At 36.8% G+C, this 288,358-nt stretch overlaps 1 protein-coding gene across 2 annotated transcripts; it reads left to right on the forward strand.

Moving 5' to 3' along the window:
* Nucleotides 1–106,049: 106,049 nt before the first annotated feature.
* Nucleotides 106,050–220,557, forward strand: MDFIC2 (MyoD family inhibitor domain containing 2; the record flags this gene model as incomplete). 2 transcript variants are annotated; one of them, XM_081071964.1, is made up of 4 exons in its annotated part: nt 106,050–106,156; nt 183,876–183,904; nt 211,685–211,906; nt 220,298–220,557. In XM_081071964.1, 4 exons carry the CDS (start codon nt 106,050–106,052, stop codon nt 220,555–220,557), a joined length of 618 nt encoding a protein of 205 aa, XP_080928090.1. The 2 variants fall into 2 exon arrangements, with proteins under 2 accessions (XP_080928090.1, XP_080928091.1); XM_081071965.1 differs by lacking the exon at nt 183,876–183,904 and having other exon boundaries at nt 106,050–106,137.
* Nucleotides 220,558–288,358: the final 67,801 nt, after the last annotated feature.

Here is a 288,358-nt window from a genome sequence, read left to right on the forward strand (position 1 = left end):
ATATATGGGCATACATTTTTCCTTTGGCTCCAATATATCTTGGCAAGACACTGCAAATGGAAGTTTCAGGCTACAACCTGCTTTTCTTTGCATCCATCACTTCGAGGCACTTAGAGTATTCTGGACAATACCACAAAAATGCCAGAATTTATCCAAATAAAGTAACCAAACAACACCTAATTGTCACACATGCAAATTGACCCTACATACTTTAAATTTGACATTTATCTGAAATGATAATACACAGCCGTCTCTTCTATAGGTAGCCAAACCTATGATCAAAAATGAGTCTTGTGCTTACTAACTCAGCAGCTGCTACTCCTTCACACTCACACACACAGTCCATGCAGGAGTCCTGTGGGTTCCATTTCCAAAGATGCTCAAAGCTTTCTGTCCAGCAGCACCACTACTGCTTGAACTCAGGCTGTCACTACCTTTTATCTGCACTGACTTGCAAATGCCTCCTGTCTGAGCATTTGTGAACACAACTTCCTCTACTCCATTCTCCACATAGGTATGAAAGCATCTTTAAATAATAGTAGACTGTGCCACTTACCAGCTTAAAACGCATAAGTGATTATTCTACATATATAGAAAAAACTCAATTCCTTGGCAAACTTTGTATTTCCTGGCCCCAGCCCACTTCTCTGAGCTCAGCCTATATCTCTGTCTGATGTTTTTGCTTTGCTCAGAGGAAGAGCAGCGAAGCTCGTGCCTACCTCCAGACCTCCACACTCGCTGTTTCCCTTGCTCTTTGCCTGGCTCACTCCTTCCCATCCTTCAGAATTCAGCCTGAATCTCATCTCTTCAGAGAAGGGCACCAAATAATTCTTTTATGGGTTTGTTTTTTTTTAGAAGCTCTTGTCACAAGCTTTATGCAATTATATTATTCTGTTTATTGGCTTAATAATTTATTTGCCTCTACCTCTAGAAAGCATGTGCTCCTATTTCAGGGACCACTCTCTCCTCAACCTTTCACAGTGCTTATGGTCTGCAGAAGATACTCAAACAACTTCTTGAATGAAAGAATAAACAAGTGATAAAGATTTTATGGAAAATAGTAAAACAGCTTCCATTTGTTGCAATCAACTGAGTGCTAAGCATTACACAAAGAACTTTCCATATACTATTTCACATTAATGTCTCAATTTAACGTGAGAAAACTGTGGCTCATAGGATTTTAAGGACTTGCCCAAAGTCAAAAACATTACAAGTTGAGCTTTGTGATGGGAATTAAAAACAGTTTTTGAGAACCCAGAAAACGGGTTGATATACAGTTACATAAAAATTTACCACAAATATTAATAGTACATGACATAAAATGGCATACTACAGAAAAATCTATCAAAATAATATTCAGACATTCAAGCTTTTTGTCAAAAACATTCCAATCTGTCCCTATTCTATTTCTGCTTAAATCACATTCTTTTGGAAAGAGATAGGAATTACCTTTTTAAGCAAAATCTTCAGTAGATATCCCAAAATATGCAAAATTAGCTTTGTGATGTGAATTAAAATCTGCATGGTTCCAAACCCTATGTAGGCATACTTTATTTTATTGCACTTCACACATATTGCATTTCTTACAAATTGAAGGCAAGACCCTTCAGCAAAAAAGATTATGACTTGAGTCCAGTCAAGATGGCAGAGTAGGTAACTGCTGTGCTCATCTCCTCTCAGGACCACATTAGTTACAACTAAACTATAGAACAACCATCATTGAGAATAGCCTGAAGTCTAGCTGAACTGAAGCCCTACAACTAAGGACATACAGAGGAAGCCACCTCGAGACAGGTAGGAGGGGCAGAGACATGGAACAGGCTCGTCCAACACCCATGAATGACCATTAAAAATCGGGAGGAATATCTTGGCTGTGAAGGTCCCCCTGCAGGAACAAGAGGTCCCAGCCCCACACCAGGTTCCCCAGCCCGGGGCTCCAGTGCTTAGGAGAGAAGTCCCCATAACTTCTGGCTGTGAAACTCAGTGGAGATTGTGGCTGAGTGAGACAGAAGGTGGCTGGAGTACGAGGCGCTCCTCTTAAAGGGATTGCACATGGATGTACTCGCTGACAGACTCACCTGCTCTAAGCTCCAGGGCTGGGGAAGTGACTTGACAGGTGCCAGAGACATAAGGGGAGGAACTGAATCATCTGACTTCAGGCAGCTTTCTCCCAGATGGAGGAACTTGTGGAAACCATTATTACTTTGCTGAACCCCTCCCCATCCCTGCGTGCAGACTCAGGCGAACATCATATCTGAATCTGCATCACACTGGCTATCAACTTTCATCTGCTCTGCCCTAGTGACTCCTGGAGACTCCACCTCACCCAACTTTCTGGCATACTCAAGCTGCTTCCAGAGACTTTTGTGTACAAACAAGCTCTCTTAGCTCAAGCTGCAGACTTTCATAAAATATCTCAAAGGTTCACAAAACCCAAATACACAGCATCTGGCTTCACCATGTCCTATACCTCTGGCTGAGCAGCCTTAAGCCTGGTGACAGCCAGCCTCAATTCACAGATTGGCCTCTTGAGACACTGCTAAGCCTAGTGCAGATGGTGGCCATCTGCAGATTGCTTTGTGTCTTATACCAGGTGGCTCCAGGAAGAGCACAGGCTGTGGCTACACTTGGCCTGCAATGGGTTCCCTCTCAGGAGGCCCCAGGTCTGGCACAACTGGTGGTCAGCTTTGGACCAAGCTGGAGCAGCATCTGGCTGCCTCCAAGGACAATACATCCAGAGGGCAGAGTAGGAAGGCACAAGAGTTCCACTAGAGTGAACTTTGCCCTAGAGGGTCAACCCATGCACCACAGCTCCTCCACTGTAATCAGCCCGAGGGTCAATCCCTCCCACTGACATGCAAACAGCAGCCAATGCTCAACTACAACAGGAGGGCACCTATCTGGAGCACCCAGATCTGGTAACCAGGGAGACTGCACGACTGGGGCCCAGAGGACACCTACTACATAAGGCCCCTCCACTAAGACTGGGAGACATAGTAGCCGTACCTAATACATAGAAACAAACACAGGGAAGCAGCCAAAATAGGAAGAAAAAGAAACATGTCCTAACTAAAACAATAAATAAAGCTCCAAAAAAAGAACTAAACAAAATGGAGACAACAATCTACCAGATACAAAGTTCCAAACACTGATCATTAGGATGCTCAATGATCTCAGGGAGAATGTCAGCAAAGAGATAGGAAACATGAAAATGGAGACAGAAACCTTAAAAAGAACCAGGCAGAAATACAGACTATAATAACTGAAATGAAGAATACATTAGAAGGATCAATAGTAGATTAGATGAAGCACAAGATGTAAATCAGAGATTTAGAAGAAAAGGTAGGAGAAAATACCCAATTAGAACAGTGAAAAGTTAAAATGAGGAGAGTTTAAGGGGCCTCTCAGATAGCATCAAGCATAGCAACATTTGCATTATAGGGGTACCAGAAAGAGAAAACAGAGAGCAAGGAATTAAAAACCATTAGAAGATATGACAGAAAACTTCCCTAATGTGGTGAAGGAAATATGCAAGTCCAGGAAGCACAGAGAGTCCCAAACAAGATGAACCCAAACAGGCCCCCACCAAAACACATCATCATTAAAATGCCAAAGGTTAAAGATAAAGAGAAAATCTTAAAAGCAGCAAGAAAAAAGCGGTTAGTTACCTACAAGGGAGCCCCCATTAGACTGTGAGCTGATTTTTCAACAGAAACTCTGCAGGCCAGAGAGATTGGTATAAAATATTTAAAGTGATGAAAAGTAAGGATCTACAACCATGGTTACTCTACCCAGCAAAGTTATCACTTAGAATCAAAGGACAGATAAAGAGCTTCCCAGACAAGAAAAACCTAAAGGAGTTCATCATGACTAAATCAGTATTACAAGGAATCTTAGAGGAACTTCTTTAAGAAGCAAAGGAAAAGAAAGGTAAAAAGTATGAATAAAGTAGCACTAACTACATATCTATCATAATTACTATAAGTGTAAATGGATGAAAAGCTTCAATCAAAAGATAGGTTTGCTCAATGGATAAGAAAACAAGACCTTTACATATGCTGCCTACAAGAGACTCACTTCAAATTGAAAGACACACACACACACACACACACACACACACACACACAGATGAAGAATAAAGGGATAGAAAAAGATATTTCATGAATATAGAAACAACAGAAAAAGCTGAAGTAGCCATACTTATACCAGAGAAAAAAGACTTTAAAACAAAGTCTATAACAAGACATAAAGAAGGACCCGGTAATCCCACTTCTGGGTATTTATCTGAAGAAACCCAAAACGTTACTTCGAGGGGACATGCACATCCATATATTCATTGCAGCATTGTTTACAATGGCCAAGATGTGGAGGAAGCCTGGGTGTGTATTGATGGAAGAATGGATACCAATGTACAACGGAATATTGCTCGGCTATGAAGGGAGTGGGTTCTTACCATCTACAGTGGCATTTGGAGGGTATTGTGCTGAGTGGAGTATATCAGACAGCGAAAGACAGATGCAATGTGATTTCACTTATATGTGGAATCTAAGAATAAAATAAAATAAACAAAAAAAATAGAACATTTTGATGGTTGCCAGATGGGAAGTCATTTAGGGGTGAGTGAGAAAAGGGGAATGGATTAAGAAGTATAAATTTATTGTTACAAAGTAGTCATGGCAATGCAGGGTATAGCATAAGGAATATAGTCAGTAATACTGTAATAACTATGTCTGGTGTCAGATGGGTACTAGATTTATCAGGGTGATAGATGGGAGGGGGTTGGGGGGCAGGGTAAGAAAGGTGAAGGCATTAAGAAGTACAAATTGGCAGTTACAAAATAGTTATGGGGAGATAAAGTAAAGCCTAGAGAATATGGTCAATAATATGGTAATAGCTATGTACAGTGCCAGGTGGGTACTAGACTAGTCAGAGGCAATCACTTCTTAAATTATTGAAATGTCTAACCACTATGCTGTATACCTGAAACTAATATAAAATAATATTGAATGTCAAAATAAATAAAGAGTAAAAACACACAAATGAACAAAGAGATTATGACTTGCTTTATTACAGTACTGTTTTATTGCAGTGCTCTGGAATCAGACCTGCAATATCTCTGGGGTATGCCTTTGGTTTTCCACCATCCTAGACTTGCTGTGGCTTCTGTTATTTGGATCCTCAATTTTTAAAATATTATATGTACCTGGTATAGCCATATCATCACCTGGTCTGAGTCCAAATTATCACAGGTTTGATTTCATTTCATCCCTCAACGCCTCTATGAGGTAAAGGTTGTCATTTTTCCCACTCTACAGACAGAGTGATGGGAATGAAGTCTTTCAATCAGGGTCGTGAAGCTGGTGGTAGAATTCAAACACAGGAGTGACTGACTGAGCCTCACTTTGAGCTCTTTGGCCTGTCTTCAAATATCCTTCAGAGTGGTTCTGTGGAATTGCTGTGGGGGCAGAACCATGTATTCTAAAGCATGCACAGCCTGGGGTGAGTCCCATAAGGCTGCAAGTCCCCTATGTCTGTGCCATTAGTGAACCTTTCCTTGAGGTAGGCCATGTGCACACTGTTTATTTGCAGGGGCTTTCAAGTCAAGTAAACCTAGGCTTGTGTCTTCTGCAACTTCCTATCTTTGTGACCCTGGCTAAGTTACATAACCTCTCTTAGCTTCAAATTCATAGAGACAAAACAGTACCACCCCACTAGGACATAATAAGACTGAATAACATAAAGGATGGAAAACTTTGTATGGTGTTTGTCACAGGATAAGTGTTCAAAATCAGAGCCACCATTATGATTAAGATTGTCAACATTTTTTAGTCCTCTATATAAATTTTCAGGGAGAAGAAAGAAGGTTTTATCAACTTCCAAATAGCCTACGTAGTATGCACCCACTTCTTTCTATTGCTAGACAGAGGAATCTTGGCCTTTGTGAATAGATGTGCTTGTCTCTCATCTATTACTCTCATCTGGGTAATTAATAGAGTTCTCCTGATGCAATAGGAGAATAGTTGGCATGTAATAAAAACTAACCAATAAATATTTTGAATATCGTTTCATAAGTCTATTCAAAACTGCAAAGACATCATTATTTCTACAAAATTTATCAAATTCTTGACATAGATATTTCCCATGATGGGTAAGTTTACCTTTGTGTAACAAAAATAAAGAGCAATTTTAATTGATATAATTAAAAGTCCCATTTTTTTTAATGTGATACATTTTAACTTAACACCTGAAAATTGAAACAACTGAGGAAAATAAAACATGAAACTCTGTTCCAAACTCCCTTTATTAGAAGAAAATGTAATTAATTATTAAAATAAAAAGGGATCAAAACATACCACTCAATACTGCTGACAATCAAACTTTAGCTATAGTGAACGCAGACAATTATGCACATATCATTGGACTCCAGAGAACTTCTGCCTTGTAATGACAAGAAGATTTTTCCTACAAATACCACGAAAGACACCATCTAAAAGCATTACTGGCACAAGCCTAAAACACATGTTGTGCCATTGAGAACCCAGAAAAACCGGTGCCAACATGAAATGAACCTGAAATTCTATGTGAAATATTATAAAATATTATGCCAAAAGGGCATAATTCTAAAACGTGCATCAAAATGATTATAAATATTTATTTAGTAAATTTGAATCTTTTAAATCCAAAATATTCTACTCATTTATCCATTCGTGTTTTAGTTACATTTTTGTCAAAAAAGTAATGGGTGTTTCCTTTTTAAACTACTGTTTTCAGAGGTGATCTCAAACCAAATAGAAACAGCATACATACATGTAATTCCCAGGATAAGGGGTAAGGGGATTCTTCTTTTGCAATCATTCTTAGCCTTTCTAGTCTAAATTACCAACAGTCACTCTACCTAAGATATGGCCTAACCATGATAAAATATTCCAACATATGTTTTTCTAAGAATTGTAATGACACAAGAGAGTCAACTTAATACAAATTTATTAACAGAGTATCTTGCTGGAATGTAATAAGCAGTAAATACTTTTATAATTTTGTTGATGTATTTTCATACCCCACATACATGACTCTAATTTTTTAACATGTTTCTCCAAAATTTTGGGAAATCACAAGAATAAAGAATTTTTTTATTTGGTACCTTATTCTGTTCTATGGAGAAAAGAAATCTTATCTTTTAAATTAATATTTCTTAACATAAATTTCCATATTTTTTACCAAGTTCAAATAGAACAGTCTGGAACAATAACTATCAAACTTAAAACCACAAATAGAGAAATTTTATTGGTCAATTACTCTACCAAATGATCACTTTTATTCATCTTACAAATGAAAAAATTAAAATGCAAGGAAAATAATTTGCCAAGGTACTATGTGCCAAGCATTAACCTTGCTTTTAGGAATCCTGTTTTTTACAATGAGACCATACTGTCTTTAAATAGCAGGTAAACTCTAAGAATTGTATTTAGGATTTAGATAAGTTGACACTCTTTGTGCTACCTAAAAAAATTGCTCTTGTGTGCTGGGAAGAGTTGCCACCACAACATCTGGTTGTGAATAAGTAGTGGAGATTCTGACCATCTAGGTGGGATGGAAGGCAGTGGGAAACTCATGTGTCCTCTTAAAAAGCCCACCACACAGACTCTCTCACTCCGAGGCACTCATCTTGGGCACCAGCAGGAGGACAGTGACTCAGCATATAGGGAGCCGACTTAGGTGTGTGGCTGTGGAACGAGGGCTAGAAGACAGTTGGCATTTCCCCTGTGAGGGGTTCTTCTCCCATGCAGCCTGAAGGTTGGCACCATCTTTTCCGTGTTGAGCCCACTCTCTAGGCTTACAGCCAAATCTGATTCTGATTGGTCTGGCGAGCTCCTAAGTTCCACCCTGCTGACTCAGCTAGAACCCCATCCCATCCAAGGCCAGAGACACTTTCTCCAAGGGGAGCCAGCACATCCACTCACATTGCACTCTTTCTTGGAAACCTATCAGAGTCCAACAGACACCAGATATGTAGTGACTGACCTCAGTGTGCTTTAAGACTTGTGCTGAGTAGCTTCAGGCTCAGCATTGGCACCAAAACAGAATTTACATTAACCTGGTAACCACAATTCTTCCCACACTAGTGACAACCTGAGACTCTGCCTCATCCAACTTGCATACCATATGAGGCTCTATCAGTGGCTGAAACTTAAGGGAGCCGGCAGATGGCAGCAAGCCTCAAGGTGTCCTGACATTTTGCAGAGCTACCCCAGACCTGGGTACTGGTGGCAGAAGTCCTCAGTTCACAGTATGCTCTCTCCCACATGCCTTCAGCATTAGCACAGGCGGCAAACAACCATGGATCACTCTGTAGCTCTTACCAGCTAGTCCCCGACTAGTGATAGGCAGTGGGTGACCTGAGTCTGTACTGGAGTCCCTTGCAAGAGGCCCCAGAACCAACATACTTGAAGGTTGGCTTCAGACAACAGTAGAGCACTGTCCAATTAACTCCACAAGTGGCACACTAAAAGGGCAGTCACAACAGGCACCAGACCATGCTAGAGAAAATCCTGTTCTCTGTGGTATGTCCACAGCACAGCAGGCCATAAGCTGGATGTGGCCAAACCCCACAGCCAATGAGCTTGAGGGGCAAACCCACCTACTTATGTGCCAGTAGCAACCAAGGTTCACCTGTATCAGGAGGGCACACACAACCCACACAAGAGACAATGCTGGAGCACCTGGTGCAGGTGACCGGGGTGACTGTGGCACTGGGCCTCACAGGACACCTACTACACAAGGCCACCCAGCCAAGACTGGGGGATGTAACAGATCCACCTAATACATAGAAACAAACACAGAGAGGCAATCAAAATGAGAAAACAAAGAAATACATCCCAAATGAGAGAACAGGATGAAATTCCAGAAATAGAACTAAACAAAATCAAGGTAAGCAACCTACCAGAGACAGAGTTTAAAACAATGGTTATAAGCATGCTCAAGGAACTTAGTGAGAACTTCAACAAAGAGATAGCAAGTGTAAAGGACATAGAAACCATAAAAAGAACCAGTCAGAAGTGAAGAATACAATAATGGAAATGAAGAATACACTAGAAGGAATCACCAGCAGACCAGATGAAACAGAGGATTGAATCAATGATTTGGAAGATGAGGTAGCAGAAAATACCTAATCAGAACAGCAAAAAGAAAAAGAATCCAAAAAGATAAATATAGTTTAAGGGGCCTCCGGGGCAGCATCAAGCATGACAACATTCATGTTACAGAGGTACCAGAAGGAGAAGAGAAAAATCAAGGGACTGAGAAGTTATTTGAAGAACTAATGACTGAAAACTTTCTGAATCTGGTGAAGGAAATAGACATACAAGCCCAGGAAGTGCAGAGATCCCAAATAAGATGAACCCAAACAGTCCCACAACCAAGACACATTATAATTAAAATGGCAAAGTTTAAACACAAAGAGAGAATCTTAAGCAGCAAAAGAAGGGCAGCCAGTTATAAAGGAGCTCCCTAAAGATTGTCAGCTGATTTCTCAACAGAAACTCTGCAGGCCAGAGGGTTTGGTACAAAATATTTAATGTGGTAAAAAAGCAAGGACCCACAAGCAAGATTATTCTTCCAGCAAAGCTATCATTTAGAATCAAAGAACAGATAAAGAGCTTCTCAGACAAGAAAAAGCTAAAGGAGTTTATTGCCACCAAACCAGTACTATAAGAAATGTTAGAGGAACTCCTTTAAGATAAAAAAAGAGATTAAAATTATGAATAATAAAATGGCAATAGCTACATATCATTCAACAATTACTTTCAGTGTAAGTGGATTAAATACTCTACTCAAAAGACAACACGGGAGGGCTGAATGGATAGGAAAACAAAACCATTACATATGCTGCCTAGAAGAGACTCACTTCAGATTGAAAAACAAACATAGACAGAAAGTAAAGGGATGGAAAAAGGTATTTCATGAAAATGGAAATGAAAACAAAACAAAACAAATCTGGGGTAGCAACATTTATACCAGACAAATAAACTTTAAAACGAAGGCTATAGCAAGAGACGAAGAAGGACTCAGTCATCCCACTTCTGGGTATTTATCTGAAGAAACCCAAAGTGCTACACCAAGGGCACCTGTCCATCCATATTGTTTACAATGGCCAAGGTGTGGAGGCAGCCTGGGTGTCCATTGACAGATGAATGGATAAAGAAGGGGTGGTACATTTATACAATAGAATATTGCTTGGTCAGGGAAGGGCATGGGTTCTTGCCACCTGTGGTGGTATGGATGGACCTGAAGGTACAGTGCTGAGTGCAGTATATCAGACAGAGAAAGACAGATGCAATGAAATTTTGCTTATATGTGGAATCTAAAGAACAAAACAAACAAAACAGAAACAAACTCACAGATACAGAGGACATTTTGATGGTTGCCAGATAGGAGAATGTTAGGGATGAGTAATAAAGGGGAAGAGATTAAAAAGTACAAATTGGTTATTACAAAGTAATCATGGGGATGTAGGGTACAGCATAAGAAATACAGTCAATAATATTGTAATAACTGTGTATGGTGTCATATTGGTACTAGATTTGTTGGGATGATAGGTGGGAGGGAGTTGGAGAACAGGGTGAAGAAAGGTGACGGGATAAAGTACAAATTGGTTGTTACACAGTGATCATGGGGATGTAAAGAAAGTATAGGGAATATAGCCAATAATATGTTAATAACTATGCATAGTGCCAGGTGAGTACTAGACTAGTCAGGGGGATCATTTCTTAAATTATACAAATGTCTAACCGCTATGCTGTACACCTGAAATTAATATATCATAATATTGAATGTCAGTTGTAATTGAAAAATTAAATGGGGGGGAGGGGAAGGGGAATAAGAGGTCCAAATTTCCAGATAAAGAACAAATAAGTCATGGGAATGTAATGTACAGCATAGGGAATATAGTCAATCATATTGTGATAGTGTGGTATGGTGTCAGATGTTTGCTGGACATATCGTGGTGATCATTTCTTTAGGTACATAAATATTGAATAACTATGGTGTACACATGAAACTAATATAATATTGTGTTAGCTATATTTTAATACAAATCTTTTAAAAAATTGCTCTTGCCATGTATCATCACCTCTCCTTTAGTTGGTCTTAAGTTTTCAGGAAGCGATGAAAGAGATACTTTTACTCATTTGTACTCATTCTTTCTTCCCTTTTTTCTTGAACACACTTGAAAGAGGACTTTGCTCCAAACACCCCACAGCAATAACTATGATCCAGGTCATGAATGATATCTACTTTACTATGTCCAAAGATTATTTCCTGTCCAAATATCACTTCCTAGTTTAACGATCAGCAGCATTTGACAGAGCTGATTACTTCTTCCTCTTTGAATCACTGTATTCTCTTGGCTTCCAGAAAAATTTGCCAGTCCTCTTAAGAACTGGACCTTAGAGGTCACTTCTGCTGCCTTTACTTGATCAAAGCAAGTCACAAAGGGCAATCTAGATCAAGGGGAGGAAACATAGACTCCACTTTTTGAGTGCACAGGAAGGGAAGGAATTGTTGGGAGCCATCTTTGGAGACTAGCATAGACTGCAAAAATAAATAGGAGTTAAACAGGTGGATGAAGGAAAAGGGGCTAGGAGGAGAAAAAGAAACTATGTCCATTTAGTGAGAATAGTCATAAGTTAGTATAGTATGTTTGTGATCCAGGCCACCTATTTTTATTTTAGTTTGAATATGTGGCAACTCTCCCTCCTCATTTTCTTTCCTGCCGCTCTCCTTTTACCACCAAATTGAGATTTATAAGATTTCAATTTACTATTATTATTACATAGGCTTATTTATGATTATGATTAACAAAAATCAAAGATATCAGGACCGGTACTTTTGCTATTTCCTTGGGCTTTCCCACATGGATCAACATCACTTCCCCAACTCAAGGTTTCAGTTTATATACAAAGCAAGAAATTGAGCATAGGCTGGTGGTTATTTCTCAGGATTCCACAACCACCTTTAATTCATATATCGAGGACTAGAACTGAGTCATATGGCTGCATTTAACTATAACGGAAATTGGAAAGGATGTGGGTTCTCCCAGATTATATTTTAGAGATAACAGTAGAGAAGAAGGTGGGACTAGCTTTTGTATTCATGAATCTATAGTGATTACTACACTTGAAAGAAAAAAAACCCAAAACAAAATAAAAAGAAACAAACAAAAAACTATCTTTTACAGTACGAGTTGGGAAACTTCTTTTGTGAAGGATCACATGTATAGTAAATATTTTAGGCTTTAAAGATCACATATCTCTGTTCAAATTATTCAACTCTGCCATTGTAGTGCTAAAGCAGGCATAGACAACACGTAAATTAATAGGCCTGATTATGCTCCAATAACACTTTATTTACAAAAATGAGTGGTGGACCAGATTTGCCCTTGGGTCACAGTTTTCTTACCCTTGCTTTAGAAAGATAAATTGAACAAACATGTTATGAACCCCATGTATCCTAAGAGTTCTACACTTCTTCTCAAATGGTTTGCACAGTCAATACTTGTGACCACTGAGCTAAAAAAGCATTTATCACTTCATTGCTTTTGGGGATAAGAAACTAATAAGCAAAAACAAAACAAATAAACAGAAATAGGCTCAAATGTAGCAAATGTTAAGTTGGGATTTCATTATAGAAATAAAATATATTTTGTAATGTATTGCAGTCATGTTCTACAATAAAATTTCATGTTGGTACTTCCAGTAACTCTTCTGTCTTGATGATGGTAAGGCATCCGAGAGGTAGACAGACCCCTGTAGAATTGTTATGATGGGGCTTATACAAAAATAGCCATAACACAAGAAGGAGCATATATGTAAGAATTCTGTACTTAAAAACTTTATCCTTGAGAAAACAATTTCAACTGCTATTTTGAAGTTCTTCATGTGACCTGATTGTTACATTTAGCCCTTAGGTATTCAGAATCTCTTAACTGAAACTCAACAGCATTTCCCCAAATATGGTATCATCATAACAGCTGAAAATGAAAACGATTCCAAAAATAACTTCAAGTTAATTGTGCAGGTGAGAAAATATATCCACCCACAGATCAACCAGTGCCAAATTGTCTGAGTGAAAAAATAAAGATCTGGAAAGAGAGCAAATGAGCTCAAATTAAAAAATATGCCACAATGTATTTAGAGCACTATTTACTATTACAAACACCATCACTTCAAGTATTCTACAGGACAGAGTCTCCTTTACAAAAATTATATAAGAAAAGTTCTTTTATTTTAAATATGCAAAGAACAAAATGATTTGTGCCCTCTCCTCTATCCAGTAGATTATTTCCAGGGATTTCCATATAAAGCATGAGGCATTCATGATTCTACTTTGTCTTATACCAACCTTGTACACTCTGACAATAACTGCTTACATTTTTTTTTAAAGAGTTTAATTCTCATGCTAAAAAGAGCTCTTTTGGTAATCTCATGAGACCAACTTCTGGCCTAGAGTTTGATACAATCTCTAGTATGTCGTCTCCTTGCCATGTCTCCCTGCTTGTTTCCAGAAAATCTATAATATGTAATTATTTAGAATTAATACCCCAATTCCCTAGATCTTTTAATGAATTCACTTACACTTGGGGATCTGACCAAGGCATCTGTTCATGAATAGTGGAATGATTACCAGGTCCTGATGAGGAAGGCACGATGCCATATTTTCCTGAAATGCATTCCAGCTGAGAAATCAACGGCCTCACGCCTGGATTTTGTTGTGTGTCAATTTTTTTTCATTAACTATAAAACTCTTTGGACGTTTTCTTCCAAGCTACCTCCCTTTACCCTGCTATATCTGTTAAGAGGTAGAGGAAAGGATCCAGTAGGTGGAACTTTCCTCATGCATCTCTATATAGGAGGCCTTTACAGGAGAATCTGGCATCTGAGTAGCCTTGGCTACTTCAAATTTAAGAAATCATTTTTTAATTACATTGGGCTTAACTGACACCTTCAAATCTTCCATCTGCCAAAAACATAACATGAGATGAATCAGAGTCTAATTCCTGCAGTACCTCTAGTTAAAGTACTTGATAGTGGAGGGCAATATACGTTCTCCATTTCATTGGATTGTTCTTCGCTTATCAAATATTCTGTGCATTAAAGTTCAAGTGGATTTAATGTTTTCATTTTAGATATTTAAAAACTAAGTTAAATCCTTTCACGAGTGGGATATAATCTTGATAGCACGTTTGCTGTCTCCAATTGCCTCCGCTAAACCACCTGGGGAGGAGCAGCGGCGCTAACCTGATTCTCCTCCTGAAATCGGAGAGCCAGGCAGAGCTGTTGACTTTGAGATGGGAGACGAGGACATGCCAGGGACCTTGACAGTCAGTGGAGCATCTGTCATTGTATGTCTGGCTTGAATTTAAATTGTTGATCTGATAACATAAGGCTGAGGTTTTCCCTCGCTTTTTCCAGGCTGCAGCAGCACTGCCCTGCCAATGGAATCGTGCAGTCGTGCTCCCTGAGCACGGAGCAAGCAGCCAGCGTGATTTCCCACAGGGAATAACTTTCCTAACTCTCCCAGATTTATGACCCTGAATTTGGATGTTTGTTCAAAAGCTTACCTCATTTGTCCTGAGCATTATACTGCTGGTTCAAAACTCATGATGGAAAAACACTGCTGAAAAGAGACTATTAATAGTGTTCTTCAAGCATTGTTTGACACTTGTTAATCTTTACCATCATCCAAGGAATTTTTTGAAAAACAGAATGTGAACTCTGCCACGATGTAAATCAAGTTAAGACAATATACCTGTCCTTTAGGAGCTTAAAATCAATAATGGACAAGACTGAAATAAAAAGAGATATATTGAGTGACTGCCACTAATCGGGTAGCTCTGTTTTTGACATCCACTGCCGTGTAGGTCATACCATTAGTCAAAATTGTCACTCTTGTCAAACCAGTGCTGCCATCTCCCACTCAGTAATCACAGATTGTCCTGATTGACATACCCTAAGGACTGAGGGGCTGGTAGCACCTCTTTCCCACAGTACACGGCAGAGTGCTGGGCGTCGCGGGGCGCTGAAACATCCAATGAGTGAATGGAGTACATCTCACCTCTGCATGAGTTTAACATTTTGTCTGGTTTCCCAGGAATCCACCCAAACCTACCACAATTAAATGCCCTTTGGCTAATGGCTGGGCCCAGTTTAGGCCTTGGTCTTCAAACATCAACATATTTGTAATGATTATGAGGAAGTAGTAACATTTGATGAACACCTCTTACAGGGCAGGCCTTTTGCTTGTCGTCGTTAGAATATTTTTTGCTGTGAATCTTCACAACAAATTAACAAAGTAAGTATTACTACTCTAATTTTGCCTTAAAGACAAACCTGTCGAAAGGGCAGAATGCCAGGACTGGACCCCCGAGGCTCAGACTCCATCACACTGCTTTTGCTTCCGCAGCATCTGGCTTCCAAGGGCATGGCCCAGCCTTCTTTTAGAAAGGGAGGGTGCATTCTGCAGCTTGGGCTAACTCATTTCCCCGATGTCTAGATTGGGTTACCTCATAAGGAGACCACTAGCCATAGGTGGCTATTAAATTACCTGAAATTCCGTAAAATTAATTTCTGAAGTGCTCACTAGCCCCCGGTGGCTAGTGGCCCCCTGACTGGACAGCACAGACCTAGAACACTCTCAGGATCACAGGAAGATATGTCAGATAATGCTTGCTTAGAAGACAGAATTCCTTACTTTCTATGACTCTAATTAGAAAATCTGAATTCCACCACCTTGAGAAGAGAGAGGAAAGGTAACTCAGAAGCCTGTTCTTTATTCTGACAGGGAATGGGATGCTTCCCATTTGACACATTGATAAAAATATTGTCTTTTGTTTGTAAGTGTTGCTGGCTCCCTGCTAGTCGGAAGTACAAGTGCTTGTCCCAGCCAGTGACAGTGGAATGGGATTTAGGGAAATTGTGCCCAAGCCCTTTACTTTGCTCCTTACTTCCAATCTGAGAGTGAGCTGACTGGTTTTGTGTTCAGAGGAGAACAAAACCATTTGATGGTCTCGGAGATCAAAATGTTAGCTAAAGGGCGAGCCTCTGGTCACCAGACAGACCCACGTTTAGCTCTATGATTCCAAGGGGGAAGCACCAAAAGTTGCTATATTATAATAAATATAGAACTGCAAACAGGCTTTGATGCTTTTATGGTTTTCTTTTTTCAGGAGGTTTTTAAAGGTGTGCTGGATGGCTTGAGATCATTTCATTTCCCATTAAGTAAAAAATCCCAATGTGTTTCATTAAAATTTTTCATCATGCATATTACACTCCGATTTCTATTTTTTAACTGAAAAAGATTGATTAAATCAGCAGGTAGCAACTGAATCATGTTTAAGACTCAGTGTGACTGGAGCAGCTTATTTTTTCCTAATTTTTTTAAAAAAAATTCCTTGGTAATGCTTACTTTCTGCTCCTTTCTTTAGCGGTACTCAAATGGTGTAGCTTTAACCACGGGTTTTGTTGGTCATTTCACTCCCCACCAAGGACATCTAGGGTAAAAAAAAATTCAACATGCCTCAAATTACTTGGCTTAATACAAATTGACAGGTAGTGTTGGTGCAGGAGAAACACCTTGTTGGAGGGAGAGAAGTGAATGCACAGGGCGTGTCTCCCTGCAGTATCATTGGGCAGATTTTACAGGCTCCTGAGCCCTGCAGCAAAGTGAAACAGTAATGCTATAGTAGGAATCGTACTTACACACCTAGAGTGCTTTTCATCTACGGTTAGCCTCAGGCGTCTCTATATAGATACTGCTTTAACCTCCACTGAAATCCAGCTACCTTTGGGGTGGGACCAAACATCCTTTCTCTGCCAGCAACATTACACAACAGATTTCAGGAGGGAAAATGAAGACTAATTTCTCCTTTGGAACTCCAGGAGGCATTCCTGAGTGGGAAGAATGCAATTTCTAAGTTATAATTGGCACTGACCCTAGGATTTAACACCCTAATTCATAAGGAAAGTGGGTGTGGAAACTTCAAAGAACATGTGGGGTCACCACCATAGTTTTATTCCTCAAATGATGAATTATAGCATTTATGAAAATGAAAGTTATTTCCCAAAACGACTTCTTGCTTTTACCTATTAGGCTTAAGAGGACCATAAGGGCTTTTTGTTTTTGTTGTTATTGTTTGCTTTTTAAGGGAAATCAATTATAAAAATACCCCTATGCTTTTAACCATGCAGAATGGTCAACAAATGTAAGAAATGTATATTAGGTCCTGCTAGCACTGGGAGAGATGTATTTTTTTAATGTATAATTAATTATTTTGTAAATTTATGATTTTTCAGAGGAGTACAAAAACTAAATGTAGAAAATGCAAATAAAAACTTAAAAAAAACAGCAGAGACAAATGCTTTGGGATTCCTCAAGTCTAATCTCCTGTAGAAAAATTTATCAAGGGAAGTTGCCTCTTAGAGAATAAGCATTGAAAACAGGGCAAGGGTTCAATTGAATATGAAAAGGCAGGAAAGAAAAATTTTCATCTTTCTCAGAAGTGAAAAACAAACAACAAAAACAACCCTCATCTTCTAAACTAGAGAATGACTGGAATACTCTTTTCTCTCAAATTAATTTTCTCCCAAATTAATTCTTTTCAAGGCTTGCAAAGGAAAGAACTCCAAAATCTATATAATTTAATGAAGAACTGTGTATTTGAACTGTACTTGAATACCTATTAACCAATCGCTAAAAGAAAACTTACCTGAAATTTCACCTTAATACAGATATTTCTTCTCTATTTCCTTTTACTTTGGTATATTATCTATTTTTTTAAATTTATTGAGGTGACAGTTGTTAGTGATATTACATAGATTTAGGTGTAAAATTCTGTATTACATCATTTATAAATCCCACTGTGTGTTCACCACCCAGAGTCAGTTCTCCTTCCATCACCATATATTTGATCCCCTTTACCCTCATCTCCCACCCCCCACCCCCGTTACCCTCTGGTAACCACTAAACTATTATCAGTGTCTATGAGTTTTTGTTTCTCATTTGTTTGTCTTGTTCTTTTGTTGTTTTTGGTTTATATACCACAGATCAGTGAAATCATAGGGTTCTCTGCTTTTTCTGTCTGACTTATTTCGCTTAGCATTATACTCTCAAGATCCATCCATGTTGTCACGAATGTTCCTATATCATCTTTCCTTAATGCCGAATAGTATTCCCTTGTGTATATATACCACAACTTCTTTATCCATTCATCTATCGAAGGACATTTTGGTTGTTTCCATGTCTTGGTCACCTTAAACAAAGCTGCAATGAACATTCGAGCACACGTGTCTTTATGGATAAATGATTTCAAATTCTTTGGGTAGATACCCAGGAAATGGATTGCTGGGTCATGTGGTAATTCTATTTGTAATTATTGAGGAACCTCCACACTGCCTTCCAAATGGCTGCACCAGTCTGCATTCCCACCAACAGTGTATGAGAGTTCCTTTTTCTCCACAGCCTCTCCAACACTTGTTGCTATTTGTCTTGTTGATGATAGCCATTCTGACTGGGGTGAGGTGATATCTCATTGTGGTATTCATTAGCATTTCTCTGATGATTAGTGATGTTGAGCATTTTTTCATATGTCTATTTGCCATTTGTATGTCCTCTTTGGAGAAATGTCTCTTCAGGACCTCTGCCCATTTTTCAATTGCGTTGTTTGTTTTTTTGTTGTTGAGCTTCATGAGTTCCTTCTATGTTCTGGATATTAGCCCCTTACCGGTGGCACTGTTTGCAAAAATCTTCTCCCATTCACTTGGTTGCCTCTTTATTTTGTCGATGGTTTCTTTTGCTGTGCAGAAGCTTTTAAGTTTGACATAGTCCCATTATTTTATTTTAGCTTTTACTTCTCTTGCCTTTGGAGTCAAATTCATAAAATGCTCTTTGAAGCCAAGGTCCGTAAGTTTAGTACCTATGTTTTCTTCTATACAGTTTATTGTGTCAGGTCTTATGCTTAAGTCTTTGATCCATTTTGAATTAATTTTGGTACATGGTGACATATAGCAGTCCAGTTTCATTCTTTTGCACTTGGCTATCCAATTCTCCCAGCACCATTTGTTGAAGAGGCTGCCTTTCCTCTATTATATGTTTTTAGCTTCTTTGTCAAAAATTATCTGTCCATATTTATGTGGTTTTATTTCTGGGTTCTCAATTCTATTCCATTGGTCTATGGGTCTGTTATTCTACCAATACCATGCTGTTTGATTATTGTTGCCCTGTAGTACAAGCTAAAGTCAGGGAGAGCGATACCTCCAGTGTTGTTCATTTTTTTTAATATTGCTTTGGCTATTCGGGATCTTTTGTGGTTCCAAACAAATCTGATGACTTTTTGTTCTATTTCTTTAAAAAATGCCATTGGGATTTTGATGGGGATTGCATTAAATCTGTATATTGCTTTGAGTAATATGGCCATTTTAACTATGTTGATTCTTCCAAGCCATGAGCACGGAATGTCTTTCCATTTCTTTGTATCTTCTTCAATTTCTTTTAAAAATGTCTTACAGTTTTCAGTATATAGGTCCTTCACATCCTTGGTTAAGTTTATTCCTAGGTATTTTATTCTTTTTGCTGCAATTGCAAAGGGAATTGTTTTTGTATTTATTTTTCTGAGATTTCATTGTTAGTATATAGGAATGCAATGGACGTTTGTACGTTGATTTTGTAGCTAGCAACTTTACTGTATTCATTGATTGTTTCTAATAGCTTTTTGGTGGAGTCTTCAGGGTTTTCTATATACAGCATCATGTCATTTGCAAAGAATGACAATTTAACTTCTTCTTTCCCAATTTGGATACCTTTGATTTCTTTCTCTTGCCTGATTGCTCTGGCAAGGACTTCCAACACTATGTTAAAAAGCAGAGGTGATGGGGACAGCCCTGTCATGTTCCTGAATGTAGAGCAAAGGACTTCAATTTTTCACCATTAATTATGAGATTAGCTGTTGGCCTCTCATATATGGCCTTTATTATGTTAAGATATTTTCCTTCTATACCTATTTTATTAAGTGTTTTAATCATAAATGGATGTTGTATCTCGTCAAATGCTTTTTCTGCATCAATTGATATAATCATATGATTTTTGTCTTTTATTTTGTTTATTTAATGTATCACATTGATGGATTTGCTGATGTTGAACTATCCTTGTGCCCCTAAGATGAACCTTACTTGGTCATGATGAATAATCTTTTTAATGCATTGTTGTATTCGATTTGCTAGAATTTTGTTTAGGATATTTGCATCTGTATTCATCAGAGATATTGGTCTGTAGTTTTCTTTTTTTGTGTTGTCCTTACCAGGTTTTGGTATCAGGGTAATGTTGGTCTCATGAAATGAGTTAGGGAGTACTGTCTCTTCTTCAATTTTTTTGAAGAGTTTGAGCAAGATTGGCATTAGATCCTCCTTGAAGATTTGGTAGAATTCACTAGTGAAGCCATCTGGTCCAGGACTTTTGCTTTTGGGAAGGTTTTGGATGACTGATTCAATTTTGTTACTGGTGATCAGTTAGTTTAGATTTTCCAGTTCTTGATGGTTCAGCCTTGGAAGGCTAATGTTTCTAAGAACTTGTCCATTTCTTCTAAGTTATTGAATTTGGAGGCATGTAGTTCTTCATAGTATTCTTGCATGATCCTTTGTATTTCTTGGTGTCCGTGATAACTTCCCCTGTTTCATTTCTGATTTTGTTAATTAGTGTCTTGTCTCTTTTTATCTTAGTGAGTCTAGCCAAGGATTTGTCGATTTTGTTAATCTTTTCAAAGAACCAGCAATTTGTCACATTAATTTTTTCTATTGTCTTTTTGTTCTGTATTTCATTTAGTTCTGCTCTGATTTTTGTTATTTCCTTTCTTCTGCTGACCTTGGGTTTCACTTGTTCTTCTTTTCTAGTTCTTTAGGTTGTAACTTGAGGTTATTTATTTGGGATTTTTCTTGTTTCTTGAGATAGGACTGTAATGATATAAATTTCCTTCTTAAACTGCTTTCGCTGCATCCCCAAAATTTTGGTAGGATGTATTTTCATTCTCATTTGTTTCTATGCATCTTTTGATCTCTCCTCTAATTTCTTCTTTGACCCAGTCGTTCTTTAAAAGTATGTTGTTTAATCTCCATGTATTTGTGTTTTTCCCTGCTTTCTTTTCACAGTTGATATCCAATTTCAAAGCCTTGTGATCAGAGAATATGCTTGGTATGATTTCAATCTTCTTAAATTTGCTGAGGCCGATTTTATGTCCCAATATATGGTCTATACTTGAGAATGTTCCATGTACACTCGAAAATAATGTATAGTCTGATATTTTGGGATGAAGTGCTCTATATATGTCAAGTATGTCCATTTCATCTAAACTGTCATTTAGGGCTGCTATTTCGTTATTTATTTTCTGTTTAGATGATCTATCCATAGCTGTCAATGATGTATTTAAGTCCCCTAGTATTATTGTGTTTTGGTCAATTTCTCCCTTTAGTTCTGTTAGTAGTTGCTTGGTATATTTTGGTGCTTCCTGATTGGGGGCATAAATATTGATGACTGTTATGTCTTCTTGTTGTATAGTCCCCTTTACCATTATGAAATGTCCATCTTTGTCTCTTGTTACCTTTTTCACCATGAAGTCTGTTTCACGTGATATCATTATGGCTACACCTGATTTTCTCTGGGTACCCTTTGCTTGGAGTGTCAATTTCCACCCTTTCATTTTGAGTCTATGCTTGTCCTTGTAGCTGAGATGTGTCTCTTGGAGACAGCATATGGTTGGGTTTAGTTTTTTGATCCAATCTGCTACTCTGTGTCTCTTTATTCGTGAGTTCAGTCCATTTACATTTAGGGTGATTATTGATACGTGAGGATTTCCTGTCATTCTATCTTTAGTTTTCTGGTAAGGCTGTGTCTCCATTGTCTCTTTGCCTTTTTGTTTTCTATTATTTCTGTGTGGTGGTATTCTATGATGTTTCCCTCTGTTTCTTCTTTTATTACAGTATGTATTTCAGTTCTGGATTTTTTTTTGAGTGGTTACTCTTAAGTTTATGTAAAAGAAAGTTTGATATTTAGAGTATTCCATTTTCTTCATCACACTTACTTTCTCCATTCCCATATTCTGGTTCAGGACGTTACTCTCCCCCTTTTTATGTTTTGGTTGCCACAAATTGTCCCTGTTGATGGTGGTCGAATAGCCTCCTTTAGTATTTCTTGTAGTGCGGGTCGTGTATTAGAAAATTCCCTCAGCTTCTGTATGTCTGCAAAGGTCTTTATTCCTCCTTCATATCTAAAGGATATCTTTGCTGGGTATATTATTCTTGGCTCTTAATTTCTCTCTTTCAATAGTTTCAATATTTGGTTCCACTCCCTCCTGTCTTGTAGAGTTTCTCCTGTGAAATCTGATGATAATCTAATGGGCTTTCCTTTGTAAGTTACCGTCTTCTTTTCCCTGGCTGCCTTGAGGATTCTTTCTTTGTCATTGATTTTAGACAGCTTCAATACAATGTGCCTTGGTGAAGGCCTGTTGGGATTGAGGTAATTAGGTGTTCTATTTGCTTCTTGGATTCGAGGATCCAGTTCTTTCCACAAGTTTGGTAAGTTCTCATCGACGATTTCTTTGAATATATTCTCTGTTCCCTTCCCTCTTTCTTCTCTGGGTATGCCCATTATTCTTATATTGCTCTTTCTGATGGAGTCAGAAAGTTCTTGTAGAGTTCTTTCATTTCTTTTAAGTCTCAAGCCTTTTTCTTCTTCCATCTGTGTAATTTCCAGGTTTCTATCTTCAATGTCACCGATTCTTTCCTCCATCTGGTCAACTCTACTACCTAAGCTGGTTATTTCATTCTTCATTTCTTCTATTGAGTTCTTAATCTGCAGAAATTCCATTTGGTTCTTTTTTAAAATTTCAATCTCTTTCATAAAATGCTCATGTTGTTCTTTCATTGCGTTTCTGAGTTCATTAAATTGCCTTTCTGTGTTTTCTTGCATCTTGTTGAGTTTTTTCAGAACTGCAATCTTGAATTTTCTGTCATTTAAGTCACATATTTCCATATCTTGAAGTCCTTTTCTGAAAACTTTTCACTTCCTTTCTGAGCTGTCTTGTTGCCTTGGTTATTCATGGCAATTACTGATTTATTATATCTCTTTCTAGACATCTACAGTTGTGGTTTCTGCAACAGGTTGATAGGAAGAGGTCTTTCTTTTGTTTTCCAATACTTGTTGGTAGAATGTTTTATTTTCTCTCAGACTGCAGCCTTTTTTTTTCCTCTCACACAGTAGTGCTATGTTTTCTCTGCACTATTCTAGCCTCTCACACAATGGGGGGATTCCCTGAGAAACGGGCTTCTCCTCTGTTAATAGTTGCCTGGGTCATAGGGCTCCATGTCCCTGTGGGGATGCGGAAAGCTTTTGAAGTTCCAATGCTCTTCCTGCACCAGATTCAGAGCTCCTGTGTTTCAGGAGGTCTGTTTACTCGTGCAGGGATCTGCCCAGATAGTTGGCGCCAAGGGCGGGGTGAGTTGTAGAGGTGGCCCAGAGCAATGGCGGCGACCACCACCACAGCCGGTCCCGCTTCCACAGCTCCCTCCTCTTTGCCAGAACCAGTTGGGCTGCGAATCTGTGTCTGTGGTCCTCAGTTCTCAGAACAGCAAGTATTCTGTTCTTTTGATCTGACACTAATACTGTTCCGCTTCTAGCACCGGGCCAGTGGGGATGGGGCGAGCTCTGGGAGGGTAATGAGGGAGCGGCTAGTCTCAGTGCCTAAGGCTTCCATTCTCTGCTTGGCAGTGAGGGCTTAAACCACCATTTTCAGCCTTCTTCCCTCAGTCTTTTCTCCGAGATCTCTGCTGTGAGTGCTGGGCCCAGTCGTATTATATGCTGCCCCGTCAGCCCTGTGGGCCGTAAGCGGAGCCCTAGCAGTCCGAGTCCTTCCCTCTCCCGCAGCTGCAGTAGTTCTGGGATGCAACGAGCTTAGAGCACTGAGCTAGGTCTGCGTCTTGCGCCTGCATGGCTTCGTCTCTGCGCTTCTCCCCTCCCGCCTCCCCTGCTTGCGCGATTCTCCCACCTTTAGGTGAATTCAGTAGTGGGCCTCTTCGTCTTGCCTGTCTGCTGTGCAGGGAGTACTTTGTGGAGTTATTGTTGTTCGATTAGTTGTAAATTCTAGGGGAGCTTTACAGAGGCTCACCTCACGCCGCCATTTTGATGACGTCGATATATTGTCTTTTAATTGTTAGTTTTCTCACTTGCAATACGCTTTTGTAATTCCAATCAAACATATATCTTCTTCCAAACTCAAAGAAATTGATCTCTTAAACATTCTTCGTTTATATCGGTGGTTCTCAATTTGGACCATTTTTGCCTCTCAGGGGACGTATGGCAATATCTGGAGATAGTTTTAGTTGTCACAACTGGCGAGTGCGGTTGGCTCAAGTACAAATTAAGAATAAAAATTAAATAAAACTTTAAAGCTAAAAATCCCAGCATTTCAATTTTGACCTGTGTTATATTCTTTACAGCACAAAACCCTCACACTCTTAAACTCTCATTTTAAGATAAATTTCTGTACAAATATCCATGTACTAACACACAAACTTGCCACCTTGAAAAAAACATTCTGATGAAATTTTGTAGTCATCAAATAATAGCCACGGTCTATTAAAAATTTCCAGGTTCACTGTACTAGATTATTCTGGCTTTCATTTATTCAGCAATTTTAATTAATTCAATAAATACTCACTAAATGCCAATAGCACCCTCCAGTTGTGACAACCACAACTCTCTCCAGATATTGCCAAATGTGCCCTGAGAAGCAAACATGGTCCCAGTTAAGAACCACTGATATAAACCAAGAATGTTCAAGAGAGCAATTTCTTTGAGTTAGGAAGAAGATATATGTTTGACTAGAATTATAAAAGAGCATCACAAGCAAAAAAAGTAACAATTAAGAGATAACATACCAAAGTAAAAGGAAAGAGAGAAGAAATATCTGTAGTGAAATAAAATTTCAGTTTTCTTTTTTTATATGTTATTATTTAAGTTCTCAGACACATACAAAAATTGAGAAAATAAGAAAATGAACCTTTATATACCCATCATTGAAATTGACAATTATTTACATCTTCTATGTTTCATCCATCACTTAACAAAATCAAAAAACAAATTCTAAGCATCATGATATTTTATATTATATATATTCATTGTATATATTCAATATATACATATTCATATATATATATATATATATATATATATATACATATATATATATATATTCATTGTATACATTCACAGTGTAAGTATGTGTCCTGCAATATTTGGGATATACTTATCCTAAAGAATATAACATTCACTTAACAAGATAGTCTACGAATTACTCTGTATTTGTATATATACTCTTCATTTTATTTTTACTGCTTACTATGAGAATCTACTGGTTATTTGGGTAATTTGAAATTTTTGCCATTACATACAATGTCACAATGAATAACTATATGCATGTATAATTTCATAATTGTACCAATGCATTTTGGGGCACATTCTTAGAAATGGGATTGCCTTTAAAAAAAAAAAAAATGGGATTGCCAGATTAAAAGTAAATGCACATGTAATTTTGTTAGATATTGCCAATTCCCCTTGATAAGGATTGTACCAGCATGGTATGATGGGAAACATACAAACCAAAATGTTAGTAATGCTTTTCTGGAAAGAAAGTTATTGATTAGTCTTACTATAGCTTGTCTTGTTTTAATTTTTTCAATGTATTACATATTTAAAATTACTACAGTTGTTTTTAAGTGTGTATGCACTATAGTTTGGATTTTAAAAGTGAGAAACTTTCCAAAATTAATAAATAAATAAAAGAAATAGCATGATCAAGTCAGAAACTAATAGAGTAGAAGCAGACAAAAGTTGGAAGTATTATTCTCTTAAAACCTGAATAGTATGGCAGGAATAATTTCTAAAAGCATTTGGCAACAGATATTAGGAACTTTCAAAATATTTGTATATTTTTATCTTATACTTTTGAAAACTTTTCTAAGAAAATATTCTGAAATGTGGATGATGTATATACAAAGTTGTTCAGAGCCCAAATTTTGGGCACTTGAGCAAAATACTGTGTGGTTTTAAGAATGAATGTTGTTTTAAAATAATTTAACTCAAGCCTGCTATCAAAGTAACAATGACAACTCAAAAGAAAATGTCTCAAAGGAATTTCATCACCAATTCATACTCAGAACTCTTCAGTCCTTCTGCATGTATATGCAAGTTGTGCAAAGATATAATAAAATAGAACTTGATAGTTTACATTTTATAGAACATACCATCAATATGTTTCCATTTTACTACTGCCTTGGTATTTCTTATCTCATTATCACCCCACTAAGATTAGCCTATTTACAGGTGCTTTGTGTCCTTCTTCACCTTTCTCCATGCCCATATAAGTTATGTGCATATAAATTTGAGGACATTGTGGTCATTGCTTATTTTTATATAAATATGATCATTCTATAGATATTTCACAATTAACTAACTTTTCTCACTCACAGTAGTATCTCACTGTTACAACACGCACATCACTGTGGGTCACCAGATATAGTTCTAAACTATTCTTTTTTATTAACTTAATGATATCTCCTAATATGGGTAAAATATACTCTATTTTAACTGTTCTATTTATTGGCATTCAGGATAGTCACAGTTTGGGGGGGGGTTGTTTTGCCACTCTATGCTAAATCATCCTTGTACATCTTACTACATATGAGTGCTTTTATTTTGATAGGAAAGATTCCCAGTAGTGGAGTTGCTAGGTCAAAGGGGATGTACTTTTTAATTTGAAATGCATATTTCCATGTTACTTTGTTAAAGTCAATTCCAATAAACATTCCCACCAGCAATGTATGAGAGTGCCCTCCCAACATGTGCTCACAGCACTTTATTAATTTGTCCATCTCATGGGTGAAAAGTAGTATCTCACTGTTACTAATGAAATAAAGTATGTGTATTAGCCTTTGAATTTTCTCTTCTGTCAATTGCTATTCATATTCTATACACATTTTTCTGTTGGGCACTTGCCTTTTGCTCATGTTAATTTAGGTATTTTATAATATTATGGCTAATATTCTTTTTCTGTATGTAGTGCAACATTTTCTCCACCTTACCATTTATCTTTGGTTTTTGGTATACTTTAACATATAAAACTATCTTCATGGATTTAAATGCCTCTTTTCTTTTATGGCTCTAAGATTTCTCTTACTTAAATTGCTTTTATTCACCCTAAAGTTATAAAAATATTCTTCTAAATTTTCGTATCAGGTTTTTTATAAGAAAAGCATTTAACCTTTTTATCCTTCTGGAATTTATTTTATCATGTGATATAGGAGTTCAGGATTGCTGCTTATTCACATGGATAGTCAGCTGTGAAAACGCATTTATTAATAGTAAACTAACCGTTTTTCTCTGCTGAATCAAAGTACCATCTTCATTATATTTTAATTTGCTAAGTATATACAGATAAATTTCTTGCACAGATATATTTGTCTGATCCTATGTTCATACCTTAATATTTTGATTATCAAATTATCTACTATTAAATTATAGCAGATTTTTAATTTCTAGAAATTAATTACCTCATTCAATTTTTAAAATATAATTTGTAGATATTTTGAACATTTATTCTTCTGCATGGATACTCAGATCATTTCACTTTTTTCCTTCTACTCTTTGCAAAACTAGTTGAAAATAACTTTTGGACTTCTAATCAAGAGTGTGTTTTACTTATACATTAATATATTATTTTTGGATGATTGACATTTTTATGATACGTCTTGGTATCCAAGAATGGTATGCCTGTGCTTCCTTATGGTTTACTTTGATGTACTTTAACAAGATTGAATAAGGATATTCAATGATGAGAATGATATTTGTGAAGATTTTTAATGACATTGAATAACATTTAATATTAAACCAAATAAGAGCAAATAAATAAAATTAGGCAGCATAATGCCAATTAAGTTAAAATGTACAGCATGATGCCAATTAAGTTAAAATGTACAGAAAAAGACGGACAGGAAATATTTCAAAACGTTGATAATGTGACATGTCTGAGTGGAAAATTTGTACATGATCTGTGCCATGTATATTTTTTCTATAATTTTCCAATTTTTAATAGTGGGCTGGACCCAGAGCATGGCTGAGGATGAGGAAAGTATATAAACTCTCCTATTTTGCCTACTGGAAGAGGTAGTGAAGTTGGAATCCTAGAATCGATATTGAAAAACAAGTGGCACCTATTGCTATGTGCCAAAGTCCCATTTTGTTACAGAAAGACCTATAAAAAACCTCCTATGACAAGTTACCTGATGGATTCAGTCAAATTACATAGCACCACTATATGTGTGGAACGTTTCTTTCCTTACAAAACAGAACCTCTAAAATAAGCTACAAGTTCAGTCTTCCAACATAGGCATTACGTTGTATTTCATGGGAAGTAATAGTAATTAGTCTATAGGGCATTTATTACTTCATTCTAACATATAATAAATGCTTCACACAGAAATTTTGAAAGCACTTTACCTGAAATCACCAACTAGTCAAAGAATGAACTGGAGACAACGCTTAGTTAACTCAAAGAAAATTTCTGTGACTTCTCTAGAAAGTATTTGAATGAAGGCTAAATTGCCAATTGAAAATTGCTACCCCTGAACAAAACCCTATAAACATGTCCTTTGTTGTCTCATCTTCCAATATATGTTTTCTTTTGATTCTTTTGAAATATGAAAATAAAAGATTGAAACATTAGGCACTCAATAAATGCAGGTTAAAAATATCCACTATAAAAATGTCTTCCTACGTCAGCATGTTTTCACCTTTTCCTCTTTGAAATCATACAACAGCAACAAGAAGATAGGGGGGAAAAGTCTGCAAACTCCATTTACAATGAATATAAGGTATAGCTATAACCCAGGGGAATGTATATGATCTGCCAAAAACAGCTTAGATTGGGAAAAAGGGAGGTTGGCTTCAGAACACAGCAGAGCATCACCCAACTAGACCCAAAGTGGCACACACAAAGGGCAGTCTCAACAGACACCAGAGCCCAGTGGAGCAAATCCCACTCAGTGAGGTAAGCGTCCCACACAACAGCCTATAAATTGTGGATGTGGCCAAACCCCACAGCCAATAAGCATGAGTGTTAATCCCACCCACTGATGTGATAATATCAACCAAGGCTCAACTATAATAAAGGGTACACACAACACGAATAAAGGACTCTCCTGGAGCATCCAGTGTAGGTGACCAGGGAGACTGTGCTACGGCCTCACAGGGCACCTACTACATAAGGCCATGTGACAAAGATTGGAGGGCATAACGACCTACCTAATACATAGCAGAGAGAGAGAGAGAGAGAGAGAGAGACAGCCAAAATGAGAAAACAAAGACATATATCCCAAATGAAAAAAAAAAAAAAAAAGGAGAAAACTCCAGAAAAAGAACTAAACAAAATGGAGGCAAGCAACCTACCAGATATAGTGTTCAAAAGAATGGTTATAAGGATGCTCATAGAACGCAGTGAGAATTTCAACAGAGAGATAGCAAGCATAAAAAAGGACATAGAAACCATAAAAAGAACCAGTCAGAAGTGAAGAACACAGTAACTGAAATGAAGAAGACACTAGAAGGAATCACCAGCAGACTAGATGAAGCAGAGGATCAAATCAATGATTTGGAGGAAAAGATAGCAGAAACACCCAATTGGAACAGCAAAAAGAAAAAAGAATCCAAAGAATGAGGATAGTTTAACAGACCTCTGAGACAACATCAAGTGTACCAGCATTCACATCATAAGGGTACCAAAAGGAGAAGAGAGAAACCAAGGGATTGAGAACCTATTTGAAGAAATAATGACTGAAAACTTTTTTAATCTGGTGAAGGAAACAGACATACAAGTCCAGGAAGCACCGAGAGTCCCAAACAAGATGAACCCAAACAGGCCCACACCAAGACACATTATAATTAGAATGGCAAAGTTAAAACACAGAGAATCTTAAAAGCAGCAAGAGAAAGGCAACTAGTTACTTATAAGGGAACTCCCATAAGGTTGTCAGCTGATTTCTCAACAGAAACTTTACAGGCCAGAGGATTAGCACAAAATATTCAATGTGATAAAAAACAAGGATCTATAACCAAGATTACTCTACCCAGCAAGGCTATCATTTAGAATCATCAAAAAACAGATAAAGAGCTTCCCAGACAAGAAAAAGCTAAAAGAGTTCATCACCACCAAACCAGTTTTACAAGGAAGGTTAGAGGGACATCTTTAAGATGGGGGGAAAAAAGCTAGATCAAAATTATGAATAATTAAAGGACAATACCTACATATCTATCAACAATTACTTTCAATGTAATGGATAAGAAAGCAACACTCTTACATATTCTGCCACAGAGACAGAAAGTAAAGGGATGGAAAAAGATATGAATGTGGACATAAGAAAATAAAAAAGCTGGAGTAGCAGCTTATACCAGACAAACAGACTTTAAAACAAAGACTATAAAAAAATACAAAGAAAAATACTCAGTAAGCCCATGTCAGGGTATTTATCAGAAGAAACCCAAACGCTACGTGGAGGATATGTGTGCATCCATATGTTCATTGCAGCAGTGTTTTTTTCTATAATGGCCAAGTTGTGGAGGCAGCCTGGGTGTCCATCGATGGATGAATGGATAAAGAGGAGGTGGTACATGTGTACAATGGAATATTGCTCAGCAATGGAAGGGAATGGGTTCTTGCCCTCTGTGGCAGCATGGATGAACCTGGAGGGTACTGTGTTGAGTGGAGCATGTCAGACAGAGAAAGACAGATCAATGTGATTTTGCTTATATGTGGAATCTAAAGAACAAAGAAAGCAAAACAGAAACTCATAGGAACAGAAATCATTTTGATGGTTGCCAGATGGGATGGGTGTTGGGGATGAGTGATAAAGGGGAAGAGATTAAGAAGTACAAATTTGTTGTTACACAGTAATCATGTAGATGTAGGATGTAGCATAAAGAATATAGTCAATAATATTGAAATAACTATGTATGGTGTAGTATTGGTACTAGATTTGTTGGGGTGATAGATGGGACGGGGTTGGGTGCAGGGTGTAAAAAGTGAAGGGAATAAGAAGTACAAACTGTTACAAAATAGTAATGAGGATGTAAAGTAAACAAAGGGAATATAGTTAATAATATGGTAATAACTATGTGTAGTGTCAGGTGATTACTAGACTCATCAAAGGGGAATCATTTCTTAAATTATACAAATGTCTAACCACTATGCTGTACACTTGAAATTAATATAACATTTTATTGAATGTCAACTGTAATTGAAAAATTTAAAAGTGGGGGAGAAGGTGGAGGGGAATAAGAGGTTCAAATTACCAGGTATAAAACAAATAAGTCATGGGGACATAATGTATAGCATAGGGGACTATAGTCAATAATATTGTGATAGCATCGTCTGGTGTGAAATGGTTGCTGGACTTATTATGGTGATCACTTCTTTAGGTATATAAATTTTTAATAACTGTGGTGTATACCTGAAACTAATATAATCTTGCATGTTAGCTGTTTTAATAAAAATCCTTAAAAATAGAAATAAATAATAGATAACAGGAAAATCTCAAAACACTTTGAAATTAAAAACACACCCATTGACAAAATCCAACACCAATGCATGACAAAAACTCTCAGCAAACTAGAAATAAGGGTAAATTTCCTGAACTTAATAAAGAACATCTACAAAAACCCTACAGCTAATCTAATACTTAATGATGAGAGCCTGGACTCTTTCTCTTTAAATAGAGAAATGGGCAAAAATAACTTCTCTCCACACTTCTACTCAACATTATTTTGTAAGTCCCAGATAGTGTAATATGACAAGAAAAAGAAATATAGGGTATACAGATTGGGGAGGAAGAAATAAAAATGTTTGCTGGCAGGTGACATGATTATCTATAAAATCCCAATGAATCATCACCATCAATAAAAATACCCTCTTGGAACTAATAACCATGAATAGCAAGTTTGAGGATACAAATTGAACATGCAAAAGACAATGGTTTTTCTATACACTAGAAATGAATAACTGGAATGCATATTTTACAAAACACAATGGCACAAAAAATTAAAAGGCTTAGGTATAAATCAAACAAAACTCATACAAGATCTTAATGTGGAAAATCACAAAGCTATGATGAAAGAAATCCAAGAAGTTAAATAAAAGTAGAGACATTTTGTGTTCATGGATTGTAAGACTCAAAATTGTTAAGATGTCATTCTTTCCAAATTGATTTACAGATTCAACACAACTACAGTCAAAATTCCAGTAATACATTTTGTAGATATTGACAAACTGATTCTAAAATTTATATGAAAAGACAAAACAACAACAACAAAAAACAACCCTAAAATCTGGTCATCAAAATGGCGGCGTGAGGTGAGCCTCTGGAAATCTCCCTGGGAATTTACAACAATTAAAGAGCTGTCACTTCACAAAGGACTCCCTGCACAGCAGACAGGCAAGACGAAGAGGCTCACTACTGAATTCTCCTAAAGGTGGGAAAATTGCGCGAGCAAGGGAGGAGGGAAAGGACATGTGTGGAGACGGCACAGCGGGGACGCAGGATGCAGACCTAGCTCAGTGCTCCGAGCTCCCTGAAATCCGGAACTACCACAGCTGCGGGAGAGGGAAAAACTTGGACTGCTAGGGCTTTGCTTATGGCCCACAGAGCCGAGAGAACACCATATAACATGGCAGAACCCAATGCTCATGGCAGAGACCTCAGAACAAAGACTGAGAGAAGAAGGCTGAAAACGGAGGTTTATGTCCTCACTGCCACAGAGAATGGATGCCTTAGGCACTGAGACTAGCCGACCCTCCCTACCCTCCCAGAGCTCACACCGCCGCCACCTGCCCAGTGCAAGAAGAGGAACAGTATCAGTGTCAGATCAAAAGAACAGAACATTTGCAGTTCTGAGAACTGTGGTCCAGATGCACAGATTCACATCACAACTGGTTCCGGCAAAGGGGAAGGAGCCGTGGAAGTAGGACTGGCTGCAGTGATGGTCGCTGCCATTGCTCTGGGCCACCTCTCACAACTCACCGTGCCCTTGTCCCCACCTATCTGGGTGGATCCCTGCAGGAGTAAACTGAACTGCTGAAACACATGGGCTCTGAATCTGGTGCTGGAAGACCTTTGGAACTTCAAAAGCTCTCCGCATCCCCATAGGGATGCAGCACCCTATAACTCAGGCGAACTGTTAACATAGGAGAATCGCGCTTTCCAGGGAATCCCCCCATTGTGTGAGAATCTGGAATAGTGCAGAAAAAACATAACACTACAGTATGAGAGAGAAAAAAGGGCTGCAGTCAGAAAGAAACTAAAAATACTACCAACATGTACTAAAAAACAAGAGAAAGACGTATTCCGATCAACCTATTGCAGAACCCACTCCTGTAGATTTCTAGGAAGAGAAATAAAAAAATCATTAATTACCATGAATAACCAAGGCAACAAGATAGGTCACAAAGAAAGTGAAAAGTCTCCAGAAAATGAACTTAAAGATATGGAAATATGTGACTCAAATGACAGAGAATTCAAGATTTCAGTTCTAAAAAAACTCAACAAGATGCAAGAAAATACAGAAAGGCAGTTTAGTGAACTCAGAAACACAATGAAAAAACAACATGAGCATTTTATGAAAGAGATTGACATTTTAAAAAAGAACAAAATAGAATTTCTGGAGTTAAGAACTCAATAGAAGAAATTAAGAATGAAATAGCCAGCTTAGGCTATTTCATCTGGTAGAGTTGACCAAATGGAGGAAAGAATCAGTGACGTCGAAGACAGAAACCTGGAAATGACACGGATGGAAGAAGAGAGACTTGACTTTAAAAGAAATGAAAGAACTCTACAAGAACTTTCTGACTCCATCAGAAAGAGCAATATAAGAATAATGGGCATACCAGAAGGAAAAGAAAGAGAGAAGGGAACAGAGAGTATATTCAATTAAAAAAATCGATGAGAACTTTCCAAACCTGTGGAAAGAACTGGATCCTTGATCCAAGAAGCAAATAGAACACCTAATTACCTCAACCCCAACAGGCCTTCTCCAAGGCACATTGTTTTGCAGCTGTCAAAAATCAATGACAAAGGAAGAATCCTCAAGGCAGCCAGGGAAAAGAAGACGGTAACCTACAAAGGAAAGCCCATTAGATTATCATCAGATTTCCCAGCAGAAACTCTAGAAGCCAGGAAGGAGTAGAACGAAATATTCAAACTATTGAAAGAGAGAAATTATGAGGCAAGAATAATATACCCAGCAAAGATATCCTTTAGATATGAAGGAGGAATAAAGACCTTTCCAGACATACAGAAGCTGAGGGAATTTTCCAATACATGACCTGCACTACAAGAAATACTAAAGGAGGCTACTCGACCACCATCAACAAGGATAATTTGTGGCAACCAAAACATAAAAAGAGGAGAGTAAAAGCGTGAATCAGAATATGGGATTGGAGAAAGTAAACATGCTGAAGAAAATGGAATACTCTAAATAACAAACTTTCTTTTACATAAACTTAATGGTAAACACTCAAGAAAAATCCAGAACTGAAATATATACTGTAATAAAAGAAGAAACACAGGGGAAAATCATAGAACACCAATGCACAGAAGTAATAGACAACAACAAAAAGGCAAACATATAATGGAGACACAATCTTACCAGAAAACTAAAGATAGAATGATAGGAATTCCTCACGTATCAATAATCACCTTAAATGTAAAAGGACTGAATTCACCAAGAAAAAGCCACAGAGTAGCAGATTGGATCAAAAAATAAACCCAACAATATGCTGAATCCAAAAGACACATCTCAGCTACAAGGACAAGCATAGACTCAAAGTGAAAGGGTGGAAATTGACACTCCAAGTAAACGGTATCCAGAAAAAAGCAGGTGTAGCCATAGTGATATCAGATGAAAGAGACTTCAGGATGAAAAAGTTAACAAGAGACAAAGATGGACATTTCATAATGGTAAAGCAGACTATACAACAAGAAGACATAACAATCATCAATATTTATGCCCCAATCAGTAAGCACTGAAATATACCAAGCAACTACTAACAGAACTAAAGGGAAATTGACCAAAACACAATTATACTAGGGGACCAAAATACATCATTGACAGCTATTGATAGATCATTCAGACAGAAAATAAATAACAAAATAGCAGCCTTAAATGACCCATTAGATGAAATGGACATAATTGACATTTATAGAGCACTTCATCCTAGAATATCAGACTATACATTTTTTTCTAGTGTACATGGAACATTCTCAAGAATAGACCATATATTGGGACATAAAACTAACCTCAGCACATTTAAGAAAATTGAAATCATACCAAGCATATTATCACAAAGCTTTGACATTGGATATCAACTGCAAAAAGAAAGCAAGAAAAACACAAATACATAGAGATTAAACAACATGCTTTTAAAGAACGACCAGGTCAAAGAAGAAATTAGAGGAGAGATCAAAAGATGCATAGAAACAAATGAGAATGAAAATACATCCTACCAAAATTTTGGGGATGCAGCGAAAGCAGTTTTAAGAGGGAAATTTATATCATTACAGTCCTATCTCAAGAAACAAGAAAAATCCCAAATAAATAACCTCATGTTACAACTTAAAGAACTAGAAAAAGAAGAACAAATGAAACTTAAGGTCAGCAGAAGAAAGGAAATACTAAAAATCAGAGCAGAACTAAATGAAATACAGAACAAAAAGACAATAGAAAAAATTAATGTGACAAAAAGCTGGTTCTTTGAAAAGATTAACAAAATTGACAAACCCTTGGCTAGACTCACTAAGATTAAAAAGAGAGAGGACACTAATAAACAAAATCAGAAATGAAAAAGGGAAAGTTATCACAGATGCCACAGAAATACAAAGGATCATCCAAGAATATTATGAAGGACATTAGGCCACCAAATTCAATAACCTAGAAGAAATGGACAAGTTCTTAGAAACATATAACCTTCCAAGGCTGAACCATGAAGAACTGGAAAATCTAAACAGACCTATCACCACTAACGAAATTGAATCAGTCATCCAAATCCTTCCCAAAAGCAAAAGTCCACGATCAGATGGCTTCACTAGTGAATTCTACCAAACCTTCAAGGAGTATCTAATACCAATCCTGCTCAAACTCTTCCAAAAAATTGAAGAAGAGACAGTACTCCCTAACTCATTTCATGAGGCCAACATTACCCTGATACCAAAACCTGGTAAGGACAACACAAAAAAAGAAAACTACAGACCAATATCTCTGATGAATACTGATGTAAAAATCCTAAACAAAATTCTAGCAAATCGAATACAACAATGCATTAAAAAGATTATTCATCACGACCAAGTGGGGTTCATCTCAGGGGCACAAGGATGGTTCAACATCCACAAATCCATCAATGTGATACATCACGTAAACAAAATAAAGGACAAAAATCATATGATTCTATCAATTGATGCAGAAAAAGCATTTGATAAGATACAACATCCATTTATGATTAAAACACTTAATAAAATAGGTATAGAAGGAAAATACCTTAACATAATAAAGGCCATATATGACAAACCCTCAGCTAATCTCATACTTAACAGTGAAAAACTTAAGCCCTTTGTTCTACGTTCAGGAACACAACAGGGCTCTCCCCTATCACGTCTGCTTTTCAACATAGTGTTGGAAGTCCTCGCCAGAGCAATCAAGCAAGAGAAAGAAATAAAAGGCATCCAAATTGGGAAAGAAGAAGTTAAATTGTCATTCTTTGCAAATGACATGATGCTGTATATAGAAAACCCTGAAGACTCCACCAAAAAGCTATTAGAAACAATCAATGAATACAGTAATGCGGCCAGCCACAAAATCAACGTACAAAAGTCCATTGCATACCTATATACTAACAATGAATCTCAGAAAAAGAAATAAAATAAAAACAATTCCTTTTGCAATTGCAGCAAAAAGAATAAAATACTTAGGAATAAACTTAACCAAGGATGTGAAAGGCCTATATGCTAAAAACTACAAGATATTTTTAAAAGAAATTGAAGAAGACACAAAGAAATGGAAAGACATTCCGTGCTCATGGATTGGAAGAATCAACATAGTTAAAATGGCCATATTACCCAAAGCAATATACAGATTTAATGCAATCCCCATCAAAATCCCAATGGCATTTTTTAAAGAAATAGAACAAAAAATCATCAGATTTGTTTGGAACCACAAATGACTTCGAATAGCCAAAGCAATCTTAAGAAAATAACAATGCTAGAGGTATCGCTCTCCCTGAGTTTAGCTTGTACTACAAGGCAACAATAATCAAAACAGCATGGTATTGGTAGAAAAACAGACACATAGACCAATGGAATAGAATTGAGAACACAGACATAAACCTCCATAAATATGGACAGACAATTTTTGACAAAGAAGCAAAAAACATAGAATGGAGAAAAGGCAGCCTCTTCAATAAATGGTGCTGGGAGAATTGGAAAGCCACGTGCAAAAAATGAAACTGGAGTGCTATTTGTTACCATGTACAAAAATTAATTCAAAATGGATCAAAGACCTAAGCATTAAGACCTGACACAATAAACTGCATAGAACAAAACATAGGTACTAAACTTATGGACCTTGGGTTCAAAGAACATTTTATGAATTTGACTCCAAAGGCAAGAGAAGTAAAAGCTAAAATAAAATAATGGGACTATGTCAAACTTAAAAGCTTCTGCACAGCAAAAGAAACCATCGACAAAATAAAGAGGCAACCAAGTGAATGGGAGAAGATTTTTGCAAACAGTGCCTCCGGTAAGGGGCTGATATCCAAAATATACAAGGAACTCATGAAACTCAACAACAGGAAAATAAACAACCCAATTGAAAAATGGGCAGAGTTCTCCAAAGAGGACATACAAATGGCAAATAGACATATGAAAAAATGCTCAACATCACTAATCATCAGAGAATTGCTAATAAAACCCCAGTGAGATATCACCTCACCCCAGTCAGAATGGCTATCATCAACAAAACAAATAGTAACAAGTGTTGGAGGCTGTGTAGAAAAAGGAACCCTCATACACTGTTGGTGGGAATGCAGACTGGTTCATCCGCTATGGAAGGCAGTGTGGAGGTTCCTCAAAAAATTACGAATAGAATTACCTTATGACCCAGCAATCCCTCTCCTAGGAATCTACCCAAAATATCTGAAAACATTTATCCATAAAGACACGTGTGCTCCAATGTTCATTGCAGCTTTGTTTACGGTGGCCAAGAAATGGAAACAACCAAAATGTCCTTCGATAGATGAATGGATAAAGAAGTTGTGGTATATATACACAATAAAATACTATTTGTGGTAGGAAAAGATGAAATAGGACCATTTGTGACAACATGGATGGATCTTGAGAATATAATGCTAAGTGAAATAAATCAGACAGAAAAAGCAGAGAACCATATGATTTCACTTATATGCAGTATATAAACCAAAAATAGCAAAAGAACAAGACAAACAAATGAGAAACAAAAACTCATAGACACAGAAAATATTTTAGTGGTTACCAGAGGGTAAGGGGGGGAGTGGAGTGGTAGGTGAGGGTAAAGGGGATCAAATATATGGTGATGGAAGGAGAACTGACTCTGGGTGGTGAACACACAATGGGATTTATAGATGATGTAATACAGAATTGTACACCTGAAATCTATGTAATTTCATTAACAATTGTCACCCCAATAAACGTTAATTAAGAAAAAAACCTAGAAAATCCAATAAAATATTGAAAATCAACAAAGACAGCAGACTCACACAATCTGATTTTAAACTTCGTTTAAATTTACTATGATTGAGACACTGAAAGAACAATGAAACAGAACAGAAAGTAGAGAAATAGACCCACAGAAATACAGTCAATTGATATTTGACAAAAGCGTAATGTAGGCAATTCAATTCAGAAAAAAATGTTTTCAACAAATGATATTAGAAAAATGGAGGTCCATTGGAAATACTGCTACTACTAATAATGATAATGAAGCTAGATACAGAACTTTACACAAAAATGAACTCAGAATGGATCATATACCTAAATGTAAAATGCAAAACTATAAAAATTCTAGAGGAAATCACTGGAGAAAATGTTTGACCTTGGGTTTGGTGATAAGGTTTTAAGATACAACACTAAAAGCACAATTTATAAAGAATGAATTTGATAAGATAGAACTTATTACTATTAAAATTAAAAACTTCTTTTTGGAAAAAGATACCATTAAGAAAATTAAAAGAGAAGTTAAGACTGGAAAAAATATTTGCAGAAAATATATCTGATTAAAAAGCTGTATCCAAAATTTACAAAGAACTTTTAAATGTCAACAATAAGAAACCTAATTTGAAAATGGGCAAAATAGCTGAATAGATACCTCACTAAAACAGATGTTCAGATAGCCAATAAGAAAATAAAAAGATGCTCTGCGTCATTTGTCCTTAGGTAAATGCAAATTAAAACAACAACAAGAAACACATATATTAGAATATTGTTTTGTTACAATATTCTAAAATCTGAAAAATTGACAATACCAATTTCTGGTGAGGATGTGGAGTAACAGAAACTATGTCATTACTGGTGGAAATGCAAAATGGTAGTCACTTTGAAGGACAGTTTGGCAGTTTCTTGCAAACTAAAAACAGTCTGACCATATGATCCAGCAAAGGTGCTCCTACATATTTACCCAACTGATTTGAGAAGTTATGTCCACACAAAAGCTTGCACATGAATATTTATGGTAGATTTATTTAAAATTGCCAAATAATGGAAGCAGCCAAGATGTCTACCAGTAGGTGAGTGAATAAACAAACTGTGGTACATCCATACCACAATATTCTATAGAATATTATTCAGTGATGAAAAGAAATGAGCTGCCAGACACCCCCCCACACACACACCACATGGAATAAACCTGAGTATATGATGTTAAATGAACAAAGTCAATGTGAAAATGCTATATGTGTCATGATTCCTATTATAAGACACTTTGGAAAAAGGCAAAAAGATTAAAAAGGTCAGAGCTTGCCAGGTATTCAGGAGTAGGCAGAGAGGGTTACAAAAGAACAGAGGATTTTCAAGATGGAACTGTTCTGTACGATACTGTAATGGTGGATATATAACGCACTATATTTTTCAAAACACATAGAATGTTACAGCATGAAGAATGAACCTTGATATATGCAAAGTAAAAAAAAAACATTTAGAAGGTCAGGAGATCACAGAATAGAACGAAGAATGTAACAAAACAATCTGGATGCACTGCAAATGTTTAAAAAAACAGGAGATTGGAGGAAGGTATTGATCTAGGTAACAGGAAACGAGTGAACTCTTTAATATGTAAGACAAGGGAAATTATATATAAGCACTATAATCTAGTTGAAAAAGTTATTTCTTACAGGGGTGTGGTTAACAATTCTGATATGTTATAAATGTTTGTCAGAATTAACAATAAAGTAAATAGATGGTAAATGGTAGGTGTCTGGTTTCTCTATTGAAAGGGGATTTTAGAGATACAGAAGAGGGAGGCTCTAATGATATATGTGGTAATGAATTAGAATCGTACACATTAGTATGAATTCATGTTTAGTCTAATATAGATACAGATAGTTTAATATAGAAATACTTTTAGATATGTATACAAACAGGTGTTAGTGTACACACATATATTTCCTTGGTCAGTCAGCTGAAAGGACCTAGTAGTAATGAGCACACCTAGCACCCAGTCTTGGTTTTTAATATTCTCCAATAAAAGGAACCAGAGATCCTTGGATAAATGGCTGATTCTAAAACTCGGGTGGTAAATATACACTGAACCTGGCGCATCTTGTAATGTTAGGAAGTAGAGAAGTGCTAAGAAGCAAAATAAAACAAAACAAAAAACCCACAATGATGGAGGTATATCAAAGGGATATAGGAGCTAACTGAAAGCACTCCCAATGGCCAAAGCAACAAAATAAGTAAAGCCATACTGGACTGTAGCCCCAAAATATAAAAGAAATATTCTTGAGTCCATACTGTTATAAATAAATCATTCATTAGTAAATAAATGTATAAATAAAGGAGAAGAGCTAAGAGTACAGTATAAAATGAGAGCAAAGAGGAGTAACTCTATAGTGGAGAAACCTAACAGTCACTACCTCAGCCAGGTCATCAAGGTCAACATCAATTGGTTCACCATATGTAGCCTTGACATGATGTGGTAAACATGTTACTTTATCTATAGAATTTCCTCCCCAAACTCACAACCCTAGCGAATCATGAGAAAATTATGGTACAAATCCCAACTGTGGGACATTCTATAACATACTTGATCAGTACTCATTAAAACTAACAAAGTCATCAAAAATGAGAAAAGTCTGAGAAATTGTCACACTCAAGAGACATCTATGGAGATAGAGAACTAAATGTGTTATCCTGGATCAGATCCTGGGACAAAAAAGGACATTAGGTATAAGCTGAATAAATTTTTTAAAATATATTTTTTATGTTTCAATTACAGTTCACATACAATATTATATAAGTTTCAGGTGTACAACACAGTGATTAGACATTTATATAACTTATGAAGTGATTACCCTGATAAGTCTAGTACCCATCTGACACCATACAGTTTACTATTGACTGACTATATTCTCCATGCTGTAGACTACATCCCCATGACTATTTTATAACTACCAATTTGTACCTATTCACCCCGTCCCCTTTCACCCATCCCCCCAACACCCCTCCATTCTGGCAACCTTCAAAATGTTCTCTGTATCTATTAGCTTGTTTCTGTTTTGTTTGCTTGTTTATCCTGTTCTCTAGATTTTACATATAAGTAAAATCATTTGACATTTGTTTTCCTCTAACTTAATCCACTCAGCCCAACACTCCCTATGTCCATCCATATTGTTGCAGATGGCAAGATTCCTTTTTATGGTTGATTACATTCCATTGTATATGTGTACCACCTCTTCATTATTTATTCTTCCATTGATAGATACACAAGCTGCCTCCACATCTTGGCCATGGTAAACAGTGCTGCAATGAACACATGGAGGCACAGGTCCCTTCAAAACTGTTTTGGGATTCTTCAGAAGTAGAATTACTGGGTCCTTCTTTGTCTCTTGTTATATAGCCTTTGTTTTAAAGTCTATTTTGTCTGGTTTAAGTGTTGCTACCCCAGATTTTTTCCTGATCTTTTCATTTCCATGCAATACGTTTTTCCATCCCTTTACTTTCCATTTGTGTGCATCTGTCAATCTGAAGTGAGTCTCTTATAGGGAGCATATTTGTGACGGTCTTGTTTTCTTATCCATTCAGTCCTCCTATGTCTTTTGAGTGGAGCATTTAATTCATTTACATTTAAAGTAATTGTTGATAGATATGTAGCTATCAATATTTTTTTTAAAAAATATTAAAATATAGCTAACATATAACATATTAGTTTCAGGGCTACACAATAGTTATTCAACATTTGTATTTCTAAAGATGTGATCACCATGATAAGTCCAGCAACCTTTTGACACCATACCATGCTATCACAATATTATTGACTATATTCCCTAAGCTGTACATTACATCCCCATGACTTATTTGTTTTATATATAGAAATTTGAACATCTTGTTCCATTTCACCTTTCCCCCCCTTTTTAAAATTGTTCAATTACTGTTGACATTCAATATTATTTTATACTAGTTTCAGGTATACAGGATAATGGTTAGAAATTTTTATACTTTATGAAGCGACTAGTTTAGTACCCACCTAGAACTATAGTTTTATATATATATATACATATATATATATGTATATATATATATATGTATATATATATAACTAAAATATATATGTATATATATACATACATATATATAACTATAACATAGTTATTACATGTTATTGACTACATTTCCTATGCTTTACTGAACATCCCCATGACTATTTAGTTATTGTTATTTTGTTATTTGAATTTTTTATCTTTTTTTCTTCTTCTTAAAGAAGTCCCTTCAACATTTTTTGTAATACTGGTTTGTTGGTGATGAACTTATTTAGCTTTTTCTTGTCTGGGAAGTTCTTTATCTGTTCTCTGATTCTAAATGATAGCTTTTCCGGGTAGAGTAATCTTGGTTGTAGGTCTTTGCTTTTCATCACTTTGAATACTTTGTGCCTATCCCTGCTGGCCTGCAAAGTTTCTGTTAAGAAACCAGCTGAGTTTTATGGGAGCTCCCTTGTAGGTAACTAACTGCTTTTCTCTTACTGCTTTTAAGATTCTCTCTTTGTCTTTAACTTTTGGCATTTTAATTATGATGTGTTTTGGTGTGGGCCTGTTTGGTTTCATCTTGTTTGGGGCTCTCTGTTCTTGTATTTCTGTTTCCTTTACCAGATTAAGGAAGTTTTCCATCATTATTTCTTCAAATAGTTTTTCAATTCCTTGCTGTCTCTCTGTTCCTTCTGTTTATTCTGTGATGTGAATATTGGTTACAATGATGTTGTCCCAGAAACCCCTTAAACTATCCTCATTGATATTTTTTTATCCATTTTGCTGTTCTGATTGGGTGTTTTCTGCTATTGTGTTTCCCCGAAAATAAGACCTAGCTGGACCATCAGCTTTAATGCGTCTTTTGGAGCAAAAATTAATATAAGACCAGATCTTATTTTAATATAAGACCGGGTCTTACATAATATAATATAATACAATACAATACAATACAATACAATACAATATAATATAATATAATATAATATAAAAGACTGGGTATAATATAATATACTATAATACCCGGTATAATATAATATAATATAACATAACATAATATAACATAACATAACATAACATAACATAACATAACATAACATAACATAACATAACATAACATAACATAATATAATATAATATATAATACCAGGTCTTATACTAATTTTTGCTCCAAAAGACGCATTAGAGCTGATGGCCTTGCTAGGTCTTATTTTCAGGGAAACACGGTATCTTATCTTCCAAATCACTGATTTGATCCTCTGCTTCATCTAATCTACTCTTGATTCCCTCTAAGGAAGACTTTATTTCAGTTACTACATTCAATTCTGACTCATTAATTTTTATGTTTTCTCTCTCCATTTTTGTTTCATCTCTTTTTGTTGAAGTTCTTCCTGAGATCATTGTTCATCCTTATAACCAGTGTTTTGAACTCTGCATCTGGTAAATTGCTTGTCTCCATTTTGTTTAGTTCTTTTTCTGGAGCTTTTTTTCTGTTCTTTTATTTGGGACATGTTTCTTTGTGTCCCCATTTTGGCTGCCTCCCTGTGTTTATTTCTATGTATTAGGTAGAGTTGCTATGTCTCCCAGTCTTAGTAAGTGACCTTAGTAGGTGTCCTGTGAGGCCTAGTGGCACCATCTCCCTGGTAACCTGAGCCGTGTGCTCCAGGTGTGTCCTTTGTAGGGATTGTGTGTGCTGTCCTATTATAGTTGTCTTGGTTGCTGTTTGCATGTCATTGGCAGGGATTGACCCTCAGGCTGATTGGTTGTGAGGACTGACTCTGACTATAGTGGAGGAGCTGTTGTGCAGTGGATGACTCTACAGAGCAGGATTCACTTTAGTAGGGTTCTGGTGCCTGCCCAGTGTGCCTTTTGGGTGTGTCATCCTTGCAGGTGGCCCCATGATGCTCTGTCTCAATCTGAAACTGGCCACCAAGTGTGCCAGTCCTGGGGTCTCCTGTGAGAACACCCCACTGCAGGTCAATTTCAGCTGCTGTTTATGCCTTGCCCTGGACCACCTGGCATGAACCTCAATTCATTGAGCAGATGGCTGACACCCATGCTGGGTTTAGAGGTGCCCAGGAAAGGCTAAGCTCTGAACCAAGGCTGGCTGCTGCTAGTGCCAGGCTTGGGGCTGCTTAGCAAAAAGTATGGGGATTGCCAAGGCCAGATGTTGCTTTTTGGGGGTTTGTGAACCTGTGAGAGGTTTTAGAAAATTTTACGCTTGAACAAAGACAAGCTGTTTGTATGAAAAAGCCATTGAAAGCTGCTTGGATGGACCTGCAATTTGGGTGGGGTGGAGACTCATGAAATCTCCAGGGCAGGGGGAATGGTGTTAGCCAGGTTGATGGAGACTCAGATATGGCAGCCACCTGTACGTTTACACTGGGAAGGATGTGGACCCAACAAATGAACAATGACTCTGCCAACACTCTGTCTGGGAGAAAGCTGCCCCTTCATACTTTGCCTTAAAACCAGACAATTCAGTTCTTTCTCATCTGCCCCGGTGCCTTTCTAGCTGCTGCCCCCGTGCTAGGAGTTGGAGCCAGTGAGTCTGTCAGTGAGAAAGTCCACGTGTGCACCCTTTAAGATTAAGGCCCGGGACTCCCGCAGCCCGCTGCCTCCCGCAGCCACAATCTCTGCTGGTTTTCACAGCCAGAAGTTGTGGGCATTTCACTTTCTACAAGTAGAACCCTGGCCTGGGGTGCCTGGTATGGGGCTGAGACCCCTTGCTCCTCAGAATTGACCTCTGCCGCTGAGATATCTCTCCCAATTTTTAACCACAACATATGGATTTGAGGACAAGCCCATTCAGCATTTCTGTCCCTTTTATCAGTTTCAAGATGTCTTCTCCTGTATGTCCTAAGTTATAGGACTTCTTTTCAGCTAGTGTTCAGGCAATTTTCAATGATGGTTGTTCTGCAGTTTAGTTGAAATTTTGATGTGGTCATTAGAGGAGGCAAGCACAACATTTACCTACTCTGCCATCTTGATCGGAATGGCTGCTGTAAAGAAATCTTAATAAAGTGTGGACTTGAATTAATAATAATATATAAAATTTGTTCATTAATTGTGAAGATGTATTATACTAATGAATGATACTAATAATGGGAAAACTGGATGTGGGGTATCTGAAAACTCTTCGTAATATCTTTACAATTTTTTTTTATAAATATACAACTGTTCTAAAATAAAAAGTTTATCTACAAATTATTATAAGGGGAAAATAAACAGAAAATGCAATTTTTAAAATGGGCAAAACAATTTTACAGGCTTTACACTGAAGAAGATATGCAAATGGCAAATGAGAACATGAAAAGATGTGTAATATCATCTATTAGGGAAATGCAAAATAAACCCACAATGAGATATATTCACACACCTATCAGAATGGTTAAGATAAAAAATATTGACAACACTCAATGCTATTGAGGATACAGAGAAACTGGGTCACTCATACATTGCTAGTGGAAATGTAAAATTGTACAGCCAGTCTAGCAACACAGTTTGGCAGCTTCTGAAAAAAACTAAACATGCACTTACCATATCAGGCAATTGCACTCCTGGGCATTTATTTATCTGGACAAATGAAATTTTATATTCACACATAAACTGTGCATGAATGTCTTTAGCAGTTTTATTTGTGACAACTGAAAACTGGGAACAACATAGAAGTCCTTTAATGCAAATGGTTAAGTAAGCTGTGGTATATTTGTATCACTGAATACTACTCAGCAACAAAAAGAAACAAATTATTGATACATGCAACCACTTGGATGCCTTTCCAGAAACTAATGCTGAGTCAAAAAGGCAATTTTAATAGGTTATATACTGTATGATTTCATTTACACAACATTCTAGTAATGGCAAAATTATAGAGAACAATTACAGGGTAGTGGTGCTATGGCTAAAGCCAGTAGGCAAGATATAGGTCAAGAATGAAGGGGGTGTGGCTAGCAAAGGGCACCATGAAGAAACTTTGTGTTAAAGGAAGCTTTCTGCATCTTAACTATATCAATGTCAGTATCCTGGTTGTGGTATTGTATTCAAGTTTTGCAAAGTGTCATCATAGGGGGAATCTGAGTGAACATTACATGGGCTCCTTCTGTATTATTTCTTACATGTGCATGTTAATCAACAATTATCTCAAAATGAAAATTTAGTTTAATACCAAAAACAAGACCTCCCACAAAATTACAAGAGAAATGAATATAAGGTTAGAAGGAATACAAGGGAGACACACCACTGCAGTAAACATGGTAAGAGATATGGAGGAGAGAGACAGAAAACAAACAAAACTAAGGAAAAACGAAGCTTGGGTTTAAAAATAATAGCTATAAACCTACTAAATGTAGGAAAAGGAGATGCAACATAGGTATTATTAGAGTCCCCCAAATAAGGTCAGAACAATGGTAAATAAACATATTTAAAGATCTGATGTTAAAAAAAATGTCCTGGGTAGTATAAGACTTGAATCTCCTTAAAGAAAGGACATGCGATGGGCCATAGAAAACTGGCTAGAAACAGTTGACACCAAGACATATCTTGATAAATGTTTTGAATTTTAAAGACATAATTTTTAAAAAGGAATCTTTGGGGCAGCAAGATGAAAATGTCAAGCCATTTGGGAAAGGGGGAAGAAATAAAGTTTGCCTCAGATTTCTTCACATTGACATTTTTAATATTAGAAATTGGTCGAGTAACATCTACAAAATACTCAAGAAAGTAAAGGGTGATTTTATACCCTGCCAAGCTGTCCTTTAAGAATAAGTCTTTTAAACACACACACACACACACACACACACACACACACACACAGAGTTTTTAATATTCAGGAATTCAGAGATAATTTTTCCCCTGAGCCCTTATTGATGAAACCAGAGGACAAACTTCCTCTAACAAAGAGATAATTGGGGAAACTGTGGCAGAAACACAGTCATGGTTTAAGTGCATAAATAAAGTGGAGATGAATGCAAGAACTAAACATAAAAGTTGTATGTTCTGCAATGTAAGGATGATAGAAATAACAAATATAAGAAGGAAAGAGGGGAAGACTGAGAATATCAACAGATAATACCTCTAGAAAATTTAAAACATTTATACATTTTAAAAAATCTCATAGCCAAACCAAACAGGAAAAAAGCTAGAAATTTATTTGTAGCTTGCATATATTAAATGACCCATATTAAACAATAAGAAAATATTAAAATTTGAACAATTATGTGGGAATAGATCACAAACAGATACCCCCCCCAGCACACACACACCTACAAGCCTACTATACAATAATGAAATTAAAAAATACCAGCTTTTTAAAAAAAATTATAAATTATCCATGCTACTCAGGGTCCATGAAATGGACACTCTCAAACTGTGCTAGTAATATTACAAATTAAAATGACTCTGAAGAGCAATGTATCAAATATTAAAAACACCCACAAAACTTGTACTACGATCTTCAAATGTTCAAAAAAACAAACAAAACACATGTTCATACATCTAGATCCAGTAACTCTTCCTCTGGGCATCTATAAAAAGATAATTCTCACCTTGGAAAAGAGCATTTAAGAATGCTATAAATTTTTTTTCTATTTAACAATGATGTCATGAAAATGGCAGCGTGAGGTGAGCCTCTTGAAATCTCCCTTGGAATTTACAACAAATTGAACAACTATCACTCCACAAAGCAGACAAGATGAAGAGACTCACTACTGAATTCACCTAAAGGAGGGCGACTCGAGGGAGCAGAAGAGGAGGGAAGGGAAAAGTGCGGAGACCGAGCCTCAAGGGCGCAGGACGCAGACCTAGCTCAGTGCTCCGCACTTGCTGCATCCTGGAACTACCACAGCTGCGGGAGAGGGAAGAACTTGGACTGCCAGGGCTCTGCTTATGGCCCATAGGGCTGAGGGGGCAGCATATAACACGGCTAAACCCAACGCTCACAGCAGAGACCTCGGAGAAAAGACTGAGGGAAGAAGACTAAAAATGGTGGTTTGAGCCATCACTGCAGAAACGGAAGCAGAAAACGGAAGCCTTAGGCACTGAGACTAGCCGCCCCTTCCTTACCCCCCCCAGAACTCGCCCTACCCCAACCTGCCCAGTGCAAGAAGCAGAACAGTAGCAGTGTCAGATCAAAAGAACAGAATATTTGTAGTTCTGAGAACTGTGGTCTGCAAATGCAGATTCACATCCCAACTAGTTCCAACAAAGGGGAGGGAACTGTGGAAGCAGGACTGGCTGCAGTGGTGGTCGCCACCATTGCTCTGGGCCACCTCTCACAACTCACCCTGCCCCTGTCCCCATCTATCTGGACAGATCCCTGCAGGAGTAAACAAAGCTGCTGAAACACACGGGCTCTGAAACTGGTGCAAGAAGACCTTTGGAACTTCAGAAGCTCTCCACATGCCCCCACGGAGGCGGCACCTGATGACCCAGGTGAACTGTTCACAGAGGAGAAGTCTGGCCTTCCAGGGAATCCCTCCATTGTGTGAGAAGTCAGAATAGTGTAGAGAAACCATAATACTTCAGTGAGAGAGAGAATAAAAGGCTGCAATCAGAGAGAAAATAAAATATTCTACCAACACCTACTGGAAAATAAAAGAAAGAACCCACTCCTGTAGATGTCTAGGAAGAGAAATAATAAATCATCAATTGCCATGAATAACCAAGGTAACAAGATAGCTCAGAAAGAAAACGAAAACTCTCCAGAAATGAGCTTAAAGATATGGAAATATGTCACTTAAATGACAGAGAACTCAAGATTGCAGTTCTTAAAAAACAACAAGATGAAAGAAAACACAGACAGGCAGTTTAATGAACTCAGAAACACAATCAAAGGACAAAATGAACATTTTACCAAAGAGTTTGAAATTTCAAAAAGGAAACAAATAGAATTTCTGGAGATTAAGAACTCAATAAAAGACATGAAGACTAAAATAGGCAGTTTAGGTAGTAGAGTTGACCAGATGGAGGAAAGAATCAGTGACATCGAAGACAGAAATCTAGAAATGACATAGATGGAAGAAGAGAGAGACTTGAGACTTAAAAGAAATGAAAGAACTCTATAAGAACTTTCTGACTCCAAAAGAGCTATGTAAGAATAACAGGCATACCAGAAGGAGAAGGAGAGAAGAGAACACCGAGTATATTCAAACAAATAGTCGACAAGAACTTCCCAAACTTCCAGAAAGTACTGAATTCTCGAATACAAGAAGCAAATAGAACACCTAATTACCTCAACCCCAACAGGCCTTCTCCAACGCACATTGTATTGAAGCTGTCAAAAATTAATGACAAAGAAAGAATCCTCAAAGCAGTCAGGGAAAAGAAGATGGTAACCTACAAAGAAAAGCCCATTAGATTATCATCAGGTTTTTCAGCAGAAACTCTACAGCCAGGAGGGAGTAGAATCAAATATTCAAAATACAGAATGAGAGAAATTATGAGCCAAGAATAATATGTCCAGCAAAGATATCCTTTAGATATGAAGAAGGAATAAAGACCTTTCCAGACATACAGAAGCTGAGAGAATCTTCTAACACACGATCTGCACTACGAGAAATACTGAAGGAAGCTATTCGACCAGTATAAGTAGGGATAATTTGTGACAACCAAAACATAATAGAGGGGAGAGTAATGGCCTGAAATGGAATATGGGAATGGAGAAATTAAGCATGCTGAAGAAAATGGAATACTCTAAATATCAAACATTCTTTTACATAAACTTAATGGTAACTGATCAAAAAAAAATCCAGAACTGAAATATATACTGTAATAAAAGAAGAAACAGAGGGAAACATCATAGAATACCACCACACAGAAATAATAGACAACAACAAAAAGGCAAAGAAACAATGGAGACACAGCCTTACCAGAAAACTAAAGATAGAATGATAGGAAATCCTCACGTATCAATAATCACCTTAAATGTAAAAGGACTGAACTCATCAAGAAAAAGCCACAGAGTAGCAGACTGGATCAAAAAAGTAAACCCAACCATGTGCTGTATCCAAGAGACACATCTCAGCTACAAGGACAAACATAGACTCAAAGTGAAAGGGTGGAAATTGACACTCCAAGCAAATGGTATGCAGAGAAAATCAGGTGTAGCCATCTTGATATCAGATGAAACAGACTTCAGGGTGAAAAAGATAACAAGAGACAAAGATGGACATTTCATAATGGTAAATGGGATTATACAACAAGAAGACATAACAGTCATCAATATTTATGCCCCCAATCAGGGAGCACCGAAATATACCAATCAACTACTAACAGAAATAAAGGGAGAAATTGACCAAAACACAATTATACTAGGGGACCTAAATACATCATTGACAGCTATGGATAGATCATCCAAACAGAAAATAAATCATGAAATAGCAGCCCTAAATGACACATTAGATGAAATGGACATAATTGACATTTATAGAGCACTTCATCCTAGAACATCAGAATATACATTTTTTTCTAGTGTACATGGAACACTCTCAAGGATAGACCATATATTGGAACATAATAGTCTCAGAAAATTTAAGAAGATTGAAATCATACCAAGCATATTCTCTGATCACAAGGCTTTGAAATTGGATACCAACTCCAAAAAAAAAAAAAAAAGCAGGAAAAAACACAAATACATAAAGATTAAAAAACGTACTTTTAAAGAACGACCAGGTCAAAGAAGAAATTAGAGGAGAGATCAAAAGATACATAGAAACAAATGAGAATGAAAATACATCCTACCAAAATTTTGGGGATGCAGCGAAAGCAGTTTTAAAAGGAAATTTATATCATTACAGGCCTATCTCAAGAAACAAGAAAAATCTTAAATAAATAACCTCACGTTACACCTTAAAGAACTAGAAAAAGAAGACAAGTGAAATCCAAGGTCAGCAGCAGTAAGGAAATAATAAAAATTAGAGCAGAATAACTGAAATAGAGAACATAGCCTGTTCAATAAATGGTGCTGGGAGAATTGGAGAGCCACGTGCAAAGGAATGAAACTGGATTGCTATCTGTCACCATGTATCAAAATTAATTCAAAATGGATCAAAGACCTAAGCATAAGACCTGAAACAATAAATTGCCTAGAAGAAAACAGGTACTAAACTTATGGACCTTGGGTTCAAAGAACATTTTATGAATTTGACTCCAAAGGCAAGGGAAGTAAAAGCTAAAATAAATGAATGGGACTATATCAAATTTAAAAGCTTCTGCACAGTAAAAAAAACCATCAACAAAATAAAGAGGCAACCAACTGAATGGGTGAAGAATTTTGCAAAGAGCACCCCCTATAAGGGGCTAATATCCAAAATATTCAAGGAACTCCTACAGCTCAACAACAAAAAAACAAACAACCCAATTGAAAAATGGGCAGAGGACCTGAAGAGACATTTCTCCAAAGAGGACATACAAATGACAAATCGATATATGAAAAAATGCTCAACATCACTAATCATCAGAGAATTGCTAATAAAAACCACAATGAGATATCATCTCACCCCAGTCAGAATGGCTTTCATCAACAAGACAAATAGTAACAAGTGTTGGAGAGGCTGTGGAGAAAAAGGAACACTTATACACTGTTGGTGGGAATGCAAATTGGTGCAGCTGCTATGGAAGGCAGTGTGGAGGTTTCCCCCAAAATTACAAATAGAATTACCATATGACCCAGCTATCCCTCTCCTGGGTATGTACCAAAAAAATCTGAAAACTTTTATACATATAGACACGTGTGCTCCAATGTTCATTGCAGCTTTGTTTACGGTGGCCAAGACATAGAAACAACTAAAATGTCCTTCAATAGGTGAATGAATAAAGAAGTTGTGGTATATATACACAATGAAATACTATTTGGGGGTAAGAAAACATGAAATAGTATAATTCGTGACAACACGGCTGGATCTTGAGATTATAATGCTAAGCGAAATAAGTCAGACAGAAAAAGTAGAGAGCTGTATGATTTCACTGATATGTGATATATAAAACTGAAAACAACAAATGAACAAGACAAACATATGAGAAACAAAAACTCATAGACATAGACAATAGTTTAGTGGTTATGAGGGTAAAGGGGGAGTGGGGCTCAAGAAGAGGGTAAACGGGGTATAATATATATGGCGATGGGAAGAGAACTGACTCTGGGTGGTGAACACACAATGTGAGACATAGATAATGTATTACAGAATTGTACAACTGAAATCTATGTAATTTTACTAATTGTCACCCCAATAAACTTTAATTTTAAAAAATGCTATGATTTATTGAATACTAGCTGAGTGCCATTCCTTTCACCAAGTTTATTAAATGTTTTAATCCTCATGCCTCTATGGTACTATTGGAAATAGTATAAAAAAAGGTACATAATATAGAAATGCTTATGAAATAATGTAAGAGACAAAGCAGGAATATATCAAACATATACAGATATATCTCTGATTGTTAGTTGAAAACATCTAACAAAGGACCATGTAGTAATAAAACTCTGGAATATTTACCAAAAACTTTGCAGTTTTGTTTATAAAACTTCAGTAATGTTGTTTAAAGATAGGGAAGTAAGAACAGGATGGGGGGAGGGAAAAGAGAGAGAAAGAGAGAAAGAGAGAGAGAGAGAGAGAGAGAGAGAGAGAGAGAGAGAGGAATACAGCTTGACTAAATTCTTGTAATTTGGATAAACATACCTAAGGACCTTTATAGGTTTCTTCTAAGTATTGTTCTACATTTCACTACGTGGCATTCTTTTGTTGGTTCTGCAGATAACATGTGCTCTCCTTTTCTCTTTTTTTCAACTCTTTTTTTCCTTTTAATTTATTACCTTATTCTTTCAATTCCCTTTGTGTCCATGTGGCCTACCCTTTAGTCCGTATATCTGGTAGGCCACTTCATGAGAATTTCCTGGAGTGTGGTGGCGTCCACAGAGACACCTGGGCTCTACCCCAGACCGATTGGCATTAATATCCTTGGAGATGGTCCAGGAATCACATCTATGTATTTCCTAGACGATTATTGGTTACATTATACTTTGAGAACTACTACTGAAACCAAACCATGACACTTGTTACTGAAGGAGTCACTAGAAGAAAGAGATTAAGGACAGAAAAAAACAGATCTTTCCTGAGTCTCCAAATTTCTTCCACAGGACAAGGTAAGCATATTGGGTTAGAGTTAGAGTCCTTTAGATACCATGGGTGAGTGAAAAGTAATTAAAGCAATTTAGGGACTCAGAGAAATCACACACACACACACACACACACACACACACACACACACACACTTTACCAAGCCTAGGGATTTTCCAAACAGTACCAAGTAAGTGATCTTCTTTCCTCATCCCTCACTGCAGCCAGACTAGCTTCTGCCTTTTTCTGTTTCACACTTAGTATTCCCTGAAATATTTCATTTAATAAAATGTTACACGTATCAAGGAAAAGGTTTGCAAATTTTTGGTACATTTCTACCATGAACCTCCTAAACTGATTTGCCATATCCACAGTACACAGAAATGTGAAGTCAAAGAAAGACGTGTTAAGGGCTCTGAAGGCAGAGCATGTGTCTACTTTCAGTTTTTTGAAATTTAAGATTGATCCTTGCTGAGAAATCCAAAATCTTGGACTTTATGTGTTAGATTAATTAATTTCTTATATCTGATCTTGGACTTGATCTGTTAGGTGAACTGATTTCTACCTTTCTAATGTTTGATATAAAAGAATATCCAAACTTCTACTTTTCCTCCAAGAGTCAATCCATATATTATATCCCCAAGTGAAGATCCTCTGATTTCTTTAAAGAAACTTTCCCTTTCTGTTACCGTACATAACAGGCATTTAACACAGAATCAAAAATGATGGTTTACATATCTTCATCTAGGCAACCGCGAAGGTATAAACATTCATCTCAGGAAATCCTGGCATAACAGGGACATTAAAATGATTGCATGAATCTAATTATAGAGCGAAATATTCACTCCTCAGCTTTAGACAATTGTATAGTATCCTCAGAACATATTAGGAAAGTGTTACCCATTCTAAATTTGTCTTCTATTTTTGGACTTTTTTTCTTGCTTTGATCTTCATTTGTGGTGAAAATGTTAGAAGAATGATATTGCCTGCTGTCGAGTTCATGGTGAAAAAGATGCTACATTGAGGTGCGGTTTGAAACGTCACCGCATAGGCAAATACATTGGTGATGCTAAAAATACATGGATAAATGCTGCATGACATCCACAGAGTATGCACAACTTTGTATTTATGTAGTACCTACATGCAGACATTAGGATTCTATTTACGCATTTGCCAAAAAAGGGAAAAGTGTCTATATGTGTCCGGTAAATAGGGATCTGGGCTCATACCCAGTGCAGATGCTGCAGAGCGATGGGGGGACGATGGGGTGCACTGCCCTGGGAGCCGGGTGTCTGTCAGGTCATCTCCCAGAACAGGTTTTCCGAAACATGAACAAAGATAATGGCCGGTCGACAACTGAAACTTATCCAAAGGGAATGGAAATTCTTTTCCATAGTGTTTCAGTCTGATGTATTATTTCTTATGATTCTTTGAAAATTGGTAATCTAGAAATGTCATAAATAGTTGCTTTGAGTTAAAAGAACCCAAGCGCACTCATTTCCCAAGTATGTGAAGACCTGGGAATTCTGCTTCTTCCTTGTCTGTAATCAGTATAGTGACTCTTGAGGTAATTGGCAAAAGCTGCTGCAAATTAGGGCTGTTGAGCCACCAGGGTTTTCATAGAAGAACGATGATATTGCTGATGTGTTTAAGCGCTTTGTCCTTAAAGTCAGAAAAACCAAAATTAGAGCCTGATTTCTGCACTTAGCATCTGCGACCTTGGGCCTGTGAGCCCGAGTTTTCTTATCTGTAATATGGGAGTGATTAAATACTCCCCTCAGTGGAGGTTCATATCATTGTAAACTAAATGATATGATGCTGGTAAAATGTTCAGCACAGCAACAGAACATTTTACAATGCAATGCATTGTATCCAGTCATTATGTTCATACTCTACTAATATTTCTCATTCGAATAAAATAGGGTTTACTTCTTCATTTAGAGTAAAATTAGACTAAATAATATTTTCCTACTCACTCTGAAATATGAATGTATAATTCCAAAAAGCTTAGCACATACAAACTTTCCCCCAAACCTGGATTTCCCCCCCGTTTATATTATGAAGTTTTATCATATCTTGTTCTGAGAAGTCTCAGATTGTTTTAGCCCATTCAAAACTTCAATGATTCAGAGTTCATCTGATGACACTCGAAAGCTAAATTCCATGGCTGCCATCCTACTCTGCCTTCAGATTTTCCTTTGAAATTAGTATCGGAAATGTGCTAGATGTGTGATTGCTGGGGTGGGGCGCTGGAATAGACTGCATACAGTCTGGTGAAATAAAGCAGTTTCTACAATCTCCTTACTTCCCTCTGCTACCTCAGTTTAAAGCACATAACTGTCATTTTCTTACAATAGGAAAAAGGACTCACTTGTATAGTCATCAGCTTTTACTACAAAAGAGTTCGCCTCCATAGCCACCTGATTAGCATTGTTTCCAAGAAAGGTCCTGTCCTTATGATATATCTAAGTCGTAACGGTCAATGATGCAGATTCCATCTGTTGAATTTGAAAAATTTGGCTTTTTACAAGCTTAACTTTACAGAATCTAATCCAGATGAGGGACAAGAATGACACAAACATAGTCTGGGGAGACAAAAGATATTTTGCTCTTCTCCTTTCTATTAATCCTTTGACTTTTCATCATCCTCTGTTCTCTCTCCCTTTGTCTACAGTCTCCTTGTTCATTTCCTATATTGATGATAAAAAAAGGGATATGATGAAGGAAATAAAGGCTGAGACTGACCAGCAAATGCACCGATAGACGTCTATTTTGTTTACTAGCTCACATGAAGGATATGATCTTTACAGTAACAATATTCCATAGTAATACTCTCCAAATGTGAGTTCCACAGTGGCAATTCACCACCAACTCATTTGACAGTTGGTCTCTATTCTTCTAGCCCTGGAGAGCCTTACAATATAGAGATAAGTGTATGCTAAACTAGTACATTATAAAGTCTGATATGCCACAATCATTATTTTCTCTAAATATCCTAAGAAATATATTCTTATTAACTACACAAAAGCAATATATTTGTATCCAAATTAATAATAAATGAGAAACCTAAATATTTTAAATAAATAAATGAATATTCTTAAATGTGGTGATTTCGTTTAAAGAACAGAAAAAAGGCTCACTATAGTTTTAAATAATAGCAATGTAATTTTAATAAGGTTGCATTTTTTTATTAGGTACATTTAAACACTCCTGGTCGCTCATATCATACTCAGCAGTTAAGCAGCTTTATTTGTGGAGCTTTTGTAACCACCTCATTTAACATTAGGTATATCTTTTAGTTTAATTAAAGCCTTCCTCTCTTTCAGTAATAGTCAATTGTTTTCAGTACACCCATTATGTATAATTGTTTTCTTTGATCCATTCAAAACTTGGCTATTTTTCATGGCTAATTAAATCAACAATTGACCACTGAATGTAATGCTTAACTCAGTTTTATTTCTAATCTTGCATACCTGGGCTTCAGCACAAAATATGCCTTGAAAAGATTGCACACATTATTAAGTTACATACCGCCTACAACTTGTAGTAGAGGAAAGTGTATATTTTAGGAATTCCAGCAGAGGGCAGTCAAGCAAGAATAATCACTTCGGCAGGAGGAGAAATTGATGATGATGTTTCCTGATATTTTTTCAAATCAAATTAACATCAGAGTATGTGTGTGTGAGTGTATATGTGTGTTGGGGGCTGAGGGTGGGTGGAACAAATGCATCCTTGGCGAGCCAGCTCATTTCTCACTTAACCTCTTTCTCAGCTGAATAAGAGCCACTATGTGCACAAGATAAGAGACAAGATATTTTCAAAACATTCCTAGTATTAAAACCAAAGCCATAAATTCTGTTACGACAACTGACATTTTTATCACTCTACTTTGGCTTCTTTTACATTTTATGGATTTTAAGAATAAGTTCACATCATTGAAAAAAACTAATCAGACTTTTGAAGAATACTATTCCTTCCCAAGAAATTGTTGAAACAAACACATTTCAATTAAAAAATGATAGAGAGAAAAGTAAGTTGGCTTCAGTTTTAACAAGAAAAAAAATTAGAAGATGTGTTCTCTATTCCTTTTTAGAAGACAGGAGATGGAATTTCTCATCCCCAAAATGCTCAGTTATAACATGATTAACAAACAACTCTTTCCTGTCATCCTGGCCAATGCTATCTCAGTCACTTCCGGTCTATACTGTTTCAAGGAGGCCTTCCACTGCCAACTACGAGCGTTACCCAGGAATCAGTTGGCCAGACATATGGAAGTTCAGTTGCTTTTACTCTTATACCCAGTGGTGTGCTGGTAAATGTTTAACAGCCACTTCTCCACGAGGAAAAAGTCCTAATTTGCAACAGCTTTTGCCAATTTCCATGGTGTAAATATTCCCACCTCGTTGATTTTGAACTACCAACATGGAGTCGTCATTGGATGTGGGGCTGGGATGAGATCCATAGTAGCACACAATTAGATCATATTTCCAAACCAGAGTAACAGTAGATGTAAATAACCTCAAGAGCAAAGAAAATAGTAAAATGTAGTGAAATAATTGAGAAGTAATGAGTTTTGTATGTATGTATTACCTTTGTTTTTAATGTGATTTATTTAATTGTAAGTTTGTATAATGTAATTTTTACTTATGGGTATGTTTAACAACTAGCTCAAAAAATTACTGAAAATGTAACAACCAGCTCTTGGGAGATGGTATGAACTGACTCCAGCACACCATAAATACCCCAGACTTTCTGGTTCTTAAAGAAGAATGACAAGGAATCAAGAGTGAAAATCAGTGTCCTTTCCATTTAGATTATTTCATCAATCTTACACATCCATTCTCTAGGCATGGAAAATCCTATCCCCTTGTGGCTTATACCCTAATTTTAAAAATTAGTTTTTTTCATACTAGACACATATTTTCATATTTAATAATTTATATACCATCTCCAGGTTTTTTTTCTACCATATCTGTGAACATCAGCTATTATTTAACTCTCAAATAATCAACTCCACTTTTAAAATTTAAATAATTTTATTTAAAAAAAACCCACATCACATCCATAAAGGGATAGTTATGATCATTTTTATAAATAAACATTAACCCTACAAATAAAGGGTGAAAGCAAATTGTTAGTAAAGTCTAGCTAGACACTACTACTTACTGAAAGCTTTATACCTGATGCTTGCTCTTTTTTTTGTCAAAAAGATACTCTAGCAAGTTTTAATAAGGTGTTAAAATCATATTAGAAATCATTGAGACTTTCTCCTTGACATAATCAAAAACATTAAAGCTGAATTAAGCTCACTATGTAATTCAATGTTGTTTATTTTCATGTTCATGTCCTTGTACATAATATCCTTTAGAGTGTACCCTGAAATCACCTTGCCTTCCACTAGGGGTGCATAGTCCTAGTTTTTAACAGCACAATCATTCTACCAGTCGTACAGGCTCAAAACCCCCAGAATAGAATTTTCCTTCTCTATCAATTATGCTTTGAATGTCTTTGTGTGAATGTGGGAAAAGAATCTGTGCTAATCCTGAGTTTCCCATTCAGTTATTATAAAGATTAAAAGCACTTGTCACAGTAATTGCCTAGGATGAAGTTAAGTGCTCAAAAAATGGTAGCTATACTTACTACTCTGGGTGGAGTTGTGATTATTAATAAGCTTAGCTTATTAATTAATGTGGTTTCCCAGGCCACAGCAAATTAGATGCATTAAATTAAAAACAGACACACACTACCCAGTATGAACTTTTATCGAAAAAATAAATATCAGTTAATTGGTGGTTGTTCATAAAGAAACAACCCATAAAAAACAAAATCATGAACAGGTGTTTTAAAAGTAAGCGTAGTGAGGAATTATGGAGTGCGAGAGCAAGGAGCTGCCATCTCTCAATAGATCTTGAGAATGTCATTAAACAACAATCAGGATTCGGAGTTACTAAGGAAAGTTTACAATATGTTCAATTATTTGTTTATTTATTTATAATAAATTTTTATTGACATGTAGCAAAAATGCCGAAAAGTACACAGATCACAAGTATTCAACTCAATGTGTTATCAAAAGATAAACGCCCCCTGTTACGAACACTCATGGCAAGAAACGGAATCTAATCATCGCTCCAGGGACCACGTTTCTCATTTTATTTGCTATTTTTTCCCTTCGACCCAAAGGTTACTACTACTCTGACACCATAGAATACTTTAGCTTGTTTATAAGCTGCGTATGAATGGAATAATACAATAACTGTTTTGGCTTCTTCCATCCAAATTTTAAATTGTGTGAAGCAACAGTTTGGTCTTTTTCATATCTGTATAATGACAGATTACATATGACAGCATAATTAAGTATTCAACTGTAAAAGGACTAGTGTGTTGTGTCTAATTCTTGACTATCACAAGTAATACGTACTATCACGAATATTCTCGAATGCGTTTTGCATCTCAAAAGCAGGTATCTGAATTTCTGATAGAGGTTTTCTGGGTCAAGAGGATTCCTGTGTTGAAATTTAGTAGATAAATAGTTCGTATTTTAATACAAATTTGCGTTAATTACAGCAATGTTGATAGTTTCCTTTGCTCAATATCCTTTTTTATACTTGATACGGTCACATTTCATACTTTTATCCATTCTTTTAAGTACATAGTAATAACTAAATGTGAAAATAATTTAGAAATCCTAGATTACTGAATGAAGTTGCAAACTTTTCCATATTTCATGAACGATGTTGGTGTTCTCTTTTGTAAAGTTTTTTAACTGAAATATTTGTCTTTTATTTCTTGATTTGTAGGAATCTATGTCTGTCACCTAATAAAGGTAAACCTTTTCTCAGTTTAATTACCTGTTTATTTAGCAGGTTAGCATGTAGCATATTTTGGAAATCTTAGTAACATGTTTAAATTTCTTAAAGTTCATATATATAAAATTTGATGATTTTGTTTTGTACGCGCAGAAAAAAGATTGGAAAAATATATACAAAAATTTTAATATTTGTTATTTCTGGATTTGGGATTACAGGTGCTATTTATGTTGTTTTGTGTGATAATTTCTAAATTTTCTAAAAAGAACATGTGGTATTTTGTGTTCCATAAAAAATGTGTATTGTAAAAAGATGTTTTTAAAGAAAACAACTTCACTTCAGAAACTTTTGTTTGAATTATATATGCTTCCATTAATGTTACTGATAGAGTTGTCATTGTTATATCTTTAATCAAGAGTTAGTAATTCATATAATTTTATATATATAATGTGATGGTTCAGTGTGAGGTCGGAGGGATAGTGGATGGGGGGAGGGGGGTTCACAGTGTGAGGGATATAAATGATGAACGTCTAAGTATTACCTTGTTTTGTACACCTGAAACTAATAAATAAATAAATTAATTAAAAAATAAAAAATAAAAAATAATAAAAAAAAATAAAAAAAAGAGTTAGTAATTCAGATTCATATCAAAATAAAGAACACATCATTTCAGAACGATTCCCATCAATGAATATTGAATTAAACTTTTTTTTAATGATCATGACATATTTCTACCTTTTTTTGGTCATTCTTGGTTTGCTGAATACTTTTCTGTTGGTTTTCTTAGAACATGTGAAGAACTGTAAATCAAATGTAATAAGAAAAACTGGATTATATAACTCAAAAGATTGTTGAATAATTAGATGAAATCATGGCTGTGGACTAAGAAATACCAGTTAGTATTAGTATTATCATATATTTGGCTTAGTTCCTAAAATCTCCAGTTTTAATTTTTGGATTTTTGTGTTCTGAATAGAAGATATTGTCAGATAAATCTCCTTAAATAAGTGAAGTCTTAATAATATTTTCTAAAGCTTTTGTAATGTCCCAAAAAACCCAAATTATATAATTGAACTAAAAAGTAAAAGTAAATACCGTGTTTCCCCGAAAATAAAACCTAGCTGGACAATGAGCTCTAATACGTTTTTTTTGAGCAAAAATTAATATAAGACCTGGTATTATATTATATTATATAAATTATATTAATTATATTACATTATATTGTGATTAGATTAGATCTGGTCTTATAATAAAATAAGACCAGGTCATATTAATTTTTGCTCCAAAAGATGCATTAGAGCTGATTGTCCAGCTAGGTCTTATTTTGAAGAAACATGGTGATGTAAACCTTAGCTGTATATAATTTGAGGAGTATTTAAGTTTCATCTCTGTGGTTCTTCACTTTATCTATTTGTCTATGTTTATCTGTCTATCTATCTATCATCTATCTATCTATCTATCTATCTACCTATCTATCTATCATCTATCAATCAATCATCTGTCTGCTTATCTATTATCTATTCATCCATGCATCTATCCATGAATCCATTCATCCTTCTATCTATTTCTTTATATCATGGACCCATCAGGGAAGCTTACGAGACTTCTGATTCTCACTAATACAAGGCACATTTAAACAAAACCTCATGAAACATATCAAATGGTTCACAATCTATGCATCCAAAGAATTGCTGTTCTACGTCCCTATAGTTTTCCATTTTTATCATTATCTCCTGCTGAGATATTTTAAGCATTAATAAAATGATATTGATTCTACTATTTCACATGAAAGATTTTAAGATAGTCTGTTACTGGTTTACTGGAATTTCACAACAAAATGGGTGATGATTATCCCTCCTTTCCCCCACTTTTCCATGTGCTGAGCACTCAGTGGACAATTTTAATTTCTAGAGTGTCTACGAGTTCTGGAAAATTATGTTGTATTATTTATTTAATCATCTCTCATTCTCTTTTTTTCTCTCTTCTCTCTTTTAAAGATAGTTTTAGATCAAGCCTAAAAATTTTTTCTCTCATTTTTCCATTTCCTTCCTTCTTTTGTTCTACTTTTTGGAAAATATCCCTGACTTCATCTTCCAATTTTAAAATTGATTTCTTTGCAATAACATTTCTTTTATTTCCCAAGAGCTCTCTTTTAGTCTCTGGTTTTTATTTTTAAAAAATAGCATCCTGTTTTATGGAAGTAATGTCGTGTACGTCTTTGATGATTCTAATTTTCTTCTTTATTTTTTTCTCCTGTTCCTATTTTATTCATATGCGCTCCAGTTGGATCTTTTCATTTATTCATTTCAACGTCTTTCTTCCTTGTTGGAGGTTTTCCCCAACAGCTGGTGATCCTTGGCCCATTTCTATGTAAGAATGAGATATGAGAAAACGTAGCAGGGCTTGTTGACAGATTGGCATGGAATTCCACATTCCCAAGCAGGCCTCCAACGTCAGTATGCAGAGATCTTTTCTTCACAGATGTTCAGATGATCAAGAAAATAACCTAAAGTCTTCTGCCTAAGGGATTATCATCTGGTTCCTGGCCTTCCTTCCTTCCTTCCTCTCTCTTTCTCTCTCTCTCTCTCTCTCTCTCTCTCTCTCTCTCTCTCTCTCGCTCTCTCTCTCTCTCTCTCTCTCTCAGTTTCAGGTGTACAAAACAACATGGTGATTAGACATTTACACACATCACAAAGTGATAACCCCAACAAGTCTACTACCCCATCACAGTGTACACAGCTATTACACTACCATTGATTATCTTCCTTATGCTGTACTTTACATCCCATGACTATATATTTTAAAAATTATAGTTAACATTCAACATTACTGTATGTTAGTTTCAAGTGTACAGCATAGTGTTTAGGCATTTATATAACTTTTGAAGTGATCCCCCTCACTAGTACCCATCTGAGACTAAACATCGTTTTTACATTATTGATTATATTCCCCATACTGTATTTCACATCCGTGACTATTTTTAACTACCAATTTGTACTTTCTAATCCCTTTACCTTTCAGACCAAACCCCCAACACCCCTCTGTTCTTGGTTGCTGGCACCATTTACATTAGCCAGGGGTGGGTGACTGATTTCTAACTATAAAAATTTAATTTATCTATTGATTTTAGTCTCTGTCTTTAATGTACCTTAACTGAGTTTTTTACTGTGCCTCAGCCCTTTACCATCTATGCCCTCAAATCTTGGTAGATCTTTGTGTTAGCTCAGGTCCTCCAAGTAGAAGCCAAGATGTGGTTAAAAGTCCAAGGATTTTATTAAGGAAAACACCCATGTGAGAGAAAATGGAGAGGGAACCAGAGCACAAGGCAAGGCTGACCCCCAGTGAAGGGGAAGGACAAGAAGTTGGTGGTTCACTCAGCAGCTGAGGCTCTTGGCCAGTTATGCTTCCTGCAGCTTGAGGTCTGACAGGTGCATTTCCATGGCCACCAGAGTTTTTATCATGATTCTCCACATTCCTGGTCACTTAACGAAGTGGTGTTTCTGTTAATAATTTTAGTAATCCTATGAGTACATTTCATTGTCTTTAAATTAATTCCAATCTTTCTGACATTCTTCACACGGTTTCCAATTTTATCTTCATTTGATCTCATCTTTAATCATTTTTCCCCCCAAAAGGTCTGTTCCTTCCCCCTCAATTTTTAGTATAAAGCCAATACTCTAAATTTTCCTTCTGTGAATTTTTAAATCAAACTTTTTCTTTCGACATAATTGCAGAGTAACTTACGGTTGTAAAATGTAATACAGAAAGGTGCTCCCTTGACTCTGGTCCCTCTAGTGTTAGCATCTTGCAAAACTATAGTATAATATCTCAGTCAAGAAAGTGTATTCATACAGTCCAGATACAGAATGTTTCCATCACCATGAGGGCCCTTCATCTTGCTCGTTTATGGCCACATTTACCTATTTCCTACTCCCACTCTCTCCCTAAACCCTGACAACTACTAGTCTGTCCTTAATTTCTCCAATTTTGTCTTTTGCAGAATGTCATGTAAATGGAGTCATATAGTACATAACCTTTGTATATTGGCTTTATGTTTTTGATAATATCTCTGAAGTTTCGTTCAGATTATTCCTTTAAGTTTATTCCATGGTATAGATGTACCATAGTTTGTTTAACCATTCATCCATTGAAGGACCTGTGGGTTGCATTCATTTTTTGATTATAATGAATAAAGCTGCTATAAATATTCATGTACAGGTATTTGTGTGAACGTGTTTCATTTCTCTTTGATAAATGCCCAAGAACGTAATTCCTGGGACATACTGCCATCGCATATTTAGGTTTTTAAGAAACAAACTGTTAAGAAACAAACTGTTTCTTCCATCAAACTGTTATTCCATCAGCAAACTGTTATTCCATCAGCAATGTGTGGCTGATCCAGTTTTCTAGATATTCTACAACAATTAGTGTTGTCACTACTCTTTATTTTAATCATTCTGACAGATATGTAGTATAGACTGGTCTTATTGTGGACTGGTATTTTCATAATGACTTATGGACACTTTTATGTGTGATTATTTGCCACTTGTATATCCTCTGCAGTGAAATGTCTGTTCATATCTTTTGCATGTTTTCAACTGGATTGTTTATTTAATGCTGAATTTTGTGAGATTTTTATATATTCCAGATGTTAGTGCTTTGTCAGACATGTGATTTGCAAATATTTTCTCCCTGTATCTAGCTTGATGTTTCTCTTTTTTTTCAGTGCCTTTCACAGAGAAAAGTTTTCTGTTTTGATGAAGTCCAATGTATCAATTTTTGCTTTTATGGATCATATTTTTTTTGTTATCTAAGAACTCTTTGTCTAGTCTTAAATGTATGTCATACACTTAAGTTCATGATCCATTTTTAGATACTTTTAGCGTAATGTGTGAAACTTAAGTAGTGGTTCTCTTTATTTTTTTTTTAGCCTATGGACATTTAATTGCTCTAGTACCATTTGTTGAAAAGACTATCTTTCCTCCATTGAATTGCTTTTGAATCTTTGTCAAAAATCAGTTGAGTATTTTTGTGGGGGTCTATTTCTATGTTGTCTATTCTGTTTCATTGATCTGTGTATCTATTCCTCCACAAATATCACACAGTTTTTATGTCTATTCCTATTAAATAGGTCTTAAAGTGAGGTAGAGTCATTCTTTTTCAAAATTGTTTTAGCTCTATTCCTTTTTTAAATTTTGAAAAGAATTTAAAAATACTCTTTTCTATATCTACAAAATAGTGTTTATAATTTTTATAATTTAATATAATAAATATTTCTTTCACATACATTTATAATCATGCCAGCTAGTTAGATTTTTGCTCAATTGTCAGGCATACTTTTAAAAACTTAAGAGGCAATTTTTACCCATCCTTTTGTTTGCTGTGTTCTTCCTTCTTGTGTTCCAAGGTTGCTTTGTTCATTGGTTAGAGACTGCTCCCCACCCTTAGTCATTTTATAGTTAGTCTGCTTGGGACAAAATCTTTTAGTTTTCCTTTATCTTAGGATGCCTTGATTTCTCATTCATTCTTGTAGGATATTTTTGCTGGATATAGAATTCTAGGTTGACAGGTCTTTTCTTTCAGCTATTCCTTTTCTTTGCCATGGTTTCTCCAGAGAAATGTACAGTCATTTGATTTATATCACCCAGTAGGTAAAGTATCATTTCTCTCAATGCTTTCAGAATTGTTTTCTTTAGTCTTCAAAAGTTTGGCTATGATGGTTTTTGGCCTGCATTTATTTTGGTTTCTTGTTTGAGATTTCTCAGTTTCTTGAATCTGTAGGTTCTTGAATCTGTAGGTTCATGTCTTTGCAAATTGGGAAGCTGGGTCATTACTTCTTTGATTACTATTTCATCTCCACCATCTTTCTCCTCTCCTTCCAGGACTTCAAAGACATGAATATTAGACCTTTTGTCATAGTCACAAGGGTACTTGAGACTGTTAAATTTGTTTAGTCTATTTTCTGTCTGTTGTTCAGGTGAGATAATCTCTGTTGTTCTATAATCCAGCTAGGGTGTCTTGCTACAGCTTGGTGAGTGAGGAAGTCTAGACTCCTTACTGAGCCTTTGTTGGCATGTTGGGGAGATGGAGTCACAGTGTACCTGTGGTGTTCGTCTGGAGTAGAGTGGCTATTATCTAAATTTTTGTCTCTTCCTATGATTCCCCTTTCCTGGTCATTTGGTTAGAGAAAGGAGGCTTTAGTTGGGGTATGTGTGTGTCTGTGTGTATGTGTCTATTAGCATTTCTCAGTGGCCAACTTCTTCAACTTCAAGTCTATGTTATATAAGGTAGAAAGAAAACCCTGAAACTCAGCAACATGTTGTTCCTCAGCTCCCAGGATCTCTAGCTAATCTTCCTGCTTTCCCTTCACTTTTCTTCTTAAGATTTTGAAAATATGTAATATCCAGGGGTGTTAGTTGCACTTAGTAGAAAAAATAGAGAAAAGTACACCTACTCTATTTTCCTGGAAATAGAAGAAGTATTTTTGTTAATTTTAAAACTTTTTTGAAACATATTTTCATTTTCTGCCTAACACCACATTCTGCATCTTGTCTGCTACATAACCTTGTAAAAAATCCATATATTATTTTTCCTGATTATTTATCATTAAAGAAGGCAAGCTCTATCCAGGTATTTTTTCATAAAAGTTTTGGTGGTTTCTTTTTCACTCTCTCAGTGTGAACTTACTTTTTCTTAGAAGCCTACTCTTTGTTTTTGAATTAAGAAATGGTTGATATAAACTATACCTACCAATTTTTCCATGTTTTCCAGTTTTATGTAGGGAATATTTATTTATCTATGAAATTCAAAGCTGTCCCCAGGGTATGACTTTATAATCACAAATTATTTACAATACCTGAAATAGGATATATTTTAGATATACATTATTAGTACATTGACATTGTTACTCAAGTCTTCTTTCTGACCCTTCAGCACACCAAACTCTTTCCAACTTTAGGGGCTGTCTTGACTGTTCCCTTTTTCTGAAGTGCTCTTTACCTACATTTTTGCAAGACTGTCTCTTTCTCATCATTTAGGTTTCAAATCAATGTCACCTTGGAAACACTATTCCTGACCACTCAGCCTGAATTAAATCATTCGTGGCATAGTATTCTTGATTTTATTATCCTACATTATCTTCTTCATAGCATGTCTCAATATTTGAAATTATCTTCTTAATTTATTTACATATTTTACATTTATTTTCTATCTTGTCTCCCTGAAACATAAGTTTCATGAAAAAGGAACTTTTAATTTGAATGAATGAATGAATAACTAGCATGAGATATATTACAAGACAGTTTTATATTTATAATTACTTTTGAAATTTTGAATTCAGATGAGAAAATAATATATATGGGACTGTCTTTCATAAATAGTTCTTAGCTCACTGCATCATAGTGAGTTCATGATATTTCCTATATGATAATCTAGTTAAACACACATTAAGAAAAAATTAAATCCTAGAGACCAATATAATTCTTTTTTTTTTTAATTTATTTATTGGGGTGACAATTGTTAATGAAATTACATAATTTCAGGTGTACAATTCTGTATTACATCATCTATAAATACCATTGTGTGTTCACCACCCAGAGTCAGTTCTCCTTCCATCACCATATATTTGATCCCCCTTACCCTCATCTCCCTCCCCCCACCCCTCTTACCCTCTGGTAACCACTAAACTATTGTCTGTGTCTATGAGTTTTTGTTTCTCATAATAATTCTTTAAAAAAGGAGAAAAAGAGGGAAATCCTTGTATAATTTTGGCAAAAAATCCTGAGATAGAAACTTTTGTTCAAAATAGAAGGGCCAAAAAAGATAATTGTTGTTTAGAATTTCAATGTACCTACATGGAAGATTTGTTTTTTGGTTTTTGTTTTTAAAAAAAGAAAGAAAAGAAGGAAGAAAGAGCAAAAAGAAGCATTTGTACAGAATCTTTGGGAGGTCAAAAAAAGTTAGAACAAGTAAACAGAACTATATTTTGCAATAATAACTTTGGGAACAAATTTTAACATTCTGGAAATTTTAATTACCCAGAGGATTCCCCTTTGTCTTAAAATAGGTAATTTTGTTTTAATTGCCTCTGGTGTTTTTGTTTGTTTGTTTGTCTGTTTTGGAATTTGGACCATAGTGCATTACCAGTACTGGTGCTCAAGTTTAAATATCCAACGGGAAGAAGTTTAAGTGGAAATTTTTCTATTTCTTTAATCAATGAGTCTCTAGACTTTCTAATAGAAGAGTGCTGTGTAACAGCTCAATGTAACAATTATGTTCATGAAAATTATGTGTTTCACATTGACTTTTGTTCTTAATACCATTTCCTTTTAGTGTTTCTTGGCGTACGTAAGTGAAAGGAGGATCCGTTTGCTAAGGCAATTACCCATTATTATTGAGTAGCTTAGCAGTCTCCTGAGTAAATGCACGCATAATTTGTTTGTGCATAATACACTGTCTACTGTACTTTACCTATCTCTGTTTGGGGAAGAAAACATTTGGGGCGTCTTGCTTATATTCTTTCTTTTGTTTTAAATGACCTCTTATCTCACCCCTACCTCTACCCCCTTCTCTATATGGCCAAATCTAAGTTGTCTTTCAAGCTCAAGTGACTTAATGACCCAACATGCCCTCAGACGTTACCAATACCCTTCCTATTACGGTTAGCTATAACATGGGAGAGAAAATATTTATGAACACATTATATTCTGTTAGATTGTAACTGTCAGGAGGTGAACAATTAATGGGCTTCCAGTCTCCTTATACTCTTTCCTCCAGCTGCACCCTACTTTCTGAAAACTGCTCTCCCATTGCACTCCCCCATCTCTCAGGCACACGATTCCTGAGGGAACAAATATGCTCCAGCCATTAGACACACCTATGAAACACAGCTCCTGGGGAAGGGGTGACAGGCGTGGAGTGGGCATGGGACCGCTTCCCTCCATAACACGGACTCACAAAACGGAGTGTGTGTGTGTGTGGGGGGGGAGCAGGGTGGGAGAGATTGCGTCACTAATCTGCCTCCACATAGCTCAGACAGTAAGACCTAACCTTAAAAGTGGATCATATTATTTATCTCCGCCAAACCTTCTGACTCCCATTTTCTACAGGGATGGGGAACAGTCTTTATAAACAGCCTGTAAAGTTCTATGTGATCTGGCCCTGGTACCTCTCTGCTTTCATCTCTTCATCCTCGTGTTCTCCCTGGCACACTGGCTTCCACGCTGGACCATGACACCCTTGGCATGCTCTATCTTAGGACATTTGCCCAATCATTCCCTCTGCCCATGACTCTTCCCCCAGACACTTGCACTGTCCAATCTCATACTTCTTCCAGCCATTCCACAAATGCCCCCCCCCCATCAATAAGGCTTTTTGTGACATTCTGTCTAAAACTGCAACCTCCTTCCTCTATTCCCAGGACACTCAGTCCCCCTTTGTCTGTTCTAATTAGTTTTGTCTTTAGCTCTTCCACTTTCTAACATTTCCATTTTATTTCATTTTTGATATTTGTTGTTTGCTGTCTGTCTGGTGTATACTTGGGTATGAGCTGGATGGGGCAGGTGTTTCTGTGACTTCTCATTGCTGTCTGTGTTCTAGAACAATGCTAGGAATTACAAGCACTCAATATGTATTTGTTGGATGCGTAAATGGGCAACTAGTTGCTAGTAATGGGCAGGGGAACAGAAAAGGCAGGTCCGAAGCTAAAGAGAAGTATAAAATACACATACAAGAGGAGAGTCGTTGATAATCAGCAAAGGAAGGAAACGTGCAGTGTCCTTAGTGCCTAGTTCATGACTCCACAGTCTTTCTGAGGCTCTTCTCCATATTGTATAAGAACTCCCGTAAAATAAACTTCTTTCTCTATTTATGTCAGTTCCAAAAACATCACTATGGCCTGACCTAAGAGTCTAATTAATATATTTAAGAAGGCAAAAGCCTAGTGCATTTATTTCTATCTTTTAACCACTCTCCCTTGTTTTGTCACAATGCCTTGCATATAATGCACTTGTTTATGTTAAATGAATAAAGGCAATTTTGCTTAAATGAAATCTAACTTGCTCAGCTATTTGCTCCACAGTAAGAAATTCTTGTATTGCCATGGCTTACAGTCAGAAGTTCAGACTGATGATGCATTGACTTGCCTGTGTTATCTTATTCTGGTTTACTACCAAATTAATTTCCGTACATTGCAGATCATTGTTTGTGGATCGTATTTTAGCATGCTGCAAACCACATAGGAGCCCAATTCATGTTTTAGGTGGTGATCTCCATTTCTTTTCTGCTTAGATCTATAATCAATATATCATCAGTGTGTAATCAGCACATGTTTTTGTGTAATGGTTATGAATCAATTTCATTGCAAGATCTACTTGTACATTCCTGAAAGAAGTCGGCAACTCAATGCTAAAGCATGACATATCAGAGGTTATAACTTCGCTCTTGAAAAAGGGATGTTATACAAAATACTAGCAGTACATTTATAAAGTCCAATTTGTTGGAAACAAAGACTATAGTACATATTTTGTAAGAATTTTAGAATCAAAAATTCTATCATAAAAAGATAGTTGTTACTTAGTCTATCAAAGAAAGGAACTTGAAATATTGAACTAACTCTGGGAGAGTTATGATATCTCCCCTAAACTTTCATTTTCTCCCTAGAAATTCCTGCTTGAGAAATTTTCCTCCTTAAATAAATATATAAGGCAATCTTTACTCTTCTTGCAGTGTACCTAGTGCAGAGGAAAACTTGAATGTAGTTCTGCTGATGCTTTTTGAACAAATAATCCAGAGGAAACATAAGAGAGAATTTATAAAAGATCTATTGTGTTTTTCAGTTATATTCCAGGACTTCTTGATTTTTCTGATATTAAAAAAGTCATAATGGAAGGAAATAAAACCCTTTATTCATACATGACATGATTGTCTATCTAGAATATCCCAAAGATGCTACCAAAACTTCTGGAATGAGTGAGTATAGCAAGGTCGTAGGATATATGATTAATATACAAAAATCAATTGCCTTCTTAGATAAAAGCAATGGCTTTCAAAAATAGGAATTAGAAATTATTAAAACAATATAATTTATATTTATATTAGCATCAAAAATTAAAATACTGATGTACAAATGAAACAATATGTACAAGGCTTCTATATGTGGAAAATTACAATGAAATAAATCAAAGAGCTAAATAAATTAAAATACTGAGGTTCCGTGTATTCCATGTCATTGATTAGAAGACGCAATGTCAATTCTTCACAACTTGATGTGCAGATTCAACATAATACCAATAAAAATAACAGCAAGATATTTTGTAGTTATTGACCCTAATTCTCAATTTTATATGGAAAGGAGAAAGAGCTAAAAGAGCCAATACAATATTGAAGAAAAAGAACAAAATTAGACGACTTATATTCTACAATTTCAGGATTTAGTATAAAACTGCAATAATCAAGACATGGTTGTGTTGGTGAGAGAACAGACACATAGACCAATGGGCAGAATAGAGAACCCAGAAATAGACTCACACAATTATAGTCAATTGACACTGACAAAGGAGCAAAGGCAATTCAATGGAGAAAGAGTAGTCTTCTCAGCAAATGGTGTTGGAACAACTGGACATCCATATGCAATAAATAAATCTAGACACAGACCTTAATCATAATTAGCTCAAAATGTATCAGGCACATTAATGTAAAATGCAAAACTATAAAACTTCCAGAAAAAACCATTAGAGAAAATCTATGTGACCCTGGGTTTGATGTTGAGTTTTTAAATATAAAACCAAAAGAAAAAAAAAACCCTATTTAAAAAATGGACAAATGATTTAAACAGATACCTTACAACAGAAGATATACACATGGAAAATCAGTACATGAAAATATGCACATCATTTTTATTATGGGTATACAAATCAAAACAACAGTAAGAAACCTCACACCTATTAGAATGGTAAAATCTAAAAAACTAACAATCTCAATGGGTGAGGATGCAGAGCAACAGGAATTCACTTCATTACTGGGAGGAATGCAAAAATGATACAACCACTCTGTCTCCATGACAGTTAGGCAGTTTATTAAAAAGCTCAACAAAATTTTATCACATGAACCAGTAATTGTGCTCCTTGGTGTTTATCTGATTTGAAACTTATGTCCACATAAACTTTCAAAACAAAACATGAAATATTTATGGCAGCTTTCTTCATAATCACCAAAACCAAGATGCCCCTCAATTGGTGAATGGATAATCAAACTGAGGTCCATCCAAATAACAGAACACCAGTTGTTATGAAAAGCAATGAGCTCTCAAGCCATGCAAAGATGTGGTTCAACAGTAAACGCTGTTGCTAAGTGAAAGAAGCCAGTCTGGAAAGGCTACATCCTGCATGGTTCCAACTACAGAACATTGTGAAATAACGAAAACAATTGAAATGGTGAACTGACCAGTGGTTGCTAGGGGTTCTGAAAGGATGGGAGGGAGGTTTAAATAGGTAAAGCACAGGAGATTTTTAAAGCAGTGAAACTATTCTGTATGATACTCTAATGGTGGATACATGACACAAAGCATTTGTCAAAAATCCATAGAAATTTATAGTACAAAGAGTAAACTTGAAGGTATGCAATTTAAAAAATAATTTAGGAGGCTGAGGAATCAAAGGGTGAAATGCAAAATGTGACAAAACTATCTGACTGCACTACAGATGTATGAGACAACTTCACTGACAGGGGACAACGAGAAAGTTAGCGACCTAAGTAACAGCAGAAATAACTGGAGTCAGTAAGACTGCACGCAATAATAAGTGTACAAAAACACTAAGCGACACTTGCTAAAGTTTGTTTCCTTTGGGAATATGTATTATCACTTCTGAAACTACTATACATGTACACTTCTCTGCAAATAAACAACTAAGTAAAAATGCTGGGAGCCACATTCCTCATACTTGGAATGGAAGTTTACAGATACGTAAGAGGGAAGTTAATATAACCCATGTGATAATGGATTAGAGTTGGAGACAACAGTAGGAACTCAAGTTTAATTTAATAGAGATATAGCTGGTTACATGTAGAAATATTTATAGGTATATGTAGATACAAGAGTTAGTGTACACACATATATTTGCTTGCTCTGTCAGCAGAGAAGGCCTAGAAGCAAAGACACCACAGTAACAAGCATACCTAGCCCCCAGATCTTGGTTTCTAATATAATTCTCTAATAAAAGGAACCAGAGATCCTTGAAAAAATGGCTCATTCTAGGACTTGGGCAGCAAAATTTATAGAAGAGTCAGGAGAACCTTGTGCCAGAAAGTAAGGAAGTGCTCAAAACACCCACAGCCATGGAGATCTGTCCAGGGAACAAAGGAGCCAGCTGAAAGTGCTTCTCATGGTCACCGATTTGAGCAACAAAATAAATAAAGTAGTACTGGTTTATAATTATAGAAGGAAGGAAGGAAGGAAGGAAGAAAGAGGGAGACAGACAAATTACATGTGAAGAAGTATTTCGAATAATTTATGTAGATGCTCCACTCTCCTGGAGGTGGAGTATAACTCTGCACTCTTTACATGTGCAGTACAGTAAGTACAATAAGAAAAGGGAGAGGAAAAGAGTAATTTTATAGTGGAAACTTGACAAACTTTACTTCATTCAGGTATTCAAGGTTAACAAACAGTGATAAGCCTATTGGGGAGTGTATACCCTTGATGTGATGTGATGAGAATCATACTGTACCTTTGTGGTCTTCTTCCCCCAAACCTATAACCTCAGTATACTCATGAGAAAATCCACCTGAGAGAAATCCCCACTGAGGGACATTCCACAGTATACCTCACCAGTGCTCCTTAAACTTCCCACGGTCATCAAAACCAAAGAAAGTGAGAGATAGTCCCAGCCAAGAGGAGCCTAAGAAGACATGACTACTAAATGGAATGTGGTGTTCTGGATGGGATTCTAGGACATAAAAATGATAAAAACTAAAAAATCTGAATAATGTAGGAACTTTAGTTAATAATAAATAATGTACCAATATTGGTCCATTAATTGTGACAATAATGAATGCCACCAATACAAGATGGTATGAGTAGAGGAAACTAGTGTGGGATATTTGGGAACTCTGTGCTGTCTTCCCCCCCCCTTTTTTTTTTGGTAAACCTAACACTATTCTAAAATAAAAAAATAAAAAAAGCTTATTTTTTTAAATGAAAGTTTATTGGGGTGACAACTACTAGTAAATATACATAGATTTCAGGTGTACAATTCTGTAATACATCATCTATATATCACATTGTGTGTTCACCACCCAGAGTCAGTTCTCCTTCCATCACCACATATTTGATCCATTTTACCCTCTACCACCCCCCTTCCCCTTCCCCTCTGGTAACCACTAAACTGTTATCTGTGTCTATGAGTTTTTGTTTCTTTGTTTGTCTTGTTCCTTTGTTTTTCTTCAGTTTTATATCCCACATATCAGTGAAATCATATGGTTCTTGATTTTTTTCTGACTTATTTTGCTTAGCATAATAATCCATGTTGTCACAAAAAGCTTACTTTTAAAAAAAGTAATGAGGAATTGGCTTAAAGTACAAAATTGTTTTCTTTAAAACAATATCATCTCTGTTTGACCAATGCACTGTATACCTGAAGTTGAAGCTGAATAATAATGAATGTCAACTATAATTATATATGTGTGTGTGTGTGTGTGTGTATAGTCACAGGATATGGAGTACAGCATAGGGAATAAAATCAATGGAATTGTAATAGATATATATGATGTCAGTGGGGAAATAGATTGGGTAGATTGGGGGAAGGGGTTATCACTTTGTGAGGGGTGAAATGTGTAATTATTACATTGTTTTGTACACCTGAAGCTAATACCTAATAATAATAATAATAAAAGAATATCATCTCCAGTTCTGTCTTGCTTGGTACTTGTAGCTTTTCATTTTATACCCACTGCTAACTTTCAGTATCTACTACTCATGTTTGCCAAACGTGGCATAGCTTGAACTACAATTAACAGGAATTAGCCACCTCTTTACTCCAAACTGCCATGATACACAAACATTGGCCAAAGAAAAAGGGAAAGAGAGAAGAATTTGAAGAGGAAAGAGACATAGAGAAATAGAAACCCAAGCACATTTATGTTGGAAGTGCAAGAGTCACCATTAGTGACCTCGTGTAATGCTACCTGGCCCTCAGCCATTGGTCATATACCTCTGCCTAAAGATGACGTTTCTGGAAAGGATGTACCTTTCTTAAACTCCCTGTTATATTCTTCATCAGAGTTCATAAAAGACCAGAGGACACTTGGGATTCCTGTGGAAAATATAGCTTGCACATATCCATTAATCAATCAGCTTAGTGAAAGTCAAGTAGCATCTGGTTCTTTTGAGGTTAACCAGACACAAGATGAATACTCTGCAAAGAGGATAGAACAAAGCCCACTATGCCTAGTGTGTACCACAGATACATCTCAACTCAAAATTGTCATCAATTATTCACGATCTAAGCTAGCTAAGCAGTTAGGCTAAGATATAGATATTTAAATTTTTTCCACTTATTAATAAGCAATGCGTTAATATGACAGCAAGTGTTTACTGAAGATGTGAGATTGAAGTGAGGCACCTAAAGTTTTTATTATAGACCCAAAGTGATATTCTCCCCAGTTTTTGTAAAGAAAAAAAGTACTTTCTGTCATATCTATTTCTGCTTCAAACAAACTGAACTGACCCCAAACACCCAATGGTAATAGTATTTTATAAACGGGAATGGTATAAACAGAAGCATTTCTGTTAAAGCATTTCTATTAAAGGCTGTATTTCAGAATATATGTTGTTACCTTTGTTACTATTGCTCTAAAAGTGTTTGTTTTCATTATAGTAATCCAATAAGACATCTGTTTTGGGATTTAGAACAAGGTCAGTTTCACAGTAAGGTTCCAATCACCATATATGCAAATGTTTGCTTTAGATTTGACACTTGTATTGATTCATAGAGATATCTACTATTAACAGGCTTTATACATTATGGATACAAATATTGTATGTATCCTGTATCAGTCAAGCTATATTTAAAAAGTTTCTGTTGTTGGAGTGCCTGTCACATGTTGGGCATGGTGTCTCAGTAAGGAGCCATTCTGATGCTAAAAGCAGAGGACTTCTATATGGACATCCTTGCTTTGTTGGCTTACGTCCTCATGGACACAAAATGGCCACTGTGCCGCCAGTTGTCACATTCATGCTCTTGGCAGGAAAGAGTCAAGTAAGAAAAGGCTTTTGTCTCGTGAGGCTTTCTGTTCTTCTGTAGACAGGGAAATACCTCCTAGCAGTCTTACTCTTCCATCTCATCTATAAAAACATAGTCACCTGCTTATTCTAAGACCAATCAGTGGTCAGGGGGAATGAGATTATTTCATCATGATCTGTTTTGACTAACCAGGATTCATCTTCTGGGCTGGGATAGGAACCTACCTTCACTGAGACTAAACAGTCTTTCTCTCCCCATTAAAAAAAAAAAAAATCAGGGTTCTGGTAAGTGGAAATGAGGATGGTGTTGGCTGCCTGTTAAGCAGGCAAAAAGCCAGTTCTACCACACTGTTCTAGATGCTTCTGAAAGAGAGCCGGTCACAGTATGTGGAAACTCTTTACCTCTATGTGATCTCTTATGGGTTCATTATAGAACCATAGCAGAGCCAAGCTGAGAAAGGGGAGGGACTTGGATGCCTCTCCTGTCCTCTCATACAGCATCAAGAAAGTGTATACCAAAGCATCAGGAAGAGATCTAACATAAAGGGCATGACGACGACGACAGGAATGGCAACAACTCACATACGTATGACACTTTGCAGAAATATGCAATCATATTCTAACTTCACAGCCATCCCGAAAGTGAGATATCAGCATTATATACATTTGACAAAAGACAGAATAGACTCAGAGAACTTTGTTAGCTTGTTCAAGATCACTGTCAGGGTCCCCAAGTAACCATAGGTTCAACGCTTTGGTAGGAGGACTCAAAGGACTCCGCATATAGTCATACCCCCAGCTATGACTTGCAGAGAAGGGGTACAAGGCAAAATCAGCAAAGGAAAATGCACATAAGTGAGATATGGAGGAAACCAGGTGCAAGCTTCTCAGAGTCATCTCCCAGTGAAATAGCACAGTATGTGTTTAATGCCTCCAACTAGTTATAACAACACATATGAGCTGTTTTCTTCGGGGAAGTTCATTAGAGACAATGCCCAGGATTTTTGCTGGGGCCTGGGTACACAGGCACCGTCTGCCTAGCACACACCAAAAACTCCAGATTCCCTGAAGGAAGGCAGGTGTTCCACATAAGTGACACTGTTTATGCAAACAATCTAGGCACAGCCAGACATTCTTACCAGTAAGGGTGGTGAGAAGTCTCACAAAATCCAAGTTGCTATACATCAGTCAGAGGCCAACATTTCAGGCAGAACTTTCTAGGGGCCGCAACCTCAGGCTAGCAGTGAGCCCTTTTCTGCACAATCACACAGCTGAAATGATTGGACTCAAACTTAGACTCAAACCTGAGTCCATGTCTTCTGATTCCATGTCCTATCACCCTACCTTTTGCTTTTTGAATATAATGAAGGGAATTCATAACATTAAAAAGAAAAGGAGTAGATTTGGGATTCCTGTATCTAATTACGACTATGAGAAAGTAGGGGACAAGAGACTTCATATATCTTGCCCAAGAACTAAAGCAGCCTTTGGAGGGAGCTACAGACCTGGGACTCTAACACAGGCTGGTCCAAATACTAAAGTCGGATTTTCCCCCATTAAAACACACCGCTTTATAAAATTGATCATATGATAAATATATTTGAAATATATTATAAATTTTGGTCAGTAAGTAATAAAAATACATGACTATAGTCTTTGCATATTGGGAAGAATACAATCAAAAGAGTTTCATATTTGTAATTTTTGGTATCTACAAATTAATGCATTTTAAAGGACCTAGAGAAATAAGATGAAATTAAATTTTAAATAAAAACAAGGCAAAAAGATTCATTTAAAGCTATAGTACGCAATGTGATTTATGGAGAAAAAACACAAACACAAAAGTGATCACTAAATAAAAAATAATGTGGTAAATGTTACTGTTTTGAATTTTTTAATGTAAATTTACATTGAGTATATGACCAGTGGAATTCCATTTAGAGAATCATATTTTTAAGATCAGTTTATGAACTGCACAATCATTATTTAAGTTAGCATGCAAATCCATATCTTAGCAGGGATAGAGGTACCTTCCATATCAGTTACAGCTTATGATGATGCCAAGTCTCCCTAAATAAAGCTTGCAAAATGTCCATCATCATTGCAAGAAATTACAATAAACTTTGGACATGCGAGATGTTGAGCACTTATTTATTCATATTCTTTGCTTGCTGCTTTTTCCTTGGGGAGAACTAACAGCTGAGATGTGGCCAGAGTGCAGAATATACAACAGGGAAAACAAGCACTTTGCAGGGTAGCTGCCTTCCAACTCTGCGGGCCACGCTTAGAGCAGGAAGCTGACTCAAAGAGGAGGCAGTGCTCTCTATGGAGCTAAAGCCTGGAACACCAGTGCAATTATTTTTAAATTAAATACCTGAGAGCATGAGACATAAAACTCCCTATTAAGTTTAGATATTATTATTAAGTCATTCTAATTTTCTGTAACATGAGGAAGAATATCACCGGTGGATGAACTATTATCTCTTGGTAAGGACTTTATTCTTCAGTGAACTCTGTCTCTCTCTTTCTCTCTCTCTCTCTCTCTCTCTCTCTCTCTCTCTCTCTCTCTCTCTCTCTCTCTCTCTCTCTCTCTCTCTCTCTCTCCACACAATAACAACACCATCATGTTTAACTCCTGCAAGGAAACATTCCAAAGGAGACACGATGATTCTCTCGTAAGAAAGGATTTGTTAGGTATAGACATTGAAGAAAATGAAACGTTGCTAGTAAACTCAGCTCCTGCATTCATCTACCAAGTCCCATATCAAGCTGTGGTTTATGTTTTACCATACTAATGAAGAGCAAAAGCTGTTCATACGTAAGAGATGCCTATACCAGTCAAAAGAATCTGAAAATGTTAGTTTTCTGAAGCTTAACTTTTCCTGACTCCCACAAGTTTCTCCCACAGACATGTCTTTGAATGAGAAAGCTCTGTACAACATGGAAAACTCCAAAAAGGAAGTAAATTCTTGCTTAACTTTAGACATACCCACCACTACCCTGATTACTTCTGTCTTACAATTGCCGGGACAAAAAGAGTACTTGTGAAGCACCCAGGTTCCAAAGAAACTATAATAAAACTGTAGAAAGTCATCAAATTGGTCTTTGCTTTCAAAAACTCAGGCTCTACTTACTTTTTTCTTTCATATAACTTACCATGCATTTCTTAAATATTCAAAGTTGATCACGATTTTCAAGTTAAAGGCACAGTATACATCTATATATATTGCTAAATCAAATTGCAAAATTGGAAGATGTCCAACCTCCCAGGTTTTTGGGTGCTATTTTGTACAGTGATTCTTTTATATATAAAAGAAGTTGATTGGGGTTCTATTATTTTCAAATCTGTGATTCCCTTCTGAGGACGAGTTTTCTCTCTTACTGGTGATGTCAGTTCCTAACTTCAGCCTGAATCTGCTAGTATTCTAGAAAATGCCTAGACTGCAATACCCTCCAGCCATTGAATACTCTTTTGTTTTCCAAGAAGAAGTTCCCTGTTTTGATACAACTAAAATAACGTAGCAGGAAAGATCAATTTGAGACATACCGCATTTTTGAAATCTATTATTTGAGGAGTTTGAAGACTGAGAGCCCTATTTTTAAGAAATCAGAATAAGCCCCTTTACTCTTTGTTGATGCTATAATAAAACTGTTTTTTTTGTTGGCAAAGTTAACTTAACCTCTGTATTTCACAAGTATGGCAGAAGTGTAGCTTATTGACTAAAAGTTAGCCAGATGAGAGTGGGCACAAGCTCAAGATACCTACAGTAGGTGAAAGTTACTCCCTGTTATAGCCCAGGACAGTCCCACAAGGCTAAGTAAATAGGCTGTCCTTATGTCAAAGCAGCTACTTCAGTTACTCAACCTCAAAACAGTCCATTCTAATTGAGCTCTGTCTCTCAGAAGTGCTGTGTGGCATCAAGAAAAAAATACTTCGATAAAAGTTTGATGAAAACCTTAACAAATATAGTCATCGGCTGGTCAAAGGGACAAAAGCTGAGTGTACATATTTTGTTCTGTTTCACAACCAACTCCAAATAAAACAAAACAATGTTTGGAGACGTGAGGAATCCAAGAGCCAGTAACAGTCTTTCACCAACATGTACATAGTATATGCTTAGTTTTTTTAGTTAGTTGTGTTGGTTTATTTGTTGCCACTCTCAGGGGGACATAGGAGTTGAGATAAGATAAAGAGATGGGTTAAAGTATTAGACAGTTTAAAGGAAGTATTTTGGACTTACATGAAACCTAGATCCCAGTTCTTTAACTTATTAGCAGGGTAGCTCTGCAAATGGTTTTCAAATCTCAGTTTCTTCATCTGTAAAAATGAGAGAACAGTATTTAGTTTACAAGGTTGTTTATAAGGATTATGAAATAAAATAAATGCTATCATGCATAGGGCTTAGCACAGTGCTAGGCATACAATTAAGCATTTAATAAATGGGAGAACTTATTTATAATGATTTTGTAATATTGAAGAAGGAAGCAAGATTTAACTAAGTAGCAAAAGGAAAACACTGTCCTGGAGGTTACAGGTGTCCAATTTATTTTGATAGAAATCTGTACTATTAAAACACAATCTTGACCTTCTATTCCCAATGTACTTATTTTTATGTATTGTATCCATATACTTCTCTCATGGGCTAAGATCTCAAGGCATCATTTCGAAAAGGTAGTGCCATCATTAATAATAGTGAACATTAATCCATATTTTCAATTGTATTCTTGATAATTCTCAATTTGTTGGGCTGACTCACATTGAATATAATTGCTAGATGACTGGTGTGTGCGTCCAGTGAAGCTGACAGTGCTTATGTCCTGAATAGCTGAAGAATGCTGGCATAACTAGACTATCTTCAAGTACTGTGGCTTAACGGAAATCCCTTTAAGCCAACTTTTAGAGTTAGTTTTAAAAAAAATAATTCTTATAATCTGTAAGTCCACTTAACCAAACTTGGGTAACCTTCAATATCTCCAAATATTCTGAAAGCAATTGAATCACTGAGGGTGCCTTGCCATAGGTCCCCAGTATAGAATTGCCACATGTGTGATATGTGACCATCTGATAAATGAGCCAGTGAGAAAGTCCTTGTCAACGAACATAGGAAATCCCAGAGAAGTTTAATTTCTCTCATTTATATGTAATTTCTAACAGGTTCTTCATGTGCTACCCTGGATTATCCTGCCAACCCCACACCATTTGGAGATGATTACTATGGAAACCAAAAGCTATTAAAGGTATTTAATCAGAACTGAGACATAATAAAAAGGGGGTCTGAAGAGTACTTCTTAGCAGCAATGTGTAGGGTAGTTTGGAGAAATGGAAGAATAAACAAGCAAACCAGTTAGAAGACCAACTTAGGCTCTAGGTTCTACATAAGTTTGAAAGGAATAAAACAAAATCAAGACCCAGGTGGCTTCCCTTTATGTCCTCCAGTCATTCTATATAAAGGTGATGTCTCCTTGCATATTAACAGCATGACTGTAGCGGTTTCAGGGTGACATGGGATGCTGATGTGAAAACTTCCAGTGAAGAAAACAATGGATATTTCCATGCATGGCTTTTGAAGATAAGTTTCTACCCATGTCTTGTTTATATAGTTTTTCATTAGATAAGTATTTTATATTGTTTTATTATTATTTGTTTTTACATTTATTTTTGAAAGAAAACAATAGCTTTCCTAGAAGTCTCCCTCACGTCTGATTGGCAGGATTGGGTCACATGACTCTGTTAGGTGCAACGAAGGCTAGGAATATGAATATATGGCATTTCAGTCTCCAAAGCGGGAAACAGACTCTATTAACAAGGAAGAGGGAATGGAGACTGGCTATTGGTTAGGCAGAATTTGAACAAGAGGTAATAGTGTGATAGTCACAGTGACATGAGAAAAAAAAAATCCCCAAAAGATAAAACATAGAGGAATTTGTAACCAGGTAGGACAGCCTGAGTGAGGATGACAAAGGAATGACAAGGACTTTGTTTTTCATGCTGAGTGGTCAAGGAAAGATAATCACATGGGTACAGCAGAGAATGCAGGAGGACCACTAGATCTAAGAATATCATTACTCATAATGGCATCACTAACAGATATTAAGAAATTTTCAGTGCCAGTCACTGTGCTAAGTCCCTCATTCTCGCTCTAATCCTTTTGACAATATATTTTAAGTAACTTCTTTCCAGAGAAGGTAATGAGCCCATGTTGGGGGACATGAGGTCTTAGATGACACCTGGACATCCATGAGGATAGAGAAGCAGGAACAGTGGCTGTAGCCAGGGCGAGGACGAGAGGGAGGAGCCTAGAGGTCGTTCAGAAGGGCTGTGACCCAGTTATTGCCTAGTAGCCTGAGGGCCAAGGAGGGAAACAGTCGTTTCAACATAATGAATAAATTCTACAAGAGTCAGCCTGTTTATGGGAAGCTTTCAGTGAAGAGAAAACAACACATGAATCTGAAAGGAGCTTCTTGGTGATAGTACTTGTATCCCCAAACACCTCTTTTTTCCTTTGGACTCTGCATTTTGAGTTACAGAAAGCCACTCAAGATGTCTGCTTGGTTGACTTACATTGCCATTGCTGTGCCCTTCCCTGAGGATTGTGCAGTGGAAGAGAAAGCAACACTCGGAAAAGATTCACATTTATCTAAACAATGTAGTTTCATTTCTAGATCATTCATAAGATCTATCAGTACTGAATTCAACACACTTGCCTTTGTCTGCACATACAGTAGTGACATAGTAATTTAATTGTGAAGTTACTGTACCAAATCTCACGAGACTTTCCCCAAATCTTATACTAATACCATTTTGTTCCATTAACTTTTATAATCTCCTGGCACTTGATAATTCTGAATTGTGCCATTATCTGAATATGACAGTCTTCAGTGAATAGAAGCAAATGGAACTTTATTCCTCTAATACTTCAATAATAGTATAGATAAAGGGCAGGGATGCAAATTACCTGACAATTTTTAGAAATAAAAACAACTATGCTTTATTCTATTATTTATATAAACAAGATGCTTAGAAAAGTTTACTAAGTGAATTCTCTATTTTAAAATGATTAAATGTACTTCTCTGGCAGAATTTGTGTGTGCAGACTTTGTTGTTTTATTTTCACCAACAGTGCCTTGAATTTTCCACCTTATCTATCATAAAGTACAGTGAGGTGTGGAGGGCTTTATGGGATGCTTAAGTCTAAAATAGATTGGATAAATTGGATTTTGGGGAGGTAACATCTAGGGTCTGATATCAGGTGGCTCCAAGTCTTATTCTGATAAGAAAATAGAAAACACACATTTCTCGCCCTGGAGTCCCACAATGTGATAAGCTGCACATAAGCTTTAGTCATCTACAATATTAGATCATCCAACAATGCCAATACTTCATGGGACGAAGTTTTGATTGGGCCCAAGTAGAAGGGTTGACAGTAGCTGGAAATCATGCATTGGAGAAAAAAAAAAATTCTCAAGAGCAACAGAAATAAACATAATGCTATAGAAGTTATTCCTGACAAGTAGGATGAGGTTCGCTGGGCACATTTAAACAATCTTAAGAGCTCGTGCTTTGAAGTATCTGTGCTTTGTTTAAGAGGAGAAACTTCAGTTTCTGAATCTTAATTTTCCCAAGTTTCGTATCACCATACGAGAGTTATACATATTTTTATCAACAGAAATAAAGATATAAATTAAGATACATAAAATTGTAACTCATCCTAACTTAAAACTAATTATGCTTTGTTTTTACTCATAAATGTATAAGTCATATATAATGAATTGCCTGTAATTCATTTTCAATCACTCCAATAATGCAAATTCTGTACAAGTGTATTTGTATAGTATTTTCTATACAAATTTAAACACTTTGTTTTGATTCTATTTAGAATGGTTTATTGAGATGTAAGGAAGTTACAGGATTAAATAACTACTCACTATAACTTACTATTATTTCTATGTTTAATTAAAAATCCAAAACATTTTCCTCCTCACAATTGATCTATTTAAAACAAGCATCATTGATTCAAATAGCATAATGTTATAGGACATAATTACCAGATACAGCACATAAACAGCTGTTGTTGTTTTTTAAATTTGTTTATTAGGGTGACAATTGTTAATGAAATTACATAATTTCAGGTGTACAATTCTGTATTACATCATCTATAAATCCCATTGTGTGTTCACCACCCAGAGTCAGTTCTCCTTCCATCACCATATATTTGATCCCCCTTACCCTCATCTCCCATCCCCCCACCCCCTTTACCCTCTGGTAACCACTAAACTATTGTCTGTGTCTGAGTTTTTGTTTCTCATTTGTTTGTCTTGTTTTTGGTTTATATACCACATATCAGTGAAGTCATAGGGTTCTCTGCTTTTTCTGTCTGACTTATTTCACTTAGCATTATACTCTCAAGATCCATCCATGTTGTCACAAATGCTCCTATATCATCTTTCCTTAACGCCGAATAGTATTCCATTGTGTATATATACCACAACTTCTTTATCCATTCATCTATCGAAGGACATTTTGGTTGTTTGCATGTCTTGGCCATTCTGACTGGGGTAAGGTGATATCTCATTGTGGTTTTTATTTGCATTTCTCTGATGATTAGTGATGTTGAGCATTTTTTCATATGTCTATTTGCCATTTGTAAGTCCTCTTTGGAGAAATGTCTCTTCAGGTCCTCTGCCCATTTTTTAATTGGGTTGTTTGTTTTTTTGTTATTGAGTTTCATGAGTTCCTTGTATATTTTGGATATTAGACCCTTATCGGAGGAACTGTTTGCAAAAAACTTCTCCCATTCAGTCGGTTGCCTCTTTATTTTGTCGATGGTTTCTTTTGCTGTGCAGAAGCTTTTCAGTTTCATATAGTCCCATTTGTTTATTTTAGCTTTTACTTCCATTGCCTTTGGAGTCAAATTCATAAAATGCTCTTTGAACCCAACGTCCATAAGTTTAGTACCTATGTTTTCTTCTATGTAGATAAACAGCTATTTTAACTGGTATGAAAACATATATAAATGAAAGAATAATTGATCGGATAAATAAGCAAATGTTGTAATACAGAAAAACAATGGATATTGGTTTTTTTCCTTCCTTTGATTATTTTCAGGTACTCTTTCTTACCTACAGAAGGCCTCAGGAAACCTAAATGCTGTATTTAATGGTATCACATAAAGACATACAGATATATCTCAAAGATAGAGATAGCTTGTCTGAATACATCATTTAATGTTAATTGTTCTTTGCTCTTTTCATTTATATCAGATTACTAATATGTTCTCAGAGTTCAATAACTAATTACAGAGAAAAGTATGTCAGTTTTGAATGATTTAGAAGAACTGTCAGTTCATCATTGACATTTTAAAATGATCTGATTTTTTTAAATGTAAAAACACATTTATACATATTAAAATTATTATTCCTTTTATCAATTTGAAGTTTCTCTTAAAGTTTTTATATTCGTTCTCAATTATGATCAGTTAATATTGATGAGGGGATTTATATACTTATTTATAGAATATTCATTCTCTTTTTCAAAGCAGAGTTAGTAGTACTTTTTCCCATTGGAATCAAGTGTTACAGCTGTCTTTTTATGTAGACTTAGATTATGTTCCTTCTTGAATTTTAAAAATGTAAATATCTAGTTACTTTTTATTGTATATAAAATTATTTCAGGTTCAACGAATACTTGATTGGTCTATGGAATTATATAGGTGTTGTTGATAATCTGCAAAATATAAAGACGAAAGTCTATACTCAAAACATTTGTTATTATTCAATTAAATCTTTTATTTGAATGAAGTTTTGAGAAACTTTAAGTAAGTAAACCATGAGACAAAATGGGCTTATTTGTTCTTTCAAAATTCCAAATAGAGTAAAAATCTTTAAAATCCTTTAATCATATGATTTGCTTTTAATCCCAGATGATGTGTCTACAAATGAGTTTTATAAGACATTCTAAATTTCCTATCATCATTTTCCTTTCATAGGCAATGTCTTATAGTTCCTCTAGAATATCAGAATCACTTAAATGTTTTTTATTAAAACAAAAAACGTTTTGTGTGGAAGTTACAATTTCAATGATATAAGCCTATGGATTTTTCTCTATGATGCAATATTTTAACAATAATTTTGTACAAATTTTTACTGAAGTTCAGTATGTAGGATCAAATGACTACTAATTGATTAATGCAACTGGACATAAATTGACTTACAAACTTCTCTTACAGTACTCCCAATTCAATAGTGTTTAGAAAAATTGAGTAAAATAACAAACAGCTTAACCATAACTTGTTAATGGATAGCATTTTTAGAGATTTTTTAAATGAAAAAATAAAGGCAAATGTTAATAGGGCTTTTAAAATCTAATAATTTATCTAAGATATAAGTTTAATCCTTTACTTTCATTCAGTTTCTAGATTCAATTAAGGAGTTTTATGAGTTTTTTTCTTTAATTCTAAATGCTTCAGAAATTTTACTTCTGTTATTATTTTAATAAGATGAATGACCATGAATAACTACATGAAGTAAGTGATTGTCTAAAATTTTGTAGTGTATTACCTAAAATTTTCTCTGTATTTTTACTATCTAAAATACAACTAAGAAAGTAATTAAATATGATTTTGTAACAAAGGTCATTAGTAAATACAATCACTCTTTAAAATAATGATAACATTAATATATTAATATATTAATTAATATATTAATATATTAGTTAATATTAATAGCTTAATTGTCAAAACGTTTGTTGAACACTTGATTTCAATTGTCATGGCCCACCGTGCCAAATGCCAAAACACTATTCCTTGCTTATAAGTTAGTTTTAGACTAGTGAAACAAATATAAAGATACTAGGCTTTAAAAAGAAATGTAAGATAATTTTTTAGACCAGTTTTAGGTTCACAGCAAAACCGAGGAGAAGGTATCCCATGTACCCCCGACCCCACACATGCACAGACTCCATTGCCAACATCCCAACATCAGCCCGGTACTTTTGTTACAACTGATGAACCTGTATCAACACATCATCATCATCCAAAGTCCAGAATGAGCTTAGGGTTCCCTCTTGGTGCTGTATATCCGTGGGCAAATGTCTAAAAGCACATATCTATCATTATGGTATCATGCAAAGCATTTTCACTGCCCTGAAAATTCTCGATTCTTTTCTCACTTATGGATCTTCCCACCATACCGGTTGGTAATCACGGATCTTTCTACTGTCTCTATAGTTTTTCCTTTTCCAGAATGTTACGTAATTGGAATCATAGAGTATGCCGCCTTTCAAATTGGCTTGATATCTACAAGTGCAAGCTCTGTAGTCTGGCTGCACCATGCTGTGTTTCTTTGCGGTCTCACAACCTTAATTCCCTACTCCATAAAGTAAGGATGACAACAGAATGTACCTATAAGGTTTGGGAAAGAATTTGATGAAGAAAAGCACATAAAATGCTTAGCATGCTGCTGTATTGATATTTGTAATATTGGTCTGCTGGAGATAAATTTTCTTAGCTTTTGTATGTCTGAAAAAGTCTTTATTTCACCTTCATTTTTGAAAAAAAGTTTTGCTGGGTATAGAATTTGAAGTTGATTTCCCCCCCTCAATATTTAAAATAGTTGCACCACTGTCTTTGAGCTTCCATTATTTCTGAGGGAATGTCTGCTGCGTTCTGTCATTTATCTATTTTACTCTGTTTGTAATGTGTCCTTTTCTCCTAGATACAGTTAAGTTTGTGTCATAACAACAGTTTTAAGTAATTTGATTAGCTTTGGTGCAATTTTCTGTTTCTGTGCTTGAGATTCATTGAGCTTCTTCAACCTGGGTTTGTAATTTTCATCAAATTTGGAAATTTGATTTCCAAAAGTTGGATTTCTAACCATGTTTCTTTGAAATACATTTTTTAAAATAATTCTTTTCTTTTCTTTTTTTTTTTAAATTTTATTGGAGAATATTGGGGGACAGTGTGTTTCTCCAGGGCCCATCAACTCCAAGTTGTTGTCCTTCAATCTAGTTGTGGAGGGCACAGCTCAGCGCCAAATCTAGTGCTGTTTTCAAAACAGGGGGCACAGTCCACCATCCCATGTGGGAATTAAACCAGCAACCTTGTTAAGAGCTCACGCTCTAACCAATGGAGCCATCCAGCAGCCCCTCTGGAAGCTCAGTGGCACCTAGTTGTCTTCAGTATAGTGGAGAATGCAGTTCACTGGCCCATATGGGAATCGAACCAGCAGCCCTGCTGTTCAGAGCTTGCGCTCCAATCACCTGAGCCATCTCACTTCTCCATCCTTTTTTGAGACTCAATTATGTATATATTATGCTAATTAAGTTTTTCAAGGGCTCATTGATGCCATGTTCTTTTTTTCCTAGTCAATTTTTTCTTTGTGTTTTATTTTGGATAATTTCCATTGCTATGTTTTCAGGGTCACTAATCTTTACTTTTTTCAATTTTAATGTGTTTTTAATCCCATTCAGTGTAATTTTTCTCATCTCTAGAAGTTCAAATCGTTTTTTTTTCAGGTCTTCCATGTCTCTCTTCAAGCATATGCTTTCTTCTATTTTTTGGAACACATGAAGTATAGTTCTAATACCTGTGTTGGAGTTATTGTCTACTAATTCTATTATCTGTGGCATTTCTGGGTCTATTTTAAATAATTGATTTTTTTTCTATTTATTAAAAATTGTGTTTTCTTGCTTCTTTGTGTGCCCATTAACTTTTAATTAGATCCCAGACATTGTCTTTTACATTGTTGAGAGCTGGAGAATTCTTTATTCCTTTAAATATTTTTCATCTTTGTTCCGGAACATAATTAATTTATTTGGAAATGATTTGAGTCTTTTGTGGCTTGCTTCTATACTTGGTTAGGCTGAAGACATGACTTATGTGGTGACCAGTGTGTTAAGTCTTTTCACACTGGCTGGTAGGAACATAAACTCTTCCTGTCCCTGTGTGAGCTCCAGGTATTGATTGTTCTACTTGTTCCTTTTTTATAGTCTTTCCTAAACTCTGGTAGTTTTCTCACACGTAGACACTGAGGCATATTTAACTGAAGACTTGAGATAAATCATTTTTCTGTGTGTAGCTCTCTCCTACCCAGTACTCTGCCATGTGAGTTCTATCTGTTTTGGCTTCCCTGATACTTAAACTTTTTCTCCTCAACTCTAGAAGACCCACAAGATCTGTATAGGTTTCTCCACCCTGCACCAACCCTGTAAAATTCTTCTAGGAAGCAAGTGGGGGCAACCATAGCAATTATCTTGTTTGTTATTTCATCTCTCAAGGATCACTGTCCTATACTGCCCACAGTTGAGTGTCTGATTACTGGTGTTTATGTTAGTCTAGAGTTGCTTTTTTTTTTCCAGTTGTTTAAGGTGGAAGGATGAATATGTTTTTTCTTATTCCATTATGTCTGGCAGCAGAATTTCTTTATAATATTCTTGATAGATGTTAATACTAGTAGTAGTTTTAATTATCATCAAAAATGTACGATGCCTAAAAATAATAGACAACTTTCATCCATGACTGTCCTGTCATCATTACATAAATTATTTGTCCACAAAATATACATTTATGAGGTAATTGAATAATGAGAATAAAGAAAAGCCATTATTATGAGACAAGGGGAAAATGTCCAGAATTTGATAAGATGGAAAGAAAAAAAGCATGAAAGGATAAAAATCTCTAGTATAACTCTTTAGCTCTCCTAAGTGTCTCCTCAGAACATGAGAGAACCAGTGCCCTCCACTTCACATCTAACCACCATGAATTTCTGTACTGTCAAGTCAAAAGGAAAGTTTGTTGTCCCAAAGAGAGGAAGAAAAGATTGCATAACAACAATAATCACTATGTTCTAGTGATTGTGGTATGCCCTTAACATTTAGTAATTGTTTAATCCTACAATAACACTCTGAGATGAGTACTACTATTAATCTCCATTTGATATATGAGGAAAGTGCAGCACAGAGTGGCTGAAAAGTTGCCTAAAGTCAGATAACTAATAAGTGGCATCACTGGGATAACAAACTCATTCATTTGGGTGCTATATTAAGAACCTCCACTAATTTGAAAATGTTTCACTCTGAGGGTAAACAAGAAAAACAAAAATGACAGGAAGAACAACAAAAAAGAACAGAAGGAAAGAAGGACAGAACCAAGACTGAAAAAGAAGATGGAAAAGAAGGTAGAAGGGAGGTAGAGAGGAAAAAAGGAGAGATTAATAATGAGATTAGAAATTCATAGAATTCAGAAATGTTCTGCAATTGTGCTGATTGCAAGGAGATCAGGGTGTGGCTGAAATCAACTCAATTTTGTAGAATTTGGAGAATGGTACTAGGAAAGCAAGAATGAAAAGGTGATATACAAAAAATAAAAATAAAAAGTTGTACCAATCAACTGGAATGTAAATATGTGAGAGAAAACAGTTCTATGAAAGGAAAGATGGCTATTTAGGTCTAGAAGAAAGTAAATCAAAGTGATTTATCCAATATTTTAGGTCTATCCAGGCCATGCAATGTGGCAATAGTAGCCTGGTCTGTTTCTGGATACAGGAGCTTAAGGCTAGCATAGATGGCTATATGCCCTTAATGGACCTTCCATTATTTTTGCTAATGTTATGTGCCCACCATTCATCTCTTTATTCACCCTCTCCTCTCCACCCTCTCCTCTAGAGTCTTGTTACTTAAAGTATTAGCTGTGGAGCAGGAGCACGGCCATTACCTGGGAGCGTGTTAGAAGTTCAGAGTATTAGGCCCTATCCCAGAACTCCCGAATCAGATATTGCATTTTAACAAGATGATTGAGTAGGCATATAAATGTTAGGGCCTAGGGAGGAAGGGGTCACAAGACAGATAAGGTCCTTTTCCTCTTTGCTATTGTATTCTCAGGGCCCAGTCCAGATCTACACATAATCACTGCTCATCACACTTTTTTTTTTAATGAATAAATTGTGGCTATTATTAGTCAAATCTGAAAAGCAGCCTTGGTTTCTTTCTTGACTACCTCAACTCACAGTTCTTCCCTGCTAGAATTCCATATTTCATTGTCTCTCTTCCATGTGCATGTGCCATTGTATATATGACATCTCTCCAACTAGAGCAAAACACCCCTGATGGTGGGATTATTTATACTACCCTTAAAGTAGCCCATGAAATAGCTGGTTGTATTCACAGCGATCTAGAACATGCACACTCCTTCCAAACAGCCTATAACCTAAAAAGACTGCAGGATATAGTGATAAAGTATGAGTTTAGAAGCTAAGTCGGCCTGGGGTCAATTCTGACTTCCACTATTTTTTAGTAAATGCATTAGATATTTAAGCCTTCTGAGCCTCAGTTTCTATCTTTAGGATGAAGATAATAATACATTTTAGAGTGTATATCTTCCATATATACATACTTAAAGCAGCTAGCGTTATAACTCAGCAACAACTCCTATTATTCAACCTTTGGAGCTTTTAGTCCAAGATATGAAATAATAATGCAGAAGGGGATTATTATACCATAAACCAGAAAAAAACATTAAACAGTTTTGTTTTGGTCATATGGAGACAAGAAAGAAAGACAGGAAGCTGCCATTTTGTCTGATCACCTATTTTTCATAGAGTTTAAGTTTAAGGTCAGACAATTAAGTTCGTGAACTTTCCACTGCATAAGTGTACAGTGGAAAGTTCGCAAACTTAATTATCTGACTAGTATTTCAGACAAGACTACTTTAACAGAGACATGATTTACAATTCGATGTACCTACGGGTTCTGTTCAAGTGCTGACCCTTTGTTTTTATAAACATGTATTTACAAAGGTTAAACGTTGATTGTTGTACAGATACACATATTTGATTCCTTGGAAAGGTGTTATTGTGAGTAGAGGGGTAGAGAAGGAGATAGAATTTGAAATAAGCAAATTGCATAGGAAGGACATGTCTCAAAATTTCTCTCCAAATAAGAGGACTACATTACTATTCTAATAAAATATTTTAATATATTTTTCCCTCTCAGAGCATCAATTAGTTAGAGACTCTTTGGAGTTGATTATTTCCTCTTTTGAAATGTAAATGAACACTTGAAAGTTGAGCCTATTCAATCTTTCTGCAATAACTTTTATAAGCTAATCAGATCCACACTTAGTTGAGATACACACAGCCCACATTGTGAGATGATAGGAATTGAAAAGGAAATATGTGGAACCAGATGAAGTACTTTCAGTGTCTCCCAGCAGCAAGGCAACTCATTTTGGGCAGGTCATTGCTTTATTGTTCAGGATGGTCCTTGCATAACAGGATGTTTAGTTCCTAGGCTCCTGTCCTCCATATGCCACTGATGTTTCCTGGTCATTATGGCCACCCAAAGGCCTCCTTTGGAGAACCACTGCTTGCTTCACCAAGAAAAAACTAGTGCATCAAAAATTAACCTTGTTTATTATTATTATTACAATTTTGTCTGGTCAGTCCTGCAGCAACTAGTGTGCCTCTGAAATATCTCATTTACATGTGAACACCTGAGTTAAGATACAGATGAAGTGTGTGGACTGCTCTGAGCCTGATTTCTTCCATTTCACTCAAGGCTGACCTGCTTCCAGCCTTCCAACATCCAATGCTTTTTCTTCCTAATTGCATTCCCTTTTTTTGCTACTCACATGTTCACCTTCTAACTTCTAACTAAGAGGAAAAAAGAATAGGAGACAGGAACAGAACATTTCCTCTCCCACCTCTTGTATCGTCATGCTGCTGTACACTGTGCTTTCCTATGCCATGATGCATTTTCTGCCACCAGCCTTTCTCTTGCAGTTCAAGATCTTCTGAAAAATGCTGGAAGGATTTACTCTGCATGTCAGCAAGCATTTTTCTTCTTTATAATCTTATTATGACACCCCTGGTTGCATTTAACTTAGAGTGCCTAAATGGGTTTTTAAGTTACATTAACTTTGGACTTAGATAGCACTTAGAGATGATGAGTCAAATATTAAATGACGAGTTTATCAGAATATATTCCAGTGTTTTCCAAGTGTGTTTTGTAAACCACTAGTTCCAGGGCTATGTTAACAGGCACTATCTAGAAAATGATTCCACAGTCAAACAAGTTTGGAGATGGCTGGACGGAACAAATTATTATTTTTCAGTGCACAGCTTTATAGCGCCTTTACTGTATGAGTGCGGTAGGCTCTCAATGGAGGGATAAGGAATGAATTCAGCATTTCCTAAATGTATTTGACCATGGAGTCATTGTTCCCACCAATTACTGCAATAATCAAGAAACAAATGATTCTAGTCTTCATGCCATTTATGGGTTATGAGCCATCGAGTTGGCTCCTACTCCTGGTGACCCTATGAATGAGTGGTGCCCACCGTGTCCCGTCCTCAACAGCCCTGCTCAGCTCCTGGAGACTCAGCCTATGGCTTCTTGCGCGGAATTCGTTTGTCTCACATTTGGTCTTCCTCTTTTCCTGCTGCCTTCTATTCCCCAGCATTATTATCTTCTCCAAAGAACCCTCTCTTTCTCGTGATGTGCCCAAAGTAGGACAGCTGCAGTTTTGCCATTTTTCCCTCCTGTGATGCTTCAGGTTTAATTTGCTCTAGGACCCATCTGTTCATCTTCCTCATGGTCCAGCGTCTCCGTTGAGCTCTCGTCCAACACCATATTTCAAACAAACCAATTTTTGTTCCTGTCAGCCTTCCTCACTGTCCAACTTTCACTTCCATCCAGAGTAACTGGGAATACGAGGGTGTGGGTGAATTTAGTCTTGGTCTCAAATGACATATTTTTGCCCTTGGTGATCTTTTGTAATTCTTCCATTGCCTCCCTTCAGAGTGTCAGCCTTCTCTTGATTTCTTGATCTTATAGCACTAAAGCTCTGAGAATATAGCCTTTCAGGTCTGCTATTTGGCCACCAGGCACTGCACTGTACGATTATAGAGGGTGGTATCATTTATGTGGTACTATATGAATGGTGCACTTTGTGAATCGAAATTCAGTCAGAGAAACAGAACCACTAGGAGGTTTAAATATTAAGGGATGTGTTAAAGGGATTTAACCTCACCCAATTGTGGTAGATGGTTAGTATCTGTAAAGCTGTTGTTTTTGCTTCTCATACTGGAGTTACAAGTTGGCAGAGCAGGTCGTCAGGAAGGTAAGATGCATATAAGCTGGAGGATGACAAGGATAAGCTGAAATCCACAAGCTTGATCTGGAACTCATGAGTTTGGATTGGAGCCTGCGGTTCTCACTATTGCCAACCCTGATACAGTGGGTGCCCTGTAGGAGAAGCTGGCGCCATTCATCATGGAATTAAACCCAAAACCAGACCAGGAGATAGAGAAGCTGAAGGAGGTGGCAGGAGAAGATGGAAAGTTGTGGCCTGGCTTCTGCCCACACCAAGAAAGTAAGCCAGCTGAGAAAGAACAATGTGCAGGCACTATGTAAGTGGCCCCCCCAAAATGCCTAGTGCAGAAAACAAGAGAGCTGCTGCTATCCTTACATCTGTCAAGTCTCCCACAAAAATATTTTGTGTGGCCTGCCCTAACTGGAAATATACAAGACAAGGAATTCTGGAGAATGTAGTTTATGAGCCACCTCATGACCCCTGGATCTCTGCGGCATCAAGCTTCAACAGCCACCTGTGCCAGCTGAGCACAGGAACCAAGCAACCATGGTGACATTTTACTGTGATGAGAGCTGTGAAGAGGAAGACATAGTGACGTCAGAGACTGTTACAGTGACAGCTTGCGTGGAAATTCCAATCCTGCCACATATTAGTATGAAACACACATTCATAATAATTTTGCTTCTTTCCAGCATTCTCGATAACAGTCTTGGGGTAATCTTACTTTTTTCTTAACTTCAAACAAGATTTACGAGAGAAAGGAGAGCTTTTCTTTTCCTTCTTTTCATTTCTTGTGCATCTTAGAGGAGATTTACAATTCAAGAAAAGGAATCTGGTACTTATAATTTATCAAAACGACAAAGAAAATGATATTTTTCAGTCTTAATTTGTGGAAGGGGAATTTCACATTTTATCACCTTTCTCGTATCCCTTTTCAAGAATTATTTTTTAATCTCTGTCCACTAGAATATTCTCATCTCTTTCCCCAGAAACCCCATTTTCCCCTTAGAATTTGTACAACATTAACAATTCTGTGCTCTTATATCACTGTGGTATTACCTGTGTGGATATTGTTTGATTTTAACTTTATTAATTTCATAATTTAGGGATATACTGATATTCTTTTCCAATTAGTCTCTATGGCTATTCAAAGAATAATTTTTCTCAGATGACATCAAATAAAACAGCTTACAATTTTTTATTTGCTTTACAGTTCTTTAAAGAATACAAAGACATCATTTGTGCATAGCTGATCAAATGTTAGAATTTCTCTTTGTATCTAAAACTCCTGTTGAACTGAAATTGTATTTGAAGTTCAATCTATTTAAATGTTCTGCTTTAGACTGACCTATGAGAGATGGTCTAGAGAAAAAACTGATCAAGGAAGATAAAGGTGTTTTTTTTGTTTTGTTTCTCTCCTGGTTAAAAAAAAAAACGCACTATTCTTCATTGATGTCGGTGGAAGACCAAGTACTGTATGAAAGAAATTAAGATCATCTGTCCTACATGGCAGAAGAGATCTTGGACCTAAAAAAGGAAAGGCCCAGCCAAAAAGATGACAAAGAACTTGACAATTAAGAGACAAAAACAGGAGAAAAATAACTATGTATAGTCAAGAAATGCCTCCCCCACAGAAAGAGGGACATTTCCAGATGTTAATATTTAGGGTAAATTTTACTGACATATTGTATTGATTAAAGAGGACTTTGCTTTAAGCATGATGATATCTCCATCAATAATGTCTATTAGTTTACATGAGTATTTTAAATAATGATTAAGAATTTAGAAAAAGGTAGTACGCTGTAAGAATTCAATAAATCAATACCTTCTTCTTAATAAATAATTTAAAGTAATTTCTAATACAAACTCAGTCAACAACATTCTATATTGCTGTAGTCAATATCATCCAAATACTTCACAATATCTAGGCTTCGAGTGAGAAAGCAAGGCTACTATTTCTGTAATTTATTTTTGAAATAAAATAAAAGGTACTTGCAAATGCACTAAACGTTTAATATCTTTTTAAAAAATAGTCCAGATTTACAGGGAATAGTATACCTCTTCATCTTTATAATCCAGTTTTGAGACGTTAAGGGGTAGTGTTTAGTCCTATTGTTTTCAATTTTATCAGCCATCTTTTTCCTCTTTGTGAGGCTTTCCAGCAGGTTTTAGTTAAGCAAAGTATAGTAGTCAAATATAAAAATGAAGCTATTGTAAACTCTCCCTGGATGTCAACTAGTCCTTTAAAGGTAAAGTTGTAAATTCTAGGGTAAAATGAACTTTGAAAGCAAATGGACACTATTTTTAAAACTGTATTTCCTAATCACAGTTTTGTTTATTTTAAGATGTTGCTCATTTTTCCCTTAATTTTTAAAAATTTGATAAATATTGAAACCACAAAAAAGTAAAACCGCAGACTTTGTACACAAGTGTTCATAACAGCTTTATTTGTGATAGCCATAATGGGAAACTGTTCAAATATCTATCAACAGGTGAATGGATAAACAAATTGTGGTATTGTTAACCTAAAAATAAATGCCTTTTAAAGTGAGAGGTAACGGGCCTTGGTTTTAGATCAAAGAATAGCTATTGCGGAAAGTGATCCTTGAAGAAATACAAATAATGTTCTGATTGGGAGACAAAGGCAAGGGGTGCTTATGAGAAGGAAAGGGGAACAATTGCATCAGTAGAAGGAAGGGATTTCTGTTGGTGCCGATAACATAACATAGTGACAATAATTGTAAATAATGTTTTTAATTTTCAGTCCAGTCCAATAGTCATAATATCTGTTTTGTTGTTATCTTTGCAAACAGTTTTTAGGAACACAGTGTTGCTTTAGGCCCAGTCCAAAGGTTATTTTGCCCTGTTTTAATATTCCAAAGGTTTGAGCCTAAGACATGCAAGGCAGTTCCTCTGGGATGGCAGCTCTGGCTCCATTTTAAAATGACTCAGTTTATATATTGTTTTATAGTATGCACATACAGTGGCATGCAAAAACATATCTATGTGAACTATTGACACAACACTTATGGATGAATCTCAACATCATTGTGCTAAATACAAGAATCTGGCAAAAAGAATACATACCGTATGATTCCATTAGTTTCCAGAAAATGCATACTAATCTATAGGGAAAGACAGAAAGAAGATCAGTGTTTGTCTGAGAATGTGGTGGAGGGAGGGTTGGATTACGAAGGGATGAGGAATCTTTTGGGGTAATGGAGGTGTTTGTTATCTTGATTACAGTGTTAGTTTTATGGAGGTATACATGCGGCAAACTGACCAAATCTCATGCTTTAAATATGTGTCGTTTGTTGTACTTCAGCTCTACCTCAATGAAGTTGAAGATAAATCATTCATGAAAAAGCATAATTGCTAAGTCTTTACTGAGTATTTACTATATCCTCAGGCGCTTTACAATAATTAACGTTTAACACCCCCCCCACCCCTACTCCAAAGTGAATACTATTACTATTATCTTTACTTTGCAGATGTAGAAACTAGAACAAGTAAGTTGCCCACTTTGCTCTCCTCTATCTTCCCCAGTTCTCTACTTTCCCACAACCCAAACAGGCCACCCTCGTTGACTTAGACAGCCCTAGCTGACTTAAGCTGTTAAATCCTAATGGTTGGATCCCAATTCAAAAGTTTTGGAGAGAGGGCATTGAATTGACCATCTTAAATAATCTATTTTTGATACAATCTGTATGGCCAAGGAACAGGGTCACCTGGTGGTGCTGGACCCATCCCTGTGAGTTATGACAGTCGTTATCTAAGAAATAAGCAATTCTAGATAGAACTCCTGAAGGCTTGACTACATTGTGAATTCATTTTATAGGCCCCAGGAGAGGAGAGGAAATGGAAGTATAGAGCAAGGCCACGTGTTCAGATCAACAGAATATATAATTTTCATAACTGATATTAACTTAGTTTTTGAGCCCACCCATCTGTTATGATGGAAAACAAATTTACGAATTCAAGTTAACTTAATCTCTTCTAGTTTAATCTCTTCACCTTGCCTTCCCCTGGGTAGAAAACCTAGTACAGGATAATCTGTTAATGCTGGTCTTCAGTTAGGGAGAACACTTCCTGCTATCCTTTGAGGATCGTCTCTCTTCCCACTGTTTCTTCTCCCAAAGTCAATAACCCCTCCATGCGTCTAGTTTGTATTGTTTATGCAGCTTCCACTAACGACAACTCTTTTTGTGACCAAGAATGTCGTTCTTGTTTGCTGGCCCTCAGTACTTCTCTCAAACTTAAAGAAAGTTTGTGATTCTCCCCAGGTATCCTCCTAATACGTTGTATTATGGAAATACTCAAGTCTTTCCACTTAGTCTTTCCATTTGTTATTGATACTTAGATGTCATGTTGCATGCAGAGATTATCTCTAAGTCTTGAAAAACCAGTAATGTACTTATAGGAAACTGGGCAAAAGTCTGTTTTTCTCCAATATTCCCCAGATTATCTGGGCATACTATTCTCCCAATCTTTCTATATTATAAAACAATAATGCACCAAGTTTTTTTTAATGAACATCCAGCATCTAAAACATTGTCAAACATCCCCTTCAAATTCCCTTCTTACTCACTTGTCGAAATTTAATTTGGTTGGGTAATTAGTTCAAATACGACTTTCAAACAATTTTGTATTCTTAACTAATATAAGATTTATGGTTTAAATGTGATCTCAATTCTTTGCTACTTATTAAAAAGTACCGAAACTAGTGATTCTTCTGTGAACTTAAAGCGAAATTTGAATCTCAGTGATGAGCCACCCATAGTTCTAGGCTCATTTGCCTTGCTATCTCTGATGGAAGGATGGGGGCAAAGGAGTTTTTTAAATTCTTTCTGCTTTTGGTCACAATGGAATAAGTACTACTGGACTTGTATCTCTTTATACATAGTTATAAAATCAGGCAAAACAAATTAAAAAACTATTTTCAAGCATTGCACAGCAGGCAGAACAGTACTGTAATTCTTGAGAGTAGGGAAACACAAAAGATGAGCTACACATTCGCTCTAGCTCTTTCCCTACCAAATGATAAGCAGTTGGAGTCCAAGTAGAGTAGCAAACTGTTGAGTGGAAGAGGCAGAGATGAGTTTGGGTTGTTAGAGTGGCTAGAATTTTCAGTGGAGGATTCTGGAAAAGAGGGAGCTGCACAAAGTAGGGAAGGGCAGCATCCACCCCAAGTATTCTGTGCATGCATAGGATGAGACTTGAAAGACCTTGCAAAAATGTAGTTTCTGTGGGCCTGGGCACTGAATGCAGGTACCCCAGTTAACATAGCTCTAGAAGACACTCTGGTCTAACCACAGTGGAGATATCTCACTGAGCACCTTGGGCATGTTGTTGAGACGTAAGAAAGGATATATGCCTTGGCCATAATAACCAGATCCTTTAGCACAAGGTACATTGAAAGACTAAGAGGAAAAACTAAAATTGACCCACCCCAACAAAACATAAACCAAGAATGACAGGATCCAAAAGATGTACCAATAATTAAACTGTTTGCTAGAAAGAAGAAAAAAAAAAACCCTTTAAAAGAATACAGCATAATTCAGATTCTCTACAATGTATCACCCAAAATGTCCAATAGACAATGAAAATTATTAAATATTTGAAGAACAAAGAAAATGTAACCCAACCAAGAAAGCAAGCAGTCAATAGAAGATCCAGATGTTGGATAATGACTTTAAATTAGTTATAATAAATATGATCAAGAAATGAAAGCAAAAGATGGTGATGTTAAATGAGAGATGGGTATTACCGTGTTTCCCTGAAAATAAGACCTAGCCAGACAATCAGCTCTACTGCGTCTTTTGGAGAAAAAATTAATATAAGACCTGGTATTATATGATATGATATGATATGATATGATATGATATGATATGATATGATATTATACCTGGTCTTATAGTAAAATAAGACCGGGTCTTATATTGATTTTTGCTCCAAAAGATGCATTGGAGCTGATTGTCTGGCTAGGTCTTATTTTCAGGGAAACACAGTATAAGCAAAGAAGTATGAAGTATTAGGAAGAACCAAATGTAATGTAAAACCTGGAGCTGTAACGTAAATAAAAAATACACAAAATTGCCTTAATAATGTATTGGAGATTATAGAAGAAAGAGTTGGTGACCTTGAAAGCAAATCTACAGAAATTATTCAATCTGAAGAATAGAAAGAAGAGGCTGGGAAAAAATAGGCAGAGCCTCTGTGACCTATGCGATAATATTAAGTGGTCTCACATATGTGTAATTGGAATGTTAAAGTGAGAGAAGAGAGAAAAAGGAGCAGAACAAATATTTGAAGAATTAATGACCCCAAATGTCTTGAATTTGGTGAAAAACTTCAACTTGCAGAGCCTATAATCTCATCAAAACCAAAGCAGAAAAAAGTACAAAGAAAACTACACCTAAACACAATATAGTTAAGCTGCTGAAAACAGAAAGGGGAAAAAAATTAAAGTGAATGGAGAGGGGAAAAAATCATGTTAGATATAGTGGGAAAATTACAGGAATTTAGTCAAAATAAAAAGGAAGGAAGGAAGGAAGGAAGGAAGGAAGGAAGGAAGGAAGGAAGGAAGGAAGGAAGGAAGGAAGGAAAGAAGGAAAGAAGGAAGGAAGGAAACTGGCAATCAATAATTCTATATACAGCATAAATATCCTTTACAAATGAGTGCGAAGTAAAGACATTTTCAGATAAACAAAAGATGAAAGAGTTTGTAACCAGCAGAAATTAACTTCAAGAAATGGTAAAGAAAGGAAATGGCAACTATGGGAATAAACATTTTAAAAATATAGGTTTTTTTTATTCTCCTAAACACACACACACACACAGCCTGTCAGATTATAACATTTGTATGTGTACAATACATGAAAATAATAGTACAAAGGAGAGAGCATAGAAACAGAATTATACAGTTATAAAGTATTTACATTTTGCATGAAGTGTAGCAATATTTACACTAAGTAGACTTAATTTAAGGATGTATACTGTAATCCTGAGGAATCAAAAATCTTCATAACAAACTTATCAGCAAGTGTCATTTACATATTTATTCTTACATATTTTTTAAATGCCAGCCAAGGTCTAAGTCAGTAAAAGCAGCTTTATAGGGTGTGAAAATAATTTGGTCAAAGTACACAGCTTTTTTTAATGATCTGGCATGAAACAATGATAAAAACTTAATGCATTTTATATCTCTGAGTGTTATTTCTAAAAACTAAACTTCTGATGAGATCTAGTAAATCCTCTAATTGGTATGGCTTGTGGGGTTAGCTGTAATCTTCTTCTGGGAAAGTCTGTGTTGGAAATATGAAAATTTCTTCACGCTTTGTTTATGTTTGCCTTTGATATTTTGGGCCAATGTTTATTTACTCCATGTATATTTTTATATTAAGACCACAAAATTACCAAAATAATTATTTAAATGTAAAATATTTAAATGTAAAATATATTAGTCATTAGAATAATCAATTAGAATAATTAACTATATTAAATAACATAGAGATTCGGTCCTGTAGCAAAAAACATATTTTCAGAGGAGTAGTACACCTTTCTATACCATTTCCATTTAGATTCAATCCACTAGTCCTTCAGAAAGCTCTACAGTCTATAGTCCTCAAGCCCAGTAATCTGATTGGTGACTTCTCTACATATTGACTGATCATATTGTTACATTATACATGTAATTTTAGTGTTTTATAAACAATGGCAAGTGACAATGTGATGATTTTGAAGATAATCAAAAGACTAATGTGATAGTACATGATTATTTGTTTCTTAAAGAAGTCTCTAACTTCACGCATTCAATTTTATTTCAACAGAAATGAGAACATGAAACTTATGATGATCGTGCAGGTTTTCTCTTGGCAAAGATTGCCTTCTGCTGAATAGTTCAACCTTAAAGATTCTGTCTCTGGATCAGATTTTGACTAGGAACTAGAAATATTGATGCATGAGTCAAAATAAAAGGGATAGGGTTATAAAATAAGAGTACATTCAAACTCTCCATTTAGAAAAGGAGATAGAAACATAATTTATAAAGAAAACTTGAGCCCTAAAACCACATCCCAGGGTCGGAATTGTTTAGCTCATTTTAAATGGATACAATGGGTACAAAAAAGTGAGTACCAGAGAGGGGATTCTTTTAAAAATGTTTTTATTCTCCTTGGTTTCTAATCAGACCTTCCTGGCTTCTGAGGCTGGCCTATCACTGTTGAACTTCATTTTGGACCATCTATTGTGTCTCAGTCTGTTCTGCCTAGGGTTCATCAGACTTGGTTTCTCTTTATTGCCTGCCATCAATTGTGATTTACCTCATTCATCCCAATCCCCAGTCCAGCTCAAGAGACTAAAACCCCAGTTCCAAGAAGACTCCATTACCCAGATGGAGAATGTTGTGGCCCAAGGGCATCTCTAGGTTCATGCATAAGTGGTTTAAAGCTTCGCATTAGTGTGAAGCACATTTAATGCAATGTCCAATAAAGGCACCAGTGATATACAGTTAATTCAGGAAAAAGTAGTTGGTGCCTATTCTTATCATCTTTATTGGTGAAGTAGATGGGAAAAAAATGAGTACAATGCTTGTTAATGTCTATAGGTCTCATAAAGAATGGCTGCTAATGCTCACAAAGATAGGAATAGAATTCAGAATGAGTTGTCTAATTTCAAAAAAAATAGTGCTCTTCAAAATGAAAGAAAATTCCATACAGAAAATTCAAGTACTGTCACACATTCTGTTAAAATAAAGAAAACAGGCCCAAAATGGAATCACTGGTGCTAAGCTCACATCACCAAACCAAGACTTAAAACCTAACTTAATTACAGTTTTAACCTTTCCCAGGCCTGGAATTTAAACCAGTCAATCTGGAATTCCCTGGTCAACACTGGTGAGGTAATCTGCCTAATAGACACACCGTTGGTCTTTGATATTCTGGTTTTGTTTATCCATCCATTATTAATCTGTACGTGAAATTGTCACACACTGAGCAAAATGCATAATATGCTGAGATATAGGGTGAGCCCTCAGGGGTTTTATAGTCTTTTTAGGAAAATAAAATAGGCTTACATATTTAAGACCGAAATGGAGAGGATTATGCCTGGAGTCCCAAATGGGATCAGATGAAAGCGATCCAGAAGGCATCAATGTGGGGTGGAGATGGGATTTTGAGGAAACATTTCTGAAATGTAATTGTAATACTAGTAAGTTTTACTAGCAAGTAAGTTTAAGGAACAGCAGCATTACAATTAGGTTGGAGTAAAAGGTTAGGCACTTCAGAGAAATCTTAGGACCTTACGCCACAATTTGAAAATTATGTTACAGAATCCATCCATTCAAGGTCTCCCTTAGCTGGCTAAGGAATCTGAAATTTATCTTACTGATAATTGGAGGAACTGAAAGTTATCTTAGCATGAAATTTGGTTTCTCAAAGTAGTTTTTAAAAACAATGAAACCGGGATCAAAGTACAAGAAATGAAGTTGGAAAAGAAGGTGAAATGGATACAAGGAGATTAGATAACCATTTTGGGCCAAAAAATAAAAATTATATTCCATGATGAAAAAAATGACAACATTTAGAAATGTTGAATTATTTATCATCAGGCATACTTAAGGTTAAGGGTTATGCTTTTTGTTGTTAACCTTCTGTTGAAAATAGTATTCTCTTTGACTAAGAATCTAATGACAAATCCTCTATTAAATGTCATTTCAAATCCTTTTTGGAATATCTGCAGACTTTCAAAGGAACTTGGAATGTTTTCATGTTTCCTATAAAATGTTAGAAAACCTTGCTTTTCAAAATGTCAGCTGCAGAATGAACTTCTAGAGAATAAAGCTTTAGAGGTTTCTCTTCTTTTATTTTAACACAAATAGTCTATGTATATTTTTCAATATCCTTTAATATTAACCCTAAGTGATGAATGGCCAGTGTGGAAAGAAGGGGACTGAAAAAACTCTGTCATTTTTGCAAAGAGTTCATTATTTTTACCCGATTTTGCAGAGTGTCATTTTAAGTAAGTGCTAGCCTGAAGAGGTTTTTTATTGTTTTGAACCACAGGCTTTATATTACCTTAAACACACACACACACACACACACACACACACACACACACACACACACACACACACACAAAACCTCTCAGCCGCAAGTTGGATGCTTTTGGCAGCACTGCAAATCTAGCACCACCCAGGGAGGGAGTGTGTTCGTTTGTGCTCACTTCTGGCAGGGCAGAGGAATGCTGGACATCCAGACAACCAGGAAGGCTGCCCGGTGCATCGGCACGGCACACTGCTCCCCCGCCCCACGCCCAGGCCTCCTCCTTTTGCAACACACAGGTAAATATATTGAGGTGCTGATTCAAGTGGAGCGTCCTAGCCTTAGAGCAAGCATGCAAGTCAAGTGCAATGCAGTGAAGGTGCATGATAAGTCTCCTCAGTAACTTCAGGGAGTTCAACTGGGCCTATCTTAGGCCAAAAGGTTCTCATTAGACCCAACCAATTGCTGAAAAAGTCCTTTTGGGTTTTATTATTATTTATATGTTTCTATGTCACTTTGCTGCACGCTTTTCTATAAACTATTAAAAAACATTAAAACAGCAACTGAATGTTTTTTACAAACCTGTGAGTAGGTGTTAATCTGTTATTCTTTCATATTCATAAATTATAAAATTATAAAATCTTATTGCAATGCTGAAAAATGAACTATTATATAAAGTTTAGTTTTCAATGTTAATGTTTGAAAATACTACAAATGAATAAAATGTAAGATTTAACATTAGAGAGTGAACGGAAAATCTATTATTGAGAAAACATTTCCTTATAATATGGCAGTAGTCTCTAAATATAAAGTTCAATGTTATAACTTTGGGTTTAATGAATTTTTTTATACCACAAATTCTGTTTCCACTTAGATGTCAGAAACTGAGCTGGAAAAGATAAAAGTAAGAACAGCGGAGCATTTTGAAAATGATAAAAATAACATTTCTTGGTTGAAGGAAGGTAAGTCCTCTTGCTGTCCGTTTTCTGTCAATGTGAACATTCTGTTTTTAGTGTAAGCAAGAGATCATATAGGAAGAGGAAAAATGTTCCAGCAATTCAAATAATATTAATACTTTTGAATTTTTTCCCTTTTTCTTCTCTTGGCATAAGTAGTAGTTTGAGGATCTTTAGTATTGAAAGGTTTTTTTATTCCCTATGTTGCAGTAAACACAGATTATTTTGTTGGTAAGAGAATATACATTTTCAGCTCAGATACATCTTGTCTGTGAAGTTCTTGCTGTGCTGTAGAATCTTCTGCTTTAACCAAGGAGACTAAATAATGTGAGGACAAGTATTTTTTAAATAATAATCACAGTGGGGAATGCACGCTGTAGGAAGTAATGTCTACAAATAGAATCGCCATTCACTGCAGTTAGAGAAGCCACCTTCCCAGGGGAGAATGCTGTCAGCCAGAGGAACGGGCGTGCGTAAGACAGTTGCTTGAAATATACAAATCGATATGGTCTCCTATGATGAGTACAAATTGGTGCAATTTTGAAAATACAAATCAACTCATGATTATTTGCTAGAAGATTTGGTTTTATAATCTTTTCATTTGTTGAACATCTTTAATGTTTCTTAAAGGACACTGACTTAATATTTTATCTAAATAGGTGTCTGTGTCTTTTACACCATTTCATGTATTTATTCAATTGTAAAGAAACAGCTCTTACGTAGTTGCTATTCCTCAAAATTGTTTTATAAGGTCACAGGAGACTTTAATGTTTATGTCAAGTACGTCCCAGAACCCCAGAACAATAATATTACCAATGACATTCACAATGCGTGTTGTGATTATGCTGAGTCATCACAAGAACCCTATGAACAGTAATTACTCCAACTTTTCAGATGAGAAGGCAAAGTCACAGAGTTAAGTAAACGGCCTAAAATTACAAGATTAGGAAGTGTGACAGAGTGGGTGTGACCTCCAAGTGTGTGACTCCACAGCATATAAATTCAGCCACAATCTTACACAATGCTTCAAAGGAAAGATGTGTAAGTTCCTTGTCAGGGCATGACCTGTGCTCAGTAATTTTCCTAAGGTGTTTAAACCAGCACCTCCACGTTCATACACACCCTCCCACTCTTATCCTTTATCCAGTCCTGTCTCCTCCCTCATTGTAAAAATGTTCACTTTTCTAAAAATGATCCTTCCTTCTGCCCCATGCCCCAGTAATCAAATTAATAGCTGGAGCTTGTCTCCACTAGAGGCTCTATTGCAGGATAAAAGTTGGTGCAGACATGAAGTATTCTTAGAATCACTTCCTTCAAAAAGCTACAGGGCGAGAGAAAATTCTCTGACTTCTCTTTATGAAAAACAATTTAAATAGAACATTTTAAAAAACAATGTGGAAGTAAAAAAATTGAACTTCGGTCAAAGATTTCCCTGTGTTTTTCTTACAAACCCCAAATCCATGAAAACAGAGGTGTTCTTCTTTACTAAAGTGAAGTTTAAATTATTTATTGTTGCTTTCATTACTCCATGCTATTGATGTCTCACATAGAAATAATGATGACTTTGATAGGCCAATCAATGGTTTCTGAAGAATTTTCTTTTGAAAAAATTGTTTCCGTGGAGTACAGTTTAGGCATTGAATTCTGGTAATGTATAGAATCTAATTTCTCAGGTAACTTATTTTATCCCATTTGGATACTTCATTTAAGCTACATTCAAATTACATTTACTATATTTCATAAAAGAAAATCGAGCCAGGTTCTAGATGACATCTTAATTGGGAATTATCAGAATGAGTTAGTTTTCAAACATAAATCTATTTTTTAATGTTAAGACAAATTATATGTGTTGGGTTTTCTTTTCTTTTTTTTTTAAGGTAAGCTGTGCATTAGAAAGACCTGAGCATTTGCAGTCAGGCAGGTATGGTTTTCAAATCTCAGCTCAGCTGTTTAACTAGTGTGTTGTGACTATAGAATGTAAGATAACCTCCGTGAACCTGAGAGTCCTTAGCTGGGGACGATAATGTCTGCTTTGTGTGATTATGGAGATGAGATTTCATTATTTCTGTGTTTTTCCCCTCTTTAAACCATGATTCAAAATAATATAGTTATGTTTTTTGAGATCCTGGCTCATATTCGAGCAATCATTAATAGTAATAACACTGTATTTTTATAACATTTCACATAGATTTCTTCATTTGATCCCTACAACAACTTGATATGCAGTAGTATTGTCCCCCTTTTATAGATTGAACGACTGAGGTTCAGAGAGACTTTGGATCTTGCTTAAATTTGTGGAGCTGTTAAGTGGCAAATCGAATCTTGAATCCAGGTCTTCCAGTTCCAAATTCTGTTCTTTGCCTTAAACCAACCAACTTATCACAGTGATTTCTCCAATGGTTATTAGTCAGTATTTTAAATCTATCACCCCCTTTCCATAAATGACAAAAGTGGTCTCTTCTCACGTCACAATGTCTCTTGCCTCCCTCTGCCACTGTAGCTGAATCCTCCCCATTGTTAAAATGGGGAATCATAGCCATGCCTTATTAGGGTTGGAGTGAGCACTCATGGGGTGATCTACGAAAAGCACCAAACGTAGCACCTGACACCAGAGTGAGCAGGCAACCAATAAGAGCGATCACCATCCTTGTCAACCTGGGACTGAGGTGCTTTCTAATTTGCATTTTCAAACATTCATTCATTTAATTTATCCAGTGCTATTCAACATGTATTAATCACAGCATTGCTGGAGACAAGGCATGAGAGGGCAGGGAACAAGTAACAAGAAAAAACAGACAGGTCCTGCACTTGGGAAGCTTATGATCTAATTGTTTTGCTTTTGCTTGGAAGGTGAGGCCCTTATTTACCTCCCACTTTCCCTCTGATGGGTCATGAGCTTGATGGCCTCTGCAATGGTGTCAAGGAGCCAGTTAAAGCCACACCCAGAACTCTTATCAACAATTAGGGTAAACAGTGTTTAAGAAACACTGGCAGACCTGCAAATGCACTCGTATATTTAATTACATCCTATTGCACCTTGTATCAAAGCATCAGGCAACCCTGTACCACTATGAGTCATATTGCCTTTAAATTCTAGATTTCTCATATTTTAGATTTATCAGATCCCTGGAACTCAACTTAAGGAATTCAGGAGGATATAAGGCGGAGCCCAGAAATCATTGCATAAGGGCAAGACAAAGTGATTCTGAAGTAAAACGTCCAGGGACCATACTTGGAAAAACCCCATTTTAAGACAGAGAAACAAACTATGATTTTGATATATGCACCAGGCAAGATGAGCTGTCTTGTGCAATTGTGGACCAAAGTGGTCTAGAAAGGCCAATCTTGAAGGTGGTCACGATCTGTTTGCCCAGGTGGAGAGGAGGAGAGAATGCCAAAGGAAAGTCATCAGAGACTGGAAGGGGTTTGCGTAGGTGCTATGGACATGGCATAATGACTAGTGACGTGCATCTGGATTGACACAAAATGGGAGGAACAAACTGAGTTCTGACTCTAGGTTAAGTAGTTGGACACGGGTTCTGGATTGTCACTGCAGGTCTAAGGGCAGGAGGAATATATTGAAGCATTATTTGGGCATATAAATGTATAACTAGTTTGCAGAATGGGATGGGACAGGCAGAGGAAAGTTTAAGGCAAGAGAGAAGGTGACGGCTAAGACAGCAGTGCATTCAGCAGCCCTGAAGTGAGAAACACAGGACCTGGATAAAAGTCATAACAAGGAGAGGAAGAAAATAGGCCAAATGTGAAAAACTTTATGAAGGAAAATGGATATAACATAGAAATTGGGGGAAATTACAGGTGGAATAAGATGGCATGTAATACCCCATTAAGCCAGGGAGCATACTGGGTAAGCATCTCAGTGCTTGCACTGCACACATTTGATACGGAAGAGAAACATCAAAATGAAAGGATGGAAGCCTTTAAATTGTTGCCATTTGCAGTTTAAAATCACAGCGTCACCAGGGTGTGAACTACACACAATTTCTCACAGTGTCTCCTGATTTTCAGGAGAAGCAGAAAATCTGGATTTCCATGTGGAATCTCTTGATGTTTAAAGGTTAATAATAGAAACAACAATAATAAAGCACCATGCCGGACAAATAAAACCAGGTTCTGGGAGTCTATTTCAGCCCATAGGCTACCAGTTTATAACTTCTCAGAGCTTGTATCCCTACACAAAGTCGATTACAATTTCCCAAAAGCCAGTTTTCCATAAACACTGCTTCATTAGCATACACACACACACACACACACACACACATACATTTATATGTAGGTACAAAGTCAAGACAGTTTTCTAATTTTTTAAAAATGTGAAATTAAGACCACTGGAATAAGACTGCTAGGCCTGTAATTATCTGTAATTGTTTCAGTGAAGCATTCTCTTTATGATTGTAATAAATAGAGGGAAGAACAAAATAACCCCAAGTTATAAGTGTGCCCTCAGTATAGCAAAGCAAATTTACATTTTTCTAATCCAGTGTTGACTCTGTCCAACTCTGTTCCACTGGGTAGGTCTAAATGGAAAAATTCATCCTTAGGGAAAAGGTTTGATTTTCTAAAAAGGAGAGGACGACAATGAACAAGTTCTCCTCTCACCTTCCTAATTGCCAGGAAAAAAAATGCTTGGATGATGAGAACTGTGTTGTCATTTTGAAGTAAGCATAGCTCCTTTTCTGTTAGTGCTCACATGGTGACAACAGCCTTCGCTGATTTCAAAATCGTTTTTTAGATACATTGTGGAGGAAACTCCCCTAAATTTATTTAGTATTGATGTAAAGGAGTAGGATCTGGACTTGGCATCAAGAATACACGGGTCATCATTTAATCAGAACTAATTAATATAAGGAACTAATAAACCAAGACACTGGGAAACAGCCTAGAGGTCCCACAAGCCATGTTCCAAAAATTCTCTTCTCAGTAAAATGCAAAACTTCAAATCCATAATACAAGAATTTTTTCTCATTCTTGATCATCATTTAAACAAATGATGATACATCACAAATGAGATGAAGAAAGTGAAAATCTTACTTATTTTTATTGACTTTCATAAATTCACTGGACTTCCCTAATTTTAAGTGAATTTACTTCATTTGCTTAAAAAATGATTTCAGATTATAAGCATTAAAACAGTTCCAAAATATGTATTTTACTCAATTCAGCAACCATTGCATGAGGCTCCTCTTGAACCCACAAACAAGATGTTAGGCAAAGGTACAAAGTTGTCAAACAATGAAAATGACACAGTTCCGCCCCTCAAGGAACTCATGTATTTAAGTGCTTTATTATAATGACTAAATATAAATCCATGCTAATTCTTTCACTCAGATAATTCTCATTTTTAAAGGGCAGCTTTTTCTGACTAGCTTAAAAATTAAGCCACACTAATGCCTATTTTAAATTGTTAATTTCCACAAACAGCATACCTTGAGATTTCTTTTATTATGTATATACAGGAAATAGGCTCATTAGCGCTTATTTCATTAATCTCCATTAACTTGTGACAATGTGTTACCTAATAACCAAAATACAGGTGAAGAAAAAGTAACAGCCAAATACTATGTTGTTTTGTTTTTAAATGTATTGGAAAGGAAAAATTAGATGTGGAAATATGCCCTTGCAAGCCACATAAATAAGTAACAAGAACAAGATACTTTTATAGGAGTAGTTGTTTTAAAGATTTGAAACAAGATGATATGACAGGTTGGTGTTGGGAACGCTTCTTTAGAATCAGTGGTTAAGGACGTTCTGAGAGATAGATTTGAGTTGAGAATTAAATGACAAGAAGAAGTCAGCTGTGCAAAAATCTGGGAAGAGTATTCCAACAAGGAGAAGAGCTTATGCAACAATAGTATGGCTCAGAATTCAGAATGTCTGGATGGGAGAGAGGGAAAGAAGGAAGGGCGGAAGGGAGGGAGGGAGGGAAGGAGAGAGGGAGGAGGAAGGAAGGAAGGAAGAAAGGAAGGAAGGAAGGAAGGAAGGAAGGAAGGAAGGAAGGAAGGAAGGAAGGAAGGAAGGAAGGAGAGAAGCGAGGAAGGAAGGGAAGGAAGAGGAAGGGAAAAAAGAAAATGATGGAGAAAGGGAGTGAGTGATGGAGAGACAGGAAAGTGCTTAAGTTGGAAATAATGTTGGATCACATTGCTGGCCCCAGTCAGGAACTTAGATCTATTTTCCTAATTGGAGTTTGAAGCCACTGGACAGTCTAAGCAGGGGAATGTAAGGAATCACTTATGTTGTTTGAGGTGAAGATTGCCACACAGGAATAAAATAGAAGACATTGCAGTTGAGTAAGCAAAAGGTAGTAACTGGGGCAGGATAAAATTGTGATGGTGAAAGAGGGAGAATAGGATTTGGGGCCCATTTTGGAGGTAGCGCCAACTGAATTGGCTGGTGCATTGGTTTGGGGCAACAGAAAGAAATGAGTCAGGGCAGACTCCTGCCTGGAGACACTGCATGAGGGTGATTCTGAATGGAGAAGAGTGAGAGGAAAACTGGCTGGGGAGGAGAGAATCAGAAGATCTGGGTAGTCAGGTTAAATGTGAAATGCCTATGAGGCATCCCAAACAGAGATTATCACCTAAGCAGTAGGATATATGAGATCAGCTGCTGACAGGGAAAGTCTGCCAGAGATTTCACTTAGATCTGAATGTTGTAAAGACATTTGTTAATGGAGAAAGTACAGGAAATGAAATAAAATTTCAGGTAGAGAAACAGGGCAGGAAAAACATGTCCTGTTCCAAAAAGTGAATGAAAACAAGAGTGGCTGGAGCATCTTGACCCAAAGGAATGCTGGCATTTGATAAGTGTGGGGAGTTGGCCCAGGAACAAAGCCAACCTTTCATAGATTTCAGTCAGCATTTTGGATTTCAATAAACTCTTTTCCCTGGAAATGTCTACTAACGATATATTTTACATTGTAGTAAAATTTATCCTACTACATTTTATTTTCAAAAGAACGTAAGGTAAAAAATTACCAAAGGATAGCACAGTACTATAAAACTTTAACAATTATATAATGAAGCTATAATAGTTTGTATTAGTCAGGTTCTGAAAAACAGAATCAATAGGATGGATAGACAGATAGATGATAGATAGATAGATAGATAGATAGATAATAGATAGATAGATAGATAGATAGATAGATAGATAGATAGATAGATAGATTTATTATGAGGGACTAGTTCACACAATTACAGGAGGCTGAGAAGTCACACAATCTGCTGCCTGCAATCTGGAGACCCAGGAAAGTCAGTGGTGTGGTTTCAGTCCGAGCCCCAAGTCCTAAGACCCAGTGGAATAACTCCTGGTCCAGTAAGATGTTCCAAGAACCAGGAATGCTGACGTCCAGGGGCAGCAGAAGATGGATACCCCAGCTCCAGCGGAGAGAGAAATTTGTCCTTCTTTAGCCTTGTTGTTCTGTTTCACCCCTTACAGATTGGATGGTGCCCACCCCACTGGTGAAAGTGATTTTTCTTTAATCAGATTATCAATTCAAATGCTAATCTATTCCTGAAAGACCCTAACAGACACAATCAGAAATAATGTTTTACCAGCTACCTGGTGTTCTCTTAGGCTACTGAAGTTGACTCATACAATTAATCATCAAATAGTTCTTGAGAGGAAAGTAACAGACACAGATTCTAGCTAAATTAATGAAAAGAGACATTTATTGGAAGACGTGGAGGTGGCTCAGAGTTAAGAAGGAAAATCCAGGACCAGAAGGGGCAGACACTGAGGTAGCTGTGGTGATCTGAACAGCAAGACTAAACAAATATACTCAGGTCACCACTCCCAGAGCAATCTAGCTCCACATACTTTTTCTGTCCTCTCATCCCCTATAGTCAAGCTTCCAAATCCCAAAGAAAAAGCGCGACAGACTCGGCCATTTTTTCCCATCCTGGCTAGGGAGGGCAGGGAACACTGTCTGACAGCATCACAAGGCTAACGTAGTAGATGATTCTTCAGAGGTAACGCAGGGTTCTAGCCCCAGAACACAGGGAAAACAGATATTGTGTGGTCCTCAAATAATGTCTACTCGAAGAGCCAGTATCCATGACCCAGTGCTTTCCTCCACAAGGGATAATATTTTCTTCAGAATCCTATCTGTGTTGATAAAGAGCTGAATATTTCAGGAAGGAGGGTACTTACTTTAAATGCATTGGCCTTCTACTACAGTTCAAATGTCAGAGTCATTATGATTCTGTGATCATCTTATTTTATGTTTAGAAAGTTCAGTAAAATATGAGATTTTCTGTGTTCTCATAGGTCAACAAATTAAATTCCAGTGGCACATCCTACAGCTGACGGTTGAAATTTCTTTCCAACTAAGCCTATAAAATAGTAAGTTCATTTCTTACAAAGTGATGATGTTGATCCCAATGGAATCAAGGCCTAGAAGATGCCATGTCAGCCTTGAGACTATGACCAGATGAATTAATCAGTGCGAAGTCTCTACAGATTGTTAAATTGCAGATTTAAAGACTCTCTTTCAATGATGATAGGGCAGTTCATCAAATCCAGAATGGTCTTAGCTCACCATTATTAATTGCAATTTTACGAACTAGTTGTGAAGCAATCTGTAGGGACTGGAAACCCATCTCCCCTGTCTCAACAGGAAGAAGAAAATTGTAGAGAACTAGAAACTTCAAGAGATTTACTTCTTTCGATTGAGATTTTCAGTAGACTCATTCATTTTCCTACACGTCACAACAGCTGTTGATGAGATGCACTTAATCACCATTAGCACAAAGAGCAATCTGATAGTGAGAGAAAATTTCCTTACGTTCCATGCCTCAGGAATAAGGACATTCCATTACCTATAAATTCTACAAAGAGATATTTTATTTTTGTATGATTATGGCCCATTTCTTTCAGCTTAGGAACAGCATTTAGAGGGAATATACTCTCTAATAAAATGTACCTACACTAGGTGTTCACCAGACCATTAGTAAAAAAAGGAATGTGAATAGAGCAAAAGAGGACATCACTTGCAGGCATAAATCATTTCAACCATTTCAGCCATTATTTAAGCCTGTCGAAAAGTAAATGTGCACCACAGATGAAAAACAAGGGCAGTGACAGTAGTTTTGCCATGTACACCTTCACAAAAAAATAGAGAGGGCAACTCACAGAAGCACAGTATTTAATAAGTCATCAGGCAATTCTTCCTCTCGAGCTGCATTTCCACACCAACATAGATTTGAAAAGGAAAAGTTACACTACAGAAGTTAAGGAAGGTACTTCGTGATGTCTAATCTCAAACACCAGGCAATAGAAGAGGAAAATCTGTATTTCACCTCTTCTTTCTTTAAAATTTCACCAATTTTATTTTGTTTTTTATATTTAGAATATTCAGCACTATAGATAAGAAACCAAATTTCTTGGTTTTTAGAGTTACCAAAAGGTATTATGTGAATACTAAAACATTTTGAATATAATTTTCATAAAAGTATAAAAAGTTTATATAGATATACTCTTCTGGAGAATGAAAAGTCTATCAAAAGGTATATTCAGACCACAATTAATAAAAAAGATTCCACTCTAAACATGTGTCTTAAAACTAATTTCTTAGACTAATATATGAAAATTCAGATTAAGACAAACCATTCATACCAGAGGAACTTATAATTCAGTTGGGGAAACAAAATAATAGCAGCACATCCTTTTTGTCATACAATTCAGACAAAGAGAAAACTCTTTAGCTATAACGGAAATATAGTAGAATGTGCACAACTGATTTGGATGGAATTTTTTTCAGTATCAAAACTCACACACCAAACCATATGAGTATAGCCAATTCCTTAGATAGATGGAGATTTCGCTTAAGATTAAAACAGAGTTTGTTGGTTTGTTTTTTTAATGGATTTAGCAGATTTGGGCTAAACCGACTGAAGAGTTACTACTTGAAAACAGAATTCATTTAAAAATATTAACTTAGATTTCTTACAAATCTTAAAAGAAAAGATCTTTTGTGTAAATATTCTTTAAGTTATTACCCCGCCTTTTTTCTTAAAAGGAAAAAAGGAAAACGACTAATACCCTCATTTTAAAATGAGGAAAAACTATACTATAAAGAGATAGAGATACTGAATAGATAGTAAGGGAGTTCACTTTTCCAAGGGAAATTTTTAATTGAATAATTTAGTGAAGAGGGAAAATTTCACTAAAAACTTTAAAAAGTTACACAACGTAGAGGCAACTTAGAGGTATATTTATAGGCCATGAAAACATTGGCTAAATTCAGTAAATAGTTAAATCCCTAAATTCTGAAGGCCATTCTCAGGCCTCTGAATTCTAGCTCAAATGATCAAATGTGAGTTCTGTCACATAACTTGTTCTCGAAGAGAAAAATGTACTCTTCGCTTACGTTTTACTAAAGGAAATCAATCTCATCTTGGACTCTCCTGAATAAAACAAGCAGAAGTAACTTGCTCTCATCGTTTTGGAGATACTAATTAGGAGTCAATTTTAATTTTCAAAAACACTGAACAGAAATAAGTACATACTTAAAAATACATATATAGAATACATACATGTATTTTATATATATATATAACTATGTTGCTGGGACAAACTATTTTATTCCATCCTTCACTTTGACCTTCCAACAATACATTTATTGACTATCTCCTATTTGTAAGCTAACATAGTGGTTTCTATGAGATAATGAAACACTCATAACACCCAAGGTGCCCACAATCAGTGTGTATGTGTGATGTTGCAGCAGGAGGTTCACCATAAGTCAGTAGGTTTAAACAAAGGAGAAATGTTAAGTATTCGGTAATTAATTGCTTAAGGGCAAGCATGTATCTAGCTTGTTTACCTCTTTGTTTCTGAGTATCTAAATAGCCCCTGGAGCATAGCAGATGCTAAAAAATGGTATAAATAGATAAACAAACAAACAAATAAATAAATATTGAGGAAAATATGGGATTCAAAGCTAGGAAAGAGCACACCTAGAATTCAGAAAAATTGGGACTTTAGCCAGGCTGGACATCATGAGTAGAGTTTCAATAGGCAATAGCATTACAAACCGATGGACTGTGACGGTCTAAAGTGGAGATGGAAAGGCCTGGGGTGGTCTGAGAAAGGTGATGACGTTTGGCTAGATGAAGGCTATATATGGGATATTAAGAAACACACCAGAGCTAGATTATGAAGGGCTTTTAGTACCAGGCTGAAGAGCACAAGCCAAATGTTTCAGGACAAAGGGAGGCCATCAGATCTATCTAGGGTTTAGGTCAAGAGATAGATAACAGAATGAGCTTCATGCTTTAGCAAATATTTGTGATTTGAGAATCTTTATGAGGATGGATAGGAAGGGTAAAAACAGAGGTGAAGGGTGGAAATAGAGTGATGAGTTAGAAGCTTTCAGCATCCACAAATGAGAAGGAATGATTTCTGAATTGGGATAATGGTTGCCAGGGCAATGAAAACAAAGAGGCTGGCACCCAACAGATTTCTGACCCCGAAGCCTTGACCATGGACTGGATATTAAGAGGTAAGGGAGAGAAAGAGTTGTCAGAGATTAAAGAAAGCCCCTGGACTGAAAAGGAAATTGTGTGTGTGTGTGTGTGTGTGTGTGTGTGTGTGTGTGTGTCCTTATGTAAACAATCTGTTTAGTTTAGAAAAACTAGAAAATGCAAATGGAAAAAAGAATTACTCCAAGTCCCCACACTTGGAAATAAGTACTGTACATCTTTTCTTATATGTTTTATATTTGTATATCAGTGTGTGTACACACACACAAATTAGTAATTTTAACAAAGTCTGATTATGCAATATATTTAATAATGTGTTTTCCTTACTCAGAAATGAATATAAATACCTTTCTAGGTTAATAAATGCAGAGTTACAGCATCATTTCAAAAGCTATACAAATAGTATTCCACTATTAAAGTAATAACATATATGTAACCAATTTCCTATTTTTGGATATTCAAGTTGTTACAAATTTTTTGCTTTTAAATCTCAGAGGAATGCACTACAGTATCCACTGGAATTTCCTTATAAGCCAAATGACCAAAGCATTTCGAGGAGTCCTCACACGTTATCTACAGCTTTAAGGCAACAGGTTACCATACGTTGTGCATAGCTGTTTCAGTTTAGTTTCCTAAAAGTCATGTGCAGAAATCCTTATTGTGCTTTTCTTATAGATGAAGAAAGTAAAGGTCAGAGAAGTTTAAATAATTTGGTCCAAGTTTACATGGGTAAGAGACAATAGAACCAGGCCGCAAGCCAGGTATTCTGATCCAAAATTCTGTGTTTTTCTTTATCGTAGACTCTGCTTTGAATTATGCTTGAAGGTAGATAACCAATAACCCCTAATCTACACTCATTTTGACAATTAAAATTCAAGGAGATTGATAATGTTTGGGGAAGTCATGCAGATGATGCCTCTTTAAACCTATTATTCATTTAGCTGGATTCTCTAAACAGGAACTTTAGTGCAATCATGGTGATTTGAAAGAGAAAGAAAACAGGTGTAACATCAGGTGAAGACTCAGAGCCAATTTATCTACAGATTGTAGTGATCAGATAGTTCAGAATGAGTTACAACTTCGTAATGTTACTACATTCATATTAAGAGATAAAAGTTGGAGTTCAGCTCCTAGAATATCCAGTCATTGAAGGTACGACAAGTTATAACAGTGAATCATTTTAATATCCTTCCATTAAGTTAGCTAACTAAACAAAAAACAAGGCTGCTGGATGGGCAAAGTGGAAATCTTATTTTGTTTGCTAATCTTTGTGAAACAAGCACTTGAAAATAAAACATATCACATCAAAGTTTATGTGTGTGGGGTAATAATTCCAGTGGCAGAATCAAATATGACCAGATTAAGAAACAATATATTTTTGCCTGGATAAAAGAGATCAAAACCCTGCAAACCTAAGGATATGTGGATGCCAAATCTAACTTTAATTTTCAAATATCCCTATCTGGTAACACCATCTGTGAGGACAGAGCCAGGAGTGCAGTTTCCAGGCTCTCGGCCTCACATGGAAAGGTGCTGGCTCAGGTAGTAAATGGCCATCAACTGTGATTGCATGGCCTTCAGCTGTGGCTAGTTGGCCGTCAGCTGTAACCAGTGAGCCTTTGGCCACTAATATAACTGCTGTGGCTACGCTAGCAGCAAATGGGGGCTAGCAAGAAGATGGTGGCTGGCAAGCGCGGACTGCAGTTAGCACGGTGGATTGCGGGTTGCAGATTGCAGAGAAGAGGACAGCAGGTTTCAGACAGTGTGGCTCTTGCTTCCTGTGTCTCCAACCTAGCCCCCAGCGAGAGTGTAGTGATATGACTCCCCTACCTATGGCTCCGTGGGTGTTCCTTTTTGGCCTCACCATGTCCTGAGTTCTTATGTGGGGAGCGGGAGCAGAGACCCTGCAGGCTGCCCCACGTGACTCCCTGCATGACAAATGGCGCAGCGAGCAGGGTGTGGTGTTGGCTGAAACTCTCTGGAATGTACTGGAGCAGTTTATACATATAAAAGCTCAGTTTCATAAGCAGGGTATGGTGCAGGCCAAAACTCTCCAAAGTGCGGTGGAGAAATTTGTGCGTCAGTCTCAGGAAGACCAGGAGGAGCAGCTGCTGGATAGCTGGACCCCAGTGGAGGGGTGGGAAGACGTGGATGGTTCCCCGACCAGCATAGGCCAGAAAAAGTGAAGGTCTTTGCAGCCCCGTGGGCTGGGAAGCGCTTGCTGAGGCAGCCCGGATGCAGGACTTGTAGTTTCAGGACGAAATGCTTGTTGAGTCCTCCATGGGAGATGAGGGTGAGGTCAAGGTCATTCCTCACCCCCAGGACAGCCCTGGCAAATGACTGTGGACTATCGGGAATGGCCTTCCATCCCCAATTTAATGGACCGCTTGACTGTTTCGGAACGTACCACCATGTAGTGGAACTGGCGGATGTTTGCTTTTGTGTCTTGACTGGCCACCATCGAGAATATGTAAGCACCTTGACTGTGAGCCGCTGTTGTTCCAGCACGGTACCCTGAGAGGCCCAGAGAGAGTGGCAGTGCCCTGAGAAACACTGGCTGTGTCCAGAGAGTCTGGCTGTGTCCAGGTTATTGCATTCACCTCCAGGCTCCTCGCACAGGGCCCCTCAAGTAAGATGCTTGTTGTGTAGATTGTGAGGCGAGACCCTGTAGGGGTGGAGTGTGGGGACAGAGCCAGGAGTGCAGTTTCCAGGCTCTCGGCCTCACATGGAAAGGTGCCGGCTCAGGTAGTAAATGGCCATCATCTGTGATTGCTTGGCCATCAGCTGTGGCTAGTTGGCCATCAGCTATAACCAGTGAGCCATTGGCCACTAATATAACTGCCGTGGCTACGCTAGTAGAAAATGGGGGCTAGCAAGGAGATGGTGGGTGAGCTAGCAAGCATGGACTGCAGTTAGCATGGTGGAATGCAGGTTGCAGATTGCAGAAAAGCGGACGGCAGGTTGCAGATAGTGTGGCTCCTGCTTCCTATGTCTCCAACCCAGTCGCTAGTGAGAGTGTAGTGGTATGACTCCCCTATCTATGGCTCCGTGGGTGTTCCTTTGTGGCCTCACCATGTCCTGTGTTCTTATGTGGGGAGCGGGAGCAGAGACCCTGCAGGCTGCCCTGCTCGACACATGGCGTAGTGACCAGGGTCTCCCCTATGACACCACCTCTCCACCAAGAAAATTATATTAAATACAGCCCTACTTTCTCGCATTCTGCAAGTAACACCCCACCATCAACATTAGATGTGATCTTGATTGTCCTTGCTATATTTAGAATTTTAAAAAACGTGTTCCCTTAAATCTTTAAATAGTGGGATTTAGCAAACAAAAGACATTCCGTAAAGCTTCAAGCTAGAAACAAACAACGTATTTCAGATAGCTATTATGAATGCTGACTGCATCCACTGTATTTTTCAATCATGAATTAAGTTCAATTATACTTTGGTGATCAGAAGCCGGTGAGTTTACAATAATATTTTCATTAAAATTATAAATCTACTTTTTTGGGTAATCAAATGATGATTTACAAATTTCCTGATTTCTTAACACCTATCCCACAAAAGGAAAACAACATTTTTAAAAAAATGTTTGGAAGGAATTTAATTCTTTATTTTACATAAGAGAAGAAACTAAGTCAAATATTATTTCACCCTCCAATAAGAAATTCAATGCAACTCAGAAAATTCTGATTACACAAATATACCTGTTGCTCCACAAGGCATCCAGACAAATGGAGTAAGTATTCATATTTCTATCTAACCAACTGAAATTATAGAGATTATATGAATTTGGCATTAAAAATAAGAGAAATTAAATAAATAACTTGGGGGTTAAACAGAAATATAATCTAATTACAGACTTATAGTGGCTCAAATATCTAAACTGTTAATTTTCACCAAGACATCCAGTCTTTTTGTGGTCTGTGGCAATTATAATCTCTCTCTCAACTTTCCCTAGCATATTTAAGTAAACAGGTAGGCTCTTTGGTTCTTTTGCTTTCTTTTTGTAAGGACTCATTTTACAATACCTACTTACCCAGAACCAGGCAAAATAATTTGTACAATTATGAAAATTGTCCAACATTAAATTCAACAAGCAGAGAATTATGCTTAAATATAAATATAAATTTAGTTTGTTCTCTTTTTTAAAGTAACTAGGGTTCAGAAAGCAATAGGTTTCTATCACTTCAGAAGAATCTTTTGATTAGAAATAATATATACCCTATTAGTCAATCAACAAACATGGGTAAAGCCATGATACATGGGGGTGGGGCGGATGACAGATCCTGATTAGTCATGGGAAAAAAGTTACTCTAAGAGCAATGGGAAAATATTAAATGGCATTATGCTCAGAGAGCCCACTGTTAGATTTGCTTTTTAAAAAGAACAGTCTGACAGTAGTGTGAATTGGAGAGGAGAAAAAGTGGATTGGTGGAAAGCAGGCAGAGGGAGTACAGTTGCTGAAGTAGGAATTATAAGAATGACAATGTGAATGAGAAGAGACAGTTTGAGCATTCGTTGAAAATTAGAATTGTCAGGACTTCCTGCTACATTGCTTATGGGATGAAGGAGATTGAGACATCAAAGATAGCATCCAACATGTTGGGTAAATGATCAAACTCTTTGCTGAGTTGGAAACACACCGATTGTACTGTGTATTCCACTAGTGTGTGCTGCTAGTGTTAGTTCAATAACTAAATGATTTTTAAAAATTACCTAATTTGCAAAAGTTTATTAACCAATGTCAAGGGTTAGAAGTAATAGGTTCTAGAAATTGTTGCTGAGTATTTCTTGAACTCTGGTTAACTAAAATGAGGTCCATCATGTTTTCTGGTAGGCTCTGGAAGCAGAAGTTAACAGGGAGAAAGTATCATGTTTAGAGTTTGTGTCAGTATCTTAGTCAGGGAGACAATAAGGTGAAGATTTGGAGAGGAAAATGAAGCATAGCATTTAAGTTTCACAGTATCTCATGTTTTACACTACAATTTATTTGGATGCTTATGGGAAAAAGAAATCTGGTTAGTAACAGGTGTAAACACCTCAATCATTTTATCTTTGCCTTATTTCAAAGTGAAGAAAATCTTTCACCCTTTCCCCATCAGTAGGAATGCTGCTGCTTTGAATGAATTATAAGATGTAAAACAGATTTAGAATTCTGTCTTCAACACATTGATACACACTAGACACAATCTTAAATGGTGTACGAAGAGGCCGTGAGGTTTGCAAGTCAGATTTTTTCTATTTTGACACATAGGTTAGCTTTGTCATTTCCATGAAGATGGAGGAATATAATGAACAAGTATGGGAAACAAGGAGAAAATAAAGCAGGGGAAACATGTTTTTATTAAACTATATTCAGTTTCACAAAATAACGCCTTATGCTGATAACAAAATGCAACATATTTTATATGTTTCCTTTTTACATTGTTTAATTTATGTTTCAATTACAGTTGACATACAAATATTATAGTAGTACAACATAGTGATTAGACATTTACATACCTTACAAAGTGATCACCCCGATAGTCTGGTACGCACTTGAACCACACGTAGTTATTGCAATATTACTATATTACTTATGTTGTACTTTACATCCCCATGACTTTTATAACTGGCAATCTGCACTTCTTAATCCTTTTCACCTTTTTATCCATTTCCCCAACCTCCCTCCTATCTAGCAATTATCAATATGTTTTCTGTATTTGTGAGTTTGTTTCTGTTTTATTATCTTTTTTAGCTTCCACATGTAAATGAAATCATATGGTATATGTCTTTCTCTGTCTGACTTATTTCACTTAGCATAATATCCTTTAGATTTATCCATGTTGTTGCAAATGACAAATTTCATTCTTTTTTATGGCCAAGTAATAGTCCACCATATATATGTGTTCTACTGTATATATGTACTATAATTTCTTTATCCAATCGTCTATCAATGGACATAGGTTGCCTCCATATCTTGGCTATTATAATTACCTTTGCAGTGAACATAGGGGTGCTTATGTATTTTAGAACCAGTGTTTCAGATTTCTTACAATAAACACTCAGAAGTGAGATTGCTGATTCATATGGTAGTTCTACTTTTTTTATTTTTTGGGGAACCTCCATACTGTTCAATCTCACCAACATTGCATGAGGCTTCCCTCTCTCCGCATCCTCACCAGAACTTATTTTTTGATTTATTGATGATAGCCATTCTGACAGGGTGAGGTGATATCTCATTGTGGTTTTGATTTGCATTTCCCTGATTAGTGATATTAAGCATCTTTTCATATGTCTGTTGGCAATCTGCATGTCCTCTTTGAAGAAATATCTATTCAGATCCTCTGCCTATTTTTTAATTGACTTGTTTTGTTTTTCTTGGTGTGAAGTTGTATGAGTTCTTTATATATTTTGGATATTAACCTCTTATCAAATATACTATTGGGAAATACCTTCTCCCATTCAGTAGGTGTCTTTTCATTTTGTTGATGTTTCCTTTGCCGTGCAAAACCTTTTCAGTTTGATGTAGTCACATTTGTTTATATTTTCATTTGTTTCCCTTGCCTGAGGAGACATATCCAAAGTAAAATATTAGAGCAATGTCAAAGAGTTTACTGCCTATGTTTTCTTCTAGGAGTTTTATGGTTTCAGGCTATACATTTAAGTCTTTTGTCCATTTTGAGTTTATTCTTGTATATGCTGTAAAAAAAAAAAAGTGGTCTAGTTTCATTGTTTTGTATGTCTCTGTCCAGTTTTCCCAACCGCATTTGTTGAAGACACTCTTTTTACCCCATTGTATATTGTTGCCTCCTTTGTCATAGACTAATTGATCATACAGGTGTGGGTTTATTTCTGGGCTCTCTGTTCTGCTCGATTGATCTATGTGTCTGTTTTTATGCCAGTACCATGCTGATTTGATTATTATAGCCTTGTAGTAGAGCTTGATATGAGGTAGTGTGATACTTTCAAATATGTTCTTCTTTTTCAAGATTGTTTTGGCAATTTGAGGACTTTTGTGGTTCCATATAAATTTTTAGGATCATTTGTTCTCGTTCTGTGAAAAATGTCATTTGTATTTTGAAAGGGATTGCATTGAATTTATAGGTTGCTTTGGTTGTATGGACATTTTAACAATGCTAATTGTTTCTATCCATGAGCACAGTATATGCTTCCATTTATTAGTATTTCCTTCATTTTCTTTCTTCAATGTCTTATAATTTCCTGTACACAGGTTTTTTTTTTTTAGCTTAGTTAAATTCATTCTTAGGTATTTTCTTTGAGGCAATTGTAAATGGGATTGTTATCTCTCATAGTTCATTACTGGTGTATAAAAATGCAACCAATTTCTGAATATTAATTTTGTATCCTACAACTTTACTAAATTCATCAGTTCTAATATGTTTTTGAATCTGTAGGGTTCTCTACGTATAGTGTCATATCATCTGCAAATAATGACAGTTCCACTTCTTCCTTTCCAGTTTGGGGGTGTTTTATTTCTTTTCCCTGTCTGATTGCTGTGGCTAGGATGCTCAACTCTGTGTTGAATACGCGTGGTGAGAGTGGGCGTCCTTGTCTGGTTCCTGACGTTAAGGAGAACACTGTTAGCCTTTTACCATTGAGGGTGATGTTGGCTGTGGGTTTGTCTCCTATAGCCTTTATTATATTGAATTATGTGTATTCCCACCATGCTGAGAGTTTTTATCATAAAGAGATGCTGGACTTTGTCAAATGCTTTAATATTGCCATCTATTTAAATGATCATATGACTTTTATCCTTCATTTTGTTTATGTGGTGTATCACATTGATTGATTTGCAGATATTGAACCAATCTTTCATCCTAGGAATAAATTCCACTTGATCATGGTGTATGATCTTTTTAATTTATTGCTAAATTTAGTTTGCTAATAATTGTTGAGGATTTTTCCATCGATGTTCATCAGGGATATCAAAATGGATCTTTGCCATAGGCATCTTTGCCTATGATATTCAACATGAATCAAAAGATATCATGGATGAAAAGATATAGCACTTTAAATATTGCAGTATTTATGTCATTGGGAATGATGCAGTCAAGAGCCAAGTCTTTGGAACCACACTGACCTGTATTTAAATCTGGACCTACTACCAGTTAAATGTTGGTCTTAGTCAAATCACTTAACATCATTGAGCTTCAGTTTCCAACGCTACAAATGAAAAATAATAAAGGCTGCTGAAACAGACATGGTGATTGCCTACCCATTACCTCTTCTCCCCTTCTTCATAAGGAACCTCAATTTTAATCAGAACACCACATATTTAAGTGTATCCATGCATTTCCAGGAAAGCTGGTTCCATCATCAGTCCCAGGAGGGGGAAGAATTCTCATTGACTTAACCTAATTATGGTGGCCCCATTGCCCTTGCCAGTGATCAATTTAGACAGCAGTTTGTGAAATAATTCAGGACAATGAGACATGAGGAGTTGTTTGCTTGGGGATTCTGGTAAAGAATTTTGTTTTATTTTGTTTTATTTTTTGTTTTGTTTTATTTTGTTTGGGGGAAGGTGGGTTGGTTGGTTGTTTTTGTTTTGTTTTGTTTTGTTTTGTTTGGCTCCTAAGAAAGTTCACAAGAAAATATTCTTTCCTTTTTTGGATGTTGTCGAGTCTTTATGTGATACCTGAAAGTGGGGAGACTATCTTATTATCACAAAGGGAAGCAGACTGATGATAAAGCCACATGCCTAACCTAGAACAACACAGGAGAAAAGGTAGAATAATCTGTGTTCCTGTAAATGCTGTGAGCCATGGCCTTGATGGATTGTATAGCCAGCCTGCCTCTGAAATTGACATGTAAGAAATAAATTACCTTATTTTTTAAGCCAGTTTGAGTATGAAATTTTCTGTTATTTGCAGCTGAAAGCTACTTTGCTGAATGAGCAATACTCAGAGTAGAAAGTACTGAATACCCAATAATAATTACTATTATTATTAATTTACCTTTTTTCTCACAGTCACTTCTTTGTTCTCTTACTCTCTTTACCTAAAACCATATGGAAATATGTGGTTTCTTATTTCTTTCTCTATTTTCCCACACACCTACAGAGATATCTGTCAACAGTAAGTACTCATAAACATTGTCAAATTGAAATAAAATTGAATCTAAGCATCATCGTGTTCTATTATAAGGTGTATTAATGAGCTGGAGTAAACATATTTCATTAGCAAAAAATGTGTCTTATCAAGAATATTATGAGAAAATAGATACATAGATCAATGGAACAGAATAGAGAGTCCAGACGTAAATCCATGCCTATATGCCCATCTAATCTACGACAATGGAAGCAAGAATATACGATGGGGTAAAGATAGTCTGTTCAATAAGTGGTGTTGGGAAACCTGGACGGACACATGCAAGAAAATGAAGCTGGACCACCTCCTTACACCATATACAAAAACAAATTCAAAATGGCTTAAAGACTTAAATGTAAGATCTGAAACCATAAAATATCTAGAAGAAAATATAGGAAGAAACTTCATGGACATTACCCGGAGTAAGATTTTCACTGATATATCCCCTCGCGCGAGCGAAGTAAGAGAAAAAATAAACATGTGGGATTACATCAAACTAAAAAGTTTTTTCACAGCAAAGGAAACCATCAATAAAACAAAAAGGGATCCTACTGTATGGGAAAAGATATTTGCCAATGATATATCTGATAAGGGATTAATATCACAAATCTATAAAAAACTTACTCAACTCAACTCCAAAAAAACAAACAACCCAATTAAAAAATGGGCAGAGGACTTGGGGAGACATTTCTCTAAGAAGGACATACAGAAGGCAAGAAGACATATGAAGAAATGCTCAACCTCACTAACCATCAGAGAAATGCAAATAAAAACCACAATGAGATACCACCTCACTCCAGTCAAAATGGCTATTATCAATAAATCAACAAACAACAAATGCTGGCGCGGATGTGGAGAAAAGGGAACGCTAGTGCACTGTTGGTGGGACTGCAGATTAGTGCAGCCACTATGGAAAACAGTATGGAGGTATCTCAGGAATCTGAAAATGGAACTACCCTATGATCCAGTAACTCCACTCCTAGGCATCTACCCGGAGAAATCCAAAACTCCAATTCAAAAATCTGTATGCACTCCTATGTTTATTGCAGCACTTTACACAATAGCCAAGATATGGAAACAACCAAAATGCCCATCGGTAGATGACTGGATTAAGAAGCTGTGGTACATTTATACAATGGAGTATTACGCAGCCATAAAGAAGAAAGAAATCTTATCATTTGCAGCAACATGGATGGATCTAGAGAACATTATGTTAAGTGAAATAAGTCAGAAAGAGAAAGACAAGTACCATATGATCTCACTTATATATGGAATCTAAAGAAAAGACTATGTGAATGAACTAATCAGAGTCAGTTTTGGGGACGCAGAGAAAAAACCGAGAGTGGTTAGATGGGTGTGTGGGAGGGGGTTGGGGATAAGGGGAAAGGTGAAGGGATTTGGAAGCAGCTGGTAACCACAAGATGGCCTCAGGGTTTTTCTTTTGAAAATTAATTTGGGGAAGGTATTCTATAATGTTGTAAAGATTTTGTTGGGTATTCGATGGACATGCGTCCTATTTGGGAGACCACCTCAGGGATACTGTGGATACCTGATCATGGCATTGTACATCAGAAGCTAAACATTAATGAATGCCAACTATAATTTTATATATATAATGTGATGGTTCAGTGTGAGGTCGGAGGGATAGTGGATGGGGGGAGGGGGGTTCACAGTATGAGGGATATAAATGATGAACGTCTAAGTATTACCTTGTTTTGTACACCTGAAACTAATAAATAAATTAATTAATAAAAAAAAAAAGAATATTATGAGAACATCAATGCAATTTTTATTCTAAAGAATATTTTTTAATTCTAAAGAAAAATATGTTTCCATGAATTGAGTTTTAAATGTTAGGGAGATATTATTTTGAATGACTGACATTTTTAAAGCACTGAAAAAAATATTTTATATCTCCATGACTATTTTGTAATTACAAATATGTACTTCTTAACCTTTTCCCCTTTTTCACTATTCCCCCCCCCCCAAACACCCTCCCAGATGGCAACCATCAAAACGCTCTCTGTGTCGGTGTTTGTTTTGTTTAGTTCTTTTTTTTTGGAGCTCTGTTATGTTCTTTCATTTTGTACATGCTTCTTTTTTTGTTCTTTATATTCCACATATAAGTGAAATGATATTGTATTTGTCTTTCTGTCTGACATCACTCAGCACAGTACCCTCTAGGTCCATACATCTTGTTGCAGACGGCAAGATTTCATTTTTTTATGGCTGAGTAATATTCCGTTGTATATATGTACTACCTCTTCTTTATCAACTCATCCATTAATAGACACCCAGGCTGCCTCCACATCTTGGCCATTGTAAACAATGCTTCAATGAACATATGGATGCACATGTCCCCTTGTAGTGTTTTAGTTTTCTTAAGATAAATTCCCAGATGTGGGATTACTAGGTCTTTCTTTGTCTCTTGTTATAGCCTTTGTTTGAAAGTCTATTGTGTCTGGTATAAGTATTACTACCCCAGATGGTTTGTTTTTGTTTTTTGGTTTCCATTTTTATGAAATATCTTTTTCCATACCTTAACTTTCAGTCTGTGTGTGCCTTTGGTTCTGAAGTGACTCTCTTGTAGGCAGCATATATAAGGGTCTTCTTTTCTTATCTATTCAACCACCCTATCTTTTGATTGGAGCATTTAGTTCACTTGTATTTAAAGTAATAGTTGATAGATATGTAGTAATTGCCATTTTATTATTCATATTTTTATCTTTCTTTCTCTTCCTTCTTAAAGAAGTCCCTTCAACATTTCTTGTAGTACTGGTCTGATATTGATGAACCCCTTTAGCTTTTTCTTGCCTGGGAAACTGTTTATCTGTCCTTTGATTCTAAATGATAGCTTTGCTGGGTAGAGTAATCTTGGTAGTAGGTCCTTACTTTTCATCACTTTGAATATTTTGTGTCAATCTTTTCTGGCCTGCAAAATTTCTGTTGAGTAATTAGCAGTATTATGTGAGCTCCCTGTAGACAACTAACTGCTTTCCTCTTTTTGCTTGTAAGATTCTCTCTTTGTCTTTCCTCTTTGGCATTTTAATTATGATGTGTCTTGGTGTGGTCTTGTTTAGGTTCATCTTGTTTGGGATTCTCTGTGCTTCCTGGACTCGTATGCCTTATTCCTTCAGCAGGTTAGGAAAGTTTTCCATCATTATTTCTTCAAATAGGTTTTCAATTCCTTGCTCTCTCTCTTCTCCTTCTGGTACCCCTATGATGTGAATGGTGGTACACTTGATGTTGTCCTAAAGCCCCTTAAATTGTCCTGTTTTGTGTGTGTGTGTTCTGATTGGTTGTTTTCTGCTACCTTGACATCTAAATTGCTGATTTGATCCTCTGCTTCATCTAATCTACTGTTGATACCCTATAATATCTTCTCTATTTCAGATATTGTATTCTATATTTCCGACTGGTTCTTTTTTATGTTTTCTATCTGTTTTTATGTTTCCTATCTCTTTGTCAAAGTTCTTACTGAGTTAATCTATTCTTCCCCTAAGTTCATTGAGCATCTTTATAACCAGTGTTTTGAATTCTGCATCTGGTAGATAGCTTCTCTCCACTTTGTTTGGCTCTTATTCTAGAGCTTTGTTCTGTACTTTCATTTGAGGCATGTTTCCTTGTCTCCTCATTTTGAATGCCTCCCTGTGTTTGTTTCTATGTATTGCTGTATTGCATAGATCTGCTATGTCTCCCAGTCTTAGTAGAGCAGCCTTATGTTGTAGGTGCCCTGTGGGGCCCAAGGGTGCATTTTCCCTGGTCACTTGAGCCAGATGCTCCAGGGGCATCCTCTGTGTGGGTTGTGTGTGTCCTCCTGTTGTAGTTGAGCTTTGGTTGCTGTTTGCATGTCAATAAGATTACTGACCCTTGGGCTGATTGGTTGTGAGGACTGGCCGAGACTCCAGTTGAGGAGCTTTTGTGCAGCGGCTGATCCTGTCGAGCAGGATTCACTTTAGCTTGGCTCTGGTGCCCGCCAAGTCCACCCTTTGGATGTGCCATCTGTAGAGATAGCTGGATGGTGCTCTGGCTTGGTCTGATGTCTGGCATAGGGCAGTAAGTTATAGTAATTGAGTTTACTATGTAATTGGCACAATGTTTGAAGCTGTAACTATCAAGGAGAACACCATTAGCAGAGTAACAACCCTTACTTAGAAGCTCTAGTCTAGTGAGGTAGATATACTTATTAGAAATAATTGGTTAAATACAATTGTTATCAATATTATGAAAGAAAATCATAGGGTGTGCTATCTCACTTAATTCTTACAACAACTCTATGATATAGGTATTATTATCTACATTTCTTAGAAAAAAGCTTGAATTCAGAGACATGGAGTCACTTCCTTCGTGTCATAAGAGGATCACAGAGAGCTACCAGCATAAAAGTAGAGGTTAAAATGTGCAAAATTAATTATAAAGTAATAGTTTTATTATATTAATGTTTACCTTCTTGAGGGAAGAGGTAAACATTAAATAAATGTTTATTTATTAATCTTTGAGAAAATCATGTCTTGTGTGTAATAGGTAAAAGTTAGCAAATCAATGACTCAATAAAAATAAAACATCGGATAAAATTTCAGGGGTGAAAGATGGGACAACAGAAAGTATTACATTTCTACCTTCTGCCAGGAAGCCAAAGGCAAGATCTTCAGACTGTGCATCTTGGAAGAAGGTTAAGAGTCATTCTTGGTAAAAAGACACACACACGCACGCGCGCGCACACACACACGCACACACATATGAAATAATTCTGGAGACTGATGTTTTTAGTTGAAGAGGCTATGCATGTGTAGGGGCAAGGGATATATGTGAAATCTCTGTACCTCCCTCTTAGTATGGTAGTAAATCCAAAACTGCACTAAAAATTGTAAAATTTATTAAACAATAAGTAATGAAGACAGAGGAAATTGTGTATATTATTCAATATTTGATGATCATCTACTGCATGGGTAACAAATACATTGCATCTTTTTAAATGTAGTAGCTTTAGTGAGATATACGATGAGATATAATAGCTTCAGTAATTCACATATTGTACAAATAACCCATTTAAAGTGTACAACTTTATTTTTATTGACATAAAATTGACATCCAATATCCTATTAGTTCCAGGTATGCATCATAGTGATATTTATATATGTTTTGAAATAATCCCCATAGTAAGTCTAGTTAACATCTGTCACCATACAGTTATTACGATATTATTGACTGTATTCCTTGTGCTGTACATTACATCCCCATGACTTGTTTATTTTATAACTGGAAGCACACGTTGCGTCTTGAACTATTTGGTTCTAATCTGTTCTCAGTGGCTTCTAGGAGTGTTGTGTTAAAGAGGATTCTGAATGGGAGAAGGGTAGCAATGCTGCTGTGAGTACCAGAGGGGAGAATGATAGCACATTTGCCTAATATTTGCTATACTTGGTCCTTAATGTTCCCAACACTGCGCTAAGGGTCTTGTCCCTTCTTAGGAGAATCTCAGAGTGTAGTAAGAGATGAGGTCAAAGAAACAGAAAAAGTATAATACACTGTGACATGACAGGAAAAAAGCTGTTCTCAAGATTCTGGGTCAGTCCAGAGAAGGGAGATAGGAGTGCTCCTTGGAGCAATTAGTCATTTGATTTATTAGTTATAATGATAACAGTACCAATGTACATATATTGATTGTTTACAATTTGTTCATCACTGTCCTAAGCACTTACATGTTTTAATTCACTGAATTCTCTCAAAATTCATATGAGATGACTGCTATTATTATCGACAATTTACAGATGAGAAAAGTGAGCTCTAGGTAATGTAAGTAACTTGCCCAAAATAAATATGCGGTAGGTGGGAAGCTGGGTGCAAACCCCACATGGTCCAGAGCCCTGGATGTTAACACTGTTATTGCACGAGGTGTGTTTCCTACAGAGATAAGTAAAATGACTCCCAGAATACTCCTTTCCTTAGTAAGAAACAAGTAATTTAGAACCACAGAGATGTTTTACCCACATAACACTGTCAACAAAACTCCAAAAACATGGATCAGATATGCCATTCTATTTACTCTTGATGTTTACCATGCTTCAAAGGACTCTTTTTTGTTGTTGTTTTCAGAAAGATGAATAGAGTTTGGCAGGATGTATATGAAGAATCAAAGACAAATTTTCATAGTTTACAATTTGGAATCGAGTTCACTTCACTCTGTAAATAATTGGAGGGCAGGATTACAGAAATAAATCATAATGATTAACAAGTACAAATATCCAGTCCTTGTCACTTGTCCTGCTAGTTAATGTTCATTAAGTCTGTCTAATGAGATAAAAACTATAAATGATGCATAACATGACCCTTGCTTTCGTGGAACTTTAACTAGAATGTAATAACAGTTCTGAGAGTCGTTCTCATGAAAACCAATCTAATTGGGCTTTAAAATCAAGTTTTATTCAGGATTTTAAAATGCCATTAGCCAGTATCTCTGCCATGCAAAAACATGTAAAACCCTTTTGTATGAGGGTAGACTAGGGATCAGGGATCAGAAGCAGAGTTAATAATCTCATAAGATTATTAATAGCACGTATATTAACTACTTGATTTTTGACATTTTACGCATTCTTTTAAAAACGTATTATTTACTCACCACTCAGATTTAACAGATGTTAACATTTGGCCATATTTGTCTCAGATCCTTCTTCTTTTTTCCCCCTTTTAAAAGAAATAAGCATCACATACTCTTTATTCTCTCTTTCTCTGTATGAAATCAAGATTCTAACTTGAAATCCCCTCATACTTCAGACATCCAAACCCCCACTCTTGTTGTGATAATAGCTGCAGAAAGCCTGACCTAAGCATCAATCCCTTCGATCTGTGTAAGTACCACAGAGGTGGTGACACAATTATGCCCATTGTGCTGATGACATACCTGGGATTAGGAGAGGCTGAAACTCTCTAAAGTAGTAAGTGACATGTGGGATTTGAACTTGGCTCTGCCTGTCTTTGGGGTCTTTGTTCTTTATACATGTCTGTAGTGCCCAGGAAGAATAATGATATCCATCAGCCTCAACAATAACTACCCTGGCTCAGTGTCTGCCAAATCCAGACCCTATTCACTCCGCCATTATTGAGCATTTATTACTCGCCAGGCACAGTGCACTGAAACTACAGACTAACCAGAAGTACTACATGGTTTTACAAGCTTCTGCAAATCTACTCCTGTGTCCTCCTTTCGAATAAAAGTGACTTCACAGGCATCTCCTGCCATAGCACAGCCTATACTCCCAGGCTTGGAGTGCTTTTATCAGTGCCAAGTGGATTTTATTGTTTGATTATTAGTCACCCAAAAGCCATGGTGGAGAGAATCCTACTGAGGTTCCCAAACCACTAGTCTCAAAATCCTTAATGACGGTGCTGTATTCACCTGTTTGTTCAGTCATCTGGTAATTTTGTCTAATTACCAGAGTTAGTCTTGGCAACAGGCCTACCTTGGACAACTAATGGTTATATAAAACTCATCTGTCATTCAACTTTTTTATTTCGTATTGGTGAGACAATGTTGTCTTATTCTACAAATATTTACTGAACACCAGTCTTTTCTAGGTACTGTTCTAGGCAGTGTGGAAGGAATAAACAAAATAGTCACGAGATTTGTATTTTCGCAGAGAATGGCAGGCAATAAGCAAACTAATAAGTATATAGTATGTCTGGTGATGAAAGTGCTAAGGAATGGAAGGAGGAGGTCATAAAACAGTCCCCAAGGAAGGCTTCTCTGAGTAGGTAATACCCCAGCAGGGACCAGCAGGAAATGGGTGAAAGAGCTGTGTTTATAGCTAGAGGGAGAGAATTTCTAGCCGGGGAAATAGCAAGAACAAAATTGGAGTCACAGAATGCTTGCCACGTTGACATCCAGTGAGCCAGGCTGAGTGCTAAGAGCTGAGGCCAGAGAGGATCAGAGGCCAGATCATGGAGGTTTTAAATTTTAGTTAGGAACGGGAAATCATTAGTATGTGTATGTAACAGAATCTGTATTACAAAATTTAGGTTGTAAGGGTAAGAGATGTGGCCATTTGGGAATTCGATGGGAGAACACATCAACTTTCACATCTTCTTGAGTGTCTATCCAGGAGGGCTTCCATTCCAAGCTAGGACTTGCCACGCACAGTGAAAAGGGTGTTAAAGTAGATTAGGGGGACACCCACACTGGAATCACCCAAAGAGCTTTTTATAATTAAATATTTCCTGAGACCCACCCCCCAAGATGTGATGAACCAGAATTTCTGTGATCAGGGCTAAAGAATTTGCACTTCAAACAAGGTGCCCTGATGACTTACATATGCCAGAATTTTAAACAACTACTGGAGTCAGGGAAAGCTTTGCAGAGAAGAGAATTCTTGAACTGAGTTCAAAGACAAGAAAGAGTTAACTTGGGGGAGTAGGGGGCAGAGAGCATTGACGATGAGATGAGGATCTCTCAGGGAGAGGAACCATCATGGATAAACAGCCAGAGACATAAAACATCACCCGGCATTTAGATTCCTGCATTCGATCTGACAGAACTGGAACAATTTCTTCTGTGAACTTTAACCTTGTGCCAGGCAAATATATATATATATATATGGTCTAATTTTATCACCCCAGTGACTGTGAAAGAGACTCTAAGGGAAGTAAGGGTGAGAGAAACTAAGTGGCTTATCCAGGATCCCTCAGTTAGTAAATAGTAAAGGCAGAATTCAAGCAAATGTGATTTAACTCTGAATTATGTAATCATAACCGTTAGACCAGGGGTGTCCAAACTTTTTTTAACGTTTTTTACCAAGGGCCATATGCGGTAAAATACACAAGCAGCTGGGCTACTCACTCGAGGTGAAGTACATATTGCCTCACCTGGTTTATTTAAGTAAACTAAATATATTTTTGGAATTTGCTGTGGGCCAATTAACAACGGATAGCGGGCCACAGTTGGCCCATGGGCCGCAGTTTTTTTTTTTTTTTTTTGGGGGGGGGGCTCAGTTTTGACACCCCTGCATTAGACAATGGAGAGTCCAATAATGAAATCTGAGAGATAATACATGAGGAGATCCTTGAATGCTTTCCTATAAGCCAAAGACTTTGAATGTTGAGACAAAATTCATAAGGGGGTTTCCTTGAAGAAATTTATATAAGGAAGAGACATGATCAAATGGGAGTTTTGGCATGTGACCTGTTCCAGCAGGAATATCGGCAAGAGTAACACAATGGCTGGAAGTAAGTTAATGGCAGAAATAAAGCCTTCACTCAACTCCTCTAGAAAGCAGAAGTTGAGGCAAGGGTAAAGAGCTGATGACATATTTGAGAGGTGTATACCTAGGGTGGTGAAGGTGAAGAAATAAGGTAAGTGTAACAGGCTAAATAACGACCAACCAAAGACATCAGGTCCTAATCCCTGGAGTCTATAAATGTTACCTTGTAAGGAAAAAGGGATCTTTGCAGAAGTGATTAAGTTAAAGATATTGACCTGGAGAGATTAACTTGGATTACCTAGGTGGGTCCTAAACAATCAGAAGTGTCCTTATAAAAGAGAGGTAGAGGGAGATGTGACACACAGAACAGGAGAAGATGATGTGACCGTGGAGACAGAGCTAGGAGTGTGGTAATCACAGTTTAAAAAATGCTGGTAGCCACCAGGAGCTAGAAGAAGCAAGGAATGGATGTTCCTCCTCTAGAGCCTGCAAAGGGAGTACAGCCCTGCTGAGACCTTGACTTTGTTCCAATGAAACTGATTTCAGACTTCCGGTTTCAAAAACTGTGAGAGAATACATTTATGTTGATTTAAAGCACTAAGGTTGTAATTTTTTTATAGCAGCCCTAAGGAGCTAATGCACTAAGCTGTATGCAAAGCAATGTGATGTAATATATTATGATGCCTTACTATACTGGCCACCACTTTACAGAGAACCACATCATGACACAGCAGGTGGGTTGGCAGGTGGAGGTGTGCAGCCCAGGGGACTTCTGGAGAACGGGCACATGAAGAAACAGTGCTCCAGAGCAGCTCATAAAAAGAAAAGGAGTGAGGAATTTATCTGCTGATTGTATCATCCAGCCCCTTGGAAACCACTCAGAAAACTCCATTCCACACTCCATGGTGTCCATTTCTTGTAAATGCAGAAATGGAGGAGCTACTTAATGCAAATAGAACTCAGCATGTGATGCAAGAGACCCATGCAAATCTGAACCTTCAACTCTGATTCTACGTGGTTTGGGAGCTCACTAAGGGTGCCAGTAAGGTGATGGTAGGGTGACATATTTGGCAAGAACATTGTCAACAGCAACTGAGAAGATGCATAAGATTCACATGCAAAATAGGGCATAAGGATGAAATTATATATTTAGAAATGTGTAAGAGAAAAGTCCAGAGGACTTTTCTGCCTAGTTTGCTGTATAAAACTAGCTAATCAAATGAGCATTGGAGTCAAACAGATTTGGTTTCAAATCTTAGTTCTGCTACTCAGAACTGCTACCCACTCTGCATATAATCAAGAAACTTTCATGTCTTAGAGTCTCAGTTTCTTCCTAACTGTTCTTCCTAACTCAGTTTCTTCCTAAAATGGAAATAACAATATGCACTTTTCAGGGTTCTTAGGAAACATTGTGTGTAAAGCATTTATCACAGTGTTCAGCACATAGTACTTTCTAAATAAAAAATTAATAGAACAAAATATTGGAATTGTACTCATTGTTGTCATTATTGCCAAGAGTGAAGAAGCAAAGGAAAGAATGTAGGAGGACATTCAGGAGTCTGGCCTGGGCACCCAAGAGGACATTAGGGAGAGGAGAAACCTCAACAAGGTAGAAAACAAGAGTTTGTAGGCATCTATAGGTAAATGAATCTTCTCAGAGCAGCTTCATTGTTTTGCTTGAACACCCAGAACCACTAGGCAGAGGAGAAAGGAATTATGTATTTAGCCCCAGCTATGTGCCAGACACTAGCTTGTTACATTCCATGTGTTACTTCATTTGCCTTCATAACAACCCTTTGGCTTGGATATTTTGCTATCCTTTACAGAAGCAGAATATGAAGCATAGGGAACATAAGAAACTACCAAGGCCACTCATTTATAAATTGGTAGAGATCAAGATGTCGATCTAAATCCCTCTGATTCTAACACTTGTATTCTCATTACCTCTCCATGGCCCATCATTATTCTCCACACATGCTCAAGTGTACATAGAGAACATATTCCAAAGCTGTGTATAGTTTTCTTGAATTTTCTGTACATGAAGCCTATGAAGGCATTCATGGATTAAAACAATATTGCATCTGACAATGTCAAGTACTATCAACAACACAGAGCAATCTGAATTCTCATACATTGCCAAGGCTGTACAAATTGGAGTAATTTTGGAAAACTGCTAAGCATTATCTACCTAAAACGAAAATACACCCATTCTACAACCCAGCAATTCTACTCCTAGGTTTATACCCAACAGAAATGAGTGTTTATGTCTCTTGTACAAAAATATGTATACGATTGTTCAAAGAAGCTTTATTCAAAACAGCTAGTCACTGGAAAGTCTCAATGCCCCCCAGTACTAAAATGGATAAATAAATTGTGTCCTGCAATGGAATACTACACAGCAATAAAAAGAATGAACTACTTGTACATGTAAAAACATGAATAAATCTTAGACAGGATGTTAAGTAAATAATGTTAGATATAAAAGAATATACATAGTGCGATCCTGTTTGTATGAAGAACAGCCAAAAGGAATCAATAATAATAGAATTCAGAGCAGTAGTCACTCTTGGGGCAAAGGTGTTGACTGAGAGCGGGGGCACGAGGGAGCTATCCGAGGTGCTGAAACTGTTCTGTATCATGATGGGTACTGGTTACATGGCTGTACACACAAAAATTAAATCAATCTCTACACTTAAGCTTTGTATGTTATTCTATATAAGTTATATCTCAATAAAAATTTAAAACATCGAGAGGGCGAATAAAATCCTCAACCTCTGATTAAACTGAGTTCCATCTTAATCAAATCTCTCTCATCTTTTCATCCCCTGCACCTGACCCATAGTAGGGCTGAAGAAGCATTTATGTAACAAATGAGCACACGCCTAAGCAAGTTCCCAGCCATCTTTAAGTACATCCCATCGTGTTCCTCATGTGAACCGTAGACTGTGGTGGTATCAGGTTCGGCTGCTTGAGAAAATGGTGGAATCAATCCCCATACCTGGCCATACTTTCATTAGAAGAAATAAACCATAAAACGAAGTAGCAGTTTTGTAGTATGACACAGCAGTATTGCTTGCATTAGGCCAATTTTCCACTTATGACAGCAGTAATAGCACTAAAAGCCAATAAAAGCAGTCTGTTCGTTCAGAGATCGGCTTTTACGGCTTATTCTAAATATTATCAAGTGAATCAAGAGCCATCATTCTAGTGTGTAAAAAGCCTTCATACCTTGTAAGCAAACAGTGTGACTTTGACAAATAATCATTAATATGTCTGTGTGAGGTCAGTACTGGAGAAAAAAAGTCAAATAACTGATATTTCTGTTTACGTAAGTCACTAAGGTAATATTGATTGGTTAGTTTCAGAATAAACAAAATGGATTTCATATGAAGGATGACATACTATTGCTTTCACCAATTCCAGCAGTTTTTACAGTCTTATTTCTATGCAGCTGAAGATATGAGAGACTTTAGTTATTAAAGGCTTCTCAGTCCTTATGAGTATATAAGGCAAGTTCAATAAAACTGCTGAGGGCTCAGTCAATCACACAGGCTCAACTAATACTTCTCATATCTCATTTAAAGGGAACTTCAATAAGTCTGATTCCACTAATTTCAGACTTGGTAGCTACTCATGCATGCCATGCTCAAAATGACTTGTTTTGTATGGAGTTTGTTAATAAATCCAATGAATACCAAGATATGTTTGCCCTGTTAATGTGAATACTTCTGGATTACAGTTGAGAACAGAAAGCATTTGGTGGGTAATTTGACAAAACTACAACCTACTAGTCGGTGACTGGCAAACCTGTTTCTGTAATGGGCCAGATAGTAAATGTTTTCAGGTTTGCTTGCCATCCAGTCTCTGTCACAACTATCCAACTCTGCTATTGTAGTGTGAGAGCAGAGACGACACATACACTAGTAAGTGTGGCTGTGTTCTAATAAAATTCTATTTAATAAGAAAACAAGAGGCTGTACTTGACCCATGGCCTATAGTTCAGCAACTTCTGCAGCAGACTGACCATAAGATGAATTTGACAGGACTGTGCCTGCTTTACTCCTCATGGTATCCCCAAGCGGCTGTCTAGCACACATGCAGGTTAGACATTTGGTAGATACCTACTAAATAAATACTGAAGGAATCATATGCCTTAAAATTCTATATAATGAATTGGCAAGACACCTCTAGGCTTTACCCTAAGAAAATAATCAGACGTGAATGCAAATATTTTGTTATGAGTACTCGTCACAATATTTGTTTATAATAGCAAGACAATACAAGTATCATACATGTCCAATAATAGGGAAATGGATGGAGAAATGTGTATATTAATAAAATGGAATATTAATCACTATTAAAACAATACTATGTAATATTGGAAGAATAATACTTAACAACTTTAAAATATCTTCAAATGTATAAAGTAAAAATCTTTATTAGAAACAAGTATTTTCCATTGAATAAGTATTTATTGGACACCTACTATATACCAAGCACTATTCTACACACTAAAATGCAGCAGGAACAAAACTGCCAAAAATCCTGTCCACATAGAATTTATATCATACTATCTTAAATAACTATTATTTTATTTTTGTAAAAAGAGTAATATATTTACATATATACATGTGTGTGTGTGTGTGTGTATATGTAAAGTTTGAAATGTTCTTCATCAAAATATTTTTTAAAGTTTACTGTGGGGGAATAAAATCATGAGTAATTTTATCATGTCATTTGGTTAAGAATATTAATCAAAGCTGATTAATTAACATGAATCAAATCCAAAATGAATAATCTGATTTTTTGTAATTATTGCCTTATTAAGCACTCATAGGGTGAGACATGGGCTTTAGAATCTTTTAACAGAAAAGTTTTTATTTCAAATAAAATTTATTTTATTTAGTACATCCTCATATAGCACTTATGTTTTTATGATGCATATATATTTATGTGGCATGGTGTATATATCATATATATGTTATATATATTCATATATGCTAGACACTGCTCTAAGTAGTTCACAAATATTAACTTATTTAATCACTGCCACAATCCTATGAGGTATTATTATCATCCCTGATCTACAGATGAGGAAATGGGCATTGGCGGGGATGGGTGACTTGCCTGAGGTCAAAAAGCTAACCAACGGCAAAGCCAGGATTTAAACCTAGGCTGTACAGTTCCTGGGCCTGTATTTTCAAAAATCATAAAGACTATTTGGAAACACAACATATGAAACAGATAATAATTTGCTACTATCAACTTTTTTGTAAGTTAAAATTTCTAACAAATGTAAATATATTTCTAACAAATATAAATATATAGCCTCTTCAATAAATGGTGCTGGCAGAATTGGATAGCTACGTGCAAAAGAATGAAACTGGACTGCTATCTGTCACCATGTACCAAAATTAATTCAAAATGGATCAAAGACTTAACCATAAGACCTGACACAATAAACTGCATTGAAGAAAACATAGGTACTAAACTTATGGACCTTGGGTTCAAAGAGCATTTTATGAATTTGACTCCAAAGGCAATGGAAGTAAAAACTAAAATAAACAAATGGGATTATATGAAACTGAAAAGCTTCTGCACAGCTAAAGAAACTATTGACAAAATAATGAGGCAACCAACTGAATGGGAGAAGATTTTCGCAAACAGTTCCTCTGATAAGGGGCTAATATCCAAAATATACAAGGAACTCATGAAACTCAACAACAAAAAAACAAACAACCCAATTGAAAAATGGACAGAGGACCTGAAAAGACATTTCTCCAAAGAGGATATACAAATGGCAAATAGACATATGAAAAAATGCTCAACATCGCTAATCATCAGAGAAATGCAAATGAAACCACAATGAGATATCACCTCACCCCAGTCAGAATGGCTTTCATCAACAAAACAAATAGTAACAAGTGTTGGAGAGGCTGTGGAGAAAAAGGAACTCTCATACACTGTTGGTGGGAATGCAGACTGGTGCAGCCGCTATGGAAGGCAGTGTGGAGGTTCCTCAAGAAATTACGAATAGAATTACCATATGACCCAGCAATCGCTCTCCTGGGTATCTACCCCAAAAATATAAAAGCATTTCTCTATAGAGACACGTGTACGCCAATGTTCATTGCAGCTTTGTTTACGGTGGCCAAGACATGCAAACAACCAAAATGTCCTTCGATAGATGAATGGATAAAGAAGTTGTGGTACATATACACAATGGAATACTATTCGGCATTAAGGAAAGATGATATAGGAGCATTTGTGACAACATGGATGGATCTCGAGAGAATAATGCTAAGTGAAATAAGTCAGACAGAAAAAGCAGAGAACCCTATGATTTCACTGATATGTGGTATATAAACCAAAAAGAACAAGACAAACAAATGAGAAACAAAAACTCATAGACACAGACAATAATTTAGTGGTTACCAGAGGGTAAGGGGGTGGGGGGTGGGTGATGAGGGTAAAGGGGATCAAATATATGGTGATGGAAGGAGAACTGACTCTGGGTGGTGAACACACAATGGGATTTATAGACGATGTAATACAGAATTGTACACCTGAAATCTATGTAAATTTACTAACAATTGTCACCCCAATAAAATTAATTAAAAAAATATATATATATAAATATATAGTTGTAAAATGAGTGAGAAAGATGAGGTGTTTCTGATAACCAGGAATTTTTGTTGAAAGCAATGAATGACAACTGTAGATGTATATCAACTGAAGAGGCAGCTTATTTCTACAGTTTGCTTTGGAAGACAAAGTACTGAGAATCTTCATTCTTCCAGAGAAATAGTTTCAAATGGTAATAGATTTTATTCTCTTTTTTCTTAGATAACTAATTTTGCAAAACTGTTTAAAAATCTTTAATGGAAATACTCCAGATCTATCTTATAGGAGGAGTATTAAAAAATTTGGATTTTAAAGTTAAATAACTAGGAATATCTAATAACTTATATAACACTCCTCAGTGCATATTCAATTTGGAGGCTCCTAAGTTCTTCAGTCAGTTTAACATTAATTATTTGTAGAAAATACTTTTCAAATGGATCTCGTAACACTAAGTTGATAAAAAATACTTAAAATTATATATAGTACTCATTTCTGTCAGATATTTATATTTCAAAAGAGTTGTTTATTTTGTTGAAATGATAATTCTGAACCTTTATTTTCATCAATCATAATTTATCTGCAATTAAAAGCACCAAGATATTCTAATCTAATTGCCTAATTAAATTCCCTGAGATTAACCCCCTCCCCCAAGGCCAATACATTTTGGTATCAAAAGCAAATTTTGGCCCTCATTGTAGACTTGACTACTAAAAAACTCTGAAAAAGTTATCCTTTAAAAACTATGATCAATTGTGCCTGCCATTTGCACAACATATAGAGAATGGCAACATACGTGTGCCATGTATTTCTATGACTTGCCTTTTCCCCCCTCTAACACTATCAGTGTTCTTACAAACCAAAAACAAGACTTTGCACTACTTTTTTAAAAAAAAATATCCTCATGAGAACAATCCAAGATGGTGGAGTAAATAAACGCAGTGCCTATCTCATCCCATGAACACATCAAAATTACAACTAAATTATAGAACAATCAATCTGGAGAACCATCTGAAGTCTGGCTGAACAGAAGTTTTATAACTGAGGACATAAAGAAGAAGCTGCATTGAGAGTGGTAGGAGGGGTGGAGATGCAAAGCGGGCTGACCCCAAATCTCCGTGTGACAGATGAAAATTTGGAAGGATATCTCCACCATGGAGGTTCCCCATGGAAGAGCAAGAAACCCCGAGCCTCACATAAGACTCCCCAGCCCAGAGTACTGGTGCCGGGAAGAGGAAGCGCCACAACATCTGACTATGAAAAACAGTGGGGATTCCGACTATTTGAGGGGGATGGAAGGCAGCAGAAAACCCAAATGTCCTCTTAAAAGGCCATTGCATAGATTCACTAGCTTGCAGTACTCACCCTGGACTCCAATGGAGGGACAGTGACCTCGAGGGGCATCCAAGACAAATGGGGGGCATACTGAGGTGTGTGGCCTTGAGGAGAGGCCTGGAGCGTAATCGGCATTTTTGCTGTGGATTCCTCCTTCCATGCAGCCGTCAGGCTGGCGCCACCTTTCCTGTGTTGAGCCTGCCCCCTATGCTTAGGCCAAACCTGAATCTGACTGTCCTGGTGAGCTCTTCCCTGTTGACTCACTGGGACCCTGCCACATCCAATTCCATATCACAGGAGGCTTTATTGGTGGCTGAACTTTACCAAAGCTGAAAACCAGCAGCAGGCAGCCCCAGGCCTCAGTGTGTCCTGGATTTTGGGTGCGCTACCCCAGGCCTGGTACTAGTGGCAGCCATCCTCAGTTCACAAAGTGGCCTCTCCCACATGCCTCCAAGTCTAGCACAGGCAGTGAACAAGCATGGATCACTCTGTAGCTTCTACCAGGTAGTCCCCGGCTAGTCACAGGCAGCGGCTGACCTGGACCGGCACTGGAGCCCCTCCCAAGAGGCCCCAGAACCAATAAACTTAGAGGTTGGCTTCAGATCACAGCAGAGCACCGCCCAATTAGCCCTACAAGTGGCACAACCAAAGAGTGGTCTGAACAGGCAGCAGAGCCTGCTGGGGTAAATCCTGCTCTGAGTTAATTGTATGCCACTCAGCATAGCAACCCATAAGCTGTGGACATAGCCAAATCCCACAGCCAGTCAGCCTGAGGGTCAGTCCCATCCATTGACATGTCAATAGCAATCAAGGCTCAACTATAACACGAGGGCACACACAATAGACACAAGGGACACTCCTGGAGCACCTGGAACAGTTGACCAGGAAGACTGTGCCAGGGCCCACAGGGCACCTACTACCTAAAGCCACCTGACCAAGACTGGGAGACATAGCAGATCTACCTGTTACATAGAAACAAATAGAGATGCAACCAAAATGAGAAACCCAATAAATATATCGCAAATGAAAGAACAGGAGGAAACTCTAGAAAAAGAACTAAACAAAATAGAGGCAAGCAACCTATCAGATACAGAGTTCAAAACAATGGTTATAAGGATGCTCATGGAACTTAATGAAAACTTCAACAAAGAGACAGCAAGCACAGAAAAGGACATGGAAACCATAAAAAAAGAATCAGTCAGAAGTGAAGAATACAATAATGAAATGAAGAATGCACTAAAAGGGATAACAAGCAGAGGATCGAATCAATGATTTGAAAGACAAAGTAGGATAAAACACACAACTGGAACAGCAAAAAGAAAAAAATAATCCAAAAAAATGAGGCTAGTTTAAGAGACCTCTGGGACAAAACCAAGCATAACAACATTCACATCATAGGGGTACTAGAAGGAGAAGAGAGAAAAGAAGGGATTGGGAACATATTTGAAGAAATGATGACTGAAAACTTTCCTAACCTAGCAAAGGAACTAGACATACAAGTCCAGGAAGTGCAGAGAATCTCAAACAGATGAACTCAAACAGGACCTTATAAAGACACATGAATTAGCAAACAGAATTCAGCAATACATTAAAAAGATCATACACCATGATCAAGTGGGATTCATCTCTGGTATGCAAGGGTGGTTCCGCAAATCACAATTGATCCGCAAATCAATTAATGTGATACACCACATTAACAAAATGAAAAATAAAAATCACATGATCATATCAATTGATGCAGAAAAAGCATTTGATAAAATCCAGCAGCCATTTATGATAAAAACCCTTAAGAAAGTGGGAATAGAGTGATCGTATCTCAAAATAATAAAGGCCATATATGATAAACCCACCACTAACATCATACTCAATGGGGAAAAGCTAAAATCATTCCCCTAAGATCAGGAACAAGACAAGGTTGACCACTATCTCCACTTCTATTCAACATAGTGCTGGAAGTTCTAGCCACAGCAATCAGACAAGAGAAAGAAATAAAAGGCATCCAAATTGGTAAGGAGGAAGTAAAATTATCATTACATACAGATGATATGATACTATATAGAGAGAACCCTAAAAACTCCACCAAGAAACTATTAGAGCTGATAGATGAATATAGTAAAGTGGGAGGATACAAAATTAATATTCAGAAATCAGTTGCATTTGTATATACCAATAATAAAACATCAGAAGGAGAAATTTAAAAAGCAATCCCATTTACAATTGCTCCAAAGACTATAAAATACCTGGGAATAAATTTAACCAAAGAAGTAAAAGATCTGTACTCAGAAAATTATAAGACACTGAAGAAAAAAATGAAAGAAGACATAAATAGATGGAAACACATTCCATGTTCATTGATAGGAAGAATTAATATAGTTAAAATGTCCATACTGCCTAAGGCAATATACATATTCAACGCAATTCCTATCAAACTACCTATGGCGTTTTTCACAGAAATAGAACATATAATCCTAAAATTTATATGGGACCATAACAGACCCCGGATAGCCTCAGCAATCTTGAGAAATAAGAACAAAGTGGGAGGTATAACAATACCTGACTTCAAACTATACTACAAGGCTACAGTAATCAAAACAGCATGGTACTGTCATAAAAGTAGACACATAGATCAATGGAACAGAATAGAGAGTCCAGAAATAAATCCATGCTTATATGCCCATTTGATCTACAACAATGGAAGCAAGAATGTACGATGGGGTAAAGACAGTCTGTTCAATAAATGGTGCTAGGAAACCTGGACAGACACATGCAAGAAAATGAAGCTGGACCATCTTCTTACACCATACACAAAAATAAATTCAAAATGTCTTAAAGACTTAAATGTAAGATCTGAAACCATAAAATATCTAGAAGAAAATATAGGAAAAAACTTCACAGACATTACCCGGAGTAAGATTTTTACTGATATATCCCCTCGCGCGAGGGAAGTAAGAGAAAAAATAAACATTATATCAAACTAATGTAGGATTAGTGGGATTACATCAAACTAAAAACTTTTCTCACAGCAAAGGAAACCATCAATAAAACAAAAAGGGATCCTACTGAATGGGAAAAGATATTTGCCAATGATGTATCTGATAAGGGGTTAATATCACAAATCTATAAAAAACTCAATCAACTCAACTCCAAAAAAACAAACAATCCAATTAAAAAATGGGCAGAGGACTTGAAGAGACATTTTTCTAAAAAGGACATACAGATGGCAAACAGACATATGAAGAAATGCTCAACCTCACTAACCATCAGAGAAATGCAAATAAAAACCACAGTGAGATACCACCTCACCCTGGTCAAAATGGCTATCATCAATAAATCAACAAACAACAAATGCTGGCGAGGATATGGAGAAAAGGAAACGCTTGTGCACTGTTGGTGGGATTGCAGATTGGTGCAGCCTCTATGGAAAACAGTATGGAGGTATCTCAGAAATCTGAAAACGGAACTACCCTATGATCCAGTAATTCCACTCCTAAGCATCTATCTGGAGAAATCCAAAATTCCATTTCAAAAATCTGTATGCACTCTTATGTTTATTGCAGCACTATACACAATAGCCAAGACATGGAAATAACCGAAATGCCCATCGGTAGATGACTGGATTAAGAAACTCTGGTACATTTATACAATGGAGTATTACGCAGCCATAAGGAAAAAAGAAATCTTACCATTTGCAACAACATGGATGGATCTAGAGAACAGTATGTTAAGCGATATAAGCCAGAAAGAGAAAGACAAGTACCATATGATCGCACTTATATGCGGAATCTAAAGAAAAGAATGAGTGAATGAACTAATCAGAAACAGTTCTGGGGACAAAGAGGAAAAATTGAGGGTTGTTAGATGGGCGGGGTGGGGGGGTGGGGATAAGGGGAAAGGTGAAGGGATTAGAAAACAGTTGGTAACCACAAAATGGCCTCAGGGTTTTTGAAAAATAATTTCGGGAACGTAATCAATAATGTTGTAAAGATTTTGTAGGGTATCTGATGGACACAGGTCCCATTTGGGAGACCACCTTGGGGAAGATGTAGATGCTTGATCAGTGTACTGTACACCTGAAGCTGAACAATAATGAATGTCAACTATAATTTTATATATATAATGTGATGGCTCGGTGCGATGTCGGAGGGTTAGTGGAAGGGGGTGTGGGGGAAGGGGGGGTTCACAGTGTGAGGGATATAAATGATAAATGTCTAAGTATTACTTTGTCTTGTACACCTGAAACTAATAATAAAAAAAAAGACACAGGATAATTAGAATGGCAAATCTTAAAGACAAAGAGAGAATCCTAAAAGCAGCTAGAAAAAGGCAACTAGTAACTTATAAGGGAGCTTCCATAAGACTGTAAGCTGATTTCTCAACATAAACTTTGCAGGCAGGGATTGGCAGGAATGAGTCCAAGTGATGAAAAGCAAGGATCTACAATCAACAGTACTCTACCCAGCAAGGCTGTCATTTAGAGTCAAAGGTCAGATAAAGAGCTTCCCAGACAAGAAAAAGCTAAAGGAGTTCATAACCACTAAACCAATTTTACAAGGAATATTAGAGGGACTTCTTTAAGAAGGAAACAAACAAACAAACAAAGATAAAAAGTATGAATAATAAAATGGCAATAGTTACATATCTATCAAGAATTACTTTCAATGTAAATAGATTAAATGCTTCAATGAAAAACAGGGTGGCTGAATGGATAAGAAAATAAGACTCTTACATATGCCGCATACAAGAGACTTACTTGAGATTGAAAGACACACACGCACACTGAAAGTAAAGAGATGGGAAAAGATATTTCATGAAAATGCAAATAAGAAAAAAAAAGAAACTGGGGTAGCAATAATTATACCAGATAAAATTGACTTTGAAACTAAGGCTCTAACAAGAGTCCTACAAGGACCTAGTAATCTCACTTCTGGGTATTTATCTGAAGAGACACAAAATGCTACTTTGAAGGGATGTGTTTATCTCTATGTTTACTGCAACATTATTTACCATAGCCAAAATGTGGAGGCAGCCTGGGTGTCTCTCCATGGATAGGTGAATGGATAAAGACTAGGTGGTATATACATACATACATACAATGGAATATTGCTTGGCCAGGGAAGGGAATGGGTTCTTGCCATTTCCAGCAGCTTGGATGGGCATGGAGGGTATTGTGCTGAGTGGAGTGTCAGGCAGAGAACGACGGATGCGATTTGATTTCACAAGAACATTTTGATGGTTGCCAGATGGGAGGAGGTTGAGGAGGTGGGTGAAAAAAGGGAAGGGATTAAGAAGTACCAATTGGTTGCTACAAAGTAGTCATGGGGAAGTAGGGTATAGCATAAGGAATATAGTCAGTAATGTTGTAATAATATGTAATGTGTCAAATGGGTATTAGATTTTTGGGGGTGATAGATGGAGGGAGTTTGGGGGACAGGGTGAAATAGGTGAAGAGATTAAGAAGTACAAATTGATAGTTACAAAATAGTTATGAGGATGTAAAGTAAAGCATAGGGAATATATTCAATGATATGGTAATAGCTATGTGTAGTGCCTGGCGAGTACTAGACTAATCAGGGGGATCACTTCTTAAATTATACAAATGTCTAATCACTACACTGTACACCTGAAATTGATACAAAATAATATCTAATGTCAACTGTAATTGAAAAATTAAAAAGGGGAAAAAGGTGAAGGGGAATAAGAGGTTCTATTTTCTAGGTATGGAACAAGTGATTCTTGGGAATGTAATGTACAGCATAGGGAATAGAGTCAATAATATTATGACAGTATGGTAGGCGTCAGATGGTTGCTGGGCTTACCATGGTGATCACTTCTTTAGGTACATAAATATTGATCGATTATGGTGTACACCTGAAACCGATGTAATGTTGTATGTTAGATATATTTTCTAATAAAAGTCTTTTAAAAATCCTCATAATTTAGACTTTACAAAAGGATTGACTTTTTCCCAATTAGATGATATTATTGTATTATCTGGAGTTTACTGTTTTAGGGAGGATTATTCTGGAGCATCTCCCAGGTGATGGCAATCATTCTAAAATACTCCTTGAGAGAAACACTTTTGTGATCTCATCCTGAAGCTTTTAAGACTTCCCTTTGGATTAAAGTTGTCAGCATCTCATTTTTAAGAAGGAAAAAGAAGTGATAAGTACCACATAAACACATATTTTCTTTAGAGTAATCTTCAGAGAAATTGTTGAATAGAGCAAGTTTTAATGAACTAGCTGGGCTTAGCACACTTGTGATTCTACTCTGGGACAAGCACACACATCTGCAGGAGACCTAATGCATACCTGTCATTGATCACTGGGGTACATCTTAGACTTGGCCGTCCTTTTAGGATCTTATTCATTTACCTTGTACAGAGCATTCCTCAGACAAAACTCAGGTCTCCAGTTGGACCTCCTCTGACAACAGGTAGGCAGGAGTGTGAGAAAAATATTTGGAGGAAGAATGAAGAGAAAAGATACTGTTTTACCTGGACTGAAGCTTTAATGGCACCATCTGAAAAGTATTTTCTGCAAATAATTAGTGTTAAACTGACTGAAGAGCTTGAATATGCATTGAGGAATGTTATAAAAATTATTAGATATTACTAGTTATTTAACATTAAACCCAAATTTCTTACTAGGCCTCCTCTTAGAAAGTACATAGCCATAAAGGGCTCTTCAGAGAGTTTTTGCAGATGGTTACTTGCTAGCTGTCTATTTATCCTGTGATCTTCTCTGACCTCTTTCATTTTTTTTCCATCTCCAAATCTTGCCAAAAAAAATTCTAACCCAGTGATGCAGAAAATCCTAATTTATTCTTTTCAATGAGAACTTGGAAGAATTTAGAGGAAGGATTAGAGGGTTTCTGTCTTCCAGCAATGGGACATATTCTACATAAAATCACAGTTCAAAATGTGCTGAGCAGAATTGTTTTCATGGAGTTAAGCATACACTTACCAGCTCTGACTCAGCAATTCTACCCATAGGTATTTACCCAAGAGAAATGAAGACATATGTCCAGAGAAAGACCTGCATATGAATATTCATAGTACATTTCTTCATATTAGCCCCAAACAGGTAACATCCAAATGTCCATCAGAGGAGAATTAGATAAACAAATTGTGCTTTGTTCAAACAATGGATTGTGCCACAGCATTTCAAATAAATGAACTCAACGATGTGGATGAAACTCACGAACATTATGCTGAGCGAAAGGAAACAGACACAGAAGGGTACACACTGTATAGCTCCATTTATATGAAATTCAAGAAAGTGCAAATATAATCTATCATGACAAAGCAGATTAGTAGTTCTTTGGGCTGGCTGGTGGAAGGCATAGTACTGTAAAAAGGGCAGGAGGGAGCTTTGGGGGAGACGGAGATGTTCCACATCCTGACCAGGGGGTGTTTTCATTTGCCAAGACCGCACTGCCCATGTAGAACAGGTACATTATATCGTATGTAAATTATACTTCAAAAAACTTGACCAAAATAAATGTGCTGAGTAACCCTTGTCTTTCTTGGCCTATGATGGGGATTGTCATTATTCTTTCTTTAAATTTATTTATTTATTTTCAGTTACAGTTGACATTCAATAGTATATTAGTTTCAGGTGTGCAGCATAGTGGTAAGACATTTACATAGCTTACGAAGTGATCACTTTGATAAGTCTAGTACCCACCTAGCACTAGACATAGTTATAAAAGTATTGTTGACTGTTCTCTGTACATTGTACTTTACATCCCCATGACTATTTTGTAACTGCCAATTTGTACTTCTTAATCCCTTCACCTTTCTCAGCTGTAAACTGAAAGTAATGAACCATGCCAAAATTTGCAAACTGGTGGCCTGTGGATCACATTTGGTTAACATTTGCAAGTCTGGTGCAATATAATTCATTGTAGTGTAATACTTGTTAAATGTTTAATTGCCAAATTTAAAAATCAGAAAATTTTAAAAAATCAGAAAAGTTTGGCAGAGAAATGCCAAACTTCTGACCTCTCTTGAAGAGCAAATATCTAATGATATTTAATCTGCATCTCAAATGGCACCAATTAGCTGGAACTGATGAGTCACAAGTCCATTTATCTATGTATAATACTCTCCAGTTCCCTTTGCCTCCTACCACGCCCTTTCAGTATTTACGTACCTGCCCAGTCGCTGATCACTTTGAGTTTGGAAACCTAAGCTAGATCAATGGTGAACAACTGGGATCCTCAAGATGTAAACAATTTCCCAGCTTTGACAAATGACTTATGATGTCATTACGAATGACATTTTAATATACTAAAAATCAGTCCTGCGAAGTCACTCACTCACGTATATGCATAAAGAAAGCGCTCGCAAGCAGTGAAATTCCAGCCAGCCTTTTGTATACACGGTGGTAGGACTTTAAAAACATACTCACCTGGAGCAGAGAAAGTTTCAGTAAAGTAGCCCAGGACTTAGTCTATGATAGTCAGCCACTGATGACCAAGTAAATGAAACACAAACCAGCCCTGAAACAGATCCTGTATTATAGGATTGCTCTGTTTTTCTTTTTGTTTGTTCAGTTTATCATTTTGGGTTTAGGATTATATACTGTTCATAAAGTTATTTTGAAAGCTATTCTAATTTATTTTGTTGAGAATGAATTTTTTTAGTTTTCAAGTATAGCTGACGTTCAATATTATTTGGTATCAGTTCAGCTGCACAGTGTAGTGATTTATGTATATAATTTAAGAAGTGATGCCCTGACTAGTCTAGTCTCCACCAAGTACCATACATAGTTATCGCCATATCATTGACTATATTCCCTATGCTTTACATCCCTATGACTATTTTCTAATTACCAAATTGTATTTCTTAACCCCTTCACTTTTCTCACCCAGCCCCCAACCCCCTTCCCATCTGGTAACCATCAGTTTGTTCTCGTTATCTATGAATCTAGGTTTCTGGATTTTTTGTTAGTTTTTTTTAGATTCCACATGTGAGATCGTATGGTATTTATCTTCCTCAGTCTGACCCATGTCACTTAGCATAATACCCTCTGGGTCAATCCATGTTGCCGCAAATGGTTAAATTTCATGTTTTATGGCTGAGTAATATTCCACTGTATATGTGTACCACCTCTTCTTTATCCAATCGTCTACTGATGGGCACTTAGGTTGCTTCCATTTCTTGGGTATTGTAAATAGCACTGCAGTGAACATAGGGGTGCATATATATTTTCAAATTAGTGTTTTGGATTTCTTCGGATAGATACTCAGAAATGGAATTGCTAGGTCACAAGTGGTTCTATTTTCAATTTTTTGAGAGAACTCCATACTGTTTCCCATTGTGGCTGCACCAGTCTGCATTCCCACCAGCATTGCACAAGAGTTCCCTTTTCTCCACATCCTCACCAACATTTGTTGTTTGTTGATTTATTGATGATGGCCAGGCTGACAGGAGTTAGGTGGTATCTCATTGTGGTTTTTATTTGCATTTTTCTGGTGATTAGTGTATTGAGCATCTCTTCATATGTCTATTGGCTATCTTGATGTCCTCTTTGGAGAAATGTCTATTCAGGTCCTCTGCTCATTTTTCAATTGGATGGTTTCAAGGTGTTTTTGGTGTTCAGCTGTCTGAGTTCTTTATAAATGTTGAATAGTAACTCCTTATCAGATGTATCATTGGCGAATATCTTCTCCCACTCAGCAGGTTGAGTTTCATTTTGTTGATAGTTTCCTTTGCTGTACAAAAACTTTTTAGTTTGATGTAGACACATTTGTTTATTTTTTTCTTCTGTTTCCCTTGCTTGAAGAAATGTATCAGAAAAAAAATAATACTAAAAGCAATGTCAGGATTTACTGCTTATTTTCTTTTAGGAGTTTTATGGTTTCGGGTCTTACATTTAACTCTTTAATCCATTTTGAGTTTATTCTTGTATATGGAGTAAGAAGAGGGATCCAGTTTCATTTTGTATTTATTTTCCACGCTTTGAAATATTTTATAAAATATTGGTATTAGCCATACCTTAGAAGTTTGAAATGACTCATCTGTAAAATCAAGTGGTAATTGAGACCTCAACTGCTTTTTCCAAAGCTATTAGTTTATTCGGCTTGCCTTTGTAGTTCAAATTTAAAAATAATCTAAAATTTCTAACTTATTCACAAAATTCTGTGGTTTGCATTAATTTATTTCTCAGAACTTTGTCTATAGTCTCAGTGTCATTCCTTCGCTGGAGAAAAAATAAACTCTTGGATTTATTTATCTTTGTATTCTTGTCCAATTCTTGTTTCTGCTTCAACCTGTTTTCCCTTTCTTCTCTTTTTCTTAAGATCATTTTCTTTTCCAATTTTCTTGGTTTGAATACTTATTTCAGTTACTGTCACTTCAGAATAGTAATTTTCCTGTTTATATTTGATTCATGACTTAAATTTAGATATTTTAGTATTACTGTCTTTGTTTTCAAAGTACAGTATAATTTTGGCTTGATTTCTTCTTTGCTTAATAGCAATTTAGAGAATAATATTTAAACTTTCAATTGGCTAGGCATTCTTTTTTAAACTATTATTATTAATTTCTAATTTTATGCTACTATTGTAAAATATGGCCTGTATACTTTCTGCTTTTTGGAATTTATTGGTATTTTCTTGTGACCTAGCATGTTATGGCTGAGTAATGTTTAAGTTTTATAAATATAGAATGTGGGTATTCCAAATAAATATTCCACAGATGTTTAAAAAGAATAGGTATTTTCTGATATAATTCTGCCTTGTAGGTTTTGTTAGTCCAGTCCTTATTTATGTATTTATTTATTTATTTATTTATTTATTTATTTATATATAAATGTATGCATTTTTAAACATCAGACAGATTGACAAAGGGATATTAATATCTTCCACCACAACAGTAGCTTTCTCAATTTCTCTTTATATTTGACCTTTGTAATAAACAGGGAGCTGAAGCCTCATTCCAGTCCAAAGGAGAACAATATGTTTGCATTGCTTCCATTGTTAGTTATCAATCCTGGGCATACACAATATGTGATTCAGAAAAATAATTCTCATAAATTGAGAGTTTATAAATCTACTGATGCTAAATATTTGGTAATAATAGTTTAAGTCCTTTTGTAAATGAAAGAAAAATATTTCTGAAGCAAATTATCCCATTAAGTTGGATACACCATTGAGATACTTCTCAAAAGGAATTGCCAGAATCCATAGCTTGGTTTTTTTTGTTTTTGTTTTTGTTTTTTGATCAATTGTAATAAAAGGCATACTGAGGATTTAATGATTTGAAAAAGAATGCTCAGGAATTAGAGCCAATATACAAAATACCAAGTCTACTTTTCAGAAGGTGAACTAATCCTTTGAATAGGTTAGTACTCAGGTCAAATTCCCATTTTTACTTAACAGAACTTGTTTCCTAAAACACAGCTTAGCTTTCACCTGGTGAGGGTCTTTATCTTAAATTGTCTGCTGTGAAGCTGCCATTAAAATATTATTTTTAAAAAGTTGTATTAGAGTGTAGGGTCCATAATCTTATAAAGTTATACTACATTACTTTAGAACATGATAGAAATACCTACACAATACTAAGATGTATCCATCAATTCTCAGTTTTCCTTCTGCCCTTGATAAAAATGAAGCTTCCTTTACTATCTGAGAAAAAAGGGGAAATTAGGTGTAAAATCATTGTATAATTTATCTGGAAAAACACACACACACACATATATAAATAGAAACTTGATACTCCCTTCTCTACTCCCCATTCCACCTTCCTAAGCCTACAATTTTGGGGAGTGACCCAACTTAATTCATTGACACAGCATTGCTCAGAAGGAAGCTAGAATTGCTCATTCAGGAGAGCTTGAATAGGAAAACTATGAGAAGCGAAAATTGGCAGTGTCCATCCAGGCATGTCCATATGTGAATTTTCCTCAGCCAACAAAGGTCCAATAATCTTATCCCATTGCCAGACCATGCCTCTTGTGAAGATGGATGCATGGCTTCAATGTTCCCAAACTTTTACCTTAATGATTTTCGACATATTCATGTACCATCTGGATGGGTATTTACTAATTTGCTTAAAAATGATTCATATGTAAAGTATTAACTAAATATATTTTGAAAGAAAACTATATATCGTGAATATCAGTAAAATAGTAAAGCAGTTAAAGTTGCTAGAAAATGTTTAGATTTAAAAACAATTATGGTTTAAACAAAATGTCACTCTATAAATTAAAATTTTGATAGTAGGTATAAACAATTAAATATAAGCAATAAAAAATTGAATCAATTTACAAAAATGTATAGCTAAAAATAGCTTCCTCAAGGAAAATAACAGAAATGTTTATAAATACTTTGTAATAAAGGGACATTCTATTTAAGGTTACTTAATAGAAGATATAAAAAACAAAATAATGTAAGAGACTTTGTTTCAATAAACTTTTGCTTCAAAAGTCCAAGATCTCACATTCTCTTTTTATTCCAAAAATACTTACTCATTTAGGAGGTCCGAAAAACATTATGGAAAATGTTTCTTATCCACTTAATGTTGCCATTCAGTTTGGGTAAAAATATTAATGAAACATCTAGATCGTGTCTTTCCAGCATCTCTGCATAATGTGCCAAATATCTCCATGGAGCTCTTCAGATGGGATTAAAATAAGGTTGTTCAGAGAAAGGAAAAAGCTTTTGATATTTGTCGATTGGTTAATGGATGAATGAGTTCAATAGAATCTCTTTCAGGTCTCTTGGGGTACTGTCTCTGATGTAACATGAAAAAATAATAATGCTAGCATTTGTTAGACACTCAGGAGACATAAGGCACTGTGTTTAAACATACCTAATTTCAATCTCATGTACATTAACTCATTTAAGTCTCACAATAACTGTAGGAGACAGGTATCATTATTATCCCCACTATATTCCTCAGTAAACTGAGGAAGAGTTTCAAGATTTGCCTAAGAACATGCAACACTGAAGATTATTTCAACTTCAGAGTTATGCTTTTAACTACTGCCCTCAGCTGAGTCACATTTCAAGGCTACATTTCCTCCTGAGTCTTCCCAATCCCTCTGAACCAAGGAATGGATGTGTGTACTTAGGGTCCCTCTGAGGTACAGGGATCCAGGAACTGTTTCCAACTATGTCCACTCTTGATAGCCCAACGCCACCTCAAAAGTCTCAAGATTGGGAAGGTTTAATCATGAGCTGTGTACTAGTGTGTCTATGCAAAGTGTTGAGGTGAGATGGCATTAGGAAGAGTTGGGGTGAGGTAGGGGTGGTGTTCATTAAAGTCTCAAAATCAAAAGTGATGCCCTTCATTCCTTCCTTCACCTCTGCTCCAAGACCTACACATTATCTTTGTCTTCCCGACTATCCCTGAGTAGAATATCACACTTTGGGGAAAACTTTACTAGGTTGGCTTTCCTGCCTTCTCCATTTGGATAGTTCTTATTAATCCTCTATATCTCAAGTTAAATATGAGAGCTTTGCCTGAATCTTAGACTGCTTTAGTTCACCCCTCAATATATATCCCCTAAGAGCTCCCATAGGTCCTTGTACTTCCTCTGTCATAAGATTCATCACACTGCTATTACTTCTGATTTAATGTTTGCCCAAGAACTCCAATGGCATTATACTGCATTTGCCTTGTTCACTGCATTTAGCAAAGTGAGTCTTTAGCAAATGGCACATTGTAGGTGCTTAGTAAATATTTCTTGCACAAATGAGTGATAGAATGTATGACCTGATACCAACAACTACTTGATTCACCTAGCTCAGCTTGTTCAAATCCCACTCTCACCAATGCTTCAGGTTGTGTCTCCTACACAGAGAGAAAGCATTGCTCATGTGCATTTAGGCATGTTGATCCTTGTGGTTTTTCTGTAAATTAGCAAAATGATACTCAGTTCTTAGATATTCACTTGATGAGTTTGATTGCTGTGAGTTGGTCCCTGAAAAATAAATCCACTCTTAGAAGATTAAACCAAAACAGATTTCTAAGAATGTAAAGATGATAAAGTTCTACACTGTGGAAAACTGCCCAAATAAACTCAACTAAGGAGACAACTAGCATTCCCCTTATAATACCAAGGCCTTTTAGAGGTCAAGGGAAGTCGAGAGAGGCTCAAGCCATTTTCCCTGAGGCAATCTGTGTGTGTGTTGTGTGTGTGTGTATTAAATGAAGAAACGCCAAGACCTTGTTGTAAAATATATGCTATATTTTCAATATTTATATTTTTAGTCATTTCCAAAGTAATGCTTTTTGCAAAACAAGATAAAATGCAAAATGGTTGTGCTACACACAAGATAATTATGGGATATAAAAACTAATAATGTTTCATAGTAAACTTACTGCTTCCAGTCATGAGGGCCTAGGAGGAGCTGAATCATCCTTCTACCTGATATGAAAACTTAGAACACTGGACAAAACATAGAATGTAGCTATTCTAGATACTGGATGACAGGACTTGCAGGGCTGTGACTCCTGAGAGAAAAGAAACAAACAAGGTAAATTCTACCACCATGTAGGCCTTCTGCCTAGAAGTAATTTCTGGACTATGATAGAAAAAAGAGGAACCCAAATGAAATCAGACAATGCCACTGAGTTGAGGAAACAGAAGTTGAAGACTGAGAGGCCAAGGAGGAATGGAACTTTCAGGACAGGATCCCAAGGAGAAGGAAACTTACGTAGAGAAGTATTTGAAACATTTGCCTAGGAACTCCTTGAGGCTTTGGATGAATATTATCTATATATGTAGGATGAAACCCATGAGGCTAGGCATTACAAACTCTCTTGAAAATAACAATTACCAGAGATCTGTAAGGCAAATACTTTCCAGACAGTACTTGGGGCTGATAATTGAATTCCCATCAGTCTGAGTGGAGAAAACTGTGTGATTACATGGACATTCAGGATAGAACCCTGAAGGGTCACAACTTAGAAGGGCTAAATCAGCCCTAGAGTAAATATTACTATAGGCCCACAATAACAGGACTTAAAAGAATTATGGTGATCACAATTAATATAATTGGCACTAGAACAAGTATAGCACACTTAAAGGAATATAAAAATATCTGGCACTCAAAAACATAAAATTACAATGTCTAGCATAAAATAAAAATTACTGACATATGAAGATGTAGGAAAATGTGATCCATTAGCAGAAAGAAAAATCAGTTGATTGATAAATGACATTAATAAATGACAGAACCATAAATGACAAATATGATGCAATTGGCAGTCAAGGGTGCTAAAACAATTACTATAAATCTGCTTCATATCCCCGAACATGTAAAGGAAAACATATGTAATAAGGAGAGACATGAATTACATAGAAATAAAGGAAATACAATTTTTAGAAGTGAAAACTACTAAAATTAAAAATTTCATGATGGGAATAGCAGCAGATTAGGCACTGGAGATATAAATAGCAGTGAACTTGAAGATACAGCAATAGAAACTAAAGTCAAGTTAGAGGAAAAAAACTGAAAAAGAGAACAGCCTCATTGACCTGTATGACAATATCAAGCAGTTTAACACAGTGTAATTGGAGTTACAAAGGAGAAGAAAGAGATGGGAGATAGAAAAGATATTTGAAGAAAGAATAACTAACGATTTTCCACATTTAATAAAGATATAAAGTCACAGATCCGAGAATGTCAAATAACCCCAAGAAGAATAAAACGGTGGATGCACAAATCCTAAATTCATTTATGTGACACGAGTGTAAAAGTACAGAGCGAATGACTACTTGTTTTGAACCTAGCGGTACAATCTCTGTTATGTTACATATAATTTTATTCGGAAATTTTAAAATTATTTTTTGACAGTAAATAAAGCTCACATGAAATGACCTTCCAGTCCCCTTCAGTTACTCTTCATGGTTAACTCCTCTGCATTTACTGAAGGTGGTCTTTTTTCATTTCTACAGAGAGAAAGTTGCTAAGAATATGTTCAAGAGCTTTTATTGAAGTAGTTGTCCTTTATGCTTTTTAGCAACCTAAATATAAAAAGCTACTTAACTTCCATTTAGATTATTTTTCCTCATCACAACTTATTTTATCAGATTGTAAACCTTAACAATACATCATTTTCTATTTTGCTTTGGCTTCCAGGAATCTCAGAGTTAAATTTTGTTCTAATCCCTAGCACTTATTTTCACTTTCAAGTTACTGGTACAACTATTATCCATTCCCATTCTTCCTCGATATGGCTCTTGTTTTTTCATCTTTATTTGACGGCTATATGGAAAGTAGAAATTGTTGTAAGTAAAGAAAGCTCATTCAATACCACTTTATATAAACAGCTTCCATGTATTGAATTCTATGTACCAAAGACTATGCTGATACCTTCCTTTGCATGCAGTGCCTCATTCATCCTACAGCAACACTGTAAGTGGCATTGTTTCTGTCATACAGATGAAGAAAACTAGGCCTTTGAGAGGTTACTTTCCAAGGCCACAGGGCTCAAACTTATGTTTGTCTTATTCCAATGACCATGCTTTTAATCACTGTCTTAGCCAGACTCTGTATGTTCCAGGTGCTTGAGTGTAACAATTGCAAAACATTAAGGGTGATGATGGGATCACTACCAAAAGAAGAGGATTCAAATCTACATTAACAATTGGGAGGTAGAGAATGAAGCAATAGAAAATACAGTTACAACCATTAAGGGAAGTTGCATCTGAGATGCTGAAAGGCCACAGCTGATGGAGAGAGTGAATTTGCTGAAGTTTCAGATGTAGCATGTGTTCCACATGTACTGTTTTTGAAGCATAGCTGTTAGAGTATAATGAAGAAGGGACAAGCCAGCAGAATAGTCAGGAGAAAGCCACACTGGGCTGATTTCCTTGATTTACAAGCAATAGTCACAGCCAGATCCTGCCTCTAAACTTCAGAGTTACACTCAAAATATGACCCGTACTCATTTCTACTAGGATATGGCTTTCACTGCATTCATTAATTGATTCATTCAACAAAATTTTGTGAATTTGTTTTATGGAGCAGACAATATCTTCGGTATTGGTGGGATAGCCAACAGAATCAATCCTGTTACTTATTCATGCAGCTTAGAATTGTAGTTGGGGAAAAACAGCTACTACAGGTGATAGAAAAGTGAAGGTGAAAGCCTATTTACGACCTACAAGGCTTACATCACCTGCCGCTCCTTCCCAGCTGCGCGATTGCAGTTCTTTTCTTCCTATCACTGCTCACTCTGGTCCATGTATATTTGTCTTCTTACTGTTCCTTTAACAAGCCAGGGAGAATCTTGTCTCAGGGCCTTTGTATTTGCTGTAGCATTCTTGGAATGCTCTTTCACAGTCATGCTACTATCCCTATTTAGGCATTGTTCAAATGTTATTCCCACAGAGAGCTCTTCTCTGACTCCCTACCCCCTACTCTATTGCCTGCTTTATTTGTCTTCAAAGAACCCCTCATATCCATGTCAAACACACACACACACACACACACACACACACACAGAGAGCTATGCACACATGCATGCACATTTGGTATTGACAATAAAGTCTTCCTCACATGAGTATAAGTTTCATGAGATCAGGAATTTTGTTTTCTTACCTGTTATATCTCCAGTACACGCTATATGCTATTTTTTCCATTAATAGATTTTTTAACATCTTTATTGATGTACGCATATGTTCAAATTTATCAAATTGTATATGTTAAATATGTGCAGTTTTTTGTATATCAACAAAAAGTTTTTGAATGGATTACGAGTAAATAAAAATATAAAGGGTGAAAAAAATAAAAGCAAAAGTCATGGTTTTGATTTTCAGAATTAGGATTGACTCTTGTGAATGACTCAAAGTTTTGACCACCCAAAATCTTTGAATACATTTCAAACAGTGCAAAAGAGAAATAAACTAAAATGTATTTTCCATTCATGAACATCTGAGTTTTGTGCTTTTATCCAAAATTAATGTAATTAAACTTTAAATATAAGTCTAAAACGCTCATGTTTTTACTGTTTGAATAGCTCCTTTTGTAAGGTTTATTTGGTATCAAAGGGAATTTTTCAAGAGATCCACAAGTTCTGCAAATTTTATGACCATGAGAAAATCAGTGATTTTCTCTGGTCTTGGTTTATCTATCAAATGGAAGTATATGAGTCAAGGTCCCAGCAGGAAAAAGAAGGCACATTCTCTAACTGGAGAAAAGTTTCATAAATGTACTATTTTCATAAGTGTGGACAGATGTCAGGGAAACCAATAAGTGAGTGTAGCACCTTGGAGCTAGCAACAGTGGGGAAATGAGTCCTTGCCACCTCTCTATCTGTAAATGAAAGGGGAGGAAGCAGTAACAAGTACCCAGGTGCCACATCTGGAGAGAGAAGCTGTACAGAAGGCATGTTCTGACAGAAGCTGTAACCTTTCCTGGAGAGATATGGCCCCAAGTGAACCTGAAAAGAAGATTGAGGAATAAACAAATTAACTACGGTCTCCTCCCATGCTTTATTATCATGAGTGGGACTCCTTTCCACTGCCTTAACATAATCCAAAGTCAAAGGGCAGGGAAACTGTTAGGAATTTACTTGGGTACCCTCAAGGATGTGTTAAGGTCTTAGTCCCCAGCATTTCACAATGTGACCTCCTTTGGAAGCAGGAACATGCAGATGTAATTAGTTAAAAGGAGGTCATAGTGGAGTAAGGTGGGCCCCTAAATCCAATGTGACTGGCATCCTTATAAGAAGAGGGTCACGTGAAAACACAGAGACATGTGGGAAGAATGCCATATGATCAGGAGGACAGATATCAGGGTTATGCAACCACAAGCCAGGGAATGCCAAAGATTGCAAATCACTATAAGTTAGGAAGAGGCAAGGAAGGGTTCCCCTACAGATTTCAGAGGGAGTGTGGCTCTGCTGACACGTTGATTTTGGACTTCCAGCCTCCAGAACCATGAGACAATCAATTTATGTTCTTTTATGCCACCTAGCTTGTGGCAATTGGTTATGGCAGCCACAGGAAAGTAATGCGGGAGCCCACTGATGCACATCAGACTTTCAGGGTGCAGATAATTAGAATCTGGAAAAGCAAATAAAAAATAACCGGCAGAGGCATAATCTGAAAGCCTTGCCCAGCTATAATTTCTGAGACAGCCATTCTACCCAGACAGGTCCCAGCCCTTCACGTGCTTCCATACTACTTCCAACACAACCCAGACCTGAGTGAGCATCTTTTTTTTTTTTTTAATTAATTTTATTGGGGTGACAATTGTTAGTAAATTTACATAGATTTCAGGTGTACAATTCTGTATTACATCCTCTATAAATCCCATTGCGTGTTCACCACCCAGAGTCAGTTCTCCTTCCATCACCATATATTTGATCCCCTTTACCCTGAGTGAGCATCTTGATTGATTCTTTTCTTTAGACTGATGAATAAAGGTCAGTTTTCTTGAAGGATAATGTGAAATTCCAACTCTTACTCTTTCTTGCGGGTTTTCAGCATTGACTAAAATGGAGTGTATTCTGGGAAATGGTTATAGTTGAGGCTGTAGACCTGGACAAAGGGCCACATAATAAAGGGCTTTATCTGCCACGCTAAGACATTTGGAATATAAACAGAACTGTTGGGAGTGACTGGATCATTTTAAGTAGGGACTGACCCGGTAAGTACATTATCTTAATCTAGTTAGCACTAACTTCCAGGTCTTTATCATATCACTTGCAGCTTAAACTTTTTAGTTATTTCTCAATTTTACATTTAAATTTTAATTCTAAAATAACAAGTTCACTGTTAGAATAAGCCTAAAATTTTTTAAAAGAAAAAAGTCAACTATTACCATCACCCACTCTCAGCATTTCTGTATGCTTCCTTCCAGTCTTATTTTGTTGGACAAATACCATTTATTATAAGGTTCCAATTTCCCATTGATAGCTATTGATATAATTCCAAAGTTTTCATTATTTAAAACATGCTTCAATGTACACTTTCATATATAAATCTTTGACTACATAGTTTTATTTTACTTTCTATAAATTTCCAGTAGTGTGAGAATGGGGTTAGAGTATATGCGTACTTTAAAAGATTGTGCCAATCAGTACCCTCCACCTGCAACTGATAGAAATTCATATTGTGCTAATTTAAAAAACGAGGGTCTATTGGCTGTTATGACTACTAGGTAGTCTAGGGTTTGAGCTACCTTCAGTTTTGGCTGCATCCAGAGTTTATAAGTGTGTGTGTGTGTGTGTGTGTGTGTGTGTGTGTGTGTGTGTTCTCAGTTGAAGTGCTTTGTCAAATAAATAGACTGTAAATATTTTCTCCATATATATGACTTTTTTATTTTCCATAACTTTTTTATTTTCTTAATGGTGTCTTTCACAGAGCAGATATTTTTAATTTCAATAAGCTTAATTTATTAAGTTGTTTTACGGTTTGTACTTTTGATGTCCTAAGAAATCTTTGCCTGTCCTAAGATTCAAACTGCAAAGACTTTCTCCTATGATTTATTCTAGAAAATTATACTTTTTGCATTTATATTACATCTATGATCCATGTCAAGTTAATTTTATGTGTATGATGTGAGATGAAAGTTGGGATTTATTTAATTTGTCCATGTGAATATCCAAATATCCTAGTATCAATTGTATAAGAGACTAACCATTTCACCCATTTAATTACCCTAGTGCCCTTTTCAAGAATCAATATATTGACCATATATATGTATGTTTATTACTGAAGCCTTTGTTGTGTTTCATTGATCTATATGTCTATCCTTATACCAGTACCACATTGTCATGATTACTGAAGATTTATTGTAAATTTTGAAATCAGATAATGAAAGTTTTCCCATTGTGTTCTCTTTCAAAATGGTTTAGTCTGTTCTAGGCCCATTGCATTTCTACCAATGCCTGCTGCTGGGATTTTGATTGGGATTGCAGGGAATCCATAGGTCAGTTTGCACAATATTGTCATCTTAACAATGTCTTCTGTTGGAGTCTTCCAATTCATCCATGAACATGGTATATGTCTCTATTTATTTGTGTAGTCTTCAATTTATCTCAGCAGTGTCTTGTAGGTTTTAGTGTACAGGTCTTACACATATTTCCTTAAATTTATACCTCAGTTTTTGTGGTTTTTGATGCTATTGTAAATGATATTTTCTTCAAATTTATTTTCCAATTGCCCCCCCCCCCTCTCTTTCTCTTTCTCTCGCTCCACCTTCAAGTTCTGCTTATCTATGATTCCTTTTTTTTTTGTCTCTTGCCACATTCTCTCCTGCCATAGTTGCTCTCTGAGAGGAAATATGGCCACCGACATTCCTAAACCTAATTCTTTAAAGCTCATGATCAAAAAGGAAAAGATTCTTTCCTGTTAGCTCCATTAAGAAATTCCCAAAGAAGTCTATCCTTGCACTGCCTTGAGTGACTAGATGTACAAGGTTTTAAGGAATTGGGAAGAGTCCGCCAAAGAAACCCCTTCCAAATACTAAGAAAGCATACTGGGAAGACAAAAGCATAGTTAACTAAGTCTTCTACAATAACCATGACATTTATTATCAAATTACTTTCTAGAAAAGTTGTGCTGATTTACCTTTCTATACACTGTGCAAATATTCTCTTTTCTTTTACATAAACTGTGCTCTTGTGTTGATTTTCACCATCAAATCTCTGAATTATTATAATACCTACTAGATAATCTCCCCATCACTGGTCTTGCCCTCGTCTCATTTGCTTAGCCCACAAAGTCTCCCTTTTCTTTAGGCTTCACAGTGGGGACAAATGTTAATCCTTTTCTCAGGGAAATGACATTATCTCTTAAAATCCCAAGTCTAAATAAATTTGTTTAAGCTTCTCATTGCCAGTGTAGGGGGAAACAGCCCATCTACTTTGAATTACAGTTTTGGTATGTTAAGCATAGAAAGCTTTTAACTTAGAAGTAAATGATTAATAGTGGAATTTCTTATAGTCAGAAATAACTAGAAGACTGATTATTATTATTATTTAACTCTTTCCAATGCTTCTTCATACTTTTAGAAAAGGAGGGGCATGTCTCCTAATTAGGCTTTCTTGTATAATGCATTAGTTATTTTACTAAGGGAACAGAAAGTGTCAAAGCTTTTCCAATATTATATTAATATCTGTAAAGTCTCTAGAGTTTCAATATACAAAACTTAGAAGAACTAATTAAACAATTGGGTTCCGCAATCCTCAAAGAGTTAATACGCCTCTTTAAAGTAGAATTGGGATATAAGTTTTATTAGTTACAGTTTACAGTCAGCATTCTTTCTTAAAGAAAGCATAGAGATTAATTTATACAATGGGTCATCACAGAGAAGGTCGATAACAAGGCCAAACCATGTCTCTCAAATAACAGGTATATTTCTCAGTGTGTGTGTGTGATTCAGAGAACCTGTAACATAGATATATGTTATCTCGATTCCCAGAAAGTCGCTTTATTTTTACTAGCAGCAGACAGCTTAGATTATAAGCATTTCTATCTGAATTAAAAGGATCCGTCTTAAGGAGTTATTCCTTACCATGGGGAAACTAATAGATATTAAGAAAATTACTTGACTTTGTTGGTTCTTGCTCCATTACCTAGAACCCTGAATTCTCAGTATGTTATTACTTTATACTAAAAAAAAAGTTGGGTGGTATTATTACACCTGTGAATTGGTTCAGTTCTAATGGGGAGAGAGGAAGGGATAATCCTGATTTTAAATTTAAAAATTTATTAATTCTCCATGTAATTAAGATTTGATTTGATAAAATATTCAGGATCCACAATTTATGTATAACCAAGGAGTTAAGCAGTTTCCAAAGTGACAGAGGCTCCTCTCGCTTGGTGTGATTGGCTACCCAATCCTCAGCATTCGCACGGTACTTAAAGACATAGTTGTGGAACAGGCCTAGATGACAGAACCTAATTTTTATATACTCCTGAAGGACAGAACCAACATGCTCATTCCATACCTGCTTATTATGAACCAAATGTCAAGAATGGCCCAGACTCATCTTTGGCCCTTTTATTCATATAATTGTGAATGCCTATAAAATTACAAAATATTTTTCACAGTTTTATTTTGCAAAAATTTATTAGTCATTAGAACAATTTACTTTTTATCCTGTAGTGTACTAAATATTTTAAATTTCTTTTACTTTTCTTTTAATAACATACCACAAAAATAACTTCTTTGATACCAAAGAATTGGCCTGGTTTAACAATTGTCACCCCAACAAATTTTAATTGAAAAAAAAAAGAACTTCACTTATTAACTGCTTTCATTAAGTGAACCATGCACTTTTAATTGGCACATAATTTCAACTACACTTCTCTCTTCCTCAGGCTGATTCTCTACCCGCTCCAAAAATTATTATAAACTTAAAGGAAACAATCTTAATATCCATCAGATTATTACTGGTCAAATTCATAGGAATATTACAAAAGCATTAAAGAGAAATGTTCAAGTGGAAAAAAATAAAGACCATTGCATATAATAAGCTCTCACTGTTTAAATAAAAATGGGGATGTTATATATGCATAAATCAAGTATAGAAGAACACACACAAAGTACTCACAGTTTTCTATGGGGAGGTGATTGGATACATCCATTGAGATGGAGTGGCTGAGTGATGATAGAACTTCTACTTTTCATTATATAATCTCAAAGCAAAGACTGCCTTTTTGTATTACTGGGATAAACTTAAGTAATGAACTTTTTCATAAAAGAAAACTGCTTTCCATTTTTTGGTTTCTATGTGCAATTACTTTGTTACCTCACCGTTAGGGAAAATGGATTTGTATTTACTATTCCAAAGCCTTCTAAGTAAAAATTAATTTTCCCTAATGTTTAGTGAAAGCAAAGCTCCCAAAAAGTCTACATTTGCTTTTATATCCTTTGTATCGAAGATGGCTTAAAGTATTTCAGTTTGTACTCATATCTGTTTATAATAATGGAAAATTTATATAAAACAAAATAATTGAAAATAATTGCATAGTTGAATAAAAATAAACAGATTTTTAATGTTTCAGGCTGAGTTTTTTAAAAAGATGTTCTTTAAGTAGTCTTAAAATGATTTTAATATAGCCATCAAATTCAACAGAATTCAAATACAAACTTTACAGCTGTTAAAATCGTGAAACTGACGCTAATATTTTATCATTACTATTTAGCATACAATTTCTGTTCTAATCAGAACTAGGTTTTGTTACATACAATTACCAAAAAAAATTATGTTCTGAAAAGAATATTAAAAATACAAATATACCTACTAAATACTTATTATGTGAAAAAATTATACAGTCATAACTGATCTTATGTCTGCATTTGTTAACTCCCCTGCTTTTTTTTTTCTTCTGCTGAACTAGCTATATTATAACAATGACCATAATAGAAAAGCTTCTGGATTTTGTTTTGCTTTATTTTAGAAGTGATTGTACAGTTTTAATACATTTAAATATTTTTATTTCTTGGAACAGAATTTTTTCTTTTAGATTTATTTGATGCAAGAGTTTCAAGCTTCAATAAATGGTTTATGGTATAGTCTTGTTGGATGTTTTATGTTATCTTGCTTTTCTTTTGTATTTTCTCCTTAGCATTACTTACTACAGTCTGAAATACTTTTCATGGTACTTATTTGTTTTTCATGGTCTGCTTCATGAACTAGAATGTTAATTTGATGAAGATTTCTGTTTGTTTTGTTTACTGTTGTATCTACAGAAACTAGAACAGTTCCTGGTGTATAGTACGTGCTCAAAAAAATTTGTTTTACTCATAGACACAGACAATAATTTAGTGGTTACCAGAGGGTAAGGGGGTGGGGGGTGGGGGATGAGGGTAAAGGGAATCAAATATATGGTGATGAAAGGAGAACTGACTCTGGGTGGTGAACACGCAATGGGATTTATAGACGATGTAATACAGAATTGTACACCTGAAATCTATGTAAATTTACTAACAATTGTCACCACAATAAAATTAATTAAAAAAAAAATTTGTTTTAATACATAAAAGGCAATAGAGTGCTTAAATGAGAAAACCAATCAGAGCCAAATGGCTACCTCCTATAGCTGGGTGCATGTTGTCCAGTTTCCCGTGGATTCCCCATTCCTATTACCTGGCCCACTTCACTGATTTATGTTCTTTTTGTCTGACTTTGCTGAACTTTTGAGATTGTAAGCCTTGAATCATGCTCCCGACCTATTACTCTTGAACTTATTTTAAGAGAACTACTTAAGTCAACAATCCATTTGCCCGATATCACTACAATATCTTATATCCTCAGTTGAGACCAGTCCCCCACTCCTCCACCACGTATTAAAAAAAAGGTCACACATTGATGCAAATGAAGTAACAGCTGTGAAAGGTTTATGGGACGTGGTATGCCCCACCATATCCCAGTGGGAAATCACGGCATATAATACATACACTTTAAGCGTAAGCGATATATAGGATAAGAATTCCACCCTGATTATGTGTATCTCCATTTCAAAAATTATTTTAAATTTGCAAAAACCTTATATTTTGTTCTATTTCACCATTTAACAGGTTCGGGCACTGATCACTTACGTAAGCGTCATACCTATCGAAGCTTTGCAAATTCATATGAACTGAAGTCACAATGCAACTTCAAAGATTTAATTAATAAAACCAAAAGGCTTAATTAAGAACAGGGGAGATGCTTTCCTTTAGATTAGTGCCTCCTCACCTGTGCAGAATGTTGTTTTAAAAATACTGGTTAAGGAACTAGAATTGAGCACACTGTGTTAGTCAGATATTGCCATAAAAATATTGCATAACAGACCACCCTAAATTGCAATGGCAAGGGACATTTATTTCTTACTTGCATATCTACGAGTCAGCTGCAGTTTGGCTAATCTAGGCTGGGTAGAGTAGGGCTTAGTTTAGAGCTGCAGGTTAGGTCCAGGTCTGTTCCACATGTCTCCCATCTTTCCTGGAAAAGCAACTATTTAGGCATATTACTCTCGGTGCAAAAGGCAAGCGCCCATATTTGCAAGTACACTGTTCTCATAATTTTTATCTTGGTCAAATCACAACACTAAACTCTCCAAAAAGAAACAGGGATTAGCCAGAGCAAGGGTGTGCAGGCAAAATAGTATTCAGGAAAGTGAAAATCTAAACCAATAAATTAATCTAATATACACCCTATATTATATGCAACTGGACAGAGATCTGGTATATCTATAATCCCAGACCTTAGTACGCGTGGTCAGATAGAATAAAATTCAGATGGCTCCCCTTTTTTGGCAAAAGTAAACTACGAAAACAGAATACGAAGGCTGAAGACTGTGCTAAAGCACTCTACCTTCTGGACATGAAGTTCTAAGAACTTGGATGTTAGAACTGAAACTACAAAGCACTGGCATCTCAAAATCTTGAGACAGCAATAACCACAGAACCTGAGGAGTCACTTTGTCTCCAAAGATGTGGGCAGAAACCACCTTTTTGCAATTTCTCTAATGGAATTACAATTAACCACAGGCTTGTTGTGGAATAAGGCTCCACTGGGTATTACAAGTTCGGCTTAATGAAAACAATTCAATAATCTTAGAGAATAGCATATTCTCTAAGTCTCTCTGGAAAGTTATTTAAATGGTGATTTCACAAAATATTACTTTTAATCAAATCACACTGGGACATGTCATCATTTTATAGTTCATTTTCCTCTAAATAGATTAAATTTTTATCTAAGATCACTTTTTCAGCCAAACGTGCTATACAGTTTAGATGAAGCTTTCTTATTATTTGACAAACTGCCCATTAAACCTGGCTTCCCCTAAAAAGCACTGTGTGCTGAAGAAGAAATACATATGTTTATGTCTATAAATCCAAAGGGAACACAATATTTTCTTGGTCCCAAATTGCAAGATTTTTCCAGGACAAACAAAGGATTGCCAGTGGAAACTCTGGATGTTAGTATTTTAAGTGTGCAGGGGAAGCTGGAAATTTTTGTGAAATAAAAACATACAGTAATTTGAAATTACACACATTCACAGAACAACCCTTTGCCAAACTGGCTGCTCAGAGACTATTTTTCCGCCCAAATAGTTTAATGGCTTTTCTTTCAAGTATTAGTTGAAAATATTTACCTACAAGCTCAAAGGAATGTCCTGGAGTCGATTGAAATTTGGTTGGAAAATATTCTGAGTTTTAAAAAATGACTCATTATGAAGAAAAATACAGAATGTTTTTTTGTCAATAACAATAAGATCTGAAACACAGGATGTGGCCTCTTCTCAATTACCTAAAAAATGTCATTGACAACAATCAAATTACAGGTAATTTACAGATTACGTCCTAAGAAAGTAGAATTAATAAATACAATGAGAGAGATTTCTGGCTTTCACAACACAGGATGACAAGAATTAAAAGGCCCAAATCAAGAGGTTGCATGAAATTGTTAAAACTCTTAATTCCTCAAAATATTTACTGAACAGACAGAAATAACTAGCAACAGATTGAAAAAGAAATCCCTTGGCTTAAACCACTAAATAGAGGAGGGGACATAAAATTTGCACAACCTGACCACTCCCTTTGTTTAAAAACAATCGTTTAATAAACAACTCGAAGCCAGAAGTTCTCTCTTGATTTTCAATCAAAATAGCTCACCATCAGCTGGCCTAGTGGATCTAATTATGTGCTGCAACATAGGCCACTTGGCGTACTGTTCATGTTTTTGCCAGAAAACTCCCTCGCCCCCTCAAGAATGTTTTTTATTAGAGTTAGCAAATAAAGGCATTTTAGTTCTTTATTTTATGACCACTGGCATCAGTGGTTACAATTTGAAATAACTACTGTATCTTAGCAACTCTAATCTTAACAAAATAAATAGAGCAAGGAGCAAACGGGCTTTACACTAGTGTCTCATTGACATCCAAAAAAGGGAAAGTGGGAAATAAGCGGGTGATGACTCTCATCGTGCTGGTACTCTGAATTTGGCAGCTCTCCCATAGCCAAAAACATTCCATTACTTTCCATTCTCACAGCCGGGGCACCTGCAATGATATACTTTAGGAAAAAATTCACTTAGACCAACAGGGCCAGACATTAAGGAGGGAGGAAAAGGGATGGTTTTTTGAAATAAGAAAGATGTAAGGGGAAAAAGTGAAATTTAATTAGTTTTGCTCTCTTTTCTCCTGGGACACGGTGGTCACAATAATGGGGTATCTGTTAGTTTTCTCCTGAACTGCACTGAAACCAATGCTCATACTTGCACAGCATGATAAGCCCCTTTCTTTAAACACTAAAGCCTGAGATAGCTCCAAATTATGACTAGAATAAGAAAGAAGGCACTAAATAAATCTTTAGTGAATGAAAGAACGAATCTACTTCTGTCCTCTTAAACTGGTTAGGAAATATTAAAGACACAAAGTTCTTAAAACCGACTTCACACCCCTGGATAGATTGCTTAAAGTGTCCCTAATGGAGAATTAAATTCTTGTTCAATATGGTCCAAACACCCACATCCATCTGAGTCTATGTTGACCTGAGGCTATGCAATTTAAAAGAAAGGTCAGGAACTTTGTGGTTAGATGGACTTCAGTAAAAACTGTTATGTCATATTTCCTAGCTCTGCGAACTTACGATATTACATTTAACATCTCTGAACTTCAGTTTCTTTTTCAGCCAAATGGGATAAAACTCCCTAAGGAAAAGGAAGACGGTAAAGTTGTCAACTGGAATAATGCATATAAAGCTCCATAGACCATTTCCTTGTAAGTAGATTTAGGATCAACAAAGTTAATTCACTTCCCTTCTCTTGATTTTCTTTCATCTGGGTCATAAAGGCCACTATCAGCAAACATGTCACATATGGCAATCTACTCAATATTATCCAATCTTGTTGTGCGTTAACCAGGATTATCACCACTCCCCAGGATATTTAGCTGTTGAGTTCTTTGGTTCATTAATTCTTGAATCTGTTTCATTCTGTCCATCTCCAATTACAAATTGATATCTTGTTTAAGGCTTCATTAACGCTTGCCTGATTGCAAGAGCCCAAACATTGCTTGTCTAACCTGATCCTGTCCCTTCCAATCTGCTGCCAGCATTCTCTTTCTAAATTTGACCATGTGTTTTCCTGTTTTACATTTTCCTTTCTATAATATATGAGGCCTCCTATTTCTGAGCTCTCCCTATTTCTCAAGTTCCATGTCCTAGAATTCTTTCTATCCTGCACCCTACACTCCAGTCAAATCAATCTACTTCTAATGCTGCTTCATGACTCAACACTTTGGCAACTGTTATACCATCTACATAAAATGCTTTCTTTTATGCCTCGTTGATAAACTCCTTCAGAACACAACTCTAGTATTATCTCCCCACCGAAGACATTCCTGCAATCTCTTTAGAAGGTTAATAAAGACCTACACAGGACCATGTCAGTATAACATAGTGTTTAATTACTATGCATTGTGATCATTGATTTCCTTGTGTGCCTCTTTCGTGAGCCTATGAGTCAGAGACACGAGGTCAGAGATTATGTTTTAGTATTCCTACTGCCTGTCACAGTGCATGAATGTGGTAGGTGCTCAATAAATGTTAACTAATCTCCTTTACCTCTCTCCTTTCTACCCTCCAAATAATAAAAGATGGATTAAATTAATTTGTTTGGACTTTTAGTTCAATCATCTTAACTGAAACTTATACTTCATTTGTTAATGTAATGTCTAATATAATCTCCAAAAGTAGAGTAAATCTCTTTACCACAGAAAACAGAAACCTACACTTAAGAAGAAAAATAATTTGATTTTTTTGTGCACTTGATGAATACTTCTGGTTTCTGGTTTCTTGATTACCATAATCCTATTTTGTAGTTTGTAACCTTGAGTCTTCCTTAAGTCTCTATATCACTTTGCTTCTCGCTAACTTTACTTCTATATTTATATTCTTCTTGCTTTATATTTCACTGGCAAATGCCCATAGCATGTATACAACAGGAACAAAAAAACTAAGATAATAATGATGGAGATAAAAAGAATTACAACTTGCTATTAAAGAGTCACAAAAGTCTGAGTTTTAAAAGAAAAATAATGTTATATACTAAAATTCTAACACAATAGAGTTGCAGTTTGGGTCTCTAATTCAAAAGTTAGTACCTAAGATAAAAATTCTATATATTTAAAGCCACCTAAGAAAATTCTTGACTCATTCATATAATAGATAATATACACTACGTAACAAAGAATACATGTGAAGTGCCCAAGAGTACAGTTAAATATCTTAAGGTAAATGTCTCTTTAATTTTCCTCGTGGCCTTAAAAAAATACTTCACTAATTTTCCCCAGCTTCAGGAGAGTCACCCTCAACCATCCAGACTTAATCTAATCACATCCTTATTAGAAATACTGCCTATATCTTATTGTTAAGATGGTATGAAATTTCACCCTGACATGCTGAAGAATATCTTGAAATAGAAATGAAACTATAGAGGGATTATTATCATTGTGTCTGAAAAAGAAATGAAATGACAAAAAGTTAGAAATAGGGAGAAAGAATAAATTCTACGGTCAGAGAACAAATTCATTCAGGTAACGTGGATTGAGCTCCTACCATCTGCTTGGCACCATTTCTGGGACTCAGAAAAATAAATTTAAAAAATTATCTGTCCTTCACCGGCAGTCAGGGAGAAACAGACAGACACCCACCAATTATTATGACATGACCCAAGCTTTGTATTGTTCAAGAATATTCTGTCCAGGACCTTATTAATGAATTATTGAGCAAAGAGTCATGTCAAACTATAATATTATAAATTACCATTTTGTGAGGAGGAAAAAGACCTACACATTTTTAAGATGGTAAGGTTGTTTTAAGGATAACAACAACAAAAATAAAGTTCTAGTTTTTCTCTAAAACTTCCTACACCCCAATCATGATCTTCTTTCTAAACCGTACACGAAGCCTTGCTTTTATAGTTAGGACTGCCAGATCAAATACAGGGTGCTCAGTTAATTTAAATTTCAGATGAATGTTGTATAATTTTTAGTATTAAGTATTCCCACATATTGCATGGGACATACTCGTACGAAAACTAATACATTTTTTATCTGAAACTCAAATTTAACTGAGCATCCTGTACTTTTATTTACTAAACCTGGTAATCCTATTTACAGTGCTCCTTACCCATCATCAGCTTCCCCACTTGAGCGTACCGTATGTAGTTTTGGTGGGGTGCAGTGGGGGGTACAATGGCTGAGGCACAGAGCGGCCTGCTTGCTTTGTGTTTACACCTGCATTGTTTTTCAAGCTAGACTAGGCAACTCTGTTCCCAGCTCTCCTTCCCAAACTGTTTCTGGTTTATCACAGAAGTAACTAAGTCTGACTTTTATCCTTTCCTTTTCCTGAAGAAAACAGTTTTTCTAAGGGGTAAAAATATCAGAAATGAAAAATGACTGAACTGTTACAGAATCTTGAGGCTGTCAATACTTTATGCTTTTAAATAGTTGCCATGGTTCACCCCAGAAGCATCTGCATATTTCCGTGGTTTCTTTCATGGTGTGTAGTGAACTTTGATATCTTTGGGGAATAAAAGAGCTATCTGTCTATCTACACACATATATATATATATATTTAACAATGCAAGTTATTGTTATAAAACGTAGGCTGTTGTCAATTTCAGTTCCCTGCCATATGAAAAGAACAAAGCAGGCAGAAAGAGCAAGAGGATGATCTAATATGCCTACGCTAATAACAAAGCCAGCGTCCTAAATTGGCAATGGCAGCCCTCTTCTGCGGAGATTGTTTTTAACACCATAAGTAGACATTTAAAAAAACTGGATGGTGACAGGAAGAGTACATTTTAAATTGTCAACCTTCATGATGTCCTTTTGAAGAATAGCAATTACATAACCAGGGAGCTTTATTTTGCATTTGAAAAAAATATGTATATAAAGCACTTTGCAGTGTTATGCAAGACTCAATACTCTGAATTCTTTGTAGAAATCACTTATTTTTTACTGTAATCTTTTTTCTCTTTATTACCCAATTACTAGTTAAGGTTGGCATCAATATTAAGTAAGAAGTACAGAATTACAACTGTTTTCTATTTCAATTATTGACAAATTTATTTTAAGACGCTATTATTGACCATATGTCATTTCTCAATCATATTGAAAGTCCAGTTTGTAATATTCCAAGGGTCACACATTTTTTTCATCTTTATGGCATTGAAATAATTTGTTAATATTCTAACACTTTGTTAAACTTTTAAGTCACCTCCTCTTAGGCAACGAGAGAGGGTAATGCTATCCAAAGTAATTTTATATCACCAAAATGTCATTTGGTCTTTTATTCTAATTCTCATCTCCTTTTGAAATAATTATATATATATATATATATATATATATATATATATATATATATATACCAGTTTTTTAAAAATGCAAACTTAATTCCAAGAGAAACGCATTGTAAGTACCCTAAATAGTTAATGTATTTTCTAAATGAATGATTTAAAATAGCTATTATAGGAGAGGAAATGAGCTTAGGTTTCTAGTAATGACTTCTCTTCAAAATGAAATCTGTAAATCCCTGATCGCAATTCCAAATCCCTAAAGAACGGGCAGTTCTGGGACCAGGGCTCACTGACTTCACATCTAATAGTACCCAATGAGTAGTATGTTTTTTATATATGTAATTTGGGACAATTTTCAGAATTTATAGTCCTGGAGACAATTTATGAATGAATTTCCTTTTTAAAGTACATTATTCTAGAAATCAACTTTTCCACCAAAATTGTAAGCAGAGCACTTAGGAATCTGCAAGGCATGGATATATACGTACAGAGGCATATGTATATGCACTTATATATGCATGCACACACATGCACAAAATATAAGTACCATTTTATTCATAAAAGCATAATGACTCAGCCTGTGATTGTTAATAAAAATGCATTTCTAACCATCAAATTTGAGTCTATTATTCTAAGTTAATTGCATTTGCCCTAAAGAGACTTACAGCTGGCTGTCAGCCTGTTTGTGTCAGTTTCATTTTATTCATCAGTCAATCTTGTCTCCTCTTCTTTTTACATCCATATAGTGATCAAATAGATTTGTGAGCATACCTCCACAGCTTTCACAGCATTTAAAAAATATAAAATAATCTTGATATTATCATCAGATGCATTTGATTACTTCATTCATTTGTATGTTATCTTAATTGCTATTTTAGTAGCAAATAGATGCCCTTTTGACAGGCCCATAAGATTGCCATTAAATATAATAGATGCAGCTCCCTCAAAAAGGCACTGAGCAAAAGTTAAACATGAAAAAGCCTACACTGCAGTGATTGGTGGCATCTCTGCTTTTGAGTTGAGACAGAGGATACTCATCAGGGTAAAGTTATTTCTTTACTGGAGTGCATTACAGAGGAGAAAGCATCTTGTTAAAATTCATCCTCAGAAGAGAATGTACTATTAGGTGGTGAATGGATTAAAGAAATAAATGGGCACCATGTTTCCATTTGAGCCAAAGAAAACCAGTGGGGGAAATAGAAGAACAGGGAGATTAGGGTAGAAAAGTAGCTAAGGTGGAAAATCGGAGAAGAATTAGAATCTTCCTTACATGAGTCAAGTTGCATAGAGGGCAGATAAAAGGCATCACAGGGTGAGAAGATAATTAGCAAATCAGAAGCAAAGCAGTTAAAAGGTGACCCTTACCTCCTCTGTTACTCAGTCTAAGAAACTATAGACAATTATCACAGCATTTTCTCCAGGGATGTGTGATACAGTTCCTCCACACATCCTCCACGACAGAAAGCTTTCTCAGCACTGTCACTTGCAGTGCTTGAGTTCAGTGCTTTTTATGGAAATTCCTGTACATCATGGCAGCCTTGCCTTTCAACCTTGCTTTTGATCGGAGATTCTCAAATGGGGTGATCTTACACACTCCCCCAGGGAACATTAGGAACACCAAAAGACATTGTGGGAAGGTGCTGCTGGCATCTGGTGAGTAGAGTACAGGGAAACTGCCATATATCTGACCACGCAAAGGACAGCCCTCTCCCAAGATAAAGATTTACCCAGCCCCAAATGACAATTGTACCGAAGTTAAGAAATCCTGCTTTAGATGGATGCCTGAAATGTATTTAAAGCTAAAAAACAAAACCTACATCACAGTTCGGTGGCAGTGCAGTGAGTAAAATTTAAGCAACTCTGAGGGAGAGAGCTGTACAGCTGCTGCACACAGAATTTCACGCTCACCTATTAAATAGTACCATTCATTACCTGGACCCCAGGAATAGTTGAGCAAAACACAAGCCCAGTTTTGAGGGAACAAAGAAAAATGAAAAATCATTGCTTGATAGAAGACATTTCAAAGACCTCCAAGACAAACCAACTGAAAAATCCCCAAATAAAAAGGCTCAGCAAGAAAATTGTGTTACGGCCCCTAATCCTCAACAGACCTTAACAAGATGTTCATGAGTCAACGACTCAAGTCTGCGAAGACAAAAGACATAGGAAACAATATAGTCCAGAGGAGGATTATCCATACAAGGCAGGAGAAAGATAAAACAGATTCCTCAACCTTACTATTAGATCTCCTGAAAAGAATAACCAGGAATGTGCTAAAAAACCATGTCACAATAACTGTTACATCTTTCTGCTCTTGGGAAATTAATATTTAGTTTAAGCCTGGGGCAATATTTGTAAAACCTTTTTTTTTTGATGGATGCTTTTCACCCCACCTGACTAGACACCCCCGCCACAAAACCACTCCCTGGCACAGATGGCTAAGACATTTGCTTTTTCAAATACTCCATATTTCCACAGCCACCCACCAGACAAAAATTAGATTACCAATGCTTGTGTAAACTTTCCAATCTCTGACACAATAAGATTCCAGAAAATGTACATGCACAGCTAAAAGCAGCATTATACATAATGCACTGTAATTCCAACAGACAAGTTGCTATCTTTGATAGATATACACATTTTCCATGCCAAACACATGAACGTCAATACATTTTTCTCAAGTTAAAATGGAAACCATTTAACAGATATAATGGGCACAATGACTTTCATTTTGCATTACTAATGCAGCAGAGAAGGAGGGAAGCTTTGGCAAGGATTGCAGTGAGACCAAAAAACAAAAAAAAAAAAAAGCAGGAAACAATTTAGAAGCTATCACTTGCTGCCCACCTTCAAGCATGTTGATGGAACCCAAGGGCCACGAAAACTTCATGTTCTGCAAAGCCCAATTCCACATAATCAAATTTGATTATGAGAAGAAAGTAAAAAATGGACACAATAGTGTTCACACTTTTGCAAAAAGATCAAGAGCATCACTGTGTGTTTTCCCCCGTTCCTGAAGAGATGTTATTTATCGTGGCCAACTTAATTTCAGGGGAGATTAATTTGAGGTAAATGAATTAAATGATGTATCATGTAAAAGAGAGTTAGGAAAATAATCCAGGAGACCAAATCCACACTCTCTGCTTTCACCACTGAAAATACATACTCGCCAAGACTCCTTTTCATCACTCATATAAAAATGTCAAAAACAGCAATACACATCAATGGTCCTTATCCTTACTTCAGCTCTTTCCAGCATCTAAGATAGTTACTTCAGTAATTACATACTGCAGATTTTTTTTGTTTTGGTGCTATTTACTAGATTTAGGCAATATGTTTTAAAGCCCTAAACAAATGTTATTTTTTGTTTTGTTTCTAGGGTTTTGTGCACAGGATTATTGGAACCAGGCAGGCCTCACTTCAAAGCCCCTCTGCACTCCTTACGAACTGAGTGAGCTTGGGCAAATTATTTTATCAGAGTTTCAGTTTCTTCATCTACAATTTGGGTATAACAAAAATAAAGATCTTAACAATTCCTAACATAAAGCTCATTACATGTTAGCCATAATCATTCTTTCCATTATATTTACAAAGGGGATATAAACATCTTTAGTATAAGGCTCCAAAATAGTTGGTAAAAGTATCTCAACATGTAAACGCACTTTTAGAGACAGACTTAAGGAGCCAACTGTAGGAAGAGCATGAGAACTCCTTCATTATTTTTGTCAGGAGTTCCAGCCATGATTTGCCTTTCTCTGATTGTATTTTTGCCCTTAGAAAATAAAAACACATCTCTACCTAGTGAACTTTTCTAAGTGGAAATATAACAATATTCAGGAAGATCAGACCTAGCAATTCTTCCAAAATTATTTCCACTCACAGCAAATGTTGACTTTTCTGGCTAACGTGCATTAGGTGGTACCTCATCTAAGTACAGAAGTCATATCATCACAGTCCAATGGCTAAAAACGCCATGACAGCAAATGGGTTACAAAGTGCAAAAAACGGTAGACACAAAAAAACGAAGAGTATCTTTGACTGTGAAAGATCAGGATGAGTTAGTAAACTATTAACTTGGCTCATTTTTCAAATGAGGAATCGACTTTTATGAGAAATATTCAGTGTTATCCAACTGCTTATCAAGATCCTTACTCTGTCACCTTATAGACTTATTACAAAATTTTTTTGAACAAGACGTATTTTTTGAAGTATCTTAATTGTTAAATTACAGTGATGTGCCCTGGAGTATGAAAATAATTCAAAATTTTAGCTTGTTTTGGTCTTCCCATGCAGAATACACTTTTCAAAATGAGGGGCTTCTAAGATGCGCCATGCTTACCCAACGAAAAATAAACCAGATAGGCTTGATAGTCAGCAGTAGAAAGAGAAACAAATTAAGTACGTACAATTAAAGCTTGAGGAATGAAAGAGTTCACACTCTCTTCGAGCTATTATTTCAGACAGTCTGGTGTCAGAATGAAGAGCCAACCAGTGCATCTGTTTATGTCGCCAAGGATTTTCGCAGTAAGAAGGGCTAGGAAACACATATTTTTTAATTGGGGTCCAAATTCCAAAGAACACCAAAAAATAGTATGTCAAAAATATATGTTCTTGTGATTTGTATTGTCCAATGTCTAAACAAAGACAAAAAAATTATGTTTCTTCTCCTTCACACACACAAGTGAAAGGATAGAAAAAAAAAAGTAATTCTGTTGCTTTGGCCACAGACTCCTTTTTTTTGTTATCCTGCTTGCTTCTGGCTTAGCTATTGCTTTACTTTCCCGGGATGAAATAACATAGGAAAGCCGACTAAGGAAGGCTTCATTCATACAGAAGCTACACCGGGCTTCTCAGTCATGAAGCCTTAAAAGCTGAATTACAATGGCCACCTAAAATGACTGTTTTACACGTTAAAGTACATCTTCTATTTTTCAAATCTGCTTATCTTAACTCTGCTTATCTTAAGCTTTGAATTAAAAGACAGTCTTCTTCAAAGTCTATGCTGATACATAGAAGTTTGTAGTACTCAAATCTATTAACCTACTTTTACTTCTCACCTGCAAACTTAGAGGTATTTTCTGCAATTTCAAAGATAACTCTTTTGTTCAGTTGGGCAGGGCGGCAGCGGGGGGAGGGGGGAGATAAATAAATAAATAAAAAGTAGTATTCTGCACATAAAAGTGAATAAACTTCATTCTTTCATTTATTTATTCAACAAATAGTAATTGATCATCTACTATTTCCCAGACATTGGGAAATACTGAGTTGAAGAAGACCTCACTGCACCTAACACACAATAACACAGGCGACAGGAGAGGGAAAGTACAAAGTTTTAGTGAAGTACCTACCAAGAAGAGAGTGCTGAAACAGACAGGAGAGATGATCAAGTTACACATCTTTTATTTGACCAAGCAGGAAAATAAGATGTAAAAAAGCTGAGCTCCATGATCAGAGCTCTTTAGTGAAAAAACGAAAAACAACAAACAATCAAACAAACAAAAGAATCACAGGACTGGAGTTCTTGTCACCAAATTCAAGTCTCATACTCTCTAAATAGCAATATACCGTATTTGCCGGCGTATAAGACGATTTTTTGGCCCCGAAAAATATGCCTCCAAGTGGGGGGGTCGTCTTATACGCCAGGTACACTTCAGATAGACTGCCCATAGTGCTTGCCCCGTGCCATAGTGGCCTCCCGATGCCCGCCCACTTCATTCCACATACCGTTCAGGCATCAGCAGCGCTGCTGGGTGTATGCTCGGCTGTTATGCGATTTTGCTGTTATGCGATTTTACCACACTCGCAAAATCGCACACAGCCGAGCATACACCCAGTATGATAGCGCAAAATCGCAAATCGCGATACCATACTGGGTGTATGGTCGGCTGTGTGTGATTTTGCGAGTGTGGTAAATTCGGGTTACCGTATAATTCTTTACATATGCATTGAAGATTCGCGATTTTGCGCTATCATGGTGCCTGTTAGAATGTTGAAGAGCTCGCACTTGCGCACTAGTGAGGTCCCAGGGAGATGCTGATGCAAGGGTGGACCAGACTGCTATAGTGACAGGGCGGGCAAACAGGGAGCAGGGACCAATCAAATCAGGCTTTGTATACAGCCAACAGCCAACCACAGTACTGCACCATTGTACAGTACAGCACAGAAAATGTCGACCAGTCAAACCCCTATCATCCCTATCATGGCACCAGCCAAAAGAAAGAAGTATGATGCAAATTTTAAACTGAAAGTTATTTGGTGTGTGGAAGGTGTGCAGAAGAGGGGGTAGTCTTATACGGCGAGTATATAACAAACTCTGTATTTTGAGTGGAAATGTTAGGGGGTCGTCTTATACGCCCAGTCGTCTTATACGCCGGCAAATACGGTACTTCTTCCCAGAAAGTGGTTGTTTTTACTCCTGAAACAATAATCACCAAGCCATGAATGTCAAGACAGTTGACTAAATGTTGAGAATAGAACACAAAGCTAATATTCATTCCAGTTACATGGCATCATGGATGGTGGAGAGGGCGGTTTTAGAAGTCACAGTCAACTGAATTCTAATTTCAAATCTACTATACCTAACCAGCTAGGTAATATTGGGCAAGAATGGAACTCTGAAAATCATTTGGATTACTAAAAATATTTCAAATTAGGATCACAATATGACAGGTGTAAATTTCATGAAATAGTTTAATTGAGGAGGTCCTCAATATATGTAAATTCCTGCCCCCTCTTTCCCCTGACGTAAATAGAACTGATGAAAGACCAGGTCAGCAGAAATCACATCGCAGCTTTTATTTCTTACGTCATTTTAGCATGAGATCCAGCCTTCAACTTTAAGCCATTTTTATAGATCAGTTTTGGCATAACTTCACCAAATAAAACATTTCTACTCTGTGAACATTTCAGGGGTTAGAAAGCAGAGACTAAACAATTAAATTTAGAGAATTTCTTTTTCTTTCTTTCTTTCTTTCTTTCTTTCTTTCTTTCTTTCTTTCTTTCTTTCTCTCTCTCTCTCTCTCTCTCTCTCTCTCTCTCTCTCTCTCTCTCTCTCTCTTTTTCAAGAGAGTTTCATCAGTATGTGTCCTCTCAGAAAAGATGGGAAGGATACAGAATCAGAAGAAATATTTAAAATTAATTAAACCTCCTATGTAATTCTGCAAGTCTCTTTCCATAGATCATAGAAACCCAACTAGCTTAGGTAAAGGGAATGTGTAGGCTCTCATACCTAGGATGTCCTGGAGTAGACAAGCTTCAGCAATGAGTAAATCCAGAGATCTAAAGGGTAAATTCAGTGCCCTGCCTTTACCTCCTCTACTTGGCTCTTTGGACCCCCTCTGTGGCTTTAGACGTTTTACACATGGCAGGAAAGATGGCTTCTGTCAGTCACAAGACTACGTTATCTTTCTATCTCACAAAAGAGGAAAGAACCCTCATCTCAGCATGCTAATCTCAAGCATTAGGAAATGCCCTGATTGGTACTACCTGATTCTCATAACCATTAACAAAAAAGCACGGCTGGAGGTAGAAGACTCAGGGTGCCCTGTCTGTATGCATTGAGCAGGGGTGCAAGGTCATTCCACTTGAGCTATATAGAACAGGTCCTCCACTGGAAAGTAGGGTTCTCTTTCCTGAAAAAAGGGGGTAAGAGATCCTAGAAAGGAAAAACCAACAAATAGTGAATATTTGTGCAAATAGTTCTTTTCAATTTCCCTTATTTTTAGATTTTTCAGTTCAATTCAAAATCCTCTTGGAGATCCTGGTAGGTACATCCCTATTTCTTTGTAATAGCTTCCTATATTGACTGATGGGCACTTTGAGTGTAATATGATAAGGGAAGAACTCCACCTTTGTCCACATCCACAATACAGGTCCATAGCGCTGGCATACAGTGATAAAACACCTACATTATTCAAGGTATGTTGAGATTCATTTTTGCCCTGAAGGTGCTTATTATTTATCTTTGCATACATATTAGATATTTTTAAGGTTAAAACTATGTACGCCTTTATGGAGTACCTGGTTCATAGTCTGTACTACGTAGGACCCTGTGCTTAGCGCTGTGGGGTACGAAAACCTTGGTCTTTGTCCTCAAAGGATTGGAGAGGAAGAGTAAGAGGTGTGCAAGATCACTTTAAGCTGAAGTTGACATAGAAGACTCCAAGTGCAAGTTCCCATCCAAGCTGTGTTTTGGAGGATAAGTAGAAGTTTCACTGTAAGGAATAGAAGAACAGTCTGCACAACAGAATGGGAGAAAAACCAGAATTCTGCATCAAAGAAGTCAGGGACGAAGTTGTGGGTCTGACTAGCCATGTATCAAGGAGGAGGGAAACTGATTAAAGATCATTGATTTGGTGATTAGAAAGTCATGTGCTCATTTGTGTATTTACTCAACAAATATTTATTAAGCATGCGTGCAGAGGGAGGATAGAGTGAAGAAAATTAGGCTGAAAATACAGGGAAAGCGGATGACGGTAGATAAAGACACATCTTGTGGCTGATGAAAGAGATAGAGATGTAAACTCCTGATGCAGAGGTTTATCTTTAAAAGGAGGAAGGCCCCTTCTCCTCCGATGGCGAATAGAAGAAAATGTACAGAAACAGATATTTTGCAGTAAAATGCAATCAGAGGAAACTGGACCAAGAAGATTTTATTTGTACCCTGTGGACAGTGGCTCACATCCCTGGTTACACATTAGAATCATCTTGGCAGTTGTTGCAAATTATGCACAGACTGCACTCCAGACCAATTAAATCAGAAAAAATTTCAGATTTCTTCAGGCTGAGGATGTCCAAGGCAGGCTTTAAAGAGAAGATGACAAGATTTGACTAGGTGGGGAAAAGGAGAGGCATTACATGTGAGAACAACTTGAGCAAAATCTGAAAACTTAGGAGCCAATAAGGAAGTTAATTTGAATAAAACAAAGGAAACAAGGAAGAAGTGGGGAAGAAAACAGAAAGGGTGGTCTGTAGGAAGATCAAAAGGGATGCTTATAAATTTCCAAAATGCTGCAGAATAGATATATGTATATCCCATTCTTTATGACCATAAACTGTACCAAATGTAGGTACCTTACCAGTACTGTATTTTGTGTCCCATCAAAATCCCTTGTACAATTAGTAAATGTTCAATAAACATCCATTGAACAAATAGCTTAATAAATAAACTAATGTATAACTCAGATATCAGCCCAGCACTCTCTTCAAGTGTTTAAGACCCCTGAGAAAAATGGGATTGTCTCAGGCCCAATCCTAAGTTACTCATTGTATATACTTTTCCACGTCTCACTCAGCTCTACCTGGACCTCAGCTGGCTTTATTGGCTATGACTTCAATAAATCTCTTCCTTCTTACTACCATTAATAATAGATTTTTACTAAAGTATGAAAAAAGTCAGAAAACAATGGGAAGAAGGGCTTTGTCACCAAAGCACCAGCTAGCAAATGATAAAATTAGATATTAGATAACCACATTGTTAGCTGTGTCACTTGTCCATTCTAATTGGCCATGATTCCATGCTGACACCTTTCTTCCTGCCATCTCGCTGCACGCCTATTTCCTTCAAGCTTTACCAGTACTACCCAAACCACACATTTCAGATTTTTCTTAGATAGAGCAATTTAACTATGATTATCTCCTATACCAGGGCTAAGGGAAAACTCACTTTTAGTACCAGAAATGATTTTGCCAAACAAAAGGTCAGATATTAACCCCATCCCCTTCAGGGCCACAAACTTTTATAGCCAATTATGGTTTTAAATGTCAAATTTTTTTTCTTCTCTCTACACACAAAAAATGAATCAACCAGGGAAGACAAGTGGAAAACCTCCAACCCAATAATCAGTGAGGCCCCATGGGGAACATTCACTTTGGACGTCCACAAAACAATATGTATTCATATTATTGTTGTGTATAACCCACATCCCCCTATTAGGGACTCTCAGAGTCACTGTCTTTGTCTTAGAATGTCATCACCGTATCCAGTCACAGGAGTGGTGGTGTGAATACAGTGGACGCTCGACACACGTGCACTAATCATGTGGATAAAGGGTAAAGATGAGATGCTCTCTGAGATTTTATACCTTATAATAATAGTGGTAATAATAGCTACTTTGTATGTCCAAAGCTGTTGAAAAGCATTAACATTTCACATGGTGCCCATCCTGAGAAAGCAGATCAATATTTATTCTTTCAAGAGTGTCGACTACACAGCTGGGGCACCTCTAGGTGAAAGCATCACCCTGCCAGTGTCAGCCTCGGAACTTGGAAATCGCATCTCCCAGTTCATTATGCCAGAATAATCGAGTGACCCTAGCCAGTTGAACATATTCATTAATGGTTAGAGGGGAACAGGGTGGAAGGAGCAGACAAGAAGGCTCTGGGAGCTTAGCGTGCTAAAGAGCCATCAAGAGAACAGGACTATTATTTAGTTCTGGAAGGGAAAAAGACACACACACACACACACACACACACACACACACACACCCCATAGCAGGCCTGGTTAGTCCTTCCAGAGGAGAATTTATTTTGTGAATTCTGGTCCATGTAATTTCATTGTCTCTGAGGAAAAGTAGTGAGGACGGCCCTCTCTCTCTCTCTCTCTCTCTCTCTCTCTCTCTCTCTCTCTCTCTCACTAATTAAGCAAATGAACCTTAATTAATAACTAACTAGAAAAAGACTGCAAGATTTAGTTAAGCAGCATCAAAATGACCATCTCCAGAAGTAATCATCCAGCTAACGAGTCACTCAGACCATACTTCTGGAATTTGGTTCTTTTATTCCGTCAGTTGGAAGAGTGTGACACGGTGATACAATTTAGAAGGGAGATCTTTTGGAGCTTTCACTCAGAAGGCGGTGGGAGCTCTGGGGTAGGGCTAAGCTCAGGGAAAGGGAAAGAAAGTAAGTTTGCCTTGACAGCTGGATCCCAGAGAGCGGCAGCTGGCTGCTCCTGTAACAGGCCCGCCGAGGTGGGTGAGGTGAGTGCAGGAGCCCTGGCTTGCGCAAATGAGGGAAGGAAAGTGCGCGGCAATGTGAAAAGAACAATTACCATCCTGTGCACCGCTGGCTGTTGGTACTGCTGTTTCCTTCAATAAAACCCCTTCCACTTGCCAGTTGGAGCTGGCCAGGCAATAATATTTTTCATGCACAATACACGTACTAAAATGTCCCTGTGTGTTTTTAATACATTTACAGTTGATAACAATGGCACTGTTTTGTCAGGAAAGGTAAAAAGGTATTTATTCCAAATGCAGAGCAATGGCAAGACAGGACATTCCAGTGCAGCAGTGCTTCCTGGCTGCTGTCCCCTTGTAAGGGTCAGCCCAGCTCCTAAGAGCAGGGAAAGGGGGCAAAAGGTGACCAGGCTGTGCTATTTTTATTCAAAGTGAAGTTTACATTTTTAATAAAGACCTTTGTTCAGACAAGCAAGGTAGAGTGGGCATGCAGCATCCTCACACTTAAAGGTACCTTTGGCCATTGCATCTAAGTTATTATTATTATTATTATTTCATCATGGAGCATTGTCCTCAAACTTCAAGTAGGAGAAAGGGATGGGATAAATTGTTCCATAGATAAACCACTACTTAGAAGAGGCATCCACTGAAAAACTAGAATCTTTGACTCATAAATTACAACTGGCTGTTATCATAGGTCAATTTCTACCAGCCAATTTCAAGAGAGATTTCTGTTGTTATTCAAATATCCATTTGGCTAATTTTAAAAAGTGTGGATAGATGAGTCATCTATTATTTACCTAATGGTAACAATGAGTTGGTGGAGGTTTTGAGAACCAACTAATAGTTCTAGTGGTCAAAAATAAGGGTTTGATACCAACTCACAAATAAACACATATTTTTATGAAAGCACATACTGTTAAAAGAATTTCTGTTGTTATACTGGAGGTAAAATGGATCTCCTACATTATTCTACAGATTAAAGGGAACTTTACTAAACATAGTTGTTAAATTATATTTACTTTCTTGAAAGAAATAATATGAGATATTAGTTATTCAACATATACTATGGCACCTACCAGTGGGAGACGATATAAAGTAGACGGCTCTCTCGTCTAATATGGATTCAAACCCTATTGTTAATTCTATGATCTTAAGCAAATGTCTATAATTCTCTGAGCCCCAATTACTTAAACACAATAGTGGAGATACTAGTAATAGTGCCTACCTCATGGCATTTCTTATAGGGTAAAATTAGATAATAAATATATTGTACTTTGCATAAATCTTGAAATTCAATAAATAGTAAATATTCTTATTATTTTTTATAATAAATACTGAAAACTATTTATTGTTTAATTCACATTTGAGTGGTATTCCATATTATGAAATTATTAGCCAGATTTATTAACAGTAGCTGCTGTGAAAAACAACCCCCAAGTTTCCGTGGCAAATTAATAAAAGTTCATTCCTGGCCACCCTAAGCTAAATGCAAGAAGTATTTTTGGGGTTGCTCTCCACCACATAGTGACTCAGGGATCCAGCTTTTTTCTATCTTGTGCTTCCGCTATCCCCAAGGGTTTTTCTACTGCATTCTTTGCTTAAAGGTGTCCACTAAATACAGAACAAAATATGGAGAATCATGTGGTACATTTTAGGTGACAAACCTGGAAGTGAGGTACATCATTTCTGTCCACATCCCTTTGGCCAGAACTATTTACATGACCCCACCTAGATGAAAGTTGGTGGGGAAATGCAGTTTAACTGTGTGTCCAGAAAGAAGAAGCAGATTTGGCTCAGTACGCAACCAACCAGTCTCTGTCATCAACATAAATTTTATGAGCTAAAGATAATGTAATTGAGAGTAATTTCTTTGGCATATTTGAAGCAGAGGATCCACCAATATGTGCAAATAGGGAGCTTTCTGAACTTAGAATGTTCTTATTATATGCACTGGCACTGTTGACCATTAAATTCTTTTACACACTCACCTTCCTTGGCTTTCTCCAGGTTTTTCTTCTACGTCCTGACTATTCCTCCTCAGTCTCCTTTATCGGTTCACTTTCTAATGGGAATACCAGGATACCGATAATTGAAAAAAAATCTTTTCACAAAAAGTGTTACACTTTTTACAAAAGAAAACGTGCATCTTTCCTACTCTTCCTCAGATTCAGCTCTTGATCTATCTTTTCTGGGGAGACCTTTTCTGCTATGGAGCCTGACCTGGGTGCTCCTCACTGGTATCTCCATAACTTCAAGTGTCATAGCATTTGTTACATGGAATTTTCAGTGTCTCCTAATTGAACTTTGCTACTGTACTAGAAGCTATTTGAAAACTCACTTACATCTCTTTATCTGAGTTTCTCCTCATCTAGTTCAGTATCTGTCTCAATACCATCAGCTGAATGAATTAAAGAATTTCGAGGTATAACCCAGCTGTACATCTTAGTAAGTAAATAAAGCCAGAATACAAGTGAGACTTCAGTACTGCCTATCAAAGAACAAATCATTAATGAAAAAAATTAATGGGAGAAATATACATTTTCCATTATAAAAGTATAAAGCTTTTGTATTTTTTTGTTTGTTTTTAGTTTTCAACATTTAGCACCATACTTACAAAAAGTAAACAACCTCGAGTGTTGCACCAGTAAATTGACTTTGGAAATATTTTCATTTTCTACATGTGTTCATTTACTGTAACTAGGAGGGAAATAGGACAAACTACTTAAAACAGGCACACCACAGGTCCTTGTCCCAAAACTTTTGTGCTGTATTAAAAAACAATAATAACAGAGACTATCTCTGAATCTCTATTAGTGAAATATTTAAATTTTTTGGCAGCCTAACATCAGTTACAAGCCAAACAATTTCTTTTGAGAGGTAGTAAAGAATACTTATGCTCAAGATAGATTACTTTTCAAATTAAATTTTTACTAAAGAAGATATGTTTGTGTCAAGATTTTTCCATTCACAGTGAAACACAAAATAATATAGTGTTATATTTTATTGTATTTTTACATTGTTGTAATACTTTAGATGTTATTGTAGACATTGACTTCCAAAAAAATGTCTTTCTGCATATCAGAACTTCTACAACTTACAGGCATGACAGACTACTGTTAGCACCTTATCCATTTCAAAATATTGAACTATTTATCACATGTTAGTATAATACCACTGGTGACTAATTTAAACTGATATCATTAAAGTTTCTCCTTTGTGTATAATTTATATTGCTTACTATGTGACTGTTATAATACTGTTATCAAATTATTTTATTACATGTACTAGGAATGTTATTATTTACCGATTAAGTCTACTTTATCAGAGGCAGTGCATAATAGTAGTTAAAAGTTCATCTTCTTTTCTGGAACTAGATTTAATGAGTTTCAATCCCAGCTCTGCCACTCATTGTCTGTAATTATAATTCACAACTTACATGATTTTTTTTGTGCCTCAGTCTCCTTACATGTAAAATGTGGATAATGATAGCCTTTAGCCCAGAGGGTAAAGGTGAGGATTTATATAAGCTTATACATTAAAAACTTTATAAAACATCTGGCACATCAGAAGCCTCTAGAAATATTTAGCTATTACTTACTGTGGCAGTAATATAGTCAGCTTTTCTACTTTCTTACTTCTGCTTTCTCCCATTCACCTGACGTTAATCTGTCTTCTAGCCTTACCAATCTGTTGAAATTGTTCTAACAGATGTCACCAAATTGCCAAATTCAGTGATGTTTGTTTTGTTTTGATTTGATTTGTTTTGTTTTTTCCTATCCTGAAGTATTCTTACTTTTTTTGTAGCATTTGGTCCTTTTAATCACAACCCCCACCCTTTTTTTTTGAAATGTTCTCATCTCTAGGACAAGGAAAAGAAGTACAGACAAATTCAGAGACTGATAACACAGTAGCCCAGGGAAAAACAATGTAAGAAGGCTGTAATTGGTTTACAGGTTAATTTGAAGGAGAGTAGGAGAATAACTAGAATCCTGCACTTCAGTCTACTTTCCCTATAATTCATACTCCATATTGAAATTTCTAACACAGAAATATGATCTTGTTTTATTCCTCCTTAAAACCTTTATTTCAGGCTCTTAAACAGGAGTTAAGGGAACTTGAATATAGTTTGCATGTTTGGGGGCAAGGGGTGAGGAACCCGTATTGTATGGCTGCATATGGTTCATCTTCCTAAGGTGAGAACCCATATATTTCCTTGGGTCCATCCCCCTACCCCAAATCAAGAACTAGTACTCCAGTAGCTAAAGTTTAAAATCCATAGGTAAAGAGAAAAAGCTTCACCTTAACTCCCACTAGTCCCTCTTCTCTCCTCTCTGTGTCCCTACCATGTTCTCACTATGTTCTGCTAAACACTGTTTTTCATACTTCCATATTTTACAAACTTGTTTCTTCTTCCTGGAATAGCCTTGTTCCTCATTGCTACCTGGCAATTGAATACTAATTATTTGAGATCCTGTGGAAATTGCATCTCTTTTTCCGCATTACACCAAGCATAACTGCAAATTCCTGAATTTTGCACTCACCTAACTGTGTACATAATCATTATTATTCGTTTCTTGTATGCTATTGAAGTTATCTGAGTGGCTGTCACCCTACTGAAGCGTCAGCTCTGACGGCAGGGCCAGGTCTTATCTTACTCAGTATTGGGTATCTACCAGTAGTTAGCACACTGCTGGGTACCAATGTAAAGAGTTCATAAATGTTTTCTGAATGAGTGAGTGAATTACTGATTATAGTCTTGCTTTGAATACATCTGTTAGCTAGAGTCATGGATGGATGGTATTTTTGGAGGGATCTTTCTATACTTATGTTATTTTTTGTAAATGTTGGTGAATTCACATGACTACCATACTCTTCCATACATAGATGAATTCAGGAATAAGGTGTGTGTTTTACAGTTTTTCTAAATTCTTTTAGATCATGTAAGCATCAAATCAAGAAACAACTTGGTAGTTGGTGATGAAACAAAGATTTGTTACCATGGCTATAAGTCCTAGAAAGCCACCACTCTTTTGACTAGAACATTGGTCTAAATGAGACTCACTATAAAGTTAATTCAAGAATAGGACCACCACATATCTTGAACTGAAATATAGCATTACTGCAGTAAAAACCACATAAAGCGGGATAAACTGAGGCAGAAACAAATGATATTTTTTGAAAGACGTAAATCTAAAATTCTTTTGTTCTTATCACTGAAATGTATTTTCATTTTATTGTTTCGTGTTTGTGGATTTAAGAAACACCAAACCTTTTCTGATACAGAAGAGAAACAACATTTTCTTACGACTGTGTATATGCTTCTGGCATCTTCACTCTTTATGGAGAAGATGACTTTGAAGCAGGGGGAACATATAAACAGTACACACTGACTCTTGACACGCCATTGCTTTCTTAAACTAGAATAATAAAAATTTGCAAATGAACAAAAGAGTGGGAGGCAGATATCTGATTTACAATGTTTTTGAGATAAAGAACACTATAAAAAAAGATCAATGTGAATAATAAAGCATTGTTAACTGAGTCATGACATCTCTTTTCTAGTGACGACTGCAACAGCAGAACTGCAAATGAGCACCTTGTGCCACTTTCAAAGTGGGAGGAAGACATGTAATTATAATTCTAACACTGACGAGGATTCAAGAAAATCTGGGGAGTTGATTGAAAAACATATTGACATATCAGTATTATAAATTACTTTCTCTCATTAAATAAAACAATTGTTTTGTTGGCTATCTCATCGTGGCACAGAAGGTGTTTCATGAAAAGACATACCTGCCTTGAAAAGCCTTTTCTTACATTGGAAAACTGTCTGCCATATATTTATTCCGTATCTTTCTCAACACACAAGATATATTCGAGAAATATATTTTCAAAATAGTTTTAACCTCCATTGTCTTGAGCACAGGTATCAACATTGTCATGTCATTCATCGAAAATCCCTGTTGGAAACCTTGTATTTAGTCCAAACGAATGAATCTGTTTTAACACCCTTTGTGAAAGTAAAAGAAGATATAATATTACATTTTCACTTAACATACCTTTTCACCCATCTCCTTTCTTTGTTGGATGGTTGAGGGGAAAAATAACAGCAAAAATTACAGTGATGTTACGTATCAACGTTTTAATAGAGAACAGAACTGGAAATGGCATTTGCTGAGTGAACTTCAAAATGAATGAAAAAAAATACAACAACAGAGAGGTGAAGTGTCAGAGGACAGACTTTTAAGTGTTGCAGGAAGCTCTCTGACTGACCCCATTACCGCCTCCGGCATTCACGAAGGCAGAGGGACCATTGTAAAGTCAGGCACTGAGTGAGCACTGTGGAAATTATAGTTTTGTGTGAACGTGTCCTCTGCAGGGTGCCTTCCTATCTTCAGAGAACACACTCATTAAATGCTGCCAACAAGAAACCTAAGTGTTTTTCTTTATAAAAAGTGCCACCTTTTATGGAACATCTGGAGCCCATCCAAAGGGCTTCCAGAATAGCTGATAGAACATAATAAAGCAAAACGGCCCAGCCACTGAGGTTTCAAATCCAGCTGAAGCATAGAGTCATTTCTACACATGCACCGAGGTTGTATATCCGCCATTAGGAATGCTCTCAGGAGACGGAAGAAGAATGTGTTGTGTCTGGTCCATGTAGGGTTCGTAGCTGGGATTTAGAAACAGTACGCAAAAGGCCTACTTACAAACTTTGAAGAAAATATATCTTGGCTGTTTCTTGCAGTTTACTAATACCGTTTCATCCACAATCAATTATTTTCTCTCTACCAGTTAGTGATAAAGATACACACGGGGCTTTGGTTTTTACGCTAACCTGGCGTTTCCTACAATGTCTGTTGTGATAAAGAACAAAGATTACGCTACATGGGGAACTACATAAAGACGACAGATACTGAGCTCTTGTGTATATCCAATGCAGATAGCATATCAGGTTATAGTCAAGAAAGAAAGAAAACTACAAGGTAGGGGGTGGAAAGGATGATACAAAAGTCAGATTGACTAAGTGGTGTCAGAGAAAGAGCACAATAAAAGAAGACCAAAGATAAGGTCTACAAGAATAATAACAAATTCACCACTGAGAAGAAAACACTAACAGAGCCCTAAAACAGCCTAACATTCATTTGATGTCAATTAAATTGATTGCATAGGACCTTGTTGTTGACCTGGTTCTGTTCTAGAATGCTCTTAAAATTGGGTAGCATGTTGGGGAAAGAAATTTCTCAGACTTAAGTTCTGGAGATGAACCTGAGACGGGGCACCAGGAAACAACCTTTATGATTCATTGTGAGAGCTCAGAATACAAGAAATTGTCAACAGATTTCTCATTTTCTAGAAGAAGAGAACATCAGTCTTTCTGAACTGAGACACTCAACCAGCTTGCTTGAAATCTAGCAAAGTAACCTTGCTCGGAAAGGAAAAGACAGAATCATTTTTAATTCTAACTCATTACTTTAAGCATATTTGGGCCCAAAGTACTGGACACAGTGCTTTGCACCTATCTCAGTTGATTTTACAGAATCTGTGCAGAAATAGATGGTAGCAAGAGACAGGACTTTGGAGTTAGACCAAACTGGGTTGGAGTTTTGCTGTGTGACCTTGGGAAAGTTGCTTCCTCTCTCAGTTTTATTTGCCTTATGGCTTATAATAGGTGTGCAACAAATAAAATGTTTGAACAAAGTGTTGTTTTCACATATTAACATCCTGCTGTAAGTAGACTAAAAGGAGGTACAGAATAATGAGAATCATTTGAAGCAGGTGGCAGAAGTATGGCCATGAGACATGCTAGGTTTCCTATCACTCTCTGCTTCATGTATATATTTTCAGTTCCCAGTTGGGAATCCTTGGATGCAGAGGGCCAGCTTACACTGTATGGGGATTTTTAATTGTGGGGCAGGGGATGTTGGTGTTCCTAAGCCCCTCGCTGTTCAAAGGTCCATGGTAAGGCATTTGAAATTAGAAATCTGCCCATAGCTCAGACTTACAGAATCAGAAACTGAGATCATAACACAGCAATCCATGTTTTAACAAGCACTCCCAGTGACTCTGATGAATGCTAAAGTTTGAGAATCAATGTCCTAGGTATTATTATATTATAAACGAAGGCTTAGGTGGGCTTGTGCCAACATGACATATAAATTATGCACATATACCAGTTGGACTCAACAAGCTGATCATCTGTGAAGGTATACCTCTCAGAGGACCCTGACAATAGCAAGTGCACTTCCTTTAAAACATCAGAGAATCTTCTGATAACTTATATAAAGAGAAAAAAGACTCTTTCTAGTCTGCCATAATTACTGAATTGGAATCGCCTGGTATATTTATACTTGTTTGTATCACCAAGGGACAACTTCAAACAAAGTGTGGCTGGCTCCTTTCAGGTTTAAATATTCCATTAGCTAAGTGGTAAGGAAGTTCATGTAACCCAGGAGGCCCTCTGGTTCCATCTTAAGTATTATTCCTTTGGAGTTTCTGTCACCGTTTTCAACCTTTTGAGCTTCTGCAAATGTATTTGGCATTCAATTAAAGTGAGATTAATCCAAAGCAGATGTAGGTATAGTAAAGAAGTGCTTTGTTGAAACGCTACCCATCCAAAGTACTAAATTACAAGTACATGGACCAACAAATCCATAAATATCAATTATTTAAAATGATTTAAAATGCATAGTTTTATATAACTCATTTGAAAAAATACAAATGCCAATAAGCTCTTAACAGTGAGCTAAAATTACGAGTTTTGTCTTATGGCAACATAAAAACATTTCTAGAAGTCAAGGACCTAGAATTTGAAAGAGTCTTCATGTCCAGTTGCCAAGAACAACTCAAAATTTTACCCAAATCTCCAACTCTCCATTGCGTTGACTGTTCTCCTACCTTAGATCTTAGGTGTCCAGAGAAAGAAACAAGCAGAACTTATTTGTCCTGTAAGCTTGGAGGAGAGTGGGACATAAAAGCACCTTGAAAAATCTAGCACATAAAGAGTGGATGTGGTAACGGTTAATATTGTTGTGATTTTCTAAGAGGGATAGAACCAGAGCCCTCACCTACCAGACGCACAGGAGTTCAGCCAGGTCAGTTGTTCTTAATGCTGTGACAACTGAATGGATAGAGGCTCTTAAAAGGGAACCAGGTGACTAATTGACCAGCCGCTGGGACATTGACCAGCACTCACCACCTACCTTAGCAACACCCTGTAAATATGGAAGAACACCTTCACAGTGACAGCTTGACATCACCATGTGCATCAGAGTCCCAGGGAGTGGGACAAGGTAGCCAGATTGTCTTACCTCCCGTCATGTAAGATCCATCTCATTGTCCTTCATTTGAACTTGGGCCTCTGAGGAATTCTAACCAGCCATTAGTCATTAAGGAGAAATACACTGTCACAAAAATCAGGTTACCAATGGCACAGAAGGGAGGCCTGTGAGCAACCTATGAGCTGACATGTTTGTCTCCTTTAAATAGACCACACAGTTCCCAAAGGCACAATTATACCCCACTTATCTTTGTATTTCTTACACATACCAAAGTGGTTAAGAGAAAGAACTATAGCCTTCAAATGTCTAAATTCAAATTCTTACTCCAATCTTTACTAGCTTAGGGATACAACAAAGAATAAAGCACAGCCCCCTTCCACTGTAAGCTTCATTTCCTCACTAGGAAAACGGAACTTGTAATAACTTCCTCCTTGGGTTATTGTCAGGATTAAATGAGAATTCATTTAAAGCACTTAGCCAAAGCTTCTCATAGTGTGAAGCAAATGTTAGCTATCATTATTTTTATTATTATAGTAGGTGCGAAACAAATGAATGGATGGATGGATGGATTGGTGTGTGGGAGATGAAGCTGACATCTGTGGTTTATCCCACATCTAAAATTCTGTAATCCTATTCAGTTTCCACAGAAGTTCATATCTGAAAACTTCTTATCTGAAAACATTTCACCAGTGCTGGCTATTTGTGTTCTGGATGCAATATAATATAGGAGAAAATACATAGGACTATCGCCAGAGAACCAGAATTTAGACATTTCTTTACCTACCACTGAATTGATACTTCTCTACATTCATTCAACCCTTATGCCAAGCATTGTGCTAAGCTCAGGAACACCAAAGCACAGGCCCCTTCCTTTGGAGTGGAAAATACATGCTTAGTATGTCATGGAAGAACAGAAATGACCTTTTTCACAAGTCCAGGAAGGCTTCAGAAAAACTGAAATGTCCATGCAGGTGGGAAATGGGTTTCATTCATCCCATGTTCCCAGAACCTTGCAGGGTTTCCTGGTACAGTGGCAGTTGACAAATACTTGTTGACTAAGTAAACTATCATTTCTGCCAAGTCTTGGGTGATGGTTAGGACTCCAGTAAAGTGAGACAAGAAGAAGGGAGTTCTAAGCAAGAAGGATGGCACTTGTGAAAGCATTCACAGAATTGGGAGCTGCAAATGTGTGTGTGTGGGAGGGAAGGAGTGCAGATGGAATGAGGTGGTGGCCATGAAAACCAGTGTGGATGGAAAACTCTGTCACAGCTGGATTATTATGGCACTGATCACCCTCGCCCTGACTCTTTGTCATCCCACATAGTTCGGAGATGGGCTCCTGATTCAAATATTCACCAGTTCCAGGAACTTCTTCATTCTTTCTCCTTTCCTTCTGAAAATATTTTAGAGAATCATCAAAGAATAAAGACATATAATACTTGCCTTAATCATTCCTTTTATTATATAAAGGAAATACAATACTTTCCAAAGAAAAAAAATTATCAGTGTAAGCATACTGACCACTTTAGCCACCAATGTTTCCATTTGTCTTGGTTTCTAACCCATATCATCACATTAGTACTTGACAGCACTCATTTTAAAGATTCTTATTTTTAATTTGTCATTTTGAAAAGGAATATTTCTTCAATGAGGGAATATATTTACTTAACTTTATGAAAGACTTTTACATTGAAATGCTCATTTATGAAAACCTGAAAGATTCAGAAAATTTGGAAAACTCATGCTTATTACAAACATACGGAAAATTCAGAGAATGCTTTTGTGAACGGAGGTTTTCTCAGAGAATCTTTATTATGTATATTTTCCAGGCTACTTCCATAATAAAGAATAAAAATTAATAATGGAAAGATTTCCTTGCACATTTCACCTGGATACCATCCTAAAAGGAGACCCAGCACTTCCGAGCATTCCTGGATTCTGGCCATGGGCATCTCCAGTCAGAGTTAGTTTTGAATGCAAAATTCACCTCAATGCTTTCACTGTAATTTTGATTTTTGTACCAGTTGGTGGTTCCTCAGGACATTTATCATTCTTTCCTGTCACAGCTTTTCGAAACTTAATTTTGTTTTGTTCTTTCAGTGAGTGAAAATATGGCTTTAAATATTTTTTCAAGAAAGGATTTTTTTTTTAAGCGTAGTATATTTTCTTCTGACAATGTATCATGAGAATATCTTATTCTACCTTCACACAGAAGACAAGCTGATGGAGGATAAAATTATCAAGGAATATTCTTATTCCCTCAAAATCTCTAAAATGTTGCACCACTGTTTTCCGTGGTGCAAGAAGTTTTGTGCAAGAACTATTTGGGGACAACCTCAGGACATTTCTTTCTTACATGACCAAGTTTTGCTTGTCTGGCTGCTTGAAAAAGATCTTTATTCTTGTAATTCAAAACACTTCCTAGGACTGTGGGTCTCTTCTTACTAAATTTAAGGAGTGAGGTCCACAATCAAAAATTGTTTCTACTCAGGCATGTACTTCAGGATGATCTTTGAACAAAGCTAATGTTTAAATTGTCTTAGTTTCTCTTTGTGAAACTATATCTCTTGAGTGAGATCTATGTGCTCTGATCTCTATATCTAGCATTATGTTTATCATTATAAGTTTAAATCTTTATCCCTTACTTTTCAACTATGGGAAAGTTTTTATATATGCTCCCCACATTATGCTTGATATTTTCTGCAGTGCCAATTCTGTGTTTCGCTGCCTCTAATGCAGATTTTAATTCTGTAATCACAACTTTGACCTCTTCAGAATCTCCCTTATTTCACAATGTCCCTTTGAATCTATTCTGTCAGCTTTTCATATCTGTTTGATCCTTAAGATTATCTTCTCTTTTCTTCACAGAGTTCTTCCTGCAACATAATTATAATAAAACCTCAAAAATTTTTTGAAAATTTTCCTTTGTTTTTGTGACAAATCATATCTAGATTGGTTAGAGTGACAAAAAACTATAGCTCTCTAATCAGATCAAAAAGCACTCATCTTCAAAAGAGATGGAAGCCTAGTTTTCTGGTTGACACGAAGTGCTGATGTCTGAATCAGGAACAGGAGAAACCAAGGTTGCTCATTCTACTCTCAGCAGAGCTAGCGTAAGTGCCAGACTGACTGCATTCTTCAGTTCAATTCTAATGGGTTGATATGCAGAGAAAATTTTTCCCAGGACTATCAAATTTACAGTTTTCAGATTGTGAGCATTTTTCTTTTTCTGTATTGTCAGAGGTGTTTTAGAAGGAAGCCAGAAGAAAGTGTGTCAAGGATTGCTATAAAGACTATTTTAAATTTGGAAACCTTGTGCACAATGACTGTTGGGCTTTGGAAATAATTTTATAAAACTTATCATTATTAACAGATAGAAAAAATGAACACCCTTTTTTAAAGGAGACATTTTTTCTTGAAATGGCCCAAACAATTCATAGAATTGTCCTGTTATTTTTAAGACCTGACATTTTAACCTAATTTTGTGCTAGCTTCTTTAACACTCTAAACTACATTCAGACTATCCACCTTGAAATGCTTGAGTGCTGAATATTTTATCCTCGGACAAAGAGCAAATTGTAGGTCTTTGGCCAAGTACAGTCACTGCGCTGGAGTATGGGTTACCAAAAACGCCGGAGAATTTTTTTTTCTATTTATTGTTATAGCTCAAATCCTTGTCTCTGGTAGGCTTTAAGTGACATAAATATGCATTTCCATCTGCACATCCTTGTCAGGAATAGTTCTGCTGGGAGGTGTTATGCCACCCAAGTACTTCCAGAATAGAGTCTGTTAATCCTGTTACCACTATAGAAATTCAGAGAAAAAGTCTACTCAGGCCACTACTGCAGCTGCTGTGGCTGGAAATGTTCCAGCAACCACACCCTGGGTACCAACAAGAAGCATAAGCATATTGAATCTCCTTCAGGTGGAGACGGATGTGGAGAGCTGATCTCAGTCCATTACTTAGACCAGTGGTCCCCAAAGTTTTTATTGTAAACTTTCATTAGTAAAAAAGGGGGAAATAGCAAGCCTATCGTGTGTGTGTGTGTATACATGTATAAATACATGTATACATATGCATATTTATATGCATACACACACAGTGGATACATATGCTGCCATATTAACTGCTATGTACATTATAAAATATGTAAAAATAGCTATCTTACCATGTAAAAAGAATCAATGTAAATAGATGCTATAACTCCATTAAATAAGCTTGTAACTCCCCTAGGTATATATACTATATATATGCCACTTTGGAGGTCACTGGGCTAAACTCCCATCAGGTGGGCCACCAGAAAAATATATCTTAAACCACCAATTAGGCCTTTGATAGATTCCATGACACATCGGGCACACACAATGGGCAAAAAGTGGTAGTGAAAAAGCATGTGATTTGCTTCTCCAATCCTCTTGTCCTTCCTTACAGCGTGGCTTGATTCCTGGCCTTTCCAGGACCTTGGTATAGATTGCATCCCATCCTAGGTTTGTATACGTGTATCATGGATGGATACTAAGCCGTCAAGAAGCTGGCAGAGAACCTCCAGAATCTGTCAGAGCGCTCATGACACAAAGACAAGAACCAGCTAAACAAACCGAATCCAATCATCAATCAGCCAATAAATATTTTCTATAAGATCTATCTGATCTATAAACACAGAATGAGTGTTGTTAACTGCCTAATTCCATATAATGCAGGAGATAACAGAATTACCCATGAATCAACCTGTGGAACAAAAATTCCCCAGAAAGGCAGGAAATATGAATAAAACATCTACTTCTCGTGACAGTGAAAGACTATCTTTTCAGATGTTGAAAATTTGAGATTTGAATCAAAGCTCTTTTCAAGTTGATAAAAAAATAAATTTATTGATAAAACATAGAATCAGTCAGAGAACAGCGGGCAAATCCAATCACTGTTGGCATGTGTACAAATTGACATTGTGTTTCTGGAAAGCAATTAGTAAATTATATTAGAAATTAGTGCTTTAGAAATTTGGCCATTAATTCAATAAGTCCTTTCCTATGAATTCAACCAGTAAAAACAAATAGATATATGAAAATAATTTTTGAAAATATTTATTATAGCAAAAATTGGAAACAATCTACATTTTAACTGAATGGAGGAATTGTAAAATATTTTATGACATACCGTCCAAGAAATGCTATTGATTCTTTGATTCCTTATTTGTTAAGAACATACTATGTCCCAGGCACTCTTCTACGATATAGCAATTAATGAATAAAAACTTTTCATAAATTTGGTATTTTAGTCAAGGGTAGAAGAGACATATACTTCATATACAAGTAAACTAATATATAAACAAGACATTTTCAGAATACTGAAAAGCAGTATGAAGACCAGGAAACAGTAATGTCATAGAAGTGGCCGGTGGTAAGAGCTCGGAACCACTGCTAAATGTCATTACGGTCACCTTCAAAGTCCTCCCCTTGGGAAGCTATGCACCGACGCCGGCACTTAGTCCACCCTTCAAAGCAATTTTGGAACTCTTTTTCTGGAATGGTCTTGAGAACTTTCGTCGTTCTATCCTTGATGTCCTGAATGTCATCAAAATGTCTTCCTTTCAATATTTCCTTTATCTCCAGGTAAAGAAAGAAGTCATTGGGGGTCAGTTGAGGCAAGTGGGGAGGATGTTTCAATACAGGTATTTGTTTACTGGCTAAAATCTCCCTCACAGACAGTGCCGTGTGAGCTGGTGCATTGTCGTGATGCAAGAACCATGAATTGTTGGCGAAAAGTTCAGATTGTCTAACTTTTTCAGGCAGCTTTTTCAGCACTTCCAAATAGTCAACTTGGTTAACTCTCCAGTTGGTACAAATTCATAATGAATAGTCCCTCTGATATCAATAAAGGTTAGTCACATCGGTGCAGCAAGTTCACGAACTTAATTGTCAGACCTGTAGAAGATTTCTCAACCTTGGCACTATGACATTTGAAACCATATTCTTTGTGGGTTTGTTTGTGGTGATGGGGAGGGGTTCCTGTGCATTATAGGATACTTAGCAGCATCCCTGGCCTCTACTCACTAACTGCACCCACCCCAGTCAACACCATAAAAGGTGTCTCCAGTCATTGCCAGATGTCCTGCGGAGGACAAAATCTGCCCATTGAGAACCACTACTTTAGATTTAGTGTAAGGGAGAGTGTCTCTGAGGAGGTAACATTTGAGCTGAGACTCGAGTATGTTTTTAATAATCTTTAGGATGCAGGGAAAGGCTCATGAAATAATGGTAACATAAACTATAGTATATTCAATGAAATCCCAATATTGCTTTTCTTTTCAAATCCCTATCTAGATAGAGATTATAGCACAATGGTTAGGAACATGAACCTGGAGCCAGGCTGCCTTAGGTAAGATCCCAGCTCCATCATTTCCCAGTTGTGTGACTTTGGACGAGTTATTCTACATCGCTGTGCTCTTGTGCCCTCATCCAAAAAATGGGATGACACTGGAAGGTTACTGGGAGTACTAAATGAGTTAATATATGCAAAAGGACGTAAAAGAGTTAGTGGCATATCTTGACAGCACTATATATATTATGTATACATAATGCATAGTTTATATGCATATTATATATAATTAGAGTGAGTGACACCTTGGAAGCATTTTGTGTGTGTGTGTATATGTACATACACACACACATATATATCATACGTATCATATATATTGTATGTGTATATAACATGATAAATACATATAATATATATTAAAATATATATTCCAATCTAATACATAATATATATAGTCCAGATTTCATATATACAAGGTCTGACAATTAAGTTCATGAACTTGTTGCAACAATGTTGCTAACCTTTTTTGAAATCAGAGGGATTATTCATTATGAATTTGTACAAACTGGACAAACAGTTAACCAAATTTACTATTTGGAAGTGCTGAAAAGGCTGCATGAAAAGTTAGATGACCTGAATTTTTTTCACCAACCATTCATGGCTCTTGCATCACAACAATGCACCAGCTCATGCAGCACTCTCTGTGGGGGAGTTTTTGGCCAGTAAACAAATAACTGTATTGGAACATCCCCCCTACTCACCTGATCTGGCCCCAAATGACTTCTTTATTTACCCAAAGATAAAGGAAATATTGAAAGGGGGACATTCAGGACATCAAGGGTAATATGACAACAGCTCTGATAGCTATTCCAGAAAAAGAGTTCCAGAATTGCTTTGAATGGTAGACTAGGCACTGGCATCGGTGCATAGCTTCCCAAGGGGAGTACTTCAAAGATGACCATAGTGATATTCAGCATGAGGTATGTAGCACTTTTTCCAGGTGAGTTCATAAACTTAATTTCCTGACCATATATATATATATATATATATATATATATATATATATATATATATATATATCCCCGATATTTCCATTGAATTTTTGTGAAACAATTACAATAATGTGTTAATAATGAATTATAGGGGGTTTTATTTTCTTTGTCTTTAATATTTTTCACTGTTTTATAGGTACAAATGCAAATGTTGCTTTAAAATCAATATGTATTTTAGCACAAAAGAGAATTTTTAGACTTTCACCAGGATCAACTGGCATATCAAGAACGGGGGAGGAAGACCTATGGAAGATGTGCTCAGAAAATCTGTCCCAGAGAAAATGAGTCAATTATCAACTAACAGCCAAAATACCCCACATTCAATCTGTCAGTCAGTTGCAGTCTTCTAAAATTTATTTAACACTTGCTTTCTGCCAGACACTGCAGTAGGTGCTGGGAAATCAAAGATGAATGGAGATGCATTTCCTCAAGGAGTTCATAACAGAAAGGGAAGAGAAATACATCCACAATTAACATCAGTACACAATAAACTAAAGTAGGGGCTATCCTACGTTTAGCAACCCAGGTCCCTGGGAGCTCCCAAAGGAAACAATTCACTTCAGTTGGAGTGAAGGGCATTGCAGGAAGCTCCACATAGGAGATGACATTTGCATTGGGCTTTGAGGGGTAAATTTGGAAAATGCAATCAGTAGGAGTTCTGGTTTTGAGCATACACATAAAGTGCCTTCTAATCTAATACCGGCAAGATCAATTACCCTAGAGAGAGGAAAGTCAAAAGGGACAAAAGAGTTATACTTCAGAAAAGTAGCTGGCTCTCATATTGGCGTGCCTTGTTTCATAAACCAATTTGTGAACATAAAGTTTGACTACTGTGGGAATTAGGAGACATAAGTTCAAGTACTAGCTCTGCCCCTTGCCAACTGGGTAATCTTGGGCAAACCACTAAAATCTCTGACCCTCCAATCACTTTCTCATTCATGTAATAGTGATAATAATACTTTGCAAAACTGTTATGAGCCTCAAATGAGATAATGCAAGTAAGAGACTTTAAGTGACATTCAAATAGTTGGGATGAATAAATTGTCATGGTTTTAACATAATAGAGAATATTTTGTATAATTATAGTTTCATTTTTAACATTTATATTTAAACACAGTTAAAAAATCAACTGTATATGTAATACCAATTATGCATGAGTTTATAGCCTGATTGGCTTCATTTATTTTTTCAGAGCCCTAAACCTATTACTAATCCAAGTGCATCAAGCTATAAAAACTGCTAACCAATTTTTTTCTGAGATAACATAATCTTTATTTCTTGAGACATTTTATACAAATATTAAAGTGAAGGTAACTGCATAAAAATGAAATGGAGACTCATAATTGCAAACTGTTTTCATGTCTGCAGAAGATTTAACCACCTGCTAGGACTGAATTGCTCCTTGTTACAGCTGTGGAGCTAGCTATAAAAGTATATCACTTAGCCTATGTCTGTCTACAGGTGTAACATATAGCGGAGAGCAAAAGACAGGTAATTATCTAGAAGAGTTAGGCCAAAAAACCCACTTCGGCCCCAAAAGACTGAAGTTCCTTTGCGGGGATCAAGGAAGCTTGGGGAGGGGGCTGTGTTCAACCTTCTCTTAGTTCTTCCCACCGGTTAATCTTTTCACCTTGCGCACTCACTGCTGTTATTTCTGGAGAAATAATGTTCCTCTGCTTTTACTCTTTTTTGAAAAAAGAGATTTACCAGGACTGATTGAAAGGCTTAAAATGTCCTCTCATCACAGCTTTTGATAAACATTTCACCTAAGGTTTTTTAAGGCACAGCTTTAGTCGAAGTGCTGCAGAAGACAACACAAAGCAAGGATACGAGTGCTGCTTTACTGTGAAATTCCTCAAAGGACATCTCCCAACCAGAGCTGGCCTTTGAAAATAAAAAAAAAAAAAAAAAAAATGTCCAACATATTTGTCTTATTTATTCCTCTCCCTGCTCCCTCCCCCAAATAAAACATTTAATAAATCCGAGATTTTATTTTCTTCAATTGAACTAATGGGATATAACAATGGAACACTCACTAATTAGTTACTTCCATTCATTCCAAAAAGGTGAGAATATTTTAGGAAGCCTTCATCTCTCGGCTTTAGAAAAATTATCCCACTTGGCCTTGAAAAAAGAAAACATGTTTCTTTGAGTACGCTTTTGTCACTACCGAGGATTCCTTACCTCCCAATTTTTGTTCTGTCTTTAGCCACACATCAGTTCTCAAATTTTACTCCATACAATGATAGTGCTCTATATATCTAGAAAATGTGACTCTAGCTCTTTCTAATAATTTTCTAGCTCTTTCTAATAATTTTCTAGCTCTTTCTAATAATTTTCTAATAATTCAATCATCTTGAATGCTTTACTGTATTTTGTGTTTTGTATTATTACCTACCAAGCTGGTGAGAATACAGTCCATATATTCTAACAATAACAACAAAAATTCATTTCTGACATTTATGTGAACTTTACAAACTTTACATACAAAGGAAAACATATTTTTTCCTATACAGTGTCACTTCAACTAACTACTTTTGCTAACCTTACTTATTCGCTAACGGTTTGGTAGCATATACCTTAACATTTCACTTGTCTGCTTAGATCTGATTTCAACCACAGATAATTACAATATAAAATTCGAAATTATAGTTTAAATTCAACAGAAAATATAATTCATCATTGTAACTTTAAAAATGGTCCACACATTTGAAATACTAAATCACCTTAAATGTTTTGGTCTAGAATTAACATTAAAATCATCATTTCTTAAAAGTTTATCTAATAATTTTCACCTGGGCTTCTGGAGTTTACCATTCAGAAGAAAAATCTTAACAAAAAGCTACCTTTTTCAGTGGGTGATTTGACAATAGATTAGATAGATGAACTGAGAACAAGAGAATGTGAAAATATCCAGGTACTAATGAGCTATTAACACCTTTTGTCTGTGTGTTTTGTTTAACTTTTTAAAATGAGTAATATAATCAGAAGAATATTGTTGAAAACATCATTTTGATTACAGTGTAGGAGATGTTTTGGGGAGAGTTGTCACTACAGTTGACACTAATGACTCCTGAAACAGTCCAGATTTCAGAACACATGATTAAATCTGAGGTGTAGTTTGGGGAATGAAAAAGCAGAGTTGGACTTGGGAGATATTTAGAAGGAAGGATAAATAAGAACTTGTAAATAAACGGTTGGAGGGATGGGACAAATCAAAGAGTATTTTTAAGCTTAGGAAATGGAAAAATGAAAAGAAATTGAATTGTGAACTCTTCAGTGATATACAGAGTTTTCAAGTTTGGGGGAAAGAAGGAGGGGCTTAGTAGGAACAGGACTATTAGTAGGAACAGGTCACTTAGTAGTGACCAGGACTATTCATTTTTCTTACTCAGTTTCCCCAGCACTTAGCACAGGGCCAGGTGCATAGCTCCTGCTCAGTAAAGTGGCTGGCTGGCTGGCTGGCTGGCACTCTGCGTAGAGATTTCGGGGCCAAGTTCACAAAGAAAATAATGAAGTTGTGAATACGGACAATACAATCTTGAAGGTTAGGGTACAAAGAAAGAAACTAAGAGGACAAAGTCTTGAGGGATAAATATAGTGGAGAGCTGGAGGGGAAGAAAAGGGAGTCAATAATAGAGACAGGGCACGTTAGTAAAGAATTAAACCAAAAGAGAAGGGGAGGGGACGGGAGGAATAAACAAAAATAGAATGCTACTTATTCTTAATTTGAATGTGTGTGTGTGTGTGTGTGTGTGCATAGATTTCAGGCTCACACTTGTAAGTGACTATTGGATAATTTATTTGACCTACTGGCCAAATCCTTACAATTACGTCTCTTTCTACTGAGCCCCTCATTCTTTTCCCCAAACTGGGTACCCCCCCCCTCTCTCTCTCTCTCTCTCTCTCTCTCTATATATATATATATATATATATATGGACAGATAGATAGATAGATATTCAGAGAATACATGGATGCAAATATTATAAAGTCACCTTTACTGAACAAAAATGAAAATCATTAAAATGTTCCCTTAATAACTTGAAGTAAATAAATTAGTAGTTTCTGTCACACTGATTCACCTATTGCATGTGGATATTCAATAAATTGTAATTGAATTAAGTTAATAACATTTGCTAAATGGTAATAAATAATTAACTGTATTTTTTGTTATTTATGTTTATACCCATTGGTTCTGCAATTACTTCTAGCCCAAAAATGAATTTTGTATTTCATTGACTTTTGAGATACACTTTATTTTTCTCCCTAAGAAATGCAGTTGAGCTTCTAATTGTTGTCCTAATTTTAGAGAAAAAAATTATTTTCTCTGTTAATATCAAGACCTATCTATTACATCTCTTATACAGTTTCTCATGTGTTCCCTGTTTAATTCCAAAAGTTTTCTCTGAAGAAGATGCGATACCACTTTTTATGTGTTTCTCCTTTTAGCTTATGCTACTTTATAATACTCTGGGTACAATGTCAAATAACATCACAAAATAAGGAATCTGGGAAAATTATTGTTAGCATGCCATCTATAAAAGATGGAAGATGTCAGTAACATTCAGTGAAGAATTGTGACTCACTTCAGATGTCAGAATTCTGGATTTAACAGACTGGGTTCTGAAATGTGTGTATGTCAGATGATTTTCTAATGAGCAACAGCTAGTTCCACTAAGGAGTGAAAAAAATAAAAATATAAACAGAGATATAGAATTAAAATAACTTTATGAATGGCAGTTTAACTTCTCCATAAAATTCTCTCAGTACAAGCCCAGTGTCTCCAAATGGTTGCTTAATGTAGCATACCACTAAGATTCAAATGATATACGAGTACTTAAAATTGCCACAAAATTAAAAAGAATCATACACCGCTTGGCTGTATACCGTATTCCCTGCATGTTCTCACATACCAGTAACCTCCATCCAACTTTTTTTTTGTTGCTGAATTACTTTGTGAAAAAGCAATTTGAATTCCATGCAGCCTGACTACGTGTGATAATTTGAACTGATTGTTAATGAATTCTGTGAGTAAATAGCTGCTGCAATCTCCATACTCATCAAGCTTCCGTTATCCATCAGCTCTTTCTGAGCTGCTCTGTGTTGTACAGTAGCAAGCCTCTGTAAGTGAAGGGTACGGTTCCCGGAGTGTACGAGAAGGTAGTCTTGCTTTGCTAAGATGGCTCAGCCGGCTCAGAGAGGGGCATGTTTGTCAAGGTGATTTTGAGGCTTGGTTTTGGGTAGGTGACACACCATGGGATTTAGGGTGAAGAGGGTTTTGCTTATGTGCCATCTTAGCAACTAGAGAGCAGAGATAAAAGCTAAGAACAAATTAGAGGAAATGCTATATAAGGTAAAAGATAGGATAAGAGAAAACTTTTGGAATCTACCAGTCCTGGGTTCAAATCCCAGTTCTACCCTTTGTTAAAGAGGAATCCCTGGGCAACTCATCTAAATAAATTCTCTAAGCCTTGGTTACACTCATTCATCTGTTAACTAGGGATATGAATTCATACAGTTCCCATCTGCTCAGGGAGGCTGACGACACCTAGAGCGTTTGTTATGCTTAAGTTAAACAAGGAATGTAAATGGTAACACAGAGCTGGACATAAATGCATTCAACTGTGTGTGTGTATAAGCCGTGGTTTGCTTTTCAACCTGGGCGATTTTGCCCCGTAGGGGAAATTTGGCACTATCTACAGACCTGTTTGCTTGTCACAATCTAGGGCGATAGGTGCTGCTGGCATTTAGGAGGTAGACGAGGACAGGGGTGCTGCTAAACATCCTACAGTCTCCCCAGGACAAAGAGTGACCCGGCCCCAAATGTCTATGCTGCTCTCCGGGCTCCGAGGCACGATTCAAATGGCTATCTGTTTGTAACATTAGCAGGTTATTGGACAGTTTGTACCCGAGTAAGAAAAATAAACTATTGTTATCATCATTTTATCATTAATTTGGGGAATCTCTTTTGGGTTACAGGAAGCCCAGAGCTTCCCAATCTGTTGAGCTAATTCTATCCATTTAATACTATGTTAATTGCTATCAAAAATAGTTGTTTCCCTAAACCCCTATTTCTGTCAATCCTTTTTAGGGTGAATCAAACTGCAACCATGAAATGTAAAGCCAGCAGCATAAGGGGTACAGAAAAAAAATTAAACACTGTTGAAAGCCAAGGCTGTTTGGAGGCTCAGAAAGAAATGAAAGTGGCCTGAAACGATGTGTGCTCCATACTGGTGGCTCCTGTACCAGTTAGGCGCCATTGGAGAGCAGCTATCTCAAGATTGATTTCTGAAAACCACTGACACACAGATCAGTGTGCTGTTCTCTCCCTTTCTCCTCTCCCCAAAGCAGAAGGCCCCTGTGGCAGTGGCTCCAAATTTGTCTGCACATTGGAGTCACCTGAAGTGCTTCAAAAATCCCCCAGGAACGGTGCGGGGCAGGGGCTGTCTGAACTTAAAAAAATTCCAAACTTTTAAAAGTTTTCCTGAGTCATTTCATTCTGTAGCCAGGTCCGGGAACCACTGTCTTGGGAGGTACAACCTAGTAGAGATTTCCATCTACCCCAAACTAAGAAGCAACTTTGGAAAGGATGATGAAAAGGGACTTGGCAAGAATGTATTTTTTGCACTGAGGTGCGTAAGCACAGCAAAATCAACTCAGGCTGCCAGCTGTATTATTTATTCCAGTCACTCAATGAGCATTATTGAATCAAGCCGGCATTGGGCCAGCAATGGAAATACAATGCTGCGGCATTCAGCTCACCAGCTCCCAAAAGTGCCACCAAGTCACCAGGACTGTTGCTTGCTGAAGTTTTAAGATGTCCCCAGGAGTCTGCCTAGCTGCATGTTTGAGAATACTCTGTTAAGTCTTTTATCTATCTTAGGATTCTTGTTTAATGCATGTAGATAAGTTATAATGTAACTGCCACACACCCAATCTGCTTCTGTCTCTGACAGGCTTCATGGTATGCTTCTTTCTAATACCCTCTTCGATATTGTGACTTAAGCAGTTATTTTTTGCTAAGTTGTTTGATGCTTGTGAAGGCCAGGAACCGTGCCTGTCTCATCACCACTGTATCCTCACTGCCCAGCCCAGTACCTGTCACATAACAGGCCCTCAATTATTATGTGGGAATGAATGACTAAATATGGGAGTTCTAAAATACCTGACGGCCCAAAGTCTTCTCAGCCTTCTCTATGCCTATCCAAACCAGAATCTCAACCACGCACTTTGCTAGAGGTTCCCTGAACGTCTCCAGTAATTGTGCCCAGTGATTATATGGAAATACAGCATGTTTCCAAAAAAGCACATTACATCCCCCCCACCCCCCAAGCCCTATAGACTATCACCGGAATAGGGAACCTAAGAAACACCAAAGCAGATAAAAGGGTAGCAACTTGGCGTCTTTGAGGGCAGGAGTAGAGATAAGCGTGTCAACTCTTTCGTTATAACCACTTTTTTTACACAGGGGAGAAAACTGAGGTTTGTAGAAACAAAGAACTAAAACAACTTGATTGAGGTCACATACCATTACTGAGAAGTGCTGCTCAGCATGACGACCCCTTGACTGCGTCTCCAATCCATAAAACACGATGACAGTACGCTGACAACATACTATCAGATTTCATTGATCCAAGTGGACAAATTCGTTAATTCTCTCCACCTATCATTAGAAAATCCACAGTCGAAATAAGTGTCACAAATTACTATGATAGGTAAAACTCGGAATGTGTGTAAAATTTTATAATTACTGCACTCTTTTATTCTTGTGTTTTCATTCACAATTTCCTGCTCAATGATGCTTCATTCTTTTTTAAAAAAAGACTTTATTCTTATGAAAGTCTAGAATGTAAAATTTTCTACAAATGTCCATTCTTAGATTACTAGATTGTGTCAACTCTAGTGGGTTTGTGTATGTGTTTTCTTTTTTCATCTAGATACCCAACTTACAAATGAAAAACATGCAGAAGAGAAACCCATGAATGCTATCGTTATAAATTCAGTATCCGAATTCAATATCACAGATGGACCAGGAAAGGAAACTCCCAGTGAGAAAAAACTGTCAGAACGCAGCACATCACTGTCCTCCCTTGAAGAATGCCAGACGAGATTTTCTTACCTTCAAACTGATACTTCAGTTCATCAGAGAGAGACTGATGGTATGTTTCTCAGAATCAACCCATCTCTAAATAAAGCTCCCCAACCCCCAACCACTGTAAAATCATCACATATGCTGTTAGGGAAAAAAAGGCTTTATTAATATTAAAGAGGAAGACTTGGATTTGAAAACCCTGGTGAATGACACATGTCAAGGTCACTTTGCAATTACGAGGTACTTGGCAGATTGTTTGCTCTCAAAACTGGAAATCAGAGGCAACGTGTTTTAAATAGCTGGGGTGAGGTGTAATCATTCTTGCTATGGGGCTACGAAATGGATAAAGAAAAATGCAAACTTTCTTTTCTCAGATCTGGGACTATTAGCATGAGACTCTAGGCAGAGAGGAGAAGGAGGCAGAGTGGAATGCTATTGAAATGCTGGAAAGGTATAAATACAGACTACGTAAAATATCAAGATGCTTAATCAGCAACCTGTGACAAAGGGTTGGTTCCTCTCGGTGGTAGTATCACTTCCTAAGCACTCTGATCAGTGCAAACCTATACCCAACCATCCCTGCATGTGACAGAAAAGCCAAGTTCCATTGTAACACCAATTTCAAACTGGTTTGGCACTAACTGATCGGCATAGTCAAGTTCACAGTCATGGACTCCATATAAATTTTACTCAGGCTAACTTCGCAGTGACCTTTACAGGAGACATAAACTATTCAAGAATTTTGAAGTGTTCAATATCTACATTTGCATTTAAATAAAGCTAGGAGGTGTTTCTCAAAGGACAATGTACTAGGGTATAGTTTCTGGTCTATGTTTAAATTTGTATTTACTTTTTCAAAACAAGGAAAAAAATTAAATAAACTCTGTATAAGAGAAACTTTGGAATCACATAAGTTTTAGTCCTGGCTCTGAAATGTATTAACTGTATAAAACTGGGTACGTTTTAACCATCTCTGCATCTTAGCCTCTGAGTTATATGATGGAGCTAGTAACACACCAGAGAGTGTTTTCAAAATCACATGGAATAACTAGTGTAAAGCAGCCAGTACAGAACATGTCACATAATATATGTTCAATTTTTGCTTTTATTATGATCACAGTTTTAGAAAGTGAGGGAAGAGAAGATTTGTAGCACGTTACATACATGCTATCTTGTACAAGGGTTGTCATGGATTCTTTAGACCAGAAGCTGCAGACACAGTGGTCTGCGGTTGCCAGGAGACAAAGTGAATAATGAAGTAAACAGGAAGTAACAACAGGGATTGGCGAGGGCCGTGGCCAGGTAAACAGCCCTGCGCCTGCTCAGCTCCAGCTAACTGTTGCCGGAAGGAAATGTAGGCCCAAAGCTGCCAGATGTAGAGTGCTTTGTGAAATCTCTAAAATTTTAAGTGCTGCCAATAGTTCTATTTCTTTTATGAAGCCACAGACACCCCAACTACACACAGCTTTGGGCCAACTCTGGCCTGTAAACTGCCAGGTTACAACCCCGAATCCAAGATGCTCATGTTTCTGGCTTTGTTAGAGTTTCAAGCCAATTAAGAAAATAGGCAAAAAAAAAAAAAAAAAAGGCAATACAGGAGAGTTCTCTGAAAAACATTTTGATGCCAGAGCATTTTATCAGAAAGTATTATGCATGCTTGGATCTTAATGGTAATGGATCTTTGTTGTTTGATCCCAGAATTAGAAAGCGCCATTGCACAGACTCACATCGTAGAACAGAGTGCAGCTCCAGAACCACTCTGACCTATTCTGGGAGGAGCCAGTGAGGCCAGCATGATACCTTGTATTCTCAGGCAAGGGCCAAAGTGACTACTTAGTTAAAATAGCAACTGATACTCAGGACCCTCATTCAGAAAAGATAACCAATTATTCTTTCTTCAAAAGAGTAGAAGAGAATCATGAGGACAGTTGAATTAGATTATTTTCTAAAGGCCTGGACTAAGGCCAGTATGACACAGGAAATTCTGGTTTTAAGCTAACAGGATAGATAATAACCCGCCCTTCCTTTACCACATTGTAAAAAATCCTCCTATCAAGGTAAGAACTTTTGGTACTTGGATAAAAAAGAGAATTAAAAACCCAGACTAAGCCCACAAATAAGGATGAGAAACTCATTTTCCTAAAGAATAAACATCAAGGAAATCAAGAGTTAAGTCAGACTCACTTGATTTCAGAGAATTTTTGATAGTAATTAATTTAAGGATGTAGAAATTGAGAGCTGGGGTCATTGTTCGTACTGAGATAAATACAGAAATATCTTTCAGGAACAGCAGGAGAAACAGAAGGGAAAAGAGAAGATTGCATCCACTTTCATGCAGTTTGTGGTTAATTTATTTTCCAATGTATAAATGAGTGCATAGGGATGGGTGCTTAATTGCTAATATCTATTATTTATATACATTGCCCCACTTAAGGCAGGATGGAAAAGCCTCACACATGCAGATTTTGTAAAATGTGTTACATCCATTAGCACAGTTCATGGTGTGTGCTCTGATGGGGATTTAAAAGGATCTTTACTGCACATCACGCATTATATGCTGCAACATTACTTTATGATTAAATCGTGGCTTGTCCTGTGTGGTCCCTTTCCCAAATAAAATGGAAAAAGTCCAGAGCACTATTTGTGTCTCTGCTTCTGTTGCTGTGTGCTGATTGCAAAAGCATCCCCGTGGATAATAAAAGCAGGGATACACATGATGTGAGAAAACAGCCTCCTTACGAAGGATCCTGAGAATATACCTAATTGATGTATAATTTTGAATTTGAGACATCTCATCCAGGTGGAAGAGGGAAATCATAAATACAAGATACCTCAAAAGAATAGTCTTAATTACACCATGGACTACTGAATAAAATGATTACATTTTCTACACAGTAAATTTCATACAATTAAATGCAGTAGTGTTACCTTATAAAATGTTTCAATTTTATAATTATTTCAGTTCATTTGCTCAGAAAAAAACATAAGCACAAATTTACTAAGTATCACCCAAATCTAGTCATTTTAGATCTAAAGAACTGACTTTAATGTTAGTTGTGCTTGTCTGAATTTAAATACATCTTGACATATTTAAGTAGCTATTAAAATTGATAACATCAGGGGTGATACCCCAGCTAGAAAATGACATTCAGTCATACTTCATTTATTCGCATTCTACATTACAGACAAAAAAAAAAAAAATCCTTAATGTTAGGGGAGTGGGAACCAATTTTTATGCTTTTTAACCAAAAACTTTTTGTAGTCAGAGACATTGTATCATGAATCTATTATTATGCCAAATTCTCTGTGATAGCACATTAACTGTTAATTAGAATACTGGATTGGGATGAGGCTCATTTTGCCGTTTTTCTTACTTTGCCTTGGGAGGAGGAGAAGATGGGTAGTTGTTGTCTATCTGGAGTCATTCTGAAAGAACTATATTCTTGCTTCTTTGGATAATGATTCTCAAAGTAGCTGGTAGTTTGTTTCTGGAGTTGAGGAAAACTACAAGAACTACAGTTCGCACTGAAGCTGCCTCTTCTTGCTTCCTCTCCAAATCCTGGGCACCCTGGTGGCAAGACAAAAGCTGGGAGGGCAGACTCAGGAAGTGCAGGGCCAGGACCATGCAGCTGATATTTGCGGAAACTACTTGTCTTGTGGACTTTTCCACTATAATTAAACATGATTCTTTCTCAGGAGGCAGGTTCTCCCTCTTAATTACCTAATCCCCAGTTGTACATTTAGCACCTGTGGAGCCTGCATTAGTCCTTCAGCATGTTAGGGTATCGCTTAGCACATTACTGCTTTGATGTCCTAAAAGTACCCTAGGGGTGTGGAAAGGAAATGACACAAAAGCTCCTGAGAGGGCCTTTGTCATGGCTTCTAGTTCACAGCTAAATACCAGCGTGGCTGTAAGAAGGTAAGACATGGAGCAGTGCAATGGGCACTCTGAGAGGAGTTCCGGGACCTACGCCAGGACACGAGGTGGCTCAATAAAGGAAATGTAATATACACGGACTGTGGTATAAAGGTTCTAGGAGAGCTGAAGAGCCAAGTGAGGGGCAGTGAGGCCACCCAGAACTTCGCCAAAACATGGAGGCTCTGCCACCTCTTCCCTTGGTCCCTCCAGGTCACCAGTAGGCCACCAGCACCAGCATAAGCTCATAGGCCACTACTCACTAGTTACCATACAGACCACTAGTAAGTGGTGTTAGCAGGAACCACAGAGAGATGGGCATTCAGAAAGAGAGAAAACCAAGAGAAGATATGAACACTGCTTGAAGCCACTCAAAGCCCAGCAGGAGAAGGAGAAATACCCCAGGCTTTTCCTTTTTCCACCTCCCATTTCCCATCACTGCCCCCTATTGGCTGAAACTAGCCAGCAGCCTCTTAACAGAACCTGGACAAAGGAACTTACTGGTCTTGGAAATACAGAGCTGAGCAGGGTAAGAGCAAGAGACCAGGCCGTCAGCAAGCCTGCGGTACTCAGTAAGCGCATGCTCAAACATGACAGAAGGAAGGTCAGAGTATTTTGAAGGGCAGGCCAGGCTTCAGAGTTAGGAGCTCTGAAGGAGACAGTCTGGATGCAAATGACAGCCCCACCATTTCCTATGTTTCTCAAACTCTCTAGGCCACAGTTTCCTCATCTATAAAACAAGAATGACAGTACTCAACTCGGGGTTACTTCAAGACCTATGTGAGATGCGCATAAAGTGTAGAGGACTGCAACTTTCCTTTATGTTAAACAGTTGACACATATAACAATGGGGAAGAGAGAGCATGGACTTTGGGCCCAAAGAGACTTAGATTTGAATCTCTGCTCCACAACCTTACAGTTGAGAGATTTAGGAGTCAGTGACAACTTCTGAGCCTTAGTCCTTCCATCTAAAAAATGGGGACTACTTTATTTATCCCTTATTGTTCATATTCATTCATTCAACAGAAATAAGCTTTCTTGTAACTTAGGTTCTAGTAGGGGAGAAATGAATTAACAGAATAATGAGTTCTATATTATCCTGTGATTAGTGCTATGAAGAAAAGATAAAGCAGGGTGCTATGAGAGTTGCAGCAAGGATATGATTTAAGATGCTTTCAGTTAAAGATGCAAAGGTTGAGAAGGAGTTGGTAGAGTTGTGAGGGGAGATTATGCAACACAGGCCAACGGCGAGCGTGTGCAAAGGCCCTGAGTTGGGCACATCCCAGGAACACAAGTTTTGCCAGTGTGGCTGGAGTGCAGTGAGTAAGAAGGAGAGTAGGACTGGCAGTCAGAGAAATAGGCAGGAACCTGATCACGCAGGGGCTTGTAGGCCATCGCAAAAATTTGGCACTTTAAAGAGAGAGTTGTTCTCATTTATGACTAAAAAGATCATAGTCACTGATGAATTTGAGGTGGGCTCATGAAAGTAGTTTCCTCCATAGGAGACTGTCACTGTTGATGTGGTGGTGGCTGCTGGTGGCTCGAACTAAGATGACGACACTAGATTTGCACCAGGCTGATGGATTTCAAGTATGAGTTTGAGATCGAATCAGCAGGGCTCAGTGAGGAATCAGTTGGGAGAGTCTGATCAGGAAGAAGAAAATGACACAAATGTGTCCCAGGTTTCTTCTGAAGTCATCGAGTGTCCAGCAGCCATTCACAAGAGAAAGCTGGAGGAGGGACAAGCTTTGGAATGGGGGCAAGAGGGAGGTCCGTGACACAGCTTGGCCTTGGTACACGTGAGACGTCTTGGAAACACTGCAGAAGAGATGCGAAGCAGGCGGTTGGTGAGGGGCATACTCTTTAGGATGGGCTGAGGGGAGGGGCTGTGGTCATGGGCTATGGCTTTGACTATCATGCTTATTAAACATTTATGCTCCAATAAATAGTGTAGGGAAAGAAAATACACCCATTCAGGAAAGGGGAAGCCCCACTCTCTTTTCAAAGAGTTGTACATTTTCCCCTGAATTGCTTATGTTACTTTTGTGCAAACAAAAAGTGGCCATATGCAAAACAGTTTAGCGTGCTCATGTAGAATTATTTAATATGCCTTTTAGGAAAAGTGTGGAACACACTTGAAAGTTGGGAAAAATCTGTTTTCAATTCATTAATGTTGCCGTGTTTTTTTTGGGCAAGAGTCACTGCCTTTTATAACCAAATAAAAAGGACTGACTTAGAAAAAATGGACTCTATTCTCAAGTGCAAAGTAGAAGGGTAGAAGGAAACAAATGCCAATTTGGCCAATGGACTAGGCCAAAACATTTTTTTTATAAATAAAATTTACGGTAGACATCAGAAGCAGAGAACTCCAGAGTCTGCCAACTAGCAAAGATATTGGCAAGAGGAATTGAACCAAAGGTTATGTGCCCTCAGGAAATTATAAGGCCCTTTTACAAACAAGTTCCTCACACTGTGATAGGAAACACCAGCTCCTATCTTCACAAGTCACCTTGCACCCAACCTGACTTACCTCCACGCCAAACTTGCAACATTGCTTCTACAAATGACAGGATCTAGTGGGATCCTTTTTCTATGGACATGGCTGAGTAAGTCTCTTGAGCCTCCAGCCCAAGGGATCATGGAGCATTTGCCTAGAATATTTTCCACTGAGAGGCTCTTCTTTGCCAGGGGTTGCGGTAGCAGCAGTCTTGGCATTGGTAAAACCTGATGGGATTTTATGCCCCAGATCTCTGACCGCCAACACGCCCTGCTCAGAAATGCATACGCAAAATAAAGTCTATGTACTGTGCTAACTTACTCCTGACTTTTTGTGGGTGGTTTGTGGTGACTTACAAGATATGGGTGAGCTGGCCACATGCTAGAAGCTGGCTCGAAGTGAATTAAAATACACCCAGTCTGGCAAAGAGAGGAGAACGGACACCATAGAGGTATTATGGAATCTGCTGCCTGAACTATAAATATTGAGTAATGGCCACAGCACCTGCAACAATATATGGCAATTAAAGTAGTCGTAAAAGTCATGATGTGGTTCTTTACCACTGGCTTATTGAGAAGAAAGGAAAGGAGGGTGGGAAGGAGGGGCCAGGATGCAGGGAAGGAGGGGCAGAGGGAGGAGGAAGACTTCTGTTTACCCATATGCAGGACTCACTTTAGACATTTTATAGTGTTTTTAAAAAGAAATTAAAATGCCTTTCTTTAAAATATTTGTTCCCTTTCAGAGCAAGTTTCCATGTGCTTTCTTCTCTCTTAAAGATTAACAAGTATATGAACAATAAAAGAAAGAAGTTTTCTGAAAACTATTGTTAAAATTAAATGAATGAGACTCTAAGAACTTAGAACACTCTAGCAGATGACTCAGACAGCAAAATCTCTCCTGTAGGCTTGTACAGCCTCAGTCCACTGAAGTCCGAAAACCAAAAGTTATTACATTCTTATTGGGGGAAAAATAAATCCTTAAGAAAGTCTAACTTTAATGGATTGATAAGACCATCAGGAGTGGGACATTTTCCTCCAATTTATGCTAGAATGCTACTTTCAACCCTCAACAATTTTCAGGACACTGATTTTTAAATAATTGGATATGTCATGTGAACACTTATGTAGGTTTTACAAAACCCTCACATGTTTTTGACTTTAAAAAAAAAGGAAAGAAAAGTTATAATTTTAACAAGAGAACTGCTACATCTTCTAACTAATTCCCTTTATGGAAACAAAAAATATAATAATCTATAACCCATCACAGCTGTTTGGCAAGAATTACCAATTACCTTCAATTCCTTAGAGATATTTTTTTCAGATTTTTACAAGTCTGAGTAGTAAATTTTTAAACCGATTTTCTTAAAGAGGATTGATAAGATTTATACCCTTTTAGGAATATAATGACGTATTTCATCTAACCTGGATATAAAACCAAGGCTTTATATAACTGGAGGAAAAAGGAGACGGGGATTAAAACTAAACTACAACCAAGAAAAAACTGTGACTATTTAAAAAATTATTTATATTAGGTTTTGAAATGTGTTTTTCACTTGAATTTGAATATGGGTGTGGCAAATTTATGGGAATCCACATCAAACCAACAAGAAAGCCTTGTAACAAGAAATTAGAAATTTGTAGTCTCAACTTGTCTCCTTGCTCCTGAATGCTCCCTGCACGTGGGGAGGACCTGCTATTTTTCTGACAGTTGAGAAGTTTCCAGATGAGTAGCTAATTGTGGGGCTTCCCAGCACCTCTGCAGACAAAGTAAATAAAGGAGTTCAGAAAAGTGACAGCCCTTTAAATAACCATATTATGTGGAATCAATAGGAAATGATCAAGAAGTTAATAAAGCAATTACTTAAATAGAGTGAGTACTGCATGGGGGTTGGGGAACGGGAGAGAATATGGCGCACATTACTACTAACGTGGATGAATAATTAAGAGCTGGAGATAAAGCTATCACGCACACCACTGCACATGCCTACCTTTCATAGCTGAGCCCATATGCGCCACTAGTAATTGTCTTTCTTCTTCTTTAAACAGAGGAGTGTGCCTCCCTTCTCCTCACCTGTCTGTTTTGCCAGTTTTGGGATTGTCTCCTGATGCTCCCTGACACCTGCGAAACGGTGTGCACCAGCCTGTGCTGCCCCTCTCACCGGTACCACCACACCTCGGACGAAAGCCACTCTCGGAATGATTGCAACTGCAACTGTGACATGGATTGCAGCCTTTTTGAATCTTGCCACGAGACCAGTGAGTGTCTGGAGCTGGCCATGGAGATTTCAGAAATCTGTTATCGCTAATGCAGTGAAGTAACCATGTTCCAACAGCCCCTTTGGCCTCCCAGGGAGATTCCATGACAGTAAGACTGAGTTCCCTGTGCTGAAATGTAAGGGTTGTGCACATTTCTTGAATGCTATAGACCATTTTATTCTACATCTGTCTGGGAAAGCTAGTATTGTCAACTCAATGGTCTCATTCCAAATTTCACAACTGCATGGCTCGCTGAAAAATAAGATATTGACCACATGTGATGAACAAATCTTACATACCTCTTAAATGCCATAGGTACAAGACGTTTCCTGACTATACAAGAGCATGCTAAACCACTCTGTGTCACTGCACTCATTGGCTTGCTTCATGGATTCCATTTCATTCACAAATTCAGGACAAATTAGTGCATTCTTTCAGAATTGACATACATTAGCTTGTCTTTCTAATGGACTCATGCATAAACATTATGCATTGTTGGTTATTATTAATAATGTATTGTATAACATCATTTTGTAATTAAAAATTTATTTATACAGTCTCTTAAAATTCACTTATATGTACAGTTTAGGTAGGAAAGGGAATTAAATGAATTAGAAACCATGTTCCTGTAATTACAACAGATGTCTGTAAGACATCTCCAGTGAATTTTGAATATGATGTACTTTGAGAGAGTACCATAATTCTAGGCCATATTATTATATGTCTATGACTATGTCATAACAGGTTATGCATTTTCTTAATTTGTTATAAAAAGGCTCTTCTTCATCTAACGAGCATAAATGGGAATTATGTGCAAGTTTCAAGAAAATGACCCCAGATAATCAATTCTTCATTTTCCTCATTTCTATTTGTCAGGTACAATAAGCAACAAGACATTAAAACAGGATCAGTTCATCTTACTAAACTATCACTTGTCTAGGCAGCCCACAGAAATACATGTGCACATATTTACTCAGCACTGGAGTGTACTAATACAGCATGTGCTTTTTTCTTTTTCTGATAATTAAAGTATTAAAGGATTATGTTGAACACTTCCTCATACTTACAAATTTTTGAAAACTATGTGATATTAATTAGGAAGTAATTTCCAACTCAACCAAATTCAAACAAAATATTTGGGGAAAACACATGTAGGTTGAAGTTACTTTGGAATCTTCTTTACTGCCTGTGGACATGACATTACTCATTAATGTGTGCTTATATATTCCCATGGCGATATTGCAACATAGTCATTAAACACACAGAAAAGGATAATATATCAATAACCAAACAAAGAAAACAAAAGTGAAGTGGAGAGTTGAGGGAACATTTTGCAATCTAGGCAAACAACAAAAAACTTCCAAGTACCTGTTTTGCTTGACTTAAGTAATTTCAGACGAAAGCAACATTTGTTTTGTGTCTGTAGTAAACAGACACGTTTTTCTATTCTGCAGTAAATTCCTCCAAACACTGAAAACTATTAATGCTTAGAAAAGATTTTTCGGTTGCCTCTAAGAAGACACTTGCCAGCTCTTGTCTTGCTCCTGACAGCACGGTGTATCTGTGGTTAATGCCACTTCCTTCCTCTTGACAATCATGTTATTCACAGACCAGTCATGTGAATGCCCCACATTCCTCATGAAACACTCAGTCTCCCTGCTTTTCGGAAGCTAAGAGACAACTCTATACTCTGCATTGAACCTGCAGATCATTGTGGAGGAGTAGGTTCTTAGAACACGACAGGACCTTCAGACTGTTCTTAGCCAATATTCTCATTTTTCATAAGAGAAAATATAGGCCCCAAGAACAGATCTACCCGAGACCACGCAGTGAGTGAGCGGCAGTATCAGGAAGTCGAACTGGTCGTCTAACCCTGCCCCACTTCAGAACTCTCCACTTCCTTGTCCAGCTGGTACACAGCGGTACAGCTGTTCCCATTGTTCAAATATTGAAATACAGGCAGACTGGCTCATAAATCGTTGTACCTTGAGCCTCCTTAGTGCCTGCCCCATGCCTACAGCCATCCTTGCCCCTCTCCAAGCACCCACCCACCTCTCCGTGGTCCAGTCACTAAAAGAAGCCCATCGGAACCTGCAGGAGGTCTCTGGGATCCCTTCCCAATAATATGGTATTTGGCATCACTGATCAGGTCATGCGATGTTGGTGTTAAATATTTTGACCATCATCCCTTATTCTTTCTCGTCTACGTACCCTCAAATTGTACGAAGATTATGCATTTTCTGTGTTTTTTTTATAAACTTTATTGAGGAATATTGGGGAACAGTGTTTTTCTCCAGGGCCCATCAGCTCCAAATCCTTGTCCTTCAGTCTAGTTGTGGAGGGCGCAGCCCACTGGCCCCTGTGGGAATCGAACCGGCAACCCTGTTGTTCAGAGCTCGCACTCTAATCAACTGAGCTAACCGGCCGCCCCAGATTATGAATTTTCGATGTGAATTGAATGCTTGTCAATTAGAGACATAAATATCACCAGGTCTTATTTTATAACGTGGTCAGAATATTACACGATCTTTCTGTGGCCTCTCTCCCTGGTTTGTTAACTTGTTCCCTACTTTCAGAATTCACCATGCTATAACAGAAAGGGTCGGTTATACAAAGTGTGAAATTTCTTTTCTTTATAACCAATAATAAAATATCATCCTTTTTGCAAACATGAATGGCTCCTTCAATTGAATTCTTATACAATAAAACATGCGTGGCTGGGAAAATGCAATTGCAGAGATAAGATAGATGAAAAAGGAATGTGGTTATTGATTAAACACAAATATCAGAATCTGAGAAGGATCAGAGTTTTTCTGCAATGATGAAGGCCTGTGATTACAAATAAAGATAATGTTATTCTTTAAGGTCGGCTTCTTAGGGAAAGAGAGTTCCTATTTAAGGAAGCACATAAATAAGAGAAATTTGAGAAGATACAACCTTTATAGAGAATTGAGAACAGAGATTTTTCCCACAGCAATATAACCCGACAGGTACATTGTCTTTGCTCTGCTCAATGGATTTTTATAAAACCATTGCTCCTCTAAAAGCCTAAGAAGTATGGAAAGCAATGAAGAAACAAGTTACATGTAACTTGCTAATAAAATTTTCCCACCATGTAAGCAGATAGGCCTACACAATTAATTATCAATGCTGGACAATCAAAGCTAAGAAAGCGAAAGCCACTTCAGTTTTACTCAGCCACCTGAGTATGAAAACATATTCAAAAAGAGAAACTTTACAAATGGGAAATATCACATGAAGGTGTATCAGCATTTTTTTCAGGGATAAATGTGTAGGTGGAAATATTTGAAGGACAGAATTCATTATCTAATGCCTCCCAGTTTCTACTTCTACAATGAGGAGAAAAGAGTAATATGTACTCTTTAGTGAGGTAGTTTACAATAAGCGTTTTGACCATTAAATGCTAAATTCACCAAGGCTACACAAACTGATGACCTCTGAGGAAATGTAAGTACTTGGTTTAACAGTGTGTTGCATGTTCTCTGAAGAAGATATCTGAGTTAAACCTAAACAATTGTCGGATAGAGCCTCATGGGAGCCATGTAGAAAGGCAAAGTAAACAGAGAATGATTTTCCAGTGATCATAATCCACATGGGATTACAACTGTGTTGGTGGGCTCCTCTACATAGGTGTACATAGTCCCTATTTCCATTTTTCTAGGGGAAATAGAGACTTAAAGAAATTAAGTACCTTGCCCAATGTCATACACCAAATAAGCAATTGCCACAGGTTGGAACCCTGGTTTGTTCATTCCAAAGCCCATACCTTTAATCACTAAGCCTAAAAATTGTATATATGAAAAATGATGAAATCACGATAAAGTTCAAGTATTCACTTCTGAAGCAAAAGCAATCAGAAAAATATGACTACATTCAAAGAAAACCATTCACTGATAGTAAATGTTTTAAAAGTTGTTCTCTTGTGCAATGATTAAAATTTGGAACATCTTCAAAATGCTTTTAAGATATGTACTCAATAAGCAATAAATGTAAGTCAATGTATTGCAATTTCATCTTCATGTCAGTAGCTTTGCCCCATTCAGCTATGGTTACGAAGGCTTACATTTCAGTGTCCATTTCAGGAAAGCAAGTCTGATCTCTGCCTCAAGACTTTATCCTGCACATGGCACCTGGGCCAGTTCCTCATCAGCATTCCACAAGAGGTTCTAGGAACATGACTTGTTTTTAATCAATCGACAACACTACAGTCACCCAAATGCACTCTGGTACTTAGACCTTTTATCTCAAAAGTTATGCAGAAGCCAAGGTCACAATAACCTCTTTTATGGTTTATTGTTCCCCAAATGTCCTTAGAGTGAATTTACAAAGCCACAACTTATTTTGTGGATTCAGAGCTTTCACAAGGTTCAGCCTGCTCTGACATCCTCTTTGTTTCCTCTTTCAGCACATTCTGCCTATGTCCTCATTTAATATCAAGTTCACGTAAATTAAAAATAAATAAATAAAAATATTGAACAAGATTCTCACAGTAACTAAGCTGCTCATCAATTGTAATCGAGGCTCTTCAGAAAGGTGCATTAATGTTTCAAATCCCTGCTGCTATGCAATATTAGGTGCAGGTCTGTGCAACGGGGGAGAAAGGCAAGATGGTAGGATGGTGCCAGTGCCATCACTCTGCCATTGTTACAATCAAACAGTTGCCAGTGTAGGTGTGGCAGTAACCACCTACCTCAAGAGGTGAGTTTCTGGAACTACCCCTGGGAGGAGAGGTGAAGATGGGGGTCTAATGTGAATGGACCTCAGCAGATCCACAGTCTTCATGAAGACCTTCAGCTCATTTTCAAATATTTTTAAAGTTTTCAATTACAACTGACATACAATATTATATTAGTTTCAGGTGTACAACATAGTGGTTAAGCATTTATATAATTTATGAAGTGATCACCCCAATAAATCCAGTACCCACCTGGCACTATACAGTTATTAGAATATTATTGACTATATTCACTAAGCTGCACTTTACATACCTGTGACTATTTTGTAAAAACCAATTCGTATTTAACACTTTTACCTTATTCATTCATCCCCCCCATCCCTTCCCATCTGGCAACCATCAAAATGTTCTCTGTATCTATGAGTTTGTTTCTGTTTTGTTTGTTCATTTGTTTTTTAGATTCCACATATATAAGTGAAATCATATAGTATTTCTATTTCTCTGTCTGACTTATTTCATTTAGCATAATATCCTCTAGGTCCATCCATGTTGTTGAAGATGGCAAAATTTCATTCTTAATTAAGGCCAAGTAATATCCCATTGTATATATATAACTCGTATGCCACTTCTTCTTTATCCAATCGTTCCATATCATGGCCATTGTGAATAACGCAGCAATGAACATAGGGGTGCATATGTCTTTTGAGTTACTGTTTGGGTTTCCTCGGATAAACACCTATTATTGAAATTACTGGGTCCTTCTTTGTCTCTTGTGTAGCCTTTGTTTTAAAGTCTGTTTTGTCTGGTACAATTATTGCTACCCAGCCTTTTTTTTTTATTTCAATTTTCATAAAATATCTTTTTCCATCTTTTACTTCCAGTCTGTATGTCTTTTGATCTGAAGTCAGTCTCTTGCAGGCAGCATGTGTAAGGGTCTGTTTTTTTTTTTCATCCATTCAGCCATCCTATGTCTTTTGATTGGAACGTTTAATCCATTTACATTAAAAGTAATTGTTGATAAATATGAAGTAATTGCCATTGTTAAGTCATATTTTAAAATTATTTTTCTTCTACTTTAAAACAGTCCCTTTAATATTTCTTGTAATACTGATTTAGTCGTGATGAACTCCTTTAGCTTTTTCTTGTCTAGGAAGCTCTTTATCTGTCCTTCGATTCTAAATGACAGCTTTGCTGGGTAGAGCAATCTTGGTGTAGGTCCTTGTTTTTCATAATTTTGAATATTTCATGCCAATCCCTCTTGGCCTGCAAAGTTTCTGTTGAGAAATCAGCTGATAGTCTATTGGAGCTCACTTGTATACAATCACTGCTTTTCTCTTGCTCCTTTTAAGATTCTTTGACCTTTGACATTTTAATCATGATGTGTCTTGGTGGGGGCCTGTTTGGGGTCATCTTGTTTTGGTCTATCTGCACTTCCTGGGCTTATATGTCTATTTCCTTCACCAGGCTAGGGAAGTTTTCCACCATTATTTCTTCAATAAGTTTTCAATTCCTTGCTCTCTCTCTTCTTCTTCTGGTACCCCTATGATGTGAATATTGGTTACGCTTCATGTTGTCCCAAAGATTCCCTTAAACTATCCTTGTTGTTTTTTTAATTCTTTTTCTTTTTGCTGTTCTGATTGTTTTCTGCTACCTTATCTTCAAAATCACTGCTTTGATCCTCTTCATCTAATCTATTAATTCTCTCTAATGTATTCTTCATTTCAGTTATTGTATTTATTTATTTCTGTCTGGTTCTTTTTATGTTTTCTACCTCCATTTTCATGTTTCCTATCTCCCTGTTGAAGTTCTCCCCGAGATCATTGAGCATCCTTATAACCAGTGTTTGAACTTTGCATCTGGTAGATTGCTTGTCTCCATTATTGTCTCCATTAGATTCTTTTTCTGAAGCTTTGCCCTTTTCTTTCATTTGGGACATGTTTCTTTGTCTCCCCATTTTGGCCACCTCCCCATGTTTGCTTCTATGTACTAGGTAGAACTGCTTTGTCTCCCAGTCTTGGTAGAGGTGCCTTCTGTAGAAGGTGCTTTGTGGGGCTCAGTGGCACAGTCTCCTGGTCACCTGAGCCAGGTGCTCCAGTTGTGTCCCTTGGGTGAGTTGTGTGTGCCCTCCTTTTGCAATTGAGCCTTGGTTTTTGTTTGTATGTCAGTAGGGGGGATTGACCCTCAGGCTGATATGTTGTGAGGACTGGCGTGATTATAGTGGAGGAGCGTGACTGCAGTGGAGGAGCTGTTGTGCAGGGGCTGACCCTACAAAACAGGATTTGCTGTAGCAGGGCTCTGGTGCCTGATCAGTCTGTTCTTTGGGTATGTTGTTTGTGGAGGTGGTTGGATGGTGCTCTGGTGTGGTCTGAAGCTGGCCACCAGGTATGTTCACGCTGTAGCTTCTTGCAGGGGATTTGTTGCAGCCAAGGTCATTAGTCCCTGTGCCTGCTCAGGGCCACATGATATAGGCTAAAAGGTGATCTGCAGATAATTGCCACTTTTGCTGGGTTTAGAGGTACCTCGGAGAGGCTAAGCTGCAAACCGAGGCCAGTTGCCTCTAGTGCTGGTCTTGGGGCTGCTTAGCAAGAGGTATGGGACATGTTGCTGTCAGATGCTGCTTGTTTGGGGATGGGGAACCTTTGAGTGATTTTAGGAAAGTCTGCAGCATGAGCCAAGACAGGCCATTAGTAAGGAAGAGCCAATGGAAGCAACTTGGGTGGGTCTGCAAGTTGGGTTGGACAGGGTCTCAGAGAATCACCAGGGTAGAGTAAATGGTGTTAGCCAGGTTGATGGAAACTCAGATATGGCACCCACCTATGGGCTGGGTGGGGAAAGGGTTCAACAAAGGAACAATGCTTTCTATCAGTACTTCTGTGTGAGAGAAAGTGGCTCCTTCAGCCCTCACCCTGAAGGCAGACAATTCAGTTCCTCCTGTATGTTCCTGGTGCCTTTCAACCTGTTGGAGCTCAGAGTGAATAATTCCTTCAGTGAGTAAGTCAGTGTGTGGACACTTTAGAAGAAATGCCTGGTTTCTGTCTCACCTAGCCACAATCTCTGCTGGTTTTCACAGCCAGAAATTATGGGGACTTCTCTCCCAGCACTGGAAACCTGGGTTTGGGAGCTTGGTGTGGGACTGGGATCCTTCACTCCTTAGGGGGACCTCCACAGCTGAGATATCCCTTCCAATTTTTAATTGCCCCTTATGCATGTGGAACCAGCCCATTTCACATCTCCACCTTTCTAACAGTCTCAATGTGGCTTCTTCTGCATATTTTTAGTCACAATCCTTTTGTTCAGATAGTCTTCAGGTGATTCTCAATGGTGGTTGTTCTATAGTTTAGTTGTAATTTTGATGTGTTCATGACAGGAGGTGAGCACAGCATTTTCCTACTCTGCCATCTTGACCAGAAGCTTAGCTCACTTTTTTGATGACTCTCATTCTAAGCATAAATTCATAGTTTTGATCTACTAGTAAAATGTTTACAATAACGTACTAGTATTAGCAATGTGCTAGAAATAATTTTTGGAATAAAATTCTCTGTGTGGCATACAAAATCATCCTGCCTGCTACCAGTAGTACTTGTATAACATACTGGGAAACACTAGGTTAAATGAAAGTAAGAATGAGACCAATTAGGTGACCATTGCCCAATTCCAGGTAATACCTAGTAGAAGCTTGGACTAAGGTGGTGGTTGTGAAATGAGTGGTTGTGGGAAAAAAGAAGAGGAAAGAGTCATGTCTAGAAAGGGCCTTGAGTCCTAGTTAGTAATTTATTTACGAGCAGATGAAAAGCCACCGAAGACTAGCAGGGGGTTACATGATTGAAGTGGTGTGGGAGGAAAATGGACCATGCAGCGGTGTGCAGGACAAATTAAAGCAAGGAGAGACTGGAGACTGACAAAGAAGCGATTGCAAAAAGGCATGGGGTGACAAAGGCCTGAAAGAGGATGGTGACAGGGACACCAGGAGGGGAGAGATGGATGGGAAAGAAATTAGAAAAGGACCATTAGTTCTTTTTCAAACTCTTCTTATTTTAAGATTCAAATATTCCCTACTGTCTATCACACACATGAGTCATGAAGCCATTATTTTCATTAGGAAAGAAATGGGTTGGGGAGAGGGGAGTTCTGTTCCAAATGGAAAGTCAAGGTATATTTTTAGCTACATTAAGCCAGCCTTCTGCTGCTCAGCACACTGATGTAATTCCAACATAAAACATAATCTATAATATTCCAGGGGAACAAATCCAATTCTTGGTCATATAAATTTTCATATAAGTCCATCACAATTCATTCCCAAAACATCTCATTCTCTTTGAAAGGTGGAGCTGCAGCAAGTGATCAAAAAGAGTAGTTTAAAATTGCTCAGGAAATTCCAGAGATGCTAAATCTAACCTGCCTACAGAGCAGGACCAATCCCTCAAACTTTAAATCAGAGGTAAAGAATTTTATGTTTTAAAAGATATATTCCTCAAAGTTTATCACAGTGTATTAAAGTCAAATGTGAGTTATTACTTACCAAATCTGGAGCTGATGTCTATCCTTGATTACCCTAGGTAGGCAAGAATAAGTATCTTCCAACCAACATATTTTTTACCTTTTCATCTGCTTCTTGCTATTTACAATAGAGTGACAAATAATAGCCATGGAGTGACTTTGCAAGGTTGGACGAAGTGCAAATCCCATCTGACTATAGCCTAAATTGTATTCCAGACCCCTGGCAAGTTCAGCTACTTGGAGAAGAATAATGGAAACTGATTTCTCAGTAGCTGGAATGGTCCTGTTGGAATAATCAGTGAAAACTCATATGACATCTGATGAACTTGCAGCACATTTGCATTGGCTTAGAACCCAGTGTATCTATTATTGGTCATGGCTGAAATGTGCTTCTCTCTGCCCCTGCTGGGGCTCTCTGCAGGAGGGAGACAGTTATGCACTAAACAGGGTGCTCTGAGAAAACCTAGGATGAGCAGACATTTTATAACTAGTACCATTTATACAGAAATATCCCTGTCAATCCTGGTTTTATCTGTTGTAAACACTGCAATGATTCAAGATTCTTCCTAGGGGCTGAGAAAGGTGGGAGAATGGAGGCTATTCTTTGGTTTAAATCTATCTCAGAAGGCCTACACCCTCTGTGGGTGGGAACAGAATATTTCAAGGCACTCTGAATTAGAGGAACGTCCCAAAGGTTCATAGTCCTAACCACCCTCCCTTCTGGTTTTTGGAGATTTGGGCTATTAGGAGACTCCAGGTCCAGAATGCCCTGTTATAATACAAGCATATTCCATGAAAAGACTTTATATTAACTAATATACTAGTAGATAAGAAGGTTGAGATCTAAAGACAGACATGAGTTCAAATCCTGCCTCCACTATTTATTAGCTAAATGCATTGAGTTAGTAATTTAATTTCTCTGAGCCTTGGGCTCCTCATCAATACAATGTAGTTACTAACACCTGCCGTATTGTGAGGAACAGAAGAAATAATTCAGCAAAGCCTTAGTGTAGGTTTAGTACATACAGTGCACTCATTAAATTGCAGCTATAATAATGATTAGTACCACTACCCAGTTCACTTGTTTCCCTAACACGTGAGAGATAGCTATGCTTTATTTCTGCAATATCACACATATCAATTTTTGAGGCGTCCATATAACTCCATTTTTATTATTCCCTGGTTACTCTTCCAGAAAATGAGCACCTCTAATTCCCATATCTCTTTATTTTTCCTTCTCTTATGACCCTGTAGCCTTTTCTCCAAAATTAGGGTAATACTTATCATAGGAAGTAATTTTAATAAGCACTTACTATGTGCCAAGCACACTATGAACAGCCTTACGTACATTATCTCATTGAACCTTCTCAACAAACTCTGAGGAAGATATGATGATTCCTCCATTTTACTGATGGGAAAAGTGAGGCTTGCAGAGTTTAAATAACTTTCTAATGACAGAGTGGAGATTTGAACTTAGGAGTTTGTCTGATTCCAAAGCCCATGCTATTAACCACATAAGCTATAAGAGGACCATGACTGAAGGTCAAGTTGGCCAATTCACTCCTTTGAGGATTTAAAAAGTTAAGGCAGTGAAAGTGCCTGCTTCCTCCTTCATCTGGTGAGAGGGACTTTAACACAACCACTCAGAGAGCTTGACATGTACCCCTGTTTTGTGGGGAAGAAGTGGACTGCGCCGACTCCATCCAGAAATCAGACAGGTAAGCTGGTCACTGAGTGAGGGAGAGTGCCCTTCACCTGGAGAAAGCACTCCAGAGTGAGTCTGAGCAAAGAGTTGTGCAGGTGCTTCTAATGGACTTCCTGTGGCTGGGGCGCCTGGGAGAGTGCTGGGGCGCCTGGGGGAGTGCAGGGGGGCCCGGGAGAGAGCTGGGGTGCCTAGGAGCGAGAGCTACCTGAGGCATTGTCTCAGAAGGCCATCCAATGTGTCTGAGATTTCAGCAGAAAGGAAATTAGGTATACAGCATCAAGTCCTGGGGCAATAGGGTTCATTTTCCCAGGTCAAAGAAACTGCAGGTGGGAGAACCTTCTCCACGACAGGGTCTCTGAAGAACGCACAAAAGGCACCATTACTGTAACTGTCATCTTAAACATATGCTATTTTCAGGGAAGATGATACCATCTTGTGAGGGTATCAATCAAATTAGGCACTTTCTATCATCCTTACCCTCTTCCTCCACTCAGCCCCTTCAGCCTTGGTGAAGTCAAACTACAGTGAGTGCTCAAATTGAGGAGGAAAAGTGGAAGCTGGAGAAAGAGAAAGGCCCACATCCGTCCCCTCCAGCAGGCAATGCACATGGCAGTCACCCACTAGCATGGGAGACGGTGACTGAATAAAAATCACCTATGGTTGTTATTGCTCAAACAAAGTTCTGAACTGAGATTGTGTTTATGACTTCAGGGTTGTCTGCTGCTGAAGAGCAAACAGAATGCTGTGAGGCCTCCCTGAGTTTACACTCAAGGACCAGGGAAGGGCTTTATCTGTTGAATAAACATAAAGGACGGTGAGAGACAAACATAAAGTGGCTTTATGATTACACTCCATGAGTACTACTTCTTTGACTTACTGGTGACATTTGTTTCTCATAACCCCGTGGAGGCTTCTTAGGGGTTCCTCCACATTGATAATGCCCTAACTCAGCCAAGAAACGTCCAAGAGGTTTGGTTTCTGATTCTCTTCCTAACAACCCTTCAACTCAATTCTGCCAATTAAATATCTTCCAACTATTAGGAAACTATTAGTATTATGTTTTCTTTTTCAAAATAAACTATTATTTTTTTGAAATAAAAATTCTATTATTAAATATGAGGAGAACGTTGTCGGGAGTTTTCTTTCCCAGTGGATGTATATGTGGTTATACAAAGTAAGGAAACCATAGTTTTAATAAATCTTCTGGTTATTAGAGTATACAAAGCTTTGGGTAACATACACTGTGGTGAGGAAATCATCTGTACTTCAGGTGGGAATACTGAGGTGATGATGGACTAAAGAGGTCTCTACAGGTCACACTGCAAGCTCCTGGCAGCTGGGGGTTAGGACCCGGGCGTTTCCTCCTTGGATGCCTCATGGAAGAGTTTAAAAGAGAAGTTAGAAGTTGACCTTAGGTGGTATGTTCTGGATCTGCCAAGCCTAACTAACTCTTTTACTCACCACGAAAAGGAAGTTTTCAAAAAGCAAGTGGCAGAGACAACCCAGGGCTTAGTCATGCTCTCTGCTGTCCTGTAAAGCTTACATGGTATGTAGGTATTCTCTGCAATGTTTTGAACCCTCTGTCTAGAGCTAGGTGGGAAACTTCAGTGGCTGGAGAGTTCCAGGCCCTATAACTATAGGGGAGAAAAGACAGAAAGGACACTCACAGCTACAGCTGAGCACTTGTACGAAACTTTCAGGTGAACGTTCCAGGACATGGAAGGGGAGTTCTGAGCCTTTTTATTATGTTGCCTACAGTTAGATGTGTGCCATTGATGAAATTTTAATATGGCCCAACCTTTTGTGGCAAAATCCAATTAAAGCTTTCTTTGGGATGGGGGCAGATTTCCATTTCATTGGGCTTGGTACTTAAAACTTAGGAGACTCCTTTTAAGAACAAGAATTCAAAAGTATCTTAATACTGCAATTTTATAAAAACGTATTAACATGTTGAAAGGGACTGGGCACAAGAGAGGGCCCCAGAGGCTTAAGTTCCATTATCTTTCCGATGAACCACTTCTGTCTGGGACACAACGGAACAAGGTTTCTGCAACCTGTCGATGCAGACCTAGACATCAAAAGACAAACATGTTTCCACCTAATCAGAAAGGACCTCAGCAGGGAATCGGCACATACTGGCCTCCTCCTTTGATGCAGACAGCCCTGCCTCACAGGGAAAGGGCAGAGTGAACTTGGCCCATCCTGCCTCGGAGCAGTACACAACATATTCATGGCATCTGACAACTTGAGAAGTAAAATGTGGTGTGCCAAGAGGTATCTCAGGCTCCATTTCAAGATTCTTCCCAAGGATTCCCCATACAGGTGACATAATTACACGTAGTTATTCCAGCAAGTGCTTACAACTAAATTATTCAGTGGGAGCTGAGACTCCAAATTTCAGTTTTGACTTACCCTACTGTTTTCATTTCTTCTTTTACATCTTTAATTTATGGTTGTCTAAAAACCTAATTAGTTATTAATCCTTAGGAATTATGTGCCAAGAACAGGATAAGAAACAAAAGAGGACTAAAGAGAGGAAAAAAGAAAAAAAGTTAACTGAAAAATTCCTTCATAATAAACTTCTGTACAAGTGGGGGCTTAGCCATAATTACCCTAAATACAATTAAAAGGTAAGAGCCTTCTTTAGCTAAGTGACAGTATTCCAGCATTTCCCTAAGGCTGTTTGTCAGCACAGTAGTTTTTAGCAGGAACTTTGAGGAAGAAGCATTCTAACGTCAAGTAGTACAATACTCCTTGGAAACTCATAGGGCATATTAAAGGCCCTGAGAAGTCCTGCCGTAAAAATGACCTGCACATATGTGTTTAACTCAGCATTTCCCAAACATATATTAAGTAAAAAAAAAACCTGTCTCTCAATAAAGGCAAATTTATTTGAATCATTGGTTTAAGCATATATTTAATATTTCAAAAGCATCCTAGATAATGCACTTCACTGGGCATTATAATTCTTTTATATATAATTCTCTACATATAGCTGCACAAGACAATGTTTCAGAGATAATCAAATGACCCAGCCATCTTTGCAACCACACTGCTTCCAATAGGGATGCGCCCCAACACGGAGCGTCCATCTGCTGCAGCTCACAGATCTGAGATTTGGGAATCTTTTCAACATGACATCCAAAAGAAGATTTCAATTCTGCCACAGGGAAATAGTGACACATTCCCTTCTTATCTTTCTCTTTGTTTCATGGCATGCAACTTGCTCTCACTGTCTCTCCATCACTCTAAATATACATCTTTGCTCTTATTTTTTTTTCTTCAACTGCTCTGTTTAAAAACTGGAAAACTCATTTATTAATTGATCTAGTTCTTAATAGAATACAGTCACAACTTTGGGGGGCCTCGTTCACATTATGTCACTCATGTGACGACTAGCTTATTGCTTATTTCAAGATGGTTCTACCTTTCTGTCACAATTCTGGCACCCAAGGAGACACTGAGTATCTCCTGGATTGCAGAGACAGCTGCTCCCAAAATAATAAAGAATCTGTAACGTCCATATTAACTAATTAGTTAAGTCTCCTATTCAATTGCATATTCGATAATTCCTCTGTTTGGGAAAAAAAAAAATGTCTTGATCTCCTAGAAACTTTCTGCTCCTGGGGTATCGGGATTATCTTTAACTCCATTCCAGGGTAAGTCATTTTACACAAGTCACTGAGAATAGAGAAATAGCTGTATGTAACACTTACTCTGGGAATTGTGGAATACTTTGATTTTCATAGGTCCTGAAAACATTTTTTAAAAAGACCAGACAAATAAATCCATAATGCACATTCATAATCATCTCTTTGAGCAAGTCACTTACATTTTGTAAACCTCAGTTTTCTCACCTGGAACATGGAGATCATACTTAGCCCACATAGTCACAATGAAGAGAAAATGGAAAAGTGTATGGGAAGCCTTCAGAAGAGGCTGCCATTTACCAGGTATTCAATGAAGAACAGTTATTATTTAAATCCAAAGGCCTGAGGAGGACTCAAATACCCACTTTTCCTTAAACTAGTCAGAGTGAGAAGGAGGGACTTTTTACATTCAAATTTCAGTTTTGTTTAATTCTTTTGTTGGTCCTTTTTCTTTTGCATCATTAATATACATTTACCAAAAATCTAATTAGTCATCAGTCCTTTGAAATTATGAGCCATAAGCATGTTGAAGAACAAAAATGGCTACAGGGAGGTTGACAAATAGCTAAATGTTAAATAGTTAAATGTTCATAATGAACTTGCATGTAGGTGGGAGCTAAGCCACAGTTGCCCTAAATTAGCGAGAAATTTACATCTCTAAGAACGATTCTGCCATCTCCATTACTTGAAACTGTTAGATTTACGTTTGAGTAAAATTGAGCTAAATTGGGCTAAAGTCACATTTGGGGGGCTCGCTATAAATTAGCCTGTGAAATAATTGAGATTGAGGTGAAATTTCCAGAAGCTTAGACTTCACTGGGAAAAGGAACAGACCAACAATTTCTTAGCGTTAGCTCCACCCCACTCCAATCTGTTACTTTTACGTCCAACGTCAAAGGCAAGCTTTCCTCATTCCAATTGTACCCTGAGCACTCTCCCCCATAAAATACGGTTTAAAGGCCAGCTGCAGTGCGGAGCCTTTTCTCGGAGCCTACAGTTTCAAACAAACGACTGGGCAGAAGCCAGGATCTATATGGGCGCACGAAGACTGTAAAACATTTGGTGCCGAGTGGAAAAAGACGCCTGTGAGCTCTGCCAGACGTTTTCAGCTTTCTTGCACCTGTGCCAAGTGTTTTTCAGCTCCCCTACCCCTTTCTTTTGAAGGGGGTGGGGATGGTGGGGGTGGGGGATGGAGGGGGTGGATAAGCCAGCTTTCTGAGGGCATATGCCTGTAAGAATTAAAAAACTTGTTACCACCATTACACACTCGTTTCCTGCCCAGTTCCCTTTCTGAAGGCAAAATGAGAACCTCTAGCCAACCTGGGTACCAGAATTCTGAGCACTTAAGCCTCTTTGACATTCATTTCATTCTCTCCAACATCACCCAGTTCTGAAGACCATCTCCTCCCTAGCCCGTCCCCGTAGTCTGTCTGAAATCTCTCTCTTGAACTCTCAGTTGAATCACCGCTGCCCATCACGGGCACCAAATTGCCAATTATTTCAAGGAAATAATTTACACATTGAGACAGTTTGTAACATGCAAAAATATGTGTGGAAGAAAGTATATGTTTCTTAAAGGAAGAACACCCAAAATGTTTTCAGATGAAAGTGTGAAAATGTCTAAACATAGATGACATGATACAGATCATGAGAAAGTCAATTTGAAATTATCCTGGAATCTTGTGATAATGTTTTCCAAAGGAGAATTTAGGGGAAGGGAGGTCCTTCTCAGATGCCACACAATAGCAGTGAATATAAATTGTTCCTCAATGTCTGTGTTCATTTCCATGCATTATCTAAGTTAATTCAACAACCCTGTGAGGTGAGGTCCTGTCAGTTCCCCATTTACAGATAAGGCAACTGAGAGTTAAGAGGATTAGATAACATCAAGTCACACTCCTAGGAAGCAGAGCTTAGACTTGATCCTGGCTTCTGTCTCTGAGCTCACAAATGCTGTTAGGTTGGCCATAACCCTCTTCAAGGGAAGTCCCTTCAGCTCTTAGGGTTTGGATGAAAGAAAAGTCACACTTAGAGATTCATTCCTTTGGCTTAAAAGTTGGATCTCTGTCAACATATAAGTCCTCCCTCAAGATAAAATATACAGCTTCATCAGCCACTTGACCTTAGCAGGCACGAGAAAATTGAATCCTTTTCTCTGGGCATGTTTCACTAGAAAGGGCAGACACATCATTAGATAGAACAGATGCATCGCAGATGGGAATGGAACAGAGGGCAACAGCTTCTGGTGGGAAGATGATGCCGAGGAAGTCTCTTAAAAATGTAAACTGAAACTTGTCACTTCCTTGCTGAATACCTCCAATGTTCACCCATTGTTCCCATGACAAATTCCAAGCACCTCACCAGGAACCTTGCTCAAAACTTCCAGCTTTAGCATTAATCACAGTCTGTTCCCCCAACCTGAGGAGCTCTTTTCTACCTCAGGCCATTTGCTTTTGCTGTCCCTTCAATTCATCTTCAGGTCACAGCTTTTGGTCTCTTTCCCCCTGAAACTTCAATTTAAATTAGGAGGCCTTGTTTCTCAGTGTCTTTCTTTCCCTTCACGGCACTTAACTAAGTGTGGAAGGAACGCCACAGCAGACAAGGAACATCATGTCCCCTCTACACCTCTGTGTGCCCGTGACTATCACAGTTCCTGGTACACAGGAGGCATGGCTTTGTTCTTCGGTGGAAGAATGAATGAATCCAGGGCGGCATAGTCTACCTCGGCACTCCCCAGTTATTCAGTGAGGAGTAGCACATCCGAAAGATCAGCCCAAAACTTGAATATTTACTTGATTGAACACCAATGCGATTAAAAGTGATTTTTGCCTATGTCAGTATGTAAATGTATATAACAGAGACTCTGGCCTATAAAAAATTTCAGGTCTTATGTGTCTATTTTCTAAGGCCTAGTTATTGTATATATGTATATGTATACATGTATTATATATAACATATGTGTATAACACCTATATACATGTGTATTTGTAGGTGTTATAGATACTGCCTCTCGATATAATATATTATATATAGCATATATTAGTAATTATCAATATGATTATTTTTTCATATTATAAATTTTTATTATTGTTATTAAAATAGCCCCATTGGCCTGAAAACTTGCTGTGTGCTGGGATTGGCCTAAGCAATTTATGTATATTATTTAGTTCAAGCTTCATAAAAAAACATAAAAAGTATTACTACTCTCATTTTACATATGAAGAATTATGGCTTAAAACAATTAAGATATCTGACTGAGATTTCTTAGATCCAGGATTAAAATCTAAGTTTATTCTTTTAAAGTCATTTATCTTCAAAGACAACTGACATCTAGTTTGTTATTCCAAAAAAAAAAAATCAAAACTCTCTCCTCTTTATGCATCTCTTCTCTTCTTACCCCACCCCCACACACACACATATATCAAGCTTAAGTGTAACAATTCAAATCTATCCCATGATGAGAGGAAAAAGAAAAACGGCAGGGAAGTGAGGCCACCGACTGCGGAGCTGTCTGTGAGCACCAGCGGTCACACACGTTCATCCACTCAAGAAAACCTCTGGACATAGCAAGCCTATCATTTATAATCCAAGAGTTCAAGCAGAAACTCATTTCCCCATTCCGATATAGCAAACACACGGTATTCCACCACCCAACAGGCAGTTCAGTGATCTCTAAATTCTCTTCCAGCTCTAATACACAGCCATTCTCATGTGGAAGTGGAGAACTGCTTAAAAACAAACCCTGGGCTTGCAGAGGAAGCTCCTAGTGATACTGGCCTCCAGGAAATGAGTAGGCCTCAGTGAAATGAGATAGTGGTCTCCGTGAGGGGTTACTTTATGGTGTGTTGGGGGGCCAGTGGAGATAGGGTGGGGGCCAGCGGGGAATCCGCAGCTGAGGTGCTGGGCTGTTCTGCCCCCGCAGCCACTGCCGCTCTGCTTCTGTGTCCTGGGTACCGCGGTGCTGCAGGTGACCTCATTTACACAGATGTAACATTCATTCGGCACACACCAAAAATGTTTATTGAGCACTATGCTCGAGGAAATGTTTAAGTGCCTGAAAATTTTACTTCCTAGAAGAGGAGGAGCAGGGGTTTCAGGAGGGAGAAGGAGGAGAGGAAAAAGACAACGAACTCCTACAAGAGAAAGCAGCAGGCTTCTACAAGAATTCTCACCCTTCCAGCTTTGAGTCTAAGTTGCAAATGCACTTAACCTCTTGGGTCTCAATTTCCCCATCTTTAAAATGGGGATAATTACACTGCCTCCTTCATGAGGTCCTTGTGATGTATGATGTCAGGGAAAAAATGTAAGAGGAGACTGCTCTAGCCATTGTACTGTTCTTATTGCTGCTTCGTGAGCAATTCAAAAATCATTTTTCCTACAGAAGCATCTAGTCATTTCTTACACTCTAATCAAGGACAAATTTTAAGTGCCTCTGCAGTGGTATGTGCAGAGCTGGAAACCCTCGGAATGCTTCCTTCACAGTGTCATGCCCCAGCTGTGAAACAGGAGTCCCTTCTCAGCTGAAGGTATTTTCCTGGGTTGCAGCGACTGTTCCACTAACAGGCAGAGGTGCATTAGTGGGAGATTTATGCTAATATCTCTGCAGTGCAAGTCAGGATGCTCACTATATTCTCATTCGGTCTGAGACAAGTAGCCGGTATGTCTTTTAACAGGATTTCCAGGAAGGATATTGCAGCTTAAGACATGCTGATTTGCTGGCATTTATACATTCCAGGAAAGGGGTTGTCTTAAGTGTATCAGAGCCTGGAGCAGAAAATTATTCTAATGCCCCCTCCTTCCTCTACCTCTCCCCAGCACAAGAGCAGAAAATATCCATTGGCTACAGAAATGCTGGCATTGGAGAAGAGCCTGGAACTATTTCTGAAGAGCCCGCATGAGACAATAGGACAACCCTGGGGGATGGGCTGCGCTACATCTCCAGCAACTGCTCCTAGGACGGCCCTGCCAGCGCGTGTAACGGCCAACTGGTTCATCTTGCTAACTATAACGTTCGGCGTATGCGGAGGGAGTGTTTATAGACATATACACACACCATACATTTGTCACAGCAAGCACATATAGAGACCATCCAACTGTATATTTTGCAGACATACGAACACCCACATATATTGTCCATATGTTCAAACAATTTTTAAGCTATAGCATGAACAAATAAGGATATCTTTACACTAAAAGTTGCTAACGGCACCAGAGTGGACACTCCAGAGCATGTATTTTAAAGACAAACAGAAGTGAATTTGAATTCCAGCCTTATCTTTTCTAGCTATGTGCCTTCTTCTATAAAATGGGAATAACACTAGGATATTCCTCATTGGGTAGCCATGAGGACTCAATGGGATTATGCATATGAATCACTTAGGACGTGTCTAGTACAAGGTAAATTCTCCATAAATGTTAGTATTGTTAATACCAGATACCACACCACGATGGGATGACCAAAAGTCCTTCAGAACCAGGAGAGATCAAAGCAAATGGCAAGATACCATACAGTGCCCCCTGAGAGCCGTCCACAACCTCACATCCATCCGCTGCTGCTTCCCACCATACTCTGGCACACAGCTAGCTAACATTGTATTTACCCTGTTGTTGCTCTCTCCTTCTTTAGACTGTGACCTTCTTGAGTCAGGAACAGTGTATGTTTTCATCTTTGTTTTCCCAGCTTCTGAACCAGAGACCAGTTCAATGTAGGTGTTCAATAAATACTGATCGAGAGAACTATTATGAATAGAAGACACACCTATGCAAAAAGATCTGCAAGAGGGGAGTGTCAGATTAGGAAGATGTACAAATGTAAATCATCACAGTAAAAGCTGATCTTTCAAACAAAGCAGTCCAGATAAGGCAAAGGAGTGTAAAAAAAAAACCCGTACTTTCTTTAGACATTTTCTTTCACTGAGAATAGATAGAGATACATATTTTCACTAACCTTTTAGGGTAACATAGATGTTTGTTAAAGTACTGTATCATTTTTGGTGCATATAACGTATAATCTAAAGTTCTCAGCCTGAGCTCTTAAAGCAAAGATCTCACAGACCCTTTAAAAAAAACCTGTGTGAAGAATCTTCTAGATATTTAGAACACTCAAACTTCCAGCTTTTTACAGTCTTCTTGTCCACCTAATTGGAGAGAAATTTTAAATTTAAGCCCTTATCAAGACTTTATATAATATGTTACTTAGTGTTCAGAAAAAAATTATCTTTTCATGCTCTGATTTTATCAGTTTATATAACATTTAATTAGTGATGCATTTAACAAGTACCTTAGGCATTAATAGATTTGGGAATGTAGTCAATTGACTCTAGACTCTTGTTAATACACAAATCAAATGATAGGTGTATTGGAGTAGTTTTGTCATTATAAGTGATCAGTGTATGTTTTCCAGAAAAAATAGAGAATTAGTAGTCTGAAAGGTTTCTTAAGTGGGGATCCGATATGAAAGCTTTTATTGAATTATCTTTAGAACAACTCATAAAACATTTTTTGAGGGATTGGATGAAGAAGAAAATTTCACATTGCAAACATATTTTTAAAATCATTTCAGGGCAAGACATTTATGAAAAATTGTTAAGGCTAACCTCTCAAGTGGTGATATCATCATATACACTGGGTCCATGTTATCTACACAGGCTACTTCTGCTTTTCTTTCTTCTCTAATTACTTGGGAATAACCAAGAATTACAGGGTGAAAATTAATAAAAGAAACCTCAACTAAAATTAGAGTCAGGAATGCCTGTAGAGTGTCATCTTGTACCCTACCACTCCATGTCAATTACTCCAAACAGGGAGACATCAATTACAGACCCCAAGTGGATGAGATGTCAGTTACTGACCCCAACAGGAAGAGTGGTACCTTGTACTCCTAAACAGGAAATGCAGCTATTTTACTACTCCAGCAAATGGAGGAAGATTTTCATCATGCCCAGCAACAAGCTTAGCCAATGGAAACACCACAGCTCAGCCAATGAGAAACCATCATCACCCAAACTGCTACTTTCCTGCAGTGAACTTTCATTTTCCTCTGATAGTTTCTTTGCCCCACCCTCTTTTCTATAATAGCCTTCCATCTTGTATAACACCTCAGAGTATCTTTCTGTTTGCTAGTTGAGATGCTGCCTGATTCATGAATCATTTATTAAGGCCAATTAAATTTTCAAATTTACACAGTTAAATTTTGCTTATTAATACAGCATGTCTCTGTTGGCCATCTGTATGTCTTCCTCGGATAAAGTGTCTTGGCAGAGTGTCTGTAGGATATTGCAGAGGGAGTGCAGTAAGAGAAAGGATAAATCCAATTCCTCGGATAATAACTATGAAGTCTAAGCCCACGTTTGTTTGTTTGTTTGCTTGTTTGTCTTAGCACAGATTTGTGGACCTGGGTCAGTTCCCAAATGTCTACTTCCTTAAGGTGGACACTATGAGTTGTCTATCCAGATATATTTCTTCCGCCTCCCTCCTTGAACCCTAATCCCAATTATGTATGTCTTGTCTCTCATACAGTTTGTGTGATTCATGGGACTCAAATGAATCTCCAGGGATAGAACCTGATGAAAACACACCAATCAGTGTTAGGCATTTCTCTGGTAACTCTAATTGGTCCAAGAGTGTCCAAGTGACCTAAATTGATTCAATCAAACAGAAAGAAAGGACTTACATATGAGGCTAAGGGGAGAAGCACTCTTTCTCATTTTCATTTGACATGAATAAGGAAGTCAGATGTCTTGTCTTGGTTTGTATTGATAGTCAACATATTGTCATGATTAAATCAATGTCATATCTATATTCATATCATTGGTAGAAAAAGATGAAAAGAATCAAAGTCCCTAATATTGTTAAACCACTGGGTCAATCAAAAAGAAAGTCTGTTCATCTCTAGACTTTCTGCTAAGTGTGATAACAAATGCTTTACACTTAAGTCAATTAAATACCAGCTTTTGTAACATAAAAGAAAAACTACTGCATTAAGTGTCCATATTGATTTTAAAATGTATTTCAATTGGAAAAAATTAAAATGTATATGGGGAGGTGGAGAGGGTAGTACTTATTAGAATTTGGGAAATAAGCTATAATACAAAAATATGTTAGAATTGGCTTGGTTCATGATTTTGAAATTAAAATGTCCACTTTGGATTTATGATCTACAATTAGAGGTGGTTCCAGTTCAGTGGCTACTCCTTTAGAGACAGCAGCCTAAAAAAAACAATCTTAGACCTCATTGATACTAATTGAGTAGATAATTGAAAGGATAGAAGATTAACCTCTTCTAGATTTTTCATTTGTAGGCATATGCATACAATAAAACTAGATTCTATAAGAAAAATAGGTATACTACAGAGAAGAGTTGGAAAGAAAATTCTGTTTAGATACCATGAAAAACCTGTAACTCACATAATTGCTTCTCTTATCATTAATAGCTACATACCTAAATCGAGAGTTGTTGCATAGCTGTATCCACTTCCAGGACTTTTTTTATCTCCACAGTGTATCTTGCTTCACTCCTCTCCTCTTCATGTCGTGCTGTACATTCGATTTTGGCTTGACTCTGAGCCTGGGGTTCAGATACAACTGCTTCATTAAGCAACTAACACTTTTCTTTCTCTATTCAGTCACTTAAGCTCTTCAAAACATACTTACAAAGATATGAAAATATGATTAACTTTACCATTTAGACTTTTTCCAAAAAGTGAAATAATATAGTATCCTAGCATAAACCATTTATTTTCTCACAATGCTCCATACCATCTTAATAAACACTCAGGTGTAGGGGTGCTTGGTTTAAGCCTGAGAATAAATACAAAGAAATACAATCATCCAAAAATATGAAATTCAGTTAAAAAAAATAGCACCTATTTATTACCTAGGAAATATGTCAGAGATTAGACTAGGTGGGATACTCATAAAAAGAATGCCCAAATAGTCAAAGGGAGGATGTTATTTAGGGGCTCTCCTCTTGAGTAACTTTCCTGGGGAGGGGGGGTTGGTTTTGTTTTGTTTTGTTTTCTCCTGTTGTTTTAACCAGCCATTCTGCATTCCCCAGATCCAGAAATGTGGAAGTTGGTAACATGTTATGATATAACTAGATTATTTCCCTGTAAATTCAAATTATTTCTTATCTTCACTTTCAACTAAGACATGTCTTACTTTCCCCCCGTAAGATTTTTTTAAATCATTTCTCAAAATAAAGGCTTTAAGAAACAAACAGACAATAGTAAGAAAATATCACCTCAAAGAGAAAACTTTATGAGTATTAGGGATAATAACCCTAATTACCTTTTCTATTACCTTTAGAGAACAAAATTAAACAGATATCGTTTTCACCTGGCCAATGTGATTAACAAGACAGTGAAAGCACATTAGGCAGAAGTTTAAGTTTTGTCATATTCATTGTAGGCACATGATCATTGTCAGGAATCAACAAGTCAGAGAAAATGTCCTGAAAAATTTTTGCAAGAATCATCCAGTTTTAGCATAAATAAATTCTATCATTTATTAAAAGCACACACAACAGTAGTGGTCGGGGCAGAGGTGTGAAGGCTAGTACAATACCTAAACAGGTGATACCAGCTATGACACATATTTGCTTTTTTTTTTTTAAGTGTATTTTGTTTTTTATTGCTGTGAAAATTTGGGCAAATTTTACACCATTCCTTGAACTATTCCAAAGCCATTTTTTAAAAGCCACATCAAATAGTAGGCATTCTATAAATGTTTTTAAGAATTAAACTGAATTGATTAATGCAGCACCTCACAGGCCATGTGACAAAGAGAACAGAGACTATTTTAAAGGTAATTCATGCTGAAAATAAATGGTTGAAGAAACAGTAGCTTGTATTACAATCTATTAAATTCTCAATGCATTAATACGTTAGGGTAATAATATCTCTATCAGTATAAATTTAGACCACTTATATTTATCCAAGAAGAAAAATGCAGTAGGCTGTTAGCGGTTAAGTATGCGAGTAATAATTTATAGATCCTTCTAATTCCTGCGTAGCCCTGGATCATCTTATGTGGATGGCTTCAACATCCTCAGTAGGAGAGAACCAATATAAGACTAATGCATGAGGACGGGCTGAGGCAAAATTAACTAAGAGTAAAACATTCCAAGAAATCAAAAATTCCAATAAAGGAAAAATAACTTAGGTGTAAAACTAAGATGAACAGATAAACAATCAGTATGGAAAATACATCTCCCTAACGTGTCCATCCTTAAATGAAGAACTCAGATTTTGTGCCCAGCAAAAATCCTGGATTTCCCAGGCTCCCTTTTAGCTATCATAAGTCATGAGAAAACTTCTGTTCACGGAGCTTTCAGGGAAAACGTGGTTGTCTTCGTAAGGGACAGGCCTACAGGCATGGGCTTTGCTCTTCACTCTTCCTCCTAGTTAAGTCACTATTATTTGAGTTTCCTTCCCTTCAGCCAAAAGCATCTCTACCCTAACCATGGGTCTGATATCTTATAAGCAATTTATTGTTATTAAATAGAATGTCTCTTCAAATCACATGGAAATAAACCAGCACATGTAAGCAAACTGGCGTAATGAACTTTTTACCCCTTTAAATAATGTGAGAAAACTGGCAGTAGCAGTTTCTTAATGGCACGGAATTTCCAAAAACTTAAAAATGAAGCTTTGTTTTCTCTTTCTTGTGGATGCAGGTGGGACCATAAACTCTAGCATGACGCAGAGAATTCCCCCTGGCCAACGTGAGACTGTCACAAAAAAACCAAAAAGACCACTAATGAAACAAAGTAACAACTCGTGGAGGAAAGTCTGTTTGGGTTCCAATAACTAACTAGCCTACAAGGAATTTAAAAATATTTTACCTGGCCTGTGGTTACCTATTGAATAAAGGAAAATATATATATAAAATAAAACTTAATTGAACAAAGAGTAATAGAAAGTTCTCTGTAATGGGAAGCATATTTCTAATGGATCAGATCAGCTGTCTAAATTAAATCATTGTTATTTAGATAGCATCTCATTGTGAGGTTACTTCCAGAGATAAAATGACTTACTGTTCAAATCACTTGTCAGCACAAACCAAATCACTTCCAATGTAGCTTTAAAATAAAGAGACTGCAACTTGAAGTTTTCTCAACTTAGGTCTGTATCTGTCTAATAGGCCAAGGGTCTTCCTGAAATCCCAGCGGGGGTGGGGGATTCACTCATTTTGAGTATCCACTAATTCTTATTTGAATTTTCTGGGATACACTTATGTCCTATGAAAAGAGTAGAGAAGGTTTGAGGGACAGCAGAACAAATTCTAAGTACACTGCATGAAGTTGCAGAATATAAACATCGCTCATTTTTTAAAAATAAAACTAATTCATATTTGAGTAAAAAACTGGAAGTAAAACTCCCTCCAAGGGATTGTGCCTTTTAAGTTACACCAGTGTCCAATATTTTGGTGCTTTTTCAAAATTATTTCAGCCAAAACTAATACTCAGATTTTCCATTTTCTACAGTGCACAGTTTGAAAATGTATTTTTATTTATAGCCTTATACATAAAACCTATAAATGCTCTGAACAATATGGGTTTGACATGTATGAAGAATTTTTTAAACTTATATTAACAATATCTTCTAGGAGAAATATGTGACAACGAAATTAAGCTTCAGCTAACCTTCTAGACATAACTCTTAGGTACTCCCAGATTCACCAGTGATCAATTCTCCACACTTGTGAAAAACATAAGTCTATCTTTGACAATGTGATATACAAATTTCACTTTTAAAATTATGATGTTCATAGAGTATCCTGAGAGAATAGACTTCTTAATTTGTGAGAAGTAGAGTATAGATAAAAAAATAACATGGGGAAATTTTCTTTTAATGTGTCTTTTCCGGACAGCAGGAAAACAGGCAGTTATTTCTGGAACACTTTCATTGCATTGAAACATCACAGAGCCAAATTCTGCCCTCCAATAATTTTTCTTAAAGTTACTTAAGTCCATATGCTTCTAGAAGCTGAATTTGTTTCATTGCATTTCAAGGTCTAATCTTGCAGTTATTACAGAGACAGACTCTCCATGAAATTGCATTTTTGTTTGTGTAAGAACAGTACATTTGAATATTTCCTGAAGCAAAATGCAGTCAAAGACTTAGGGTGGAAAATAAGGGTTAGTGAAAAATAAATTGTAGATCACCAAAACATTTCTCTACTTGCTAATTTTTCTTACAAGATTTCTCCTTCCACTTGAAAAATGCCAAAAAGACTTCTGAGAACACAGAGAGTAATATTTAGACAATTTTATTTATAGCTATCTCTTTAAAAACTAATAATGTCCTTTATAGTTTCCTTATTTAAAAAAATGTTATCTCTATTTAGCTAGTGAATAAAATGTAAATGTGTATGTAAAGTACCATAAATACAAAATAAGAAAACGAAAAATGTAGACTGCAAGTGATTCTGCTTAAAATTGTTAGTTTTGAAAATCTGGTTGCCAATTTAATACCATATGGCCATTAATTGTGCAGCATAAAGTAAAATACTATGTGCTTTTCTGTATAATTAATGAATCTTAAATTCAAGAATTTAAAAGAGACAAAAAATTATTCCCCCAGATTCCAGACATTCACGAACCTCTATATACTATCACAAATCTTCTGTTAAAGTTTCTGAACATTTGTCATTTTTCCTGTAAAGCTATATTCATCTCCATAGCAAAAGTACCTGTTTCATTTTTCAGATAATAAGGGGAAAAAACTCTCCTACATCTGCACAAAATATGTCTATCCTCATTAGATCCATTTGCTCAATTAAATTCAAGTTTCTCTGTCCAAAAGGCATAAATCTGGGTATTGATTTAACTATAAAATCATGAAACTCCCGGTAGCCTTCTAAAACCATTTTACTTGGATGAGCATATAAGCTTTTAAAATATCAAGTTATTCCAGTATTTAATACACATAACTGCTTCCAGAGGGCTAAAGCAATAAGGCACAGCTGTCCATTCCATTTGAAGAACTCCTTCTAGCCTGCTAGTCAGTATCTTGCTACTTTCTGGATTGTTGGGTTTTGTTTTTAAGTGTTCGCTTCTATTTTATTCAGCATGAGTTTGATACCTTCTGAACATGAACCATATCACCAGCAGCCAAAATCAATAACCTATCTAATCAAGGCCCTATAAACTAACAACAGACTTCGGTGCTCTGTTCCTATAAAATATAGTGCATTCTAAGGCTTTCCTTTCAAACCAGTCTAACTATAAATTTATTATCCTCTTCTGACAAGGTTAGAGGATTGTCTACCAAGAGTTCTAGAAAGATCCTTTTGGGGAACAAATCAATTATCTCTTGAAAAGGAAAAAAGGAAAAGAATAGATGGCTCTAAACTCTTCTTGAAATCTTTTTATTTAGCTTCAGTTTTCTTTGGAGAGCAATGAAGCTTTCATGTAGCAACCAGCTACTTCTTTTCAAATAAAAACTATGTGTAAATATTTCATAGACATGTCTTTAGTGTGAATTGCACAATATGAAAAGGCGATGTTAAAGAAATATTTCCCTAAATCATACCAAACAAGAAATACAAACAGTTTCCTAAATCTATGAAATTTTGAAATGTAAGCCACAAATTCTCCTTGCATAAAACATCATATGCTTTTCTGATATCCTGTAAGCTGTGGTTAAATAGCCTTCACTCGGTGACTTCATAGTGTGCTTGATACTTATGTTTATGTTAAGCTTCTTCAAATGATATTTTCCATCTTAAAAGCTGAGAAGTTTTTTTTTGCCTTGAAAGATTATTCATAGGTAGCAATATAAGCAAAACCAAAAGTTTATCCAAAATTTTTCTCCCCCAGATCTACGACATTAAACACATGTGTGTAAAACCACTTTTCACGATAGCAATCTTCCTTTGATATTTCAGTTGTTTAATGAGTCTAACTCCCCAGCTAGATGCTAAGTTCTTTCTGGACAGGGACTTTGACGTCTTCCTGTGTGGCTGTAAGGTTTCTATTACTGGACAAGTTTTAGCACAGTCAGTGATAAACACGCAGCTATGGAACTGGATGGAAACTAGCAACGGCAGAAAACTTGAATCAAGTGTCAGCAGAGACACTGGTATGAATTCCACGTGTAGCCCATTGTTGTGTGGTGAAATATGATCGACGACCCCCTTTAGAATAACTCAAGATATTAAAATTCACTACAAACATAATAAATAAGAAATGTGCTAATAAATTGATGGACAAGCAGAAATAATACTATCTATTAAGAACACTCCTAAGTAAGCCTGATGTTAGAAAAGGGGCCATAAATAAGTATTGATATGGAAACATTAGTGCTGATGTTGGCTACCAGTGAGAAGCCTAACAGCATTCTTATCTGCACTCATTGATCTCACCAGCTTGTGTTCTACTGATGGCCCCGTATTTCAAAGAGCTAATCTATTCTGCTGTTTTGTTTACTGGCTTTGGCTTTGCCTCCATTCTCAGTTTTCCCGCCAAGGCATGCTTTCATTGAAAGTTCAACATAAGCACACGACTCTTCCTGATGGTGTAAGCTCCATATGCTGTTTTTCTTTAAAAGGTGCCACTTTGGACCCACGCTCCATAGGTTATGAACTGTTTTGCCAATAGGGGTGATGGATAATCCTTATCTATCATCCCTTTTCTCCCTTAATTCCCTTCAGTCCGACTACACAGCAGCTAGAGGAAGGAGGGAATCTGCATCTGGGAAATACTGAGATTTACTAGACTGTATGACAATTGAACCTGTGCTCTTGAATGCTTCAAGCCTGCTCTCTAATGCTCTAACCAACACACCCAAAGACGAACTAGGTCAGCATGAGGAAAACACTCTTGGCTCTTGATTTAGAATACACGTATGAGTTTTTCATGGCGTATGTCTTTAAGGACAGAAACAATGCTGTATTTTTCACTCCTTAAATCTGCTTGAGAGTGGTATTGTTCCAGCTGAGGGCAGCAATCTGAGATTGAAAACCATCATATTTTTCACATTCAGACGTAGTCCAAAATCAATAGCTTTAGTCCTTCTCATTACCAGCTTTTCAAGTGATCCTTCAAATTCAGTGATAAGATGACATTAGCACCACCTGCAATGACCACAGGCTTCTTCCAGTATGAAGTCTATCACTGCAGCCATCTCCAGCATGGCCCATTACCATGAAAGATTTAGCAGCTAGAGTGTCATAATGCAGTCGGTGCTGATGTTCATCTAGTTCCGTGATGCCCATTTGTTCCCCTAACGCTCTTTGTGTTGGCAAGAAAGCTGATGCATTTCATTGACCAAATATCCAAGAGCTATAGATCTCCCACCAGGAGAAAATTCAGACTTTCCTAAGAAGAACTTGAAAGGAGTCCTCTGGCCATGTTTTTCTCAGCTCAATCCCTCAGTCACCTTGTTGTCATAGGCATCCTACTAGATTTGTGTTTAAAATACAGGGTATTTTCATCACATCCAAAGGCTGCGAAAACACAGGTTAAATTGCATTTGAAAAATACTACATTAAAGCATGATTTTTTTCATTTATAGCATTTTCACAAGATCATCTTTAGAAGATGCTAGAATTCTGCTCGAGTATTATTTAAATGCAAAAATCACTGACTATATATTTTGTACCAATTACCATGTAACAAATAACAAGCCATTTATGTTTCCATCGATTTATTCATTTAATATTTGGTAGCAGCTACAGTTTAATATGCAAGCATGTAGTACTGCACTGGCTAGTGTGGTAGCCACTAGCCACACATAATTCCTGAGCACTTGAAATGTGGTTATTCCAAATGGAGATATGATATAAGTATACAATATGCACAGGATTTCAGACTAAGTACAAAAAAAAAAAGAATATTTATATTGGTGATATGTGAACATGATAATACTTTGGATATGTTGGGTTAAATAAAACATAGTATTAAAATTCTTTTTCCTGGATTTTTTTTTTTTTACCTTTTAAATGCAACAAGTAGAAAATTTTAGATTACACATACAGTTCACATTTGAGGTTTGCCTTACATTTCTGTTGGACAGCTCTGATATAGAGGTAAGGCTACTTCAGAAGTCAACTAAAGCAAACAATATCAATAAAATATAATAATTTTTAGCCATACCTATCTCTAATATTCTCTTTCCCTAGAGGGGAAGAAAAAGAAGATATACTAAGATACTTATTGTACAAACTATGAATGATTTAGAATTTACTAAATGTATGTTGTAGGCCAGTATTCAGTGTTAAGGATTCTAAAAGGAAATTGCCACTTCTTAAATTGCCGCAGCCAATTTTGACAAACAGAATGAAACTTCCTTAACCTGTTATCAGGGCATCTGTGGAAAACCTACAATGAACATCCTACTTGATGGTGAAAGACTGAAGGAAGTCCCCTAAGATTGAGAACAAGGCATAAATGCCTTCTTACCACTTATTTTACGTGTTGTACTATTAGGTAATTGCCGTTTAAAAGGTTAAAAAAAATATTTGCCAAAACCGCAATTACTTTTGCACCAACCCAATAGAAGCTCTAGGCAGGGCAATTAGTCAAGAAAAAAGAAATAAAAGGCATCCAGATTGGAAAGAAGTAAAACTGTCTGTATTTGCAAATGGCATGTCTTACATGTAGAAAATCTGAAGGAAACACGCACACACACACACACACACACACACACACACGCACACGAATTAACAAACAAGTATAGCAGTGTGACAGGACATAAGATCAATATACAACAGTCAATTGTATTTCTATATGCAAACAATGAACAATCCAAATATATAGTTAAGAATACCTTTCACCATAGCATCAGAAGGGATAAAACATTTAGGAATAAACTTCTAAAAAAAGTTCCAGAGTTGAACATTGAAAATTATAAAACATTGCTGAGAGAAATTGAAGATCTAAATAAATAAAAAGACAGTCCACATCCATGGAGTGCAATACTCAATATTGTTAAGATGGCAATAATCCTCAAAGTGAATTATGGATTCAATGCAATCTCTTTTAAATTTCCATGAGGTTTTTCTCTTCTTTTGTTTCTCCAGAAATCAACAAGCTGTTCCCAAAATCTGTATTATGAAAATGAAAATGGAAATATCTAGAATAGCCACAGCAATATTGAAATAGAAGAACAAAGCTGGAGTATTTTCACTTTCCAATTCTGAAATTTACTATAAAATTAGTTATCAAGACACCAGTATTGCCCAAATGATAAAAACATAGATCAAAGGAACAGAGCTGAGTCCAGGAATGAATTCTTATATTTATGATGAATTGATAGTCAACAAATATACCAAGGAAATTCATTGGAAAAATGATAGCCCTTTTAAAAAATGATGCTGGTACAATAAGCTATCCTTATGCAAATAAAAAGAAGAAGGAGAGGAGAAGGAGAAGGAGAAGAAAGGAAAGAAGAAGAAAAAGAAGAAGGAGGAGGAGGAGGAAGAGAAAAAGAAGAGAAAGATGAACAACAACAACAAGGAAATAATGTAGACCCTTAACTTACAATATATACAAAAATTAACTCAAAATGTATCATAAACTTAAATGTAGCAGCTGAAAAAAACTTTTAGAGGAAAACAGAAATTTTTCAAGATTTTGGATTGTCAAAGATTTCTTACATATGACATCAAAAACATGATCTATAAATGAAAATAATCAATAAATTTGATTTCATAAAAATTCAAAATGTTTGCACTTCAAGACATATCATTAAGAAAATGAAAAGACAAGCAACAAACTGGGATAAAATATTTGTAAGACATACCTAACAAATAACTTGTATCCAGAACATACAAAGAATTCTTACACTCAACAATAAGACATAAAATCCAATCAAAAATAGGCAAAACAGACATTTCATTTTACCAAAGACACCCAGATGGCTAAGCAGCATATGAAAAGTTGTTTAGACATTAGTAAAAAACAAATAGAAACCACAATGATATATGATTTTACTCATTAGAATGGTTATAATAAAAAAAAGACAGACAATAATAAATACAGGCAAGAGTGTGGAAAAATTAGAATCCTCATATATTGCTGGTATAAAAGTAAAAGAGTTTGTTCACTTTGGAAAACAGTTTAGAAGTTTCTCAAAATGTGAACCCCTAAATATGTACTCAAGAGAAATGTATGTCCACACAAAGACTTGGAAATGATTGTTCTCAGCAATATTATTCATAATAGCCAAACATTGGAAATAACTTAAATTTCCATCAACTGGTAAAGGAATAAGCAAAATGTGGTTGATCCTTATTAAGGAATATTATTCAACAATAAGAAGGAATGAACTATGGATACATATCACAACATGATGAACCTCAAAAACATTATGATCAGTGAAAGAAGTCTTACACAAAAGACCACATAGTATATAATTGATTATACATATAATGTGATTCCATTTATATGAAATGTCTGGAAAAAGCAAAGCTATAAAAATGGAAAGTAGATTTGTGGTTGCTGGGGATGAGAGCGGAGCTGGGGAGGGAGATTAACAATTAAAAACAGCACATTAAGTATCATACTGGGATGACAAAATGTTCTCAAACTGGGTTATAGCGATGGTTTAATGACTTGGTAAATTTATTTAAAAATTTTGGAATTGTACACTTGAAAAGGGTGATTTATCTGGCCTGCCAAATACAGTTTTTTTTTTTAAAAAAAAAACACTTAACAATCTGGCATTACTTGAAAAGGGTGTGCACTTGAAAAGGGTGAATTATCTGGTCTGCCAAATACAGTTTTTTTAAAAAAAAACTTAACAATCTGACCCTACAAAATATGGTTTCATCCTACCTAGGACATAAAAACAATAAAGGTATAAAATTGTAGACTCTGGAGTTAAACAGATCCACCTTCAAATATGACTTTATCATTTATCAACTGTATGACTTGGGTGAGTGATTCCACCTCTCTGAGATTTACAATCCTCTGTAAAATAGGGTGAATAACAGTGTCTCTGTGAGACCATCTTGAGAAGTAAAAGTCGCAGCTAGCTGAGCAAAGTTATAGAGTGAGTGCTCACTGACTGGTAGCTAGAATTATTAGCTACATGTCCCATTTACTTCCCGGTTTTTCCAGAATTAGTTTGGCTTCAGATGTTTTAGTTAAGTTACTGCCCTAGACCTTCCTAGCTTGGCATATTGGGTTATGATCTTCTCTGATGGGATCTACCCCTCCTGCCCACTCAACTATAGTCCCTTCAGAGCATCCCATTTCCCTTGGGATGTTTCTCTTGTAAACTCTTCTGTGAGTTACTATAGACATTTGTGCCATGTGATTCATAAGCCCACAATCACATTATTGCCATCTACCTTTTTTTGAGTGTATACATTGACTTATGTGTTACCATACTCCTTGCTGCCTGGCGCTATGAAAGGTATGAAACCATGCAACTCTTGCCTAGAAAGTTCACATGTACCATACGAGCCAGACAATGAAGTTCAAGAATTTGTTTCAATGAAGTTGCTAAACTTTTTTGATATCAGAGGGATTATTCATTATGAATTTGTACCAACTGGACAAATGTAGACAAAGTTTACTATTTGGAAGTGCTGAAAAGGCTGTGTGAAAAAGTTACAAGATCTGAAGTTTTCGCCAACAATTCATGGCTCTTGCATCACGACAATGCCCCAGCTCACACGGCACTGTCTGTGAGGGAGTTTTTAGCCAGTAAACACATAACTGTATTGGAACACCCTCCCTACTCACCTGATCTGGCCCCAATGACTTCTTTATTTACCCAAAGATGAAGGAAATATTGAAAGGAAGACATTTTGATGACATTCATGACATCAAGGGTAATACGCTGACAGCTCTGATAGCCATTCCAGAAAAAGAGTTCCAAAATTGCTTTGAAGGGTGGACTAGGTGCTGGTATCTGTGCATAGCTTCCCAAGGGGAGTACTTCGAAGGTGACAGTAGTGATATTCAGCAGTGAGGTTATGTAGCACTTTTTCCAGGATGAGTTCGCAAACTTAATTGTCCAACTTTGTATTTTGCCGTGTATAATGAGCACTTTTTTGCCCAAATTTGTGAGGGAAAAATAAGGATGTGCATTATACATGGGTAGTACTAATTCCTTATCTATATGAATGTTTCTAATTCTTTTATATGCTTATGAGTTAAAAATGTAACTCTAGAAATCAATAATGATATCCATATGCAAAATGATACCCTGGAATAAGATCATCGGTTTTGTTGAACTTATGATGAACTTGCAACATCGAAGAGTTCTTGGCTTTCTATGATGTGTAAATATCATAAATTTGTTACCAGTACATGAAATTTCTTGTAACATAATATGTTAAACAAATAAATGCTAAAATCCTTTCATAATACAAAAAAAAAGTACCCAAATGTAAACAAATTAAAATTTGAATTAAACAATTAAAACGAAAGGTTTTTTTCCCTGAAAGTTTGGGCCAAAAATTCAGGTGCACATCATCCATGGCAAAATACGGTAACTTCTAAACCCTTCTTTACCACCATTCCAGGTAGCCAGAGCAGTAGGTGGCTTGATAGTTATTTACTATCCCTGTATCTTGATAAATCTTTATGGGAATACATTTGCATCAAGAAATGCTCAATGTTTGTGGAATAAATAAATCAAAACGTTAAGGAAAAGGTAAAAGTCTTATAAAATACATTTTTAAAATTACCCAAGTTATGTTATATCTTCTTTGGCTGGTAGACAAAGAAACCTAAACCCATTTCTTCTTACCCTGCTTTCTAAAGGGTTAAGCACACAAGAAATGAACTCAGTAGAAATAAGCAAGAAAATAAGTTTTGGTGTGTCAAATACCTAACTTGTAAAGAAATCCTGAATCCTCTGTTCTTGGATTCACTCAATTTATTGCAAACTTTGGCAGCACTTTTGTGAATGAAGCAATGCATTACTGTCTTCACAAAATGCTGTAGTCACAATTAGTCCTCATTAACAACTGAAGAACTCTATTTCTTGAAAGAGAAACATACATAGGAATATATTTCCCCTTTATTTTACCTCCTATAATTCCTTCAAATGAAAAAAGTCAGACATTTTTGAGTTTAGACATCAAAATTTCAACCAAAAGACCTGTCTTTATCAAAAGAAGTAACTGCTCTTGCTAAGATTTTTATTCTTCAGATGATTTCTAAATTGCCCCCTTCCTTTATTTCTAAATATGTTACAAAAGATAATGACCTATATCATTCCACTTTTTTGTCACTTTGATAAGATCTTCACTTTTCTGCTTCACTCATTAGTCTTGTCTCTATCAAAACATCAGTTATTGAAACTTTTGATCAAACTTCACTTGTTGCCCTGGTTGGAGGCTGGGAGAAGCATTTTTCTGACCTTGTATCAGTATTAATCATGTGTGACCTTAGATGAGGGTTTCTTAAAAAATATAGTGAGATGAAAATGACCAACCCAACTTCCTCAAAGTGATGTTGAGAAAATAACTGAGATTACAAATATGAAAATACTTCAATGATTTGGAATAAAATTCAAATAATCATTATTCTCATTACCTTTCTTCCTTAGCTCTAAATGAATGGATCCACCCGATACAAATCCCCATTTGTCCCTTTAAGTTCAAAAGTACAGCTGGGTTAGATTTCTTTTTTTTTTTTTAATTAATTAAGTAGGGAAATGGCTTTCATAAGTTAGACTTGGATCTTTCTGTTTGGAACGATGCAGAGATTTGCCACAGAAAGTTTAAGTCTTGGCTTCAATACTTAAATCTTTGAGCAATTCACTCAAATTCTGGTCAGTGTCCTCATCTGCAAAATGGGAATGAGTATCAAAGTTTATAAAACCCTTAAGTGCTGCTCAGATGTAAATGCTTATTAAATATTCAGTAACTGTTTCAAAAGGACACATGTTCAATATCTGAGGAGCCCTAACACCTATCAGCTCGATGATTTATTTCATTGTGTACTTCTAAAAGAGCGTTTCCCTGCCGCCATCCTTAACAAGAGCCGAATTTTTAAAGCAGTTTGCAGGAACAGAGAGAGAGGGAGACTGATTTACAAATAGACCAAAACTGGAAGGAGATTTCTTGAATGTCTTGCCTGTTATTTCAGCAGAATATGGGAGAAGGGGGTAAAAAGAAAGCGTCATTACTTCCCAAGCCAATTTGATTCTTGCAAAGCTAATTAAACATGTCTTGAGTATATAAAATATATCATCCCCAGATAACAGCATACTGTTAAGTTCTTCATCTTATTAAGAGCTTGCATTAATGCTTCTTCAACATAAATTTTAAATCCAGACAGGTACTATTTGAGAAGCCTCACAATTGGAATGACCTAAATTAGGGTGACAGAGGCAAAGATGGATCACCAGTGCCTGTGTTAACAGGAAGAGGAATGAGAATTCCATCTTCCATTATTGTCCAATTCTAATGTGCTAACATTATCTTCTAAAAAAGCTTCCTTCCTCAGGCCTTAGGACCATGTGAAATCTACATCAAAGTAAGGGACTTCACAATCCAGAGTCACAAAGTTGATGCTTTACCTTCAAAACTTCCTTCTTTACCAGTGAGGAAAATGAGGCCCATCTGGGTGACATGTCTGAGGTTACGGACACTGATATGTAGTAAAGCATTTTGAGAGAAAATAAACCTAATATAAGTCAAATATTCACCAGAAGTTATTATTTGAACACTAAAAATAAAGAAAATTTTAAAAATTAATCAAGCAATTTTATCAAATGATCTGATTGGCCCATGCCTCTCATACTTTCTATTACCAACTTGACTGTCCCAAAACATTATTCTAGGTCATGCCTTTACCCCCTACCCCTTGGATACAGTCTTTCCAATGCATTTTCCCTCCGGCCTATATTTAAACCCCCCTTTTTGGTGTGAACTTTCCACCTTTAGGGTGTCCCCTCTGCATAAGGTCAAAGGTAAAGCCAAAGTAAACAAGCACTACACAGCTCGCCATAAGATCCCATCAGACAACTGGCGACCGAAGACTTGGCAAGATCTACTTTCTTAAAATACGCTCTGCTTATACAATTTCCCTGAACAACCGTGACTTCTCCCACAGCTAACTAAATCAAAGCAAACTTCCATGAGGAGACTAAAGTTCAAGGCCATTTGCTCAGGTACCAAGGCTCATTGTCATTTTCTTACGCTCTACTCCAGGAGTTCTCACTTCACTATGTGTTGGAATTATCTGAGGATGTTTAAAACACTGCAAGCATTCAGACCAACTGAAGCGTAGTCTCTTGTTGCTGGGAGGTGTGCATGAGAAGAAACATCTATTAAAGTGATGAAAAGCACAGCCTCTGGAACCAGACAGCCTGAGCTAAAAACTTGGCTATCCTACTTACTTGTATGATTGTAGGCAAATTATTTAACCTTGCTGTGCCTCAGTTTACTCTCTATAAAAGGAGGAAAATACAGACGAATTTGAATGGATGTTATAAGAATTAAATAAATGAACACATGCAGAGTACATAGAAGTATGCCTAGCACATAGAAAGTGCTACACAGTGTTGCTATTATTATCATACTTGAAAATGTAGGACAGTGATTTGTCTGTAATGATTAAAACTTTTTGAATTTAAATTTAATTGAATGTTGTCTTAAAAAAAAGACAAAAACTGCATTAAAAAATTAGTTTCAAGGAGTTTTGGTATCACAAAAACTTCACCATTTAATACTGAGAACAAACATCTTGATAAAAATTGCAAGATGGATGAAACGTCAAGACATTATGCTAAGTAAGACACAAAAGGAAAACTTCTGTACGATTCATAAGAGGTACCTAAAATAACGAAGTTCATAGAGACACAAAGTAGAAATGTGGTTGCAAGGAGCTGGGGGAGTGAGGAATGGGGACTTGTTCATAGGGACAGAGTTTCAGTTTGGGAAGATGGAAGAGCTCTGGAGAAGGATGGTGGTGATAGCTGCACAACAATGTGAATGTACTTAGTGCCACTGAACTGAACACTTAAATGGCACCATTTTATGATATTTAGCCACAATAGAAAATGTTAAAAGTGTAAAAAAAGTCACAAGAATATAGAATGTACATTGTTTTCCTTGATTATAAGATTCCCCCAATCCATTAAAAGCCGACTTGTATTCTTTCTTCTCTTTCATATTCCTCAGATGAAGGTACACTTCAATAACTTTCTTAAAAATTTATGACCTTACTTTTAATAGATACAATGGGAAATTGACCCAATCACAAAAATATCCCTCAGTGATATCTTTTGCAGTGAATTAAAGCTATAGAGAATGTCCTGTGACTTGTAGGTTTTTCCCAAACAGAAAATCCTGAGCATTAATGGATACATTTTCACTGACATTGTAAAGTATCTGTAGAGTTGACATTTGATTGATACTGTGACAGCTTTTTCAAACCTTATACACTGCCAGTGCAACCATATTAGAGACTGCTCTTCACGTTGTAAAGTCATTTAAAAACAAAAACCGGGGGTTAGAGTGAGGATTAAAAAATACTTCATTGACATCCCAAGGGCACTTATATTGACAGAATAATGGTCCTTACTTTGGGATCATTTCCTTGGAAGGGAAAATAATATACATATACATATACATATACATATACATATACATATACATATACATATATACATACAGACACACACACACACACACACACACACACACGCCTCTCTTTTAGGGACAACGTGTCGCCTCTGCAGCTCCTTCAGATTCATTAAAGTGCCAATGAGATGACGACCGCATACATTTATGCACTGTGTGAGACACTTCTACTGAATTCAATTGTGACTGTGAATGCTTCAGACCAGACAGAATTTTCACATTTTCTGCTCCTGGAATGGGAAGACCAAAATAGCTATTTCAAATTCGCATTTCCCTTTTCCAATTGATTGTGGCACTCCCCCTGGAACGCCCCATGCTACAGCAGCTCTGACTTTCCAATTCATTTCCACTGGAAAAGTCTAAACTTGAAGCAATACCTTCTACTCTACCAGTCACTGTGGTTCCCCTAAGGGTATTTTTGTGTTGAAGTAAGTCACTGAGTAGCAGACCGATAGCTTTTTGTCTTCCTAAGCTCACTGACTAAGAAAATAATACACATAACGAGAACCTATTCCAACAATACCCCAAGGGGAAAACAGTCTATTGCCACCCACTTTTAGTAATGGGGATAGAGAGGGTTAGAGAATAAAACACCTTGGGGGTCTACAGAAGATAACATACCAATGCTCTATGTTTTGATGAAAAAAGTAAAAAAAAAAAAATCATGAAAATTGTGTGTCTTTAGGAAATAATAAGAGAAAGTACCCACTGTCACTTCTGATTAGAAAAGATTTAGAAAAAAGATCCATTAGCAATAAATACTTCCCTGAATTTGTACATTGCTTTATTAAGTGAAAATCTGAAAATGAAAGGGGCATCAGAATGGCACTTAGTTATTCAGAGAGCACAACCTATCCATACTTTGAAGGACTGTCAATGCTCAAAACCATACACTTGAAATGGCAACTTTAAATCCTCCCCTTAAATGTTTGATGACATTTGTTTCTTCATGGTATTGCAAACTAAATGTTCAATTTCAATACAGAAATATTATAAAATTGGAAGGATAATCATATTTCTGCAACTGGTGCCATAGCCATATTTTATTTTATAAATATTTTCGCTTTTACCTGCGTAAAAGCAGTATAACTAGGAAAAAGGCTCAAAGCATGGAATTATATTTCTGTTTACAATTTTATAAACACAGCTATGCTTTAGTTTCAGTGCTATGACCCACAGCTGTAAAACATCCTTAACACTATTTGTTAATAATATGATTTTATTTAAAATTGCTGCCTTCCTTCTGTATATCTAGTAAAAAAAGAAAAGCTTATTGTATCTATTTTAGAGAAACTGAGAAATAGTTCACTCATGTCCTCAAACACAGAACTTCTAGGGTTTCAGGTTTAAAATGACAATAATATCAAGAAGTAAATAAAACAAGGAGTAAGGGGGGGGGAGGAAATCGTTTACATCATTGGATGGGATGATAAGCAATTTTTGTCTTAGATTTCTTTTAACATTACATTTTGAAGTAAAGCTTAAAAGAACAATAACAATACCCTCAATTTATTTGGTGTTTTATCATTTATCAAGTATTTTATATTTTTAAAGATTTTTAATTAAAATATAGCTAACACAATATTGTATTTGTTTCAGGTGTACACTGTAGTTATTCAACATTTATATACCTAAAGAAGTGATCACCATGGTAAGTTCAGCAACCAGCTGACATAATACCGTGCTATCACAATATTATTGACTATATTCCCTATGCTGTACATTACATCCCCATGACTTGTTTATACTTGGAAATTTGAACCTCTTATTTCCCTTCTCCTTTGTATCCCCTTTTTAAATTTTTCAATTACAGTTGACATTCCATATTGTTTTATATTAATTCCGTGTTTCCCTGAAAATAAGCCCTAGCCAGACCATCAGCTCTAATGCATCTTTTGGAGCAAAAATTAATATAAGACCCTGTATTATATTGCATTATATTATATTATATCATATTATGTTAAAGGCCCGGTCTTATATTAAAATAAGACTGGGTCTTATATTCATTTTTGTTCCCAAAGACGCATTAGAGTTGATGTTCCGGCTCGGTCTTATTTTCAGGAAAACAGTTTCAGCAATACACATACTGGTTAGACTTTTATATAATTGAAGAAGTGATCCCCCTGACTACTCTAATATCCAGCTGCACTATGCATAGTTATTACCATATTATTGACTATATTCCCTGTCCTCTTCTTTACATCCTTATAACTATTTTGTTACTACCAATTTGTACTTCTTTATTCCTTCATTTTTACCTGACACCCCAACTCCCTCCCATCTATCACCCTGGTAAACCTAGTACCCATCTGACACCATACACAGTTATTACAATATCATTGACTATATTCCTTATGCTGTACCCTACATCCCCACGACTATTGTGTAACAACCAATTCACATTTCTTAATCCTTTTCCCTTTTTTACCCACCCCAACAAACTGACTACCATCTGGCAACCATCAAAATTTCTCTGTATCTATGAGTTTGTTTCTGTTTTGTTTATTTTGTTCTTTAGACTCCACATATAAACAAAATCACATCGCATCTGTCTGTCTCTGTTTTACACACTCCACTCAGCACAGTACCCTCCAGGTCCATCGATGCTGCTGCAGATGGTGAGAACATTTTCTCTTCCATGGCCGAGCAATATTCCATTGTATGTATGGTATAGCCATTCATGTATATCCTTTATCCATTCATCCATCGATGGACACCCAGGCTGCCTCCACATCTTGGCCATGGTAAACAGTGCTGCAGTGAGCATATGGAGGCACACATCCCCTCGAAGCAGCATTTTGGGTTTCTTCAGATAAATTCCGAGAAGTGGGATGACTGGGTCCTTCTTAATCTTTTGTTATAGCCTTTGTTTTAAAGTCTATTTTGTCTGATATAAGTATTGCAACCACAGCTTTTATCTTTTACTTTCCATTTTCATGAAATATCTTTCCTACCACTTTACTTTCTGTTTGTATGCGCTTTCCATCTGAAGTGAGACTCTTGTAGGCAGCATATGTGAGGATCTTGTTTTCTTACCTAGTCAGTCACCCTATGTCTTTTCATTGGAGCATTTAATCCATTTACATTTAAACTAACTGTTGACAGATACATAGTTATTGCCATTTTACTATTCATATTTTTTATTTTATTTTTTTGTCTTAAAACTGTCCCTCTAACATTTCCTTGTAATATGGTTTGCTGGTGATGAACTCCTTTAGCTTTTTCTTGTCTGGGAAGCTTTTTATCTGTCCTTCAATTCTAAATGATAGCTTTGCTGAGTAGAGTAATCTTGGTTGTAGGTCCTTGCTTTTCATCACTTAGAATATTTTATACCAATCCCGTCTGGCCTGCAAAGTTTCAGTTGAGAAATCAGCTGACAGTCTTATGTGAGCTGCCTTGTAAGTAATTAACTGCTTTTCTTTTGCTGCTATTACAACTCTTTGTCTTTAACCTTTGGGATTTTAATTCTGCTGTGTCTTGGTGTGGGCCTGTTTGGGTTCATATTGTTTGGAACTCTCTGTACTTCCTGGGCTTGTTCATTTCCTTCACCAGGTTAGGGAAGTTTTCTGTCATTATTTCTTCATATAGGTTTTTAATTACTTGCAATCTCTCTTCTTCTTCTGGTACCTCTATGATGCAAATGGTGGTATGCTTGATGTTGTCCCTTAAATTGTCCTAATTCTTTTGGATTCTTTTTGCTGTTCTGATAGGGTGTTTTCTGCTACCTTGTCTTCTAAATCACTGATTTGATCTTCTTCATCTAATCTACTGTTGATTCCCTCTAACGTAGTCGTCATTTCAGTGGTTGCATTCTTCATTTCTGCCTGGCCCTTTTTTTGTTTTCTATCTCTGTTTTTATGTTTTCTATCTTTTTGTTCAAGTTCTCCTTGAGGTCATTGAACATTCTTATATCCAGTGATTTGAACTGGGTCTGGTAGATTGCTTTTCTCCATTTTGTTTAGTTCTTTTTCTGGAGCTTTGTTCTGTTCTTTCATTTGGGACATTTTTCTTTGTCTCCCCATTTGGGCTGCCTCCCTGTGTTTGTTTCTATGTATTAGGTAGGGCTGCTACGTCTCCCAGTCTTAGTAGAGTGGCTTTATGTACTGTGTATAGTCCAGGTCTTATCTTAATTTTTGCTCCAAAAGACACATTAGAACTGATTGTCCAGCTATGTCTTATTTTCAGGGAAACAAGGTAGTAGGTGTCCTGTGGGGCCCAGTGTCACAGTCTCCCTGGTCACCTGAGTTGCATGCTCCAGGTGTGTCCCCTGTGTGTGTTGTGTGTGCCCTCCTGTTGTAGCTGAACCTTGATTGCTGTTGGCACATCACAGGGAGGGAGTGATCCTCAGGATGACTGGTTGTGAAGACTGGCTGTGACTACAGTGGAGGAGCTGTTCTGCAGGGACTGACCCTATGGAGCAGGATTCACTTTAGCCGGACTCTGGTGCCTGCCCAGTTTGACCTTTGGGTGTCATCTTTGGAAGTGGCCAGGTGATGCTCCAGCTCAGTCAGAGGCTGGCTACCAGGTGTGCCAGATCTGCGGCCTCTTGGGGGGGGCCTTTCCCATGCCAAGTTCAGCTGCAGCCTGTGCTTTACCCAGGGCCACCTGATATGAGCCACAAAGCAATCCACAGATGACCACCATCCACACTAGGTTTGGAGGTGCCTTAAGAGACCAAACCACTAAAAGAGGCTGGCTGCTACTCGTGCAGAGCTTGGAGCTGCTCAGCAAGAGGTATGAGATACGCTGAAGCTAGATACTGCTTGTTTAGGTTTTGTGAACCTTTGAGAGATGTTAGGAAAGTCCACAGCATGAGTCTAGACAAACCATTTGTATGGAAAAACCACTGGAAGTGGCCTGGGTGTGCCCAAAAGTTGGGTGCAGTGGGAATTACCAATGAGGGGCAGAAGAACAAGGTTAGCAAGGGTGATGGAGACTCAGATATGGTGGCAACCTTTGCCTGCACTCAGGGCTCAACAAAGAAACAATGGGTTCTGCCAGCTCTTCTCTCTGGAAGAAAGCTGCTTTTTAATTATTTTCTTATTTTCCGAAGACACCATCAAGATCGGCAGAGCAGATTATTGATTATATTTATGAATGAGAACAATAAAGTTCTTAGAGATGGAGACAAAGAAGGAGGTAAACACATCCACACAGCATTTCAATTCAAAGGACAAATATCCATAAAAGGTTTCAATAGGAATCCTGACGGAACCATAATGCAGGATAACAGGGCTCTTTGCCCGGGCAGCAGTGGTTACCTCCAGCATCCAGCTTCTTTCCACACTCCCAGAACCAGCCTCAGGGAACAGTGCTCAGATGTACCAGCACCTCAAACATCCCCTGCTCCTTAGTGGTCTGGGCTCCAGCTCAATGTGTTCCCTCTTCCCAGGTTCCGGGTTTGAGAATCTTAACTTCTTCCTTGGTTCCTTCAGCCTTAGACATGGCAGCTGCTTCCTGTGTGAGTCCTGTGTGGCCACAGTTTCCCCATCCTAATTTTTAAGTCATCTCACACCTGTTTAACCAGTTCCCTTTATGAAATTTTCTCCGTTGAAGTACTGAAAATGAGTCTGTTTTCCTGGCTGGACCATAATACAGATATGTTAACCATGAATAAGAAGCACTCATTTATACATTTCTGCTGATTCAATTACACTGAAGGTTACACGTTCAAGTCTAGCCCAACTCAAGAAATTAAATATTCATTAACATGATTCCATGTTCTTGGAGATTTGCTATGTGCAGTCTTCAGGGGGACAGCAGCTAGCCACCTGATTTCTTTCCATGTTTCCCAAGTTCCAGTGTTAAGTGGACATATGGCTGCTCTTTTCATAGATGTTTCAAGAAGGAGGTTTATCCAACACTTGAAACTAAAACATTGCTTCTACATGCAGTTTACTTGTACTCATGTTCTTTATAATTACCTCCAATACTGCCTATGTGATGATATCCAGGGTACAAGGCAAAAAGTCATATTTTCTGGAATAATAAAAAGAATCCTGCTAATCTAAGATACTTCTAAACATAAGACATTTGGGGCCAAGTTCAGAAACAAAGCAAATGTAGAATAACTTTTCTAAGCCTCAGCTTGGTTTATATTTTGCAGTGTTTTAACTAAAATCCTATTTCTAAAGATTTCAAGAGGTACGTAGTACTTGGACAAGAACTCATTCTAGCAAAATAATATTCTGATGAGTTAAGTGTAAATGATTCAGAAACATTCGAACTATATTTCCCTTGAAACACATAGGGATTTAAAAGTTAATGGAAAAAGTGCTGGCAACTCACATTTAGAGTTTTTATTGAAACCAGGATGTTTGAATAAACATTAGACGTTTAACTAACTCAAACTGAAATGGGGTTCACCAATCCTTAATTATAACAGTGCTTTAAATGATGAGGAAACATGTCACATTCAAGTTTCAGACAGAAAGCTTTACTTGGCAGACATACTGCTGTTTCGAGAAACCTCTACAGTCATATTATGGCAACCAATTGAGATATTAAAACAGACAGTGAAGTCTTAAACTCAGTCTGGCAAGCACCATGAGAAAATAACTACCAATTGGAAATTTAAAAAAAGGAGTGTCAGGAGTGTAATGATTAAGTTTTAAAAGGAAGTTAGAGTGGGACACATAATTTAAAAAGAATATGCCTTTCTTAAATGGGCTAATAGTGAGCTGATCGCATAAGAAACTGAAGAGTGGTATGTGTTCAGGTTCCTCTTGTATATTCTGGGGATTGTAATTTGGAGCTGCAAACAAAATGCCTTGCAACTAGGAAATGGACAGACTTGTGATGAAATTTTAATTTCTCTGATGCCTAATGCTTGAATTAAGCTAGTAGTGGGCCAAATGGAACTTCTGTTAAGCTAACCAGGCAGTTAGCTTAAGACAACAAAACGTGAATTCCCAAGAGCTTGAAAATTCACCTCTGGGTTTGTCCAGAGCCCTGTTTACAATAAGTTAGGACAAAGCTAATTGTACTATGGTTGCTAAACCTTGGCATGAATCAGCCAACCTGAGCTAGCATTAGAATTACTTGGAAGGATTGTTAAAAAATAGATTACTGGGCATTCTATTTGAATGAAATACTGGGCATTACAGAAATTCCCAGAAGTTCTGATTCAATACATCTGGATTGGGGCTATAGAATCTGCATTTCTAACAAGCCCCCAGGTGTAGCTACTGTTGCTGGTGTGGGCTATCCTCAGAGAGCCACTGAATCATACACGGTGGCTAAGGACAGTCCTAACCACTACTAACCATAGAAGCGAGTTTGTAAGTGCAACCCAGAAAAGGGCTTCGGGCCTTCTATCTCCACTTGGCCCCTAATAGACCAGACCTGCTTAAGGAATTTTTTGGAATATAAATAAATAATTTTACAACAAAATAACCATAAATACTTTAAAAATTAAATATGGCACACCTACAAAAAAAGATTTTAAAAATAAACTGAAATTCTTCCCACTTGACCTTCTGTTGAGGGATAATTTTCAGAAATTCAGATTAGTCTGATATCTCAGGGTCCAAAATTGATTAATCTCTGAAATGACTTTGACTGCATGTGTTCCTTGTGAGAAGCAAATTGATGTACCATTTAGCCAAGCCACATTGTTTCTCACCTTGCAACAATAGGTGCTTGTCACCCCTCTGGCACTTGGTTATTTCACAGTGTCTCAAATGGATTGACCTCAGAAATCTAACTGAACATCCCACTTTCTTCAGGAATTACTTCTACAAACTCTTGGGCAAGAATTTCCATCCTTTGCTTGAAGGTCTCCAAAAATAAAAAATCAACTACCTTTCATGGCAAAACACCCTTCCTTTTTAGGATGAAAGAATATGGTAGAGACCCAACACCAGAATCAAGATGAAACGCATGACATCTACACCCAGCAAAGTCTTCTTTCCCATCCCTTGCATCATGTAGGTTTCCAGGTCCTCCTGTTGGTTTTCCAGGTAGCTTTGTCCATTACCTTTGTCCATATCTTGGAGGTTGCTCCCATCACCATTCTGATTTTCTTTAAATGAATCTGCTGTAAATTGACCTTTTTGATGTACATTGTTAAGAATTTTCACACAAGTATAGATTTGTGTAAACACCACCACAATCAAGATACAGGACAGTAACAAAACCACAAAAAACTCCGACATGCCATTTCTTTGTCATCACATCCTTTCCCCACTGGTAACCTCCGGCGTCCACTGATCTATTCTCCATCACTACAGTTTTGTCTAGTGAACAATATTGTAAGAGGAATAATACAGTATGTGACCTTTTGAGACTGACTTCCTGCATTGGGCTTCGAGATTCATGCAAGTTGTCTTTTGTATCAATAGTCAGCACTGTTTATTGCAGAGGAGAATTCCACCGTATCGATTTATGACAGTTTGTTTATCCGTTCTCCTTTGGAAGGACATTTGAAGGGTTTCTGGTTTGGGGTGATTATGACTAAAACTGCTATAAAAACTCATTAATAGTTTTTTGTGTAAACATAGTTTTCATTTCTCTAAGGGAAATACCTACTAGGAGATTAAGAGGTTATATAACGTGTATATTTAACTTAATAAGGAACCACTGAACTGTTTCCCAGCGTGGCTCTCACTTTGCATTCCCATCAGCAGTGCTGGAGATTTCCGGTTGCTCCACAGTCTCACCAGCACTTATAGTTTTCCATGTGCTTATTTCCTTCTTCACATGCTCTTTGGTGCATCGTCTGTTCAAGATTTTGCCCATTTAAAAAAATTTTCACTCTTGAGTTTTGAGAGTTCTATATATTTTCAGGCTACCAGCTCTTTGATGAATATGTGATTTATAACTATTATATACCAAGCTGTAGCTTGAATTTTCATTCTTAACAATGTCTTTTACAGAGCAAAATATTTTAATTTTGATGATATCCAATATATCATTTTTCCCTGTTTTGGACTATCTTTCAGTATCTACCCGAAAACTGTTTGCCTAACCCCAGATCAAAACATTTTCTCCTATGTTTTCTTCTAAAAGTATTATAATTTTACATTTAGATCTATGATCCATTTTTAGTTAATATTTGCATAAGATGTGAGATTTAGGTCAAGGCTTCTGTTTTTACATATGGATGTCCCATTCGTCCGATTCCCTATGTTGAAAAGACCAGCCTTTCCAGCAAATAATTGCTTTTACACTTTAAAAACAAAAAACAACTGGCATACATGTGCAGATCTATTACTGGCCTCGATTCCATTCATCTCTGTGTGATCCATTAGCAAATAATACAGTCTTGATTATTACAGCTATATAGTAAATCCTAAAATTAGGTAAAGGGACTCTTCCATGTTTATTTTTTTCAATTATTTTTGTCTATTCTAGATCTTTGCTTTTCCATAAAAATTTTAGAATCAGCTTTCCATATCTACAAAAAAAATCACATGCGGATTTCAAATGGAATTGTATTAAATCTATAGATCAGTTAGGAAAGACATTACTATGATTAAAAAACCACTTTACACAATAGCCAAGATATGGAAACAACCGAAATGCCCATCGTTAGATGACTGGATTAAGAAGCTGTGGTACATTTATGCAATGGAGTATTACGCAGACATAAAGAAGAAAGAAATCTTATCATTTGCAACAACATGGATGGATCTAGAGAACATTATGTTAAGTGAAATAAGTCAGAAAGAGAAAGACAAGTACCATATGATCTCTCTTATATGCGGAATCTAAAGAAAAGAATATGTGAATGAACTAATCAGAAACACTTTTGAGGACACAAAGAAAAAACCGAGAGTTGTTAGATGGGCCGGTGGGGTGGGGGGATAAGGGGAAAGGTGAAGGGATTAGGAAGCAGCTGGTAACCACAAGATGGCCTCAGGGTTTTTTGAAAATTAATTTGGGGAACGTATTCAATAATGTTGTAAAGATTTTGTTGGGTATCCGATGGACATGCGTCCTATTTGGGAGACCACCTCAGGGATACTGTAGATGCCTGATCATGGCATTGTACACCAGAAGCTAAACATTAATGAATGCCAACTATAATTTTATATATATAATGTGATGGCTCAGTGTGAGGTAGGAGGGATAGTGGATGGGGGGAGGAGGGTTCACAGTGTGAGGGATATAAATGATGAACGTCTAAGTATTACCTTGTCTTGTACACCTGAAACTAATAAATTAAAATAAAATAAATAAAAAATAAAAAATAAAAAAAATAATAAATAATAATAAAAAACCATGTTGATATGTTGAGTCTTCTGATCCATGAACATGGTATGTATCTCCCTTTATTTAGATCATTGATTTATTACATCAGTTTTGTAACTTCCAGCATACAGATCCTATGGATGTTTTGTCTGATTTTTGCCCAAATATTTTATTTTGTGACAGTTATTATAGATAGTAATTTTTAAAATTTGGTTTTCTATTTTTCATTGGTAATATCTAGAAACACTATTGATTTTTGTGTTGGCCTTATATGCTGTCTTTGCTAAACCCACTTACTATTTCTGGGAATATTTTGGATATTTTGGGGGATTTCTGCATAGATAAATCTATGTATCATCTGTGAAGAGGTGATAGCTTTCTTTTTCCTTTCCGATATGGATGCCTTTTATTTCTTTTCCTTGCATGATCATACTGGCTAGGATTTCTTGTACTACAATGTTGAATAAGAGTGAGGAAAGCAGACATCCTTGCTTTTTTCTCTATTTTAAAGGGGAAAACATTCCTCTTTAAGATAAGGTGTTAGTCATAATATTAGCTGTAGGTGTTTTGTAGACTCTCTTCATCAGATTCAGGAAATTCCATTCAACTCCTAGTTTGCTGAGAGATTTTATTATGAATAGGTGTTGAATTTTGTCAAATCCTTTTTCTACATCAATTGATATATTCATATGTTTTGTATTCTTATTTAGACTCTTAATATGGTAGATTGTATGGGTACATTTTAAAATACTAAAGTCCCAGAAAAAAATTCACTCAGTCATGTTATATTTTTTAAAATATTGCTGAATTTGATTAGCTCATATTTTTTGAGGATTTTGTATCCATATTTATGAAAAATATTTGTCTAGTTTATTTTTTTTATAACATCTTTGGTTTTAGTATTGGGGTAATTCTGGTATCATAAAATGTGTTGGAAGATGTTCCCTCCCCTTTTGTCAAAGAGATTGAGTGTAATTGGCATTATTTCTACTTTAAATGTTTGGTAAATTAGCCAGTGAAATCATTTGGACCTACAGACTTGTTTTTCAGGAGGTTTTTAAATTATGAATTCAATTTCCTTGATAGTGTTTAATACTATTAAGTTTATCCACTTTATATTGAGTAATATTCATAATTTGTATTTTTAAAAATGTTCTATTAAGTTGTTGAATTTATGTGCCTTGAGTTGTTTATAGTATTCCCTTTCAACGTCTGTAGTAACAGTTCTTCATTCTTGATATTAAGAATGTGTGTCTTTTGCTTTTTTATTTTGTCAGTCTTGTTAGAAGATTATCAATTGTATTGATCTTTTAAAAGAACCAGGTTTTACTGATGGCTCCATTGTTTTTTATTTTAAATTTCATTTATGTTTTCTATCTTTATTATTTCCTTCTTGTATTCTTTAGGATAATTTTTTTCTAATTTCTTAAGGCAGAAGCTTAAATTACGTGACATCTTTCTTCTTTTTAACATAAGCATTTAATGCTAAATTTTTTTTCATTTAAATACTGATTTAGCTCCAACCCACAAATTTTGTTATGCTATATGTTTTTATTTTTGTTTAGTCCAAAATACATTTTAACTTCCCTTGAGATTTCTTCTTTGAATCCATGGGTTATTTAGAAGTTCACTGTTTAATTTCAAAGTGTTTAGAGCTTTTTCTGTTATCTTTCTCTTATTAGTTTTTAGTATAATACATTAGGGTTACATTATAGTAATACATTTTATATTAACACCAAGTTATTTTGTATTTTAATTATTTTAAACGTGTTAAGGTTTGGCTTAACCCAGGATATAATCTTTCTTGGGTAAGCTCCATGTACTCTTAAAAAGAACGTTATTCTGTGTTTGTTTGTTTATTTGTTTTAGAAATGGTTCTATGAATAGCAATTAGATTTCAGTTACTGATGGTGGTGTTCAGTTCTTCCATATCCTTTCCTTTTTTCTTTTTTTTAGATCTTAGTATTTTCTTAATTTTTTTTATTAGTTTTAGGTGCACAAGAAAAAGTAATACTTAGATGTTTATCACTTATATCCCTCACACTGTGTGGTCCCCCTCCTCCATCCACTATCCCTCTGACATCGTACTGAGCCATTACATTTCCACTGTCTCTATTCCTAATGCTGTACTCCGCTTCTTGTAAGTATATACACACACACACATATGTATATATAAAATTATAGTTGGCATTCATTATTGTTCAGCTTCAGATGTACAGTGCATTGATCAGGCATCTACATCATCCCTGAGGTGGTCTCCCAAATGCGACACGTGACCATCGGATACCCTACAAAATCTTTACAACATTATTGATTACATTCCCCAAATTAATTTTCAAAACCCCATGGCTATCTTGTGGTTACCAACTGTTTTCTAATCCCCTCAACTTCCCCCTTATCCCCACCCTTCCGCCCATCTAGCAACCCTCAGTTTTTCCTCTTTGTCTCTTTTTATGTTTTATTTATTTACTTTTATTCCCATCTCCCTACTCCCTCCCCTTTGGCAACCATCAGCTTGTTCTTTATATCTGTGGGTCTCTCTCTGTTTTGTTTATTCACTTATTTTGTTGTTCTAGATTTCAGATATGAGATCATTTGACATTTGTCTTTCTCTGTCTGACTTATTTCCTTGTAGTATAACTCTCTAGGTCCATCATTGTTTTTGCAAACTGTAAGATTTTCTTCTTTTGTATTGCTGAATAATATTCCTGTGTGTGTATATGTGTGTGTGTGTGTGTGTGTGTGTGTGTGTGTATTCTTTATCCATTCATCTGTTGATAGACATCTAGGTTGCTTCTGTATCTTAGCTATTACTAGTAATGCTGCAATAAACATAGGGCTGCGTATATCTTTTTGAATTAATGTTTAGATTTTTTGGATAGATACCCAGAAGTGGAATTGCTGGACTGTATGGCAGCTCTATTTTAATTTTTTTGAGGAATCTTCATACCGTTTCCCATAGTGGCTGCACCAATCCCATCAACAGTAGCTTTACAAACTACGACTCCAATAGTTCCCTTTTCCACATCCTCGCCAGCACTTGTTATTTGTTGATTTATTGATGATAGACATTCTGACAGATGTCAGGTGATGTTTCATGGTTTTAATTTGCATTTCCCTGATGATCAGTGAGTGATGTTGAGCATCTTTTCATATGTTTGTTAGCCATTTGTATGTCCTCTTTGGAGAAATGCCTATTCAGGTCTTCTGCCCATTTTTTTTTTTAATTAAAGTTTTTTGAGGTGACAGTTGTTCGTAAAAGTTACATACTGTTTCAAGTGTACAATTCTGTATTACATCATCTATAAATCCTATTGTGTGTTCACCACCCAGAGTCAGTTCTCCTTCCATCACCATATATTTGATCCCTTTTACCTTCATCTACCACCCCCATCCACCCTTTCCCTCTGGTAAGCACTAAACCTTTTTCTGGGTCTATGAGTTTTTGTTTCTTCACTTGTTTGTCTTGTTCTTTTGTTGTTTTCAGTTTTATATACCACATATCAGTGAAATCATATGGTTCTCAACTTTTTCTGTCTGATTTATTTCGTTTAGCTTAATAATCTCAAAATCCATTCATGTTGTCACAAATGGCACTATGTCATCTTTTCTTATGCCAGAATAGTATTCCATTGTATATATATACCACATCTTCTTTATTCAATCATCTATCAAAGGACACTTTGGTGATTTCAATGTCTTGACCACCATAAATAAAGCTGCAATGAACATAGGAGCGCATATATCTTTACAGATAAATATTTTCAGACTTTTTGGGTAGATACCCAGGAGAAGGATTGCTGGACCATATGGTGATTCTATTCTTAATTTTTTTTTTCCAATTTTTAAAAACAATTTAATTGGAGAATGTTGGAGAACAGTGTATTTTTACAGGACCCATCAGCTCCAAGTCAAGTTGTTGTCCTTCAATCTTAGTTGTGGAGGGCACAGCTCAGCTCCAAGTTTAGTCGCCATTTTCAATTTAGTTGCAGGGGGCGCAGCCCACCATCCCACACAGAGTGGGTAAACCAACCACTTTGTTGTTAAGAGCACACGCTATGACCAACTGAGCCATCCGGCCACCCCTAGGCAGATCAGCAGCAGCTCAACTCAAGTTGTTGTCTTCAGTCTAGTTGCAGAGGGTGCAGCGCACTGGCCCATGTGGGAGTCAAACTGGCAACCTTGGTGTTATGAGCACTGTATTCTAACCAATTGAGCCAACTGGCCTCCCCTATTCTTAATTTTTTGAGGAACCTCCACACTGCCTTCCATAGCGGCTGCACCAGTCTGCATTCCCAACAACAGTGTATAAGGATTCCTTTTTCTCCACAGCCTCTCCAACACTTGTTATTATTTGTCTTGTTGATGATAGCCATTCTAACTGGTGTGAGGTGATATCTCATTGTGGTTTTTATTTGCATTTCTCTGATGTTTAGTGATGTTGAGCATTTTTTCATGTGTCTATTGGCCATTTGTATGTCTTTTTTGAGGAAATGTCTACTCAGGTCCTCTGCCCAATTTTTAATTGGGTTGTTTGTTTTTTGTTGTTGAGTTGTATGAGTTCCTTATATATTTTAGATATTTACCCCTTACGGGAAGCGTTGTTTGCAAAAATCTTCTCCCATTCAGTTGATTGCCTCTTTATTTTGTCATGCAGAAGCTTACTAATTTGATATAGTCCCATTCATTTATTTTAGCTTTTACTTCCCTTGCCTTTGAAGTCGAATTCATAAAATCCTCTTTGCCAAGGCCATTTTTAAATGAGATTGTTTGTTTTAGGTGTTAAGTTATATGAGATGAGTTCTTTATAAATTTTGGATATTAACCCCTTATCAGATGTAGCATTTGCAAATGTCTTCTCCCATTCAGTAGGTGGTCTTTTTGGTTTGTTGATGGTTTTCTTTGCTGTGAAAAAACATTTTAGTTTGATGTAGTCCCCTTTGTTTATTTTTTGTTTTGTTTTTCTTGCTCCAGGAGATATATCCAAAAAGATATTGCTAAGAGCAATGTGAGAGTGTACTGCCTAGGTTTTCTTCTAGAAATTTTATAGTTTCAGGTCTAACATTTAAGATTTTAATCCATTTGAGGTTTTTTTTTTTGTATATGGTATGAGAAAGTGGTCCAATTTCATTTTTTTTTTGCACGTATCTTCCAGTTTTGCCAACACCAATTATTGAAGAGACAGTCTTCATTTACCCCATTATATTTCCTTCCTTTTTCCGTTGCAAATTAATTGACCACATAAATGAGGATTTGTTTCTGGGCTCTGTATTCTGTTCCATTCATTTGTATATCTATTTTTATGCCAGTGCCATGTTACTTTTGATTATTGTAGCTTTGTAGTATAGTTTAATATCAGGTAACATGGTACCTCCCACTCTCTTTTTTCTCAAGATTTCTTTGTCTATTGGGGGTTCTCTTACAGTTCCCTATCAATGTTAGAATTAGTTGTTCTAATTCTGATAAGAATGTCTATGGTATTTTAATAGGATCACATTGTCTTAGTCCTGACCATTTAGCATTTAGTTAATATAAAAATTATTAATGAGACATTTACATGCTTAATTTTCATACTGTCTTTGATAGTCATATTCAGTGTTTGTTTTTTTTTTTCACTCATAGCACATCTGGACTTGGACTAGCCAAATTTCAAGTGCTCAGCAGCCACAGGTGGCTAGTGGCTACTGTATTTTACCGTCTAATTCTGTAGTGCAAGTACACCCTAACTTATATACATATATAGTTTGCTGATATTCAGTTTCCAGTTGTTTTTGTCATTATTAATATTGCTATCCTCATATGTAGCAATATCCTTGTTTCTATAGGATATGGAGTCCTAAAAGTAGAGTTGCTGAGTCAAAGACATGAATAACCATTAATTTTAATAGATATAAGAATTTCCTTTTGGAGTAAAGTTCAAAAGTAAAAACATGTTGGTTGTAGATCGTCACAAAGCTTTTTGTTTTTTTTTCTTTGTGATGTTTTCTTTCTGTGTGCTTTCTAGAAGAAATGTTTTTGTTGGTGCTTTAAAATATGTATTAATATGAAATCCCATAGTTTTTAAGATTCGATAACCAATTTCAGTAGTAAAAATAGTGTATATTTTAGAATACCTTGCAGTCTCCAGTTTCAAACATTATTTCCTATGATGCTTTGGAAATTTCATGCAGGGTGGGTTTTATCCCTGTTTGATGGTTGATGACACTGAGACTCAGAGAAGGTAAGTGATCTCCCTGAAGATACCATGCAGCTAAAAAGTTTGAGCCAGGACTTAGAATAGGACATGGTCAGCGTGCAATGTTCTTCCTAGTACCATGTTGTCTGTCCAGTTCATTTGCTAATTTATTCAAAAATATACACTCGACCTTGACTATATGCCAAGCACTGTGGGAAATCCTAGAGTTTCAGTAGTGAACGAGATCATTGGGTTCCTGCCCCAGCCAAAGCATGAGGGATTTAAAAGGTAGCAAATATGTGAAGCACCTGTACAAAAGAAACATAATTCAATTGCTTTAAGTATGCTTGAGTCCCTATTTCACTGAGAAGAAGCCCTTCATCTCATTAGAGGAATTGTGATCAAGTGACGATAAAAAAAATACAAGGACTCAGAATGAACTCGGTGTGCCTACTGAATGAACCACTTAAAGCCTCAAGCACTTTAAATCATTGAGACATTTAGCTATTTTCAGAGTTGCATGATCAGATACACTTATGGAACTTCAGATTTTCAGACTTGTTGCTTGACCATTTGCTGTCTCAATTCCAAACCCAGTCAGTTAAAATGATGAGCAAAAGGCAAGTATAGTTCTTGTACTACATTGGAAGTAACAATTTCTCCATGTGATGAAACATCTGCATCAGTCTTTCAACTGCCATGAGGTGAATCAACGGCTTAAATTTTAGTGAAAGAAATTATAACTGTGAGACCTAGAAATAGCTTCTTAATGAGTAGAACCACTAAGTGAGTATTTGTATGTGGAGTGTGTATGTGTGTGTGTGTGTGTGTGTGTGTGTATGTGTGTGTGTGTGAGAGCGAGAGAGAGCGAGAGAGAGAGAGAGAGAGAGAGAGAGAGAGAGAGAGAGAGAGAGAGATATTGAGAGTGGAATTATTTTAATTATAATATGCCCAATAGAGATTTTCTCTGTCATGTACCTATTAATGCTTTCAGTCTCACCCCCAAATCCCCATCCCACAATCTACTCTCTACTCTCTTCTACCCTGTTCTTGGCCCCAGGAAACTGACATTTATGGATCACATCACATTTTGTTGGGTCTGGCCAATGGCAGGAGTAAGGAGTGAGAGGAGATGAGGTAACACCTGGCTGGGGGGCGTAGAGGGTATCTTCTTCTTTAACTATACTACTCCTAGGTTCCCTTTGGAAAACACTTCTTTCCCTCGCCCTCAGGTCAAAGAGTGAGCTCCCTGCTGTTGGTATTAGAGCTGGTGTGCCTCACCAGTCCTTATTGATTTCCCTGGGCATCGCTCACATCTTTGTAAATAATTGCTTTTCAGTGTTCCTTTGATGCAGTAACTGTTTTCTGCTGTCCTGCCAGAACACAGCCTTATACACCTTTTTTAATGAGAAATAATTGTTTTTTGTTCTTATTTGTAGACCTTTATAAGTACATAAGAAGTAGACCATCATTATGCCTCTTGTGAAGTATTTGTGGAAACAACTTTGGATTCCTATCAAAGTACACTTAGATATTTTTAAGCTGCTGGAGTAATTGTATTCTAAGTGTGTACATTTAAAAACAGCTTTCCTGAGAGGAAGAAATTATCAAAAAATATTTAGAAAGGGCAATGGCCTTTTGTAAAGGCATCCCATTAAAATGTTTTACATTTTTACCTTGACCATCATTTTTCTCATTAAACAATATGCATTATTTATTAATATGGCCATTTTCAGACACAGGCAGCAAATTGGCAAATTGGCCTTTACATTAGACTTTTAATGTTAAATGTGTAACAAATACACCAAACTGCTATATAGAAAATAATTATCTCCCCTTTCTACCCATAACAGAAAACTATAGTAGGCCTCAGGACTGCTGTGCATATCCAAAGTCCATTTCTTTTTAATGCTTTTCTGACCTAAATTAATAAATAATATCCCTTCTAATTTTACTGTCTTTAAGTTTTCAGGTTTATCAGTTAGAATTTATTTATTTGTTTGATTCTTTGAGTTCACATTTCCCTCTAAAGAATCCTGCACTTTATCTACAATGTTCTCCAAGTTATACTTGGGAAAGAATGATCTGATCGTGTTATTTTCTGCTGATGTGTCTCCGATTACTCCCCATTGACCACCAACTAACTCTTACTGGCATATGTGTGTATTTATAATTTATTCTCTACCTTTATCCTGTTACTTCTTGCTTTTCTCCCTTCTTCTCTAATCTTACACAGTACTGCTGCAGCCATGCAAATTTTGTTATGTCACTGAAGACCCTGTTCAATCCCCTGTATTGCATGCTTTCACATGCTGGATCCACCAAACAACAGAGCTTCAAAATATATAAAGCAAAAACTGACAAATGGAAGGAGAAATAGAAAAATCCACAATTATGGCTGGAGATTTCAATACTCGTCTCTTAGCAATTGATAAAACTAGCAGACAGAAAAGGATATAGAGTGACATTATAGGAATGGCAGCAGCAGGGCGCACTTTTTGAGTTCTCCTCCAGATCTTATCACAAACGGGACATATAACCCATCAAAGGACTCTCTGCCCATCACTCAGAACAGCTAAGAGACTCGTAGAAGGATTACTTGAAGGTGCGCAAATTGGGCGAGCAGGGGAAGAGGGAAGGGAGCGGAGTGGAGATGCGGCCCGCATCTGCGGCGGTGGAAACGTGGTCCGCACCTGTGGCTGTGGGGACTCGACCGGCATCTGTGGCTGTAGAAATGCGGTCCGCATCTGCGGCGGTGGAAACACAGCTCGTATCTGCAGCAGTGGAAACGCAGCCGGCACCTGCAACTACAGAGACGTAGGGGATCCCAGGAAGGAACAGAGAACACAAAAGCCAGGAGGTGGGCTCTTTCCCTGTGTCCCACAGCTGATCTCTCCCGCCGAGGGGGCAGCTAGGTGGGCCTTAGGTCAGACAAAGAACACAAACTCCATACCTGGGCCCCTCCCCCTGCCCTTCCAGAGACTTAAACTGGCCCCTGAACTGAGGAGTAATGTCAGATTACAGAGGAATCTTAGTGCTCAGGCTCTGGGAAGACTGGCGTGCAGCTCTGACCCAGGGAAGAGGATGGGAAGAGTGTGATTTTTGCTGGGCTAGGAGAAAAGAGACTCCTCCACCAGAAGCCACCACCTTTTCTGGTCTGCAGGAAGAGTGTGACACGGCTGGGCTAGGAGAGAGAAGACCCCTCCATCCCCAGCCCCCACCCTTTCTGGCCTGCCTAGGAAGGGGCAAATACAACTGCGGAGGCACTCCCAGGGATCAGCAGTAAGCAGCAGATGCAGCTCTGGGATTTCAGCAGCTCAGAAATCTCCCGCCCGACACACACACACACACACACACACACACACACACACACACACGGAAGAAGTGCCCTAAGACTCAGGAGAACTGGACACAGGGCTGGTGGTGCTACTCTCAGTGTGCATATGTGCAGGCAAGAACAGAAACTGCAGTGACTTTGTAGAAACTACCATCCAGACGCCTCAGCCCCACTCATCTAAATCTGCAGTTCCAACATCACTCTGGGCACCAGGTGACCGGCTCTGCCTGCACAATAGGAAGGGGACTCTTTGGTACAGCAGAGGACAACCTGGAGATTACTTGGTGGGCTTAAGCCAAGACTGGAGCTGCTTTTTGTTTTGCTTTGTTTTGTTTTATTTTGTTTTGTCTTTATATCTTTGATATCTTTGCCTGTGTTGAGTGGGGGTTGTCAGTTGTTTTACATGTGAATGTATTTGATTTTTTCTTTGTTGTTGTTGTTGTTGTGCTTGGTGATTTCCTTTGTTCTGAAATTGCCCTACCAGGGCCCAGCTTAAGAGGCACAAGATTCAACACACCCAGAGGCCAACTCCAGACCAAACCAGAGTACTACCATGTTTGACCTACAAGTCACACACCCAGAGGGAATTCTCTACAGGCACAAGAGCCCATAGTGGCCAAACCACATTTAAGTGGTCAACCCTCATGCAACAGAACAACCTGCAGTGGGCAGAGCCAAGTCTCACAACCAGTCAGCCTAGGAGTTAACCCCACCTACTCACAAGCGAAAAGCAATTAAAGATCTTTAACAGGACAATATACACAATGCAAGAGTCACCTTTGGAGCACATGCAGAGGAGAAGAACGAAATAGTGCAAGTCAAATGTAAAGGACACATACTACATAAGATAACCCAGCAAGAACTAAGAAGTCTAGGGGATCTACCTAATACATGAAAGCAAATACAGAGAGTCAGCCAGAATGGGGAAACAAAGAAACATGTCCCAAGTAAAAGAACAGAAGAAACCTCCAGAAGTGGAACCAAATGAAACAGAGGTAACCAACATATCAAAGACAGAGTTCAGAATACTGGTGATAAGAATGTTTAAGAAGCTTAGAGACGACATAAAGAAGGACGTAGAAATCATAACAAACTACCAGTTAGAACTAAAGAACACAATCACCGAAATTAAGAACTCACTTGAAGGAATTATCAGCAGGTTAGATGAAGCAGAGGATCGAATCAGCGACTTAGAAGACAAGTTAGCAGAGATCACCCAAACAGAACAACAGAAAGAAAAAAGAATAAAAAACAATGACGATGGTTTAAGAGACCTCTGGGATAACATCAAGCGCAACAACATGCGCATCATAGGAATACCAGAAGGTGAAGAGAGGAAGCAAGGGATTGAGAACATATTTGAAGTAATAATGTCCGAAAACTTCCGTAACCTGATGAAGGAAACAAACATACAAGCTTAGGAAGTGCAGAAAGTTCCAACTAGGATAAACCCAAACAGGTCCACACCAAGACACATTATAGTTAAAATGGCAAAGCTTAAAGACAAAGAGAGAATCCTAAAAGCAGCAAGAGAAAGACAGAAGGTTACATACAAGGGAATTCCCATTAGACTTTTCTACAGAAACATTGCAGGCCAGGAGGGAGTGGCAGGAGATACTCAAAGTGATCGAAAACAAAGGCCTACAACCTAGATTGTTTTATCCAGCAATGCTATCATTTAAAGTTGATGGAGAGATAAAGAGCTTCCCAGAATAGAATAAGCTAAAGGAATTTATTACCACCAAGCCAGCATTGCAAGAAATACTAAAGGACTTCTATAAATAAAAGAAAGATGAAAACAATCTACAAATTTAAAAATGGCAATAACTATGTACATATCAATAATCACTTTAAATGTAAACGGATTAAATGCTCCAATCAAGAGACATAGGGTGGCTGAGTGGATAAGGAAGTAAGACCCTTGTACATGCTGTAAACAAGAGACTCACCTCAGATCAAAAGACACACACAGACTGAAAGTGAAGGGTTGGAGTAAGATACTTCATGCAAATAGAAATGAGAAAAAAGCTGGAGTTGCAATACTTATATCTGACAAAATAGACTTTAAAATGAAGAACATATTAAAAGATAAAGATGGGCACTATGTAATAATAAAGGGATCAATCCGACAAGAGGACATAACCCTAGTAGACATCTATGCACCCAACATAGGAGCACCAAAATATATAAAACAGGTACTGACTGACATAAAGACAGAGATCAACAGTAATCCTATCATAGTAGGGGACTTCAACACCCCTCTGACAACAAGGGACAGGTCTTCCAGACAGAAAATCAATATGGAAACAACAGCCTTAAATGAAACATTGGACCACTTGGATTTAATCGATATTTTCAGAGCATTTCACCCCAATGCTGCAAAATACATGTTTTTTTCAAGCGCACATGGAACATTTTCCAAGATATAGGCCACAAAACAAGCCTTGATAAATTCTGAAATGAGATCTTAGATGTACTGAGTCAACTAAAACACTATTAAAATTTCCTTTTCCTATTTCTTTTTACCTTTTTAAAAGTGTGGCCACTAGAAAAGGTACAATTACATTTGTGTTGTACATTGTATTTCTATTGGACAGAGTGCTATTGGCAAACTTGGCAAACTCTTTATGTTAAAGGGTCAGATAGTAAATAGTTTAAGTTTTGCTGACCACTACATTGCACGACTATTCAGGTGAGTTGAGATAGTATATAAACAAAGTGAGCATGACTGTGTCCCAACACGACTATTCATGAACACTGAAAGGTAAATCTCATATAATTTTTACATATCAGAAAACATTCTCTTTTGATTTCTTTCCAACCATTTAAAAATGTTCCAGCCATTCTGAGCTCCCAGACTACACAAAACCAGGTGGCAACCCACAAATTCTGCCCACGAGCTGTAGTTTGTAGAGTCCTGCTTTAGATTATTAAGCAATGTTGAAAAGAAGGGATTAGATCTACATGTACTGTATGTACATTCTCTGAACTAAAACAGCGCACTGTGGAATAACATCGATGAAGATTTCATGTTTATGAAAAAGAAAAATGTATTATGTGACTATGTTTACCTAGTTTTATATCATCAGAGGGCTATGGAAGTATGCAGACCAAACTGTTTGTCCAACCTGTTACGATTACACATAAGATTGGAGGCAAAGAAGGAGACACGCGCCTATGTCACATTTCTCCCCTAATTGCTATAACCATGTATGACTCATATTTAAATTTCTGATAAAATAAAATGTACCTAAATGGCAAAAAAATCCAGTTACATTATATGTGTGTGTGTGGGTGTGTGTATTCTTTCTCATTGAAATGTTGATATTCATGCTTATTTACTCTGAACAAGTATTCAGTTTATCATAACTACAAAAAATGGGGAGAAAAATTTAGATCAGAACAAAAACTAATGGTAAAAAATATTTGTAAGTGAAAGATATTATTGCCCTTGTTTGCATTGTCTCCTCACTTGTACATTTAGTTGGCCTCAAATTCTACCCTTTAAATGAGTATTTTGAGTAAATATAAATACTTAAACATTGTCTGGGCTCTGAAGAAAGATAAAACGTTCTCATAAGCACTAGTTAATTTATAGCATACTGAAGAGAGTTGATTTAGTATACACCTTCATTTTCAGTTTGTACTAGTTATCTATTGCTGCATAACAAATTACTCCCCAAGTCTTAAAGGCCTAAAGCAAAATATAATTTACTCTCTCAAAGTTTCTGTATGTCAAGAATGCAGGAGCAGTTTAACTATTGGAAAAAACAGAACTATTGGTTCTGGCTTATAGTCTGTCAAGAGACTACAGGCAACCTGTCAGCCAGGGCTGCAATCATTTGAAGGCTCAACAGGGGCCAGAGGATCCATAGCCAGAATGATTCACTTAGATGACTGTCAGCAGAAGGCCTCGGTTCCCTGACGCATGGAACCCTCGTTGGGTCATGTCCTCATGGCATGGGAGTTGGCTTCCCCCAGAAGGAATGACACAAGAGAGGAACATGGAAGCTGCAATGCCTTTTATGGCCTCGCCTTGGAAGTCACACATGCACAACATCCTATTGGTTTACAGGCCAGTTCTGTTCAGTGTAAAAGGGGACAACTCGAGGGCATGAATACCAGGAGGCAGGAATCACTGGGCACCATCTTGGAGGCTGACTACCACACAATCACCGAAAATATTTACAGAGAAGACTATGGGCATATCCTAAATTTAGCTATTAGTCATGTTTTACAAATGGAAATCTGATCAAACATTCTAATTTTGTATGTAGCTGCATTGCAGGAAAAAAGACTTTATGTTATATTTAAAGCATACTTACCTATAACTTGTCAAATATATGACAATCAACAAACCAATGCTTTTAAAACACTTAGAGAACAGAGGGTATTTTATACAAGCAAATTACCCATCTGTATAAGCCACATGCCCAAGCGAATAAATACAAGAATAGGGCATTAGATGGAGAAAACTATTGTAAAAATTGCCTGCTTTATTATTTTCTTGACAAAATTGTATAGCATAAAAAGTACAAAAATTCATCTGGTAAAAATCAGGTTATTAATCAGTATATAGAATATATCTTTGGAAAAGAAATATGTATGCATAGAAAAAAGACTAGAAGGATATACACCAATGCTAACCGTGGTATGTCTGAATGTTTTCCTCTGGCTTATGTGTTTTTATTTATGATATCCACAGGGAGCAGGCATCAATCACTTTTATAATTTAAAAAAAAAAAAAACCTCTGTGTTTATGGCTTGCGTTATTTCTATTTCCTAAATTGCCTTTTGAAGAATTTTTTTCGAGATCCATAAATCATTCTTACAAACCAAGAAACGACAGGTTACCTAGTCTTACATGTATCCCTGAGGCTATTCTAAGCTAATTGTGAATAGGTGAAATTGAGGCAAACTTCATTCACATTACCTTATTTTTATGCTCAATAAGGTCAAAGGTAAAGACTTTGTCTCTTTCTGGTCCATAAAATATGGATTGCTATTTTCAAAGTACATCAACAGTGGTAATAGCTATTCCCATTAGTCAGTCACATTATCTTATGAAATATTGACATGATAAAACAATGCAACTGAGGGAAAAACACATAGAGCACACCTTTTATTGACAAATAAATGCACAGACTTGCACTTGTCTCTCACTGGCTTTCTACCTGATTGACATGTTATCAGAAAAATAAAGATTTCAGTTGGCCAAGAGCAATGATTTCAGAATGATTCTTTAATGCTCCATTAGATAAAAATACAAATTCAATCCAATCATAATTCATATTTGTGTTCATGTCACCTTGACAGTTACATTTATGGCAAAATGTACTTTAATTTTATATTCAAACCTTTTCCTAGCTTTTCTTAGAGAATTCACTTTTTAATTTATGATACTTCCTTGCTCAATTCAAGCTTCATTCACTTTTAGATACTTTGGAAAGATAAATAACTGACATATTCTGCCATTCATGAGTAATGTATTGCCTGTAACTTAAGAAAATAAAATAGGTGGCCAAGGAGATATATTTGTTTTAGAAATAAATATGTATTATGTGTATAAGTAATAAAATAACAGTAAATTAGAACTATGTCATAAAAATGCTTTCCTATTTTATTGAGCTTAAGTTATATACTGTAATATATTGTTAGGTCATATACATTTTAAGAATGAAATACTTTAGTTGTGGCTTCTTCTGATTGTACCTATATTTGAATGCAAAGCATGCAAGTTAAGTCATATGTTTACATCTTATTACAGACTTTTAGTATATACCCATTGGTAAATATTTTCTTTTATTGGTAAAATGGTATGTCATCAAAACTCAAATCACCAAAAAACATGAAAAGCAAGCATATCTCCATGTAGCACTTAAAACTGTTCTCCAACTTATAGGTCACAACATAATGAGTACTCCTTATAAAAACAATAACAATAATCACTTACTGAGGGATTTCTAGGTGCCAGGAACACTACTGGGCTCTTCACATACATTCTTATTTACTTTAATCTTGTAACCTTCTATCAAGGTAGAAAATATTATTTCTAGTTAAGAAAAGAGAAAACTCACATCAGTCTGATGTGAGTTTGGATTTTAAGAATCCAAAGCCTGGATTCTTAACTACTATATCACAGAAAAATAATGTGGGGATTGTCTATTTGTGCCCTATATACTTGTTTTTCACAATTATTCACAGATGGGGTCATTAACAGGAACACTAATCACCTGGTAGCAAGGACTCATACTGATGTCAGAGATTGGAAGCTTAAAGTTGCCTTTGTGGGACCTGCCTTGCAAAGGTAACTTTTAAAGAAGTTTCAACCTTTGCACATCATCTCCTATTTATTCTCTACATCTGATTATAAGCAGAACACTTACAATCATGCTCAGGAATTACAATTCTATTACCTTGAATTAACCAAATGCTGTTTTCCTTTTAATGACTGGAATAAAATAAATAACAGAAGACAATAGTGAACCTAGTAAAGGTGACTTCCCCGAATGCATCCTGCCCATACAACTGATTAAGCCAATCATGGTAAGTCCATCTGCCCAATCAGTAAGAATCTTCAACTGGCAATGAGATGTGTGAGGAAATCTCCTGGAGGGTGATTCTAGACAAAGTTCCAATCCTAAGAGAGAAGCACAGGAATAGATAACTGCTTCTTTCTTCCAGACGTTGCTGTAACTGGAGAGAAAACTTAGACTTCCAAAACATCTTGCTTCCAGATCAAGATAAAGCTACACCAGAGGCAGGCTACATGAACACATGAAAACGGCCTGAGTTTCCTGATGATATCATTAAATCAATGAGAACACCAGACTTAGAACTTATTCAACCTCTAGGTTCCCTCTTAAGTGAAATAATACATCTTCTATGGTTTTAAAACTAGTTTGAGTCAAGTTTCTGTTACTTGCAGCCAAAAGCACCCTACTTTATACCAGTGGTGACAAATAATGGTCATACTTGAGAATTCAACATCCTTTTCAATTGATTAGTGTTCTAGTTACTACATCTGAGCAACAAATTATCCCAAAATTTAGTGGCATAAAATAATGATTTACTGTGTTCACCGATTCTGTAGGTCAGGAATCTATTGGACAGGACACCGAGGGAACAGTGTGTCTGTGCCCCACGATATCTGAGGCCTCAGATGGAGGCTTTAAAGTCCTGAAGTCCTCAGAATCCTTGGAGACTGAGGACTGGACTCTAAAGGCTCATTCAGCCACAGGCATTACGGTTTTGCTGGCTCTTGACTGAGAACTTAGCTGTTGGCTAGAACACTTAAACCTGGACTCTCCATGTGGCCTGGGCTTCCTCAAAACATGATGACTGGGTTCCAAGGTTAGCATCCCCAAAAAGAATGAGGACCAAAAAGAAGCCACATCACCCTTGATGAGCTAAATTAAGAAGTCACTCAGTGTCACTCACACTGCATTCTGTCACATTGGAAGAATAGCATGTGAGATGTATATTTGTCTGGCCAACTTTGGAAATGCGATCTGCCAGTGTGCCTTCTACACACAATAATTCACATCCCTAGCACACATACAAAATACAGACATTTCTCTCCTAAGACCCTCAAGTCTTATTACAAAATCAGCTCAAAGTCAAGGATCTTGTCATGTGAATCAGGTTCCAGTGTAAATGAGGCTCCTCAGATGCCTTAATTATAGCCCCTTAAATACATTCCTCTCCATCTTAAGACCTGTGAAACAGAGGCAAGTTATGTACCCCTGATATAGACAACATTCAATGGAGGAACAGACAGAATAACTGCTAAAGGTGGTCCCTATTCACAAAGGCAGGGCCTGGGAGACACTGTGATCACTGTCCCGCTGCAGTTCAAACGGGTGCATATTGCCATCCCTTGATTGGAGCTTAGTCCTGGGAATTCTTCATCAGAGTTCCAGTTTCAGCCTCTGAGTCATATTTTTTTCCCCATAAAATGTAGCCCATATTAGCAGCTGAGTGATTTTCTCAGCCTGTTCCTTTTCCCATAGGGTCTAAAGATTTCTTTTCACTTTATAGTTTCCGTCCTTTTCACTCCAGCCTGATATGATTATTTTTTAAATTGTGTGTATTTTTATTAATTTATAATCCACTCCACTAGGCAAAAGCCATATTCCCAAATCATTAAGATGAGTGTTTCTCTATATTGGGCCTCCGATAAAGCTGGAATGAGACGCCTTGAAGATCCTTAGAAGCCCTATTGTTTATTTGAGGTACCAGCTTAAACTTTTCCGAAATCTTAATGAAGGATGGTTTTACAGTCACGCTATTGGTTTGAGCTTTGTAAAACATTTTCTTAACATTATTCTGAATTTGATCTCCACATGGAAAAACTTCCTAATTTGAGAATCTTAGAAAGTCTTCAATGAGAAACAGTTTTACTTTCAAACTTGGCAAAGCATGGCTCCTTTATGTTTCCTCTAAATTTCACTTGAAAACTGAGCAAGTTTATTAGCTACTTTTCCTATTTTCCACATGACTACAGGTAACAGTGCTTGTAAACTTTACACCACTACATAACAATAGTTCTTGATGTTCAGCTTCCAGTATCATTTTTCTCAATTTCATTTAAGGCCCTACCAATAGCCTCTTTGGAGGCCATAAGCCTTTTTCTACCGTACGCCTTTCTCAAGGTCCTCCTCAAAACCCAGCAAGTCTCCACGAATAGTATCTTCATGGCCCTTACAATTCCACCTACTACTTAGTCCCAAAGATACCTCCACATAATTTTGATTTTTATTATAGTATCTCCTTACTTCAGTACAACATATATTTCTGTTATTATGACTACATACCAAATTACCTCAAAACTTATTGCATAAAACAATCAGTTACTGGAGGAGAAATACAAGATGGCAGAGAAGATACACTATGCCTTCTTCCTTCCATGAACATGTTAAAATTACAACTAAATTATAGGACAGTCAACCTGGAGAACCATCTGAAGTCTGGCTAAACAGAATTTTTATAACTAAGGATACAAAGAAGCCATATTGAGACTGGTAGGAGAGGTGGAGACAT

The sequence above is a fragment of the Rhinolophus hipposideros genome (genome assembly GCF_964194185.1).
Source record: "Rhinolophus hipposideros genome assembly, chromosome: 14".
Lineage (NCBI taxonomy): Eukaryota > Metazoa > Chordata > Mammalia > Chiroptera > Rhinolophidae > Rhinolophus > Rhinolophus hipposideros.